General features: G+C 41.8%; 3 protein-coding genes across 9 annotated transcripts; 1 reads left to right on the plus strand and 2 right to left on the minus strand.

Moving 5' to 3' along the window:
• Positions 1-37,976: 37,976 nt before the first annotated feature.
• RPS6KC1 (ribosomal protein S6 kinase C1) lies at positions 37,977-180,361 on the minus strand. Of its 4 annotated transcripts, XM_054981773.1 has the most exons (16): positions 180,239-180,361; positions 156,789-156,824; positions 150,102-150,222; positions 138,201-138,316; positions 134,906-134,999; positions 132,596-132,652; positions 130,792-131,154; positions 111,360-111,481; positions 107,034-107,126; positions 79,203-79,250; positions 77,021-77,153; positions 61,648-63,180; positions 61,287-61,376; positions 47,059-47,141; positions 45,966-46,061; positions 37,977-39,902 (listed from the first exon to the last, which is right to left on the minus strand). In XM_054981773.1, exons 1-16 carry the CDS (start codon positions 180,341-180,343, stop codon positions 39,792-39,794), a joined length of 3,201 nt encoding a protein of 1,066 aa, XP_054837748.1. In that variant the 5' UTR covers positions 180,344-180,361; the 3' UTR covers positions 37,977-39,791. The 4 variants fall into 4 exon arrangements, with proteins under 4 accessions (XP_054837748.1, XP_054837756.1, XP_054837765.1 ...); XM_054981781.1 differs by lacking the exon at positions 61,287-61,376; XM_054981790.1 differs by lacking the exons at positions 150,102-150,222; positions 180,239-180,361 and having other exon boundaries at positions 156,789-156,812.
• A 3,444-nt stretch (positions 180,362-183,805) lies between these two features.
• Positions 183,806-201,940, plus strand: ANGEL2 (angel homolog 2). 4 transcript variants are annotated; one of them, XM_054988780.1, is made up of 9 exons: positions 183,806-183,955; positions 191,343-191,758; positions 193,258-193,517; positions 193,844-193,913; positions 195,504-195,925; positions 196,717-196,843; positions 197,531-197,594; positions 198,892-199,055; positions 201,679-201,940. In XM_054988780.1, the coding sequence occupies exons 2-9, from the start codon at positions 191,350-191,352 to the stop codon at positions 201,828-201,830; spliced, it is 1,668 nt and encodes a 555-aa protein (XP_054844755.1). In that variant the 5' UTR covers positions 183,806-183,955; positions 191,343-191,349; the 3' UTR covers positions 201,831-201,940. The 4 variants fall into 4 exon arrangements, with proteins under 4 accessions (XP_054844755.1, XP_054844765.1, XP_054844774.1 ...); XM_054988790.1 differs by having other exon boundaries at positions 193,261-193,517; XM_054988799.1 differs by lacking the exon at positions 183,806-183,955 and having other exon boundaries at positions 191,389-191,508; positions 193,261-193,517.
• Positions 201,941-205,808: 3,868 nt separating this feature from the next.
• On the minus strand, positions 205,809-264,994 carry VASH2 (vasohibin 2). Its single transcript, XM_054982049.1, has 9 exons — positions 264,880-264,994; positions 263,423-263,886; positions 252,015-252,103; positions 248,697-248,753; positions 237,295-237,369; positions 223,589-223,970; positions 219,554-219,669; positions 218,420-218,458; positions 205,809-208,235 (listed from the first exon to the last, which is right to left on the minus strand). The coding sequence occupies exons 2-9, from the start codon at positions 263,696-263,698 to the stop codon at positions 208,163-208,165; spliced, it is 1,107 nt and encodes a 368-aa protein (XP_054838024.1). The 5' UTR covers positions 263,699-263,886; positions 264,880-264,994; the 3' UTR covers positions 205,809-208,162.
• Between the last annotated feature and the right edge of the window lie 16,488 nt (positions 264,995-281,482).

A 281,482-nucleotide genomic window follows, 5' to 3' on the forward strand; every position in this document is an offset into this window, starting at 1 on the left:
GGCCTGTGTTCCTTTCTGTCCCAGAAGAGGTCTAGGCTAGACATGGGCACGAATGGAAAAAAACTGAACAAGCTGTTCGTTGTTCGTTGCCATCCACGAACAATGAACAACGAACAGTAACGAACATGACCCTATTCACAAACATGTTAGTTGTTCGTAGCCTCTTAAAGATCCCTTTAAACTATCCGCTGGCAGGGTGCAGGGGGAGTTTCCGCCTGCCACCTGCCAGCTGATAGTTTAAAGGGCCCTTTCCTGCCACGTGCAAGGGGCAGGGCCCTTTAAACACCCCACAAACTGACCTTCCCAATGTCCAATATCCACCAAATTTGCAGGGGACACAGTCCTCACTGTCCTCCAAAGACCTCCCCCCCCCAAGTTTCAGAGAGATTGCTCCCCGGAAAAGGTATGATCCATGTGTGTGTCCCCCTTTGCTGTCATTTTTTCTTCACAGTGGCAAAAACAGAACTGCCTGTTGGAAGGCAGCTACTTTGAGGAGTTACAAACTGACCTTCCCAATGTCCAATTCCCACCAAATTTGTAGGGGATATAGTCCTTACTGTCCTCCAAAGAGCCCCCAAGGTTCAGAGAGATTGCACCCCAGGAAAGGCATGATCCATGGGTCCTTCCCTTTGTTGTCATTTTCTCTTCACAGTGGCAAAAATTGGACGGTCTGCTGGAAGCTACTTTGAGGGGTTACAAACTGACCTTCCCAATGTCCAATACCCACCAAATTTGCAGGGGACATAGTCCTCACTGTCCTCCAAAGACCCCCCCCAAGTTTCAGCACCCCGGAAAAGGCATGATGCGTGGGTCTCCCCCTTTGTTGTCATTTTCTCTTCACAGTGGCAAAAACAGGACTCTCTGCTGGAAATACTTTGAAGGGTTAAAGCCAGAAGGAGTTCAGACAGAGTTCAGTCCCTGCCGTTGCCAGGGGAATTGATTGAAAGGCCCCAGACTGTCTGGCGTGACGAACAGCTGACGAAGGCAACGAACGAGGCTTGCAACGACCACTTGTTCATTTAGAATGGAGCCTCATTAACGGCTTGTTTGCGAACAGACAAATGGGCTATTTATGGGTTTTTTCCATTCGTGCCCATGTCTAGTCTAGACACACATGGTTCTGTGTAATTTGTTGCTTATATTGTTATAGTTTTATCCTTCCTTCTTCCAATAGAAATATAGACAGCATCTCAACACCACCACAACCTTTTATCCTTACAACAAGGTTTGTTATTGGTCCATTGACAGCAGGCAATCCTTTGCCTCTGGCCTCAATCCACTGCCTTCAATAATTTGAAAAATAATGGGTAAGGAGGTTACATTGGTGGTGACATTCTAAGAATTTCCTCAGTTTCTATTATCTTTATCATATAAATTAGGAGAAATTCCTAGACCGTCACTCGGAAGTGATATCATATCCTCCTGAAACTCTGTCCTCCTGGGCACAACAACAAAATCTCCTTGAATTTATCAGTGCAGGGTTGGCAACACTACTTTAAAAAAACCCCTATGAAATAGATTAAACTGCCAGTGATTGGCCTAAGCTTCAAAGCTCAGCATGGATTTGAACTTGAGCATGAATTTGAACTAGACTAGGACTCCAAGATGACATCAGCAATCTTCTGAAACACAGCGTTTACCTACACACAATCTTTTATGTGAGAATCAGGCAACATGAAGCAATCCATGTTAAATGGTAACGCATTTTAATTTATTCTTTGAAAAATGCAATTGTTGTATATCTACAATACCTCAGTTTTTCACCTGTAAAATGACCAGCCTAAACTGTAAATATGGCATTTTATGCTATGTATATAGATTATATTACATGACTTCAATGCTTACAAAATAATTTCTCATTAAAATTTGTATTCTCATTAATGTTTGCAAAACATGAGGTCATCTACTCACCAAAAATAATTTGCTTTGTTGTAATAGCTTGGGAGTTAATTATATTTTGTGTGAAATACAAATTAATTGACTCTGGTTATACCAATAACAATTAGGAACAAGCAGATGTAGATATATACTATCTGGTTCCATCATGTATTTTTCCCCCTCCTTTCCCCACCACTATCATTTATGGCAAAATTAAGCTATAAAACCATATGTACTCATGGTAAAGCACTAAAGCAGCACCTGGATGAGGAAGCACGGCTCCATCCATATCAACAAATATACACGTGGATCTCCCATCCTGGATCAGGGCGTTTACTGGAGTCTGCACATACGTTTTGTGTCAGGAAATGGCAGGATGTGCAGAGTCATTGTAAAGAGATGCAATGCCCATGAACTATGACAGTTACCAAAATACTGGCACAACAAGATGGGGAGGATCTGGAAAAGATTCTTTGCTAACTAACACATTATTCTGGTAACTTACAAACACAAACAATTTGATATAGTTCTTAACAATAGACTGGAGTTTATTGGAGTTTCCTCAAATGGAGTTTCCACATTTTCCATAATAATTCCACTTTAGTTTATATTTGACAGTTCTATCTGGAAATAATCTCTGCCTATACTATGTTAATAATATATTCACTATTTTAGGAGAGCAATTTTAAGGTGCAGTCCTTTTCCCCAGAAGGTTTTAATTCTTGGATATGTTCACCAAGATGAACACATCCACCAAGATTTCGCTAAAAGATTATGGCTTTGGCCACTAATTTAGGTCACTTTAGAAAAGGATTAGACAAGTTCATGAAGTATAATAATAACTCAATGTACACCCATAACCATGATAATAAAATGGAACTGCCATGCTCAGAGGCTGTATACACCTCTGAATGTCAGGTGCTGGGAGTAAAAATGAAAAGGTTTATGCCACTTTATGCCCCATTTGTGAGCTTCCTAAAATATCTGGCTTGCTTTTGCTGGAAACGTAATTGATGGACATGTCATTCAATTCAGCAAGTAGTTCTTATATTCTGATCTCATTAACAGTGGTGGTTAATTTAATTCAAAGACCTATATCCAGTATCTGATATTGGGGACCTGGTTTCTATAATGCCAGTCTGGAAATGAATAAAGTTGGGATTAGAATTACTTTGATTAATGTATTTACTGGGGCTTTTCCACACAATTGTGCTGATAAATGTAAATGTAACAGATTCTGTCCAATAGGAGACAAATGCCCTAGAGCAATCAAAATGCCTCTGATCCCCACCTGTAGCCATTATTTGCATTTTGAAAGAAAAACTGAGTTGTTGTGAAACTTATGTGGTTATTCTAGGAGGGGGAGGAGGGAGAGGAAAGAACTGTTAACAAAAATCTTAACTTTGACTCTGAAGCACATTTGTTAAATAGCCTTCCTAATGGCATTATTGCAGCTAAAAACAGAGACTTGAAAATGCTGTATACATTATTACTCTCATTATCCACCAACTGCAAGAATGTTGCACTAAAACTAACTCAAAACACCTCAGGGAAGGTAATTGCTACTAATGGATCTGAAGTGTGTAAAATTGGGCATTATTACCCCGTCATCATATCCTTGAATTGCTGAAGCTGTAGGATATCACAGTTACTGGGCTCACTCATCTCTCAATCACGGGAGAAATTTGAGAAAAGTGGACAGCTCTCCTTCATTTTGCATTAGAAGGAAAATTCAACAACAACAGCTCAATATTAAAGCAGCCTGTTTGTGCCCTTGGGGTTTGCAGAGGGTCAGCATTTGCTTTTCTAAACCAGCATTTTCAAAGCACTAGGAAACACCTACAAATGTTACTTCAGATGAACATTTCCCCAGTGACTGAATATTATCATATTTAGGACTTCACACAACATTTTGCTCTTCAGTAGATAGCCACAAATTTCTACGCCAGGAAAGTTCTCCTGTCCAAGTCCCACTGAAATCAAGGGGAGTTGTGCCACTTCTTTTCATTTCAACAAGACTTGTTCAGGAGGACTTCCCAACAAACTGTGCCTGACATCCACAAAATGTGAACACTTGGAAATTGTGTGTCACCCTCCCAAATAATGTAGCAAGGAGTTCCTTTGTTTCTGAATTCTGCAAGTCCATATAGAATGGATAAGATGTTTTGACTGAAGCATTTAGTCTTGATGAATCCAACACAGTCTCCTTTGCTACCCCTAATGTTTTCCATAACCCTGTCCTGAAGATTCCCACTGGGTACCCCCAACCCCTCAGTTCTGGCAAATGGAATCTGAAAAAAATATTGCTTCTTAGCAATGTCCAATGAAAGAGAAAGGGAAGAAGGTTTCCCTATTTAATATATTGTAAAGGGCTCTGAGCCCTGACCTGGATAGCCCAGGCAAGCCCAATCTTATCAGATCTCGGAAACTAAGCAGGGTCAGCCTTGGTTAGTAATTGGATGGGAGACCTCCAAAGAAGAACAGGGTCTCAATGCATAGGTAGGCAATGGCAAACCACCTTTGTTAGTCTCTTGCCTTGAAAACTCCATCAGGGGTTGACATAAGTCAGCTATGACTTGACAGCCCTTTCCATCACCAAAAGGCTCTGAGGATGGTGATTTTACAATGAGAAGGAGTATGAAGACTCTCAACAAAAAGCCTGGGCCAAAAATAATGTTATCAAACGTGACACCAAGCAAATAATTGTCAGGGTGGTGTTCCAAAGTCAAGGCACCATGGCAGAAAGGGCTCTGTTTCTAATGCCAATACCTTACTTCAGAAAACAAGGGCTCACAGAGCTGGATATCTGTAAATGACCTTAACCGATGGCTTTCTCCATCCCAATGAACCATCCCACAAGAGCCTTTTCAAAACCCTCTGTTCACAGAAAGGGGTGGAAAGGATCTCCCTCCCACCTAGGGAGTTAAAACTAGTCTCTCTGAAACTGCACATAGGCAAATGAAGCAGGTTTTATGATGGCACCCAAAAGGCTAGAACATCGAGTGGGAAAAAGATGGCGTCCTGAGAAGACACACCAGCGTAGCTCCTGCTTTTATCTGGCTTTAAGATAAGTGTCTGTACTGAACTTTGTATTTTGATAAAGCCGCAGTTTGTTTGGATTTTGCACCTTCAAGGACTCTTTCCCAGGGAACTATAGTGCATTTCTTATCTCCCTCAGGCTGTCTCGCTTCCCCCTGGCAGTAGAGCTGAGAGCCCACGGCTGGAGAGTCAGGCGGCACTGCCGAATAAATCAGGGTGATGCTGACTGGTTTTTGATTGAAGACCTTAACTGATGGGCTCCTCTTATGGGAGTAAGTGGTCTTGGCCCAGATCATTTAACTCTTCAGAGGAACAGAATCAAGTCAACAATCAGTGTAGATCTTATAAATCTGTCAAAATCGGTGTTCCCCCATAACTTGCAACTTACCTTATACTAACTGAAACTGAAACAAACAAAATTAATTACAGCAATCTAACCGCAGCATGGATAACTGCGGCCAGATCACATCTGTTTATGTGTGTGTGTTTGTTTGTTTGCAAAAGCCAAACCCTAATATTCAAAATGCCCCACTATCCACTTTGGGGGGATTTTCACATCTGTTTTTGAAATAAAATATGTCAAATTGTTTGGAAGGTTCAGGTATTGAAAGGAAGAGTGAATGTGTCCCTATCGCAAAGGCAATGGGACCAATAATTCTTAATTCAGTTGCAAGTAAATGATATGTCAAAGCAGAAGGAACATATTCACATTTGGGTGCTCATCTGGATTCTCATTTAAAATAATACATTGAGCATGGTTGACCTCCACATCTGGATGCACATTCAGTCATGCGTCTGACTGTGACTCTTGCCAGTCTGCAGTACATTGCTTTCAACAGAACACACATTCCTGTCCATCTTCTTCCTGAATAGTAATTTATGAATGATTAGGATGTGAATTTGGGCAATAGTCTTGCCATACAGCACTAGCAAGCAATGAATCCAACACCACTGTATTGCAACAAAACAGCAAGAGTCGCCCTGGATGCCTGAGTAATTGGGGAGCTCTCTTTCTCTATCTGCCTCTTCCCTGTTCAGAGTGAAAAGAATGGGAGGGCTTTGGATGCCTACAGCGATGTCACTAAAGAGCCAGATCTGATTGCTTGTGTGGCAATCATGCTTATTATATAATCCTTCTATGGATGGGATCCTGCAGCAAAGGAAGGCATTCGAGTCAAAGAAAATGGTGCTGGAGGAGCAGCAAATCAAAGAAATATCTGTAAAGAGGAAGGGGAAATGTGTGCAAGAGTGGAAGGGATGTTTTTAACTATCTCCAAGTGACAGTTGTTGCAACACAAAAATGCAATACAAATACTAGTTAAAACATGACCAACTTTATATGTTTTTAATGTGACTTTATAAGAGCATTGGAAAACTACAAGAAAATGTTTGGAACTGAAAGTGGGGTTTGTATTTGTCCATGTTAGAAAAAGATTCTCCAAAAATAACAGGTCACCTGTATGACACTGAAGCTGAGCTTTAGTTTATCGCTTGCGTTACAGGAATAAAGCTGGAGCTTTGCTAGAGGTGCAACCTCTTGTCCCTTCACTCTAAGTCCATGCCTTACAGTTGTGGTCATGAATGAGCTAGCTCAGGAGATGTTATTTTTTGGTTTGTTTGCTTAAATTGAGAGGTGATTTGTAAGCTGCTTTGAGTCTGCATTAGGTAGAAAAGTGGAGTATAAATGTCTAAATAAATAAACGAAGGTTCCAGATGTAGTTTGTATTTTTTTAAGAGGGGTGCTTGATTAGCTGGAGACCTAATTCCCAAAACTACAGCTTATGTTCAACAGAACTATTGGACTTCCAGATGATGCAGTGGCATATGGCCAGGACAAAATATGTTTAGCCCATCAACAGGTGTTACACGTTGTGCATCAGTGCATTGTACAGTGCTGAAACCAAGAGGCTCAGATTGTTAGGAGCATGGGGCATTGATGGGCTCTATAGGACAACAGAATCATAAACCAATGCCAAGCCAAGCTTCTAGACTAACAGGAAACAGAAACAGAAAAGAAAGTGCAGCCCCAACAATTGGAGAAAACAGCTCCCCCACCCCAAGGACCAGTAAAAATTTACAGCAACAAAACACCCATGAGGAGAAACACCTCCCCCCCCCACCCCCACCCCCGCAGAAGAACAAGTGAATTTAATAAAACAGCAAACCATGCAGGGATATTGCAATATTAATATTCAATATGTGCCTGCACACAATATTCAACATCTCCCCCAAAGAAGAAAATTTAGGATATGGGGTAAAAACTGGAACAGGACACCCTGTTAAGGTCACTTCACATTATCATTTTTTCCTAAGATGTTTGAAGTCTTACCTACAAAGCTTAAGTGCAAATTCAGCAAATACATTTACAAACATATGTATCATATTGGTTCATTCATTAAGGTTGCATCACGATTGTTTGCTGTTTCTGCTTAATGTGTAAAATTAATCATAGACCGCCTATGATTGTTGTAGGGTAGGCTGGAACATGTCATGCAAAAGCTTGCTGATGTGAACCATACGGAGCAGAATGCTTTGGGGGTAAAACGGCAGCATGTTTGCATCCCAGATTTGACAGTTTCTACTGCAAATGCTGCATTTGAATTCCTGGCTGTCATGCAAGGATTCTCGTGGCTGTTTATTGTTTGTTGTGCATTAATGGCAAGTGGCCCTCATCCAAGGCCCATGGTTGATGGGGGACCTACCACACTAAAATTGTCTTGCACACAGAAAGCTTCTATGAGATTTAGTCCTTGTCCTAAATGGTGTCAGTCTAAGAGGATGACAAGACTCCGGATAGCAGAAGACAAACAGGGTAGTATCAGGCAGGTCAAGGTGACAGCAGACTTAACGTATTCTGTTATTAATGCAGACTTCAGTCGTATGTAATAGATGCTGACACATTTTGGTGAACAAGACTAGTTGTGAATCAAGGTATGGATATTGATTTATACATAGGTCCTTTTCTTAGCCAAGCACTTTGTAGAATTGCAATGAATGCACAGATTTATGTCCGTCACAATGACAAAAGCAAACTCCTCCATCCCGACCTGGGGTGAGATATAGTAATGATTCTAACACAGGCAGTATTACAATGGCAGCCCTCTAGAAAATAAAAACAAAGGACCGCTGACACACAAACAACCCTTGACTCACCTAGGCAGCTGAGGATGATAGACAACATTTAATATAAAGAAGCCTGTCCCAATGTGGTGGTTTGGCAGAGTCTCCTTAGAAAGAAGGCATGGTGCTTCACCAAAGTCAATCAGACCTTGGACTAAGAGAGAAAGAGGCTGCTCTGATCCCCCTCCCATCAGTCACACAACCAAGTAGGGGATCATTGCAGGTTCAGATGAGGATATCTTGATGTGATGCACTCACAGGCATTTGTTCTACAAAAAGGGCTTCTGCTTACATGTTCTTAGAAGCAAAAAGATTAACTTAGTGGGTTGGTTTACACAGTCAGCTGCAGTCTTCTCTATGCAGATTTGCACAATGATATGCATGGGAAATCTATGCACAGATAACCCTGAGAGAGGGTTAAGCCACAGCCATTGATGGATATGTAGGTTGGATCCGAAGAACCCGATCTTACTGAATGGATCTTTAGCATCTGTCCTCTTCCTCTTACACCCCTGGGAAGCAATAGCTGAGTGTCATGCTGGCAAGTGTGCCTGTAATTCAGTTGTGAAGCTAGGCTCACCCTGCAGTTTTGGAAGAACGGTGTGGTGCTGTTTTCATAGGATGTCAACCATCTCTCTGATTATGTCTGGAATTCTCAGACTTTATAGAACTAGAGTGGCTGTTTGGTTCTTCCAGCTCTGGAATTTTTTAAGAGGAAACTTCTCTAGCAGTTATTATGTGTTATATATTATATATAATACATATATTATAGTAATTATATGGAAATCTCCATCCTTTAGAAGTGATTCACAATAAATTTGCCCATTTACTGTTGGCAGGTCCTCCTTTAACAGCCTCAGCTATGGTTAGACTTAAGTCGCTGCTGCTCCCAGGAAAAGACCTGCCTTGTAAGGTAGCCATCAATTGTTGGCTAAAAATAATTCCTTGTGAATCTTCAGGTTTTTTGGTGGTGTCAGATTATTTGCTACATTTGTATTTTTCTGAAGAATATTTGAGGAGCCTGGGTTTCTATGTTGATAAATTCTTAATAAAAAAAATTATCAGGTGTGACTATTCACGAAAACAGTGGCTGTTTATGTACTCTGTGAACAGTTTTCTTGTATAAGTATCTTTCTCCCCTGCCTTTGACTCACCCTTTCTTTCCTGATTTAATGAGTTTTGAATTTACAGCACATTCCTGGAGGTGGGGGATAAAAGCACTCAGGAAGCTGACCAGCCACTACACTGGTGTTATCGCTCAGGGTCTCTCTACAAAAGACATCTTACACGGGGATGCTTAAATGATTCACTTTCTGTGTGGTCTTATATTCAAGTGCACTCTGTCTCCCTAGCAGTGTATGTGTATCTACAATGAGAGAACAAGTGTAAGATCTTTCACTTGATCGTCCCTGAGGAAGATGTCTTGTGTAGAGAGACTCTCAGATATAGCAGTGGAGCCTGGCAATTTGCTGTTGGAGCCTCCCGCCATTGCTGCACCAGGTTGCCAAAAGTGCAACCCCCTGCACTAGTGTGGTGGGGGCAGGCCTATGGGCTTGGCAAGAGTTAGTCAGCTTGCACCTACAAAGCTTGTGTCATAGTCTATAGACATGCATAAAGGCTGGGAACAGTAAAACCTTCCCATTAACTGCCACATCCTCAGAGCCCTGTGGACTACAGGATGTCGACAGATGCTGCAGCCCACTCCTATTTGCCCCTCCCCAAACACCTGCCCTCCTGCCCATAGCCAATGGTGGCCAGTATAAACTATGGTAAGTGCATGGGCAGATCAGATGCCAAGCCTCACACATGGGGATCCATCAATTAGCCCTGTGACTGTGGGACTTAGCATTTCACATCCCAGTGGTGACTCAAGCACACACTCATACAATATACGAAAGCACAACTCATCAACAAGGTGTAGTGGGAGGGCAAAAGCCACAAAGAGCCTTCAGTCTCCTGAGAACCTGATCACCCCCTTGCCACCATGAGGTGCACCCCAGGTCTTTTCCCCAGGCATGTCAACCCAGAGCAGCCAAGGCAGCAGGGAACTAACTGATGGTTGGACCCCAGGCTAGCCCCCATGGCAAAGACATCTCAGCTGCCCATCCTTGCCTCTGGCTGTTCACCCTGAAGCAGTGGACTGATACCTTCAGGGTGGTTCGAGGCATATGTGTGCCCTCATGGCTCAGGGCATCCCCAATGACTAGGCAGTGGCGGATGGTCTTCCAGGTGCTGAGGCTATATTGTACTGCATGTCGTAAATTCACCCATCATGGTGGGCAGCTGCAGTGTTGAGGTGCTGTTTGGTGGTTATGTGGCCACCCCGGGGGGTGGCAGAGGTTGCCTCCCCAGCAGCCTGCTCACTCCTGCCTTTCCTCCTACAGGCAACTCAGTCAGTGGAGAGGCCAGTGCTGGGCACCAGTTCAGTGATCACAGACCTGGTCATGAACCCCTATGAATAAGGGCATTGGTGTCATTGTGGGCCCTTCCAGGAGATCCCTCTCTAGGGCCCCCAGCCAGCTACACCCCTGCCACCCATTCCTTGGTTGCAAGCCAGCTGGCTGTCAGTGACGGGGGAGCCACAGCGGACATGGATGGAGATGAGGTTGCTGTGGGCAAAAGGGGGACAACTACCCATGGTTTAATTCATTCCTTGCTGTCAGATGCAAAGAGTTTCTATAGGAGAGGCAGAATCATCTAGCTGAGATATGGAATGGGATGTCTCAAGGATAAGGCTGCCAGCTCCTGTTTTCCACTGCCATATCTACAGCAAATGGGAGAAAAATAATGGGTAGTATTAAATATTGGGCTTTTTGCCATAGTGATTTCAGCCAGTAATGAGTTCAGCTCAGAACAACATGTTTATTTAAGGCCAGAACAGACAGACAGACAACACAAGCTCAACGTGAGCCAAATATATACAAACAAACCCCGCCCCGATAATACCCAACAACCAATAGGCACTTGACGTTACAATCCTTAGTTTGCATTAACTATATACAAAGTAACATATTTACTGAGCTGTGATTGGACTTTTTTGTACATAGCAGATTGAGAGCTTTAGGAGCCTAGGCTCAGACTGAAGCTCTACACAATGCAAACACTCAATGAACCAACAGACATTAGGGATTTTGCAAAGCCCAACTCAACACCAATACATAACAGGTAGAGAAGCACATCAGTCATTTCTAGAATTGCCTAGAAAGGAGCTTCATAGAGGTGTGATGTCATTTTAGGTTTTTCCCTGGAATTGATGCCATTCTGTCACCAACTGTGCCCCCCCAAGTTCCTCCTCGCCCCAACTCTTGCCAGTAGCTAAGCCAGTGGCTGGCAATCCTAGCCATGGATCTATTTTACCCCCCATGCTCTTTAATCAGTATGTAACCCCCTGGCCAAGATCATCAGGAGGTTTGGATTGGGTGGTCACCAATATGTGGGTGACACCCAGCTTTATATTTATTTATTTATTTATTTATTTATTTATTTATTTATTTATTTATTTATTTATTTATTTAATCACATTTCTAGACCGCCTTCCCTGTCAGACAGGCTCAGGGCGGTTTAACAACAGTTTAAAACAGTAAAAACATTATAAAAACATTAAAACATTATATCAAAACAATTAAAATTGGTGGGTATAAAATATTATACCCTGCATGGGTGGTGGAAGGTCTTCAGTGGTATGGCCGACAAGAGGACAGCCTAGCCCCCACCAAATGCCTGGAAGAACATCTCCGTCTTGCAGGCCCGGCGGAAAGATAACAAATCCTGCCAGGCCCTAGTTTCCTCAGACAGAGAGTTCCACCAGGTCGGAGCCAGGACCGAAAAGGCCCTGGCTCTGGTAAAGGCCAGGCGGACCTCCCTGGGGCCAGGGACCATCAGCAAGTTCTTAGTGGCTGATTGAAGCGACCTCCGGGGAATATATGGGGAGAGATGGTCCCGAAGGTATGCTGGGCCCAGTCCGCATAGGGCTTTATAGGTCAACATCAAAACCTTGAACCGGACCCAGTACTCAACCAGTAACCAGTGCAGCTGACGGAGGATAGGTGTTATATGAGCCATGATTGGTGCTCTGGCAACAACCCGTGCAGCTGCATTCTGAACCAGCTGCAGTTTCCGGATCAAGCCCAAGGGAAGCCCTGCATAGAGCGAGTTGCAGTAGTCTAATCTGGAGGTGACCGTTGCCTGGATCACTGTTGTAAGGTCATGGGTCAATAAGTAGGGAACAAGTTGTCGAGCCTGTCTTAGATAGAAGAAAGAGGATCGAACAACTGCTGCGATCTGTGCCTCCATAGACAAGGAAGCATCCAGGACCACCCCCAGGCTCCTCACTCTTGACACCGGCGTAAGTGGCGCTCCATCGAGAGCAGGGAGCCGGAGTCCCACACCCATGGACCCTAGACCCACATGCAGGACCTTTGTCTTCAAGGGATTAAGTCTCAGCCGACTCTGCTTCAACCATCCAGTCACAGCTCCAAAGGCATGTTCCAGGACATCTGGGGCAGAGCCAGGTCAGCCTTCCATCATCAGATACAATTGGGTGTCATCTGCATATTGATGGCACCCAAGTCCGAAACTCCATACCAGCTGGGCGAGGGGGTGTATATATACGTTAAATAGCAGGGGGGAGAGTATTGCCCCTTGAGGGACACCACACACCAACAGGTGGCGAGATGACAACTTCTCCCCTAGTGCCACCCTCTGTCCCCGACCATGGAGAAAAGAGACAAACCACTGCAGAGCTGTCCCTCGAATCCCCACATCGGCAAGGCAGTGGACCAACAGGTCATGATCAACCATGTCGAATGCTGCTGATAGATCTAACAATATCAGCAGCACTGACCCGCCTTGATCCAGCTGTCTACGGAGATTGTCCATCAGGGTGACCAGCAATGTCTCCATCCCATGTCCCAGGTGGAAGCCAGACTGGAAAGGATCTAGGGATGAGGAATCATTCTGGAAAACCTGCAGCTGCTCTACCACCACCCGCTCAATCACCTTACCCAGGAATGGGAGGTTCGAAACTGGGCGGTAACTGACCGGGTCGGTAGGGTCCAAAGATGGTTTTTTCAGGAGAGGCCTAACCACATCTTCCTTCAACGCTTCCGGAAAGATCCCGGAGCTCAGAGACATGTTGACAATGGCCTTCAGGGCATCCCATAGCCCATCTATGCTGGCCTTCACCGGCCACGAAGGGCACGGGTCCAAGGAGCATGTGGTAGGCCTAACTGCTTACAGGATCCTGTCAATCTCATCCCCAGAGAGTGGACTGAAATGGTCTAATATCATCTCAGAAGGCGGCCAAGGGGCCTCCAGTTCACACACTGTATCAACTGTGGCTGGGAGATCACGGCGGAGAGACAAGATTTTATCAGCAAAAAACTCCCTAAAGCCTCACAGCTAATATCCGAATTTGAATTTTGACAGTCCCCTCCTGATAAGGAGACCAAAGACCAAACCACATTGAACAGTTTTGCTGGGCGTGAGCTAGCTGATACAATGGAGGCTGCATAAAACTCCTTCTTTGTAGCCTTCACTGCCATCTCATAGGCCTTCATAAACGTCCTATACGTCCTATACGCTCTTGCCTCTTTGTCATGAGTTCGCCGCCACACTAGCTCCAGCCATCTCAGCTCCTGCTTCTTCCGACGTAGCTCCTCTGTATACCAGAGAGCTAGTTTGGTATGGGGGTGGAGAGGGCGACGGGGGGGCGATTTTGTCGATGGCTTCAGAAAGACGGACTTGCCAATCTTCCACCAGCTCACCCAATGAACCGCCAGGGAACATCGGATCCCGCACAGCATTCTGGAAACCAATTGGATCCATAAGTCTCCGCAGGAGAGCATAAATAAGCTCACCGCCCTTGCAGGGGGGAGGTGGGATATCCATCCGAGCCTTAAGGACCACATGGTCTGACCATGGCACCAACTCAGTTGTTTCTAGCACCACATCCATCCCCATCCCAAAGATCAAATCCAGCATGTGGCCTGCTTGATGTGTAGGGGCCGAAACAATCTGGGAAAGTCCAAGTGCAGCCATGAAGGACACCAGGTCCACAGCCCAACTAGAGGCGTCATCGTCAGCATGGACGTTGAAGTCACCCAATACCAATAGTTTTGAGTGCTCCAAGGCCCATCCAGCCGCCACCTCTAGCAGATGTGGCAGGGCATCTGCTGGTGCGCTGGGCGGCCGGTACACCACACAGATGGCCAAACTTTCCTCGACACCCCACACTACACCTACACTGTCAATGCCGGAGATCTCCGGGATGAGGAGCGGCCTGAAGGAGAAAGACTCTTGGACAATAATCGCCACCCCTCCCCCCCCCCCGGCCTCCTGTTCGGGAATGATAAAGGACTGAGAACCCAGGTGGGACTAGTTCGTTCAGGGCAACCGTCTCACCCTCCCTCACCCAGGTCTCAGTCACGCATACCAGTTCCACATCATTTGCCACAAAATAATCGTGCAATGTTCTGGTCTTATTATTTATGGACCTGGCATTACACAACATCAGTGTCGAAGGGGGGGTATATTTCCTAGCTCCACACTCAACATGCCTTGGGATGGGATGCAAGTTAGAAGGACATCGAGCCTCACCATAACTCCGTGTCCTTCTCATCCTTCCCTGGGTCCCACCACCATACCTCCCTCGTCCCCAGAGGACCTAGATCTCTGGCCCCATGCCGACCACTCTCCACATCCACCACCCTGCTGCTCACACCACTTGTCCAAACTACTAGCTCTCTTCAATTGCAATGCAAATCACAGTATACAGACATTAATCATTGGGGAGTACCCTATCAAAATTCAGACCAATTATATATATAATTATCAAAGCCTATGAGAAGTAGTAGTGAAAATCCTGTGGCCAAGTGACTGAGAGTGAACAAACTGAAACTTAATCCAGACAAGGAGGTGGTGAGGCTGGCTGGGAAGACAGAGTGCTTAGCTGGGGTAGATCTACTAAATTTTCTTCTGTAGAACAAGTTAAGAGCTAGGGGATGCCCCTGGACCCATCTTGACAATGGTTAGTGCTATTGCTAGCAGCACCTTCTTTCAATTACATCTGGCTCATAAGCTAGCCCTTTATTTAGACTCTACTGAGATCCACAGTACTCATCTCCAGGTGAGACTGCTATAACATGCTCTCTGTGGCACTACCTTTGAAGTTATCTCAGAAGTCTCAGTTGCTTCAGAACATGACAATGAGATTTCTGTCTGGGTTCAGCTGCTTAGAAAATATAATGCCAGTGCCGTGTCAACTGCAGTGATTGCCTATTTGCTTCCAGGACCAATTTGGAGCCAAGGTTATCACCTTTAAATGCTTTCATGGCCTGGAACTCTCCCAGTATATTTAGGCTTACCAAGTGCCTGCCAGTGGCGAATGAATTCCTAGGGATTTCCCCCTCATCTGTCGGTTGCCCAATGATTGGTGGGAGGGGACATGCTCCTGGAGGTTGCCCGCCATTGGCAGGCACCTCAGGAGCATGCACTGCACATGCGCTCCCAACTGGTGCAGCAGTGTCACTTTCAGAAGTGATGTCGTTGCGCTGCCTGCGAGAGCATTTCTACACTTCGTTTGGGGCCGATTTGGGCCCCAAATGGGCCAAATTGGCCCCGTGCAGAGCACAGGAGCGCTCACATGACTGGTATGGTGACATCATGTCCAGAAGTGACATCATCACGCTGACTCTGGGATATGCGTGTGCAAATCAAGACCTTGCGCTCTGCTCAAGGTAAGTGCCAGGTACTCTACCCTCCTGGCAGGAGGTGAGGGGTACCTGGCAACCCTAAGTGTACCCCTATGCACCAACTGCATTCCTCACACCGCCTCTTCCTGGTGGTACCCTCACCTAGGATAGTTTTTTTGGCAATAGTCTGATCAAGGGCATTCTCTATGGTAAGTCCACTCCTCTGGAATGGCCTGCCAGAGTGGGTGTGGTGGGAACCTTCACTTGCTGTGTTCAGGAAGGTGTGCAGGAATGTTCTGTGCCAGAGGGCATTTCTGTCTTAGCTGTGTTAATTCTGCACACTACCAATGCTGTATTGATTTAACTTGTTGGATACCTGTGATATCTGTGCCTGCAGCTTCTGATGTTTCGTTAACCGTCTTGAGTTTGCAAAGATACATATTTTAAATGTAATAAATAAAATGTAATATTTTAAATGAATAAATAATCAGGTAATGGGTATATATACCCAGAATTTTGAGCAGTTATAGACTTGGCCACACAGTGGGAAATTATAAATGAAGATCTTCTGACACTGGTACCATGCCATGTTTTCAAGGTACTCCCGCTTACCTCCAAACAACTGAATGTACACTAGAGACACACGCAAAACAAATGGAAGAAGTAATGGAAGGAACAGTGCCTCCTTTAGCAACTGTTCAATACCTGTCACAGAATGCCTGTATTGTATCCTGCAAATTGTTAGTGTAAGTGCATTTCTTTTTCAATAGCCAGCTCCAGACTTCTGCCCTTGTAGCTCAAGCATAGAGATTAACGCTTTGAAATGTGGAGGTCCCCCACTCGCTACCTGATGTGGCAGGTATCACACATACACAGACAGCATGTGATCTATTAATGTCTCACTTAGCATTGATGTGATGCTCCATGCTAATCTTCCAAATGCCATCTGATCCTAACCAAGTCAGGATGTGTTTTCTGCTTCTACAGCCTTTCTTGAAGTGATAGCAAAATGGAGTGGGGGAAGCAGATTTCAATGTTTGTCATTATTATAGGTTATATATACAGAAAGAAAAGTTAATTAAGCTTTAAAAAATCCATCACACATCAATGGCTGCATTTTAATGAGTACAAAAAGTTGAGGTGTTTACTGCCAATTAAAGTGGTTTTTAAATAAGCATTAATTAACACAGAAATTCAGAAGAAAGTTATGCCTTGTCAAAGAAAGGCCAGAGCAGGCTGTGCCCACTACTGCACCCATTCATATTCAGATAGTAATTACCACCAACCCTATATTTTCCATAATAATGAGGATGGGCTGTCATGTCTGTCAAACAAAAAAAAAGTGGTAGGTTTAAAAATACCTCAACCTGAAGCAAACTTTTAAAACATTCCTCTGGGAGAGTTCCTGTCTTAACCACACAAACTGCTATTTAGGGAGAAAGTCCATTTTCTAAGCACAGTTACACCCCTTCTAAGTCCGCTGAAGCCAACAAGCACCAAAAGGTGTCATTCTGTTTAGGATGGCACCATTTGTCACTGAGGCAGCTTGTTGGCCCATATAGCGCTGTACTGTGTACTCTGATTAGCAAGTTGTCCCCAAGGTCTCAAGCAGAAGGCTTTTTCAGCCACGCTACATAAGAGCCTTCTCAGTAGCTGTTTTGATGGTGCATTCAAAGAAAACAAAGGCCTAGCTACACTGACTCAGGCTTTGTGGCAAGTAACTCTGGAACAAACTGGCTTTAACTGTGGGCCAAGCTACACATGACGAATGACACTTGAATGGCAAGTGTATTTCTCCCTGTTCACTTGCCCTCCACTCAATCCACTTGCCAGGCAAGTGTCTTTCGTCATGTGTAGCTTGGCCCTGAAACTCCTCCCTCAGTTCTCTGACCTCTGACCAGATGCTGCATTTCCAGTTCCTTGCTGACTAGATGCAGTCTTTGTTGCAGCACCCTCGGTCTGATAACTATCTGTTCTAAATGTAGTGATGCCAAGAATAGAACAGTAATATATTCATATGTGGATGAAGGAAGAAGGCACTTATTCCTCACTACATGTGGAGGAGCAACCAAATAAAAGTATTGTGCAAGCCAGTCCTGTATCTTGCAGTCAATCCATGGTAGACATATGGGAAGCCATCTTGGCTGCAATATGTGTTGTAGCTAGAATTGTTGTGGGGTGAGGAATTTCTTTTTCCATAATTCACTTATTTAGATATAGCCATCTATTGCTGTTATTCTCCTTTTAACTTTTAAAGGAGGGATTTCTCTTTGATTTCTGTTTGTAGAGAAATCAACACCCCCTTTTATAACTTCAGTCCTCGCAGTTGTTTTATGTTACACAACACAGGGTGGTGCTCTGCCAGGAGGATAGGAAAGTTTGGGAAGACATTGCCCCCCCTCTGAGCATCTACAGAGTAAAATTCTGAAAGTCTGCAGAACCTCACAACCTGCCATTCCTCTTTATGAATTCCTCTTTGATCAAAACAGAATTGATTAGAAACAGTCTCCAAAATCCTAAAAAAGAGTGAAAGAGACTGTTGGATTTCAGTGAGAAATTAGGTATAGAGGGATTAAGAGAATTTCTCTTCACAATGCTAGTTGTAGCCCTACATTATCTCAATGATAATAGAATAGGATAATTTTGAATAGACCCTTGCTGTTGACACTACAGCATTTTCTACACAGGGACAGGCATGTGTCGTTACTCCACTGCTGCTGCAGCTGCTAATATAGCACAGCAACAATGGAGCTTCACACAATCAGTTCCTCAGCAGAACCAAACTCTCTGCTGCACCACCAGGACGTTCTTAGGTTTTTTTACTTGCCCGTTTAATATTGTTGTAGTGATAAAATGTTATAACAATACATATTACAGCTTCTGTGAATTCCTTGCTTTCATTTTTAATAAGTAAGCTTCCCCTTTATATCTACACAATGAAAGGTGCTAGAAACTTACTTTCTCAAAAATGAAAACTAGGAATTTGGAACCTACTATACATATTGTTGTATTGATACGATAATATTCAGTTGTTGGTTTTTTAAAAACACAAAAAGCCCCCCAGTGGCAGGAGAAGGACATCACTGCTATGGCTGCTGCATGGGATAGACCAGGAAAATCCAGACTTTCCCACCCACATGGTAGCCACGAAGACTTTGCTGCAATCCCAAACTTCAAAACAGTGTAGGTTTGGGAAAGACTGGGGGAAGCTAGGGAAACCCCAGGAGGTGCATTAATGCACCACAATGCTAAGCGGAAACAAGAAGAAAAAAAAAAAAAACCCCTGCTCATCAATAGTATCAAACCTGGGGGCACGTAACCTCTGTGGAAACATCAGTCCTCCCTAGCAATTGGCTGAAACTCGGGTGATTCCTAGAGAGGACTGATATCACTTACAGTTTTCCCAATCATCACCAATGCTGATTTAATTTTTTTCCCTCCTGCCAGCTGCTGGAGTGCCGGCGGGCAATGCCTCCCAGGAGTGGGAGATCTCTCGTCTCCAGCAGGCAAATGGCAACCCTATTGGACCTCTGTATTAATCAAGAGGGCTCTAGGCTGGCTGACAGAAGGCCCTGCTTTTACAGCACAAATGCTGCAGAGTACTCAGATAGTCTTTCTGTGGTGAGGTATTTCTTCTTCAAGTCAACCAGCATATTAGGGTTATGCCCCTAGGTAGCATCCAGAAAGAAAAATGCTAATCTCCCCTACAGTTGTTGAGCCTGCAAATCCACGTCTACAAACAGCTCTCCTTGTGGGCCTAGTATAAATCTCTGTAGTCCTCCTCCTGAGACAAGGTGCTAATCAGTTTGAGTGCAACTAGTTACATATGACTAGAACTGGATGAGTTGGCAGTAGGACAGTTTTCATTTGGTGCTGTAACAGGATTGAAAACTACAAAAGCTGGAATTTGGGGGTGGGGGCAGTCATATCACACCTCCCATCGGGGAGATTACATGGGTTTCGCTGGGCCCGCAGCTGCAATTGTTTGTAGGTATAGATTTGCAGATGCAGCAAAAGATAAAGCTACAGCTACAGATAGATGGTGGCTATGGGATCTGGCTATGGTTGCCAACTTCCAGATGGGGCATGGCAATCTCCTGGAATTACAACTGATCTTCAGACTACTGAGATCAGTTCTCCTGGAGGAAATGACTGCTTTGGAGGGTAGACTATATGGCATTATACCCCACTAAGGTCCCTCTCCTCCCAAAATCCCTCTCTCCCCAGACTTCACCTTTAAATCTCCAGGAATTTCCCAGTCAGGAGTTGGCAAGCCCAGATCTGGCTGAGTTTTCAAAACCATCATATGGATAGTGGTGCAATCCAAGTACATTAGCACACTTTTATTTGATGCTACACTAGTCAGTTTAGTGCAAAGGTTAGAATATTGGACTTGAATTGTGACTCCACTTTACAAAAGTGGCCTTTTGTGTTCACAAAAACCTCCATGCACAAAGCTCTTGCTGCCTGCTCCAAACTGTATTTTTCCTAATTGCCTGGGTAGAGCCAAGTTCTTCTTTGTAACCACCCTCTCCTCGTTTGAGGGACAAAGGTCAGTTCAGATTTTCCAAAACGGATACAAATCTTTAATTTTAGATACTACATTTCCAGGAACTGTGCCAACAATGTGATTGAATGTATATGTATGTGTGTGTGCTGGCACTGTGGCTGATGGTGTTGTGAAATGACTGAGAGGTCAGAAAGCCATCCTCGGAATTATGGCCATGAGACGGTCCAGAGATTCCGTGCAGAGTGCCAGAAAGCTAAACCAAAACATACAACAGGCTCACGTGAGCCCATGCGCTATAATGGGTGGAACTCCTAAAGGGACCATTCTCTACTCCTGTTAGCTTATCTCAAACGGACAGCACAGAGGCTGCCAGGTATCAAAGTCAATCTCAATTTCAAGAACAAAAAATAATGTTTGCTAACTGCTTGATTTACAGACATACACAGAGAAGAATGCAGTCAGAACATCACACAGACAGTAGTTTAAGAGGTTAGGCAGAAAGCTTCTTAGAGCTTCAGTCATGAACTGAACTGCATTCTACTGCCTGGCCACTGAGGAAAGGATAAAAAAATGTATTTTTTCCAATCTGGGGTAGAAAAGTGTATGTCATGCAGAAAAAAATGTATAGAAACCTTTTTTTCTCCCTCTCCCATACTACTAAGGGGTACCCAACGAAGCTGATAGAAAAACGAAAAAGGTCTTCTTTATGCAACAGATACTTTTCTTGCGGAATGCATTGCCACAAGATGCTAGCTTCAATGGCATTAAAAGAGCAAATTCATGGAAGATGAGTCCATTATTTAACTGTTCCAGATGGCTAAATGGAATCTCCATGTTCAGCTATCTTTAAATATCAATTGCTGAGGGGCACCATCAAGGGCAGCTTTAGTCTCTGAACCCATACTGTGGGCCATCTGGGTCATTTTGTTGTCCACTGGGAAACAGGATGCTGGACTTACTGGTTCACTGATCTGGTCAAGCAGGGTTTTTCTTAAGTTCCTACCTAAGCCCCACCCTCCACTATCCACTCTGACTAACAGAAGCTCTCCAAATCTCAGGCTGAGGTCTTCTCCCCTCCTCCCCAAAAGCCTTATTCCCAAGATGCCAGCAGATGGCTACAACACTCTGTACACATTAGGGCTTTGGTTGGTTGGTTGGTCGGTTCAGCTTTGTTATGTAGGTCTTAGGTGATGGTTCTGACTGAGGGCCAAGCTACACATGACGAATGACACTTGAACAGCAAGTGTATTTCTCCCTGTTCACTTGCCCTCCACTAAATCCACTTGCCGTTCAAGTGTCATTCGTCATGTGTAGCTTGGCCCTCAGTAAAGCAACTTCAAAGAGTCCTGCTAACAACCTAAGGGGAGGCAAGGATTAGCTCCCCTCAGTTTCAAATTGCATTTTTGCAAATATAGGGACCTTTGTGTGTAAACAAGCAGATTCATATGTACTGATTCCCCTAATGGCTGATCCTAAATCACACTAAAGCCATTGGGAGACCAAAGAACCTGAACAATCAGATCACTTATGATTTCAGATCCTTTATCATAGATCTCTTGTATCAACTAAATGTGCATGGGTTTACCATGTGGATAGGGATCCTTTAAAAATCAATCCCAAGCAGAGTTACTCCAGTTGAAACCCATTATTTCAATTGTTTTAAGTGTAACTCTATGTAAGATTGTACTGTTAGCCTTTTTCTCTATTTCCCCCTTCTGCAAAGCTGATATGTAACCAGCACAAAGCCAACCACAAGCATGTAACCAACCACAAGCCAACAAGCTGCCAATATGATTTATGGAACACTGAGCGCATGAAAACTTACTGGGATGATCCTACTTAGTGAGAAGATCCAATAACTCTTCTGGTTGGATAATATCTATATCAAGCAAATACCTGCTCAATCATTCTCTCCCCTTCTTGTCCTCCTCATGCCCATGGAACTGAAACCAGACAGTGAAATGTTAGAATAATGGCCAGATCCAATAATTACTGAATTGATGTGAGTCACCAGTAGGGTTGCTGTTCTGTCAGTGGGTGCAGGGGATCCCCTGCTCCCACCCTCCACCCCTCACTCACCTGGCTGGCAGGGGGGAAGGTGGGGGAACAGGCCTCCAGGGCACGCTGCTGGGCAGCGTGACATCAATCCCAGGAGTGATATCATCATGCCGCCTCAGGAGCGCTCCCATACTTCATGTGGGGCTGATTTGGACTGGGCAAATTGGACCTATGTGGGGCCCAAATCAACCTGGTGCAAAGTGCACACGTGCTCCTGCCCCTGTGCAATGACATCACTGGAACTGGCATCATCGCACAGGCCCGGGAGTGTGCAAACGAATGATTTAGGTGAGTGCCAGGTTCCACCCCTCCCTCTGGGAGGGTAAGGGAACCTGGCAACTTTAGTCACCTTTTCCTGCAGCCTCAGACCAGGTCCCCTTATTTCTCTCTTAGGAAGGTTTGTCACACATTCCTCCTTGACCTGGGCAATGGTTCTTTTCCTTTTTAGTCCTTGTGCTTTTTACCGTCCAAGTATCTTGCAGATCCCTCCCACCTCCCTACCCTCCATCTGATTGGTGTTGCCCACCTCCCAGGTAAGCAACCCTAGCAAGTGATAGCCTTGCAGTCGGGCCCACTTCTTGGCTTCACTACAGGCCAGTAGGTCCCAGGCCCCTTCCAGCTGGCCAGGGGCCTCCAAGATCTTGTCTAACTCACTGGGTTTGCCCCCCCCCCCGCTTCTCTGGGCCTCTCAAAGGCTCTGCTGGGCAGGGCTGCCCTTTTGGCCTGAGGACCTTTTCCCTGCCTGCGTGGCTGGCAGCTGTTGCCATGCTCCCTCTTTCTGATGATCCTCTAGTGCTGTCTTGGGCCTTGTAAGCCTGTTCCCTCCAGACTCTTTCCGTGCTCAAGCTGCTGCCAGCTCTGCCCTCACTGCCTCTTCTTCAGGTAGGGTTGCCAGGCCCCCCGATCCCCCAGGAGGTCAGAGGCCAAGCACCTCCCTTATGGCTTCCCCCATTGGCTGGAATTAGGCTCGAATCTGGCCTGAATTGGGCCGCTTCAGCACACAGAAGCACACTGCGCCCCCAGGAGCATGTTCTGTGAGGCATGTCCCCCCCCTGCCAGCCAGGTAAGTGGGGTGGGGGGTGGAGGGTGGGAATGCGGGATCAACTGTCCCCGGTGAGAGACTGGCATTCCTATCTTTGGGACTTCTTTGGATCATTCCAGGCCCTGCCACCTCTGCCTCAAATATTTTCAGTTGCCTCTTCCTGCCCCTGTGGCACCTTCTCTCCACCCCCATTCACAGGCCTCTTGCCAGCTTTTAAAGCCTTGGTGTCTGGGATGGGCCCCAAGCCCCCCATCATCAGTCACACACCACTTCCGGCCAGACCAGGCCATTGGTGCACCCCATCATCAATTACACCCTGCAGTGCTGCCTGGGCAGCTGCACTATGTTTTGTGTTATGTTGTTATATTCACTATATTAAAGAATGGGGTCAGATTTTGATTAGTTAATAGTTATTATCCTACTGCACGTATCTAGATCTGACCGTTTTGGACAGCCATCAACTTAGAAATATCTTGTTTCATCTGGTCTTCTCAGCCCTCCCTTATCTGCTTTTTGTGTGCCATAGTTATTCCACAGAACTTGCCTTTCCTTTAGATATGGTATGACAAATCCAGCCCAGCTTCCCTCTTCTGGATGCCAGTGGGTAAACCCTGCCAGCTGGCAGGCCCTTTCTGGTAGATAAGATAGGAATGTCTAATTATATGATGCTGTCCTATGAGTCAGACACTTGAGAGGTCCCCAAGGGGTGTCACATCTTGTGAATTCCAGTCAAGAAATAGTTCACAAACCAGTATATTAACCGACTAAATGAGCTCACAGTTGGTGGGTTGTGTTCAGTTTAGCAGCTGACAAGTTGTGCGGACAGGGTATAGTCCACATTAATAAATTTCCACTAGACATGTTCTGTGCTGATAACTGGGGTCAGTCATTTCTCTGTAGGATGACATTCCACACTGAGCAGTGACAAAGGAAGCCCTTCTTTCATGAATCTTACTAAACAAACTGGTTTCCATTCACTGCACACTACTACTACTTAAAAATACCTCAGAGGAGTCCTTGCTATTTTATTGTTAAGAGAAACTCTTTAGGAATGACTTAAAACAAAATCCCCTCCAAACACAAAAAAAACCCAACCTTGAACAAATGGCATTTATGATTTCTGTCATGAAAATGAGTGACATTTCTCTACCCTTATACATACACACATACCTTGTGCCGATCCAGCTGGGTCACAGAAATTTAAATGCCTGCAGTTCAAGGGAAAAGTTTATTTCATCCAACAAAGAGGTTGTCTTCATTACAAAAGTCTCATCTCTATCTGAAGACACGGGCGAGCTGCGTTTATAGCTGCATTCTATTATTATTATCATTATTCAGCTTTTCAGTAGAAATGTCACCTTTCTAAAGCAAGCTGTTATCATATGTTTCCCATGCCAAACACATGGCCTCTAAGGAGAAGATTTTATCTCTACATTTTGAGCTATTTGTGTTTCTCTTTCAAGGAGCTCCATGCCTTAAGGCACCTGAAAACAGTAACTGTGCAAGAAGGCACAGTTAACCGAAGATGCATCAGGACAGGACATTCACTGGAGCAAGAACAGGCAGCGCCTCCAACAACAGTCACCTTACCTTGTAACTTGCATCTTTAATACATGTAATCCCCCCCCCTTTTCTTTGTTCCCTTGATTGGGACCACATTCTCAAAGAAGCAGTGCGCTTAACAGCAAAATAAGCCACATGACAGGCTCAAGAGCAGCCAGCACAACTGCTTATGATGCCTGCCAATGAGCCAGATGCCGCCACATATTGGCATCTGGAGGTCTGGAATAGCAACTGCAAGCGCGCTGTTTTGGCTGGGGATTCTGATCCTGACTGGTGAAGGAGACTATAAAAGGAGAGAAGGGAGGAAAAGGGGGAAACACCTAAAGATAGTTTCACTGGGGAGAACTTTGAATTCATGTAGCCCCTTTGCTTTCCTCCTTTTCACTGACCTATAATGTCTACACATGCACTTGGAAAAACACAACGCTGCTTTCAAAGAAAACTTTCTTTGGAGTTCGGTTTGAAAGCATTCATTGCACAGAAACTTCACAAAGTACATGTTTACTTAGAAGAGCCATGGGATTGTCAGGAATAAGCCTGAGCTGCAATGTCCTCATGGCCTGAAGCAAGAGAGGCTGCCATAGAGTTATCTAGTGCAACAGAGAACCTTTTTGAAAAAATCTTCCGAATTTCCACTTTGGTATTAGGATCTTCGTTCTTTGGTATTAGGATCTTGAGCTAGAAGATGCATTGCCAGATGGACATTTCCTACAGGCCTAACTACACAATATACTACTACTGATACGTTTCCTGGTTCAGTCAACAGACATGGCCTGTGAGTTCCACATGTGTTGTTTCATTTCTAGGTGTTAGGAGGCCCAATCTGTATCAAAACCATGGCCCGTGGGGACAGGAGTCTCAAGCCTTTCCCTGTGTCATTTTCCCAACCTGAATTGTCCAAGGGAGCCAAGTTCAGAAAATGTCTTTATTTACTTCAGTTATACCCTGCCGTTCTTCCCAATGAAGACTAAAAACAGCTTATGTCATTCTAGTCACCTCCATTTTATCTTCACAACGACCCTGTGAGATAGTTTAGACTGAGTGTGTGTGTCTGGCTCAAGGTCATCCAGCCAGCTTCCTTGGCAGATTGGGAATTCGAACCTGGGTCTCCCAGATCCTAGGCCAACACTCTAACTACCACACCACACATGGGTGGGAGACATAACCCTTTATACCTGTATGCCACTGTCCCAACCAAACCCCTTCCCCCCAATTCTGAGAGCACAGAACTCACCAATCATGTCTGTTGACTTGTGCCAGAGACAGTGTACTCTGCAGTTAGGGACTAAGATTGGAGCCAAATTTTGAGTTTGAGCCGATGAAGCAAGTTACAGTGGGAAAATAGGGGGCCTTTTCTGGCCGGTTTCACATTGACAGGCAATTTACGTGTCACACATTGTATTCTGATAAGAATTGCCAGTTTCATTTAGATGTCAACTTCCATGTCCTCCATGAAGTCGTTTGAGATTTACCCATGTGGGAATGGAGAGAGAGAGAGAGAGAGAGAGATTAGTAATCTCTACCTGTTCCTTGGGATGATGTGGCATCCAATCTATTTAAAGCATTTGCTGAGTATTGGTAATCCAGCTTCTTAACCCTTCAAAAGAAGCAGGTCTGAAGTTTTTAAGTCAAGAGGAGTCTTGTCATGCAGGCAGGACAGACTTCCGGCTTTTTTTCGATTTAGGGAGTTACGTATTCCACAGAGTCCTTTGATTAGATTTCTTGTCACCCTGCCACGTTGTCTCTCTAAAACGAAATCTCTTTCTGCAGTGAAAAAACTGCCTTTGTATTTCTTGACAGTGAAGATCAATTCCTATTTTCAGAATGGCTTGCCTTTTCTTCCCTCTATTTTCCTTTTGACTAGTTCAATGTTTATTAGGATAACAGTTGTCGCTCAGTTGGGGTGTGATCTGGGTGTCCTTCATATCCATCAAGCACCGAAAGTCAAATGGCAGAGGTACTCCAAATAAAATCCTGTACGTACCTCTATATAATGTTGTCTGCATTGTAAGTAACTTTGGGTAAGCAATGGAAGACAGGTGCACCCATGAGGTTCTTCCACCATGCAATGCCTATTACTGCCTGGGATATACAGTATGTGGATTGAGACAGAAGGGATAATCTATCCTTAAGCCATGTGCTTTAAAGCCTTCGCCGGCCTCTTTGCTATCTTCTTCTACAGTTTGACTGTGGGTTGGATTCCATAGGCCCATTCTGGTAGTAGAGGAACTTTCCTCGAGTGGAAGGAGCCTTCCTCTGATGCAAGATGTTTGCAAGATTGTCTTAGAATGGGGAAGACTCTTTCTGCGGGAGGAAAGCACCACTGCCAGTGGAACAGATCAACAGGATCCAATCCTGTATTTTTCAGAAGATATCATGAACCGTACATGGGAAAGCAATCCAAATATAGACCTAATTACTAGGGCTATCAGCCAAATTGACAAGGTGCCAATCAATCACACTCTTCATTGATTAAATTTAAAAATATCTATTTGCATATCAAAACTTCAAGACAGGTGTACTTTTGAAGGATAAAGTAACTTAACATTTTACAAAGTTACCACTGATTGCTAAATGTGAACTTTTATTAATAATAAATACAACAAGCCAAAAAAGTATTTTAAAAAACCCAAAACAAAACAAGTACCACCTCATCATGCAGTCTCACGAATTAAAATTCAGCTGTTATAGATTAATCAACTAAAGACAATTAATCAACAGGTTTTTTTTCTGATTGTAGACACATCCACAGAGACCTGCTTTCCAAAAATGCATGCCCAACCTACAGGAGATTCTTTACCCTCTCATTCTGCTAGTTTAGGAGAATACGGTGTTGTGTGACTCTCCGTACCACCTTCTTTCCCATGAACTAGTAATGATGTGTCGGACCAGCTGAAGGTGGCACTGGTGTCTATCTGATCCACTTCATGAGTGCTCACTCCAAACGGTAAAAGTACAAATGGAGAATTACACCTCCCCAGGATTTCTGCGAGGATAAACCCACAAATTATTTGCCAAAAAAGAAGTGCTATATAAATGATAAATAAATGATAAACAATCCAATCCACATAGAGAATGATTGGTTCCTGCCTTTGTTGTATAAAACCTTGCTGGAGAAAATGATAAACTAAACAGCTTCCTGCATATTAGTGTCTATAATTCAATTAATTTGCCTTTCCATCATATTTGGGGGAAGAGAATTGCTCAGAAGTTCACATGGTGCCAAGGCAAGACTATCCAGAAATACGCCGCTTATTAACCCCCAGTCAAATTAGAAAGAGGTTTGCTTTGCCGTTTTTTGAAAGAGCCTCTGACCATCACGACATCTGTTGTTTTCTTGGCTGGCCCTCCCCTAATTCAGTTTTAGGCTTCCCTAGCCAGATCATTTGCCAGCTGGCCAGTGTGGTTTACTTCCCCCAGAAGGGCTTTTCCCAGATCAGCCAAACCTAGGATCTTGGGTTTACAGCTGCAGAAGAATTGGGGTGACTGCCCTTCCTTTCCATCTTTCTGTCATTTCACCAGTGCCCAATACGAGGCCAGATCAGCCCTCCAGCAGGAGAGCTTTAATCCTCATTGGGCACTTCATTGGGCAAGAAGATGGAGGTAGAACAGCCTTTGGAGATTTATCGTCCTTGGACCCAGCATTTGGAACGCTGCCTTAAGCCGTCACCCATCCACAGAAGCTTGGGAGCTTTATCACTTCTGTTCTCATATTTGTCCTTGTTGGACCAACTGCAAGGACACTCAGAATTTAGTTCATCCTGTACAGAGTAAGGCAACATACTTGCTGCCTCCACCATCAACTTAATCTTTCTTATTCTTGGGGAACTGTAGTTCCTGTCCTTTTAGATGTTACACACTTTCAGCTTATTGCATCTTCAAAATCCTGTGCTGCACAGAACTTTGTTGGGTTGCATCCAAATTAACCAACGGAAGCTGCAGGGATGAGTTCCCATTTTTAGTGTCCCTAAACTAATTCTGCAGCAAAACATACACTGAATTGGGATGTCTAAAGATATGTCAGCAAACGTTTCTTCCCCCTGGAATCACATGCACTCATTCTTAGCCAAGCTGCACATGCATAGAACTAAATATTAACTGAACTCTTTAGTCTATCTGCATTGTAGACTGTGATAATACTGGCTCAAGGGCCAGATCCACCAGCCATACAACGCTATGCACAAAGCTGACATGAGATCTTGTCAGGACGTTTGCTAATTGCTCTTCAGAAGATGTTCACCTGTGTTTTCAATCGGGAACTAAACAAGGATTGAACAGTGACAACCATCCTGCCTACAATAAATGCTTTAACCAACATGCAGATTTCCCACAGCTTCTCGCATACCTTCCATCTATATAATCAGACTTGTGGGAGATTTTTTCAATAGAACGTTTTCCAGAATGGATACTCAGTTATGAGCAAACCTTCATTTCTGGAATTTTTTGAAGCAGGATGGCATAGAAGTCTGACTCTGGCTGTGATAAGTTGGCAACCTGTCCTATAACTGCAAAAGGGTAGTAGGATATGTGGCAATCATATCCTAGTGTACGTCCCCCTCACAATCAGTACAGCCATCATCTAACAACTGGCAAAATAGAAGTCTTCTTCTGTACTACATCCCCTTTGGCTCTTTACTAGGTTCATAACTTTTCCTGTTGTTGATTGACGCTTGCATGAGGGACGAGTTGAAGGGCTGCCATGGAAGGTGGGTAATTGCAAAAATCACCCCCTCCCCTTGCACATGGGCATCTTTTTCACAGTATCCAACTCTTAGATATTTATGAATAACACTGTACAATGTTAAAGGAAGGGAATCACATGGGTTGTAAGGATATAATGAACGAAAGAGTTTAACAATGTAGTGGCATACAAGCAAGACTTACTGTGTGCCATAAGGATCTTGCCCTAATAGACATGGTCAGGACTGCATCCTTGTACTATAGTCCCAAGGCGTACCTGGCAATCAGTCCATCTGGTATCACTGGGGTCTACTCTCAAGTAAATGTGCAAAGGTTTTGGAAATAAAAGGACTCACCAAGAATTGTTGCCACAACTAAGGCCACAAGGACAGCTGTGCTCATTTACCCCAAAGCACCTTGGGAGCAGCTGCTAGCCAGAAAGAACATTTGGGGGGATTGAACAGGAAGACAAAGCAGCCGTGGGATCTGTAAACAACATGCAATGTATTCATCTTTAAAATTCTTAGAACTCTGAGCAGGTTGAGTTTTATCTTGGAGCTTGCTTGATTTATTCACTGTTGGATGTGCTTAGGAATTGTGAGAAAACAAGCATTAAACACTTCTCATTTCGATTACATGCATTTCCTGATTAAATACTCAAGTGGTAGAGATTACACTCCCCACCACCGTCTTCTAAATGGCAGGATTCAACTGATATTGTAATCTTTTTTTAAAGTATAGATGGCTACGAAAGCAAATAAACTCTTGTTTTATTACTTAAATCACTATCATAAATCTTGCCAAATAGGAAGTTGCTATTTCTTCAGCTTCCCATTTGGTGTCCTTGAGAAAACAAATGACACAACAGTCGCAAGACCTCCCCATCCTTTTTATTTCCCATTCTCTTGTAGCATGTTTAGTCTAGATCTCTGTTGGGGGGAAACATGTAGGCCCTGCTGTCTGCCAGCAGGGGCCTCTCTAAATGGGCACTTGGAAGTCTGTACAGTTTACAAACTAAATGTAGAGTTGTTTAATGATTAAGATATGAAAATTTTAATTCCAAATAACAGTTCTGATCCAGTTAAGGGCCAGTGCTTGTGGCTTGCATACTCATATTTGAGACTGGATGAGTAAACATTAGACCCAGCCTGATCAAACACTTGTGATTGAACAGAGTCTATATCCATTTAAAGAAAGCTGTAATTCCAGTGTTGCCAACCCCCTCCAGTTTGGTTTATCCCCCCCCCCCATCTTGAAGCTAGAACCAGTCCCTCTCTGCATTTTTCTCCAGGCCAGTAAACAGGGTTTATGGCCATTTTATGAACAATGACAGAATTGAGCAGGACTATGTCTGATCACTTCACACTACCTGGAACAGGTCAGAGATCTCGCCCCACTCAGGAGCTGGACATCTGATCAATAATCAGCTTCTCTACAGCTTCATTAGCATTAACCAAACAATTCCCTGCCCCCACCCCATATCAGCATTTTCTACCAAAAGGTGCCCTCACATTTGACTCAAAGTCCCTGTGATCCAGATTAGGTTAAAGTGCCCACCCATGCTCTACTTATCTGGTCAGACCAAGATCACCTCTAAACACATTCCCTCCCCATCTGTATACCATCCCTATATTACCCTGATTAAAAATTTTCTGAGGACTCCAAAACATTCACTTCTCTCCTTCAACCAGTAGTGTCATATACCTAGTCACTCCCCTTGCCCCTTAAGCTCTTACTCAGGTCTGAAAAGTATCTTTTTTCCCCAGATGTGACTGTTCACACTAGAACCAGAGAATGTGTTTCCTGTTATGCTCCACTGTAACAGCTCTGCTCATCAGGGCAAAGCCATCTGAAGGTGTCTCTCTACAAATTGGTAATATCAATATCTGCTCATACCTGAGAGTTCTTTGTTGTTTCCCAGTAGAATGGCCTTACTAACAATATCAGAAACAGTATCACACTCTTATTACGCAAATGTGTAATACAGGATTGTTTAAGATGGCTTTATATGAAGTGAATAGTTATAAATGTCGGTGGAATTTAAGGCAGTCTTCATTGTGTGTGTGTACTGCTTATTGCACTGTTCTCTTATTTTGTAATTGTCAGATGCGCCCTGCTTATCTGTGATGTATGTCTATTGCTCTCTGTGTTATATTCTGGGCCTCTGAGAATGAATGGAGGAATATCTGTGTAGCTGGGTAACTATGTAGCTCGGAATCGCTTATCTTGCAGGTGGCTACTTTCACTTTCTCGGCTGACATGGGAAAGTGTACTTGAAGTGCCCATCGGAGCTGTATCTCCCTGAAACATGGAATGAGCTCATTCTCCTCTTCCCCTCCCCCCTACCTCATCCATCCTTCTAGGCCCTGCGCGCCTAAATGCTAATGGTCCTTATCCCAGGGCAGGAACCTTGCCCTGTAACTAACATTGCTTTCCCCCTTTTCGTCACTTCTGCCAATGCTGTAGTCCGAGTGCACGGATACTGATGGATCTCTAATAAAGAAACTTTAACTGGACTCTTGGAGTGTCTACAGTGAAGTATCTGGGGATCTAACTGGCAGGGCCTGACATTAATCCATCTTTATTTCATTGCTGAGTGCATGTAATTGTATTCTTATAAATTTCATTTCTATTTTCACCCTCTTCAGAGTCCCCGTACTCCTTCCAGACTTGTAGGGACAACTCAGCGCTTTATCAAAGATGCTTGCAGTTGTGTTTATCACTGCCCAGATTGGGGCATTTCTTTAAACTGGATGTAGAACCTAAGCCGGCATACCCTATACTTCAGGACTGGGAGGCAGCAGAAGGAAAGCACCTTCCCTGTGCTCAGCCTCTTGTACTGTGGATTAGAGTCCAAGTTGAAAAATGGGCACCATTCTGCCTGCCATGGCAGTATGATACCACACGTCTTCCGACCACACAGAGTAAAACCACTTATTAGGCTTTGGGAGGAGGTGGAGGACTGAATTCAGCCCCCTGTTCCTACTTTAAAAGTTCATTATCACTCTTATAGCTTCCTTTATACAGTTACATGCACATAGCCGGGGCAGTTTCATTCACACATTGTTAAGATTCGTTTTCATCCCATAAATCTGCTTTAAGAATTCTTGGGTTATGACTGGTTCTAGGCCTATAAAGGTCTTTTAAGTGCAGAGATGGTTTAATGCATCTTGCTTTCCCCCACTGAAGCCAAAGGGATATTGACGAGGCATGCTATGAGCTTTGACATGAACATAATTGTTGTATGAATTTAGTTTGCTTGACTTCCTCAATTACATGCAAGGTAGTTCTCCTGATCAGATCACCTTGATGCTTGTTGTCAAAATTCCTCTCAAACAGCTTTGCATCTGATCAGTGGCCGCTCATTCTATAGGACCAGGTTGTTGCCGCTTGCAGCTCCTTTTGCCCAGTACAAGAACTAAATTTTCTCAACACACAACTGAGACACGTATCCCTTAGGCATGCACAATCAGTTCATTGAATTGTATCATTCTATAGGACCAGGTTGTTGCCGCTTGCAGCCCCTTTTGCCCAGTACAAGAACTAAATTTTCTCAACACACAACTGAGACACGTATCCCTTAGGCATGCACAATCAGTTCATTGAATTGTATCATTCTATAGGACCAGGTTGTTGCCGCTTGCAGCCCCTTTTGCCCAGTACAAGAACTAAATTTTCTCAACACACAACTGAGACACATATCCCTTAGGCATGCACAATCAGTTCATTAAATTGTGTATGTACTATCGGTACAGTAAAGCAAGGATCGATTTGTGGTTCATCCCCTCTTTGTATCTGCACCAAAATTCAATATCCTGCTAATGGCCTTTAGCATGCAAGGAATGGCTGGAAAAAACTTCACCTGAGAACCAATACCAGTGAGAATAAATGGGATGGGCTAGTTTGGTCAATGGCTTGAACTCAGGATAAGGTGAGTTCATAATTGGTGTGTTGCGTTTATAGTTTATAGGATTAGATTGGTGTAGTGGTTAAGAGTGGCAGGACTATAATCAGGAGAACCGGGTTTGATTCCCCACTCTTCTGCCTGAAGCCAGCTGGGTGACCTTGGGTCAATCACAGCTCTTTGGAGCACTCTCAGATCCACCCACCTCACAGGGTGATTGTCATGAGGATAATAATAACACACTTTGTAAACCACTCTGAGTGGGTGTTAAGTTGTCCAGAAGGGTAGTATATAAATCAAATGTTGTTGTCATTATTATTGAACATAAAGATGTTTAATGTTCTAAAGCAAGGGTCCCCAGTCTTTGAGCCTGCACACACCATTGCAATTCTGACACAGGGCAGTCAGTGCAACCACAAAATGGCTGCCAAAGGAGGAAGAGCCAACTACAAAATGGCAGCCATAGAATGTGAAGCCAATCACAAAATGTCAGGGAGTGAGGTTATGCATAACTTGAATAGTAACTTTTCAACATTTCAGGCAGAAGCGGTTTAACAAAATGCCCTTTTAAATGAACATATAGTATTAAAATATTTTCTTGCATACACACATCTTACCTTCAACTCTCTAAACATCTGCACAACCAATCAGATCTCCAATGAGCAATTAGGAGCTCTGCTGGGGAAAAGCCCCACCTTGGCCCTGCCCACTTTCTACAAACAGTCGCCATATTGGGGATCCCTGTTGGAAATGGATACCTCCTTAACGAATAGCACTAATTATGAATTTTAAGACTATAAATTACTTGGAAAGAACAACTGCCCCTGACAATCAGAACTAGACATGGACACAAACCAAAATACCAGGGCTCATTTCGAGGGGGAACGCACAGGAACGCAGTTCTGGCAGGTCCCCAAAGAGGTCACGTTAGGTAACCCCACCCACCTGACTCCTGACCATTTTGGGCCCATTTCAGCCTGGATCGGGCCTCTGACGGGAGGTGGATCACTCTCCCTCTCGTCAGCGGCCTGATCCTGACTATTTTGGGCCCCTTTTCTGCCATTTTCAGCCCCCCTTTTGCCATTTTGGGCCCAATTTTGGCCCTGAATGTCCAGGATTGGGTCCAAATCAGCCAGGATAGGTGATGTCAGGGGGTGTGGCATATGCAAATCAGTTATGCTAATGACAGACTTCCAGTGATGGCAGGGGGCATGGCATATGCTAATGAGTTCCTCCAGCTATTTTTCAACGAAATGACCCCTGCAAAATACGAACCAAAATTTGTGTCGAACCAGGCCAGTTCGTGAACCAGCGGTTCATCAGATCCCATTTCTGACAAACCATCACGAACTTTAGGCTGGTTCATTTGGTTCGTTTTTCAGTTCATCACTGCAGACAGCCTGGTGCCAATCAATCCGTTTCCTAGGCAACAGGGGATGGACTTCCTGCAGACCTTCTGTTAACCCAGAAGTGGTGATTTGCTGGCCCAGAAGTGGCATTTTCACGAACCAAAATGAACAATTCATGAACCGGGGCAGGTTAGTGAAAGTTCATAGTTCATGAAACATGACAAACCATGGTTCGTGAAACTTGATGAACGCATGGTTCTTTTTTTTCTGGTTTGTGCACGTCTCTAATCAGAACTGATAACACTTTGCACTGGACAACATGCATCTATGCCAGTTTATCAGATACTTAGATTACATGATCAAAAAGAGTCCAGTAGCACCTTTAAGACTAACCAATTTTATTTTTATTACATGGCATCTTCAGGGACAGAAACCTTTTGTCATTTACGTATCTTATTCTGTAGGAGCTGAAAGTATTTTAGAAATCTACTTTCAGTTCAAAGTATTGTTGTATAGAGGTGCCTGGTGGCCCTATCCCTCTGTAACATTTGGATAGCTGAGTCAATCACTGCCAAAGGCTTCATCTCTTCATGGTGGGTGATGGTGTACACACACACACACAAAACCAGCTAAAAATTTGTAACCTGAGATTTCCAAGCAACCGGTGAACTTCACCCTTCCTCAGCTTTTCAACCCTTAGCACATGCATATTGTTCCTCTCCCCAAACTTCTCTTCATCTTTCTCCCTGCTCTTGACCTGCCCCCTTCTTCTATCCTATCCAGCCTTGTTGGAGTCATTTTGTGATCCCTTCCTCTCTAAGCCCTTTGCTCTCTACCATTAGGGCAGTTCAAGCAATGGCATCAGAAAGCCCTTTGGCTTACCCAACCTCCTTTATCATTTCTACTCCCTCCATAGCTTGAGACATTAAAATATAGGTAGGAGTGATGTTACTAGCTTTGAATAGGGGATGAATTGTACCATCAAGGGGTATAATGTATTCATCATTTTCAGTGTTAAGTCCAGCCAGAACTAACAGGAACATCTAAAAAGAGAGGTGCTAGGACTGAAAGGTTCATGCCCTTCTACCATCCTTCTAACCCCAGAGATGGAAACTGCTTGAGGTTACCTAGAGAGGTGGGCACTCTGCAGGTAGTCAAGGTATTACCTTTACTACCCTATCATTATCATTAATAATAATTATCTCCATATATTCCAGAAACAGGTTGCAGGGGTTAAGCACTGATTCTCATTAGGATCAAGGTGCGCAATTCACAAAACCTCTTAAATTTGTTTAACGACAGCTAACTGCTTCAGGCAGGTTGTTTGCAAACAGAGGGAATGTTCACAGGCTAGAATTCCCCCGTAGCTTGTAACGTGGGATATTCAAGCTTCAGGTCACTTATTCAACATACACAGTTGCAATGTAGATGGTTACAAACCGAATCTTGTAGCCACAATCCATGAGAAGTTTTTGCTATGGCAGTATCAGTGAAGATTGCAGAAGGGCATTAACTGTATCTTAAATAAGCCAATAGTGATCTTCCGTAAAGAGACAGCTCTACAAAAGATCAGTAACAGTAAGCTGCTAACATTCGTGTCCCCCCCACCCACCCAAAAAACCCATATGGATAGAGGCTCTTCGAAATGAGAGATCCTCTCCCAAAGCTATAGTAAGGGCACTGCTGGAAGGAAGTTCTGTATCTGTCTCTGTTTCTGTATCTGTTTCAGAGATTTCCTTGCCTCTCAGCACAGGAAGTCGTTGCTGTGGCTCACCTGAGGAAGTTCCTGTTATGCCGCTATGGAATGGCTTTGTTCAAATGCAGTTTTAGAGAATGAGGTAATCTTGGATACCACTTCACAGTAGTAATTCTACTGGTGACCTGGTAGCACCTTATGGTGTTATTATAGTCCCCTGGTTTGCATTTTTTACCGCAAGGAGAAAGGGAAAAAAGAAAGAGGGGAGCAGAATAATTTCAAAAAGGGGAAAAAAACCTTCCAGATTTCCTTTTGTTAAATGATGTCTTTTCCCTTTTCCATTTTATGTTAATACGCAGTTCTGGTATCTAACAGATGCGATCTGTTCAGATGCATATAGGAAGGCCACCCATAAAAATCTAAGGTTAAAATATGAACTAGGATGTCTAAAAGCCCCAAAACTCCCTTACCAAAGGAATTTGGCCTTTTGTCACCCGGATAAAGCTGGGGATAAAAAAGATAAAACAAGAGATGGTTGTAGATTATTGTATACAAGTATCTCCATGTACTCAGTGAATTGGCTATCTTTGGCGCTGGCGACATACATTTACCTTTACAAAATAAATGATCCTAAAGGGAAGTAAACAGTTTCTTCCTTGCTAATGTTCCTTGCTGAAGCTATAGGCCTCTCACCTTTCATTTTTAAAAGTAGGTTTCTGGTCCACATAGCTGAAGAGACAAACTTGAGGCTGTGACAACAGTGGGTCTCACTTCCCTCTCCTGTCTCCTTAAGGTTGTTCAGAAGCTGTACCTGGAGCAAAAAGCGAGTGCCTCCCGCAGAACACCTGGAGCACATTACCCCAGTCTCCAGGTTCTGTGCTAGTTTCCAAAGATCTTCTGGATTCATGGCTGAGGCCTCCATAAACAAGAGATTACCAGCCTATTTTAAATAGTCCTCTGAATCTATACCAAATATAAATATGCAGTACATACGACGTGTTGTCAGTAACAGATAGTAACTCTTTCCTTAGTTTCCCTTCAAAGGCAGCGTATCTCTCAGAAGTCATTAAAATACCTGTATTTGGGCAGGAATGTAGCAGTCAGAGAAGGAACATTGGAAGCTACATTGTCCGGTCACAGGGCCGCCCAGCTCATTACTGTCAACTCTTGCTGATAGTGGATCTCCAGATTCTCAGCAGAGAAAGGGCCTCTCCCCAAACCTGCCACCTGAGATAACTTAACTGGCCATACCAGAGACTGTATCTGGGATCTCTTCAACTGCTGTGCTTCAGTGCCCCACTGCAGTGATATTTTAGTAGTTTTTATATTGGAATTATTACTTTAACACACACACACATATATATACATAAAGTATATATATAAAGTGAGTTACAAATTTAACAAAGCAAAAACATTTTTAATGAAAATCTCTTTATTTTTATGTAAATATCAATTTTGGGAGCCTGTCCCCCCCCCCCAACATTTGGAGCTAGCTGTGCCAAGTTTCTTCATTTCTCTATCTAGCAAAATTAATTAAGAACCAACAGCACAACTGCCCCTTAATGAACTAGGATAATGGCAATCGAAGCAGGGCATGTGTGTGGGTCCATTAAGAATCCATTAAGAAATGACTTCCTTGGCATGCCTATTTCAAAAGGAACAGTATATTCAAGAAAAGACATCCACCCTCTTGCAGACATCCCATTAGGTACAACTGGGTACTTGTCCATGAGAAGCACAATATAACACTTCTCCTTCTCAAAGATTCCTCTGTGCCTCTTGATGGAGCAGTTTATAAGAAAACCCTCATGTCCTTCATGAAAAGCACTTACTGGAAGGCCCATTCCTCCTTAGGAGGGATTTACATTGGCAATACAGACACCTCCCTCACTTCACTCACACACCATTTCTCAAAGAATAGGTGAACATGAAACCTAGGAGCATTCAAAAGAACATTTTCAGAACTAAAAAACCAGTCAGATCATGTGGTACTGAGTTCCTGAATAAGAACCATTTCAGAATGCATGTAAAGTGTTACATGGATGAATGCTTCCCACATTAAAAAAAAATGGAGCCCCAGCATGTTGAAAACTAGAATATTAGATAGATAGATGGGCTAGAGCATCTGCTTGATTTGCTAGTTTTTCATGAACAAGGAGATTTTAATAATGGAAACAGGCAAACAGGCAAGTCCCTCACCTGCAACCTGCAATGGTTCAGGGTTTATCTGCCTGTGTAATCTATCCTAAAATTCCCTGCACAGAAATGTGGCAACTTATTTTTTTAAAAAATATATATTTACTTTGCATTCTATTTACATTTCTAAAGCAATTATTAACAAGTTGAGAGAAGAGACTTCTTTCATTGTAGTGACAAACATAATTCACTTGAGTTAGTGCTTTAAAACAGACATTGATATCCACAAGTGCAAGATTACAGTATCTGGATGACCTCTTTTGTCTTTCGATAGATAGGAAGCCATTTTGAAGTCACATGACATAAGACAGTTTTCATTTTTTTTACCCACAAAGAGATATACGTATTACATGTGAAGTTTTGCAAGAGCACCATACATTTTTATTTAGCATATGTTACTAATAAGTTATTCTTCTTGCCATTCCCCACCCTATATCCCAACTTCCTACTCAGCTTTGTATAGCTTAGGAAAGAAATATATTCCCCTGCTATAAAAAGGGGTTATTTTTCAGCTGGCAATGTATGGTAGGAACTGGTATATACAACAGGAGTTTTATACTCCCACCATCACTTAAAAAAAAAAAGATACTTGCTGTTTACATAACTTCCCAGGCTGGAGCTACATGGGATTTTTTGCCACCCAAAAGTCATGTTGAATTTCACCTGGCAGTACACTCCTTCACTTCAAATGGCTGCCAAAAATATGGGACAGGAGTGTGAGGAAATATGACACAACGACATTTTGTCATGCGTTCACTAGAGAGATGACAGGCATTTGACACTAGATTGCTGTTTCACTGGTACCTCCATGATCACCATTATGTTTGGTCAGTGTCCTGTAGCAATCAATCTGGATCACACCTTAGTTTACACAGATCAGCTTCTTGCCATAAAAAGTCAAATACTATCTTGTCTTGTCATCAACACTAATTAAAATTGTCTTCTTTTGATGCTGTCTCAGTTTTCATCCTTGCCGAAGGACTCGGCTACTGTTTAAAATGGTGGCAAGCCAAGAACGGTGTCTGTCAAAAGGCTGAACATGGGGAGATGACTTGCTCGGCCCACTCACTTTATTAGTTCTGCCCAATCAATGGAGACAAAAAAGGGATGAGATTTGATGTCTTCAACTCCAGCAACTCCAGCACCAAGACGCTCCACTGAATTAAACTGCAAAAGCTTAAGACAAACACAGTTGGTAAGGAGGACAGTTTAAGGAACAACAAAATGTACCAAACATGCTAGACTGAACTTAGGTGTAAAAAATCAGCCAGAGGACTGGACTCTGCAGCTAAGCACCAGTGCTGCACACCTAAACTTCATTACTGCATATATTCAAGTATGTCTATGGTGCCTCTTAGCACATTGCTCTCATAGCAGCTTCCAGTTCTTAAATATCAACAAAGTAATAACTAAACAACATAACAAACCAAATAAAGCCAGCCCACAGAAAAACCATAATTAAAACAGTATTTTAAAAGCAGCAGAGAGTCCAAGTATGAAAGAAGGAACAAACTCACTCAGCAGCAGCAACTCAAAAGCTTAGGAACAACATTCACATGACGGAAGCAACCACATTTCCTGTGGCCTGGGACCGTCTTTGTGGAAATGGCTCCTGGGCAGCATAAGAACTAAACTGAAAAAGACGAATTACACGAGGACGCTCATATGTTAGCCGGGAAGCTGAGTTTTAAAAGAGATGGGAATGCTCTGTCAATTTCCCCTCTCTACAGAAAGATAGCTCCTCAGAGGGTTTGTTTATTTCCTCTTTGCCTCCCAGAAGGGGAGGTGAAACTGACAGAGCCTTTGGGAGGCAAAGAGGAAATTAGCAAACCCTCTGTAGAGAGGAAATTGACAAAGCCTTCCGATCTCTTTTAAAACATCTTCCCAGCTAACATTGCAACTCCCTTTACATGCATTTCCTCGTGTAATTCGTCTCTTGTAGCTTAGCTGTAAGAATGAGCCCTAAACCCTAATCTATTTTTGAGGCTCGTAATGTTGACAGACAACTTTGCTTTTCTGTGAACTTTTGTTTTACACGAAGCCCTTTTTGAAGCATCTGAAAGCAAAGCACCAGAGTACAAGGGGTTCTTTTGCTGTTCTCACAGTTTATTTGCCTGCTTCTGAATCATACACAAATACGAGCTGCAGCAGAAGAAGCACACTGTTAGCACCTATCCAATAAGGAATATCTTTGTCCTGGTCTTCATCTAACAAGCCATTAAAACATTTAAAGGAAGGTGATTACATGACCTCCTAGGGAACTGATTCCATTGTTGAATTGTTCTTGCTTTTGTTTCCAATTCACCGTCTGAAGAGCCATACTGACAACAAACACACAAACTCATGTTTTAAATATGGATTTGATAGGGTTCCAAATATGGATTTGATAGGGTTACTGCTGCAAGGAGCTCCTAACTAGTCCATGCTTCCCAGCAGCATATATCCTTCATGTGAAGGGACTCGAGCTTTTGGAGCATATCAACTGACGTAGTCTAGAGCTGAAAACAATGCTTACTGTACAGATTTTATTGGGACTCAGCAGGGTGAGATAACTGGAATGGTACAATGGATAGACTCACATTGGCCTGACCTGGTTTCAGTGCCACAGCTCACTGGGTAGTCTTCTGCAAGCTTTTCCCTCTTTACTTCAGTTACTTTCTCAGTGAGACCTACCTCATACAGCTGTTGTAAAGCTAAAATTAGTAACTTCACAAATGCCTTCCTGAGCTCTTTGAAAGAAAAGTGGATCTCAAAAGAAATGCAATAAATATATTAGCTATGTTTTAAAGCTTTATATTCTACTTTACAGTTCACTTGTCCTGAAACAGTACTGGCCTATGTCTTTCAGATTCCCACAGAAGATGAATTCATTAGCACATTAAAGATCAACAAGATTTCCAATAAGTTTATTATACTTTGCCTTGTATCTGTGCATCCTGACACCCTTCTTTGCAACACCCCTCCCACCTTCTGTCTGGGATACAAGGGCTCAGGGATCTCCAGTCCTACATGTATCGTATGAAGGGAGCTTTGACTCAAAAGCTTATACCCTGGAAATTCTCATTGGTCTTTAAGGTGCTACTGGACTTTAATCTTGTTCTTCTACTGAAGACGAACATGGTTACCCACCTGAAACCACAGAAGATTGGCACGATCAACTGCATTCTAATTTGCTACCAGTCACCCTTCATCTAATGTTGTGCACTTCTGGTAGAGTGTGACATTTTACATAAGTCATTTTTAAGATTAATTTTGATGTTATCTGTCTTACTCTCCAGTTAACAGAAGGCCTTTTCACATACTCTATGGCAGCAAACCCGGGTTTGTTCTCAAGTGTATAACAGCCACTACTGATTCCAGCTCTCCAATGAGCATACTGGTTATGATTAACATGTCTGCAAATACGCTTGTCATATTCACACTTTTAGGTAAACATTTAAAAGGTCCTAAAAATATAATGTATGAAGAGGCTCTAAGAATGTTTAAAAAATCCGGGATTCTTAAAAAAAACCACTGGAACATCTGATTGCCACTTATTAAAAAACTAAGTAGCTTGTTTACTTTGCACTGAAAAAAAATCTACAATCTCTCTTCAAAAAAGAGCTGGATACATGTAGAAAGCAAAGCAGGCTCTTCACGTGTGTGAATTCAAATGGAAAATGATTACTTGAAAGGGGGGTAACCAGCAAAGAGGCATGAAAATATTTACCAAGGATAAAGAGCCCAAGTTTACATTCTGCCATCTTATGAGACTGTCACATTCTAAACATACAGTTCAAAAGAATAATTCAATTTCTAGGTTTTCTCTACTGGCTACAGCATAATGCAGCTCCCTACATCCAATTGTCATTTAGGAGTGCTCTATATTCTCCTTTGGCACATGTGTTCAAATGCCTACACCCAGTAATCAAAGTGAGAAATTCCCCATAAAATGTACTCATTTGCACATCTTAAGTTGGCTCTGCCACTTAAAATCTCACTTGGTAAAGATAACTCAGATAGCAAAGCAAACTCCTTTTGTGAATATACATGAGCCAGCAGATAAGCAGTCAGAGAGACTGTCGCTCTGTAGTCCTCTGGAAATATAACAAGTGACAGCAGGTGGCGAAGTTAAGTGCAAAGAAATCTATGTTCTAAAGGTTTCCTCTTTGCAAGAAGAACTTTAATCTCAGAAAGCAAATGCAGAATAAATTGCACTAGATCTACATTGTTAGAAAACATGGTGGATTATTATGCTAGCTGGGACAACCTTTGAAATAGAGAGTGTAGACAGAATGGCAACGAAGGAAGCCTTAAGAACTTTATCTAATCTGTCAGCAATCAAAAATAAATAATAAAACCTCTGAATTATGGAAGACCTCATCAGTTAGGTGTTTAGAGGGGGTGGGGAAGAGAGCGATTTAAAATGAGGTCACTTGTTTGGAAGCTGTGTCATGAGACACATTTGGCACTCATCTGCACACTGTCCTCTCCTAAGCATTTAGTGATGGGCTGACCCCATGAAACCTAGGAGGGGGTGGAAGAGGAAAATCATCATGAAAAATGACTAGCCATGCCAAGAGCCCCCTTTTCCTTTTCCTGACAAAGCTTCCTCAACAATGAATGGTAGTTTCCTTGGATAGACACACAACAGAAAGTTGATTTACTAGCCAATGGGGGCAGACCCTTCAACCTGAAAGTTGTTCATGTGCAGCCCAGGACTGGAACACTTCCTTTTGGATACGGGGCAACTTTGAACTTGGAAAAGGAGAAGCAGCAAATGGCTTGCTTCAAGCTCTCAGGGGAGTCAAATGCCTTCAGTGTTGCTTTAATAAAAGTCTCAGAGATGTCAGTGGTAAAATTCCATTCATTTTCAACCCCTTTGGAAAAAAAAACACAGCCTGCCTTCTATGAGATTAAATAGCAGGCAGGCAGTTTCTCTCATGATCCCGAGAGCACATGACTGTTAAGTTGAACTCTGGTACAACCGATAGGCCTTTGGATTTGGATCACTCCATACTGGGGGCTATGTTGAAGACCTTACTTTACTGCAAAGTAGAACCATTCTTCTATTTGCTAGACGTTTAGATTCCATTCACTATTCTTACTGGTCCAGCAGTTTGATCTGTAGAGATTTTCTTATATCATGTTCTCAAAAACTGGCTTCTGCTTTCCAGGCACAATTCAAAGGGATGATATTTAACCTTTCAAGCTGTAAATGGTTTCGAACCAGGGTACACGAAGGACCGTCTTCCCCTATATGAGCCTGCCTCATTTGAAGTAATCATTGGAAGTCCTTCTCTAAGTACAAAAGTGGTTGAGAAGCTAGCTGAGTGTTGGAGACAAGACTTTTTTCTGGGGCTTGCCGCACCTATAGCACCCCCTCAAGTACCTCATTTTTAGGTACTTGGAGACATCTTTCTTCCTAACTAGCTTTTAGTGCCTCAGTTTGTTTGCTCTTCTCTCCCTTGCATTGCAGTCACCAGCTTGACTGCTGCTTTTAGTACTGTTCCTTTCTGTAGTGGAGAGTGCTGTCAAGTCACAGATGACTTATGGCGACCCCCTGCTGGGGTTTTCATGGCAGGAGACTAGGAGAGGTGGTTTGCCATTGTCTTTTCCCCTATTATTTTGTAGACTATAAGCCACCTTGAATGTCCCCACAGTGGCAAATAATTAAAAAAAATAATTCATCTAGAAGACAATTGTGATTATTTATCTTTAAAAACATAATAACGGAGCAAGTAGTCTGTTATCCACCCACTTTTATTCTTTGCAGAAAAGATCCCTCAAGCAGTTCCAAATGCACATGTTTCTCTGGCAGTGAGTGCTTTGCAGACCACCCTATTAATAATTTCTATAAGAGCATCCTTTAAAAAGTATGTGTAGTTTTGATGTTTTGTTTGCATCTCTCTGTTTATTGAGGTACTAAACAAAGGACAAGAAGACGGGACCACTAGCAACCCTTCAAGACAATCTATAATACATTTCCAGGTCTGAATTCAAGACAGTCTCCGCAGTACACTTCAAATACTTCAAAGGCTTTCGGAGAGAAGAAGGGGAAACAACTTCACCGCTGTGTTTAGAGTAAGAAGCAACAGGTTTAAATGAAAGGGATGCAGATTTAGGCCAGGTAACAGCAACATCTTCGTGCTGTAAGAAAGTTAAGCAATGACAAAATGTCTAGGAGAACTGTGGAGTCTTATTCCTTGGAGGTTTGCAAGAGAAGGGCTGTCAGGCATCTTCCTGGCATGATTTAGCACTTGAAGGACTGGATTCTACAGCCCCAGCCTCCCCACCCCACCCCGCCCCCACACACACACTTTCATATCTTCTTGGGATGCTCTGCTCCATTCTCAGAACAGAAAAATCATTTCTTTTTCAAAAAGGATTTGTGGTGGAGGCCAAATCAGGCTAACAATGGCTTTCCACCATGAACCCAACATAACCCCTGGTCTTAAAGACCTCTGCAACACACACACACACACACACAAGACGATGAACCTCACCTACTTTCCCCCCAAGCTGACACACAAGAATAGGGCCCCTTAGAATATTTGCCACAAAACAGGCTTTGGCAGAGAATTTCTCCGATTATACACCTCAGCTCCTCAAAACCATATGCTGGGCCCTAACTACTCCAGTAGCCATCTTACAAACCCTTCTGCTTGTTCTTCCTCTCTGACTCTACCAAGAGGCAGATGATCCCCCTCCTTCAAACAGTAACGATATAATCCCTTGTCTATATTTTTACCACCAGCAAAGACACTGGGAAACTGCAGCTCAGGTGCATAAAATCTGTTCACATTAGGGAGGAAAGGTTCAGGAGGTCTCTTTAAGTCTTGAGTTGTATAGGAGTGAGTCGGGGGGGGGGCAGCCCATGTCACCAGCCCTCGCCCAACTAAAAATAGGGCCCCTGTTAAAAATTAGTTGCTAATAAGGGTCTACCAGTGATTCTCACTCAGGAGCCATGTGTGGATCTTTGGCATGCCTCCAGCAGCTCTTTCTGAGAACTGTTCCCCAATACGGCACCTGCCCTGTGTTTCAGGGAAACTGGCAAGGCCCTTGCCTGGTGGGGCTTGTGGTTGGTAGAAAGGTCCTATCCAGAAGCAGCTGCCGCCAGCGGAAGAGCTATGTCGCAATCCGCCTTGCAGTACAACTGTGCGTGCAGTTCTCTGCGAGCCATGGAGAGAGTAACACTTATTTTGATAGCCTGTCATGATGAATATACAAGCCACAAATACAGATTCTCCAGGGATGTACCTGCTGAAGGAGTGATCTTGCCTCTTCTGATATGTGGTCTGGCACATTCAAGCAGGTGTGGGTATTGATTCCTGCCGGGTGGCACTCCACTAGACTCTGCAGCAACCAAATCAGAAACATTATATGTTGTTGTTAAGACAGAGAGAGATACAGAAGGAAGGGGTGTATATTACTGTGCTCACATGGCACATTTTTTTCAGGCTAGGAGCCAAACTTAACCATTTTCAACGTTTAAGAATACAATGAAATGGCATCCCCTCATGTCTCTCTATATAATCCACTCATTTTTATCTTGCTCTTCTTCCAAGGCTACGTAGCTCTATTTATAATACAGCAACTAGTATTACATTACACTGACTGAACACAAAACTAGTCATACTTTGGCACCGTATGTAGCAATTAAATTGCCCTGATCACAGCCTCCAAGCAAGGATCATCATTAGTGCAACTTCCTACAGGCCGTTCAACTAGCTGCAAAGCTCTACAGCACTTCAGGCCTCCATCTCCGGTTTCCTTTTCCCGGGACATTTCTCATTCCTTTGCACAAAGTCCACAGAATTCCACAGAACGCCAAAGGAGAAGAAATTAAGAATGCAGAAAAAAGGTAAGAGCAACGCTTTTGGATCGAACCAAAGATTTATCTGGTTCACCATTCTGTGTCCAACTATGGCTAGCCAAAGACTTTTAGAAATCCAGCAAGCAAGGCATGAAGTGACAGCCTTTTCCCAAAGTGGAACATAGCAAATAGTTAAATATGTCTTGACCCTATTTGCTACCTTTTCAAAGGGAACGGATCTTATCCATTCATCACCCTGAGCAATACTTTTGGTAGTGTGAATCTCACCAGTATGGCTGATTCTGAATCTAATTAACATTATGTGCATTAACCTAAGTCCTCTTTCTTTGCCTTCAGAGCAGCCCTATGAGATAACAGGTGAAAGATGCAACACCAAGCTGCTCTGAATGCCTTGAACTGCTGAAGAGTTCAGTATGGCATGGAAATATGCATCCTCTAAATAAATAGACCACTGAGTTGCTCCCAATTTTTAGTATTCTCTCCCCTTCTGGCTAAATAACTATCAGCAATGCCTACCTTCCCTGTAAGGAGTTCAAAGAGAAGGGCACCCAGACTCCACCAATCACAGGCTTCTGATTCTTCAAAGACAGCTCCAACTTCTGAATAAAAGACATTTGCAATTAAAATTCAAAGATCAGATACACCTTCAAACCTGTATTTAAAAGGAGACTCTTTAATGCTGATAGGGCATATCTGGAGGTATTGCACCCTTTAGCTCACCCTAGCACAAGCTGTTTTTTTCCCCCCAGTAGAGCTACGCATCTTTACAATCAACATTTGGAGCAGGCAATAGGGACTCTTAAGCAGGCCAGGACTGTGCTCCTCTACCACAGTCCTGCCCCACCCCTGCTTTGAAATTTGGGAGGAAACCACTTGCACCATCTTACTTCTTTCAGTTGTTTCTGCAGAGCAGCCCTTTTAACAGGAATACAATTCCCTCAGCATCTTGGAGGCAGGTCCATGCCCGACTGCCTCTTTCAATGTTTTGAAGACGGAGGGAACAAGACTACACATGCAACAGAGATGCCTAAAGAAAATAGTTTCCAACATCAAAGATTTTATGTGTGAATGGGACAGGGACTACTGTTGCTTGCAACTTCTTGCCCTTTTATTCTAAACAATTACAGGCCTAATTAGGGAAGGATCACCTCCGAAATGCTTTTAGACTGGGGAAAGCCTAGAATTCTGCACAACTCCGAAGTTTCCTTCCGTGAGTTCTGAAGCACAGTTGGTCCTCTCCAACAAACACAAGGGCTGATTCCACACGGCTTACCTGAAGCCGGGACGTTGCGGAACATTGCGGATCATGCCAGAAAAAACATGGAAGATCGCGTTTTCTCGTGCGAGTTTTGCGCGACATTGCGCAAAACTCGTGCGAGAAAACATGATCTTCCGTGTTTTTTCCGGCATGATCTGCAATGTTCTGCAACGTCCCGGCTTCAGGTAAGCCGTGTGGAATCGGCCAAGGTCTAGTTTGTGCCGTGTGGCTCTGTTGTCCTTCATGAACAAGGAAAGCTGTATTCAAATGTAAGTTTCTCTGTACAAACAGCTACTTAATTGAGAGGTTCAGTTTCTAAAGAGCCAGAAGTCCCTGTTCACCACAACATCACTTGTGCTAACAGCCTGATCCAATGCTTGTTTACTGAGAAGCAAATCCGGCTGTTCAATGGGGCTTACTTTCAAGTGGGCATGCATAGGATTGGAGCATAAAAATGCTTTGGCTGAATTTATTTTATTTTCCTCTCTCAGTCACCAATAACCTCACCCCACCCCCACGCTTGCTGCTTTGCCTTTCAAAGAGGTTTTCCTTAATGAACGAGAACGCTGCAGGTAAACATTTTACTGTCTATTCTCCCTTCCTTTGGAATGGGTCCCTCTGCAACCTAATGACAGAAATAAGGCTCAAGATGTCACATTAGTAAGGCTACCTCTACTCTCCACAATACATCTGAAGGGCAAAAAAAAATAAGAACTATACATCGTGAAGTGCTTTCAAGTGGTACACAGTCCAGCCAGCTAATGTAATGCCACATGGTGGAAAAACGCTCTCGCCCCTCCGGCCCCTCTCCAAAGACTTTAATATTGCAGTCAATCTGAACCCAAATACCTGCTCTCAATAATGAAGCCATTTCATTCGCATCCATCAGAAAAGTCATTTACACAATACAATGGCAGGGACCCTGAAGCCTGACTGACTAGTTGCTTTTCTCTCATGGTGATTCTACACCCTGTAGTAGAAAACAGTTGATTTTGGATCGGTTCTTTGCACTGTCCCTACTAAAGCATCTTATTTGTGGTGCATGTACAGGGGCAGTGCCTGGCATCACTGAGACATAACTAGAGGAAGTTCAGGCTGGCATATTTCCAAGATGAAAAATATCACCACTAGTTGCTCATTCACCTTTTGCACCCCTGCACGGTACACATACTCATACCCCAAGTCAGCCCAATGCTCCATCTAGCCCAGCACTGTCTAATTCAACTGAGAGGAGCTCTCTGTGGTATAAAAGACAGACCTTCCCCAGCCATGCTTCCTGTACTAGCCAAGGACTGGTGGCCTTTTGCATGTAAAGTTGTGCTTTATCAAGTAAGTCAATGACAATGCTTCTCTGAAGGAACAGACAACTAGCAGATAATGGCCTCCATCAATCAAACTAGCCACTCTGCTAGCAAGGGAAGGCTGAGGACCAAACTGGATGCAAAAATTGGAGATTGTGAGCAGACCTTCTGGTTTTCATACTACAAATAGCAGCTGAGGGTGGGGGAGTCCCTGATTCAAATTAGAAATATGGCACAGAAAGAGACTATGAGCCAAGCTACAAGTGACACCTGACACAGGTTGGAAACTTGTCAGCTTCCCTCAAGTTTTGATGGGAAATGTAGGTGTCCTGGTCTTGCAGCTTGGCTCTCCGACTGCTGTCCAATGGACTTTTCAACTGTCACTTGTCCAACATTCCGCCAAGCTTCCTACATTCCCATCAAAACTTGAGGGAAGCTGACAAGTGTCCAACTAGTGTCAGGCGTCACTTGTAGTTTGGCTCTACCTCTTTTCCCCAGGCTATTTTGGAAATCTCGTCAGGGATGCTATTTGCTCTTCATCGAAACACATATATTATTTTTCCAAAGAGCCAAATAGCAGCTCCAAGGGAAGGAGAGGACATGATTGAGACTGTAAACATGCCATGGGCAGAAAGGTTTGCTCGCTTTCCTGTATGACTGTCCTGATCTGAATGGGGATGGTAGCCATTTGCAGTTTAACAAACAGCAAAAGATCCATTTAAAGATACTTTTCCTTTCCTGTGACTTTTCTTGGGCATTGCATGAGAGAATTTGGGAGTAGCCTATTAAACACTCTCTCGCCTCATTTGATTCAGTCTCTCCTCCTATTTTCAGATCCAGAGCAGTGGTGTCATTTTCCACTCCACTATCAAAGCCTTCAGCAAGCCCCCCACCCCACCCCACATACTCTGGGAAATCAGAAGTATTGCCTAGCTTCAAAATAACCAAAGGTTTCCCCTCCTATTCTGTTCACATGGCCAAAATGCATAGAAAACATACGCTTTCCCCAGTCCTTATTCTCTGCAACCTGCTTTGCATATTCTACCACTCTGCTTACATCCTTTCCACCTCCAACACAAATCTTGTTTTCTGTTCTAGTTTCCCTCCTTGCTATCCTTGATCTGTGGACTGCCAACCTGGAGTTGTTCACTGGCCTTGAGTTTGGACTGAAGTTCACTCTGCCCACCCTGACATCCCAGTACTCTGGAAGTGAGACTAGGCCACTCTGCCAGGCATTCTATGATCCCAAACCCTCTTTGGACTTTGTCTTCAACTAGCTGCAGCTTCTGCAAACTCCTTCCTTATCCTACACCAGTCAAACAATGCTGAGCCTTTTTATTCACACTATTGAACATGGAAGGTTTAAAGCAAAGCTTGCAACACTCGTAGTATCAGTCTGTGTTTAAAGCAAGCGAGGAACTCCTGACAAAATCAATTACAGTACAAAATGCAAGTAACCTACGAAAGTTATATTTAAAGTGTCTCTGTTCTGGTTTGTGAAAAAGAAAAAAAATCCCCATGTCCTTTAAGACAAAGATTAACAGCAAATGGAAGAGATTCTTCTTTTTCTTCTCATCAGCTACCCTAGGATGGATTTAAAACTTCCTCTAACACCATCTGGCAATATGAAAGGACAAAGTTATTTAGTGCTGTGTTATCAAAGATGGCAAACAGTCACTCCCAGCCTGCCCTTTAACTACTTCCAATTATGTTGGAGAGCAAATTATTATTTTTTTCCACACATATAGAACTAAGCTCACATCTTGTGACCAATCTCATGCAAATGACTCCATTGAGAATTATGGCTTCACTGGTCAATTCTGACTGGACTTTGTCCCTGGTAACTTGAGAGATCTCTATGAAGCAGCTGTTTGTGTGGGGGGGGGGGCTCATCAACAACACTCAAAAACAAAATGCTCAGATGAATTTGCTCATTCAAGGAAAACATAATATGAAATAAATAGAAAGGACACTCCACACTAAATTTGCTGACCAGTCAGGGCTCCCTCATTCATTTCAACAAGTTTGGAGCCCTGAAAGAGCTTGGGGTGGGGAGGAATGAAACTCTTGGGAAATCCACCCTCAAATCTACTACAAGATACTGTAAAAGGCCACACAACAGACTGCAATATTGTGTGCCCCCAAAGGGGTAATAAACATGCTTAGCTTTATGGGTTTGTATTATGTTCTATTTGTTTGAAATGTTTTAATATATTTTGTATTTTCAATGCTGCCCTGAGGACCCTGACATTGGCTGGAAAGGCAGCATAGAAATGTTTTTTAAAAAACAAACAAATAACAACTGTGCTTATATACTGCTTTTCTAGACAGATTAGTGCTCCACTCAGAGCAGAGGACAAAGTCAATGTTCTTATTATCCCCACAATATAGGTGGGGAGCTGGGGCTGAGAGGAGTGGCTTATCCAAGGCCACCTGCTGAGCTCATGGTAGTAGTGGGATTTGAACCAGCAGTGTTGACTCGCAGCCCAACCACTTAAACCTCAACTAGCCATTTGGATTATTTTTTCCTCCTTTGTTACACTAAAAAACTAATATTTTCCTGCATGCTCTGAAGAGTCCATACAGCATGAAGAAACTCCTCCCTTGCCGGTGACTAAGCTACTGTATCTATGGGCATTTCAGCAGTAACATCCATATTAACAAAAGGTTTTCCTTAATGAAACAAGCAAGCAACTCCAAAATCCTCCCCTCACACTGCTTTTTCTCTGGATTTAACTGGCATGGTGTTCCCTCCCCATCCCCAGCTTAAATGTTGGTTTGGAAGCTATTAATTAGGAAGACAGGAGAAAGCAACTCCAACCTTAGTCCTTCACTGACACTGATACATACCACAAAGAGGAACAGTTCCCAACCCCCAACAGTTTGAGGCAACTGGGTGAAGGGAGAAGAACTGGGTCAAGCAGGATTCATCTGTGATGACACTTGCTATCCCCTCTCCCCAATATCCACCCCCTCAATAAATTGTAGGATGAAATTCCCTTCATCCCAACTGCTGCTTGGGCACACAGGACTCGTGCCCATACTCTGCACACTACCTGGGTTCCATGGTAGCATGCAGGATTCTTCCTTTTGGGGACACCCCCCTCTTTTAAGGTGAATTGGAAATCTGATATTTTTCTGCATAACGAGAGTTTCTCCTAGAAACGCAGAAAACCTTTCTCTTGGTTACAGGTTGCATAGGTCACCTAGCTTTGCTATTACAGAGGGAATGTCAAAAGCCAATTCACAGAAGACCATCCGCTCACAACTGCCCTCCTCCATTGAAGCTCCACATATACAAGGGGCTCTGCATTAAAGGCTCAAACTAAACACTCCTTTCTTATAACTTTGGTTGCAAAGAAAACTTTCTACAACTCCCATTCTTCTAAATGCCAATAGCTGAAATCACCTGTGGAACGCAAAGTAAAACAGAGATTTATTGGATGGCAGTAAGAATCATTAACCAGTTTAGCATATGGTGCCTCTTTCCTAGCTTTCAAAAGGCATCTGAAGGTAAAGACCAAAGAAAATTAACCTGATTTGAAGAGCCATTTTGTAACAGAAGGGGTGCCAATGCTCAATCTGGCCTCAGAGGGCTTTGCTCATCATCCTAGCTGTATGGGGACAGAAGTCCTTACTAAATCACATGAGGTTAGTTAAATGAGAAATATGTGGCCAGGTAATGAATGGCAGCAGGATTCTGCTTTGGACTAAGTTAAGCTCTGCTGACTCAGAAGCTATTTAACCAACTTACAGTCATTTGGGTGCAAGGAACTGGACCTCAAGTAAGTAAAAAAAGTTACAAGGTTTAAAACAAAAACTTGAGGTTATCTGCAAGCTAGGAGCAACAACTTATGCTGATTCTTATCTCTCCGGCAATGGTTCTTTAAAATCCAAGATTATAGAGTTGGCAATGAACAAAAAGTACTTCAATAACAGAAGGTGATCATTTGCATTTCAAAATTTATCTTTCTTGCTTTCCCCTCAATTAGATCAAAACATGTTGATGTAAAAGGTTTGTGTGTGTGTTTGTTTCTTTTTCAAACTTATTTATAGAGCAAAATAATGGCCCCCTGCTAGCTTGGCATTTGCTCAAATTTTCTGTCCCTGTAAATTGAATCTGTTACTGGAATTTTTCCCCCTGCTCTCCTTCCCACCCCCCCTACCTCCCACCTCCCCCTTTCAAAATACCAAGGCACATTAACCAAGAGATAAAAAGATCGGTTGCTGATACTACAAAGCACAGGGCAGGTGGTTAATGTTTTTTTAGCACAAATATGTGATAAGGATTCCCAGGGGCCAGTGGGAGCAAAGGGATATTTAAACAGAAGTGAAACATGCGCATCATGAGTTCAGGACAACTTTGCCCTTTTATCCAAACACCACCCTCAGATATGCTTAAATTATTTAAAGAACAAAAAAGTTGCCTTTTTAAATGAATGAATGTCAAGCACTTCAGAGCTATTGATGTACTCTACACTCGCATATTGGGCAGGTAACCTGCTATTAAAATGATATATTATTATTAACCAAGAAAGTAACCTATCACTTCAGATTTAAATGACACATCCTTTCTCCAGTCATCAACAATAACTGGGCTGAGTAGTTCTTTCTGTTTTTTCTTAAGACCCTCATTATCCCACCTTGTACACTTGATTACTTAGGGGAGAACTACACGATAAGCAATACACTGCTGCTGCTGCTGAAAATGGCAACCTTTTGTTGAGTGATCACTGCCACTCTGCTCCACATTACTCGCTGCTACTGCCAAGACAGAGAAACACTCAGTACAATGATGTCAGGATACCAAAGAAGCTGCAATACATATTATAGGTAAGGAGAACTTAGCATAAGGCTGTTTTTTTGCCAGCAGCTTTGTATTTCTTATAACTTGCAGTTCTTCTCTTAAGACAGTAATTCTGAGAAAAGGGCCATATTTCTTTTTTACTTTCATAGGTAATAATTACTATGGGAATATTTTGGAATCAGTCTTTCCACTATGTATGAAGTCAAAAGTTTGCAAGTGTGGGAAACTAGCGTTTTTGTTTGGGCTAGTAGTAAACTTGAGGATCTTCTGCAATTAGTGCTCTTGAAACGTATAAACTTTGAACTTTATTAAGTAAAAAGTCCTAGGTGTTAAGGGAATGGCCAGATATATGATAATACCAGAAAACTGCTCTTGTTGCCTAAACAGCAGATGAACATGAAGAATTACCGCAAAGCTCTTCTACATTTAGAGCATTCATTTAAGAAAGGAAACCAACCTGGTCTGATTAACACAAATCAGTTAATGGTAGGTTGCCACCTACTGGCCAATTGGGAGAAGCAACTTTCCTGGCAAAAGTCACAGTTCTTAAAGGTGTTTTAGGGCCACACAAGATGTTAAAATAATCGGTACGCTTCAAAATCCCGACATAGCTATTACATACAGCTTCAGGAGCGGGATGAACTATTTATCCATTCACTACTTTTCCATTTCATACTGCAGCCACTCTCAGCTATGACAGTGACATTATGGTATTTTATTAAACAAGAAAAGAAATTGTTCCACAGACAGCTTGAGAAACTTCTCTCATCTTTGCAATTTTAGGACCCCTACCTTGCATAGCCAACGCAAAGGGAAATTATTTTCCTTATTGTAAAATATGCTCTATATGCTGTAACCCCAGCATGAACTTCACTTTGCAAGGAGTCACGGAGCAACACATCATCAAGTCAAACACCAGAGTAGCGATGAGCTGTTCCTTATGCTAAGCAGGCCCATCAGCCCGTTCTTTTGCTGTCCCTCATTCACCAGTTGGGCTGTCAGCCTATTATAAAAACAGCGGCACATGTTCATTTACATGAGGATCCTTCACCTTATCTCCCATCTCTCTTACGACACCTCTTCACCCAAGAAACATGACTTCAGGCACTCATCATGAGTTGTGTTCAGTGCAAAATGTAGAGTTACATGCAGCTTTATTGTCAAATGGAAATTCTCCCATTTCCATCTGAGGAGGAGTTCTCTGAACCTAGAATGTTTATGAGCAACTTTAAAATGAGCTGGACTAAGAAAAGGGTGATCCCTTTGCTTCCCGGGAACGGAAACAGCAATCCCTCTTACCAAGAAAATGATGTATAAGAACAGGCAGAATATTTGCTCTCTGCAAGACACACATGGTGGGGCTTATGCCTCCAGGGGACAACTGCAGAACCAGTGGGAACTGTGCAGTCTGCAGCTCTGGCTCCCACTTTGGGTACAGGGATGTCTTGGAGCAAACTTGCTTGAGTCAAGGACATCCTTCCTGGCTTTTAAGAACATAAGAATAAGCCTAGCTGAATGAGACCAAAGCGCAATATTCTGCTTCTGACCGTGGAAAGCCAGATGCCTCTGAATGCTCACAAGGACAAGAAGGTGATGGTTTTCTCCTACTGTCCCCCCCCCCCCGCCCCAGGATTTGTTATTCAGAGGCACGTTGCCTCCGTACATTGCACGTCCATTTTTAACTATTATGTCTACTAGCCATTGATAGACGAATCCTTTGGAAATTTCCCAATTCTTTCTTCAAGCAAAGTCTGCTACCATCTCATCTGGTGATATTCACCGAGACTCTTTCTATAGTTCTAGTTCTGTACTATAGTATACAACCAGCAACTGGAGCAGCTGCCGTGAGAATAAGCTCTTGCTGCACCCCACTCCATAAGGTTGAAATTGAGGATTCTTACATTATCTTAAAGAAAATTTTATTTCCCCCCAAAAGCAGAACAGAATTTAAAGAGATCTTTCATAACAGGATCCTATACAGTACTTCCAGCAAGTAGGAAACAGCCTGACCCCTGGCAGGGAGATTGCTTCTCCTTCTCCCTCCCTTGAAGATAATACTCCATTTATTGTTGTTTTATTGGTTGGTAAATCTGTACATTACATTCTTTGATGTTGTACATCACTTTGGTTGCCTTTGGGGACAAAACTGGAGTACAAATATTTTAATAAATAAATTTCCCATCACAACAGAGCAAATGGAAGGATAATCAGGGCCCAGTCATTGAGGAAAAGAACCACAGGGGAGGTGTTCAAATATCATCCAAGAAATAAGACAATGGAAGGCCAGCCTAGTTCTAATTAGATTTAAATCCCATTACACTTTTTTGTTCCAACCCCTGGCCTCCCTCCTCCTCTACCTTTCTTTGCCACTCTTCTTGCTGTGAGTATCTCGATTCTGAGGGTAGTCTATGTTTTGATTTACATAAGTCACCTAGTTTACTCATGCACTCTAGAAATGACCACTAAAATAAAAGTAATTTATATTACAGCTGACAGTGGTTGGTATACTCATGGCACTGCAACAGTTCTCTTTTGATAATCTGAAACTTTCCTCCCCACAAAACTGTGAAGGATTACAATTGGATTGCACAGGCACATTAAGCAGCAATGCAGAACCTACTTGATATCCTACCTTAGCCTTCAATCTCAGTTTCTATGTATTTCTGAACTGTGGTAAAGAAGAGCATAGAAAGGGCTCCTTTTCCAGTATTCCAATCAATGTGGCATGAGAAGCCATGTGGCTTTGAAAATACATTGGGCTGAATACTGCAGAGAATTTCCAGTGACAGAAAGGGAGGGGTAAAAAAAAGTAAAGGTAGTCTCCTGTGCAAGCATCGAGTCATTACTGACCCATGGGGGGACCTCACATTATGACGTTTTCTTGGCAATCTTTTGTTACGGGGTGGTTTGCTATTGCCTTCCGCAGTCATCTACGCTTTACCCCTAAGAAACTGGGTACTCATTTTACTGACCTCGGAAGGATGGAAGGTAGAGTCAACTTTGAGCAGGCTACCTGAGCCCAGCTTCCGCCAGGATTGAACTCAGGTCATGAGCAGAGCTTGGGCTGCAATACTGCAGCTTACCACTCTGCGACAAGGGGCGGGGTACGTGTGATTTTCTCCAATTCCCCCCTCCCATGGCAGACTTCTCCCGCTCTTTGTACTGTTCCGGGGGCGGGGGGAGGTGTTTCCAGTTCTCCAGGAGCAGCATTATGGGAAGCATTTGGGGCTGCAATGGAAGAGAAGAAGAGGGGGGAAATCAAGCTCTACTCAATCAGCAGGTATTTGGGGTGGGATCCAAGCCATTACCTCAAAGCAACCAGTTTCAGTGGAGCAATTTCTAACTCCTTGTAAGAGACCTGGCTGGGCTGTCTTAACTCTATAATCATTACTGGAGTGCCAGATTCATCCCTCTTCTGTTCACATCACTGGCCACATGGCCTGTGTAAGAATGTGTTCTTCTTACTAATTTCTCAATCAGCATCTTTTCTGAACTTGAAGGATCTCCCAAGGATTAAACCAAAGAATCTTTATAGTTAACAGATAGTCCACACTTAGGCTAAGTGACTGTTTGCTACTATTCTGCTCCTTTGAGTCGTCTTGATGCATATGAACCACATGATACAAAACCAGATACACTGTCTAAATCAATGTCACCAAAATGGCAGCCCCATGTCAACTTCCTCTTCCTCCTCCCCCATCTTGTACTTCTATTAATGGGGACATGTGACAAGACATCATCACTTTGTGTATTACTCTACCACAATTCCACATCACTGGCCACCACTAGGTGTAACTGACAAATGCATGACAAAGCCACACATTTTAATTACTACACATTACAGGGATAGAACATGATGGTTGTTTTTGGCAGATTGCCTCTTTTCTCCATGATATCTAGTCTACCCTTAGGATTCTAAAAGGTCTAATTGTAGACTGTCACCTTCATTCTATTGGCTCAAAGTCCATCACATGGAACTGCTTAATAAATTCTACTGATTCTACCACGTTTGCAGTATCCAGCAGCAGAGTGGAACAGTATGACTTTGTAGTTAGAATTTTAGCAAGTATCATTCAAATCCAGTAGTTCAAGGAAACATTACTCAAAAGCAACATCCATGCCACCCATGTATACAGCTTTAAGCATTGCACATTTGTAAATTTAATCTATGCATTAGCAGTTAGAATGAAAACCTCAGAAAGTATGCAAATTAGGACTCGGTACAAAGATATTCCATTGACTGTGAGCCAAACTACACGAGACGAATTCCATATGTACGACACGTGATAGCACTTACACATTTCCCCATTGCTTTCCTGTTCACTCGCACACTGTGGCCACACTGCACTCGATCCCATGCTTGGACTGACACGTTTCTTCCCCATTCCTCCCAGATGAGAGATGATATCCCATGATGCACTTTCTCTGCATGCATGCTCAAACCTTCCTCTGAAGCTTTTCTGAGAGGGAGACTCGTTTTCTTAGTTGGACATATTGGGGGGGGGGGGGAACTCACCAAGTTTCCTGAGGGCTGTGTGCTAAAAATAGGGGTTCCACATCTCTGCTGAGATCTTGCAGCTCAGCCTGCCAGAGAGGGGGGCATCTATACAAAAGGGGGTGGGCAATCCTCATCTCAGGAGCTGCGGCAGCGTTTCTTGCTGTCAGCCAGAATCAACTCTTTCATGCCTGTTTGTCCCCAGCCACCTCCGATCTCCATTATTACCTATGGGGAAAACTATGGGGACTCTCCAGGGGGATGGGGGTGGCATCTATAAAATTTTCAGGGGACCTACTGCTAGCTAAAAAAACTCCCAAGTTTCAGGGAGACTGGACCTTGGGGAGCCATTTAATGGCTTCCCAAAGAAGATGCCCCCAGCCACCCCATTTTTCCTATTGTGGAGAAAAACTGACAGCAATTGCAGAAACCCATAGATCATGCCTTCCCCAGGATCCAATCTCTCTGAAACTTGGGGGGTCTTTAGAGGACTGGAGTAGGTTCCATGCAAATTCTGTAGATTTTGCTTGCAAAATCCCCTAGTTTTCCCCATAGGAAATAATGGAGATTGGAAATGGCTGGGGGAACCTTCTTTGAGGGGCCATAAAGTGCCCCCCAAAGTCCAATCTTTATGAAACTGGGGGGGGGGTTCTTTAGGGAACAGCTAGGAATAGGTCCCCAGCAAATTGGGTACAATTTGGTCCTAAAATGCCCCCCACACCCCTGAAAAGCCCCAAATCACATTTCTCATTAGAAACAATGACCAAATTTTACCCAATTTGCTCTGTATTGTCAAACTGAACTGGAGAATGAGTACCCTCCCACCCCATCCTTTTCAGGTTCATGTATCAGGCATGTTTCTGAACTTCTGCTCAGATGCTTAATTGCGTTGCCACGATCTTTCTTCCTACCTCCTTCTTATCCTGACTGAAGCCACTGCATGGAGAGAAGGAGGAAGAGGAAGTTAAGGGGGGAGGAGCGTGCAGGAAGGAGGAGTAGGGAGGTGGTGGCGTCAACTAGAAAATGAGAGAATTTAAAACATGCCAGATTAAAAGCAAAACAGTTTGGGTGTAAGCCGGATCTAAGGGCAAAAAGAAGGGAGAGGGAAGTGGAAGCCACCCAAAACCGATGTTCTGCAATGGCGACTCGCTGATTATGACCAACCACAACTACACCAGTTACCTGACACATGCACAGACTAGGGCTACAGGACACATGTTCACCTGGGGTAAAATGGACATGGGCAGGTAGGAACAGACATTATTCTGGACACTCGCATAGCCTGGTGTAATTTGTCTCGTCTAGTTCAGCACTGCGTTACATTTACTACAGAGAAAATACAATGAAGGGCATTTGACTAAGTACTTCAGGTTTGCAGGAGAACCTCATAAACACAAGCTAACCTTTTTGTCATTCCTGAAAATATTTTGAAGTCTCATTCCAGGATTCCAGTGGCCTTCAGCAATATGATCCTGCTGCTACATTCTATAAGCAAACCTGTACTTTACAAAGCTTTTGAGTTTAGGCTGACCTATGCACAGCCTGCTCCCCTCTGGAACAAGACTAAAGATTCTAAATAGAACCCTCCCTCTGAATTCCAGCTATGCCAGAGAGACATTTAAGTTTCACTTCATTCAAATATCTCTAACCAACTGCTCAGGCACTGTTGCCAGCCTCTAAGAGCAGCTCCAGATGTGATGCTGAGGAACAGCCTATCTGAAACTCACCCACCCAGCAGATGCATATTGGCCCAATGTGGGAAACTTGTATATTGCCTGGGTGGGATATTCTATTTCAAGAGGGATTTATGCTTCACTATCACTTCACCTGGTCAATATTTGTCTGGGCTGTTCCATGCCATATTACAAAAGAGAGGCCACATGATTGAATGCTCCTCCATACAGGAAAAAAATCCTGCATGCAAACGTCTAGCAGATCAGGGAGACAGTTTCAGCCTGACCTTTCCCCTACCACAATAGTTTTCTATGTGCAGCGAACTTTTGCATATGGAAGACCTAGTTTTATATGCTCTATCACCTGTAAGCCGAAGTACTATAGCCCAGCATAAACAAACAGATCTCTCCAGCATTTTTATAGGAAAGTAGCAGCCATACAGAGCTCCAATTTGGATCAGGGTTGATGGGCAGGAGGGAGGGGCTTAAGGATCCCTCCACTTGCAATTCCACAGACCGATATAGTGCTTGTGGGTTGGCCTAGATACCTCTTTGCCTGTGAGGACCAGAAACACAGAGCACTTTCTATTCTTTCCACAATTATATTGTGCTTGAGAGCTAACATAATTCTTCAAGCCTTATCCTTTTCAAGCTCAACTCAAACAAACTTGATAAACTAAAATGTAATTTTTTCCATATCCTACATTTTCATATTCCCTTCAGTACTTCCAAGCTCAGGAAAGGATACCATTGGTAGTTACTGCTACTCCATTTACCTAAAGTTAGCTGCCCTGCAGTCCACAATACAGGAAAAGAGCTACTGACACCATCTACTGTCCAAATACACAAAGAAAATCCAGAGATGAGCCTGAAATTCTCACCGCTATTCATTTCAATGACAAAGACAAGATGCCAGTGGTCTGTGCTCTACTGAGTACAGCTCGCAATATCATCTAGCTTTTTTTTTTTGCACAAGTGTTCAATTTTCCTGTTTTACAGCACGATTCACCGGCTACCTAATGTTTGATTGTTAGCATTCTTAGAGTCCAAAAGTAACGTATTTCTAAAAAAATTTAAAAGTATTAGCAGATAGTGAACAGCTTGTATTCCCAAAGGACAGAGGCTAGGATGAAGATGAAAGCTCCATGAAAAAAAATGAAAGCTGCTAATCTGTTTTTCCATGTGAAACATTTGAGGTGATTGCTCTAACCTGGGGCACAGTACATTCTCTCTATGGCATCGTTGTCACAGGAATCTTCAACCTCACTCCACCTGCTAAAATACGTTAGCTGAATGTGTCCTAAAAACAAAACGACAGGAGAAATCAAAACATTTTTCCCTTCCATTTTCTGCAGAAGTGAACTGTAATTACTCCTTTTGTAGCTAAAAACAGTATCATTAAGAATAATGGCATCATTAAGTACTAGAAGCTATTACTGGGGGTGAATTTGCTGCACTGATAATGAAGCTCTAGACAGGAAATGAAGATACTAATTACAAGATAAAACGCCTACTCAGTTAATTGGAAGCAACAGCGAATAAAAAGAAATGCATTTGCAGAAGTTCCTGACCTCGATCATTCAATAAGATGTTGTTTGGGTTCAAATCACGGCACACAATTCCTTCTTGATGCAAAGCATCGAGGGCTACCACCATTTCAGCTGCCCATCTCTGAACACAGCCCTCAGGGAGGTAAAACTGGGAGGTTAGCGCTAATCTCTCATCAAGGTCCTGAAAAATTTGGTGTATCTCATTCTTGCCTCTGACCCTCACACCTGCCTCTTTGCTTTCTGTTCTATTCAACAAAGCAGGGTCCATTGCCTCGTTGCTCAAGTCTTCCGCTTGATCAGAAAAGAGAAGCACAGCTTCCTTGTCCACATCTAAGCTCTGTTCTTCAGCATCAGCTTGCTTGTTAGAAATTAATGAACTTTCTCTTGTGCTGCATGCACCTAGTGATGAAGATGCTGCTCCAAGCCCTTCACAAAGTGCCCCATCCCCAGAGCCAGCTGGGTTATTCTCAGACATATGGAATGCCCTGGAAACTTCCCAAATGTTACTGCATTGTGCTCCTGGTACTTCTGCCATCAAAGAGTTTACCTTTTGGTCATGTGTTCTGCAGGGTTCTATACTATTATGTAATTGCAAGACATCAGGAGTTTCCAAAAGTTTGCTTTCCAAAACATCTCCGTTGGGCTTGGTAACTTTCACTGGCCCATCTGCTGTTGCTTCTTTCATTTGCTCAGTTATACCTGGCAAGTTTACCAGAAGGTCAGGTCTTCCTTCATCAACACTACTTACATCATCAAATGCAACATCCTTAAAAGAAATTACTGGCACAGAGTCATTGGAACCCCTGCTGATGTTATCCTGAGATGTACGGCTGAGTTTATTGTCTACGGCATCTAGACTCCTATCCCAATCAGGCAAGGAAAAAAACTGTTTTAAAGATTCAGATTTTAAGCTGTGAAGTTTATCTCCAAGGTCAAGACCCAGAAGTTCGCTGGTGCTGTCTTTGCTGTCGATTCTAAAGAATTCCATGGGGCTATTCTTGGATTTACTCAGTGATTCCGATATCCTAGTAGGGCTGGTTAATTCTGCCTCAGCATCATCAGCAAAAAGCTTTACTTCCTGAGACATGAATGGAGATCCCAAGTCCCCACTGGCAACCACATCATGCTCCTGAAAGCTTCCTTGCTCTTTGGTAAGGACATCATCATCTGCTTTCATAGGTTCCTCATTTAATGAACCAGGGTCAACCTTTTCTTGACCATATTCGTTGCATAATGTTAGGTAACTTGGAGTACATTCTTCATCTGAACTGGACCCAGAATCAATCCATTTAGGAGAACTTTCCCGGCCATCTTCCAGGTTACTACTACCATCTTGAGAACTTGGAGTGAGACTGGTCTTCAGTGGTACAACCTTCAGCATGTTTCCTCCACTGCTCCCCCTGGAGTCAATACTACCACCATTGTCTTGAGGGCTAGGAGTTGCCTGATGCAAATGTATTTTGGTAGAGCTGGATCGTCTGGATTTTGTAGCTTCAAAGCTTTCTTCAGGGCTTCTGTTCAAGAACTTACTGATGTAAGACCAAAGTTTGCCACCTATAACACAGAAAGGGAGTAATAAAAAATTAATTCTATGTTGTGATGACACCTCTCTCAAATATACATGTACCCTGTGTTATCCAAATAGGCAGTCTCCTAATTAGTTGGGGGAAATTAACTTAAAGGAGACAAATCAAAAGGGGGTAACTGGGATTCTCCACCAATGTTTATGGGGATTTTCCCCTTAAGAAAACTCTCAAAATAAACCAGCCAGATGCTCAACTGGAAAGGTTTTTATTAGAAGAGAAATAAAAGAGCAAACATACAATCACATACAGAACACACATGAGGCTAACTAAGAGGAAATCAGGGAGGAGAGGGGAGAAAGTTATTTTGGGTGAGGCTATAATTACTAGTCTTGAAGATGGAAGTCCACAGAGGCAGCAGCGAAACAACCAAGAAAGGCCCAAATGGATTTGGGGGTGTATGAGCGGGTCCCAGAACGAACACATACACACACAGCTTGGGATTCCAGATATAAGGCAAAAATGCTCCCTGGGACAACCTGACATCTTCGCCCCCCCCCCAAATAACTTGATGGTTTTCTGAAGGGGGATAATAAGTGTAATTGGTGCTTGATGACCCTGAGAGTACTGGATGGGAAAAGCTACCAGGTTTGGTGAATAGCATCAGGTGTCACTTAATAAGGGTAAATGGGTGAGAAGTGAGGCCGGGCATGGATGAGATTAGTCAAGAGTTTCTTGGGATATCCATTGTCCTATATCATGCATCTCTCTGGGGCATGGAGAGGGCCATTGGTCAGTCAGCCGCTCTGACTCCCTTTCTAAATATTTTATAGACTCTTACTTGGTTGGCATCCATTTTTTGTTTCATTTCAGGCCTCATATGCATTGCCTTAAATGACCATACGAGTTTTCAGTGGAACCAAATTTTTAAAAAATGTGTAAGTACATCAGAGACTATCCACAGCTTCAACCAAACTGCACACGTGTGTGCACACAGTATTTGGGATTACTACAACTAAAGATTAAAATGTATACAGAATTTTAAGACTTGTTCTTAAAATTCAGTATCACTTTACACCTACATGATATCCCTTGGTACTCTCTTTGAATCCCAGAACAAGCCTTTACATACATCCAAAACTGCTGTCAAACCACATGTTAATTTGGAGGTAGGTGATTGGATTTCCCTCTCTTTTTGTTAACATTTAAAAAGCAGTCATGGGGAAACTCAGAATGGATTGCAGCCATGGGTTTAACCTTGTGCCATTTCCCTTACAGAAAACACACCCACAAGCTACTATAAGCCCAGTAGAAGGGGAGTAAAGAAAGAGATACGCTATGAGTACCTGTCTTTTTTCACGACCGTGAATAAACAAGTTGTAAGGGTGACTTTTATTAGTGAAATAGCATGTGTGTGAGAGGAGGAACCTAACTCACCCCCACCTTCCCAGTGACTCCTGGTTGCTTCTTGATGTTAGAGAAAACATAAAGAAACCTGATTGAAGACTTCCCATGTAATGTGCAGTATGGCCTAAAGCCTCTTCATCCATAATTTTCCCTTGCCTTCCCTTCCTCCCTCTGTTTTTTTCTACTCCCCCATCAAAATGTAGGTTTTAAATTTCTGGGAGCTCTCAGAGGTCCTTATTTGGCTCTCCACTGATGACACAATATTAATAAATCATCATTGGAAATTAATTGTAAACTCTTGATTTTAGATGCTTGTCAATGCGGCTTTCCTTAATTACTATCCCAGTTTGAGAAATGTTACAAAACCTGCAGAAGTAACAGTGAGATGTAGGGAGTTCTTTGTTCAACTTTGACATATATTTTGGTGGAACCAATGGAAAATGTTCAATTATACCATAATTTATGTATAAATATGATGAGAAGGGCATCAAAGTGGAAATATTTCAAGAGATACTTTTTGTTAATTGTGTGCATTAAAAAAATCAACAATTGTATGCCTTTTTTAAAAAAACAGGCCCAAACTAGGGTCATATAGATGCAATATTTCCTCCAGGGTATATAATTACGTCTTTATGAATGACATAGTAATAATCTTTCCCATCTTGCACTGTGATGGATAAGATCAAGTAAATGCATTAGCAAATGAAGCAAATAAAATATTGGCCATCCATAACATGTAAAATTACAGTGAAAAAATCAACTGACGCAAAGGAGTTTCTGTACGTTTGAAACTTGGCCTCCTGTTGACCAAGTGCTAAAGTAAGAAACTGTATTAACATTGCATTATGATAAGTATGGTATTTTTTATGAAAGGCTGATCAGTTCATTTAAATTTTCATTCATTCTGGAAGTCTTAATTTGTATGTATTTTCTGTGTATTTAAGACTGAGCTGAATAAGCTGAAGGGGCAGCACGTGGCAAGTATCAACCTGATGCATCATTAAGGGAGAAGAAAACCCTTACATTCAGTTTGGGGTAGAGAGTTTGGTGTAGTGGTTAGGAGTGCAAGACTCTAATCTGGAGAGCCGGGTTTGATTCCCCACTCCTCCACTTGAAGCCAGCTGGGTGACCTTGGGTCAGTCACAGTTCTCTGGAGCTCTCTCAGTCCCACCCACCTCACAGGGTGTTTTGTTGTGGAGATAATAATGGCATACTTTGTAAACTGTTCTGAGTGGGCATTAAGTTGTCCTGAAGAGTGGTATATAAATCGAATGTTGTTGTTGTTGTTATTCCTAGGTGCTCCTTTGCCTATTACATATTGCCATAACTAGAAAAGGATATGGTGTGAAATTATGAAGGTCACAATATATTGTCGAAAGCTTTCACGGCCAGAGAACGATGGTTGTTGTGGATTTTCCGGGCTGTATCGCCATGGTCTTGGCATTGTAGTTCCTGACGTTTCGCCAGCAGCTGTGACTGGCATCTTCAGAAGTGTAGCACCAAAAGACAGAGATCTCTCAGTGTCAAACTGAGATCTCTTCAGAGGTGTAGCACCAAAAGACAGAGATCTCTCAGTGTCAAACTGAGATCTCTGTCTTTCGGTGCTACACCTCTGAAGATGCCAGTCACAGCTGCTGGCAAAACGTCAGGAACTACAATGCCAAGACCACGGCGATACAGCCCGGAAAATCTACAACAACTAGGAAGGTTGCCTTTTTTGTTTCCAAACAGATGCTTTTGCACATCCTAATTTTAACCAGGATGTGGTATAAACCTCTGCGGTGTGTGGGCTAAGATCATTAGCACCTCTTTTCAGATGGGATGACCCCTGCACATGGGTGCTAAATTTGGCCTAAAGGCAGGTAAGGGTGCTCTGGGGGTGAGATGCTGAGTTAAGTAGCATCAGTACAAATCAGATTTTGAACGGGGAGATACTAACTACAATGTAGGTGAAGCTTTCGGTGAGCCAGGACATTGTTTCAAAATGTAACTCAAAGAGGAAAAGAGAGCAGTATCAACACTTTGGTAGCAAGCCAGCCCCAATTTTCTAAACCCATGAAAAAACATATATATATATATATATGATAGTTTAAAAATTGGGCATACATTGGGTTGGACGTCTGTTCATCAAAGAAAGTCCTTCTCTTATCAAATAAAGAGCCAGCAAACAGGAGCCAGAAAGGGCAGCAGTTAAAAAGTTGAATCAGGATGGGGAAAACTCAGATTCCCCAAATTCCCACTCAGCCATGAAATGCACTCGGTGACCTTGACTATCTTCTTCAGATAGGCTAAAGACTATCTTCTTCATAAGACTAAACTTATAGGGTTTAGTCTTATAAGACTAAACTTATAGGGTTGTCATCAAGATAAAATGGAGGAGAACCATGAATACATGGATCCAATCCACTGTTGTTTGAATTTTTTCAAAGTTTTTAACAGTTAAATTTTAAGGGAATTTTAAAAATAAAATAAATATCATAATGGGGTAGGGGGGGATAAGAAAAAAAGGGACTCAATTTCTTCCCTAACTGTTTAGTATTTATATAGGGAGAATTTCAGTGATGCAAGCTCTTCATATACATCATCTTAGTTCTTTATTTATATATGTTATATGCCTTTCTCACCAAGGTGGATTACATAGTGCAAGTCAAATACAATCAACAGAATGGGACATTCAATAAACAGTGCCATAGGGTTTGGATTACAGGAATCTAAAAACAGAGCTGAGAACAAACCTTTATTCCATTTTATTACACTGATTAGAAAGGAGATAGGGGTTACAGAACACTGCAGAGAATTTGGTCTTTTGTTCTGATAGGGCAAGGAATTTTTCTATCAGAGATGCATAAATGGTTGTCTGGCCCTCTTAAGCAAGGGATGCCCTATGGGTTCCACTTTGTCACCTATAGGTGCAGAGGAGTTAGCCGTGTTAGTCTGTGGTAGCAAAATCAAAAAGAGTTCAGTAGCACCTTTAAGACTAACCAATTTTACTGTAGCATAAGCTTTCGAGAATCAAGTTCTCTTCATCAGATACAGTCTCTGTATCATGCATCTGACGAAGAGAACTTGATTCTCGAAAGCTTATGCTACAATAAAATTGGTTAGTCTTAAAGGTGCTACTGGACTCTTTTTGATTCACCTATAGGTGACTCCCTTACATTAGGCCTGTAGGGCAAGCCAGCATTATCATCCCCGTGGCAATCTGGGAGCCAAGGCTGAGAGACAGCCACTTGCTGAGTTGCGGAGAAAGCCGCTTGCTGAGTTTGTGGCTAAAGAGAAACTGACCCATGGACCTCATTTTTCACAGCTCAGTTGACAACACTATTTGCATCATCAAATTATATACTGGTAAAAGAAAAGTCTCAAAAAGGAATCATTATATTAGCATCTTTACTTAGCTAAAATATATAGGTAATAGTACATCTGTGTACACTGAAAACATACTACTTTTATAAGACCACCACCATCTCCCCTACTTGCTGGCGGATCAGCTAGGCAGGGAGAAAGCGGGTTTGCCCACCTTCTCCCTGCCCAGCTGTGTGTCAGGCTCCACCGCTGTCCTTTGTCTGCACCGGGCAGACAGCCCCCCACCATAGCAGGCTGCCAGGCTGGGCAGCCCCACGCCGCAGCGGACCACTGGCCTGGGCCACACCAAGGCCCCAAGGCAGTGGGAAGGACCCAGCCACAGTGCCATGTATTGCCATTGCCACGGGTCCTTCCCAGACCTCCAAAAGCCCGAGACAGCGGGAAGTCCCAGCGCTATGGCACTGGGTCTTCCTGCAGCCGCACTGGGCCTTTCAGGGCCTCTGGAGGCCCCAAGGAGGCAGTGGGGAGGCAAACTTTTTTGTGCCTACTCTCTTCTTATCCCCATGTACTGCGCATGCACAAGGATATGAAGTCAGTCGTCAGCAACACGGCTTGCCTTTTATGTCTTAGGATTATGAACTCCAATTTTAAATATTTCCATCAGATGGGGAAAGTGAGGGATGCTTTACATTGTATTTTAGTTTTTAAAGAATCTGCATAGCACATATTATGCATTTAATCTGATAAAATGTATTTGTTATACTGATGGCTTTTTATACATATTTGCTAATATTTTACAGTTGTCCCTAATGACTATTTTTATCAAAATGCGTTAAGCTATTAATAACTTTCAGTCGGCAAGAAGATGCCTTATAACTGAGTACCAGCTTGAGCCATGCCTCTTTCTTTGTGGTTTGCAATTTCTACCACTGCCTGCCCCCAACAACGTACTTCTCTTTATTTCCATTTAGCCGCACAATTACCCTGTGAGGAATGCAATATTCCTATTATATATTCCCATTTCAGAGATGCGTAACTGAGATTCACACACCCTCGTGTCTATAACTTAAGCAAAGATTTGAGCCCAGTGATATCATGGTTTTCATTTCAGGCATACAACATAAGGGATATCCCCAGGCCCATTCTGGCCTGAAGAAAGGCCACTGATGTCATCACCAGGTCATATGCCATTAGCCCCAGAGCATATAACTTGAGGCTTAACATGTCTTCAACCCAGATCCAGGTTGGGACAAAGCTCTGCCCCATCTGTAGATCAGAACAGGTTTAATACACTGAACAATGTACGTAGAAATGCCTCTCGTTAGTGGAGCCTTACCACGAGATCCAAGCCCTTGTCTGCTGTCAGGTCATCAGACCCTTAAGACCTTTGTATGGGAATAAATGAAGATACTACAACATTATCCTATTACAGCATGTGTCTGTTAACAGGAGACATATCTTCATTTTGAAGATTCTTGAGCACTTTCCAAATTGATATGAACTCCAGATTGTTTATGCTTTACAAGTTTTGACACTTTTCAACAGCCACTTAAACTTTGGTAGATGTCAAAGCCCTCCCCTCTTTTCCTCTTACCCTGTTTTAGAAGCATCTGTTTCTAAAATTTCTGGCTCTGATGCTGCTAAGGAGTAGTGAGGCCTCGAATTGGCTTTCCATCATATTACATCTTGCCAAGTGCTTTGTGACAAAGCTAGCAGATACTTTATAGACATTCTTGCCTTTATCAAGACATTTAATATATTGAGACCAAGAAGAAAAGGACTCTGCTAGAGTGATATACGAGTTCTGCATACGAGTGAGACCTTTCTCACAACTACTCAAAAGTCTAGTCTAAAACGATGCTTTGAATTCACTTTCCAGAGTCTAATACTGTATTTAAAAACCTGATTAGATTAATTTTATTGTATTCCAAATGTACATTGTATGAGAAAACTAAACAATCAACATATATACAATACAACAAAATAAAGCTCCTCAAGACAATGCACAATGCATAAACCCAAACCAAAGCTGCCTAAGAAAAATCTGTTTGCTCAGTATAAGAGAGACAATTTTGATTAATATCATCAAAGAAACAAACCAGCCTAAAAGCTTACCAGAAGACGTGCTTGAAAAGGGAGGCCTCATAGCACCCCCCAGAACTTCAACAGAGAAGAGGTCCTTGGCATCTCCTCTGGAAGGATATTCAACAGAGTGGGTGCATGCCATCACCAAAATGGTCATGGATTGTACTGAAGTCATATGTACCCCTCAAAAAGGAAGGCATGTTTTGTAGAAGGAACTGAGCCAACCCAAAACAGCATGGTAATAGGCTTAACTAAGGTGGGGCGGATTCATTGTTCAAATATGGGGGTCTCAGGAACAACAGGAAACAAGTGTAACTATTTTAAGAGTGTTGTCATTTATGAGCACTGGCGCTGCTGCGTTCTGCATTAGTTGAAGTTTCTGGGTAATCTTCAAAGTCAGCTCCATCTACAGTGTGTTAAAACTGTCCAGTCAGGTGGTTACAGAAACATGGATCAGCATAACTAGATCAGCTGTGCCCACGAGGGCAAAAAGTTTTTGAATTAAATACAGATGGCAGAAGACATTCCTAGCAACTACTCCAATTTTTTCCTCAAAAAATAAGGAGGATACCCAGGAACTCGCACTCTACTTAAACTGATACGGTCAGCTTGATCCCATCATTACTGAATGATTCATATCTGTTTTCCCATCTAACATTACCTCTATCTTGTCTGGATTTAATTTCAGCTTGTTCTCTCTTGTCCACTTGTCCACAGTCTGATGTGCTCCCCACCCATTGATAATGGTATTAAGTGTGCTTCACAATGAGTGGACTGACCTCCCTTAAATTACTATGAGAAACATCATCCATTTCTTCTCTTTCAGTCGTCTTCCCAGGTTACTTGTAATATAAAGCAAAAGTGAGGGTCAAACGAAAAATAAGCTCCCTCTCTCTGCTACCTTTCCACTCTCCATACACAAGAAGTCACATTAATACAGCATCCAGACATACCTGCACAAAAGAACAGGAGCACACTAATAATATGGTGGACAACCAGAAATCCTAACCCTATAAAAATCAGCATTCAAAGGAGGCACAATAAAAAGCCAGCACGAACAGTGATGCTGCCCCAAAATCAGAAGAGGAATATTGGCAAAGGCTGCCGAACGAGGACCACAGGAATATCATTAATATATTTTAAAGATGTATAACCTGCCTTAACATCGTTTAGGTCTTCAAGGCCTAACTTAACATAACTTAACCATGGTATAACATAACTTAAAACATAACTTAACCATGGTATAAAAACATAACCATGGTATAAAATACTACAGTAAGACAATTAAAGAATAAAAACAACACAAATTAAATTTCACAGGAAATAAAAGAGGAGGTGGATGGCAGAGGTGTGCAAACAGATTCGTCATCCAGCTAAATAGACAGATTTATGCCACTCTGGCATAATCCAACTATTCTGGGTCACACTGAAGACTCCTAGACTGCGTCTGGGGAGCAGAAATCTGCTGGGCCAGATTACTCAGCCACAGCAGAGGCAGAGCAGCAGCAAGCAAGAGGACAGCAGCACAAGCAAGAGGGCAGTGGGGCGAAATGGAGGCAAGCTCTGCATCACGACTGGTCGGAGACAGGAGGCAGCAGGCACAGTGGATTCCCATCCCGTCACCGGCCACCTTTGAAAACAGCTCTGGCAAGCCTTGCTTTGGTTTTGGATTCTCTACTTTTACACAGGGTTTCTCTGGTTTGACATTGGTTCCCTTGCTTCACTTTGATTCTGTTGGGCTTTGCTGGTTTAGTTTGCATGGGAGTGAGACTTGCATTTGGGACTGGCTTTGGGCCAGGATTGCCTTTGTTTAAGGTTTCCCTTTGCCTTGAAACCCTTGGAAAGGTTTCCCACATAGGGCTGGGCTGTCACCAGTATGCTGATGACACCCAGCTCTATCTGTTGATGGACACCAGTTAGATGCTGCCCCAGACTCCTTGGCTGGGTGTCTGAATGCCGTAGCGAAATGGTTGTGCCAGAGCTGCCTGAAGTTGAATCCCCTGAAGACGAAGGTTATGTACCTGGGTCGTGGGATGACAGTTTTGGGGATCCAGCTCCCAACCCTTGATGGAGTGCAGTTACAGTGCAGTCTTCGGCAGGTTAGGCAATGGGTGCTCTATCTCTCATCTGAGGACTTGGCCTCGGTAATCCTGGCAACGGTCAACTCCAGACTGGATTACTGTAACTCACTCTACGCTGGGCTGCTTTTGGGCTTGACCTGGAAGTTACAACTGGTCCAGAATGCAGCGACACGCATCCTTACTGGGACGCCATTTAGGGCGCACATCTACCCTGTGTTGTGCCAGCTGCACTGAGTTCCAGATCCAATTAAAGGTATTGGTTCTAGTGTTTAAGGCCCTTCACAGACTGGGACCTGCATACCTACAGGACCACCTCTCCCATTATGTCCCCTGCAGGGCCTTGAGCTCTGCTGATAAGCAACTTCTAGTGGTCCTTCAACTAAGGCCAGGACCTTTTTGCCCTGGCTCCGGCCTGGTGGAACGCTCTCCCAATGGAGATCCAGACCCTGTGAGACCTTTTACAGTTTCGCAGGGCCTGCAAGACAGAGATGTTCCACCGGGCCTTTGACTAGGAGCCAGCATTTTGTCCCCTTTTCTGACCGCCATGCCCCACTCCACAACTGCCCTTGGCCTATATCATAGTGATGCCCGTGGCTTTATAAGGAGTTTCACAGTAGCCTGGTATTGTTTAGAGTTGCCTGGATTTTAGCTGTTAATTGGTTTTATGCTGTTATGATGTTTTAATTGTATATTTTTGTTGTAAGCAGCCCTGAGCCTGCTTGCAGGAAGGGCGAGGTATAAGCTGAATAAAATAAAATTAAAAAATAAGAAACAATGGACTGTGGCTGGGGGAACCTTGTTCAGGGGCCCATAAAATTTGACCCCAGGATCCAACCTTTCTGAAACTTGAGGGTCTTTAGTAGACAGGAAAGAGTAGGTTCTCTGCAAATTTGGTGGCATTTGCTCAAAACATGACTCCTTTAGCCCCCTGAAAAAAAATTTCCCACAGGGAATGGCTGGATAAATTCAAGGTTCTCTAATTGGATTAAAGAATCTGACCCTGATTCCCCCCCCAACTCAAGTTCAGATCACCTCTCTCTCTCTCTCTCTCTGGTGTGTGTGTGTGTGTGTGTGTGTGTGTGTGTGTGTGTGTGTGAGAGAGAGAGAGAGAGAGAGAGAGAGAGAGAGAGAGAGAGAGAGAGAGAGAGAGAGAGAGAGCAGCCCTAGCAGATAGTAGCGAACATAAAATCTATTGAGGGTGTGTACTAAAGAAATGATATTATTCATGTATATTCAGTATTCTCAATATCCAAAAATGCCAGTATGTATGCCAAATGCCAAATGTAGTTGTCTTGAGAAATGCCATTTCTCAAGACAACTACACCACAATTGCAGGGAACATTGTCCTGCCTAGTCTACTAAAGACCCCCTAAGATTTAAGTGAATTAAAGCAAAAGGTCCAATTCTACAGGCCCCTAAACAAAGTGCCCCCAGACTCTCTACATTGTTTCAGAGAGGGGGGGAATCCAAAACTTTCTCCAGGACACAGGAAACCTTAGTCAAACACACAACAACAACCAATGAACAGAATCTTCTCAATGCAAACAGAACCAACAAAGCCTAACAGAACCAATGTCAAATCAGACAATCCCACCAGAACCAATGTCAAACCAAAGAATCCCAGCAGACCCAAAAGGGACATTGTTACAAGCCCAACAGAACCAGTGTCACTCAAAGATACCAGGCAGAACCCAGGACCAATGCAGGCCCAACATAACCAACATCACACCACAGAATCTCAGTATCCAACATAGCAAGACAGTAATTTCAAGGCAACAGCCAGACCTGGCAATGGCATATGGCAAGCAAGCAACACAGACACACACACACACACACACACACTAATGCTGCCTCCCTCCCCCTCCTGTTGCCTGAGAAGCATTAGAAGAGTTCAAGGGGGGGACCTTAAATGAAATTCCCAGATATTCCTGAATATATCCAGATTATTCAGAAATGTAAGTACCGGTTCATCTGGAGGAGACCACTGTAAAGAAGATCATTGTATCTCCAGTAGCAGTAAAGTGTCAGGCAGGACCATATGGAGAAGATGGTCCTTCAAATACTTGTGTGCCAAACCATTCAGAGGTCACTGCCCGACTGCCTGGCATAATGTCTACGCCAGCTAATAAGAACAGGGTGCAGTGCAAGTTCTTTAGCATTCTCACACAGTCAGCTCCACAAGTGCAAATATATACATCCTGATGGTTAACTGTAGGTCTTTACATTAAGCAGTGCTGTAATTTATAATCTACACTATGTTCTAAACAAGAGGCCTAATTAAATTTTGGGACTACTTAAATCCAGATGTTATTGGGGTTAGGAAAGTCAAAAAAGTACTTATTCTCTTGCCACCTGTTCTCTGAATGTACCAGCAATTTCCTAAAGACATTAGGAGGCACAACTCTGCAGTTCTGCTTTGAACTCCTATGTAATGCCACTGGCTATGTTCTTAAAACAGCCAGATCAGAACAGTGTAAATCACAGGAAAGCTCAAGGAAAGCTTTTTTTTAAGCATTCAAAGAGGTTGGGATTACTCTTCTGGGGATATTGGGCAGCATGCTACACAATAGAAAACACCTCTTCCCCAAAGATTTCAACAGGTTTCCTTTCTTCTCCCTTAAAACACACTTTAAATTTCATTATTCTATTTAATCCACCCTTGTCCTGGACGGTAAACAAATCACATCACTATGGCTATAGAACACAGAGCATGTGAAATATATTCTTATTCGTACCAACCATTCAAATTAAAGGATGCAAGAGTTTGAGTTACACAGAACAGTCTCTATGGCTGGATAACCAAGACAGAAGGGAGTGGGGGCAGAAGAAGAGAGGCAAGTTCCGTGTTCAAAGACAATGTGCCACTGAGTATTGGATGCTGGGGACAAAATAGTGGACTCTATAGACTTCATGCCTTCCTTGTGGGATTTCAGGAGGTTCAACTCAGCAGAGCTTTTCAGACAGCTTTACTCACTGCCCAGTATAAAAGCCACTCAAAGGAAGACTTAGGAAAGCTTTTGAGTACCTTGAACCATCATCAAATGTGCTCTTTAATGTGATTCAAGGCTGGTTTTCTTAAAAGGATGTGCAGTCAGAATTTCGCTATAAAGGTCCAACACAAATCCTGTCCATTCATAAACCAAGTCAATGCTCTTAATTCAAACAAAATTAATTTTCACATCTGAAAGCAATTAGGTTTCATTTCCCTGGACAGCAGGAGGGACAGGAGAGGGGGAGAGTGAGACATGTACCTGACAGGGACACTGCCTAACCAAAACGGTTAACGTTTCTGTGCCTATTGCCGCCAACCATTGCATGGTTTCACTGAATTAGCTAGGCTTTCTGATTCACACAGGATGCATTTGTGTGAGCTGTTTTGTTACCCAGGGCTCACCCTACAAGGGAGGGACAGAATTCACTTACACTATGGCTGACCCCGCCCCCACCCCCGCACAATAGGCAGCCCACCCCCCAGTCTTGCAGACTGGAGAGAAGGGGTAGAGGCAGAGGCTTAAGGCCTCCCTCACAATAGTAAAGAGCAAATACACACATATTTGTGAGGTGCAAGAATAATCAGTAGTGACAAAGGAATAGATCATGGCTCTGTGTAAGAGAAACCACTAAATTCAGGGACTTGGGCCTATCCGACATTTATATGATATTTTAAAATAGCCATGAGCGAACCCAGTATATGTATGTTTTCCCATTCACAACTGAAGCAGAATTATTAAACAAAAGGAGTGTTTGAACAAGGGGAGCTTACCTAGTCCCCCCACCCCCTTTCCTGACTGAGCTCTACTGTTTGAAACATATTTTCTCCTGGCCAGGTTACAACCCTGGAACTTAACATGGATGCAAATCCATCCAGGATGCAAGGAACAGAATACCACAGTGCAGAATGGGAGACAGCAAGGTTTTGCACCTTCTCCCCCAACACACACACACTGACACACCAATTTACATTTCCTTGTATCCACTCTGCAAGCAAGAATGTTAATAGCCTATACAATGAGGAGGTGGTGGTAGAAAGTGCCATTGTTGTAACCTACTTACGGTGACCCCTGCTGAGATCTTCATGGCAAGAGACATTCAGAGAAGGTTTGCCATTGCCTGCCTCTGTGTAACAACCCTGAACTTCCCTGGGGGTCTCCCATCCAAGTACTAATCAGGGCCCATCCTGCTCAGTTTGCAAGATCTAATGAAATCAAGCTAGCCTGGGCCATTCAGGTCAGGGCATACAACCGAGACACTTTCTTGTATCTGCCTGAACTTTGGGACAGAGGACCATTTGGCCCAGGGATACAAACTTTGAGGCTTTCAGCTTAATCTTGAGCACATTCTGCAGCATGAACTGGGCAGAACTCTAGGAACAGTGCACTGATTTTTGAGATTGTGGCAGTTGAGAAAAGTGGTACAGTGGTCACTGAAATTACTGCCAGTTGTATCTGTACCAGCTCAGATCACAATGACGTTCCCATGTTTGATTAGAGGAATTCTCAAATTGTTGGCACAGAGGGATCCAGTCTTTACTCCAGCTTCATCACTTGACTGGCAAAAGTAAGTAGAACAAATAACCCAAAGGCATGCCATTACTGGCTGGTGAAAAAAATCCATTTATCATTACACACACACATAGGGACAGATGTGTGTGTGTGCGTGTGTGTGTGTGTAAATAGGCTGAGGAAGAGCTCTGAATAACATGTTTTTTTAAAGAGTCCACCTAAAAGGCACATGGTCCCTTGCACTTTGTCTTTCTTGTTTGGTAGTGCCAAACCCATTAGAAACATATCAATAACTTTTTAAAATGTACATAGCAAAGACTTGAGACAGGGAAATGCTTCAAAACAGGAACACGTGTTTATGTGCTTTGCAAGGATGTTCTAAAAAGCTACGACAATGCAGACTCTAAAGCAATCAATATAGTATTTGGATGTCACTGACTGAACAAAACTGACAGCCCCCCCAACAACATATCTGAATTCATAGACCAACCTTCCGCATGGTGTAGCACAAGGAATACCGATTCTTCTGAGATGATGTACTTGTGCAGAGCCACCATGTTGGGCACGCAGCGGGGGATGATGGTCTTTCTCTTCCTGCTGTACTCGCTACTTTTCCTTAGACCCTGACAGAGAACAAAAAGGTCAGTTGTACCCTCAGTTGCCTTTGGAGCCTGCTGTGCTCTGTGCTTATCAACCAAACTAATCTATCCGAGTTACTCTAGGCTTCAGAGAAACCACTCATCTGCTGCTCTATGCCCCTCAGTCCCCCGAGGCCCTGCTGATGGCATCTGGCGCATATCCAGAGAACAGAAGATGGCACAAAGCTGCCATTAAAATCAATTACACGGGTCAATGTTTTCATTAGAATCTCTCGCAAACCAAGTCATCAAGATGACACTGAGTTTTGTTTTCCTTGTGACCTTTTAAAAAAAAATCTTTTGGGGTGCTACATTTTAGTTTAAAAGTCAACTGCCATTGTTAAACCCACTCAAATTCCAGAAGCAAAGTCAAAATACTCTCATTTTTATGGGCTGTGTTAAGCATACATTTCCAATGAAATGAAAGAGAAAGGAAGAGGGGACATGGATTGTTTCCTGAAGAGGATATGATTTCTAAAAGTGGCCCACACACAAAATATGAGGGTAGCATTGCTGCGGTAAAGCAGCAAATAAAGCATGTTTCAATTCTCTAAGGTTGTAGATATTACGAGTCACATGGCTGTTGCCAAAAACAGCCTCCTCTCCCCTGATAGCATTTACTAAAAACTACACACACAACGTGATGTTGCCACACTGCAAGACTCCCTACCTTCCCTCCACCTTGCACAGACAGGGAAATTGACAGCATTATGAATTCACGTAGTTCATTCTGCTTTATTAGATGTTATCAGGAGAGAAAAGAGGAGGGACTGCTATTTTTAGTGGCAGCTGTACATTTCTCTTAATATGTAACCCCAGCAAAGTGAAATATTCAGCATAAAATCAGGCTACCGATATAAAAGATAACTCTGTTAAGGGGGAACAGTAGGATTTAGAGGCCAACAAGATTTTCAGGGTATATGCTTCTGAGAGTCAGGCTCCCTAGCTTTGACTCTCACAAGCTTATACCCTGAAAATCTTGTTCCTCTCTAAAGTGCTATTGGACTCAAATCCTGCTGTTCTACTGCAGACCAACGTGGCTACCTACCTGAAACTATCTATTAAAGAGGTATTATGGGTGGATGAGTTTCTAAAGCAGAAATGAGACTTATATTGCATTGTCCCTACTTTATAGTTAAAAAAGGTCTATATCAAGCCTCCTCAGTAAGATATGGACAGTTTCCTAATGAGGAACAGCTCCCAAATCAATTTTTCAGAGAATTCTTGTGACATTGAAAGGATAATACCAACATCTTGAATTAGTCCCAGAAACTAGGAGCTACTGAAGTTGGAACAATACAGGAATGATATGGTCCCTATGACCCACTGCAGTCAAAATTCTAGACACAGCATTCTGTACCAACTGATGTTTCTGGACAGTCTTCAAGGGCAGTCTCATGTAGAGTACATGGTAGTAGTCTTATATAGATGTTACCAGGGCATGCATCACAGTGGGTGAAAGATACTCCAGGTGCTATCTAACAGAAAACCCAGATCAAGCTACAAACCTGCCTCTTTAGAGAGAGTATATCCCCAACCAAAACAGGAGACATCCCAGTTCCTGGGTCAGATCTTCCCTCCATTAGTTAGCACCTTCATTTTGTCAAGATTGAGGAGCCCACCATCAGAAAGTTTTAAAGATACTGAAAAAATGTGACTGCAATTCTCCCCTTGTTTTCTATCTAATAGTGGTGGGTGGGCAGGAAAGAAAATGCGTCAGCTATACTTTCTATTGCATGGGTGGGCATACAAAAAAAGAGTAAAAAGGAAGAGCTGTTGGCCAAGTGTGCAGATTAAAATTTATTTAAATTTCCACAAACTGCTTGTAAACACATTGTGGTAGGGTGAAGAGGGCAGAACTATAAAGGACAGTTGATAGTTTTGTTCTAGGGCAACAGGTTAAATAAAATGAATGGCTTGCCTCTCAATTTATGTGCCGTTTCTGCCTTCTTTGGACAAACACTGCTATCATTCTTGAAAATATGACTGCATCAGAATGCCAAGTGATTTGAGGAAAATAATGATTTAACTTACCTTCAGTATAAATGTCCGCTGTGTTCTAGTGTCCATTACTAGCAATACCTAAATGAAACACATTTTTTTAAAAAAGGCATCCAATACATATGAAGAGCTTCAACTGATCAGTTATTATGACTTCCTCTCTACAGACCAGTGTCTCTCACAAAACCCCTCTAATATACTCACTAGTTCATTACATTTTAATAACAGGGATGCAGCATTTGATTGATTAACCAGACATTAATACCAATTAATAAAGAAACAGGAGTGACCTTAGAAGGCATATTGCCTTCTACCAGAGGTAACACCACTTCTAAGATGCTGTTCATTCTGACATGCTTATTTCTTAAAACCATTGTTTAATTCATATGCAATTTTATACAAACTGCTGTACACATTTATTTATCTAACAAAATTTAAATCTTGCCTTTCTGCCTTCATAAGGGTCACCAGAGCCCTTATACCAAACCACACATTATTAATCAACTAATATATTTGGTTAGGTGACCATCTTAAAAGAGACCACCTTTCAAAAGATTCATATCCTTAGGGTCTCTTTCAAAAACAGCCATGGAATGTAGATTGTATATACAGCAGAGTGCGACAGGTTCTAGGTTCTCACCTCCTTCCTCTCCACATACAAATCCCTATGCAAGATCATGCAAGATGCCTGCTATGAAAAATGGCTGGATGCCTCAATGTGGGCAGAGTCCTCAGATTTGTCTCATTGTTGCTTAAAGTGGAATCAGTGTGATGTTTACAAAACCATACTTTGAGCACACAGCTGGCCCAAGAGCTTTTGGCTCCCTAGGCCACCTGCTAGCATGGCATCCCCCATCCCACCCCTCACACACACTGTTGGCCTGTTGCCTCCATCAGTCCAAGTGCATGTGGGCAGGCAGGGTGCTGCCTGCCGCCACCCCAAGAGCTGGGTGAGTGTGGATCCTGATGGTGGCAGCAGTGAAGGGGCTGGCAGTTACCTATTCTTCCTTCCCTCTGTCCTTCATGGGAGTAGAGTGGGGGGAAAGGGATGGGGAAGGTAATCTGGGCAAGCGAGCCCCAGCAACCAGTGTCAATGCCTCTGCCTATCATTCCAAGAACTCAGCCTATGGTGTTTGCGCTGGAGGCACCACTCAGGGGTGCTGCTTGCCACGCTTTTGGTTCCTCTGCCCACCCCCCACCTTCTGGCACCCGAAGTAATCACCTAGGTTCACCTAATGAACAGGCCAGTTCTGCCTGTGCAACATGCAGGTGTGTCAACCACCACTGAAAAGACATCTGGAACCAAAATGTGCTAATCAAGTATATGTACCAGCTTCCATGTGCAAGCACAAAACTATTTAAAGTGAATGAAAAAAACAGAGAGGAAAAACAAGTTCCAACAAACTCTGTACCTGGTGCTCCTAATACCCATCTACCGGTATGTGTGCAAGAATAACAGGAGTCAGTTTGTTAAAAAATAGATGGAATAACAGTAGACCAGGTACAGAAGTAAGCATCTTTAACAGACATCTTGTTTGTTGTGCAAATTGGTCTTCTCCAACTCCTTTGAACTGGTTTTCACTAGCTCAACACTTTCAAATTCAAGAAAAGTCCACAATCTTCTCAAACCTCAGCACAGCCAAATGTAGCACCAGATGAGGCCAATGAGATTTTACCCTAGATTAACCTACACAATTTAGAAAAGAGTCCAGTAGCACCTTTAAGACTAACCAACTTTACTGTAGCATAAGCTTTCGAGAACCACAGTTCTCTTCGTCAGATGCTTCTGCTACAGTAAAGTTGGTTAGTCTTAAAGGTGCTACTGGACTCTTTTCTATTTTGCTACTACAGACTAACACGGCTAACTCCTCTGGATCTACACAATTTAGTGTATGAAAGATGGTAATGAGTGGAGGAGGAGTTGTAGAAACAAAATCCAACAGTGGCTTATATTTAGTGAATTTCCACAGCATAAACTTGGGTGACAGCAGCCCAAGTTGTAAGAACTTCCTTAATTTTCTGTAATGATCCACTTACTCCTAGCATAATGCTTCAATAGTTTGAACTTCCACAGTTATGCTTGAAAAAGACTCTCTAAACTACTGTGGTTATGGCATAAAATTCATTCAGAACTTCATTCATATGACTGTGCAGACATTTTAATAACTTTTTAGTAGTTGTGCTATTCATATACACAATGCATCCATTTGGGGGCTTGTAAAAAATTTACTTGGGCTGATTTTTTTGCTACTAGGTAATGAATTTTCAATCAAGATTTTACCAAACTGCAAATCAGGGCTATTTCAAAGCCAAGTAAGAACTGATAGGATACATCATAACTGGAAAACTGAGTTTTGCACTCCCTGTTTAGCCAGGGAGGTAGGGGAAGATATACCAAATTAAGAGAATTAAAAATTGTTAGAAAGTGATGCATCAATTTTCCGGGGACTTTGCCTTTTCAACCAAGTTTGTTTGCAGCTAGCTAACATTCACATTGAGGCAGTAAATACAAGAACATATGCGATTTTTTTTTAAATGTGCCCTTTGACTGTCAATTTCTCCCAAACAGGTGTTGGTTAAATGATTATAAATTGGCCCCTGGATACACCTCTTCAACTGAGCCGTACAGGACTGGAGATAATATAATTAGAGTAAAAACATCAGGCTGGTGAATGCTTTCCATCTGTTTGGCAATAATGTTTAGTTAACAATAGTCTTTAAAAAGAAGCACCTTCAACTTCCCTTCTTCAAGTTATTTATAGGGCCATTCTTAACACCCGAGCACTCTTGCTAACAAGAGCTTTAGCCACTTGGAAATTATTAGCCATACGGATAATTCCAAAAAAGAAACGTCTGCACACAACATCTGCAGCTCTCCAAATTTACATGCAGCAACCTCATTTTAGAGTCATTTCTTAATGAATAGGCTTACAATTCTGTATTAATATTATCATTGCATGTGCAAAGATCATAAGGAGCCAAGCAGTTAAAAAAAAATACCAACACTAGGCTAATCGGTAGTGAAGCTCTCGGCATAAAGGACAGAGTAAATAGCTTCTTTAACCCTCAAGAGGGCTGATTCATTTGTAGACAAGAATACACCAATTTAACAACAGTGCTCATGGCTTTGCTCACCTTTCTAAAGACAAAAATCTAATTTGGACTAATTTGGTATGATTGTCTTCCCAATGAAAAACACCCCAAACAGACTTTCATTTCAGGATAAAACAACCGCTGTAACCAACCCCCATGAAATAATTACCTTTGATAGCATATCATTATTGAATGAATACAATTAACAGTCTAATCATTTCCTCATATTTGCTTATCTATGCCTAGGTAGTGTGCGACTAACATATTATGCTCACATTGTCAAATCAGGACAGGAGTGGCTAAAATATTGCCTATAGGTAACCACCACGTCTCCTTTCCACAGCTCTCTACAGATCAACATGAATGACCTTCAGTGCTGGCCACAAATTCAGTTCTGGTCATCTGCAGGGAACCATTTGTTGTTGTTGTTAAGTTTTGAAAATTTCTGGTTAGAATCTCTGATACCAGCAGAATGGTAGAATCACACATGCACCTATGAACACTTCGTATCCTAGACTTGTTCTATTAACTTGAGGCTCAGAGAGAAAGGCAGACTATAAATGAAATAAATACATATGTAATAACTGTGCTTATATACTACGCTTCTGGACAGATTAGTGCCCACTCAGAGCAGCAAACAAAAGTCAGTGTTGTTACTAATCCCACAATACAGCTGGGGGGCTGGGGCTGAGAAGAGTGGCTTACCCCATGCCACCTACTAGGCTCATGGGAGTTGAACCAGTAGAATTCTGATTGGCAACCCAACCATTTAACCACTATGATACAGCATACATACAAGCAAGCTGAGAAAAGTCCACACAATTTCCCAAAGAAATTTCCCTTCAGTCTAGGAGTCTGTCTTCCACATTGGGTATCCAGTGGGTATCCCTGGGAAAACTGCAAGCAAGACATGAATGCAGCATCACCACCTCCCAGCAACCAGTATCCAATGGCATGTAGCTTCTTAACATGGAGGATTCATTTAGCTATAATGGCTAATATATGCCAACAGACCTATCCACCATGAGTATGTCTAATCTTTTCAAATTATTTAATCCAACGGCTATTGCCACACCTTGTGCTAACGAATTCCCTATACATTGGGTAAAGTGCTTTTGGGGGTACTTGAATTTACGGCCGCTCAGTTTCACAGGTAATTCTTAGTTCTACTCTTATGGTAGGGAGAAACAAAAATTTATCCGTTTTCTATACCTCACAGCATAACCTTTTCTAAATTAAAAAATCCAAAATGTTGCAGCCTTCCCTTCAAGGGAAGGTGGTCTCCTTGATGAACATATGAAGCTGCCTTATACCAAATAAGACTATTGGCCCTTCAAGGTTTATACAGTCTACTCAGACTGGCAGCAGCTCTTCATGGTCTTAGGTAGACGTCCTTCACATCACCCACCACCAGATTATTTTAGCTGGAGAACTTGGGGATGGAATTTGGGACCTTCTACATGTGAGGCAGATGTTTGACCACTGAGTCCCAGCCCCTGCTCACTTTAGTTGCCTGTTCTGCATCTTTTTGAGCTCCAGAATATCTGTTTGCAATGAGTGACCAGAATTTTAAGCAGTGTTCACTGTGGTCCATAATATATTAATATAAAAGAATCATGATGCTGGCCATTTTATTCCAACCCTTTTTCCTAATAATTCCTAATGTGCATTTGTTGCCAAACTCTCTAGCCACACACATTGAGCTACTGACACAACACTGATCTTTTTCTTGTTTAAATTATTTATATTATTTATTTATGTTATTTATAATCCACCTTTCTCCTAGTGGTAGGGCAGAAATCCTGAATCGTTGTCTGGCTGCTGTAGTTAATCAGCTAAGCGTAAACAAATTTAAACTAAACCCTGAAAAGACAGAGCTAATGCTGGTTGGGAAGGCGGAAATTTTCAAGGACACTGTCCTTCCTACTTTCAATGGGGTTCAGCTGACCCTTGCTGACTCCACTAAGAGCCCTGGGGTTATAGCTTGCAGCTGCAAAAAAACACTTTCTTCCAACTCAGTCTAGCCCAGAAGATGGCCCCTACCTCAAAACGGCCAGTCTAGCCATGTGGATCCATGTCATAGTACAGCAAGACTAGACTACTGTAATGCACTCTACATTGGTCTCCCCTCAAAATCCATTTGAAGACTATAGTTGGTGCAGAACACTGCAGCTCGGCTCCTATCACGAGCTAGACAGACCATGCATAATATTCCTAGTCCAGCGATGGCGAACCTATGGCATGCGTGCCACAGCTGGCACGCAGAGCCCTCTCTGTGGGCACGCGAGCCAAGTCGCCGGAATGTCTGGAATGGCGTTCTGAGCAGAGATCACATGGGTTTTGGCCCTGCCCACGTGATTCCTTTTCCTCAACGCTGCCCCCTTCTGCCCATCTCTTTAACAGCAGGAAGCAGAGGCAGCAGCTGGGCTGCTTAGATTTAACTTGCTGTACTTTCAGTCGTGGCTCTTGAGTGAGTGAGTGAGTGAGTGAGTGAGTGAGTGAGTGAGTGAGTGAGTGAGTGAGTGAGTGAGAGAGAGAGAGAGAGAGAGAGAGAGTGCTTGCAAGCAGGGCTGCTGGTGTAAAGAAGGGCAAACTGCTTTGATTTAACTTGCTTTACTTTCATTCGTGGCTCCTGAGTGAGTGAGTGAGTGAGTGAGTGAGTGAGTGAGTGAGTGAGTGAGTGAGTGAGTGAGTGAGTGAGTGAGTGAGTGAGTGAGTGAGTGAGTGAGTGAGAGATTGCAAGCAGGGCTGCTGGTGTAAAGAAGGGCAAACTGCTTTGATTTAACTTGCTTTACTTTCATTCGTAAAAACAGACAGAGAGAGGCACGGAATCAAACCAGCAACTATGCGAATAACCGTGCCCAACTAACTAAAGTAAATATGTAGAATCCTCAAATACAATTTAAAAGAACTTTTAAATATCATTCAAGAGTGCAAATGGCAACAACAATGTGTTCCATACATACATATGTTAATTTCATTCAAATATTCAATAATTCCTTATATCCAAACATATTATTGCACATGCCACAAGGAAAATTCAATAATATAAATACAAAAGATGTAACTGCTGACGGGATCGCCAGCAAGAGGTGCCCGTTCCGGATTCCCCTTTCTCAAAGCAGTTACTCCTATAAGATACAAGCATGAAATATACATGAAACATACACTTTTTTTCATACAGAGATCCTGAAACATTCATTAGGATATTCATACTCACAATTACCAATTTGATTGATATTAATTCTCATTAGTTACTGTAAGGTAAAAACATATCCGATTCCTGCATTATTACTTCCTACACTTATTAAAATACATCTTTATTCTATGAAAATACTTTATAAAAACAATTCTCATACTTACAATCCTCCAGTCAAAAGGTTTTCACGTGCAAAGTGCAAAGCTATAGTTCACTAAGTGGCGTTAGCAAATTCTTCTCACAGCATACAGCTGTTAAATATTACATCAATCAAGGGTATATTCAAGATCCTCACAACTCTTAAAGTGCTAGTGCTCCTAAAATGTCTCATAAGAATGCTGCCAGGTCAAATGAATTATTCAGACCCTTTGGTTCCATCGTATGCAATTTGAACGTCCACCATGCCAATCTTTTATTGCCGCTATATTGATGATCTTTTTTTGATTGTGTCTGAACATAGCGTAGTAGAGGCACTATGCGAGTGGATGAATACCTTGCATAATAATATTAGCTTCTCCTGGATGGCCAGTGAAAGTAATGTGAATTATCTGGATGTGTCCGTGATTTGTTCCAGGGATAATGTGATACAAATACAACCATATAGGAAGCCCACCGATAGGAATGCACTTTTGCACTTTCACTCCTTCCACCCTCCCCACCTCCGTAACAATTTACCCTATGGTCAATTTCTGAGGTTACGGCGAAATGCAACCACAGTACAAGATTTTCAGTTGCATGCGGCACGGCTAGAGAAACTACTTGCAGAGAGAAGGTACCCAGCCAAGGTGAATGGTCTGGGTAAGAGTAGAGCTATATGGAGGGATAGGCAGGAGGTGCTTAAGGGTACTGGAAGGGAACAGAAGGATAGGTTCTGTTTTGCTTTGGATTACACACCATTGACGAAACAGATTAGAAGTATAATTTGGAAATACTGGCCCCTAGTGGAAAATTTGCCAGGCTGTAAAAACAAACCCCTCATCGCCCTACGCAGGACTCAGAGCATTAGAGATAAACTAGTGCATACGGATATGATAGGAAAAACTGGGAATAGAGGACTACCGAGGGGACATTATAAATGTGGCAAATGCAATATGTGTGATTTTGTTATGTCACCATATCAAATGAAGGACTTGGGACTATATTGGAGGGAGTTCTCTAATTGTAACAGCCAAAATGTGGTATATCTAATTATATGCCCTTGTAAAAAAATGTATGTGGGATGCACGGGACGTGTAATAAAGATAAGGATACAGGAACATCGATCCAGATTACGAAGGAATGTGGAGGATGCACCGTTGGTAATGCATTTCAAGGCTATGGGACATAGTGAAAATGACTTTGTGTATACTGTACTGTATAGGAGTCATCACAAGGACACAGCCATGTCACAACGGGACCTATTGCAACAGGAGGCATGGTGGACGTTCAAATTGCATACGATGGAACCAAAGGGTCTGAATAATTCATTTGACCTGGCAGCATTCTTATGAGACAAAGAGAGAATAAAGATGTATTTTAATAAGTGTAGGAAGTAATAATGCAGGAATCGGATATGTTTTTACCTTACAGTAACTAATGAGAATTAACATCAATCAAATTGGTAATTGTGAGCATGAATATCCTAATGAATGTTTCAGGATCTCTGTATGAAAAAAGTGTATGTTTCATGTATATTTCATGCTTGTATCTTATAGGAGTAACTGCTTTGAGAAAGGGGAATCCGGAACGGGCACCTCTTGCTGGCGATCCCGTCAGCAGTTACATCTTTTGTATTTATATTATTGAATTTTCCTAGTGGCATATGCAATAATATGTTTGGATATAAGGAATTATTGAATATTTGAATGAAATTAACATATGTATGTATGGAACACATTGTTGTTGCCATTTGCACTCTTGAATGATATTTAAAAGTTCTTTTAAATTGAATTTGAGGATTCTACATATTTACTTTAGTTAGTTGGGCACGGTTATTCGCATAGTTGCTTACTTTCATTCGTGGCTCGTGAGTGAGTGAGATGTTAATTAGTTCGGACAACTGTATGAGTTGTATTTCTTAACTAAAACCTCAGTATTCAGGTTTAATTGCAGTGTTGGCACTTCGAAATAAATAAGTTGGTTTTGTGTTGCAGTTTGGGCACTCGGGCTCAAAAAGGTTCGCCATCACTGTCCTAGTCTACAGCCACTCCACTGGCTGCCTATCAGTTACCAAGGCTGAGTTTAAGGTACAAAACTCTTCTTGGTCTTGGTCCCTCATATCTGAGGAACAGCCTCTGCCTCTATGCTCTGCCATTAATGTATTTTTAATTATAGGTTTTATTGCCCCATTGTGTATCACTTCACACTTACTGATATTGATCCCCATTCTCCATTTTTACCTAGTTTTTAAAAATCCTTTTGGAGCTCTGCACAGTCGGCTTGAAATTTTAGCATACTATCATCCACAAACTTGACCACTCCAGTATTCATTCCTGGCTACAGAACAGTTATGAAGAAGATAATACAGCCCCAGGATCTACAGCTGTTGACTCCTACTTTTAAAATTTTGTAACCAAAACAGCACATCTCCACCAACTTCTCCCCCTCCACATTGCACCCCCTTCCCCCCCTGAAAAACCTACTGCAAAACATTCAAAATGCTTTAAAGATAATTGCTTATTTTGGAGAAAGGCTGCAAACCCTCTCCACAATATTACTTTTTAAAAGAAGTCTCTGAAGTTAGAATTGCCTTTTACGTTATGATCCTAAATTCATGGTACAAAGCTATGCCTGAAAGAAATCAAGAATTGTGCTGCCAGTATGGATGTTTACTATCAAGCATGGTTCCATGTGACTGGTTTAGGTGAGGAAGGGTGCTAGTGAAGTCAAAACTCCTTCTCTCCCTGCACTCAACCCTGGGCAAAAAATTCAAAAACATTATTTTAAATGGGAGCCAAAGTTCACTTTACCAAAAGGAAAAGAACAGGCTGGCTTGTACAAAATAAACAAATGCATTCATAGCTAAAGACAAAATGGTTGGTAGATAACCACTGTATAGCCTAAAGAGGAGAATTGTTTTTATAAAGCTTTAAAACACACAGAAATTAGCAATCAATTCAGTATGCTAATTTTTTTTAATTAAAAGATACTTCTGCAGCAAGAGCTCTTTCATATGCACTGCTGACTCTTCATCAAACACTAAGTTTCCAACTTAGCACCAGCATAGCTGGTGGCAGCCTGAAGGTTTACCATCTGCCACCACCCCAAGTCACGGTGGCCACCTTCAGAACATATGCATCAAAGTGCCAAGATAAGAGACGGAAGGAATGCTGCAGAAGTTAGCAGAAGGGGATTCACAGACCCAGAGGCAGGCAACAGGCAAGCCACCAGAAAGAGCAAATATGGCGAGCCATTAGTCACCTTATGCAACTCCTTGCCAAGGTCACAAGGGACACAACTGGATGGAGGAAAAAATGAACCCATTCCTGATTACTTTAAAAATAAACAGAAGAACCCTACTGACTTCAACAAATGCTTCCCCCTCCTTACTGAATTTTCAGAATACAATTTTTATTTTATGTGCTCGATCAAAATGAGAAGCAGCTTTTTATAGTAACAATTCCTTCCTTGCTTCAGCAGCAGATCACTTTTGGCTAGGTAAAGGAACTATTGCCAGAGCAAAAAATGGACAGATAATTTAGAGAGAAACTTTTGCAGTGCCATTCTAAGCAGAGTTACATCCTTGAAGTCAATGAGCTTAGAAGGGTGTCGCTGTACTTAGGATGGCACAGATAGCCATTTAGAATAGGTTGGTGTGACAGAACCCCCTTTCTTTCCTTGAGATCACAGAGTGAAGCCAGTGTATGGCAGACCCAGATGTGCTGACTGATGGAGGAAAGGAGCCAGCTCCCTTCCCCAGGGTTCCAAACTGACAGGGGAGGGCTCTCATCCCCATATTTACAAGTGACCCACATGCATAAATGAACCAGCCTGCAGTGTCATCTGGTAAGTTACACTTCATGGAGCTTGTTTTGCTTAAGGAAGCCTCCCTCTCACTGTTGTTGAAATTCATATTGGCATGGTCTCAAACAACATGTCATTCTCACCTCAGGCAACAGTAGTTCCAAGCATTCATTGCCCTTCACATCTCATTTAAAGGGTTGCAGGGTCCCCTCCTTCTCTTCCTGCCATGAATCTTACTTTTGAATTTTTATTTCACCCTTACTCCACAAAGCACAGGACAGTATATGTGGTTCACTCTTCTATGTAATCTTCACAATCACCCAGCTAGGCTGAGAGAGAGTGACCAGCCCAAGGCCAGCCAGAGAACTTCCTGGCAGAGAAGGGGCCTGAGCTCATCACGTCTCGTTCAATCTGGCAACTTTGGTGATAAACTGAAGCGGTAAACTGAATCATCTCAGACTGCTGGAGGAGGGGAGGATATTGGGAACATCTGAACCAGCTAAATAACAACTGGGATGAGCATCTACTTCTTGCTTTTTTGCTTCAAACCTGGGCTTGACTAGAGGTGCAACCCAATGGGCCACAACCAAAGGAATCTTGGCCCCGTAAGAGCCATGCTATTATAATTAACACCAGCTCAGAATTTCCCTGTGGATTATTACCTTCTTTAAAATTCTACAGGGGGCACACTGTATATTTTTGTTTAAATTGTATTTTTAATTTTCTAAGCTGCTTAGACTCTCCAGTGTGGCAGAAAAGCCAGTTAAAATATTTAAATAAATTTCAGCATAAGTCTCCTTTCCTCTTCCTTCCCCACAAGAACACATTAAGGATCTGAAGCACAGGTGTAGATTCAGAGGAGGTGTGAAACTGATGACTGACAAACCTAGTAATATATAGAACTAGCTTAATAAATGTCATTTTACTTTTTAATATTTGCATTGGTTTCTTAACACCATCTTGCTGGAAACGTATCAATGTACTGAAGGATTTCACAGAGTACCCAGGAAGGGGCTAATTAACTTGCAGTTTTACAAGGTTAAATATGTACTTTTAAAAGGCAGATTAATAGTTGTATTTACCATAATACACAAGAGTATGACTAATACTATAATTAAATTATAATAGCAGTGCCATCCAGCTCATTTTTAGCAGAACTAGACAATGCCCCTATTTTTTTTTACAAAAAAGAAACTGTAAGAGCTACTATAGGAAGAAACTTTTATCTTTAGGAAGAAGTAAAACATCTTTTAAAAGAAACTTTTAAAAGCAAACATAGAAAACAACACATAGCAAACATCTGATTAAACTGGCCCTCAATACTTTTACAAATGATATTTCTTAATTTTATTTATTTATTTTATTCATTTACCTTCAATGTCTATCCCACACTCCCTGAACTGGCAGGCTCAGGGCAGATTACATTCTATAAAACCGCACATTAATAACAACAATATAATTAAAAAATTTTAAATTAAAACAACAATATAAAAACAGTACAACAGAAGTATTTAAAAGTACAAAGAAGGCAGCGTAGGAGTAATCAGTTTATCAATTTCAGTCCACCACCGAATCCGCCATATTAAGATTCCTGGCATAGTTGGTTAAAAGAAAGGTCGGTGGTGGACGCCTCTAGCAGGGAGGCCGTTCACCTCTATTTGGCCGGCAGGGGCCCAGCTCAGCCTCCAAACAAGTTTCCAAAGAAGGTAATGCAAACTAAGGTCACATATATTATATTCTTTATGACAACCCTTATGAATTACAGACAAGCCAGAAAGTTTTGTGCAAAGATATCACACTTCCTCACTTTTAATGTTACAGAACATTAAGTTGCATTGGAAAGGGAAAACAAAACAGTACAGCACATACATTGCACACAGATGATCACAGAGACAGTTCCCAGCATGCCCAGCTATAACATCTCAAAGATTAGGACTGAGGAAGACCTCCACTGGAAACCTTGGAAAGCTGCTACTAGCCATAGGTAAGGCAGGTCTGGAGGAACCTCAGTATGATTCAACCTAAGGCAGTTGTGTGTGTTTATAGGCCAGGCTGCACACAGAGACCACTTAGTGAGAGACTTCAAGGTTTTAAGAGAGAGAAAGAACAATCCTACATAGAGTTACCTCAGTCAAAGCACAGTGAATTCAATGGCTTTAGCATGGAGTAACTTTGCATAGGATTGAGATGATAGCTACTTAACATTTAGAAGAAAACATGATATGTAGCACACTGGAGCTACTGAGGAAACGAAAGGAGAACAGTTGTTTAATTGGAGATGAAGACCGTACATAGGCTGGCAGCATACCAGTGTGTAAAGTGAAGGTTATTTGCAAGAACAATCAGTATTTGAAATGCACAATTAAGTTTACATCAACGAGAGACACTAATAATCTCAGCTCAAGAACTAATGCTTCATCCATAGGTTTCCCTTTAGCCTTACCATTTGCTGTTTTATTTCTCAACTACCAAGCTGCTTTTAATACACAGACCTATTCCAAAGTTTTAAAAAGTCTTCATGTAAAGCCCTGGGCAATACACCACTGAACAACTGTCAGGGTCACTAATGAGAAACAGCTCACCAGCACTGCAGTTGCTATCTTTTGCTGTGTTACTGTTACGTCCAGTGATGAATAGTGATTTTTACAGTGCAGTGCTACATTATACTGTTGCTCTGTGATAAAGATTAGAGAATGGAATCCCCAGCAGAGCATTTTCAACACCTTCACAAAATTTCAATTCCCAATAATCTGAGCAAAGCCATGGCAGAGTTGTGTAGGCCCACACTAAAACAGCTGGCTCTTCAAAGAATTGTTGGTCTATGTAAGGGATGGCTCAGTTTCTAGATTCTTGGGGACTACTTTGTTCTCCAAGAGAGTGATGTTTGTAAGCAAACTTTGCCACACAAACTGACCACCCCACAGACATTATACCAGGGCACTATATAGCAAATTCAAAGTCAGACAATTAAATGTGAACTGACTCACAATTTATAACTCAACATACACATACCCCTCCCACACACACACACACCCCACACACACACACACGACCACCATCACCACCACCACTGTTTTCACTGCAAATTAAACCACAGTAAGCTTTTTACTTCTGTTTAAACTTCAGCAGCACTACAATGGCACAAATTAAGCTGTTCCTGACTGTGGGCCACCAGTTGACATCTGTGGCCTCGACTACTTCTCTGAACACCAAAGGCAAGAATCACTTCTGGGGAAACCATGAGCATACCAGCTGCTCTGTCTCCTACTCTCTCTGCTTGCCAGCAAGACAGAGAAAGAGGGAACAGAAGCCCAGCAAGCCCTTCAGCGTTTGCCCAACCAGCCATTTGCCAACCTGAAGTTCTTTTTCAATTTTTTTTTTTGCAAGGCTGGACTAGATGGCTGTGGATGTTGCCTTCCGTTTGTTAACTGACAGCATGTCACTCATCAGCTGAAGCAGTCTAGCTCTGTCTAAATATTTCTGTTTTGTGTTCCAGCAATGGATGAACCTGGCACATGGAGGAACCCCAAGACTTAGAGCTATCTGCTCCATTCCTCCTGGTGACAGATTAAGAGGTTAAGTAGTTCCTGGACCATCCCCATCATCCTGCGGATTTATACAGTATACACAGCTGAAAGCTATCATCAGCTGATCAAGTTGCTCTTTGCATCTAGGCTTTTGCATAAATATGCAAAGAAAGAAACACCAGACTAGATGAGACCCTTAGCGGCACATACAGGCAGATGAAAGGGAAGATGTTAACTTACAAGCCTGACCTAGCACCACTGAAGAAAATGGGCCTAAATTGACTCAAATCTAAATGCTTGGGCTCAAGAAGTTTGTCATTCAGGCAGTCAGATATTACTTAAAGGTCTCCTGATACTACAAATTTAGCATGCACATCACAACAGAAAAAGACATTTCACTAGTTATTCTTAGAATCACAAATTCATGGCATGAGAACTGTCATATACACTGACCCAGATCTGCCCCTGTGTTGGCAGGGGAGCTCTGAATATGCTTCTGCTTCCTAACGAAGAACACTCGTTCCCAGCATAGAAGTTGATTGTTGAGTGCTGATCTGACTAGGGACAAACCTCCAACAAACTGTGGGGCTTCAGTTTAGGGGGAGGAACAAACAGCCTGTGAGTTAACTACCATTCTAGACTTGGCTGATCTGGCCACTTTGATCAACACCTGTAACTTCCAGTCTGTATTACCATAATCCACTCTTTACAGGATTCGCCTTGAAGACAGCTTGCATATTTCATCTACTGTAAAAATGTAGCAGCTCACTTTCTCCTGAGGGTAAACCATTAAGATCATATTATGCTACTACAACTGCTACCACCAAACTGCTTCCAGGCTCAGTTCAAGACACACTACCTTTAAGCCCTTTATGACTTGGTGGTGGAGAGTACCATAAAGTCATAATTGACTTACGGCAACTCCCTTGGTAGGGTTTTCATGGCAACAGATTAACAGAGGTGATTTGCCATTGCCTGCCTCTGCAACACTGGTCTTCGTTGGAGGTCTCTCATCCAACTACTAACCAAGACCAACCCGGCTTAGCATCTAAGCTCTGACAAGATCAGGCTTGCCTGGGCTATCCAGGTCAGGGATCTTTATGACTTAGGGGATCATAAATCTGAAGAATTCCCTCTCCCTATATGAACCTGTGAAATCTCTGCAGATTAGCCGTCATCAACTGTGGTACCCATCTATAAAAATAAGGGTACTCGCTTAGATCCCATGAATTACAAGCCCATTAGTCTGCTTTCTGTGCTGGGCAAATTGTATGCCATGCATTTGGAACTCAAATTGAAGTCTTGGATGGACAACTGTAATATTTTGGGACCTGAACAATTTGACTTCAGGAAGGGCTATTCTATACTGTATAATGAGATAATCTTGTCCCATTTGGCTAAGAAATAATATGCTGCCTTTTTTGACTTAAAGTCGGCTTTTGATACTATACGTAGAGAAAAGTTGTGGGCCAAGACACAAAAGTATGCAGTTTCAAAATGCTTATTGTTGACTAGATAGGGCTTAAGAAACCAAATCAATCAATTTATTAATTATTGTGAAATGGGGCAACTTAGCATAAGTCAAAATAAATCCAAAATACTGCTGTTTGGAGACCCTAGGAAGACAAGCCGTCCTTGGAGGTTGCAAGGAATGGAGTTTAAACAAGTTCATTCTTACAAATATCTAGGTATCTATTTTGACTAGACATGGGCATGAAACGGAAAAAGCCCGAAATGAGAGTTTTGTGTTTCGTCGCAATCCACGAATTGCAACTCATGAAACTTCACAAAATTGATATGTTTGCCAAAATGATTCGTTAGTTTCGTGATTCATCAGAACCCAGGGCATTTCAATGGCCCCCTTCATACCCGGAGATGCCAAATTCGCAGGGAGACTTCAGCAGGGTCTCCTCCACCCACCCTCCCAGTTTACAAAATGTTGATTGGGAAGGGTGGGAAGGGAAGTGCTGCCAGAGTGCATGACTGAAATGGGGACTGGGAATTGCTGGATCAGAGGAGGATGAAGGACTGGCTGTGGTGGAGCTGGGCCAGGAAGACAGAGTGAAGGGTGGGGTGAGGTGGAGGAAAAAAGGCACCTTCACCCAAAGACTTTCCCACAGCAAGGCCAAGAGCTGGAAATAAGAGGCTTCTTTCAGTATCTTTAAAGCACCAGCCGCCAAAAGCACAATCCCAAATCCGTCTACACACTCTCTCACTCCAATCCCAGCAAAACACTGACATAGATCAGAACAGGAGGTCTGTGGTTCGCTGACAGACCTGCCTAAGAGGGTTTGGAGGGATGAAATTGGTATGTCCATGGATATAGAAGGCCCACCTCCTTGGTTGCCTAGGAGATTGACCCCCAGCTCCTGGCTGTATAGGGCATAATGGAAGCTCTCCAGATAGCTAGGAGAGCTGCCAATCGAGGGTAAGTGGGCTATGATTGGGGTTTCCAATGGCAACAAAAGGTCTGGGCCCATTGTCGCCTAGGGAATCAATGGATCGGTACCAGCTTGCCTGCAATTAAGAATTGTTCACGAAGCTAACAAAACAGGCCAAAAAGTCACGAATTTCATGATAATTTTGTGATAACCGCAGCCCCACAAAACGCTGTATCGCGACACACAAAACAGCCCGTTTCATGATGAAATTTGCTTCATATTTCGATTCATGCCTATGTCTAATTTTGACACTCTAATGACATGGAAAAGTCATCTAAGACATATCATAGGCAGCTTTCAGCTTCTGTCCATATCCCTGAAGAAATTTTATTTTTCAAAAGGTGGACAGTCTTTTCCAACATTGCTCAAATGATATACTTCTAAGATGTTGCCTGCAACCCTAAATGGGGCACCATTATGGCAGCATGTAATTGCTAAAGATCTTGACAGGCTTCAAGCTAGCTTCTTCCGAAGGGGCGTGGCTCTGCTTTGGATGAAGACAGACGAAGAAACCTGAGCTCTGCTCTCCCCTCGAGCCAATTAGTATAAGAAAGCAACTCATTTAACCAAGAACGCTCAAATAATGGGAAAGAACAATGCAGAAAAGAAAAATGCAAATGGCAAGTCAGCTAAAAAGCTCCAGGATTACTTTCCCGTGCCGTTGCAGCCTGAGACTCAAAACAATGCTGGAGAAGAAGCACTCAAAATGACGCCTGAGGCAAATGCAACAGGTAAAACTTTGTCTGAAACTAATCTGCCCTTGTTGCTGCAAAAAATGGAGTAAAGAATCTTGTATAAAATTACAAATTTAACTGACCAGATCTCAGATATAAAATTGGACATTACTAGAGCCATTCATAAGGCCGATTGTGCAATGGATCTGAGTACTTCATTGCAAAACGAAATCCAAGCCTTGCAAAAGGACAATGACTTAACGAAAAGCAAAATTCAATCCCTAGAACTTTCAAATCGCAAGCTTCATCTTAAATTTAGAGGGATTGAAGAAAATGAAGCAATAAATGAAGATCCTGCAGCTTTCTTGAACAAATGGCTAACAAAAATTCGAAACCTCAGAGATCATACTGCCCCTCTAATTACCACAGCACATCAGCTTGGTTTGCCAAATAATCCACGAAGGAAAAGCCCCAGGGACATTTTAGCAATTTTTTCAGACGGGAGTTCAAGAAGAAAGATCTTAGAAATGGCCAGACAACAGAACTCACTTACTTATAATGGGTCTTATATTGCTGTCTTTGTTGATCTGCCAAAAGAAATCCTCAACAAAAGAAGAGAACTTAAACTAATCACAGGAACTCTTAGAGAAGCAGGAATTGAATACAGATGGTCAAGCTTTACAAAGCTCCGAGTCACACACAAAGGGAACACTTATTTGGCAGAAGACCAAGAATCAGGTTTGACCCTGCTGAAGAATATGGATCTGGAGATACCCATAGACCCAGAGACTATATCTCTTAAAAGGAAAAGATATCAGCCTCCTACCCCTCAAAAGGGTAGTAAAATTCCGATCAGACATACTTAATAGTCATTTTTCTCATTGTAGACTGCTTATAATTCTAACTTTTCTGCATAGAAGCAGCTGTATATATTCTGACAAATACAATGTTCTAGTTTACTAATTAAGTTTCGGGATGGGAAAAGTTAAAGCATTATATTATTTCAGGTTCAGCTCCAGGAAGTATTACGGCTCTTCTACCTTGGTAAGTGATACCAAATACCTGAGTGGGGTATATACCCACAAGGTATAGAGAGCTGTTTAAATAACATGATCTAGTGATTTAAGTTTAACTGTAATTCTTCTCTTTTTTTGTTTAGTACATAACACTTGATTAGCGAATCTAGCAATTTGTATCTATCTTTGTAGGGGTAGGGGGAGGTTAGGGAGGGAAGGTTTGTTAAGGATGGAGGAAGGGGGTGGGCAATTTCAGCAGGAGGGAGGGTAGACAACTGTTTACGTAAATGTTAAGGCATGTTGGTAAAATTTTCCAAATTATTATTTTTCATAGCTCTAACTATAATCGCTTTTAGATGTAGAATCCTTGTGATAATGTAACGCTAAAAATCTTTGTACTATATCTTATTTTGCTGTTGAATATCTTCCCTTTTGTTGTTATTGAAAAAGTTAAAAATAAAATTAAAAAAAAAGCTAGCTTCTTCCAAACCATCTTGTGAATTCCCAATCGTGTCTCTAACTCAGTAATTAGATTTGAAATTGGACTGCGCTCCTTACAATCAATCACATGGAAATATGCCATTATGATGTGTTTAAAAATATTCTTATTAGAACCTCTGAGTCAGCTAATACATCTAATGAGGCAAGACTTATTTTTATTAAGTGCAAATGCCTTCTTTGACAAATTGTGTGTACTGGGATTTTCTTAAGATGATAACCTATTTAATTACTATTCTGATCACCTATTGAAAATCATAACAGAAGCAACTGGTCTGGGTTAGCTGCTGATTCACACAGGAAGTGCTCTCCTTTGTATTGTGGCTATATTCCTACAACTTCCTTTACAGTTGCTAACTATTTGGTTACTATAAAAAAAAATCTCAAACCCATGTTTAATTCTTTTGGCAAGATACAGTTCACTCACGTGAGCCAAATACAAGCAGAAGGAAGGCTTAAAGGTATTCCATGGATTGAAAGAAATTGTTCTTGTGCATCTGGAGCAATAGAGACTATCTCACATGTGCTGTTACATTATCCTCTGTTTATTGAAGCTAGGCTTGATATAATGGGATCTCTTGTCAACTCTGATGTTCAGTGCTCTAGTAATATTATTTTGAAACTGTTGTTTTCAAATGATGTGGACTGGCTGGAAACTGTTGCTAGATTTTTTGCATACGTTTTTTAATGATCTTAAATTATGAACCTGTACACCAACATTCCTGCTTGCTGTTCCATTGGCCAGAGTGACCCATACCACAGCTGGTAGGACTGAGCTACTTCTATCACTGCTCCCATTCTACAGAATGGCTTGCCAAAAAAGGTGTGTAGAGCAGTCAGTACAGCAAGAAAGGCTGTTCACTTTTCAAGGGCTTTCTTCCACACTGGGCTCTTTCTTGAATGAAGAACCATGTACATTTTTGGAAATGGTATGCCTTGATACCTTAGCAATGGTTCCTTCTCTCATTTTCAGTGGGGAGGCTGTGATTTAGGCATTTGTTAGCCTTGGTTATAAAATTATGTGATAGTCTCATACATAGTATAGTATCTTGAGTGGGGAGTGGGGGGTGTAGATTACATATATTTTATTTCATACTGTATTTATCTGGAAGCCACTTTGAACATGTGGAAAGGCAGGATAAATTTGCTAATGAATAAATATAGTTCACATAAATATTTAAATACTATTTTTTCCAGCATGGTCAAAGTACTTGACATATGTAATGCATATAAACTCAACCATTCTTATGACCCTACAAAGAAAGTCAGCATTATCCTACGAGTTGTTTGCCTGAGGCTGCCCAATGAATTCAGAGTAAACCAACACTTGAACCAAGTATGTCTCCCTCACAGCCTCAGTTCCCCAGTACAGTCTTAAGGAAGATTAAACTCAGACATTAATGTGACATCAGGTCATCAGGAAGAGCTCACAGGGAACTCCAAAAATATAGGGAATTGAATGCCAGATGAATATATGAGCTTTACCATTTCAACAGCCATTGTTTAATTAGTGTGCCTCCCAAATTTTAGTTGGTAAGTTAATAGCTAATTGACAATATTAAGTCAGAACGGTCACTTTAACAGCAGCATTTCTTTTGGTCTTTCAATTAGGCTTACAAGAGCCACATCTGGTTCATTATTGTTTATTCATAGCAAGTAGAAATTATCCTGGGATTTGCAAATGTTTTACATAAGCATGCAAAAAAAGGAGGTGGAGGAAGAGAGAATCTAGTTTCGTCCTCTGGGTTTTTAATTTCTTGGGGTGGGAGAAGAGAGGAAATGCCTTCCTCCCAAAATCTCTTTGTTTCTTAAATATTTCTCCTTAACCTACCAACACCACAAAACTTGTAAATTTGTTTCTCCATTATTGTCAGTTTCTGTTCCATGGATCTTCCCAAAAATATCCACACAGATCAGATCAGGCAGAGACAGATTCAGTAAAGGGAATTTTTCAATTCAAGAATCACAGTACAACCAGCTAACATAAGGCAATTGCCAAGAATGACTGTTTAACTGTAACAACGCTGACTATATACTCCTTGCCCCTCCCTTTTCCTATGGAACGGAACTCTTGGCTTTGACAGCCTTTCAACGCTAGAAAACCAAACTGCAACAGGCTAACTCCTGTCAGACATTAAACTGCAACTATGTAACTTCTGCCTTCTATGCCAGACAGGTTAACCTCTGTCTGACATTCTGCTCCCCCCCCTATTTTCAACTCCCCCTCGGTTTATCTGGATATCATTTGTGAAACTCCTTAATTAATTTTGGAGATTTAATATCTTCCGCTGTGACCCACTCTTGGTGACTTTGAAATGTTTCCACCGAATAAGTTATAATAGTTTCCCTTGTTTGCATTTTGAATCCAGAATAGATTCTACTTCATGATGTGGTTGGCCATTCACCATCACAGGGAGGGGAGTCCCCAGTTCTGGGTGCCACTGGTCCAGATCTGGTGCCCTTTTTAGGAGGCTGCAATGGAAAATAGGGTGGACACTTTGGTAGTTTTAATCTTACTGTTACTCCATTAATGACTTCTATTATTTCAAATGGGCCTACGAACTTCCAACCTAATTTTTTACTAGACTGTTCTCCTTGTAAGTTCTTTGTAGATATAAATACCCGTCCTCCTACTTTTAAGTCCCATTGAGGTGAGCGCTTCTTGTCTGCTTGGGCCTTGTAATCCTCCTTTGCTTTTCTCAGGGTCTGTGAAATTAGGTTCCACTGTTCTACAATTCCCCTCCACCAATTCTGGAGTTCAGTTTTCTCCTCTCCTCCTTTCTCTGGATGAGTGTCTCTAATAAACGGCATCGCCTTGCCCTCAAACCCTTGGGTGATCTTGAAAGGCAACATTCTGGTAGAGCTGTGAATGCTGTTGTTATAACAGTATTCAGCAAAAGCTAAATATTCTGTCCAATTATCCTGATGATAGTTTATATAACACCTTAGAAATGGTTCTAACACCTGATTGACCTTTCCATCTGCCCATCCATTTCTGGATGGTATCCCGATGACATCCCTTGGGTGATGCTGGTCACTTCCATTAACTGTTTTCAAAATTTAGCAATAAACTGTGGGCCTCTATCCAAAATTACTTTATCAGGGAAACAGTGAAGTTTCACTACGTGTAACATGAACAGACTGGCTAGCTTCTTGGCTGTGGGTAGCTTGGCACAAGGGACAAAATGAGCCTGTTTAGAGAACAGGTCCACCACCACCCAAATCACTATCTTTCCTTTACTTGGAGGAAGATCCGTGATAAAATCCATTGATACTACAGACCAAGGTCGAGGGGGGTTCTTCATTGGTTGTAACAATCCTGGTGGTTTTCCCCCTCTCAGTTTCCCCATTAAGCATACTTGACAGGTGGCCACATACTGGGACACATCCTTCCTCATTTTGGGCCACCAGACCTGCCTTTGGGTTAGATTCAATGTTTTGAGGTAGCCAAAATGGCCTGCTAGCTTACTATCATGGCAATTTTTTAATACTTCTCCCCTCAGTCCCAGTGAAATATACATCTTCCCATTTTGATACCAACATCCATTTATCTCTTTTCCAATTGCTCTTGTAATCCCTCCCCTGGTTCTTTTTCTAGTTCTCTCTTCACCCTCTCTTCCCAATCCATGGAAAGGGAAGGCAGCGGGGAAGTCCACTTTCTAGTTTGGTTCCTAGTAACTACTGCCCCCTCAATTGGGCGGGGGGAAACATTGTGTCTACCACCTCCTCTCTCTGGCTGACATGCTGTGGGAGGCGAGACAGGGCATCTGCCAAAAAATTCAACTTCCCTGGGAAGTGTTTAAGGATGAAATTAAATCAGGAGAAAAACTCTTCCCATCTTAGCTGCTTTGCTCCCAGTCTGCGCGGTTTTCTGAAAGCTTCCAAGTTCCTGTGGTCTGTCCACACCTCAAAAGGTACCCTGGCCCCTTCCAACCAATGCCGCTATGTGCTTAAAGCCAGTTTAACAGCAGCTGCTTCCTTATCCCAGTCCGCCCAGTGCCACTCAGCATCTGAAAAAAAATTTGATATGTAAGCACAGGGATGCATCTTCCCGTCTTCTCCTTCTTGTAACAGAACTCCTCCCATAGCCACATCACTTGCATCTACCAGTATTACGAATTTATGAGCTTCATTTGGGTGGTGCAATACCGGCTCAGAGGTAAACCATTCAAGCCTCTCCCTTTGGTTTTTAGTAAATCAGTGAGCGGTAATGCAACTTGGGCAAAATTCCTAATAAAGGGTCTATAAAAATTCACGAATCCCAAAAAAGATTGCAATTGTCTCCTAGTTCGGGGGGCTTCCCACCTCAACACTGCTTCAATTTTTGCTGGGTCCATTCCCAAACCTTTGAGGGACACCCGGTAGCCTAGGAAGTCCAATTCTTTCCTGTGGAATTCGAATTTAGAAAGCTTGGCAAATAATCGATGCTGAAGTAGGGTTCTTAACACTTCTCTTACTAGCTTCACATGGGAAGTGAGGTCCTGCGTGTACACCAGTACATCATCCAAATAGACCACCACCCCTTTGGACAAATACTTATGCAGAGCGTTGTTAATTAGATTCATGAACACTCCTGGGGCCCGTTGTAGACCAAACGGCATTTCTCGGTACTTGAATTGTCCCAGTGGGGTGTTAAATGCTGTTTTCCATTTGTCACCCTTTTTTATTCGTACCCTGAAATACGCATCACATAAATCTAGTTTTGTGAATATCTTTCCTTGAGCTACTACCTCCAAGATATCCCTAGTAAGTGGGAGGGGGGGGTAAGCATTAAACATAGAGACCACATTAATTCCCCGATAATCGGTACATAACCTCAAACCCCCCCCCCCATCTTTCTGTTTCCTGAATAGCACTGGTGCGACATGGAGAGATTTCACTGGGCGGATAAAACCCCTATCTAGATTTTTATCTATGAACTTGCGTAATTCCTCCCTCTCCCCTAAGCTCAATGAATACAGTTTCCCTTTTGGTAGCTTTCCCCCCGGTATTAGTTCGATCGCACAATCAGTTGACCGATGAGGGGGCAGTTCATTTGCCTCTCCTTCTTCGAACACTTTGCTCAGGTTCTGATATTTCAGAGGAATCTTTTCCCTCTCTTCCACGGTTAAACATATAGGCTTGATGATAGGAGGGGGTTGGGACCCTCACTGGTCACTCCACATATGTTTATGACGACGTTTCGAGGGAAAATCCAACTTGCCTGCTTTCCACTTAACATATGGGTCATGATCGTACAGCCATCTCACCCCTAGCACCAGCGGGAAATTTTTGGCTGGGCTGACCACAAAAGTCCTGTCCTCCCAGTGGTGCCCTATCCCCATCGGAATCGGTTCGGTTTCAAATCCCGGGGGGGTTCCCCCTTCATGACCATACCATCCATTTGTTCAAACACTCATGTTTCTGGCAGTTGGTGTACATTTAGTCCCAGTTCAGTCACTAGAGAGGGGGCAATCAAATCTCTAGTACACCCGAGTCGATCAATGCCCTAACTCAGAGATTGGTCCCCCGCCTCGGATTCAGCAGGGTGATGACACGGAAGAATAGAGCTCCCTTCTGTCTCACCTTCATTGGCACGTGCTCCTCCATGACCTGCCAACCGGTGCCCTTTTACAGCAGGTCTCCGTCGTTTCCCACAAATGGTTTAGTGTCTCGTTCATCAGTTGAGGATGACCCCCCACTATATACCTTGGTGTCCCCGTATGCTCAAGCCACCACCCCTGCCATCTCCTTCTCGGCGTGACAAGATCTGGATCTAGGCCACCTCTCCTGAGTCCTTTTCAGCTTCCATCTTTGTTCTGGGTTCACTCTTCTCATCTCGGGGCACTCCACTATGAAATGGCCACCTTCCCCACATCGTAGGCATAACCTCTGGCTCATCCTTCGGCCCTTCTCATCCAGAGGGAGGGGGCTGTTCCATTCCCTCCTTAGATCTTGCGATCGTCCTTCCCCAAGGTTCATTCACTGTCTGGCCTGGTGTTGTAGACGCAGCAACTTCACCACCTGTTCCCTATTCTCGATCTCGCAAGCTAGCTGGATCCATCCTAATAAGGTTTTCAGATCATCCTGTACCAGGGCCATAGCCACCAAATCTGGATTTAAGCCATTTTGGAAAAATTCAATTTTCACTCCCTCTGTCCAATCCCTCACCTTAGCTGCATGCTCTCTAAACTCGGCTGCATACTTGCATACAGGGCAACTGCCCTGCCTCAGGCACTTCAGGTGGGTTCTTGCTCTCTCTTCCTCCAAAAGGTCTTCATATTGCTCTTTAAGAGCTTGCACGAACGCGTTCACATTTTGTAGCTCGGGGGCTTGTCCGGCATAGAGAGTTATGTATCATTTGGCCACTGACCCCCCTAAACTGGACCCGATATAGCTCACCCAGCTGAGGTCACTGGGGAAGGTATGGCTCCACTCATGTAAAAACTCCCCCACCTGTGCCAGGAAGTATGCCAGGTCTTCAGGTTCCCCCTCAAATCATGCTTCTAACTTCCGCCAACTCAGGGGGGCTTGACCCTGGATCAAGGGCCTCACTGGTTGATCATGTTAAGATGGTGTGTGGCCTCCCTGTTGAAAGGGTGGTAAGGGAGAAGGGTCCCTGGGTAAATTGGAACGTCTCTGTGTCAAATCGGCTGGGGCTCTCAATACTTGGGTGCTTTGCAGGCGTTCCCTCATTCCTCTCACTATCTCCCTCCTCATTGCCACTTTAAGCTCTTCTACTTCCTCCCATAGAGCTCGTACTTCCCGGGTGTCACGGCTTTTGGAGTCTTTCCCCTCTGTTTCCTCTTCGCGCTCTTTCCTCTCATCACTCAGGATGGCTTCTTCCTTCCCCCCACTCGGCATGAAAATCTTAGACCTCCTCCTGTCTCTAAGCTCTCTGTCTGCAGTGGCATGGGAACGAGGAGCCCAGCTTCAGGGAGTTGCTGCCAGCCAGGGTAGGAAGTCCAGGTCTGTCTGCGGTATTATCCCGGGCCCCCTCACCTCCTTTGCCTTTAGCTTGGATTCCTCCCACTGAGTTCCTTGGTCTCCTTCGGATTTCACCAGACTGCTCTTTCTTGGCTCAACTGCCATTTCGCAGGAGCCAACGGTGTGTCCTCTGGGGTCCATAGGAGGAAAAGATGATTCTCAGCAAAATGTCAGTTCCTGTTCCATGGATCTTCCCAAAAATATCCACACAGATCAGATCAAACAGAGACAGATTCAGTAAACAGAATTTTTTAATTCAGGAATCACAGTACAACCAGCTAACATAAGGCAATTGCCAAGAATGACTGTTTAACTGTAACAATGCTGACTATATACTCCTTGCCCCTCCCTTTTCCTATGGAACGGAACTCTTGGCTTTGACAGCCTTTCAACGCTAGAAAACTAAATTGTAACCAGGGTGGATTTGATTTAAATCAAACTGATTTAAATCACGATTTAAATCACGATTTAAATCACTAGTCATTAAGGCTTGGTTTAAATCATAGTTTTCTACATAAAGACTAATTCTTGTTGGTGTAACTTTAATATGCAAGTAGATGCCTGCCTTACCGATAGGTAAAGGAACTTCATTAAAGTATTCCCAAACTGAGTCTCTTTTACGGCCTGCTGCCATTATAGCTTTTTTCCTCCAAGGAAAGAATGTGATAAACCTCAGGTCATATACACAAAAGATCCAAAGACTTGTGCAGTATTGTGCTCAAAAAGTTTCACTTTCATTTTGTACTGCTTGCCCCTCCCTCCTCACACTTAGTTTCTTCTTGTGCAGATCTATTCCACTCCAAACAATCAGAAAAATATTGTTTCTATTCACTGAACTTCTTGAAACTTAGCACTGGAGGGGTTGATTCTGTCTTCATAGGTTTGTAGAACAATAGGATTAAGGTCTTTTTCTCAACTCTGTTCATGTTATAACATTTTTGCTGTGAAGAAGAGGCATGTGATCTCTGCTGAGCTGACACAAATTCAGTTTTGATTACTGCAAAACCAAGCATCTGTGATAATATCTTGTAAGCAGAGAAACTGCCCAATAATCTTACAAAAACCTTTGGAAGAGCATGACATTGTGAATGGATTAATGGAATTTATTTACCAAAAAAATTAAACATATACAGCCTTATTCTACATAATTAAAAACTAATCTTTATTTCATGATGGAATAACCTTTGGATGGTAATATATTTTCCTCAAAAAGCATTTTATTTAAAAAAAATCCGATTTAAATCAAAAAAATCCAATTTTTTTTATTTTTTTTAAAAAATCATTTATTTTTATCCACCCTGATTGTAACTATGTAACATCCCTACTATAACTGACAGGCTAACTCTTGTCAGACATTAAACTGCAACTATGTAACTTCTGCCTTCTATGCCAGACAGGTTAACCCGTCTGACAATTATGTTGCTTTCTTGATTCAGGTTGAAAGAGCAAAACCACAAGCTCTCCTCAGGCACATGATAAAATTCCATCCATTGCATTTGTGAAGGGTAGTTTTATTGCAGGCACTGGAACTTGCCAGCATAGTGGCAGAGTGAATTAGGAAACTAAACGGTGGTGCAGTTAGGGCCTCGCCTGGGACTTCTATTGGTACAGCACATCCTTCCATAGGAGCCCTTACAGAATTATTCCTTATGAAAACGCACACTTGAAAAATATCATTGGTGGTCATGAATATGAATTTGGGGGGGGGGGTGAAAGGTGATCAAACACTGTAGTGGTCATACTTTTTTCTTGCCAACTTTTAACCCACAAAACAAGAGCATCTGAACCCACCTGCCCAACTGGTTATTTAGTATGGAATTGGCCTGACAAGGTAATTAAACTGTAGCTATCCCTGCTAAAGACACAAAAAATATCTGCACTATTCTAATGTAGATATACTGGGGGAAATGGGAGTGAGGGAGCAGAAAGGAACAAAGTTCAGAGTTCTGAACAATTCCTCAAATTAAAGACAAATCCACGGTCCAAAAATTACACAACATGTACACTTACGGTGCGATCCTAAGTAGAATTACACCCTTCTAAGCCCAAATGACTTCTGCGCACTTAGAAGAGTGTAACTCTATTTAAGACAGTTTTGTGTTTAGAACCTATCATTATTTGCAACAACTCTTGAGAAGTGGCCCCCTTTCCTGGAAGATTCTTCTTGTGTTATTTCAAAATGGCCTTCTGAGTATCTTGGCAACTTACTGACACATTCTTGCTACAGTGCTGTAATCAGGACACTTATTTTTAAAAACTAGGCCCTTCTCACAGAATGGCACCAAACATGTGCCTTATTTCTTAGCTCAAATATATTTTGCATGACCCTACATGAATTGCTTAGATAAAAGCCTTTTTTCCTTCTACTTTTGTTATTTTAAAGTGCAGATGCATTTGAGTCATTTTCCCCCTTTGTTTCATATCCTTAAGATCCGGCAGCTTCAAAGACAGAATGTCAGCATGCAGTCGATTTATGACTGAACTCTTGAAGAGACACTGAAGAATTACCTTGTCAATCACCCCAAGGACTCTAAAGGCCTTCAGTTCCTCGGCAGGGCTCCTTAGGTTCCAAGAGGGCCTTGAACTTAGTGATCCTGGAGGCTAATGGAAGATATCAAAGATTACAACATCAATCAGGGTGGTACTTGAAGGAAGACTGCCTGCTGAAGCAAATGCCAGGCTGAAGGAAACTAAATTTATCATAAATCAGAAAGAGAAGATGAAAGAAGTTTGCTGTTTGTCCTTAATGCAAAAAAATGAAAAATAAAAAAGAAGCCGATAGTAAATAAATTGCAGGGACACTGAAAACAGAAATATAGCAAAAGGAATATTAATATTTAAGAATTATTTAGACAATTTTCTAGCTCTTTGTGCAGGCAGAGAAACTTGGGACCATTACCAAACACTTCATCCATACCCATTGCTCAGGTTTTGAAGGGAGAGAAATAAAAATAGAATGACAAAAAGGTAATAACAGCAGGATTCTGTGCAATTCCTTAGCTTACATATACCATAAATCCTTATGCAAAAGGGAAAAGAACAATACGACCTTCAGAGTAACCTGACTTAAAACTATATATTGTAAAATCAAAAATGCATGGCATTGGATGTCTAACTACATTTACAAAGAAGTACATTCCATTCTTTACAACGGAACTTGCTGCCAAGGAAGTCTGATTGGGTAACAATTCAATGGTAAAAGTAGGCAGGAAAGAAGTGACACCCCCCTGCATATGATAGGCATGCCCAAAAAAGGGGGTATCACCATATGATCACCAAATTCAAGATCAAGTATCCACATTTTATTAGACACTGTTACTTGTTACCAGTTAAAAATCAAATGTGTTTTTTTAACTTTTTAATTATTTCTTGGAGTGTTATATAATACATTTGGAGTTAGAAATAAATGCTAGTGCTATGATTGGCTAAAACATGGAAAGCTCTAATGTGTTCACAACCTGATGAATCCCTCAGTACTAAGTATGGCTTCCACTTCTCAAAAATTCGGGGGCAGGGTGGGGGGGGGGAGATAATGTGAATTACCTTGCAACACACATTATATAAACAGAAATATGGGTTCAAAAATAAACAGGCATCTTGTGACACCTTAAACACTAATAAAATTTTATTCCAGCATCATTGATATTTTAGTCTGCAAGTTACCACAAAACTCATCTTTTTGCTGCAACAAAATGACACAGCTAGCCCTCTAGGTTTAAAAATACCACTGCACAATATGTGAGATTCAACATATGTTTGAGAAAAATTTAACTTTGAGGGTTGTATCCTATCAGTTTTTCTATTGTCAAAAGTGGGAGAGAAGGTATCAGGAGAGGGAGGGTGTGAAGGGATGAGCTGATGCTAGGTTCTCGTGGCCCTTTCTTACACGCCCAAGGTAATGCCAATCACCACTTTGGGGTCAGGAAGGAATTTTCCTCCAGACCAGACTGGCCAGGGATTCTGGAGGTTTTTGGGGCATAGGGCAGGGATCACTGGGGGAGGGGGAGGGGAAATATCTGTGAATATCCTGCATTGTCCAAGGGGTTGGACTAGATGACCCTTGGATTCCTTCCAGCTCTATGTTTCTAAGGTTCTTTTTGATCACTGAAAAGGCTATGCTTGGAATTATGGGACCCATATAGGAAAGAAGCTATGTGAGCTGCAGAGATCAGGGAATCAGGCAAGATCAAGCAGAGAAGCTGGCAATATGCCACCCAGCATATCCATTACATTACATTACATTAGTGATCTAATGTAAAGGTATGTTAAAAAGCTTACTTTTCTTGATTGCCTTTCATGCCTGTGGTAGAAAACATACATAGCTGCACTTGAGGGTGCTATTACAAAACTTGCAAGGGGAAGGGAATATTCAACTGAGAATTTTCTCCCACCACACAGTAATATAAAACGGCTCAGATTTGGATCTAAATGAAGAGTTTTCTGTTCATCTAGTCCTCAGTCTCAGAAGTTTAGAACTTTAGTGCAACTGTCCTCTAGAATCAATGGCTCATCCAGGATCAGATATGAGCAGTACAACACATGAGGAGGGTTTTTTTAGGGACGTGTGCAATCAAAATCACAAGCTGTAAAAATCACAAAAATAACTGTTTCTGGATCTTAGTTATGACTCTCCAGAACGGAAATGCTAGTCCTGGCTGCTTGGTAGTCATGAAATCCCTCCCTGAAAAAATCCATATTTCATCGAAAATGCAGCATGAACTTGCATTTCCCTTTGAATCAGTACTGATTTCCTGGAGAATTTCTCCCTTCCAATCAGATCATTGCAAGGGAATAACAAAAAGCACTCCCAGCCAATCCAAGCTGCAGAGAACTGCCATTCACCTTCCCCCTTTCTTCTTTTCTTGAGGGCTGGAAAGAGACTTTTTTTCCTTATGAAGGTAGAAAAGCCTTGGCTTGTTCAGGAGCCCATAGAATTCAAATGCTTTGCCCAATTGCTTGAAACTCCACTGCAATTTTGGTGATATTTGGCTGAAAAACAATGACACCCTCCCCCAGAAGTCCCCTATAGGGAATAATCAAAGTGTCACATGGCTTGGTGGGGAGGAGTCTGCAACAGAAGCCTTCCTCACTTTCTGAAAGGAAACAAACAACAAGCCACAAGGAAGGGGAAGAAGAAGCCAGTTTGGTGTAGTGGTTAAGAGTGCGGGACTCTAATCTGGAGAGCCGGGTTTGATTCCCCACTCCTCTGCTTGAAGCCAGCTGGGTGACCTTGGGCTAGTCACAGTTCTCTAGAGCTCTCTCAGCCCCACCCACCTCACAGGGTGTTTTGTTGTGGCAATTATAATGACATACTTTGTAAACCACTCTGAGTGGGCATTAAGTTGTCCTGAAGGGCAGTATATAAATCTAATGTTGTTGTTGTTAAAATGTAGTGTTTTAGTGGAAAAGTAAAAACAAAAATTGGTAGTCACTGTAAAATGAGGGAAATTAAAGAAATGCCGACAAGGCCTTTGTTTTTTAAATGCTTATGGCTGGCTGGAGCTCTCCTGCTGACTGATGCTTGATGACTATTTTAGGAGTTAGTAGAGAGAATTTAGCGCAGAGAGAGGCCTAATTTGGGAGTCTATAAAACTGCCTCCCTTTGTTCAATTTGCTGGAATCTTAGGGGATTGTGTTCTGTGCAATTTTTTATGCAGTTAAAAGCAAAAACGGCTGCCCCAGAACCTCCAAGCGGTCCCCCCTCCTCCTCCCCATTGAAAAGAATGGCCACGAACATTATGAGAATGGGAAAACCTAGCAAATTTTGATCCCCACCTAGCAAAGCCCCAGTGGAAAACGACCCAATCACATTAAATCTTTCACTCAACAGCCTCAGATCCAACACTCAACAAAAAATTTCTAGATGCATGCCCCTACTATTTTTACTTCTCCCCTCCCTAAGATACATGGGGAAATAAGGTGCACATTTCCTAATCCAATTTTCACACTCTCTCCACATTCCAGGATAGAGCTGTGCCCCCTGCAAAGTTTAACGAGTCAGGGGGTTAATTAGGATTGAGGGAAATCTCTCCCCTTACACACACACAAGTACAATATTATTGCTCAGAAATCTTTCAACCCACAAATATTCACCTTAGGAAAAAATGGTCTTATCTTGAAATTCCTGAAATCCTAGTTGAAGACTATTGGAGAAGATGTTTCTTTTTCATGGGTTTTTTTTTCACCTGAAAACTAAGCTCAAGGGGGAAAGGTAACTGCGATGCAGTTATGAAGATTAATTTTTTTCCCCTTTCCCAATTCACAGCAACTAGCTGCCTTCAAATATTCTTAGGATTGTTCAAAGTAAGATGAAAGACTCATTTGCCCTTTTGTGTCCTTCTGTGATACAAATGTAGACAGACAGGAAGTTTGGAACTTTTAATGTTTGCTACATGAGAGCAGTCATCGACAATCACACACAGTTTTGTGTGACTGCAGCAAAAGACATCTAAGCTAAGAACAGAAAGGTCCTCAGGGAATGTTTTGTTGGGGAAGGGCAAAGGCAAGATTGGTTAAAGGCAATCTTCGGCATGAATTCCAAGCCCAAAAAAAATCCAGTTTCATAAGTGATTAACTATGGGCCAAGCTAGACAGACACAAGGAGGTCTGTGATCTGATACCCCTAAGTTAATAATATGCCTGAGGTTGAGACATATGTCAGAAGGGAAGCACAGTTCTATTGAGCCCTTTGATCCAAATGTATACGTATTTGTTTGTTTTGCAAAATTCATTTTGCTTTTCTTACTCATCAGCTGTTTGAATTTCCTATTGAGGGACCATATATACAGATACACAGGCCAACCCCAGAAAGGTTAAATTATTTTGGAAACCTACCCCACAAACTGATCCATCTTCTGATGAGGGTCTACAATAAAGGCTAGAAATTTTTTCTGCTCTCATTAGATATTCTGAAGTTTTTCTCTTCACTGCTTCACGACGTGTTGGACTCGACTCCCCTAAGTGGCAAAAGAGAAAACCGTTACAAGGGGTATTCAGTCTGTCTCCCCTCTTAACATATCTTAGTTTAAGTCAGAGGCTTAGAAAATGTCCTCCAGAGAAAGCTAGGGTACAGGGTGGTGTGTAGACACATTCACAATTCACAGGGTATCATGATGTGTCCCAACAAGCCTTACCAATGAACCAATATGCCCTAGAATCCTGTAGAACACATGATGGTTCTGTTGGCAGACAAGGCTCCAAGGAAAATGTTCCTTCAAACCAGACAATGTACAAATGAATAAAGCCATTGCTTTTAAAATATTTTCATCCCACTTTTCTTAACATTCAAAGAAGTTTACAACATATTAAACATCACATAAACATTATTATTAACCATTGAATTAAACTAAAACTTCCGCCATTAGCAATACAATGTATCGAAACAATTTAAAAATAAAATCTATGCAGTACAGGGTTGGGAAATTCCTGGAGATTTGGGGAGAGTGCCTGCTGAAGGGCAGTAAGATCAAGAATGATGCAATGTCATATAGTCCACCCTTCAAAGGAGCAATTTTCTCCCCGGGGAAGCTGATCTCTGTAGTCTGAAGATGTATTGTAATTCTGGAAGAAATCCAGGCCCCACCTTGAGGTTGGTAACCTTAATGCAGTAACAATTTCAATGCCAAAAAACGAGCATAAAAGGACTAACACACAAACAACAAAGTTGTGATCAGAAAAACACACCTACAACTCAAACCAAAACAGAATAAAACAGCAAACTTTTTATCTGGTACCCAGGCTTAGACATATCTGGAGAACACAGAAAAGAGATCTATTTCCTACTTTTTTACACACCTCAGAAGGCAGAGGCACTTAGAGAAAGGCTTCTCTGGAAGATCTCAATGCAACTTCACACCAGAAGAAGATGGTCAAAGGGATACTCTGGCATTAAAACATCAACATCAGCAATCTGAATGGTGGCCACTGCCCAGAGAAACCAGCAATCACTGTAAGTCATCACCAAGCAAATCAGGATGATTCTCACATTTTCATAAAGTTAATGCCATTTTATGATAGCAGTAAAGTGTTTTCTATGGGTTGAATCCAGACTAAATTATTCAATGACAGAATGGAGCCTTCCGGCCTGCCTCCTCCCACTGCAGCCCTCTGACCTCTACGAAACTGCTGCTCCTGAGGAACTCTGAGGAATGAAACGGGGGGCAGGGGCTGTAGCAGGAATAGGGAATTGGTGGAAATTGACAATTTAGGCTGGATCCAACCATATGTTTGCAGATTTTTGGTTAAAGCAACACATTCATTAGCTATTTAAAAAAAAATTGAGTATACACATTACAGTGAACATCAGAAATTTGGAGTATCTTGACGTATTATATAATGGCTTTCCTTGCTGAACACAGGAAGTTTGAAAATAGGTATCTATTCCCAACTGCTCAGATGTAAATAAATACCACTTATCCTGCATTCAAGAAAATCTTAAGGAAGAGATTGACAGAAAGCCTGACTACTGATAACTATGGCTTGTGATACAATTGGAGCAAAGAAACGTCTCTCATTTTATTACTACATAAATAGCAACCACTACCATCAGACACAGACATTTTTAATGATTCCTCAATTTTGAAATCCATATATGAAGAGATGAGCTGTGGAAGTAGAGCACTTGCTTTGCATGCAGAAGGTTCAGTCCTTGGCAGCTCCAACTGAAAAGGATCAGGGAACAGGAAAAGCCTGAGACCCTTGGAAATCACTGCCAGTCAGAACGGATAATACTGGCTCGGCATAAGGCAGCTTCGTACTTCATGTATTTTCAGGCATGAAGAAAAATCATTCAGGATTGTCAGAACTCGTCCCTCACCGAATTTCTGGCATTCCCTTTTGATCTCTCTCACACGCACACACAAACACTGTAACAGCTTATTTAGTGACACGTTCTACGAGTACTTTTTAGTATTACGTTCATAATATATAAAACACTTGCATTATGAAGCCAAGATTTATAATTTAATATCACTTTTTCTATGCTCAAGGCAGCCTGAAGTAAAAAAAGGGGATATTAGTGATTCTACTGGTTGTAATATAATTGGGACAAAGAAAGCCCTCTGATTCTATCTCTACATGAATATCAAACACCACAGACAGAAATCGTTAATGATGCCCAAATTTTAAAATTCATACCTCCAACCCATGAGATCTTTAATAGGACATGTAAGCCCTTGCAATATCCCTAAATACATATCTTGAGATTTTCAAGCTTGAAGAATTAAAAAACAAAGAATGCAAGTGTTAACTACCTTAAAGCACTTAATTATTCTTTACAGCAGATCATGCAAGGTCATTCTACTTCAAGAAAAATATTCATTTTCTATTTAGGTGTTTTCCTAGATACCAGAAGATATTTGTGTTTCATTTGATAAAGACCAAAGCTTTTCAATCAGATTTTTTAAAAAACAGCAATGTCATTTTAAATGTTTAAAAAAACTATCCGCCTCTGAAGAAAGATATAAAAAGTGTGGTAATGCTGATGACAGACCTTCAAATAAAAACCCTTCGAGATTCCTCCTCTCTCTCTCTCTCTCTCTCTCTCTCTCTCTCTCTCCCCATTTGCTATACAGCAGCTGTGCCTCGCACAAATTCACATGAATGAAAATATTTAGGCGAGAATCCACCCCCTTAGCTTGTTTTCCATATGACTTTCCTGTAATTATTTTGTAAACTGTTCGCACAACAATATATAAAAACATCTGCAAAAACAGGTAATTAATGTGTCAAGCTAAACTAATGCATTTTTATGGTGGCCATGCTTCGTCAACTGTAATTATAACTCTTTTTAAGCAAATGATGATGTGTTTGTTGCAATGTGAAAGTGGTTATTTTAGATGCTCTGTTCACCGTTACTGCAAACAGAATATTAAAAAAGGGGGGGGAAACAACAACTCTACAGCTACTATACTACAGGCTTCTATTAACATGGAACTGTTTGCTTCCTCTATTGCAAACAACCCTTAGCTGTTAACAAAATAATAATTCTATTTGCATCAGCATCTGAATTAATCAGGATAAAATGAACTCTCCTTGACCACTGAAGAAGAGTAAGCAGCTAACTGTATACCTCATTTTCCTTCTGTTTCCAAGAGTTGCTCCCCAATCTTGTGTTTCAGTTACTGTTGAAAGGGACAAACACCAAGGTCACATGGCCCATTAGAACCTCACAGCGCAGGTCCCGAGTATTTAGGCTGGGTGAATTGAAGAAGGGAATTGCCTCCTGCTCTGTGCTGATCCAACCCAGGTGAAGGCACTGGGCGGGCATTGGCACCTGCTCCACTCATGATCCCAGCTTGGTGAAGGGGGCAGGCATTGCCATCTGTTCTGCTCCTGATCCCACCTGGGTGAAGGGGGGCTGGACATTGTCATCTGCTCTGCTCTTAATACCAGCTGGGTTAAGGCAGGGGTGGGCATTGCCACCTGCTCCGCTCCTAATGCTAGTTGTGATAAGCAGGCGGTGGGCATTGCCACTTGCTCTGCTCCTAATACCAGTTGAGTTAAGGTGGGGGGTATGCATTGCCACTTGCTCTACTCCTAATACCAGCTTGGTTAAGGCGGGGGCAGGCATTGCCAACTGCTCTACTCCTAATACCAGCTGGTTTAAGGTGGGGGGCCAGCACTGCCACCTGCGCTGCTCCTGATCCCAGCTGGCTGAAAGGGGGCGGGTATTGCCACTTGCTCTGCTCCTAACATCAGCTGGGTTAATGCAGGGGGCAGGCATTGCTACCTGTTCAGCTCCTAATACCAGCTGGGTTGAGGTGGGGGGTGGGCATTGCCACCTGCTCCACTCCTAATACCAGCTGCCTGAAGGGGGTGGACATTGCTACCTGCTCCAGTACTAATACCAGCTGGGTTAAGGTGGTGGTGGATATTACCACCTGTTCTACTCCTAATACCAGCTGGCTAAAGGGGGGGTGGGCATTGCCCCCTAGTCCGCTCCTAATATCAGCTGGGTTAAGGTGGGAGGTGAGCAATGCCACCTGCTCCACACCAAATACCAGCTGAGTTAAGGCGTGGGGAGGGCATTGCCACCTGCTCCGTTCCTGTTCCCTGCCTGGGCTTCCCACCATGGCATGTTTTCTGGAGCGACATGTTGAGTTACCTGGGCTTTCATCTGTGGCAGCGCCCTCTGGTGGTGCACCAGGGTATAAAGTGAGTTGTCTTAAACACGCTTACTCAATTACATAGTAAGATAAGCCCCTTCTCTGAATGTGTTTCAGAACAAAATATTGCCCGAACAGGCAGAAATATGGACGCCGGATCCTGACTGAGAGACAAAACGTAATAGCTTGTGAGATGTCAGGCGAGGCCAGCTCTCAGGCCCCAGGCCCTGGGGTTGTGCAAAGATCCTAAGACAAATGGTCCTCCCAGAGGTCCTGAAGTAATCACCATAACACACCCTACCGTTCTTCCTTTATCCACACTCCTATTCTCAAATAACTCAGGGCTCTGTCACCCAGCCATCGCAGGTCGGCAATCATCGTTGATAACTTTAGTTCTGCCCGAAAAGACATTAGCAAACCTTCCCAGTTTCATTTTCCCACCCTGGAAACAACTTTCTACTTAACCTCCCCCTCCCCCCATGGAAACCTAACAACACATTAAGATCTCCATGTATTACAACTATAGAATAGTAGTTCAAAATCTTTTTCATATTAGTAATTTTTTCTGATAGTTTTCTGATAGTTAGCCTTTCAACTGACACATTACTAAAAACTAGCCCCAAACAGTATTACAGTCCAAATAAAGGTGAGAGATCTGTGATTAGGTTCTCATGGTTTTTGAAAAGCAGCCCTATGCTGCTGCTCTCAAGATAGGGAAAGGAACTGCACCGGGCTGCTGATTGGCTTTTTCCTAATTGTAAGATCCCATAGATCCCTCTAGTCAATTTAATTTGGCCCTCAGGGGTGTTAATGGGAAACCTAGGGATAGACATTATATTTGTATCTGCAGGCTTCTCAGTATGGCTTGGACCTTTGCTTTGTACACACACTTCTCTGTGGGCACTACAAAGGCAGTCTCCACTGTAGCATTCTCCTCCTCTAGCACTAAGCATTTCTATTAGTGAAATCCCTATGTTTTTTAAAGAGCCCCAAAGCGCCTGGCATTAGAGGAATCAAGCTCTGTAGAGCCCAGCGCAAACTGAACTTCAAGCCTGAGTGTACAAGTCACATATCTGTATGTATATAGGTTAAGCACTGGTCCCTATATGTATCTGCAGTTATTCTGTGTAACATTTAATTAGTTAAATGAATACTTACTTTAGATATTATATTTTATCACCTAATACAACTTGAAGCACAGAGCGTAAGTCACTGATACACTCCTACTTTGTTTATATATTCGATCATTTCATTTACAATAAGTAGTATAAGATAACTACAAACTTAGAAGTTGTGTGTAAACATTGCCTGCCTGTGAAAAACGTATTTATTATTCTACACACAAACATAAACTTCCTTTGACAACTTCTGTAGAATTTTTAAAACTGCTACATAGCTAGCCAAAGAGCAATAAGGCACAATAATTGAAACTAAGATGAGAATTGTATTTTAGTACATGTCAACTACTTTCCTTAGTATGCTTCAAAAGCAACTGAAATAATCAATTTGTTTTATCAATAAAGAAATCAGCTTGTTAATTTCACAGCCAGGCTTCGGGGCTTGACAATGGCAAGGATGGGCCAGGACCCCCTCAGTGTGGAAATCATTTATTCAAAAGAGGCCATTTGAGGAAACTGCAAATTGCTTGCTAATCAATAAATGCCAATCCCATAATAAAGGCTGGGTGCCTCAACTACATTATAGGTTGTGTGTCCCTCTCCCTCAAAATTGCTCTGATTACTTGATATAAATTACAGGTCAGATACATCTTCACCCTGATGGCAGGTGCCATTTCCTACTTTTCCTTGTTTCTCATAGAGCATTGTAGTACAGTGAACTCAACTATAATTTGGCAAAATTCCCCAAATCTAAAACTTCAACTCTAGTATAAATGGCAGCAGAAAACAAACTGATTAGATAATATCACTGACATCAGCAGCAAATTTCTGCAGATCACATTCGTAACAAAATCAGTTTGGCAAAATCAAACTCTCACCTAACATCTCCTATTAGTTCAGATCATAATCACGATTTTAAGGCATAACAAAGCTTGACCAGCAGCCTTAACATTAAATATTTCACAGTACTCAGAGCAGGGCAGATGTCTACCTCTTCTGATCTTGGGACAGGATTCTGTCTATCATGGCTTAGGTACATGTCCCACTGATTTATTTATATGATGTTACAAATACCTTTTAATACTAATGAATGTGGTAGTAATTAATGTTCTTTCTGAGGAGGTGTGGTGGAGATAAGCCACAGCTCCGGACCATATGCCTGGCAGGCAAGGATCTATCAACAGCTTGATGGGTACACCTTCAACAGATTCTGCCTTGCGAAGAGAACGTTCCTGCTTGCCACTTCAGTCAGAGGAAAGATCCAGAAGATGGCAGAATCATGGCTGTGCCCAGATCACTGCCCCTTTCAGTACACATTCATGATCCTGCTTTGGTGACAGAAAGGACATGAATGACTGGGGAGCAGTTTTTTAATGGATTTAGGACTCTTCTGCAGTTTCAGGGGCAAGGGTTCAGCTGTCTTACACAGCCCCATGGACAAAACTGAGGCACAGAAGACTAAACATGTTTTGGAACTCCTGAACCATGACAAAGCTGCCCAACACCTGGCCATGACAGCTGCAATGTTAACTGGATCAATAGTGAGCTGCAGCTACTGTTCTGCACAAGGCTATTCAAAAACCACCTGTGGTTCTTCTACCTTGAGCTAATGACCCATTTCAACTGGTCATTGGAAGTCAGAAGACCAGAGAAGATGGAGTCCAAATCCACATGTTCCACATGGAGTCCAAAACAAAAGAGTTGCAAAGTCTTGATTTGCTGGCAAGCCCTAGCAAAAACAGTGGGGATCTGGCACTACCTTCCCAATAACAAACTCAGCCACCTCCATTCTCCATTTCCAAAAGAACACATCCTCTCTTTTATTAGTGGCTGATGTGTTCAAGGACTTTTATTGTGCAGGGATTAAAACCATCATTGTGTTTCAAAATCTGGGATTTTGATCAACAAGTAACAGCCTTCTGGTTCTGTCAAGAAAACAAAATGGTGCTAGCAGCACTCTGCCTTTCAGCACAGGCACCACAGAAACAGGAGACTTGTTTTGTACCCATGTTCTGAGGTTGTTCAGAATCAACCTCAGAACAGTGGGGGGTGGGAGGGTGGGAGAAGGATTGAGAAATGTGTGAAGGACTCTAGTCCTGGCTGCATTCTGTTCTGGAAGAGCTTTCCTGTTAGCTATGAGAGAGATGGCAAAGAATCAGAGTAGCACAAGAGCAACTTGTTAGACAACAAAGAAGAACCCAGCAGACGCCTGATCCTGGGAAACCTACGACAGCAGCTTGAATTACAAACACAAGTTAGATACAGGGGATGTGGGGAAAATATTTGTATTGCACATCTCCTGGAAGATAATGAAGTGTCTGACCTTTTTTATTTTTGCAAACTGCTTTTAATTACAAAAAACCTGTAAACTAAGAATTAAGAGAACCGAGTGTTCTGTATCTAACTTTATACTTGGGGCTACTTCACATCTTATTAAACTCTATGTGCAAGGAGCTTCCATGTAGGAAAATGTATGCAATGAGCACAGAAATCAGCACATGGGACAATTGTGTATACACACAAGGAAGTATGCAATTGGCATGTAAACCACGTACATATACAGATAACTTTAAGAAAGTCTCACAATGTACCCTTTGCACATAGTTTATATTGGTGTACATGTTAGGAAACTAAGACTGGTGGGCAGTTAGAGGGGGGAAACATACCCTTTTCACTGCACTACATTTCAAGTAGCCCTACAAGAGAAAAGAAAATTCACACAGGCAGCCGCAGTGGTGAGTTACAAGTGAGAAATAGCCATGGGCGATCAAGCTATGAGTGCTCCTTAAAATGCAACTCACCACCTATTTCTCAACCCACATTTTGAAGAGCGTCCAGGTGTCAAATTGTGGCCCCGAAGTACATTTCTTACACAATATACATTCAAACAGAGAAACATGATTTAGATGTAACACAAAATTGTGGTTTACAGTATGTGAATGAGCCCTGCAGTTATGCATTCCATTCTCCTTTCACTATGCCCCCCCACTTTAATACAAACTATAGAAGGCTTTACATCTCAACCAGCAAACTGAACTGAGCTTCCTTTACAAGCCAGGAACGCAAGCCATAGGTTGGTTGCAGTTTGCAATCCCGTTTGGAGTCAAGCACAAACCATAAAATCAACCCCATTCGGGACAGTCTTAGGCCCAGGGCATCTGGGACAACTGCCATGGGTCCTGGGCTGGTGGGGCCAACCCCAATGAAGAGTGAAAAGAGGAAGAGACAATGGTGGTTGTGTGTGCTTGGGGAACAGATGGCCGGCTCAGTGCCTGCCTTGTACACGCCTACCCCAACCCCTCTGGGCTTGGCAGCACCAACCAGCTGGCTCAGTGGCTGCTACGACATGTGCCTGCCCTCTCCATGGTGAGGGCAGAATTAAGCTCTGCAGCCACTACGCACACCTTCCTTACACAAGGCCTTCACTACAATTACTTAAACTGACATACTGCCATCCTTGCAAGGTTTGATTAATGGAATTTACTTACCGGTAAATATGTTTATGAATGCATCTTGAGGGGACAGGTATTGGTTTAGTCTACCTCCTCTTTGTATGCTGGGGGCAGGAATGTGTAGCCAACTATATCAGGTTTTTGTATATATATAATTTTAATTGCTGAATTTTATTGTAGAATTTGCTATACAATTGTATTTTAGGACTGTTGTACTCCGTCCTGAGCCCACTTGTGGGGAGGACGGGTTAAACACCAAAGAAACTAAACTAAACTAAAACTAAACTTAGTGGTAGAGCATCTACTTTGCCTGCACAAGTTCAGTCTCTGACATCTCTAGCTAAAAGGATCAGGTAGCAGCTAATGGGAAAGACCTCTACTTGACACCCTACTGCAGTCCAAGCAGACAGTACTGACCACACTTCACAGACCAAAGTTCTAACTCAGTATAGACAGCTTCAGATGTCCATGCAAGCCCCACTTCAGTCAGAGGAAATGACAGCTACATCCTAAGCAGTCTCACTTAGAGATGAGTGCCACTGAAATCCATCACATTGTTCACGAGGACAAAGGGGCAGGGGCAGGATTCTCAGAACACTTCTAGACACAGGAGGAGATTGGTCTTTATCATGCAAAATAATACAACCAATGATCCAACAAACAGGTAAAAAATAAATGCTAAACAAACTCTTATTCTTTTAGTACAGTGATTTTGATCTCTGTTCCAGGAAACCCTCAAACATATTAGCAATTCCTCACTCAGAAGATCCCCTAATGGCTTCCCTGAAAGGTAGCTTCCACACTCTCACTGTTCTTCCCTGACAATGTGCAGCTGTAGGAAACGAACAACACATGTATTAGGGCTTCCTGTGCAACTGTCCAACCAGTGCCCTGTGTGAGCCCAGACCATGCCCTGAAACACTCTCCAAGGATTCTTTGCAAGAAACAGATTCTACGGCAGATGAATCCAGGAATAAAGCTCCCTAAAAGATAGAACACTGGGAAATCACTGATTCGGTGGTAAATAAAGAATTCTTAAGCCTCCCTCTTGGTTCATTTTCAGCTCAACACAGTAAAGACAGGGAAGGACAATGTATTTTTGTGGGACACAGTTCATTCAAGGACTGCCATAAGGGTCAATTAAGAAGGAGACTGCTCAGTAAATCAGAGGGCAATCAATGGGCCTGGAGGGGGTGTAATGACCTCGGAGTGCTCTGCAGGCTGGCGATAGACAGGAGTGTGACAGGATCAGCTTTACAGCAAGTCCAGATCATGCCCTGAGACTGGAGCTGAAAGCACAACAGAGGCAATCCAGTTCTACTGCATCAGGTGGAAGGTGATACGCAGTGAGCCAGAAGTCAGTCATATACAAAGGTAGGGGGCTAAAGTGGATTCAGTCCATCAATGTGCTTCTCTACTGTCTTCCACAGCCACTCTCTTCAAGTATTCTGGAGTTTCAACCTGCTGCCAAGAACCTATCCTATAAAGTGCTCAATGAGAAGGGCAGTAGCTAGAATATTGAAAAAATACATTGGAAAACCAGGTTCAAACTCTTGAGAGGCTAGGACAACCTCTGAGTGACAAAAGTCACTCAGCCTAATGCAGACCACAGGGACACTGGGAGGCAGAGGCCAAACCCACACCTTACAGTGAGTGGCACTGGCACCACTCTGACCCACATCCTCCTGGTCCCATACAGCTAAAGCACTGCACAATGTAAGAGCGTGGGTTGAAGGCAGCCAGCTTTTTCTCAATCTCACCTAATTCCCCTCATTACTACAGCCTCGGTCCAGGCAGATTCCATTTTCAGTGGTCAAACCAGGCTCCTTTTTTCACCAGTGGAAAAGCTAGTTGGATCCAACCCACTGCGTTAACACTTCCTTACCCCCATCCATGTCTATTTATTGGCCATCAGGGAGAGGACAGGAAAGCACTAACATAATGACATACGTTGGGTCCAAAGCACCTCTCTTTAATTCCTTGGAGGGCATGCAGGATGAAAGTGTCACTAACAGATCAACTAGAGTTGTTCATCTGGTTACTTACAATGATTAAAAATCACCTCCAGTTGATAGAAGAAAGGTTTCACATAAATTGGTTGTCCTCCTTTTTTTTTCTTCATAGGTTACTAAAAAAATTGTAGGCTAGTAACTTCTGCATCTTTATTTGCAGTGCTAACATAACAGGTTTAGCCCAAACAAAACTTTTCTTACAGGCAAGAAAGGCCTCTCTATTCCTGCTATGGATCCAATCCAAATGGACAGGACCCACAGCAACAGATCTCACTCAAAACAGTATTAACGTGCATCATACTTCCACTTCCACTGGATATGATTATCAAGAAGGGTGACAGGAACCATAACAATCTACATATCTGGCATCCTATAGCAAGGGAGAAACACCCCAGAGTAACACAAGTTCCTTCTGCACAAGGCAAGCACATGAGTTTTCCCAGAGGCATCAGTCTGGAAACAGAAGAATGCACAGGCTGAGCAGCTGTAAGTTCTGATACTCTTAAGGCGTTCCCACATGCACGGCCATGTGCTACAGAACAAAGAGGAGTCCATCTGGATAGGTCCTTAGTAATCAGACATCTTTTAGAGCTATCATGCTTTAGACTTGCATCTTTTAAAAAATTATGATTTTTAAAAATGAAATTATGAAAAAAAATCTGTCCTGTGCTTTGGAGTAAGTTTAAAATATTTTTAAAATTCTATTAGGTTAGTTTTACATTAAGGTAGAATTTCTTGTGCCTGGCCCTGCTTTCCAGTTACACCACTGGACCCTGCTCTTTTACTTGGATTCTACACAAAGAAGAAGATTTGGGCCAGGATGTTTCTTGTTCCGAAGCCCTGGGCAACCATCAGACAGCAGATTCTGAGCCTCCAAATCAGAAGCTGGCATATGACCCCTTTCTGCCTTAAGTAACAGACAGATCAGTTTCCTTGGAAAGACTTGTGAGTAGAAAACATGCTATTCGAAGAGCAACAAAGGCCCATCAAAACAAAGTCTTATGAAGGATTTAACATTCTCCAATAACCCTGGATAATTTTCCTTGAGCCAAAAGAGACTGTTCTATGCCTTGGGAGATCTGGCAATCTTCAGCAATCTGGCATAATGACCAATATTGATTGGCACCACTAAGCTTTGGTAAATCGAAAGAAATAGGCACCGGGGTGGTGGCAATTTCTTTCTTTTATTTGGAGAGAGTGCAAAAACTTTAAAGCTAAAAAATACAGTTCAGGAGAGAGATCTGAAGCCATCACAAGTTTGCTTCCAACGGCAGGCACTGTGTCCATATGAAGACGCTTTGATAACAATGGGCTTTTTCCAATCAGTGTGCATTTGTTTCCCAGTTATGGCACACTGACAATGCATTTTTGCCCAGATGGCTCTACTGTTAATGAAGAATACCACATTTTCCACTCAAAGCACTCTGTACCTGGAAAAAACTGGCACACATCCTGGACAATGTGTTTCCATGGCCTTCATGAATGCCGAGTGTGTTGCAGTTATGGAGAGCCAGTGTAGTGCTTAGAGTATCAGACTGGGACAGGAGAGAACCAAGTTCAAATTCCCTTTCTAATATGAAGCTTGACCTTGGGCCAGTCACATTCTCACAGCCTATATTATCTCACAGGGTTAATGTGTGGATATAATGGGAAAGGAAGAATTGTGTACACCAACCTCAGCTCCATGAAGGAAGGGCAGGATAAAAATGTACTATTATTTTATTTACATAATTTACTCCCCCTTTCTCTCCAATGGGGACCCAAAGTGACTTACAATTATAATTATTATTATAATAACATTTGATTTATATACCGCCCTTCAGAACAACTTAACACCCACTCAGAGTGGTTTACAAAGTTTGTTATTATTATCCCTACAACAATCACCCTGTGAGGTGGGTGGGGCTGAGAGAGCTCCTAGAAGCTGTGACTGACCCCAGGTCACCCAGCTGGCTTCAAGTGGAGGATGTCAGGGTCTGTTTGTATGTTGCCTGACAGGAAGCAACCTAACGCCATGTTTAATTCTTTAGCTGTTTAGTCTTCTTTTCCCTCTAGGCACCACCTGCAGGGAGCCGAGTCCATGGGAGAAGACACTGTCTTATTTTTTCTGGAAGCCGAGTCGACCTTGACTAGTATTCCCTCTGAGAACTCTCTTGCTATGGGAACTCTGGGGGGAGGCTGGGCTCTGGGAGTGTGAAATGTAACAACTTCTATTCTGTATCTCATTCCTAACAATGCCTTGTTCAGCTAGGATCTCAAATCCTAGAGTATGGACGTCTGGGCCTGAATGCTGTCTTTCAGAATAAAACCTTTTGAAACCAAAAGACCTTGTCTTCTTGCAGAAGGGAGTTAGACAGACTATCGTGTCTGGAAAGCTATAGCCTGACAGAGGAGTGGGGAATCAAATCCGGTTCTCCAGATTAGAGTCCTGTGCTCTCAACCACTACAACAAACTGGCTCTCACTTTAGTACATTTTAATGGAACAAATATTAAAGAACAAATATTAAAAAACGCACACATCTACACCCTGGGCTAGTCATTTAAATATTTGTGCTTGTGTTTAAAAAGTGTCTTTTGAGAACTAGGATGATATAGAGTCTAGAATGTTACACAGGTTCGAATCCTTACTGTGTCACAGAAGCTTGTTGGATGACCTTGGGCTGCTCATTCTCTCAACCTAACCAGTCTCACAGGGCTATTGTAGGGATAAAATGGAGGAGGATAGGGCAATGCTGAAAGAAACTCTGGGTCCTCATTAGGGAGAAAAGTGGGGTAAGTATAAACAAATAAATAGCCCTGGACCTTCTAAACTTTTTGACTATTATATACAAGATTATATATTAGCCCAATGGTATATTCCCATGTTCTGCTCTGTCTCCTCTTTGCTGACACACAAATTTAAATATCTATGCATTTCTAACCCTTTTAAAAATTTCCTCCATTCCTGTACTCGCATTTTTACCTCAGAAGTGAGGCAATAATGAGTGAGCAATTGGGAGAGGGTGTGAATTCTCCATTGAACACTGATCCCCAAAGATGAGGGATACAAACATAGCCAACAAAGCATCTGTGGTATAAAGTGACCTGAAAAGCTCTTTCACAAATGCCTATATGGTTGTTTAGCTTGGGGATTTGTTTTTGTTTTTTACCTTAAAACCTCTATTTTATATATTTTGTATTTAATGTAACATTCTATTGTCTAAAATCTGCAAACTGTATAGACACACCTGTTAATAAAGGGAATAATATTTTTTTTAAAAAGAAAGAAAAAATAGGCCTGGACCTACTGGGCCAACTAATTCAAGGCCACAGGGCAAAAGCCAAGGACTAAGGGCCAAGAGCCTTCTGAATGATGCCAAAGATCTGCTGCTCAGGTCTCACCCGAGGTTATTTAGGAAAAGAAACAGAAGCTCGGCCTATAAGTTATGCAGCTGACACAACAGCAGATTGTACAACGGTCCTGGATATTTTATGGAAATCATTTGTGATGAACACCCAGCATTTTCTGCTATTCAGCTTTATTTGATTATCTGGGTGCTTCTTGGGTGTTTTAAGTTATAGAATTTGGGGGCTGCTTTCCAAACAGCACAAGTATTTTAAATGTAACTTGTGTGGTCCAGCTCCCCATTACTGAGGCAGAATGGTTTGACCTGCACAGGCTTCAAAATTGACATTGGTTTCATTTTAGAATGGCCAGATGCACAGCAGTTGCACAAGCAGGCAGTTTCCATGCTCTGGAAGTAAAACTGATATGCTGCTGACCTGCATCCAACTCTTCAATACTATATCTCATAGAAATATTGTGTAACACACACCAGCTCCAGCTGTGGTAATATATACTTAGCTTGGAATATGTAGAGATGCTGCACATAACAGCTATTCCACTGCAATATTGAACCAGAAACTTGAGCATGCAGACAATGTACAGAAATGTCACATTCACATGTCTTAAATCATTTAAGAACTGTAGGATATGTAGAATATAATTAGCGCTTTTAAACAACTGAGCAAAAAGATGCTCGCATGAGATACTGATCTGCAATACATTCAGCCCTACACAGTGCATTTGTCAACACAATCATTTATTCCAGCATTTACATTTGTAATAAATAACTTTACTTTCTATACTGCCAGACCAGTGGCAATTATTCTGCTGCTGCCCCTCTTTGCTTGCTCCCATGCTGTAAAAGAGTGGCTATTCCTTAATATAGTGGGTTTTTTAAAAACTGTGACCTGGGGTTTTTCAGAAGCGTAGAGTTTCCCTGAATGAGAAGATCAGTGATGGAGGACAATGTTTATTTATTTAAAAAGATATACCTGCCCCTCCATAAAATTTACAGTGTTTTACAACACAACACAAGAAAACCAAGTGTGCAAGGGAAACTAATCAACAACAATCATCTTAAAATCTCTACTGCAGTCAGACGCAGGCTTCCTTGATAGACATTTTGCTTACTGATACCAATCTTTTCCTGCGATGCACCACCATAGAAGACTGTTCAGGAGTGCTCACAGGTCACACAACACTCCAACAAGACCAACCAGGCCTGGTCAGTGTTCCATTTGAAAGTGTTAGGGCTTTGTTGACAGATGAATCCAAACAGAAAAAGACTCCAAAGACAGGAAGTCAAAACTCACAGCCACAGTATCTTGCACTGAACTAAAGAATTTGCAGTGCAAACCGAAGCAGTTATACCCTACTATGCTGTGCTCAGCATTAGAGGACATTGCCTTAGAAAAAGGTATTCTACCCAACTAACTCTAATCAGAAATAATTATATTCTATTACAGATGTATTCACATTCTAAGCATCTGACGGAAGGGCAATTATTACTGCAACATATGGTAGTTTTGTTTTATTTTTAAAAAATGACAATAGTTATACACGTGAATATGCATATGCAACACAGCACTACCTATGTTTCTCAATATTAATCAACAATAAACACGAATATACTTTCAAATGTTTTTCAAATCCAATAAATAGATCACTGACTCAAGGGCTGTCAAAATCAAAAAGAGTCCAGTAGCACCTTTAAGACTAACCAATTTTATTTTATTGTAGCATAAGCTTTCAAGAATCAAGTTCTCTTCAACAGATAAAAAGAATAGGGCTACAAAAAGAAGTTTGTTTCTTTGTTTTGAATTTCACCCTTTAAAGGTAAAAGTTGTGTTTATCTGAGGAAGCAGTTCCCAGCATGCTCAGTCCTTTCAATAAACTCCAGCTATCCTAAGAGTAAGATAGATGCCTTCTGATCTACTGAGAAATGACCAGATGCTAATTTTAAAACTAAAACTATGTGCAGTCAGTGAGATGAAAAATATAATACCAAATAGATTCTATGTATATCCTACTGAAGGACGTGGTAAGTCAGACAGTCGTTCCACCAGGAGACAGCCCTTGAGAGCATGCCCTTCCTAATGCGTCTATCTATCTCTAGGCTATATCATACACATGCATCCCCATCAGGCGGTTCTTGCAAGAAGACATGAACACTGGCCCTCTTGAATGACTAGCTTTAAAACTCATGCAGCGCTTTCCTTGTGGACTAGGTCAATTAGCATTCAGAGGTATCAGCACTGGAACAGAAGAAGAGAAAGGGAAAAGAGTTTTGCACAGCAAACCTAGAAAGCAAAGCACGTTATAGGAAAATATCAGAATTCATTTAGAGCAAAGATACAAACTGGGGAATGTTTCTTTTGCTTCTCACTCCCTAGATCACAACTGATGCTGCAGCACCTCAAAAGCTACTTCCTTGGTGCCACCAAGTGGTAATAACGTGTATCAGCACTTTATATTCACTACAAACTGGACCCCCCCCCCCCGCCCTTTCTATTAAAGCTATCAACACTTGAAGAATTATTCCACTGTTCCTCAGGTCAAAGAAGAAAAGTAGTAGTAGTAAGGAGAAAGAAGATACGCTTATCTACCTTTAGAGAGGAAGGGGAGCGGGAGAGAGGGAGGAAACCAGAATATAGAAGAATGTTGGAAGACTTTTTTCCAGAAACAAGCTCACCAGAAATGCTATGGATGAATACATCTGAAGACACATAGGATAGGTCTACAACACAGGTTGCACCCTAAGTATTATTAATGCAAGTTGCAGCATCACGTTATTAATACAAGATTTATTGTGATACTTCTCTTGCACCAATGTTGCATTTAATATTCTCCAACTGTTCTGTTCCAGACTGCAAGATTCGGGTCCAGTAGCAGCTTGAAGACCAAGTAGATTTCAAGTGTATCAGCTTTCAAGAGTTAGAGCTCCCTTAGACTCTTGAAAGCTTATACTCTGGAAATCGAGTTGGTCTTTAAGGTGCTACTGACCCAAATCTTGCTTTTCTACTGCAGACCAACATGGCTACTCACCTGAAACTATGTTCCTAACTGCTCACTCATAAAGTCTGCAGTCCAGAGTCTTATGCACACATGTCATACCTTCTTCCCTCTACGAGACTCCTTCAAATTCCACATATTTAATTATAAATAAAACAAGTTTCAGCACTGTCCTGAAGTAGGAGAAGAGCTGTAAGGTTCGGTGAATATAATGGGAAAGGAGTTCTTCAAACTGTAAAGACTCCATCTTGAAGCATATTCATGTGGGCTTAGAACAACATCAAGAGAGAGCAGACCTAGAACTTTTGATGCGGGATGGAGGAGGAAGCTCTCTTAGAAATGTAAGCACAAGCCACTGAGGCAGCAGCCAAACAGACTTCCACAGGTGAGCTGCTGTGGAAATCCACTTACCCTGTTTTGATCAGGTGTACATCTTTCTCCCATGGATCAAACTTAGGAGAAACCAGGGCTTTTTTTCAGGGGGAACGCGGGGGAACGGAGTTCCGGAGCCTCTTGAAAATGGTCACATGGTTGGTGGCCCCGCCCCCTGATTTCCAGACAGAGGGGAGTTGAGATTGCCCTCCGTGCCGCTCGGTGGCACGGAGGGCAATCTCAACTCCCCTCTGTCTGGAGATCAGGGGGCGGGGCCACCAGCCATGTGACCATTTTCTCCTAGGGCAACCCACTGAGTTCCACCACCTCTTTTCCCAGAAAAAAAGCCCTGGGAGAAACCTACTCTTGCTCTTTGTAGCAAAACCTGCTATGCACAATTTTAACTGGCAGGAACCAGGGCAGCAATCCACTCTTACCTGTCCCCTCCCCACCCCAAATCTCCCAAACCCATTTTCCAATATTAAAAAAGTGTTTTTTTAAAGGAGGGAATGGATTTATTTTTTAAATGAAAATACATATTACAGAACTGCATACATTTGAAAAAATTAGAAAGCTTGACTGAAAGGTGGAGAAAGTGGCAAAACAGACTACTGAACAAACATTGGAATCACAGGCCAGTATACCTGTCTAATGGGGGGCAGCTAGAGGGGGCTACAGGACCTCCTGACCTGCATGTATGTCTATATGCACCTTTAGGGATCATGTTACCACAGTAACTTCACAACAATGACAATAATTAGTTCTGTCAACAGCTACTGGCTATGGCAGCTAAACAGAACATGCATGTAGAGAGCCAGAACACCTCTGAATATCAGATGCTAGGGACAAACCTAGCCAGGCGTGTCCCATCTTTTGTGAACTGTTTGTGAGCCCCAGCAACATCTCACTGACTATTGTGAGACAGAATAAGATGAATCCTTGGTCCAACCTAGCAGGCCTTCTTTTATGTACTGTAGTGGTGTTTCCTTGTCTGTATCATACTAAATGCCCTTTGTGCACTCTTCAACTATAATTAAATTGAAGGTATAAATCAATGTATAAGAAGCTGCTAATCAAAGAAGCCGAGCATGCTGTTGGGACTTCATATGATGGAAAGAAGCAAAAAATATATTCTATAATACTTAAATGCCTGAAATAAAATTTCTTCAAGCTCACTTACCACAACCCATGAGTCCAGTTATGGGAAATTAGCTATGCAGTCAGAGGTGGTTTTAGCCAGGGCAGTTGCCACAGGCTAGGCAGGCCCTTAACTGCCCACGTTCCCCAAAAGGGGGAAAAAGCAGCCAGCTGACACCAGCACCTAGCCACCCCTTCCACGGACAAGGCGGCAGTCAGCTGGTGCACACACACACACACACACACACACACACACACACACACACACACACACACAACATCTTGGGCAGCAGCTGGCCAACTCAGCAGCCACCTCACATGCATGTTTCCACCCTGCTCAAGGCTCAGCAGCTGCCTTTCACATATGCATGCCCACTCCCACAAGGGCTAAGAGAACGGCCACTTGCCCACCTGCCCACTTCGCTCGAGCCTGGGGCTGGCCCAGGCAGGAGAAGGAGGGGGAGCAATTCTGAGTACCAACCTGAACTTTGCTCAGGGCCCCAGAATCACTAAGGCCATCCCTGTATGCAGTACAAAGGGACATTTCAGTGGAGAGACGATCACATATTTGCAACTATTTCCATCTTAAAACAGTGAGTGCCACCACATGGTAATAAATGTGTTTGGGGGGGGGGGGGGAACTGAATGCTTCCCTAAGTTGCTGACAGTTTTCAAGATAAACATTTGAGTTAGTTAAGAACAAATTTTGGATCCAGCCATAATCAAACCTACCTTGAACTCCTTCCAAGAGCAGATCAACCCCCTTCCTATAAAAGCCAAAAGCAGCCTCGTAGTCTTCCTCCTCCTCCTTCTTCAAAGCCAACTTGATCAGCTCCCCAGCTTTCTCCAGGTAGTCTCGCCTGCCAAGCTTGGCCTTTAAGCTCCCAGTAAAGAGGCCCCGGCTCTCCCTCTCACCATCAGGTTTGCTCCACTCATGACCCAAAGCAGCAGAGGCTTGTGCTGAAGGTTCAGCAGCAAAGCCGAGGCTGAACGATCTACTGGGAGAATTCTGATTTGATGCCATTCCATCATCTAACTCAGGAAGAGAGTCCACATCAACAGTCAAAGAAATCAGGTCGCTGTCGCTGGAGAAACCTGCAGTGCAACAGAAAGATGGGCTCAGAAGGGACCTGGTAGATCAGCCAGTCCAACCTGCTCCTCCAAAACAGTGTTAAGATACACCAAAAGCATCCAAGCAGCAGCACTTATCTGAAGTACAGGCCAATTAAGAAGTAGGCAACATTTAATTAAGAGAACTAGTGTACCACATAGCTAAGATGTGACCAGTTCAGATGTTGTCTATGCCATGAATTTGCCATAGGGTCTTAAGCAAGTCACTCTTTCTAATCCCACTTCTATAGTGCAGGAGTGAATCACTGACCTACACAGAGCAATATCTGGGTCCAATAGCACCTTAAAGACCAACTCGATTTCCAGGGCATGAACTTTTGAGACTCAAAGCTCCCTTCTTCAGAAACATTTAGAAGTGAAAGTACTGCAGACCAGCATGGCTATCTACCTGAAACTATTTCACACAGTAACTGTAAGGATTATTTAATGTTTAAAGGCCTTTCTCTCCCATTATGAGCCCATGCACCACCTCCAATTCTCCCAGTCTCTGGTTGTGACCTCTCTCAGAGTTGGACAATCTGCCACTGCTTGGGCCCAGTCATTCTCAGAGGTGGCCCAGCTTTATGGAATGTCCTCCCTTGAGGACATGTGGGAGGCTTCTTCCAGAAAAGATACAAAGCAGTCCCTTTTAGACTAGCATTTGGCAGACAATTCATTTGTGTTATCTATCATGAGGGTAAGAGAGGTAATTGTTGATTGTTTGGCGTTAAGGTTTCATTGCCTTTGTCCTGAGCAACCATGGGTGGTGGGAAAAGCAGCAAGAAATATTCTAATCAATAAAATAACTTTATTTAAAACACATCAATCCCATTTTTCCATTATTAATGCTCAAAAAGGCTTACCCTTTTTTTAAAAAAAGGTCATAAAAATCATTGCGAGATCACTGAGATAATGTGCCAGCTTCAGACACTCTCTGCACATGTCATATATAATTATTTTGGTTCTAGAAATGCAAGGCAAATGACCACTGGTCAGACTACAAAGCAGCAGCTCTAAAAGCCAGCTTTTAGGTACCCAGCGGCACCACAGGAGACATCCCATGTTAAAAGAGGGATCACATATTATCATTATTAAATTAAGATGAAAACAAGATAACACCCTCATTCTTCAGTTTGGTCAAGATCTGCAGCCACCCCCAGAGTTCTACAACATGCTGCTTACTGGACTGGCTTGCACTGATGGGCGAATCCCCCTAAATAGGGACTGAAACCTGCCTGCAACTAACACTCCCTCCTTTCAAGCTCTTGTCAGTTACAAGACGGGCTCTGCATATGTGCCAAAGCCAAAAGAAGCTCTTGGGTAGGGTGCAACTCCAGGTTTCAGTTCACTGTAGACACAGCACATTGTTGGGCTAGGAGGAAAGAAATATTCAAGTATTGCCTGATTAATGACAAATAATTCTTACCTCCACATTCTGGTTGGCTAAGCGTCACATCATCGAGGCCGCTGCCATCTTTCTGGGCTTTTTTTTTTTTTTAAAGAATATATAGAAGGAGAGTGGGTGATATTTTTTAAAAGTACAGAACAAATAACCATCAAATAAAATAAAAATAAGGGTGGTCCTACTATATATTATTGTATAATATATTATACAAATGTTATAAATAGGACACGGACCTTCAAGCCTTATAGAAATTAAAGGCCTGAGAAAAGTACTGATTTAAAGAAATGCATACTTTATAAGACAGCCGGCTTTCAGTTTAAGAACCCCTTCTTTTGCAAGAAAGTCTTCTCCTGTTTCAGATTAGATGGTTTCTTCGTTGCATAAAGCTTTCTTTAAGCTACCCTGAGCCACAGGAAGGGTGAAATATAAATACTTTAAATCAGGGGTGGGCAAATTGCGGCCCATGGGCCACATGCGGCCCGCTACAGAGTTTTTTGTGGCCCGCCAAGACAGTAGAAAAGGGTGATAGGGTACATTTGTCTCATTAAACTGATTCTAAAATTAAATGTGCTTGCAGCTATAGATGATATGAAATTAGCACAATAAATAAATTGAATAAAACTACCACTACTTTATTTAATTTATATTTATTGATTTTTATGATACAATTTATACCTTTTCTGAAATGCAAAGTTAACTAATGAATGCAATCATTTTAAAAGGTGCGGCCCTCCGCTAACCTCCGCTCCCACAAAGTGGCCCCCGAGCCAAAACAATTGCCCACCCCTGCTTTAAATAAAATTAAAATGTCCCACTCTAAAGGACCAAAAGACTAGCCTTGAATATCCATAATCAATTTTATATCATAATAGTAAAAAGTCCAGTAGCACCTTGAAGACTAACCAACTTTATTGAGGCACAAGCTATCGAGAACCACAACTCTCTTGTCAGATGCATCTGACGGAGGCAGCTGTGGTTCTTGAAAGCTTATGCCGCAATAAAGTTGGTTAGTCTTAAAGGTGCTTCTGGACTTTTTACTATTTTGCAACTACAGACTAACACGGCAAAAGGTCATGAAAATATGGAGCAGAAATAGGTTAGAATTCTTAATAGTACTTTATTTTAAGGCTCTCAAAGGTTGTGATAATCAGTTATATTAAGTAATAAGCAGTGTTAGTGTTAACAATTGTTTTTTCTCTCTATTATTACTAGAATAAAAAGTAGAAATAGGTTTGAACTTTGCATGTGTTGTTTATTCTGGAAAAATAGTCAATAGCTATTTTAATATCCATAAAGGTCATGACTCTGGTATTTTGTATTTTAATCATCCTAGTAGCACACAGTTTCACATTTGCTTGTCCCCTTTCCCCCTGCTTTTTTCCTGTACCCCCTTTTTTTTTGCTTTAATAATTTTTTTAAGTGGGGGGAGGGAAACTAACACGGCTAACTAAGAATTTGTTAACAAGGCAGTATATTTATAAGCTATGAAACTGAACCACTGGTTTGTAAAGTCACCTCACATAAAAAAGCTTGAAATTATACAGGAAGGAACCTGAAAGCATCTCCCATGTTTTTCTATTGATCTTACTAGTAAATGTCTAGGCCTGATCCAGGGTCCCAAGTATGAGGCAAGAGGAACATGGAACTTCTGGGAGGCTTCTCCCTCATTCAGTACAGAGAAGCAAATCTAAAGGTTCATAGACTGAACAGTTTCCTCCATTAGAGTGGACAGGGCATAATTTGTGGGCTGGGGCCTCCACGAAGAGTACTGGAACACAAGATATTTCTGGATCAGGGTGTCAGAGTTCATAAAGACACCCCGCCCCCCATCCTGCAATTTCTAATTGAACCTCTTCTGCTAGTATTATTAAATAAATTTCCCCCTTTAACTGTGAACCCTTGCAGTCAGTCACACAGAATTTTCAACCTAGGAGCATCAAATAAAGCCAATCTTGCAATATAAGCTTAAGAAAAAAACATTGTGCTAAGAAAAACATCCCTCTCTGCAAATGAACATGCATGAACTTAAGCATCAAACTTAAAAACAAATGTACATATAAAAAGCTATAAAATAAACTGAAAACATTCACATAAGCTTCATTCCATACTGAGGAACAAAAAGGGATTTGGAGTGCTTTACATGCAACACTAATACAGGATTGGGAGAACGTTTGTGTGCTTGCACAGATCGTCGAAATGCTAATGGTGCCATCTAGAGGAGATAAAAATAAGTAATGTTCAGAATTTCTTAAGCACTCCATACACCGTTCAACTCAACACCTCAATGAGACACATTACCAGAAGTAACAAGGTATAAAGTTTGAAACTAACCTTCAGAACTGCAGACAGACACACTGTCAGTTAAGGAATCCCAGAGAGGTTCTGCAGGTCCAATCAATTCAGACCCATCATGCACCTCTCCATCCTTCAGGGAGAGAAATAAATTAGTACATAAATCACATTCACATTTATTATGATGTAGTGTATTCTTCACTCAATGAGAAAAAAGGCCATGAAATGTGACCAAGCTACTGAGACTCAACCAGCATGATTTAAGGTTTTATAAACTCCCATTTCAAAGCTACTTCAAGTGATAAAATGCGGCACTTTTTAATTTTAGATGCTTTTCGTCTACAGATGGCTATTCTAAATGGTTAAGTCTGTAAGTTCCTTGAAAGCCAGAACCCATCTATGTAAGTCTGCAGGGTGTCATGCACACCCATGGTACAGAATGTATAAATAAAGTCCAACGTAAATATAGTTTTGCTTATTGCAATCTTGATAAGGTTACTTACAATTTCACACAGAGTACAAGGCCTTGTTTCAATTTGCATCTTTATCTGACCAAGATCAGCTGTCCTGACAGATTCGGGCAATTATGGGTGTTAGACTCTCAAAGGGACAAGTAAGCAATACTGAGAGATCAATGCTACAAAAATATGAGCCTTTCCGCCTCCTGGGTGAAAAATCTAGCGATCACCTACTTTGACTACCACAACAACTTATTCCTCTTTGCTATTCTGTTGTTGTACCATGCCCCCTTGTCTCTTTGGCCCATAATCTGCCACCAAAATCTTGTCATTCTGTATGATCCTTAAATCCTTTAAGGATCCTTTAAGGATCCTTAAATCCATACACTGGATTCCTCTCCACTCCTGTATCCAACTCAAATCTTCAAAACATGCCATTGCTCCCTCCCTCCACGTTATCTCTCCACTCTCATATTTAGATGCATCCTGCAAGATTTGTTCCTTCAGATCCACCACATTAATCTGCCTGAAATCTCCTGCTCCCTCAAACAAACTCCTTTTCTCTCACCGTTCCTGATGCTGCAACTGCCTCCTGTTCAACAGCGCAATGCCACCCCTCTTCCTTCATGAAAATCCCACCCCAAAAATCTAATTTTTCCATGAAGCCTTTCCTACTGAAACAGAGAGTGATTCCGCACATGTTGGATAATGCACTTCCAATCCTCTTTATAGATTATTTGGAATGGATTTTTGTGTGTGAGGAACAAAAAATCCACCTCAAACGATTGATAAAGTGCATTGAAAGTGCATTATCCAACATGTGTGGAATCAGCCTAAGACTAAATGGAATGAATATATTCTTCCCTCTCTGAATCTACAACTCTATCTTTCTCCCCTCTTTGTTGACCCTCTTCTGTCAATTTTTGATTGTAAGCTCCTCAGGGCAGGGACCTGTCTACTTGAAGTCTGTAAAGTGCAAAACATACACATAAGCACTGTCCATTACCACCATACTTAATGAGGTGCTGTTTAATGCAGCTTTCTAAACTGAGTTTAGAAAGTTTCTTCCTGGGAGTGAAATCACACTCAGAGTAGAGGCTGCTTCTGAGTAACTAAAAACAACTAGAGTGAATGAGTCACATCTAAAAAGCAGTTGACTCTACATTCCAAGATGAAGTCATGGGTTTACAATGAAATCTGAGAGATTCAGAATCATAGAATCATACAGTTGGAAGGGTTCTCCAGGGTCATCTAGTCCAACCCCTGCATAATGCAGGAAATTCACAACTACCTTTCCTCCACACTACCTCAGTGACCCCTGCTCCATGCCCAGAAGATGGCAAAACACCATCAGGATCCCTAGCCAAAGTGGTCTGGGGAAAATTGCTTCCTGACCCCAAAGTGGCAATTGGCATTACTCTGGGCGTGTAAGAAGGCGTCATGAGAACTATGCACTGATGTAACTCTTCGTGCCCTCCGTCTCATGATCTGCCTAGACTCACAGAATCAGGATTGCTGTGAGATGGTCATCTAGCCTTTGCTTAAAAAAAAGAGCCCACCATCTCCTGAGGAAGCCTGTTCTACTGAGGGACCGCTCTGTAAGTAAGTTCTTCCTAATGTTTAGCAAAAACTCTTTTGATTTAGTTTCAACTCATTGGTTCTGGTTTGAACTTCTGGGGCAATGGAAAACAACTCTGCGCCATCCTCTATATGACAACCGTTCAAGTACTTGAAAATACTTATCATACCACTTCAGTCATCTCCTCTCCAGGCTAAACATACCAAGCTCCTTCAACCTTTCCTCATAGGATTTTGTCTCCAGACCCCTCACCATCTTCACTGCCCTTCTCTAGACATGCTTCAGCTTGCCTATATCCTTCTTAAACTGAGGTGCCCAAAACTAAACATGATATTCTAGGTGAGGTCTAACCAGAGCAGAGTAGAGCAATACTATCACTTCACGTGATCTGGACACTATGCTTCTGTTGATACAGCCCAAAATCGCATTTGCCTTTTTAACTGCCCCATCACACTGCTGACTCATGTCCAGTGTATAGTCTACTATGACCTCTAGATCCTTTTTGCACATACTACTGCCAAGACAAGTCTCCCCCATCCTTTCCAGTGATGTACCTGGTGGCTATGTTAGCACAGTCCTCCTACAGAGGCCAACAGCATTTTTCACTATGAAAACCAATGCTGTACATGTAGCCATAGAATTTACCATGTAAAGTATGGACTTGCCTTAAGGATTTCTTCAAATTCATGCTGACAGGCACACTCATCCCAATTTATAATGTGTGGAACATCACTGTCCTGCAATAGTATGCTCTTTTTCTAAACCCTTCCATTGACTCATGCTCTAGGGGGAAGCTCTGCATTAACTCTGTCACCCTGTACCTGTTTAACATGGTATGCATTTCCCCAGATCAGTGACAGTGAACAGGGCATAGAATGGTATAATTAAAGCTCAGAAGCGCTCCAGAGGTCTTCCAAGAGGTGCTCACAGTAACTCTGGTATGCTGATTCTTAGCAATCTCTTTTCAGACAGGGACCTCAGGCTAAGAGATTAATAATTGCAAAAGGGCAGCCCTGATAATCTGCTGTAGCAAAATAAAAGACTAGTGGCGCTTTAAAGACTAACAACATTTATTTCAATATGAGCTTTCAGGAGTCACAGCTCACTTCTTCAGATATAGAATGATAGCCTAGGGTAAGTCTTAATAGCTCATAAATGCACAGGAAACAGACCTAATTTTCCCAGGGTTTTTGCCTACAGTTTGCACACTCACAGAGTAGTGGAATTAAAAAGGAGCAAACTCTGGCTGCCAAGTGCAATCATGTAGGAGATGGGAACGAGGCTCAGAAGTATTAACCTTAAAGAAATCTTCAAGCTGCTTGCTATTATACAGCACGGGGATGTTGGCAGAAAACTGCAACAAATCTTCTGCACACTGTCTTCTCTCTTCAATCACACTTTCATCAAATCGCCCTGAAAGAAAGAAGATAAATGTTTTGAGAAATAATTAGGCCTGTTTTTCTTCCAAAAAAATACCCTAATGAGCAGAAAACCCTGCATATATTAACTCAAGCAACCGCTTCAGGAGACAGCAACAAGCTTCACACTTCCCACTCTCAACTGTCCCCAGAGTCTTGTTTTCTGTAATCCTTTCAAACAATGCAATCTGGCAGCCGCAACAGGAATCCAAGACTCCATCATGTCTTTAAGGACATAAGAGGCAATGCTCTTGATTAGCCAAGGGTCACAAGCATACGTCCATCAACACAAAAAGTAAAATGAAATAAGGCTTGTTGTTACATTAATAATGTCCATGTTATACTTGGCTAACCCTGTAGAGAACTGAGCACCAGCCGCTCAGTTAATACTTAAGCCAGACACTCATTTGTGATATGAAAAATGTCCCCCATACACATAAGCAGACTTTTGCCCTGTTCGTGTAATGAACATGTTTTCTGGATTCTGTACTACCATTTCTTCAAGGATAGAAAGAGAAGTCTGAGCAGCAATTTATACAGTCGGCAAAATCGCATGATCCAAGTCCTGTGAGACTGTACCATTTCGGATCACAGGTACAAAAACTACATTCTGAATACTTCCACTCAAAAAGATTTTTAAAAACCCTCCCTGCACATAGAAAACTATCAATGATATTATATGTGTCTGTATTTTATTTTAGGAAGGCAAAGCAATCAGAATAAAATCACCTTCCCCAAATACTCCAAAGGAGTGAAGTCCAGTAACATCTCCATGTATAGGTCAACTTCAGCAGCACAGGCAGCTAGAACTACCTGAAGAAGTCACAAGTGCTTATGTGGTATTCTCCAAAAGTTCTAGCAACAAACTAAATTTCAAAGACTTGCCTCTCCATCTTGTGGGAAAGAACATCTAGCCTCCTAATGACTGAGGTAAATAAAATAGCCATGCAGGGATCAGGAATCTCCCCACCCCAGCCTCCATGTTATAGACAATACAGCCTTCCAGCCTTCCAATGCCATGGTCTTCTGCTCCAAGAAAAATTCTAATCCAATCCTCTACGCCCAAACTTTGACACAGGGAACAAACTTAGCAGAAAAGAATCTAAACAAAATGTGTACCTAGTCTAACAAGAGTCAGATTCTCACAAGGCATAAAGCATTAATTACAGAGAACCATAGCAATTGCTATAGGAAAATCATGATGTAGTATCTTACCACAGCTATTTCCTCACCTAAGGGGAGTAACTGTTCCTTGACCTGGCATGCCAACTTATACCACATCGAACTTGTTTCAAATACAGCATGTTGTGTTCTCAGGTTCACAATATGAAGAAAACACGTGAGCATATACACATGTATATGTGTATGTATGGATATGTGTGTATACACACACACACACAACACACACATGGAAACATTAATTATATAATTAATGTTTCCATGTGTGTGTGTGTGTCTATATATATAGTCCCCATATATAGAGAGAGAGTTCAAACTGCTACCTTACCCATTATTTAGGAAAGCAGCCAAGACTTAGCTTTTTAAAGAGTTTTTTTAACCTCAAGATGATGAAATAACTGAATTGTTCTCTGAGACATAAGCTAAAGTTCTTGGCTGCCTTTTTGTACTGACTTGCTCTAAGGATGGATTTTAGACTATTTTATAATCAAGAGTTTTGTTGGAAAGCACAATATGAATTTAATATATAAATAAAACAATTTTTCAAGAATCAGGTAAGCAGGTTGGAAAGCAGGATCCAGGTCAAAGACATTTTTAATAGCTTGGCTCTGTTATTGTTAACCTTAAATTCCCGTGCTCTGTGCCAATATATAATTTTCCAGTGGGAAAGGCAGAAAAATCCAAACTAAGATCTGGAAAACAGCACTCACTTTATAATGTTTGGATCTCTGTTGAAACTGCACTGAAAGAAGAATTATATTTTATACATTGTGGGACCATAAATATAACATAGTAAAAAATCCACAGGATTCTGTCCATTGTGTCCATCACACAGAAATTTCTAAAAATCAAGAGGAAACCTGACTTTGTGGCTCTGGATGGTTAAAGAGATAACTAGAAGGACTAATAGGTCTCCTCACTACCGAGATATTCTACCCCTCCCAAAATATAAAAGCAGCCCTCAAAGGTCCATCTAGTCTAACAGCCTATTTCCCACCAGAAGAGCATGAAGAAAGTGGCAGAATTGTCTCCATCACTGTCCCTGAGCAACTGGTATCCAGGACTATACTGCCCTAGAAGACGGACTCTTTAGCCATAATGGCCAACATCTGTGGGTAGCTCTATCGTCCACAACTAATCTCCTTTTAAAACCATCTAAACTATTGGCAGTGAATGTCACAAATTATGAATTTTGTGAAGACATACTTTGTTTCACCTCTCCTGAATCTATTGCCTATCAATTTCACTGGGTGACCCCAACTTCTAGTATAATGGTAACATCCCCAGGAAGAACTCCAGCTAGGGAAGAAGAGTCAATATGCAAATAAAAGTTTGGGTTCCTATTTTGTTAATGGTCCAAGGATAAGATTTTTTTTTTAAAAAAAATTATTAGGTGAGAATATTAATACATACAACTTTCAAATAACATCTCAATATCATTTTCCCCCACCCTTTCCCTCCCCCCTTTTTCAGGACTTCCAACAGCTTTCCAACCCTATATCTTAATCTATTCCTAATCTATCCCCTTTTTCTATAACTCATTATATCATGTTTACATTCTGCTTTGTTAAGCTAAGCTCTATCTGTTAGCTTCAGATCTATTATTAACTTTAAATCTGTTATCTATTACTATCTGTTAACTTCAGATATATTTAAATTTAAGCTAACAATTAAATAAAATATCTACTTTATTAATTTTACCAATACCTATTAACTCCAAATCCACTTAAATTTAAGATAACAATTAGCTAATACTTCGCTCCATATGGTAAAGATTCCATTTCTTCCAATTTAAAAAAAAAAAACATTCTAATAATTTTCGAATTGCCATAGTTCCCCTTTCACATCCCACTTCTTTTCTAAATATGTTTTCAGTCTTCCCCAATCAGTAAAGAATTCTGCCAGGTTCTGATCTCTCAGCTTTCTTGTCATTTTGTCCATTTCTGCCACGTACAGCAATTTATACATCCAGTCTTCAATAGTTGGTATTTCTTGCACCTTCCATTTTTGCGCATATAAAAGTCTTGCTGCCGTCATCATGTAGAATAGTAATGTTCCGTATTGCATAGGAACATCTTCCATACTTAAATTCAGTAGCAATAGCTCTGGGTTCTTCTTTATTTGGGTCTGCAAAATCTCATTTATTACTTCTAAAATATCTCCCCAGTACTGTCTAGCTACTTCACACGTCCATCACATATGATACAATGATCCTTCATGCTTTTTACATTTCCAGCATTTATCTGACATATTTGCATTTCCAAGCGCAATTTTCTTAGGTGTTAAATACCATCTATAAATCATCTTATAGACATTCTCTTTAATACTGGTACAAGTTGAAATCTTCAATGTAGTTTTTCATAAATGTTCCCATGACTCCATTGTTATTTCTTTGTGACAGTTAATTGCCCGCTTCACCATCTGATTGTCTCATCTTCTGTATACCACTTCAAAAGTATTTTATAAATTTTAGATATCTTCTTTTTACTTTCTTGTAGTATAGTCTCTTCCAACTCTGAGTTTTTCCATTTGATTCCTCCTTTTGAACAATCCGAGTTGTAAAGGTCTCTAATCTGTCTATATTGGAACTATCCATAACAGGAGGATAACTCATCCTCCGTTTTGATTCTTATCGTTTTTTGTTCCATAATCAATATCTCTTTATATGGTAAACATTGTTCTTCATTATAGATAGCTCTCGGATCGATCACTTCAAACGGTACCACCCAAGAGGGGATACCTTCACCCAGATATTTTTTATATTTTTTCCAGACCGTGAAGAGGCTCCTTCTAACATAATGGTGCAAAAACATAGAGTAAGCTCTTATTTTATCCTGCCACAAATAGGCATGCCATCCAAACAACTTCTTATAACCTTCCAATGTTAAGAGTTTGCGGTCTTTCAGTGACATCCACTCTTTTAGGCAAACCAAACATAAACCAAACAAACAGGCACTGGATGATGTTACCCTATTATCAGGGAGTTTATGAGCGGCAAATATGAACTCAATGGCCTGAGGAAAGAGAATTTCTCTGAAACGGGCGAAGAAAAGAAGCCGGCACGGCTCGTTGCCTTACTTTTGGAACTTAAATTTTTGAACCGCTGACGGCACTACACCTGCTGCTTGTTAATGCCTTTGCATTCTGCAACTACTGAGCAGCGCAATTCACGTTGCAATTGTGATTGAATTTATCTGTGCGAACCTTACTTGGACACATTGTATATGATATTTATGACACATTACGTGGCATCTGTCTATTTTTGGATAATATAACTCACACAGTTTATGTTCTTGTGTCTCCCTTGGTGTACTTCCTCGAGCCTCTGGCTCTCTCTTGTGTTTGGTAACTTTTCAGAGGAAGGTTTTCCTGTTACTTGTTAGCTCATCATTTACTACAATTGCCGCACATTGGTCTCTGTATATTGCTTTTACTGCTTGAATAAAATCTTTTCCCATTTGCAGCCTCTCCATTGTGGCAAACATAAAATTCCAGTTCAAATTATCAAAAGCTTTTTCTGCATCCACAAAGAAGAAACCAACTTCCTTTTCGCAATGTTTATCGTAATATTCTATAGCATTTACTACAGTTCTCAAATTGTCTCTAATTTGCCTGTTTGGAAGGAACCCTGCCTGCTCTTCTGCAATAAACTCGACTAACCAGTCCTTTAATCTCTCCGCCAAAATTTTTGTAAAAATTTTGTAATCATTATTTAACAATGAAATAGGATAGTTCTTGACATTGCTTAAATCTTGATTTTCTTTTGGTATCAATGATATGTTGGCCTCATTCCAAGACTCTGGTATCTTTTGTCCTTTTAAAAGTTCATTCATAACCACTTTCAAGAAAGGTACCAGTTCATTTTCCAGTAATTTGTAGAACCTAGCCATAATTCCATCTGGGCATGGTGCCTTCCCTAACTTAGTCGTCCGAATACCCTCTTTTATTTCCATCTCTGTTATTTCTGCATTCAGCTTTTCCTGATAATATTGGTAAATTGATCTTGTTCAGATATTGATCAATAGTGTCCAGATTCACTTCTTTTCTTTGATACAGTTTTGCATAATACTTAAAAAAAGCTCTACTAATAGTCAATTGATCTGTTAACATCTTGCCATCTTCTTGAATCTTGGTTACTACTTTTTTCTCCCTTTTCTTTTTCAGCTGCCACGCTAAATATTTCCCAGGTTTATTCGCACCTTCAAATGACTTTTGATTCAATTTTTTCAGTTCCCACTCTAATTCTTTATTATTCATTACTCTCAGCTGTTCTTGCAAAAATTTTATTTCTTGATACAGCTTCTTCTTCCCTGGTCTTTTCTTTAATTGTAACTCCTTGGCCTTTATCTGTTCCATAATTTCTTGCCTTTTTTCTTCTTTTCTCCTCTTGTCTCTTGCATTTAAATCCATTAAAGTTCCTCTGATCACTGCTTTGTAGGTGTCCCAAACTTTGTCAATTGAAACATCTTTATTTAGATTATATTGTATAAAGAATTTGGTCTCTCTTTGTAGTAGCACTATATTATCTTCTAGTTGCAGCAAATCTTCATTTATCCTCCATCCTCGTCTTTTGGTGCCTTTCCCAAATTTCCACATTACTGGATTATGATCTGAGCCTACTTTAGGCATTATTTCCACATCTTTAGTCCATACCGCCAAATCTTTGGAGGCCCAGATCATATCAATTCTTGATAATGTCGAGTGTCTCGCAGAATAGAACATGTATTGTTTTGTTTTAGAATCACTTCTTCTCCATACATCTTCCAAATTTTCCTGATCTTTAATTTCAAAAAAGGATTTTGGCAAAAGTCCTCTTTTTCTGTGAGCACCCTTCGTTTTTTTATCATTAATTATTTAAGCATATGTTAGTCCATCCAGTTGGTTCTGTAAATCTTTAAAAAAGTTCTCTTTAGCACCATTAGGTGCATAAATCCCAATCAAAAGTATTTTCTTTGTATTCCAAATTATTTCCACTGCTATATATCTAGCTTCCACATCATTTAAAATCATTTTCGGTTCCAGCTCATCTTTAATATATAAAACAACAACTCTTTTTTTCTGATTTGACGCAGCTGCAAATTCTTTCCCCAGTTTAGCAAATTTTAAATATTTCACGTTTCCTAATATGTGTCTCCTGCAGACAAATTATATTACAATGTTGTTTAGATAGCCAGTGGAAAGTGGTTTTACATTTAGAAGGTGAGTTTAGTCCATTTACATTCCAAGATATGATTTTACACTCCATAGTCAAATTTTAGATCTTTTGGGTAAGTCTTTTTCATAATCCTTTATGAACATTTCCATCTCATGTCCAGATCTGAGTGTTCTTTTAATCTCACGAAAATCAAAGCTCAATCCTTCTGGTATTTTCCATCTATATCTAATATTCAATTCTTTTAACATTTGTACTAGTTCTCTGTATTTCTTCCTCTCCAATTCAACCCCCCTAGGAAGTTCCTTCATTATTCTCACTCTTTTTCCATCAATTTCCAGAGGGTTTTGAAATTGCTTACTCACAATCTCTTCTCTTATTCTCTTTGATGTAAATTGGACTATTATATCTCTTGGTAAATTTTTTTGTGCTGCATATTTTGAGTTGATTCTGTATGTCACATCTAGAAAGGCTGCCACCTCGTCCACTTCTTTCTTCAAAAGTTCTGCTAGTATTTCTGAAATCTGCTCTTGGGTTGATTTCCCTTCCACTTCCGGGACTCCGCGAAATCTAAGTTGTTTTTCCATATGTTTACATTCCACCATGGCCATTCTTCCTTTCAAACCCTTGGTTTCTATCTGGTGTGATACAGCCAACTTGTCAGTTTCATCTTCCACTGTTTTAACTTTCTGCTGTGTCCATTGTAATTCTTTCTTGACCTCATCAATATTTTTAACCAGCTCTACCATCTCTGATTTGAAAGTCTCTTTGAGCTCCTTAATGTCCTTCACAGTCTCTTGCATCATATCTTTGATCTCCCTATTCCCCTCTGCAACTTTTTTATCAAGACTGTCCAGCGCCGTTTGCCATTCTTTCTTCGACATCGTGAGGCTTGCTTTGCCTCGCTCCCACGAGTCTGCTCTTTTCCTTAGCTCCATGGTGTGGCTGATTTACTTTTCTCAGTATAAATGTCAAGTTTTAACAAAATCTTTTAAAAATTAGCGATCCTAGTGTCCAAAATGTCGGGCGTCTTTTCTCTATGGTTTTTACTTGAAGTTTATGCCCTTTCCCTTATCCAAAATGTCCTACTTCTACCCAATTTGAGGTCAAGCCCTTTCCCTTCTTCAAAATGGTGTTCTTCCTCTTCCGGTTCTTCAAAGGCCGCTTCTAGCCAGTCTCTCTTTTGCACTGACACACTTCCGGTTCCTCTTCTCAGCTCAGCGTTTCTCGCGATTTTTCAGCTTTCTCACACTTCGCTATCTCTTTCAAGCCGCAGGTATGTAAACAATCTATTTTCCGCGTTAGCTCTTCTCTAAAAAGTTATTTTCTCTCAATTACTTTGCCGGAACATTCACAGTAAAGTTTTAAATCTTTTGCAATTTTAATCTTCTACTTTAATTCAGTTCTTTTACCAATTTTCCTCTCAGAAAGAGAGATAGCAATCTTTACCTTATTAGTCCTTCTTTACGGGTTGTAATCGCTGTTTCAGTAATTAAAATAATCCAATCTTCCCAATTTGATGTTGAAGCTTGGGTATGGAGGTCTTAAGCCAAAAGCTTGACTCCAGAGCTGCTGCAGAGATCTTTGCCACCCGTCTACGAGCGGGACCTCAAGGCTGGGTGGGTTATCGTTGCGTAGTTCCCCCCCCCCACAGCCAAGATCAACTCACCCTCAGGGTCTTAAGCGTACTTGCCTGTTCTCCGCCTGAGAACAGGGGGCTGCGGGCGATCAGCACCCCACTAGCCCTCACAAACAGCAACACGGACAGCTCAGCTCCCCGAGCTGCGTCAGCCCTCCATATTCCCCAAGCCGGAAGTCCAGGATAAGAAATTCTTTTGTAGTAGCATGGAAGAAGTAATACCCTGGCCTTCCCCTTCCCCCATTCCACTTAGGGATTATTACATATGTTTTTCTAACACAGAGACTAATCACCATGTCAGAAGTCCTATGAAACTTAATGTATGAATGACAGAACGAAAGTCTTTGTTGCTCCAAGTACACATATCAAGCTGTTACTGTGTGTATGTGAAGCCATGCCCAAGGTTCAAAATATGGCAAGCCTCATATCCCTCAGGATAGTCCTTGTTGTCAACAAAAAAAAAGAATGAATATAACTACTGATACAGGAAAGTTGAGTTCCCACAAGTGACAATGATAGATTTGCAACACCCATGGGAAAGATGTCCTTGAATGGGGAATCCCAGCATGCCAGGCGTGAGTCTAATTTTGATATGAGCAATCCCATGAATCTAGAAGTGAGTTAGTAAGAAAAGAAAGATGGCTACCTGACAATTAGTACAAATGGTGCAACAATAATGGTGAACAGGATGCCTACTCACCCACAGCCTATTTAAAGGGGCAAAGATTTGTACAGCAAGTAAACACACACAGTCAATAGAAATAGATATTCTGGCTAAAAATGGTAAAGAAGCTTTGAACCAGAGATGACAAAGCAACACCTTACACAACCACCCACCATTTTGACACTACAGAATTTGGTATCTATTCAGCAGTCTCACTACATTGCCAAGTTAGGTTGTAAAAGAAATCCATGCACACATTAGAAACTATCAACTAAGTGAGCTGACTCATGAATCCAGGACCAACCCAGGAGTCAGAGTTGTACTGTAAAGGTTTTTTTCTTTGTCTAAGTTATATTTTTGTCCTTCCTTGTAAAAAGCTTTGAGTTCGCAGTGGAGAGAAAAACAGGAAATAAAATTAATCAAAATTCATTACTGAGCTCAAAGACATCTTTTAAGAATGCAGGAAACTAACAAATCACACTCTTCCTTAAGTTAAGGGTTAAAGGTGCTCTGAATAAATAAAACCTTAAATATAAAGAAGACTTCATCTTTCCCCTATAGCTACAAAGATCTGGATCAAGCCTTGAAACCTAGACACCTAGGGAAACAAGATACCTATAGCACACAGTAGTTTGACAGAACACAGCAGCAATTCATAAACAATTTTTTTCAGGATTCTGTATTTTAAAAATCTAGTCTCCTAAAAGGGGACAGAGAGAGAACAGATGGGCACTATTAGCCACATCTCCGTAGTTTTACTATTCCAAATGCATAAAAAGATTCCAGCATCAGCCCTCCTTTCATTCCCATTTTTTTTACTGTGCTATTACTTTTAACAAACATTTTAACAAGTATTGCTCTTCTTGATATTAAAAAAAATGAACATACCAAACATTTTGCTGCTATTCCTCAAACTTAGTAATTGAACAATATCATCTTTCAGAGAACATTTCACTCAAGGTCATGCTTGTGCAGCTCATTCAAATAATCCAAAAAAAGATGATGGGTTGGATCCTGTGGATCTGTTCCACGAACTGAAGCCCTCTTCCCTGACACAAGAATCCCTCCCCAGATGCCAAAGGCTCTTCCACAGGTGCATCAGAGGAGGGCTCCTTATGCTAGGGAAATACAAAGCCATTACTGGTACAGGATCCAACACAGTAGTTAAGAAATAACTATTTCACTCAGCATGACCATCCCGATTGAAGAACTGCTGGGGACTGCAGTCCTATGAGAGTGCTGAAAATTCCATTTGGTGGCCTCAGAATGCCAGTTCCCGTTTTCTTCGGCAAAGGGAGCCCTGGGGTGCCAGTTTAGGCGTGGAAGGCAAATATATATTGGCAGTTTACACTGGAACACAAAGGTATCATCATCTAAACATCTCCATTCTGAAATTTTTCACTGATGCTGTCTCTTTGCAGTGCTTTAGAGTGAAATACAATACTCTGGTTTGCGTGAAATCCACAACCGCCACCAAGGTCCACACAGTATTTAGCTTGTGTTAAGAAAAGAAGTTAATAGGGCTGCCCCAACAACTCCATTTTAAAATAGATATAGTAACTATTTTCTCAGTATTAGTATAGGTGGATTTAGATGCAATTCACTTTTGCTTAGTGCAGAACCAAATTCATGACAGACTGAAAACAGCATCCCTGTGTCCATTTCTCTCCCTCATCTCTGTAGTAGTAGTACTTCAAATTCTGCCCCTTCAACACAGTACCAAACAAAAGGCAGAAAACAAAGGCAGAATTTGAAGTATTTCCCGGAAAACAAAAACATAATTAATTAAAGGACAACATTAAGGACTAACGGATAATATGAACTTGGTTGTATTTACCTTGGACTGATTACACTTGATTTATATTTCAGATCTTAGAAAAGATTTCTTGGTGATGATTATTGTACTCTGAAATGTATTATGTCATATTTATTGTACTGAAATAGGAATGGAAGATCTTTACACTTTGAGCACTTTTAGCACTGTCAGTTTAAAATTATAAAAATTTTAAAATTTTAGAAAAAAAGATTTTCATCAAAGTCTTTGTAACAGCTATTTTTCTTGGGGGAGTTTACTCCTTTAGTTGTGCATAGTAAGGCACCGAGAAAGCCTTTTGTGTTGAGTGACTCTTAACCACTACACCAAACTGGCTCTCTTGAAGACTATTTTTAAAAATATTTTATTTTACTTCTTCTCACTGAGACTTTTGTATATATTGGGCTCAGTTTCTCAAGCTTTTCTTCACATGAAGGGTCCAGAGGCTTTTTGAAAAATTAAATATGCTATAGCTTTCAAGTCTACTCAGAACCACAGTTGCAAACAGTGGGTTGCATTCCATGACCTGTCAGCACTTGAAATCTTCCCAGCTCTCCCCACTCCCATCAGCAATTTCTGACCCTAAAAAAGTTTATTTCTAGTGTCATAGGACCCACATGCAGTAACAGTCATGTGGGTTGGAAGGCTGTAAGAGGCAACAGATAAAGACATTGCCCTGTGGAGCTCTGCTGACTGAAGAGGCAGAAGGCAAAAATCCTTTTCCCTCTCCCCACTGCAGCCTCCTGATCCATATGGCTATTATCCCAAATGGGTCCTATGATTTCAAGAATAAACTTCCCAGGGACAGAAACGGCTGCTGCAGGGAGGGGAAAGATGGGAAGATCATGGATTCTTAGGCCCATGCCCTGGATCCATCCTTGTGATTTTGATTGTTAAGCAAAAATACTGGTGCAAATGTTAACACTAACTATGGTTAGTTCTTAAATTTAGCAGAGGGTAGACATGGGCATCCATGAGATTCTCCCTATATCCTACCCATGGTTAGATCTCAGAACATTAGATTTTCTTCAGTCTATGGAAGTGTATACATTTACAAACTTTGCAGTATATTGGTCATATTGCAGTATGAACATCTACACCATGAAACATTTCCACATATTCTATGTAAGGGAAAATTGTCCCACCCACCATCCATACCAGCAGCTTAGTTTTAGGACTGTACATACACAGAACGTATTCATCAACATGTTTTTGGCAAAAGCAAAATCCTGTTAGCACAACAGTGAACTCTGAACATCCACAAATTTGTTCATCAGTAATTAGCTAGTCCCAAATGATTTTAGCAATTTAAAATATATATATTTATGCTTACCAAATACTATTGCTTTAGCAAAAGGAGGAAACAATTCTGTATGCCTGAATAAGTGTTTATGAATCTGCCAGAGTTCTTTGTGCAATTTCTTAAAGTCACTGTATCTCTTCCAAACGACTATCTGAAGCAAAAACAGAAAACAAAAAACACCCATGAGGCAATTAAGTTATTCCTGCTAAATGAGTATTTACAAAAGTATAGCAGAAACCAACACAGTAGTTTATTATAGGTGCCCAATAAAATCTTTTTTTTTTAAATCACTAAAATCTTTAGGTCAAGCTATTAAAAAACCCTAAATGTTAATGTTAACCATTTTCTTTTCCAACCCTTCCAAGTTTTCTCCCAAAGGATAATCATTGTACTAAGCAAAGTTGTTATCCAGTAACAGTCCACAAACTACTTACACATGTGAATAAGGAGTTCATCCATGTGTACATTTCTATGTGCATATTTTCAGTACCAGCAATCCTTCTATACTTTTTAATTTGGGAAAGATTGGGTATGCTTGCCTATAAATGTAATAATGTATACCATTCCTCATTTTTGTTCATATAAATGGGTGGGACTTACAAACTTGAGAAGATTTCTGACAATTGTCTGAACCACGCCTACAGCAGTGTCCACACAAGCCCTCTCTTGTTAAATTTTACCCCTGTCAATCACTGTCCTACAAAGATTATCTTCACGCATTTCATATTCATATGCATTTCCTCCCGCAGATTTGTAAGCTTCAGCTTCTTTCCCCAAATAACCAAAGTGATTGGCTTTAAGTTATTATTTTTTTAAGTAGATAAAACTGACAGAGTAGACAAGATTAACAAACTGCTGTCCTAAGAAGAGTTAAGCCCATTGACTTCAACTCTGTTTAGGACAGCAGCATAAGTAAAAAAGGTATCCATAAACACAGGCACTACCATCCCCACTCCCCAACTGTAAATGGGCCAATCACAGCAAAGAAAAATGGGCCTATCATAGCAAAGAGGACCAAAGCCTTCCATCCAGACCAATCATTTTAAAGTACGTGCCACTTTAAAGCTGGTTTGTAAATAGCAATTCCTCTGGTCAGTTCACCTAGAGAGTAAAAATTACCTCTAGGGAAAACAGGCAAGGGAAGATTCACAGAAGTAGGTTCTTTTAGGCCACAAATAGATAAATCTATTGGTCTTTAAGGTGCTACTAGACCTGATCTTACTGTTCTACTAGAGACCAACATAGCTCCCCACCTGAAATAGAGAAGTGTGGGCAGACTGGCTAGTAAACTCTTTGTGAGTAAGCACTTTTATGGACCTATTGGCAAGGCCACTTTAGTAAAATATCAGTTTTTGAGTGATAAAAAACAAAAAGGAGGAGGGGCTAATCAAGGTTAACAGTTGACAGATAATTTGAACTGGGCTTGGTTCTTGAACAAAAATCAAAAGCAGACTGCACTGGGGAAGGGGGAGGCAAGCAAGAGCTCCAGCATTCAGGGAGTGAAGGATTCAGCGGCCTGTCCACAACCTTGCCTTTCTCTAATGGTTACTACCCCTCCACCCACTCCCCATGCATCAGTATTTCTTATTGTCTTAAAAAAATTGGGTTTGGTAAAACGAAACATACATGCCATGTAAGCTAAGATATACAAAATCCCTCTATTTGCATGATTTATTCCTGTTGCCTTTTGAATCTGAGTGACCTTGGTACATAATCTGAATTGCTTTCTTAATCTAACCCAACATACACAGCTCCAGCTATAAGGAACAGTGTATGTAGCATGGTGCACACAACATCCCCATGCATTTACTGAATACACAGGAAGGAAGAGTGGGAGCGCAAACACCCGGTTGTCTCCACTGAACACCATCTGTGCACCAAGCTTCTATAATAACAAGGCAAATTATTTCAACACAACTGTACTAGCTACTGTCAGGCCAATTTCATTCATCCCCACATTTTAACATCAGATGATCCATGTGGAAAAATGGCAGATTTTTTTCTGGCAGCCAACATCCATGTGGAAAAATGGCAGATTTTTTTCTGGCAGCCAACATCCTTTGCATCTGGCCCAAAGTGTATTTTTCTTTATAAACTTTGGTTTTCAAAGTATGGCCAACATGTATGGCAAACAGTATTTAATTTGAGAAACTGTTTGTGTACAATAGTAGCAGGAAGAGGAGGAATTTTTGTTGTCCAAAACTACAGTGGGCTTGGTTTCAATTTCCAATTACTTATGAGGGAAGGAAACTCTCAATAGTATGAGATAAAGTCTTTCTGCTTAAAATCAATCAAATCTGCACTATTTGTGACCCACCAAACCAAACACAAGGTACCAGCCATGTAACAGACCTCCTTGCTTCACTACCAGCCAAGGATAGCAAAAATCAGGGAGGTATTTCTAAGCCACTGTATACTGGTGGGATTTGTTCAGCTTTTTGCATCACAAAAATGGCACAGACCTGGAGCACAGAGACATGGGAAAAGAAAGAATGGATCCATTCTACCATCAAGCACTAAACTATTCAGTAGCCTTTAGGAAGGGGTGAAGAAGATGAAAGGAAAAAGAAAAAACACAAAGACTAACAGCGCAATCCTAAAAAGCCCCGTCTAAGCCCATTGATTCCAATGGGTTTTGACTGGAATTACTCTTCTTAAGATTGCACTGAAAATTAATGAGACATGTTTAGACTTTCAGCATATTTATGAGATGAGTGCTTGTACAACAGCTGTGATTCTAGGACATGGATTTTAATTTAAATGTGTGTACTTGCACTAAGATATAGATTTTCAGATTGAAGCAGCAGCAATGGGAGGTGCCAGATAAATATAAGCTTGCAAAATAAATTTGCTATTGAATATATTATTCCTGGTTATTTACAGTCTAGTTCATTAAAAAGTTACAATGATAATGATCTTCAGTCACCAAGCTGTAAACTTTTTCCAGCTAGTCATGTACAAGAGTGACTTCTACCTCTCAGAAGGAAATTCTGTTCCTTGCTTTGCTTTAGCAACAGCAGCAAAAAAAAAACAAAGCTCCAAACACTTAGCAGAGAGAGGAACGTGAGAGCATTCTGATCAGAGCAGTATCTGAATGCACTAATTTCTTTCATTACTTAACAGAGTGTTATTTTCTGCCTTTCAGTGGGTGCCTGTGCTGTCCAAAACAAAAGCATGCCCCAAAAGGCATGTTCAGAAACTACTTCATGCTTACAAGCGAATATGTAAGATTCCACACTATTTGAATGTGTGGGAATCCCTTCCACTGTGAAATAGAACCCACTAGCGAATGAACATTCAATCTCACTGGTTCTCCTACTGCCTGCTACCTGTGAAGGAAGGGGTATAGCTCAAAATCCTTTTATGATCTTACTGTAAGGCAAAGTAACATTTTCACAGCTGATAGCCATTGTGGTATTGTGGTTAGAGTGTCAGACTGGGATCTGGAAGATGCAGGTTCAAATACCCATTCTGCCATAGAAGGCTGCTGGATAACCTTGGCTAGTTACATTCTCTGCCCAGCCTACCTCACGGGGTTGTTGTTGTGCAGATAAAATGGAAGAGGGGAGAATGATGTTGTAAGTTTCTTTTGGTCCTAATTGGGAAGAAAAGTAGGGTAGAAATATTTAAATTATTTATTTCAAGTTTCAGTCCATGTTATTAAAAATTTCCCGATACCAAAAGAATTGTATATGAGGAGCCTCTTTGCTTAGGATGAACAGATAATATATGGGGTGGGGGGGAGCTATCAGCAATATCCATGTTCACACTAAAGCTATTGCCATAAAACCAGCATCCAAAATAGTGAAGCCACACAACTGAGAATTTTGCATCCTACAGGAAACAACTGAATCCTGCTTGAAAGTTTTCTGTTTTACCAAGAAAAAATTAGAAACCAGCCTGACACAGTAAACCTTTATAAGAGCTATCTTTGGGGCTGCAATAGTGTTTCGTAGATACCACAATTATTATTTAACACCACCTTTATGAATTAAACATTTCCAAGTTGTTTTACAAAGTATGGCATTTTAGCTTTCAGGAGTGGGCAGAATCTTTGCAAACTACTGAAGGCATAGCAAAAATTCATAGTAGAACATGAATGGAACATAGCAAAAATTCCATGGTTTTGCTATGACATTGACAACACAGAACAGAATACAAACCAAAACTGTAAGATCAAAAAGGGCAGCAGCTTTCTGCTTCAAATAAGTATGCTTAACACTGAACCATGCAATACCCTAGCTGAAAATACAAAGTTTGCCTCATGAATGAAGTATGCCATTTCCACAAAATGAAGATAACAGCAACATTTTTCAGACACATACAGTTCAAGATACTAGAAAAGACTGATCATCAGCCTAGAACAAAACAGATCTAACAGAGTTCAAAATTAATTTAGTAGCCTAGATGTGTCATAAAAATTTCAAAGAGATCACAGAATCCTAGAGTTGGAAGGTACCTCCACTCCAGAGTCATCCAGTCCAACCTCTGCATAATGCAGAAATTCACAACTACCTCCCCCCCATACCCTCAGTGATCCCTACTCCATGCCCAAAAGATGACAAAACACCATCAGGATCCCTAGCCAAACTGGCCTGGGGAAAATTGCTTCCTGACCCCAAAATGGTGATTGGCATTACCCTGGACATGTAAGAAGGGGCCACAAGAACTAAGCACTGATGTAATCCTTCCTGCCCTCCCTCTCATGATCTGCCTAGGTTCACAGAATAAGCATTGCTGTCTGATGGCCATCTAGCCTCTGCTTAAAACCTCTAAAGAAGGACAACCCACCACCTCCCAAGGAAGCCTGTTCCCCTGAGGGACCCCTCTAACTGTCAGGAAGTTCTTCCTAATGTTTAGTCGAAAAGTCTTTTGATTTAATTTCAACCCATTAGTTCTGGTCTGACCTTCTGGGTCAGCGGAAAACAAGATCGCACCATCCTCTATATGATGTTGAAAAAGAAAACATAAAAGATTTTAAGACCCATAACGAATGAGCAGGAAAAAGATCTGATGGTCCAGTTTTACTCCTGAACAGAAGCAGTATAAATTGATCGGTTATCAAATATCAAAATAACATTTTTGATCCTGATGAATGATACAGATCCAGCAACCATCCATAAATCCTCAAGTTGATATCTGCTTTATTTTTTTTAGAAAGCTCTCCTACATCTACAATAAATATGTGATCTAACCAGATTCAAAAAGTACAAAATTCTGTCCATGGGGAAAATAAGAGACTGTTAAAAGCACAATGCATCTTTCCTTACAGAAAAGATGCTGTTTCTTTCAAATTATTTCTGCAATACAATACAGCAAACACTGAAGATGTGCAGGTCATAGAATAACACTGCAATCCTATATGAAATTATTCCAGTCTAAACTCACTGAAATCAATCAGCTTGAATGGAGTGACTCTGCATAGGATTGCACTGCAAGACATTTTGCAATTTGTATCTTAACACTTTCCAGTGCCACTTTCCTGTTCAGTAGGAATGTGGTGCCATAGAATCCACCCTTTGAAGCAGCCATTTTCTCCAGGGGAACTGATCTCTGTTGTCTGGAAATCAGCTGTAATTCCAGGAGAACTCTAGCCCCCACCTGGAGGCTGGCAAACCTATCTGAACTGTTTTCTACCAGTTTTCTCCTTCCTACCTCCTCCTCTAAAGTAGAAATTAGTTCTCATTTATCAAATTCTGTTTTGCACCCTTCACCTCGATCCCATTCATCTTACTGTGATCCATCTACTAAGCCTCTTTTTTTCTTCTTTGTCTGCTGCTCAGTACTAGCTACAGCTGCCATATTTTATGACCTTTTACACATGCACACAAACACACAGCATGTGAGGGGGGGGGGCAGAAATAGCCACTATATGTAAAAAAAACATGGAAACCATCAGGAGAAGCAGGTATGTACGGAGGCTGACATTTCCAATTGTCAAATGGACAAACTGTGAGACCTGCCAATACAATTAGCAGTGGTATTCAGTAAATATTAAGCAAAAGCAAAACATTCTGTTTGAGCTTTCTTGCTTAATAATACAAAATTGTCCTAATATATAAAAGGCAAGATGTATTGGCGATGACTCACTTTTTATCCCCACGCAGGCATCCTCATGGGGATAAGAAGTGCATCGTTGGCAACACGGCTTGCCTTTTCGCCACCACAGCAGCCTCCTTGGGGTCCAGTGCAGTGGCATAGTCCTCCAGAGGGCCCAAGGAGGCCAGGTACAGTGGCGGGAAAGTCCAGTGCAGTGGCGCAGCCCTCCAGAGGCCATTTTCTAAGGCTTGGTTGCTACTTGCTAGTCAATTTATAAGAGAAGCCTTGCCCTCCATCCCCTCCAACTTTTCTCTCATCTCTGAAAACTATTATTAAGTATGAGGAAGAAGAAAAGAAAGAACATCTACAGCAGATATTTGACTTGTGAGAAACTGGGCCATTAGGACTATTAGCCTTCAATACCCAAATCTTTTCCAAAAACCTAAATAGCAAATATAACAAGAGATAGTTTTAGTATCTTGAAATTCTGATTCGAATCATGATCCTCTCTTTTTATTTCAGATCTATGCATTCTCCTTTGCAAATACAGATGACACCAATGTATGCCTACTTTTGTGCCACACCTAACTTAAAATTTACTAGGCAAAGTCAATGATGTTACTTCTTTTAAAAAAATAAGAACAAGAAACAATATCTGCAAAAGCGCAAACAAGTTACCTCCTGGACATCCTCTGGATTTCTTCGTGAAACAATCTGAAAAATGAAAGCAGAAAAACCATCAATGAATACATGAACCTGCCTTATACTGAATCAGACCATCAGTCTATCAAGGTCAGTAATGTCTACTCAGACTGGCAATGGCAGTGGCTCTCCAGGGTCTCAAGGCAGAGGTCTTTCATATCACCTACTAACTCAGCCTTTAAATTGGAAATGCTGAGGACTGAATCTGGAACCATCTGCATGCAAAGCAGGTGCTCCACCACCGAGCCATGGCCCCTCCCTTTCTTAATGAGTTTTTAAAAAACAAGAGTACCTGGCTTTTTAATACAAGTAAAAATTCTATGCAGGACTCGGTCTTGACAGGATCAAGATCATAGGTGCTAGTTTCCCAGCCATCGTGGGACTCGGCCTCGTGCCTCCCCACGTATCTGCTCTTTTCCTTAAATCCGTTTTGACTTCTTTTATTCTTCTCTTCTTTCAATATTTTTAAATGTCTCTTATTTGGCAATTAAAAATATTGAAGGAACAAATCATCATCATACGCAGCCTCAAATCTCTGTAAAACTGTGCATGCATTACAATCCTTTCAGCTTGTATGTGCTCTATTAGCAAGAACATAAAAATAACACAAAACTGAAAGGCAAATCAGTAATGAAATGAAGTTGCTGTTCTGGGGGCAGCCACTTTCTATCTCCTTCAGGAAACTTTTCCACAGTGGCATATCTATTGTGTAAGCCTTGTGTATGGCAAGAGATTTGGGGGCATGTTCTAGGATAGTGTTTCTCAATCAGGGCTCTACAGGACATCACCAGGGATTCCTCATGAAATCTTGGAATAAATAAATAATTTTTTTGAAAATTCCAAATACCCCTCGAAATTCAGTCAACAAAGTACAATAATGAACAACAGTTAGGACATTCAGTGAAAGAGATACAATAGGATATGGTAGCAGAAAATTTGAAAAACAAGCATAAAACTAAGCATCAAGATGGAATCTTTCTTACCCATAGTGTTATTGTCTTTTTAGTTAAAACTTATATATAGACTTTATAGTTGTAAATTGGAAATTTATTGCTACTGACTTCCGGTTTGGGATCCATGAAGGTCTAACGCAGTTCAGGGAGCTGAGCTGTCCGAGTTGCTGTTTGTAGGGCTGGAGGGATGCAAACTGCCCGTAGCCCCGTTCTCAGGCAAGTACAGGCAAGTACGCTCAAGACCTTGAGGGCGTGTTGATCTCGGGTGTGAGGGGGGTTCTACATAACGACCCCCCATCCACCCTTGAAGTCCCACCCAAAGAGAGGTTGCTGAGATCTCTGCAGCGACTTTGGAGTCAAATTTTGGCATAAGACCTACATGCCCAAGCTTCAGCAAACTAAGAAGGGAACCTGAATCGATTGGATAATCGAAGCAGCGATTACAACCCAAGAGAAACATCTAAGAAGGTAAAGATTGCTATCTCTCATTACGGGACTGATTACAATAAGAAATAAAGTGACAAAGAGATCTAGAAAACTGCAAAAGACTTGATATATAACTGAGAAAACTCCAGCAAATAAATTATTAAAAAGTGACATTGTAAAGAAAAGTTAGAGCGGAAAAACGATTATTGTTTACATACCTGCGGCTAGAGAGAGATAGTGGACTGTGAGAAAGTTTTAACATCGCGAGAACTGCTGTGAAACGGAGAGGAACAGGAAGTGTGTCAGAACCATAAAGAGTTTGGCAAGAAGCGGCTTGTAAGCAGCGGAAGTGGAATATCGCCATTTTTGAAGAGGCAAAGCTGCGGCTTCAAGGAAAACGGAAGTAGGCCATCTTAGACAAGGGTAAGGGCGGTTGCCTCAAAATAAAACCATAGAGAAAAGACGCCCGGCATTTTGGACTGCGTAAATATCAGTTTTTACAAAAATAACCTAAACTTTGACTTTTAAAAAGAAAAGAAAATAATAAAAAAGAATGGTAAATGGTGCTGGACAGTCTTGATAAAAAAGTTGCAGAGGGGAATAAGATCAAAGATATGATGCAAGAGATTGTGAAAGACATTAAGGAGTTCAAAGAGACTTTTAAATCAGAGATGGTGGAGCTGGTTAAAAATATTGGTGAGGTCAAGAAAGAATTACAATCGACACAGCAGGAAGTTAAAACAGTGGAAGATGAAACTGACAAGTTGGCTGTATCACACAGGATAGAAACCAAGGGTTTGAAAGAGAGAATGGCCGTGGCGGAATGTAAGCATATGGAAAAACAACTTAGATTTCGCGGAGTCCCGGAAGTGGAAGGGAAATCAACCCAAGAGCAGATTTCAGAAATACTAGCAGAATTTTTGAATAAGGAACCGGAGGAAGTGGCAGCCTTTCTGCATGTGACATACAGAATCAACTCAAAATATTCAGCACAAAAAAACCTACCAAGGGATATAATAGTCCAATATACAACGAAAAGAACAAGAGAAGAGATTGTGAGCAAGCAATTTCAAAACCCTCTGGAGGATTTGAAACAACTGATGCAAAAAGTGATGAATGAGATATTGGAAGGGGCTGAGATGCCAGATACATGGAATGAGGCTAATATTACACTGATACCGAAGGAGACATTAGACTTAAGTAATGTTAAGAACTACAGACCAGTATCTCTAACTAATAATGACTATAAAATATATGCAAAGATATTAGCGGAAAGACTCAAGGCGTGGCTAGTGGAATTCACAGATGAAGACCAAGCTGGCTTTTTACCGGAAAGGCAAATAAAAGATAACCTACGAGTGTTGTTGAATGCCATTGAGTATTATGACAAAAATCCAGGGAAGCAGGTTGGTTTTTTCTTTGTGGATGCGGAGAAAGCGTTTGACAATTTGAACTGGGATTTTATGTTTGCAACAATGGAGAAGATGCAGTTGGGAGAGAAATTTATGCAAGCAATAAAGGCAATATATAAAAACCAATCTGCAAATATAATTGTTAACTCGGATGTAACAAAAAAGCTGGAAATAAGAAAAGGAACAAGACAAGGGTGTCCGCTTTCCCCACTTCTGTTTGTAATGGTACTGGAGATCTTACTTAGGCAAATAAGACAAGATAATTCAATAAGAGGACTGAGGACAAAAGGATTTGAATATAAAGTGAGAGCTTTTGCTGATGACATCATGGTGATAGTGGGATCCACTAGAGTGCATGCCTAAATTGATGAAGAAAATGAAAGACTTTGGAGATTTAGTGGGATTTGTAATAAATAAAGTGAAGTCCAAAATACTGTGTAAAAATATGACCAAACAACAACAAAAGGAGTTGATGGATAAGGTGGAATGTGAAGTAGTGAACAAAGTTAAATACTTGGGAGTGGAAGTGACAGTGAAAAATATTGACTTATATAAGAATAACTATGACAAGTTATGGCAACAAATAGATAAAGATATGATTAGATGGAATAAAATGAACTTGTCATGGTTAGGTCGTATTGCAGTAATCAAGATAAATGTTCTTCCAAGAATGATGTTTCTACTACAGACAATACCTATTGTTAAAGACAGTAAACAATTCGAAAAGTGGCAGAGAACGATGTTAAACTTTGTTTGGGCTGGAAAGAAACCCAGAGTTAAAATGAAAGTATTGTACGATGCAAAAGAAAGAGGAGGCTTGCAATTACCAAATTTTAAATTATACCATGATGCGGTATGTTTGGACCGGTTAAGGGAATGGTTGTCACTGAAGCATTTGAAGCTATTAGCACTGGAAGGATACAATAAATTATTTGGATGGCATGCATATCTATGGTATGACAAAGTGAAAGCAGACTCTATGTTCTTACACCATTATGTAAGAAGAAGTTTGTTTGTTGTATGGAACAAATACAAGAAATACACGGAGGAGTCTATACCAATGTGGATTATCCCTGCGGAAGTAGTAAACCCAAGAACAGAATATGCAGGGGAAGACTGGTTGACATATAAAGAAATTCTTGAGATAAAGCATGACAATTATTTGCTTAAAGGTAATGATGAATTGCCATTCCAATATGGATGGTTTCAATATATGCAGATAAAAGACTTATATGAGAAGGACAAAAGGAAAAATGGTTTTAGAGTACAAAATTCTGAGTTTGAGAACTGTTTGTTTCAGGGGGGGGAAGAAAATAATTTCTAAAATATATAAGATATTGCTGAAATGGTTTACAGAGGAGGAAGTTGTTAAAGTTCAGATGGTCAAATGGGCAATAAATTGTAACAAGGAAATTTCAATGGAAGCTTGGGAAAAGGTATGGAAAAATGTAGTTAAGATTTCAGCATGTACCACTGTGCGTGAAAATGTATACAAAATGTTGTATAGATGGTATTTAACACCGAAGAAGTTGGCCAATGGTAATAGTCAGATGTCTGATAAATGTTGGAAATGTAAACAGCATGAAGATTCATTCTATCATTTGTGGTGGACTTGTGATAAGGCTAAGCAATTCTGGGGGGATATAGTTAAAGTTATGTCAGATATTTTACAAAGGAATATAAATAAAACCCCAGAATTGCTGTTATTATGTATGAACCTAGAAGATTTTGATAAAATGGACAGAGTTATGGTGTTTTATATGATTATGGAGGCCAGAATGTGTTATGCACAGATGTGGAAAACTCAGGAGATACCATCTATGGAAGATTGGACTTTGAAAGTTTTGAATATGGCAGAAATGGACAAACTAACAAGGAAATTGAAAGAACAAAAAGAATTGGACTATACATTAAGCTGGGAAATTCAAGAAATATGTGGAGAAAAAGTGGGACATGAAGGGGAAACTGTGGTCTTTGGAGAATTAGGGGAGATAGAAACTTACTTAAGCTCAAAAAGGGGTATATTTTACTGTATTTTAATGGATTAGTATAGTATATTTACAGGGGAGTATGAGTAATAAGGTTATAGGGAGTATATGTGAAATACAGACAATATAGTTAATTGGTATGTAAGGAATAGTATGTTATACATATATATGTAGTTTTGTTTTAGTTAGTATATGTACTTATTATCACTTATATAATTTTTGTATTTTTAACTAAGATAAGTAATATAGGTAGTGTAGATAGTTAAGATAAGTAAAGAGATTTGATTAGTATGTATAATATAGGTACATATTATAAATTTTAAGAATTGATATAATATACTTTTTAGATTAAGTTGGGTATGGAAAACTGCGGGGAGTCACCAGAAAAAGGGGGGGAGGATGGGGGGAAATGCAATGGGGTGGATAATGATAATGATTTTTATGTTTATGTTTGTAAACCCATCCAATAAAAATTCTTTAAAAAAAATCATTTGAAGGTGCGAATAAACCTGGGAAATATTTAGCGTGGCAATTGAAAAAGAAAAGGGAGAAAAAAGTAATAACTAAGATTCAAGAAGATGGTAGGACGTTAATAGACCAACTGGCCATAAGTAGAGCCTTCTTTAAGTATTATGCAAAGTTGTATCAAAGGAAAGAAGTGGATTTGGATACTATTGACCAATATCTGAATAAGATCAACTTACCAATACTATCAGAAAAATGGAAGGAAAAATTAAATGCAGAAATAACGGAAATGGAAATAAAAGAGGCTATCTGGTCGACTAAGTTAGGGAAGGCACCAGGTCCAGATGGAATTACGGCTAGATTCTACAAATTATTGGAAAACGAACTGGTATCTTTTCTGAAAGAGGTAATGAATGGAATTTTAAAAGGACAAAAGATACCAGAGTCTTGGAATGAGGCCAACATATCATTGATTCCAAAAGAAAATCAAGATTTGAGTAACGTCAAGAATTATCGACCTATTTCGTTGTTAAATAATGACTATAAAATTTTTGCAAAAATTTTGGCGGAGAGATTAAAGGACTGGTTAGTTGAGATTATTGCAGAAGAGCAAGCAGGATTCCTTCCAAACAGGCAAATCAGAGACAATATGAGAACTGTAGTAAATGCTATAGAATACTATGACAAACATTGTGAAAGGGAAGTTGGTTTCTTCTTTGTGGATGCAGAAAAAGCGTTTGACAATTTGAACTGGAATTTTATGTTTGCCACAATGGAAAGGTTGCAAATGGAAAAAGATTTTATTCAAGCAGTAAAAGCAATGCGCGGCAATTGTAGTAAATGATGAGCTAACAAAAAAATTGGAAATAAGAAAAGGTACAAGACAGGGGTGCCCATTATCTCCATTGTTGTTCATCTTGATTTTGGAATTGTTATTGATTCAAATAAGAGAAGATGAGGCTATAAGAGGCATAAGGATTAAAGAATTTACCTACAAGGTTAGAGCTTTTGCAGATGATGTGATGGTTATAGTGGAAGATCCAATATAAAGTATGCCAAAGTTGCTTGATAAGATAAAAGAGTTCGGAGATCTGGCTGGATTTTATGTTAATAAGAAGAAATCAAAGATACTATGTAAGAATATGACTAAACAAAAGCAGCAAGAATTAATGGAAATTACCGATTGTGAAGTAACGCATAAAGTTAAATATCTTGGAATTGAGTTAACTGCGAAGAATATTGATTTATTTAAGAATAATTATGAAAAGCTATGGCAACAGATTGATAGAGATATGATTAAATGGAATAAACTAAATCTATCATGGCTGGGAAGAATAGCGGCAGTTAAAATGAATGTGTTACCACGGATCATGTTTCTATTACAAACAATTCCAATTATTAGAGACACTAAACAATTTGAAAAATGGCAGAGGAAGATCTCTGACTTTGTGTGGGCAGGCAAGAAACCACGAGTAAAAATGAAAGTTTTGTGTGACGCTAAAGAAAGAGGTGGACTGCAGTTGCCAAATATTAGACTATACCACGAAGCAATATGTTTAGTTTGGTCAAAAGAGTGGATGTCACTGAAAGATTGTAAGCTCTTAACATTGGAAGGTTATAAGAAGTGATCTGGAAAAAATATAAAAAATATCTGGGTGAAGGCATCCCCTCTTGGGTGGTACCGTTTGAAGTGATTGATCCCAGAGCTATCTACAATGAAGAACAATGTTTACTATATAAAGAGATATTGATTATGGAACAGAAAATGATAAGAATTAAATCGGAGGAAGAGTTATCTTCTTGTTACGGATGGTTCCAATATAGACAGATCAGAGACCTTTATAATTCGGATTGTTCAAAAGAAGGAATTAAATGGGAAAACTCAGAGTTGGAAGAGACTATACTACAAGAAAGCAAAAAGAAGATATCTAAGATTTATAAAATACTTTTGAAGTGGTATACAGAGGATGAGATGGTCAAAGTACAGATGGTGAAGTGGGCAATTAATTGTCATAAAGAAATAACAATGGAATCATGGGAATATTTATGGAAAACTACACTGAAGATTTCAACTTGTACCAGTATTAAAGAGAATGTTTATAAAATGATCTATAGATGATATTTAACGCCAAAGAAGATTGCGCTTGGAAATGCTAACATGTCATATGCGGTGGACTTGTGAGGTAGCTAAGCAATACTGGGGAGATATAATAGAAATAATTAATGAGGTTTTGCAAACCCAAATAAATAAGAACCCAGAGTTGTTGCTACTGAACTTGAGAATGGAAGAAGTTCCAAGGCAGTACAGAACATTGCTATTTTACATGACCACAGCAACAGCAGCAAGACTTTTGTATGCGCAGAAATGGAAAGTGCAAGAAATACCAACTATAGAAGATTGGATTTACAAATTGCTGTACATAGCTGAGATGGACAAAATGACAAGAAAACTTAAAGATCTTGATCCAGGAGAATATATTGCAGACTGGGAGAAATTGAAACAATATCTAGAAAAAAAATTGGATGTGAAAGGAGGATTGTGGCAGTTTGAGAATTATTAATATGTGACTTTATAAAGGGGAGAGAGAAGTAACTTTACCATTAATGGGGAAACTTAGCTATTAATTATGGTTAAGAGTAATTTGAGTAATAAGAGGGGTTTGGGGTTGGAAAGCTGTTGGAAGTCAGTAAGGGGGGGGAAAGGGGGGGCTGATATAATTTAGATAAGACGGGGAATTTGTGTATTGAATAACATTGTATGTACTCACCAATAATTTTTTTTTAAAGGAAATGCTAACATGTCAGATAAATGCTGGAAATGTAAAAAGCATGAAGGATCATTGTATCATATGTGGTGGACATGTGAAATAGCCAGACAGTTCTGGGGAGATATTATAGAAGTAATAAATGAGATATTGCAGATTCAAATAAAGAAGAACCCAGAACTATTGCTATTGAACTTAAGCATGGAAGATGTTCCTACTCAATACCGAACATTACTATTTTATATGACGACGGCAGCAAGACTTTTATATGCACAAAAATGGAAGGTGCAAGAAATACCAACTATTGAAGATTGGATGCATAAATTGCTGTACATGGCGGAAATGGATAAAATGACAAGGAAGCTGAGAAATCAGAATCCAGCGGAATTTTTTACGGACTGGGGAAGATTGAAAACATATTTAGAAAAGAAGTGGGACGTAAAGGGGGAATTATGGCAATTTGAAAATTATTAGAATGGATTTGTTATTAGAAGAGATAGAGTCTTTATCATATGAAGTGAAGTATTAGCTAATTGTTAGCCCAAATGTAAGTGGATTTAGAGTTGTTTTTTTTTTGAAAAATTTTTATTGGGTTAGAATCCATTATTTCCACATTTACATTCAATTTTCCCCAATTTTTTCATCTCTAACCCCCTCCCTTTCCCCCCCCTTTTTGTTGACTTCCAACAGCTTTCCAACCCTTTGTCCCCTTTCCCTTACTTTTATTAGCTTCCTCTATCTAAAACAAATATATATTCTCCATTATTCTAAGCAGTACATCCTTAACTATTTTTAACATTATATGCCCAAACTGTAAGCCTTTGTTTCCATCTTAGATAAACAATTTATCCCAATTTTTCAATTTCAGGTATTTCTATATATCATAAACCATATAGATCATACATTCGTTTATATCAAACAATTTGACTTATTCTCTATATATATTACTCATTCTATCTTTTTATAATAGTTCTATATATCTCTCCTCACGTAGTCAATCAATTTGACCCATCTATATCTTCAGACATTCAGTTTGGTACAAAACTTGTCAGAAAAAAAAGAAAATATTGTTAGTTAATCGCTCCTTATATTTAGTCCTTATAATTAATTATTTTCTCTATGTTCTGTTTGTTAACCTATATATATCTATATATATGTCAATCTATTAATCTGACTGCTTATTAATTCACATTTATCTCTTCTCCCCCCGGTAAAGTCTCCCCCCTCTACTTCAATACTTCAGTAGTTCTCAAACTGCCACAGTTTTCCTCCCACCTCCCATTTCTTCTCCAGGTATTGTTTCAGCTTCTCCCAGTCTGTGTTGAACTGCCCTGAGTCCAGATCTCTCAATTTTCTTGTCATCTTGTCCATTTCAGCCATATACAGCAATTTGTAAGTCCAATCTTCAATAGTTGGCACTTCTTGTACTTTCCATTTTTGCGCATACAAAAGTCTAGCTGCTGCTGTCATATAAAATATCAACGTCCTGTGTTGGGCTGGAATTCCCTCCATTCCCAAGTTCAGTAGCAGGAGTTCTGGGTTCTTATTAATTTGAAATTGTAAAATTTCACTCATTTCTCTTATTATTTCCCCCCAGTACTGCCTGGCTACCTCACACGACCACCACATATGATAGAGGGAGCCCTCATGCTTCTTACATTTCCAGCATTTATTAGAAGTATTCAAATTCCCTAGCGCAATCTTCTTTGGTGTCATGTACCAACGATAGATCATTTTATAAATGTTCTCTTTGATATTAATACATGTCGTTGTCTTCATTGTAGTTTTCCACAAGTGTTCCCATGCCTCCATTGTTATTTCTTTATTAAAGTTTATAGCCCATTTCACCATTTGTGTTTTAACTATCTCATCCTCGGTATACCACTTCAACAGTACTTGGTATACCTTGGATATTCTTTTCTTATCTTCTTTAAGAAGGGTCTGCTCTAGTTCCGAATTCTCTATTCGTATACCTCCCTTTACAGAGTCCGAATTATATAAGTCTCTGATCTGTCTATACTGGAACCAATCGTAGTTAGGTGATAGTTCCTCTTGTGTCTTTATTCTAAGTTTGGATGCTTCAGTTTTAGTTATTTCTTTATACGTTAAACATTGTTGTTCATTATCAACAGCTCTCGGGTCTATCACCTCATATGGAACCACCCACAAAGGGGTTCCTTCTTGTAGATAAATTCTGTACTTCTTCCAGATTATGTATAGACTTCTCCGAACAAAGTGATGCAGGAACATCGAGTTGACCTTTACTTTGTCATGCCATAAATATGCGTGCCATCCAAATATTTTTTTATATCCCTCTAGGGCTAATAGTTTCTTGTTCTTTAATGTCATCCATTCTTTCAACCAAACTAGGCAGATTGCATCATGATAAAGTCTCAGATTGGGCAGTTGCATTCCGCCTCTTTCCTTTGCATCTTGTAAAACTTTCACTTTCACTCGAGGCTTCTTGCCTGCCCAAACAAAACCTGATATTTTCCTCTGCCATTTTTCAAATTGTTTGGAGTCTCTGATGATTGGTATTGTCTGTAGCAAAAACATTACTCTTGGTAACACATTCATCTTAACTGCTGCAATCCTGCCCAACCATGACAAATTCAATCTATTCCATTTAATCAAGTCTCTCTCTATCTGAGTCCATAGTTTTTCATAATTGTTTTTGAATAGATCTATGTTCTTTGCAGTTAATTCGACTCCCAAATATTTCACTTTACTTGTTACTTCACAATCCGTTGTTTCCATTAACAATTGTTGTTTCTGCTTAGTCATATTTTTGCATAATATCTTTGACTTCTTTTTGTTAATGAAGAAACCTGCCAAGTCTCCAAACTCCTTGATCTTATCTATCACTCTTGGCATGTTCTCCAATGGGTCCTCTACAATTAACATTATGTCATCCGCAAATGCTCTGATCTTGTATGAATAGTCCTTTATTTTTATTCCACGAATTTCATCATCTTGACGTATTTGTATCATCAGAATCTCCAATACTAAAATGAACAACAATGGAGATAACGGGCAACCTGATGAATCTTTCTCCCAATTGTAGCTTTTCCATAGTGGCAAACATAAAGTCCCAGTTTAAATTGTCAAACGCTTTTTCAGCGTCAACAAAGAAGAAACCAACCTCTTTGTCACAACGCTTGTCATAATATTCAATAGCATTGATCACTGTCCTTAAGTTGTCTCTTATTTGTCTGTCTGGCAAAAAGCCTGCTTGTTCCTCCTCTATGACTTCCGAGAGCCACCCCTTCAATCTCTCCGCCAATATCTTCGCAAAAATTTTGTAGTCATTGTTGAGTAGCGATATAGGTCTATAATTTTTCACATTAGTCAGGTCTTGGCCCTCTTTTGGGATCAATGATATATTCGCTTCACTCCAAGTTTCTGGAATCCTTTGATCCCTTAAAACCCCATTCATCACCTCTTTTAGGAATGGTGCCAGTTCATTAGCCATTGTCTTATAGAATTTAGCCGTAAGTCCATCTGGCCCTGGCGCCTTTCCTAGATTTGCAGATTGTATTGCCTTACTTATTTCCTCGTCAGTTACTTCACTATTCAACTTATTTCTCCAAGCTTCCGAGATTTCTGGAAGTTTGGTTTTCTCCAAATATGACGCTATTGATTCTTTGTTTACTTCTTTTTTATTATACAGCTTAGCGTAAAATTTATAAAAGGCTCTACTAATGGTAGCCTGCTCCAAATACGTTTTGTTATCTTCGCAAATTTTATTTATTATCTTCTTTTCCCTTTTCTTCTTCAATTGCCATGCCAGGTACTTCCCAGGTTTATTAGCACCCTCAAACGCTTTTTGATTCAGTCTTTTGAGATTCCACTCCAATTCTTTATTGCTCATTGCTGTTAGCTGTTCTTGAAGTATTTTAATTTCCTGGTATACCTTCTTTTTCCCTGGTCTCTTTTTTAGCTGTATTTTTAGCTGATGCGTTTTTTGGCCCCTCCAAACTCAAAGGACACTCCTTCCGGTAACTCCCATCTGTACCTGATTTTCATGTCCTTCAAAATCTGAATTAGCACTTTATATTTTTTCCGGTCCAGTAACACTGATCTGGGCAGTTCCTTCATTATAATAATCGTCTTGCCATCAATCTCCAATGGATCTTGAAACTGTTTTGTCACAATCCTCTCTTTCATATTTCGTGTTGTAAACTGCACAATCACATCTCTTGGTAGTTTCCTCTGGGTTGCTATTCTCGAATTCACACGGTATGCCACATCTAGGATAGCCACAACTTCCTCCTCCTCCTTCCCCAGGTACTCAGCCAACACCTCAGTCATCTGTTCTTGCGCTGACTTTCCTTCCACTTCTGGCAAGCCACGAAAACGTAGCTGCTTCTCCATATGTTTAGTTTCTGCAACTGACATTCTCCCCTTCACCAATCTCATCTCTGTTTGTTGCGTGTCTGCTAAATTCTCCATCGCGTCTTCTACTGTTTTAACTCTCTGCTGCGTTCCTTGTAATTCACTTCGTATTGTTTCCATACCTTTTTTCACTTCTGACAGCTCCGATTTTACTGTCTGTGTAACCTCTTTAACCTCTTTTATCAGCTCCAATTTCGTGTCCTTAAGTTCTTTAATCATATCTAAAAGTTTTTTGTCCAGGTTTTTATCCAGGTTTTCTATTGCCGATTGCCACTCTTTTTTTGACATCGTGGGGCTTGCTTTAGCTCGCTCCCACGAATCCGCTCTCTTCCTTAACTCCATGGCGTAAAATTTAACGTTTTTCTATTTTAAATGTCCCGGTCTTCTTATAGAAATTAAGTTTTAAAGAGTCCAAAATGTCGGGCGTCTTTTCTCTATGGTTTCTCTATGATTTTGTAATCCAAGATGGCCTACTTCCTCTTCCGCTGAAGCCGCGACCCTTCCCCTTTCAAAAATGGCGATTCCCTACTTCCTGCCCTCCAGCAAGGGCCGCTTCTCTCCAGCCACTCTATTGTTATTACGCACTTCCTGTCTCCCGTCTTCCCACAGCAGATCTCGCGATGGTGTCTTTTTCTCACAGCTCCAAAGCCACAGGTATTCAAAACAATAGTCCCATTTCTTTAATAACTTCTTTAAACTTAGTCTCTTTTTAAATTCGATTCCTGCCGAGTCTTCCCCTCCTTTTCACTAGTCTGTTGCAGTTTAAAAATCTACTTTTTTTTCTCTCTGTTTTTATCAATCTGTCCCGTCTCAGAAGATAATGATCTTTACCCTCTCTTCACTTTTCTCGGGTTGTAATCGCTGTTTCGATTTTAAGTTCTCCTCTCAGCTTCTTCCCCCAATCGATGCTTGGGTATGTAGGTCTTATGCCAGCCGAATTGGCCCCAAAACTGCCGCAGAGATTATAGCCGACCCGTCGCAAGGTGGGACCTCAAGGATCGGGGGGAGACTCGTTGTGTAGAGCCCCCCCTCGTCCGAGATCTAGCTCACCCTAGGGTCTTGAGCGTTCTTTGCCTGCTCCCCGCCTGAGAGCAGTCGGCCGCGGGCTATTTTCACCCCGCCGGCCGGTTAAAACGGCAGTCCGGTCAGCTCCGCAAGTGGAGCTGCGTTAGACCTCCATGGATCCCAAACAGGAAGTCCGTAAGTGGATTTAGAGTTAATAGATACTGTTAGAATTACTAAAGTAGATATTTTATCTGACAGTTAGTTTAAATTTAAATATATGTGGAGCTAATATAAAGTAATAGATAATAGATTTTAAGTTTATAACAATATTTTTGAAGTTAATAGATAGGGCTTAGTTGAATAAAAGAGTAAGTAAACATGAGATAAGGAGTTACAGAAAAAGGGGATAGATTGGGAATAGATTAGGCTATAGGGTTGGAAAGCTGTTGGAAGTCTTGGAAAAGGGGAGGAGGGAAAGGGTGGGGGAAAGGATAATGAGATGCTATTTGAAAGTTGTATATTAATATTCTCACCTAATAAATTTTCTAAATGAGACATCAGACAAGAGGAAAGGATTTCAGGGGTAAAAATTAAGAAAGAGACATACAAATTGAGAGCCTTTGCAGATGACTTAGTCATAACTCTGGAAGATCCCTTAAAAGGAACTGAGACACTGACGCAGAAACTGAAAGAATTTGGTGATCTGGCACATTTCAAAGTTAATGAACAAAAAACAAAGATGTTAACAAAAATATGATAGAGAAGAAAGGAAGAGCTATTGAAGAAAACAGGGTTTAAAGTGGAAAAAAAGGATAAAAGATTTATGTATTACACTGATGGGGAAGAACTCTATGCTATTTCAAAATAACTATGAGAAAGTTTGGAATGAAATTAAAAAGGATATGCTGAGATGGGATAGATTACAATTGTCTCTGTTGGGGAGGATATTGGTTATTAAGATGAATGTTTTTTCTAGAATGTTTTAACTTTCCAGTTTTCTTTAGTTGAGCATTCTTCGTCTTTCCATTTACTTGCCATTACTACCCTTGCTTGTAAGTTTCTGGAGGGAAAATCCTGGAGTTCCTACAGAAACTAGAGAAAACAAACATCTGAATAGAGCATGGACAGTATTTTATTCTCACTATCACCACACCTCTATCGTTCATGTGACAGAAAAAAATCTGTGTCCTGTAGCCTGACAGAGTCAGATGCCAGGATCTGTGAATTAGAATTTTTAGTCAGCCCAAATTAATCTTCATCTGTAAAAAAGAGTACTACAAATTTATCTTATTAAGTTCCAACTTTAAATTAGAACCCACTGTCATTTCACCAAGAACAACTGTAGGAATTCATCATTTTCTAAAATAAAACACAGGCACTTAAGAATACTTAGCCTTGATCCAGAAACTTAAGAAAATAACAGGAAGCTACAAGCATGCTGCTGTGCTCGGTGATACAGTGCCTAGCACAGAATGATGCATGCACCTGCTACATGATAATGTATATCACACCAGCCATGCATTAATACACTGCTGGATCTGATCTATCGTCTTCCCACATAGCAGGTTTGTGCATATTCATTACAGATCTACATAACGAAACCCACCCTTGCCAAGATCTGTTAGTTTTTATGAAACTCTTTCCTTGTTTTAAATCTTTCTCTGCTGCCTTGCCAGAACTTGGCTTCCCTCATTAGAAGTCTCTGACACCACTTTACTGATTTGCACTCAAAGATATAATTTTTAAGTTATCAACTGCAGGCAGTAATTTTATACAGTTTAAGTTAACAGAAGTTCTTACAGATTTTGGAACTCAAACTCTAAGCTCTTCCAGCTGCCCTTTTGTACTTGGCGGCATGCCCTATGGCCTGCATAGCCTCTCAATGACATCAGAGCATGCAAACCAACTGCATTCTTCTGACTACACAGGGCCACTGTCACAGGAGTCAAAGTTGAATGATTCAGCCTATGGGCTACTGTGAAGTTGATAGGGAAACTGCCTGCAGCTCACTGAACAGAAGGCGGCATGCAACCTGTGAAATAAACAAAGGTCCTTGTTAAAGGCTTTCAATCCAATTAGTAAACGCTGAAAGTGAAAGCATCAAGAGCTACTATCACATAGCTCAATACAGCTATTTAGCTCTGTTCTATGGCAAAAGAAGATAGCCTTTTATGGAAGTGCATTTCAAATGTTGCTATTCAAGCCTTGATTTTGGATGAGGCTAACTTTTTTCCTGTAGTATGCAAAGTTTAAGATACATAAACCTTGGTTACTGGGGAGCCAGATGAAGCCAAGGGACCATGATGCAATATGCATGAGATAGAACAGGTGGCAAAAAAAAATTGCTTTTCAAGACTGGTCTGGTATTACTTACTTGTGAGGCAAGACTGCATAAAACCTAACACTGTCAAATACAAATATGAGCAATTTTCTCCACGGTGGAACAATCTTAGCTTTTACAATGTGCAGCTCACATGCCTTGCAGTAGTTTTCTGCCAAGTCTTCCCTACATTATCTTTCCTACCCCTTCCTCCACTCCCCCAATTATGCTAAAAGAACTGGACTGACCTATCTCAAAATGCGTAAGTGTGGTCTGGTTATCTCTTGAATCAGCCTGCTTGCTTTATAACCTCTTGGGAGAAAGGCACCGCAGAGCATTCCCACCACCGGGATGAATGAGAGCCAGCTTGGTGTAGTGGTTAGGAGTGCGGGACTCTAATCTGGAAAGCCGGGTTTGATTCCTCACTTCTCCACTTGAAGTCAGTTGGGTGACCTTGGGTCAGTCACAGCTTCTCGGAGCTCTCTCAGCCCCACCCACCTCACAGGGTGTTTTGTTGTAGGGATAATAACAACATACTTTGTAAACCGCTCTGAGTGGGTGTTAAGTCATCCTGAAGGGCAGTATATAAATCAAATGTTGTTGTTGTTGTTAATGGTGGAGGCAAGTTTGCACAATTGTACCAATAACAAGGAAGTGGGGGAATGATGTCATGAAGCAGCTAAAAGGATAGGATCAACTAGACTAGGATCTCACCTTTTCTGCCACAGGGAACATAAAAAAACAGGCTGGAGAAAAAGAAGGGAAGAAAGGACTGACCTGTCCAACCCACTTCCTATTACTGCAACGATCAAGCAAAAGATTAAGATGTGCCTTCTGTGCTATATTTCATGAACACAGTTTGTATTGCAGAAAATTGCAAGAGACAGAATATGCTCTTTTTTCAGATTTTCAAATCACTGTCATCTCTACAATCCATGTAAACAATAACAACAAAAATCAATTATATAGCACCATCCAGTGTTGCATCAATTAGACTACTGCAAAGTGTTCTGCAAGGGCCTGCCTTTGAAGACTGCTTGGAAATAGCAAGTCATTCAGAATAAGATGAAAAACTTACTGAGACTAGGTCATTTTCTATCCCACCTTCCTCTAGGAATTCAGGGTGACATGGTCCTTCCTTTTCATTTTAGCCTCACAACAACCCAGTGAGGTTATTTGAACCTCAAACCACCAAGAGTGGAGATTTGAACTCAGATGCCCTAGGTCCTAATCCAACATTCTTCAACACACTGGCTCTCAGCTAGGCATTTCGAATATATCTGGCAGGTATTAAAATCTCTCCAGACTCCCATTTCGTTTCCAGGCAAAATTCAGGGTGCTGAATTTGATCTATAAAGCTAGAGTTGCCAACTGCCTGGAGAAAAACTGCCCTGTCCTATATGATCCAGCTCAGGGCCCTTCTTCAGAGAACAGACCATTTCTGAAAACATGAAGCAACCTTATACTAAATCAGTCCATCAGAGTCAGTACTGTCTACTCAGACTGGCAGTAGCTCACCAAGGTTTTTAGGCAGAGGTCTTGCACATCGTCTACTGCCTGGTCATTTTTAACTGGAGATGCTGGGGATTGAACCTGGGGCCTCCTGTATGCAAAGAAGAGGCTATTCCACTGGTGCCACTGTTATGGAATACTCTCCCCTGGGAGGCTTGCTTGGTGCCTTTAGTAAGTTCTGGGTGCCAGGACAAATTTGTATTATTTGCCCGAGCTTGCTAATGAAGCTGCTCCTTCTTATGACCTGCTAGTCTGTTTTATTTAGTTGTTTTAACTTATTTTATTGATTGTTATTGTTTTTATTATTTAGATGCTTTTGTAAACTGCCTTAGAAAAAGACTGTAAGATTGGGTATGAAAAGGGGGTTCACGATATTCAAATAGGTAAAAATAAATCCTGATCTTCCTAAATGTCCACTGTCATCTCTCATAATTTTGAACATGAGACTTACAGTTCAAATTTGCATTTTGCATATGAAATACAGTCTCAAAATTAGAGTAGACTTTGGATAGACATCAAATATGAAATCTCAAAATTTTCAACCACAAATACTAGATGTGATTGCATGTAATTGATGTAAAATATCAACTAGCTTTATTGCCAAAAATTAGTTTGTCAAATGCAAATACAAATATTTGGCAAATGTATGCAAATATTTTATTCATTTATTTACATTATTTATAGTCCGTCTTTCTCACTGAGGCTCAAGCATGAGTCAGTACAGTCAATTTCAGAGACAACAGGGCGTTCATTCATGATGGGGCTAATCTGGAACACTTACATAAGCAAGCATATTACTGAGAATGCCATCACATCTGTTTTAGTCCTTAAAATATTCAGCGTGTTTGCAGATTTCTTCCAAGGTTCTCTTTGTCTAAATGAAGTGATTATAGAACAGTACATCAGGAACCAAAGATATTTGTTTTTCCATCTGCAACTGGCTGCAGAGAACAGAATACTTTTTAACATTAATAAAGGTCATTCTTTGCATCCAGGACTTTCTTTTATGTCTAGAATTACAGTTATGTGAACATAGAGGCCAATTTGCAGAAAAAGAAAATTCCCTTGCAGAAAAAGAACATTCCCTTTTCCATGACCCAGACACAATTTCTGAAAACTGGAAGCAATTTTGATTTCAGTTGAATTTACTATAGTCTTGGTATTCAGAGAATATCTGGAATATATTGGCAATAAAAGAAGCCACGTCCTCCAGTTTGCAGGATCTGAGCAAGTCTGTTAATGATAGGACATAGGGTCTCCATAATGATAGGACATAGGGTCGCCATAGTTCGGAGGCAACTTGACAGCACATAACACACACACATTGGCTATTGTGAACACTCTGAATCAAGAACACCTCAGTTCTAATCTTGCCTCTGCCTTAAAAGTGCTAGCTGGCCTTGGCCAGATCAGGGCAGGTCCTTACTTGGGGGGGGGAGAGAGGGAAAGAACTCCAGGAGTAAGAGTAGTCTGAGGCACATGCAGACTTCCTCCCCACAGCCACCAAGACGTGAATGGCTCACTACCTTCTAGCGGAGAATCATCATTGTTTGTGGAAGTAATTGTATTTGTCCCATAATTGCAACCTAATTTCAGAACAGCAACTACATGGTTCTAATAGTGTTTCCCTGTCCCTGATACAAGGAGGGGTTACAGATGTCTTATTCTAGTTCCTTTTCTAATGCCACCACCAGTATTGAATTAGAGCCTCAGTCCACAGTTCTGTGCAGACAGCAGCAGACTGCACACACGACTGTGTGCCAGGTCCACGGCATGTTTTGCTGTGGAACAGATGGTTGATGCTGGGTTAGGGGGTGCCCAGAAGGTAAAATAAGCTAAGAAGGAAAGACATAAAATTAGATAAATCATTCTCTCTTGAGAAGCTATTCTCAACCTTCTTACTGCAGTCATTTGGACTAGAGAGGTGAAGACCCTGAAAAAAACCGAGAAAAACTGCAGGGGGATTTTTTCCCCATTTTTCCCAAGGCCTTTTTTCAATTTTTTCAGTGGAAAAACTGGAAATTTGGGGGAGTACTGAAAAAAAAGCCTGTGAAATATTTTCTCTTTCAAAATGAGTCAAATGCTTTTAAAGACAAGGTGGGCATGTTGTAGACATATACATTTCTTAATTTCAAAATGCATTTCTGTACCTAGAAGGTACAAAAGACTAGAGAAACTTGTTTCAGTTTATGCAAACCTCAAGTTTTCCAAAGAGCTGCATGAGGATAAAAAAGGCTCAGAATCAGAAGTTTCAGGCACTGATTCTGATTCGAAACTTGAGGGCTGATATTTTCATTTTTAAATGTGACTAATTTTGTACATAATTAACAGTGGAATCCGGTGCAGAGTTACTAAGTCCATTGAAATAAATGGGCTTAGACTGGAGTGCTTAGGATTTCACTGAAAAATGCTATACTATGTATATTGATAATACATTACTGAATGGTTCAATGCTTTAATGTTATAAAGTTTAACTACATACCAAAAATGCTATTAGTTTTATTATGAGTATGTGACCCTTTTCTAACTAATTAGTATATTTTGTTATTTATCACAAAGATCGTGTTTTCTGTTTAACTCCCATTTTTTCTACTTTTCAGATAGTAAAAAATAAGATACATATGCTAAGGTTGCATTGGGTTCATCAGCTTGCAGTTCCCTCTCAAGTACTGGATCTATTTGCAATTCTGCTTATAAAGTACTAGGACATTTATCACTTCTAAATTCCATATTGAAATCTTATAAGCTAAGTTATAAAGGATGCCTTTTCTGTTGTTAAAGCAATAAAATTAGTTTAGGTTTGATGGGACAGTAAGTATTGAATATATTTCACTTTTTCCCAAAATTTCCCAATTTTTTTCCAGAATAAACTGGTGACGTGTTTTTTTCCCGTGGGTTCAAAATTTCCAGATGTATTACATCTCTAATATTGACGTACCTCAAGGTTGTTGTAAGAAGAACTAAGAATGCAAATTAAGCATTTTGAGCATTCTAAAGCTCTATATGAAATGCTACACATTGCTTTTACTAGCAATTTCAGGAATCACATTCATTTCAGCCCAGTGTTAAATGCCTTGCATGAAAAACAGTGCAGCTGTACAGAGGTTTAATATGCAGTTCTTTGCATAGCGTGCACATAGTATATAAAGTCAGACCTCTTCTGCCACTAAGAAACAGTTTCTGAAACCATAAACACCACATCTTAAATATTCAAAGCACTGGAAATAAAACAAAATGGATGCCAGCCAGGTAAGAAACTAGAAAATATTTTAGGAAGGGAATCAGAGCAGCTGACTGACTAATGGCCCTCTTCACACCCCAGAGAGATGTATAATTTAGGACAATGGGTCTCCCAAGAAACTCTTGACTAATTTCATCAATACCCGGGGGCCCAGTTCCCCTCACCCATTTATCCTAACTAAGCAACACCTAACACTATTCACCAAACCTGGTAGTTTTTCCCATCCAGTACTCACAAGGTCATCACACACCATTTACACCTATTATCCACCTCCAGAAAACCCATCAAGTCATTGTTTTGAGGGCACAAACTTCAGCTTGCCCCATTTTGCCCTTTATCTGGAATCCCTAGCTCTGTGTGTGTGTGTGTGCGCGCGCGCATGTGCCCATACATACATCCCCAGATCTGTTTGAGCTATCATTTTGCTGCTGCCTTCACGAACCTCTGTCTTCGAGACTGGTGATGACAGCCTTCCTCAAAACTGCTTTCTCCCCTCTCCCCCCTGATTTCCTCTTAGTTAGCCTCATATGCATTCTGTATGTGGTTGTATGTTCACCCTTTTTATTTCTCTTTTAATAACCTTTCCGGCTGAACATCTAGCTGGTTTATTTTGAGAGTTTTCTTTAGGAAAAAGTCCTTGTAAACATCGGTGGAGATTAGAATCTTACTTACTAGGAAGAAATTCCAAGCTGTTAAGAATGATAAGCATGTGTGTGCCACTTTCTTTCAGCATGTGGAGAATGGAGCATCTGCCTGACATAACTGAAAGCCCACATTCTTTCCAAAACAGATGAGACTTCAGGTTGATACTTCATTCAAGTAAACACAACCCATATCAGAAGTGACATACTCCAGCACCGAGGAAGCAGTCTTTGGGGCATATAAGAATCTACAAGTGTTTTGGGATTGCCATTTCCCCAAGTAATAACTGAGCAGGTCTTTGGCCTTTTATTGGTGGCCAAGTACCCTAAATGAACTCAAATGAGGAAATGAACAAGATAGTGAAACTACCAAAGATTACTTGGAGGTGGGAAGTAATCGATGGAATGTTCTGAGACATCACAGGCATAGGAGATATAACGTTGTGTAGTGCTGGACTAGGATCTAGGAGACTCAGGTTAGAAACCCCACTCTGCCATGGAAGCTCACTGGTGATTTGAGCCAGTCACACACTCTCAGCCTAGCTTACCTCTCAAGTCATTAAGAAGATCAAATGGAAGAGGAAAGAACAATGTAATCTGCTTTGAGAACCCATTGGGGAGAAAAGTGAAGTATAAATGAAATAAATAAATAAATAAAATGAGATTGTAGCAAACTATTGTAGAACACAGTGGCAGGAAATAAACTACAATTCCAGCTTGGCTCTATGACATGTCTGTAAATTTCAAACAGACAAAAATGACTCCTTCCAGAGTCTTTATTATACAGAGTCTTTACTACTTCCATACTATAATGGCCTGCCTGAATCTACCTTGCGTATGCATCGCAGATTAAATCTCTGCTCCTTTACCATGGGCATAGGATAATTGCTTAAACTGGTGATGCACCAGAAACCAGTCTACTGCACCGTGGCTAAAAAACAAACAGGTTAGATCTTGAAACCTGAAATCCTTCATTCTCCATCTGATCTGCATGCTACAGAGCCCACCAGTGCCAAAAAGACTTTATATGAGGGAGGAGGGCATGACTGGCGGTACATGCTGTAAATTTGGTAGTGCAAGGGTACTGGCGTGCTATGCCTATGAACTTAAGGTAATGAAAGGGACAAGACATGAGAGATTATCAGTATCTCAGCCTTATCAGTATCTTAGCCTTATCATCAGTACTTTAGCCTTCAAGCGGGGTCGATTTTGGGTTTGGGTAGATTTGGTAGATCTGAGTTTGTGTACAATGCAGATGATTCCTCCTTTTCAGGAGAGGACACAGCACTGTGCTCAAGGACTAGTCTAGAAAACAGATGAGCTATTCAACCATAACCTCTGAATGCCCTTTGCAGGCAAGATCCACTCACCATCTGGGCACTGATCTTGCATACTCAACACCCCTGTGGTGGCTGTCATTCTGGTCTAACCCCTGTGTAAAGCAAATTTGAGATGCTCTTTCTAAAGGTTTCTTACAGCCCAGATCTTTTGCTTGTCTTCTCACAAAAACAAACCTCCTGCCCTGCTCAGCCCACGACTGCAGTATTATTGCTGTAAGAATTCCTCCCTCTCTTAGGATGACAGCTAAAAATATGGTTATCTTCCTCCACTCTTTCACTAATGCACTCAGAAAATCAGGAATTAATCAGGGTGGGAACACTACTTTCCTCTTTTTCTGAGGGGCATACTGCTTCCACCCTGCCGCCCCCACCCCCAAGGAAACAGATCAACAATGTGATCTTGCTGGAGAGAGAACTCCATCCATCCTATATGATGGGGCAGAGTTGTCAGGGAAATAGAGATGGAGAGAAGTGAGAGAATCTGTGGCCTACCCGTTCTGGGCAGATGGGGGAGTAGTGTGGGGGGGCAGTGTAATGGCCAGATCTGACGGCAAGGGAGCAGATCTAAGATACGGGGGTGGGGGGGGGAGTATGACGCCATAGCACAATGCATGCTACATCCAACCACAAATGTGGCATCGAGGACAGATGACTAGAAGAGCACATGTTTTGCTCAATCCATCTGAGGCATCTCTACTTTAAAGGATCTCGGGTCACAGGGTGGGACAAAGCCTTTGCCTCAGGCAATGGCAAGCTGTTGCCAGTCAGAGCAGCCAGTGCTGCGTTTAGAGGACCGAAGGTCTGGCTCGGTACATGGAGGTTACGAACCTAGAGCCGGGTGGGGTGTGGGAAATCATCTCCCCCCCCGCCCCACGCATACACATTGTGGCGCAGGAGATACTCCCCTCTGCGTCTGCCTCTCTCTGGGCTTCCCTCCCTTCCCCAGGGGAGGAAAAAACTCACCCGCGCGGTGACCTTATAGAGCGTGTATCCCCGAGGATGCCGTTTGGGCTCGGTGACCGTGTAGAATCGGGCCACCTCCCCGCCTCGTTCCCGCGGGGAGATCATCGTTGCAGCCGTCGCCCTGGTGGCCCGGCGCCGCCAGTCAGCAGATCCACTCCCGGGTCAGGCCGAAGCCGGCGGCGGAAGCAGCTACGAAGGAACAATTCCCCTCCCTCGGCAGGCCGGCGCTCGTGGGAGGCGAGGAACAGGCTCTGCTTCTCTGCCAGCAGCGAGCAACCAGTCACGCCCCCCCTCCCCCGGAAAGAGCTGGAGCGGAGCCCCCCCCCCCCCCGACAGAAGGAAGGGCGGCTGGATTTTTCACAGATCGAGCAAGGCGACTGTCATAAATGGGAACTTGTTCAACCCAAGGCGAGTTTGCCTCTCTCTACGGAGCATCATTCTGGAAAAAGAGGTGCCGGGACTCAGCTCTATCAGGAAACACCAACATCCTCTGAGCAGGATGTTGCACTAATATAATACCTTTGCACTAATATCTTATAATAACAATTAGCATTTATACTGTTCAAAGCACTGCAGGTGCATTCTCTTCCTGTAATCTCTACAGCAGCTCTGTAAGGTAGGCCAGCATTCCTATCCCCATATTTCATATGGAGGGCTGTGGCTAAATGAACTCACATAAGGCTAATCAGTGCATGGCAGAGGTGAGATTCAAACCAGTTAGAAAAGCAAGATCTGGGTCCAATAATACCTTAAAGAACAGCTAGATTTCCAAAGTATGAGCTTTCCAGAGTCAAAGCTCCCTTTTTCGATACTTTGGCTGCAAACCAACACGGCTACCCACCTGAAACTATCAAACCAAGTACTGTATGATATGTAGTCTGCCATTCTAAGTATGACTACTGAGAATCCTCAAGTCTATTCAATGGGGCTTACTTCCAGGAAAGCATTCTTATGATTGTACTGTCAAGCTGTTAGGAAATCTACAATGGACTCTGCACATGCTCAAGGGGCGTTCCTTCTACTTCACATTGCAAATGTATGCCAAGACTAAGTAACAGTCCAAATAAAACACTATCTGTATTTATCTTTTATGCATAGCTACACTAAGTTATGAATATTGCATTATTTTTATAAAATGTATATACCAAAGAATGCACTTAGTAATAAAATGTAAAAAAAAAAGAGCCACATAGTCCAAAATGTATTTTGCAACTATTCCTGCCGTCTTTGCATTTTGATATGAAGGCTTCTCTCTTCTTTTATGGTATCTAAAGTGTCATAAACCTACTGCAGCGAGGATAGGAATGGTTGCAGTGGTTAAATGCGGGGGAGGGGGGAGCTGAAATATAACTACTTGGAAATCACTCTCTCCAGTCTAGAAGGCCTGTCACTTTGCAGATGCTGTGTATGCTCAGTGAGAAAGAAAAGAATCTCTCTGCCCAGAAGTTCTTGACTATTAGTGCCCAAGAAGCTAAACAACAATGATTTCAGAGTTCTAGACTTAGCAGCCAGTATTGTCAGGACAACTGCACTAAACACTACAGCATGACAATTCTAAATTGGTTTAAAGAGGCCAGAGTCTGCCTTCATTGTTCATTGACTCTTGTTTCATTGATGGTTAGAAGTACATACAGAAGGTGCCATAGCTATAAGGTAGCTCAAATGTGAGTTTGTTGGCTATTTAGATCTCATGGTGGACTATAAATAATAGTAATAATAAATGTTGCATTTAATTCTATGTCCTAAGTAATACATACATGTGTATAGTTATTTAAGTTGTTGAAACCATATGTCATATGAGAGCCAGTTTGGTGTAGTGGTTAAGAGCTGCAGGACTCTAATCTGGAGAACCGGGTTTAATTCTCCACTCCTCCACTTGAAGCTAGCTGGGTGACCTGGGGTCAGTCACAGCTCTCCAGAGCTCTCTCAGCCCCACCCACCTCATAGGGTGATTGTTGTGGGGAGAATAACAACATACTTTGTAAACCGCTCTGAGTGGGCATTGAAGGGTGGAATATAAATGGAATGTTGTTGTTGTTGTTGCCATCTTGGGCCACCTCTTTTTTATTGGAGACATAGTTCATCATTTGGGTATAAGCAAGCAGTTGGGATGTGGTAGTTTAGATGTTTTTACAACAAAGCAAATAAAACTGAAAGCTCATGTATTTTACTACTAAATTATGGGGTTGTTCCCAGGATGTTCTCCTGTGCATCCCATTTAAACGAGATGGAGCACTTGAGTTCCTTTTAATGAGAACTTTCTAATGGATCATGATCAACCTTAATTAGCAGCAGAGGATTCTCATCTGGATTTTCTCTCTCAGACACCAAAATACCTTTGGGCAACCTTGATATGCTGTTTGTGACTATCAGAAGAAAACCAGGCAGTAATCATTGCAGATGCATATACAAGAAAAATCTGTAGATCCATTACCACATCATCACTCCAGGGTTGGTTGCAATGGCATTTTGGATCAGGGTTGCACCCAGATGGCTGATTTCCCAAAGATACAATAGAATCGGTGCTGGCAAAGCGGGAAAAACAATTCAGAACATGAGCAAGAGACATGAGAATTCAAAAGATATGTGAATGAGTCCTAATTGTCATCACATACAGTAAAATGTATTTAGCACTGGATCATAGGAGATTTGGTCTTGAGCAGAAAATAAGTGGCCAAACACATATCCAACTTGTCCACCTTAACTTGTTGAAAAGCTAAGACTAGTTTGAAAATTCAAGACTAACTAGATGCAGCTGAGAACAAGAATTCTGAAAGGTACCACTTTTCCTGTCACAATAGCAAACTCTCAAAATTCCCACAACTCTCTTGTAAGGAATTAAGCATTGCAAATATCTGTCTTGACCATATGGCGCTACCTTAGAGTGATACTATTGATTTATCAAGGTCAGTATGTCTGCTCTCACTGGCAGTGGTCTCCACAGGTCATTCACCTGACTTGACCCTTTTAACTGAAGATGCCGAGCAGATGCTATGAGCACTAGCATTTCCTGCTATCTGTTTTCTGTTGAGGACCAGAAACTTCCTCTAAAGTGAGATGCCAAAGCCGAGAACTATCAGATTACAGCAATAACTCCTAGTGTATATGTGCGAAGTCCCAAAATCCTTGGGCGCAGCGCTATTTCCCCACCACCCTGGTTACAGTTTTCAACTCGACCTAAAATGATCATCTTCGTGAAAATAAGATTCACCAGACTTCACTTGTAGCGGCAACAATTCTTGTGCCTCCCTTGTTGTTAGGTTTATTGTGGCAGAAGCTTTCCTAGACTAAAGCCCGCTTTATCAGGTGCGTAAAGTGTTAATTCTCAGAAGGTACAAGTGAGTAGAGTTTTCGATTCAACCCCTCAACCTTACAACAAAATGGTGGTGGCTACCTTTGTCGTAAAGTGCCCTTAACAAACATGGCTCCTGTTCTAAGGTTGTTTTGGAGCCTTACTGCTTGTAACGGGCTGTGGCAAAAACAAAACTACAAGTCCCGTTCGCCCGTGCGGTAGCCACGGAAGGAAGCGTGTATGAGGAAGAGACGAGCTGTGTTGGGCGGGAGGAGTCATCGCCTGCTACCGCTCGCTTTGGGTGTATGGAGGGAAAGCTGGGTCCTGAGCGGATGTGGTGAAGAAGCCGGCGACCCCCTGAGATGACCCCTCTGGGGAGTCGGTGTGGGGAGCAAAGAACCTGTCAGGAGTGGCCACATTTGGAGGTAAAGAAAGTGGGCTCGGCTGGGAAGGCTCGTTGGTCCCCCCGGGCGGGGGGGGGGGAGGTACGGCTCCACCAGAATTTGCCTCTCAAGTAAAAGAAAGTGAAAGAGACACTTCTCTACCGGGTTGTTTTTGTCTCCGTGTCCTACTTGTGGGGCTCCCAGAGGCAATTCGCTGGTTCCTGGAACTGGTTGTTTAACAGGGATCTTCATGGTCTAATCCGGCATCGCTCCTCTTACGTTTTGTTACCCGCTAAATCCAATGGAACTTGGTTCTGAATGAGCGTATTTAAGAATTCGTCTGTACGTATTTTACTTCTTTGATGCAACCTCTCGAGTTAGAAATAAGTTCGCTCCTTCTGAAGAAAGGAGGGCTTGGGTTCTTTACGAAGAGAGCAAACAAATGTTTCCCAGGCCCTTTTTAAAAAAAAGTTAATACAGGAAATGTATTTCATTGTTGCGCTTAAAAGGGGTTTATGTTTAACGTGTCAGCAAATGATACAAGAAGAAATTTAATCTAGTGCCTGGAGGACCTACCAAATTTTGACATTGATGTAGTGAAAGGTTTGGTCACTGTTTCACTCATAAGTAAAAAGAAAAATGTAAGCATTGCATTTATCCTTTGGGTTTTATAGTCCAGGCTGTGCCTCATGGAGTCCCTCTGCTTTTGATTGAGATCAGAAGGTCAGTTTGCACAGAAAAATACAAATTTTCAAGCCTAAAAAATACTTCACATGAATAGTATGTTCAGTGTTCAAGGCACTGCATGTACACTGTGTCAGTAAATCTTGCAACAGCCTGCTCAGACAGGCTGTTTATCCCCATGTATAATTTTAAAATCTTTATTACAGCCAATTTATTATAAATTGAAGCCTATGAAGAAGTTGGATACGAAACGGGAGTGAGATTTGAAAATATGCTGGCAAAACCCATTGGCTCATAAACGTAGTGGTTGGCTCTGGTCCTCTCCTTCCATCTTGCTGTAGACCGTAGAAGTCACTTCAATTAACAGCTTACATGAGCAGCAAGGACCTTCAAAATACATGAGAGACTTAAGTTAAACAACGGATATTTACCAGTTTCATTTCAGGATTATTCACCAGTTGGACTGTTCTTTATGTATATATATATTTTTTTATATATATATATATATATATATATATATATATATATATATATATATATATATATATATATATAGCATTTCTATAATCTATAACTAATTATTGATCTATGAAATAGGATGGTTTGATTATTAGGTATATGAATGTGGAGCTGAAGTCTGTTGTATTTTGTATATATATGTATATTTATTGAATACTAATAGCACTTTTGCACTTTAAATTACAAAAAAGTATATAAAAACTATAAGATTCATATGACTTTATTCTAAACCTCCAGGGGAATCTTTGGTTTGGTTAGCAGTTTCAGTATACCCAGAGGAGCCCTATAGGTTACCGTGTTCCCAGAGATCACCTGCAGAGTCTGTATGTGATTGGAAGGCATGAGATCTAAGCAGTGACTCCTGTAGAGATGGGACAGGTGACTACCTCTGCAGGTGGATAATTTTGAACTGATTGTCTGCATCACTCCTTGTATTTGGTCACGCTTAATGCAGAGACACACCAGAATTGTCTGTCCTCCAGAAAGCCTAATTGAAAAGACACATGCCCAGAATCAGGTACATGAACTCATGAAGCTGCCTTACACTGAATCAGCCCATCAGTCCATCAAGATCAGTACTGTCTAGTCAGACTGGCAGCTGCTCTCCAGGGTCTTAACTTGAGGCCTTTAACATCAACTATTACCTGATCCTTTCCACTTATTCTTTCCCAGGAATTGAACTTGGGACCTTCTGTGTGTAAAGCAGATGCTCTGTGACTGAGCCATGGCTCCTCAAGGCAGATGTGTCCATTTAATTTCTCACAGCATATGAGCAGTTATCTCAAGTTATACTAATGTACCCCCAGCAGGTCATTGATGGGTTATAAGTATCTATAATAAATAAATCTTGTGAAATAATCTTCAGAAATTCAAAATGTTATTTCTGACGTCTTTTTAGTAAGTTGTCTTCCTTAGGTGTAAGAAGGTTGAGGTATAATATAGGAAAGTATCTCTCTTACATGACTTAATTCTGTGCTCACTTACTTAGGTGTAAGCCCTACAGAATTCACTCAGACTTAACTTGCAAATGCAAGTTATTAGCTTGTACATAGTTAAAATACCTGGCACACAAGAGCCTGAACTCCTAAAAGATTGATATGATCATCTGGGAATTCAAGACACTTTTCCAGCTCTGTTACTACTTCTTCCTGATACACAGACTATAATTGAATAAAACTGTTTTCTTCCATGAGCATTTTACTTTTGCAGCTAACTTTAGATACATCCTTATTGTTGTAAACTTCTGTTGTAGTTCAGGTATTGAATCAAATTTAACCACCTAATTTATAACTACAGAATATTTTAAAAGTATATTTTGAAAGGATGAGAAAGTCGAAGCAACCCTTGAAAATTCATAGTACTTAAGAAGGACCAGTGGTCCTGTTGCATAGCAGTTAAATTCAAATCCCACTATGGCCATGAGCTCAGTAGGTGGCCTTGAGTAAGCCTTTCAGCCCCAGCTCCTCAGCTGAATTGTGGGGATAATAACAACACTGGCTTTGTTCACCATTCTGAGTGTGGCACTAATCTGTCCAGAAGCACACTGTTGTCATTATCCTGCTTCACATAGTCGTGAACCAGTTGCCATAGATGGCAAATGGCATAGAGGCTAGGGTTGCCAGGTCCCCTCACCATCTGGGTGGGAGGCTGGAGGCCTGACACTTATTTTTTGCTCATGCGTGCTCCTGGGGCCGTGCAATGATGTCAGATCTGGGAGTGACATCATCACGCAGGGCCTCGTGCCACCTCTGGGAGTGCTCCCACACACTGCAGCTGGCTGATTTTGACCCGTTTGGGGCTGAATCAGGCCCATTTGGGGCCTAAATTGGTCCGCTGTAAAGTGCAGGAGCGTTCCAGGGCCCTCCTGGCAGTGCTCCTGCACTCTGCAGCAGGATCCCCCACTCCCACCCTCCACCCCCTGCCCCCACTTACTTGGCCAGCAGGGGAAAAGATGGGGGAACACGCCACCTGGGGCATGCTCCCAGGTGGCGCATTCCCAGGTGGCACGTTTCACAATCTCTCTTTGTTTTTACCATCCTGAATAATTTGGTGGTATCTGCAAACTGGGCTACTACACTGCATGGTCTCAATTTTGTTTTTTATATATATGTAATTTTTTATTTTAAAAAAAAAAGTACAGAAAGAAGGGAGAAAAGGGGACGGAAACTTTAAAGAAAATTTAAGATGCTCATTACAAGGATTATCAAATGCAATAAACATAACTTTTAAAATGCAATTTCCAGTTATATTACATATTCATGCTCAAAAAAAAATTCCTCCTTATTCCACCTCACCGTTGGAATAAGCTATATAATCTGGTTGGTTTAAAACTGAAAAATTATTTAACATTAACTATCAGTTATTAAACATTTAACTGCCTCGTTCCAATTTCAAATTTATGGATGAATTAAATTGCTCTGGTCCCAACACTGAGCTTTTGGGGACCCCACTGCTCGCTTCCCTTCCTTATAGGAACTCATTTAACCAACTTTTCATCAATGAGAGGACCAGACCTCTTATCTCATTATTGCTAAGTTTACTGTAGAGTCTTTGATGAAGAAATTTGTCTAAAGCCTTATGGAAGTCTAAATAAAAAGTACCTACCAGATTGCTCTTGTCCACATGCTTGTTAAACTGCTCAAAGAACTCCAAGAAGCTGGTGAGGCAGGACTTCCCTTTGCAGAAGCTATGTTTATTTTTCCTCAGCATGTTACTCAGTGTGTTTAACAATTGATGGTTGTTGTGGGTTTTCCGGGCTGTATTGCCGTGGTCTTGGCATTGTAGTTCCTGACGTTTCGCCAGCAGCTGTGGCTGGCATCTTCAGAGGTGTAGCACCAAAAGACAGAGATCTCTCAGTGTCACAGTGTGGAAAAGATGTAGGTCATTTGTATCTACTCAGGAGGGGTGGGGTTGAGCTGAGTCATCCTGTAAGAGTTTCCCAGGGTGTGGAATGCTAATGGCGGGAGGCTTCACTGTATCCTGAGGAGGTTCCTTTGCATATGGATTGGTACAGACAAGAATAAAAGAACATGAAAGACACTGCAGACTTGGACAACCTGAAAAATCAGCAGTGGCTGAACATAGCCTAACGCAAACAGGGCACAGTATCCTATTCCAGGACACCAAAATACTGGACAACACTTCCAACTACTTTGTCAGACTGCACAGGGAAGCCATTGAAATTCACAAGCATAAGCAAAACTTCAACAGGAAAGAAGAAACCTTAAGAATGAACAGAGCATGGTTTCCAGTTCTGAAAAACACCAGGCTAACAAAACATTCTATCCCCGACAATAGCCCTGCAGAGAAGATTAGCACATCAAGTACCAATCCATATGCAAAGGAACCTCCTCAGGATACAGTGAAGCCTCCCGCCATTAGCATTCCACACCCTGGGAAACTCTTACAGGATGACTCAGCTCAACCCCACCCCTCCTGAGTAGATATAAATGACCTGCCAACATCTTTTCCACACTGTGACACTGAGAGATCTCTGTCTTTTGGTGCTACACCTCTGAAGATGCCAGCCACAGCTGCTGGCGAAACGTCAGGAACTACAATGCCAAGACCACGGCAATACAGCCCGGAAAACCCACAACAACCATCGTTCTCCGGCCGTGAAAGCCTTCGACAATACATGTTTAACAATTGTCTCTTTAATACCAGTTTCCGTGAATTTACCTAGAACCAATGTTAGGCTAACTGGCCTGTAATTTCCTGGATCCCTTCTGGACCCATTTTTAAAAACTGAAGTGACATTTGCTATTTTCTGATCATCCAGCAGAGAGGCCAGTTTTAATGGCAGGTTACATATGATTGTTAGTAGATCAACAATTTCATACTAGAATTCTTTAAGAACCTTTGGGTTTATGCCATCTGGGCCTGTAGACTTACAAGATTTCAGTCTGCTCAGTAATCCTAGAACTTCATTTCCTCAGTTTGACTCCGTTGTTCAGACACGCTTCCCCCAAACAGTGGCTGTAATGTGGACACGTGCCCCACATTTTCCACAGTGAAAATAGATACAGAAAATGTATTCAGTTTCTCTGCTCTCTTCCCGTCTTCCTTAAGCAATCATTTTATTCCTTTGTCATCCAAAGGCCCGGTCACCTACCTAGCAGGTTTCCTGCTTCTGAATCAATGCTTATTGGTTTTTTTGGCTATCCACTCTTCAAATTCTCTTTTTGGTTGCCTTATTGTCAACTTAGATTTTTAATTTGGACAACTGGGTTTGGTTCCTCACTCCTCCACTTGAAGAAAGCTGGGTGACCTTGGGTGATTGTCATGAGGATAATAATAACAAACTTTGTAAACTGCTCTGAGTGTGGCATTAAGTTGTCCTGAAGGGTAGTATATAAATTGAATGGTGTTGTTGTTGTTGTTCTACCTAAGCCTCAATCAGTGTAGTTTTAAAAAGTTTCCAGACATCCTGGAGGAACTTGACTCTCTTAATTCTCCATTTTATCTTTCTTTTGACTAATGCCTTCATTTTAGCAAAGTTCCTGCTTTTGAAATCAAAGGTGATTGTTCTAGCCTTTGGGGGCAAATTTATGTTGACTTGAATGCTGAACTTAATAGTATTATGGTCACGGTTCCCAGTTGGTGCAACATTTACATCTTGTACCAGATCTTGAGCCCCACTCAGAATCAAGTCCAGAGTTGCTACATCTCTACTTGCCTCTGTAACCAACTATTCTAGTGCACAGTCATTTATCAATGACGCATTTATGTTCAGTCAGTGTGAGGGTAGTTGAAGTCACCGGGTATTACAACATTCTTTCCTTTAGTTGCTACCCTTATTTCCCTCTATCTGGAATTCAGCTGCCTGGTTTTGGTAAGGGGGAAAGATAGTACACACCTCTTTTAGGGACCACGGCTCGTCAGAAATGGGCTCTGACGAACCACCAGTTCGCAAACTACGAACTGGTCTGGTTCATCACAAACTTTGGTTCATATTTCAGTTTGTTCCCATCTCTACTGCTGACTCTTCCTCCACACTAGCTAGCAGCCTATCTAAACAATATGTGAAGTCCGCAGTCTTTGTATCTGGCAGGCAAGTCACCATGCGGTATATAGACTTGGAAATAATGTGAATTGGAATCAAGGAAATTGGGCAGCTTTTTTGCTTCATTGTCTGCAGTACTGTTGAATGTCATTATATTGTAAATCTGTATATGCATCAGTATTAACAGCTTTTTAATTAGAAGCTAGTATTCTAGAATATTTATTTCCTTGTGGTTCAAGAAGGCTTACAATAATAGATTTAAAACATTTACAGTTAAAATCAAAATAAAATAATCTCCAAATTCCTCACTCCCCCACTTAAAAGATGCCTGTCATTCAAACCCACTCAAAAGTCCTGACAGTCTAGAGGTGTGCACCAAAAAATTTGAGGGAAATCCAGATTCTGTATTCTGGGGTCCCAAAGATTAAGAATTCTGGGAATAACAAACCGATTCTCTAATTCGGTTCAGCTATATAGGAGAAATTCGGTAAAATTTTGCCATTATTCCCTTTGGGAAAATCAATCCTGGGAGCTGGGGTGGGGGACATCATTTTTCAAGTACACTTCACCAAATTGGCAGGAAACCTACTCCTGTCTGACCTCTAAAGACACTCCTCCCCTCCAATTTTGGCAAAATTGGACCCTGGGGGCCAATTCTGTGGGCCCCCAAAGAAGGTGCCCCCAGCTACTCCATTGTTTCCTATGGAAAAAAAGTCAAAGCTGTCTCCTGCAGAAACACAGTGGGCCCAGGCTGCCATGGCCAAGGCGAATGGCCTACAGAGCGACGCGCGCTACAATGCACACTGTCTTTAGTTTGGATAAATATCCAACTGTTCTCTTTAAATATCTGTTTCAAATCATGCTGTTCTGCAGTGTCTCCCACATCTGTAAAAAGAACTTTAAAAGGCCTCCTTTTTCAAAGTGGCTTCAACTATTGCTTATGCAAACATCATCATTTGGCTGTTTGGTCTCTTCTGTATTTAGCTGGTGATGGTTGTTTATAGCATTGGAGTATAGAAGTAGTGTGCAGATTGTAGGCAAAAATACAAGATGTGTAAGTTTCTTACACAAATTACTGCTAACAAACTACAAATGAGACTGCTGGTGTGTGATGTTCAAAGTTGCTTCATTATGAAGGTGTTGGGTCCATGCAGAAAGACTATACTATACATTTTGTGATCTCACAAGCAAGAAGCTTTACTGATGTTTCTTTGTTTCTAGGTATCCCATGCTGTCCCGTCCTTTACAGAGGCTGGGCAGAGATTGGGCTGCCCATTGGAATCTGGCTCAAAGACTCTTCCAGAATGGTCAGACATATAAGTGCTGGAAGTGGACTGAGTACTGTTCTTGGGCTTGGTGCTCACACTTGAACTCTCAAGAGTCCCTGGTAAGCTGGAAACTTTCTTTGTTCTGGAACAGACAGCCTCACAATCACATACAAAAGTGTTCCATTCATCTCAGTCCTGCTAACATGAAATCTGAAGGAGATGAGCCAACTTCAAAACGAAGGAGATATAGTGAGGACAGGGACATTAGCTGCAGTCCTGATGAGCAACTGAGTACCACTTTTCCAAATGAAACTTCACTGCTTTCTAATGAACCTCAACATGAAGAAGAAAGCCTTCCAAAACCAAGAGGTAATGTGACAGTTTTACTGTCTCAGTAAATTCTGCATAATATTAAAGTCTGTGTTACCCACCAGGGTATAAGGAACCAGTGTGATGAGTAGTACAGCCAGTACAGAGCTGTAATAGGCTTACCATTTACCCACTGAGGGAGACAACCTCCTGGCAAAAGGACCCTCCCACCTACACGTACATTTCAGCCAGCTAGAGGACTGTGGGGAAGTGAAAATGTCACACAATGCATCCACATCACTTCCCAGTGAAAACTGTTCTACCAAGTGGGTTTTTTAACCTTTTTAAACCAGTTTTACCATAGAGTTTTGGGAGCAGTTTAGAGCGTTAACTGTTGCTCTGATGTCACATCTGCATTTTCACTTGTAAGTGATGTCGACACATCACATGGTGTTGGTTCCACCACTTGCTCTACATCTGAAGCTCTCGAGGATGCCAGGTAGTAACCTGGCAACCATAGTTGTAGATACAGAGCTAATTTCATGGCTTATTTATTTATTTATTTCTTCCATTCATAACTTTCCTTTCTCATTGAGCCTTAAAAGTAGATAATATAAGGAATAGTGGAACCCAAGGCGTTTTGTGATCTTCTGGCTCTCCCTGTTTCTCAGCCTAACCTCCTTCACAGAATTATAGTGAAAACAAAATGGGAGATAATATGCACACCCACTCAAACTACTTTGAGGAAGATAGGATACAAATACATTTCTCTGACTTCACTGTCTATGGCAGTGATAGTAGTGGTTCAGGAGCCCTGTGTGGCTGTTCTGAGCATCATTCCCCAATGTGGCACTTCTCCAATGTTTCAGCAAAGTGAGCAAGGCCCTTGCCCATTGAATCTTGTGATTGGTAGGTGGTAGCCACCTTGAAACAGCTGCCATCAGAAGAACACATAAGCCTTACTGAATGCACCTGGCCTCATGCCAGGCATAAAGATAGATGTGGCTCTTTTGGCTGATGGTAATTGTAAATGTGGTCTGCATACCACAGAGAGAGTACCACTGGTCTTTAGTGAATTCTGTTGAGTCAAGCACACACACTAAACTCGGTGGTGGCTAACATTTTGGGCAAGTTGGATCCAGGAGTGTTACGCTAGTGGACATAACAATACACAAATAGCTGTAACCCCCAGTGCAGGTCTGTCTTGGGTAGAAGGAGCAACTGGCAGAACGGCATGGGGGAGAGACAGAAGCACTGCAGAATTCTAGATGCCTATACCTTTAGTTGGTTACCCTCGCTTTGTGAATAAGGCCTTATAAGTATCAAGAGTATTGTTGGTTATTTATGCAGAATGGTAGATTGTTAAAATATGTGTGGTGTTTTCATATTCATTGTTTAGGGTCCTTTTTTGTTTTCAGCATTTTTATACAGGTCATTCATGCTTTACGTTTTCTTACTGCACTCTCAGTTAGAGAAAATAATTATCTGAACAGAATGTAAATTCTCAGGTCAATAGTATTAATGCCAACATATTTTTTTCTTTCCGATTATTGTTTCAGCAGATGTGATCAAAAGATCCTGGGAATATTTTTGCCAGCAGAGTAAAAAAATGAAGATCCTTGAAGAAGATAAGCAGATCAGCCAGGATAATAAAGACCTGCAGGAAAAGTTTGATTTTACTGTGATGTCATACAACATCCTTTCCCAGGATCTGTTAGAAGACAACTCCCACCTGTATAAACACTGCAGACACCAAATACTATCTTGGAACTATCGGTTTCCCAACATTCTCTCAGACATCAAACAGCTGGATGCAGATGTAAGTGGAAAGCTGCCCCACAGCTTTCACTAAGAAAGCAATTTATGCCTAGCAGGGTGTCTCTGATACAGATTGTAAGCAGTTGCAGCTCTGTTTCACTTAGGATATTTTTAGGTGTACATAGTATAGTGTTAACAGTGAGTGATATACACATTTTTGACCATACATGTTGTATCATCACTCTTTCTATAATAGCAAAGAGTCCGCAGTCTGTTAGTAGGACATGGAAATGAGCCCATGCTAAATGTCAGTAGTTCTCACTCACTGAAAACTGTGGGTCTTAGAAATGCTCCTATATGGTTGATAGGTGTATTTTTCCTCCTCAGGTACTTTGTTTGCAAGAGGTCCAAGAAGACCATTATGGAGCAGAAATCAAGCCCAGTTTGGAAGCCTTGGGTATAACATATCTTTTAAACATGTTACTTATTATAAGTCAATTGTAGTTAGAGTATAATTGAGGAAGATTATTTTAAGGTGCCTAAATGAGCTCAAATTCCAAGAGGGGGGAAAAAAATATCCTAAAGTATCAACAAGTATACTGTGGCACAAGTTTCCTTTACTTCAAGCTGGGTATGAAAAGTTTATCTGAGAATGGTGCCAAATCAGAACTAACCTAAGGGTCGCTTTGCTATGTTTTTGTGTGGGGTGTGTCGGAGTGTCAAAAAGGGGGCCTTGTGTCTGATGTTAATAGTGCGTACATGTTTCAGTTTAAAAGGCACTAGACAAATTCATGGATGGAAAGTCTGTCAACAGTGACTATAGTTGTGATGGCTAAATGGAAACTCCATGCTTGGAGGCTCCTGAGTGCCCGTTGCTGGAGAGCAGCAGCTGACCTGCTATTGAGCTTCCCAGAGGCATTTGTTGGCCACTATGGAAGATAACATACTGGACTAAATGGACCTTTGGTCTGATCTAGCAAGGCTATTCTTGTGTTCTCGGTATAGTTTGTTTCTATTTGCTGAGCAGCACAGAAGTTTCCCCTTCCAAGCCACCCAGGGCATGAAGTAGCCAACAGCCTGTCACGGTGATGGTTCTCGTCACTTAGAAGTTCTTAGTTTGAATACCTTTCCTTTGCATTACTGCTTGTAATTAGATGTCTTACAATTGTCTCAATGGCTAAAGGACCGGCTTGCCATCCAGCCTTAACTGGGAAGCTCAAGTAGATTTGGATCTTCTTTGTTTGAGAGGGTGTCAGATATTAGTGTGTATGGGAAGGTGTTAGCCAAAATATCCTGTCGTGGCAGCTTGTGGCTGGTCTTTATTCTCTTGCACGTCTGCCATTTTGAATCATACCTTGAAAACTGAAGCTCAGGTAAGTTATTTGAAGGACCTCAATCTATCCAACATCCCAGTTAGATGGTGGAGAATATTTATGACCTGTCAATGCTGTGTAAATTCTGGTTTTTCCTTTTAAAACTTCTGATTAAAATTCAGTGCCAGAATTTTCATAATATTCTGATGGCTCATATCCATTCTTTGCTTCTCCACTCAGCCACTTGGGCCTTTTCTCTCTCTCCTTTTTTCCCTCCTTAAGTAGGAGTCTTATAAATAAAGTGCTCTGGTCTCCTCAAGAGCCAGATAAATATGTTCTGTATACATGAAATACCAGGTGGTATTCTTACAGGGCCTGGGGTCAAGGAGAGGTGGCTTTGGAAGCACAGGAGTTTAGACTGAAGTCATTATTCACTTTCCCAGAAGTTCAAGTGCAGCACATGTCATACTTGGCAGAAAATAACAGTTTTAATATGATACCTGATTCTGTTGCAAATTAAGTAGAAGTCATGGACAGCATTCTTATTGACAACTTTTTTTTTCTTTAAAAGAGAACTGTTTAACTTTTTAAACACATCTGGGAATTGCAAGGCATTTTGTGAATCCTCTTTGGAAGTCACAGCAACCGTTGGCCCAGGCAATCAATGATGCCAGTTGAGAGGCTCAGCAGTCCTTGAAATCAGTCAGACTGAATCTTGAAATCCTCTTATACAGGCTACCACTGCGAATACAAGATGAGGACAGGAAGGAAACCTGATGGCTGTGCTATTTGCTTCAAGACCTCCAAGTTTAGCCTGCTCTCTTCAAACCCAGTGGAATTCTTCCGCCGCAATATCCCTCTGTTGGACCGAGATAACGTGGGGTTGGTTGTGCTCCTGCAGCCTCGGTTTCACTGTAAGGCCACTGCAGCTATATGTGTGGCCAACACGCATCTGCTATACAACCCAAGACGAGGGGACATTAAGTTAACCCAGCTAGCAATGCTGCTGGCCGAAATTACCAACCTAGCCATTCAAGAAGATGGACGTTTCTGTCCCCTTGTCCTCTGTGGTGACTTTAACTCTGTCCCTCACTCTCCACTGTACAATTTCTTAAGAGAAGGAAAACTGAACTATGAAGGACTGCCTATAGGGAAAGTAGGTATCAGTTTGTTAAGGGTTGGCTGGTTGACTGCACAATTTTTGAACCAGGTGCCTCTCATCCTGTTACTAATATTATGAAGCTTCCTTGAGCTGAAATTTCATGCTGAAATGTGTTATTTAGTCCAAACTCCAAAGCCAGAGGGATGCAGTTCAGTAGCTGTGTTCCAGGGAACCCTGAGTTCCCTTGGAATCTTACTGCTGATTCTTCAATGAGAAGATCAGTAATGACAGACAAGCTCCCCGATAAGTCTGTTGTCCACCTCTGTTAATTTTCAATATGCAGCTGATGTATGGTGCTTGGTGTGTTCTAGGAATGCTTTGTGTGTTTTAGAACATGGCCTCCAATCTGTGGCAGATGGTCAAGAGTTCCACAGTAGACAAGATGATATAAAAATTCTTCCCCAAAACAGAAAGTTTGGAAACCATTGATGTAATGGATAGAATGTTGAGCTTAGGGCCAGAGACACCTTGGTTCAAATCCCCACCCAGATATGATGCTTTCTGGGTGACTTTGGTCCCTGAAGGATCTGAATTGGAAAAGGGCAGTTTAACATTCACAAGTGATCTGGATCCATGGATGATATGTAAGATTGCCAAGTGGCAGGTTACCCCTGTTTATTTACGATGATGATATCCCAAACTGGCTGTGAAGAGCTCCAAAACAATCTCTCCAACTTGAGTGACTGGAGCTCAGCAAAGTAGTCTAGGTTTAAGATAAGGCAGCAGTGAATGTTGAACCCCTTCTGGAAACATATGCATGTCTTGGTGGTTGTTATTTGTTTAAGGTATCTGGACAGGAACAGTCTCATAAGGGCAAAAGGATACTCTCAATTCCCATTTGGCCTCAAAGCCTTGGCATCTCTCAGGACTGCATGTATGAGGAACAACAGAAGCAACGAGAAAAAGAAAGAGGTAATTTCCTGTACAAATAAACAGTGTCCTCTGAAAATACCATTCACAGCCCCGAAATATTTACCAAGTAAGATTCCGAGCCGAAGACACACAAACATATCAGTGGCCTGAGTTTTCTTAGATAGTAACAGGGTCCTTAACTGTAAATTAACTGTAGCCAACAGAGATTCTTATTTCCTTCCATTCAATGGCATATCAGCTCTGGGCATGTGAATAAGCCACAGCCATAGCACTCAGTGTGTTTTCTTGTGGAGCTGCTATCCATATTCTTGAAGAAGGAAAAATAAGAAATGAATTGGAAAGTTCTCCACCATGACCCCCAGGGCATGTCTGCTTAGCTCAAAACAGAGAGCTCCAAACATCTTTTAAAAAGACATCAGGACTGCCATTTATTGGCAGTAAACTATATAGCCCTTCCCTTTATAGTCATGCTGTCAACTCTTATGTTTAGGGGCTAGTAGTGACCAACACTTGTTGGAGCAATGACTTCTAAAAAATTTTTTTACATGTATGGTTACTGTTCAAACAATACTTTGTAGGGATAATCTGCATACAATAAACATTTCAAGAAAACGGAAAATAACTTTTATAATGTTTAAATTTTGTCTGCATGTGTGCTTTCAGTCTTGTCTTTTAATGATTTTGTTCCTTTGGACATTGGCTCAGTTTGGTTTCTCCATTTTCCAGAGAGAGAAGAGACTAAAGAAACCACATTGGAGGCTTCAGAGGAGATTATGATAGTAGCACAAAGGTATATTTTGGAATGTGGGTGATTGAAGTCTGCAGGCAAGCTGACAGTCAAGCAATTCTTCCTGTGTGTTTATGTTGCATTAGGCTTGTTTAAATGAGGAGGCTACATGTTCTCTTTATAATTAAATGTATCTTAACTTTGGCTTGTAGAAACATAGGTAGCACATTTGGTGTTATCTAATATAACTCTTTCACATGAAAAGAGGATTTGTTAAGCCAGTCTAGAGTTGCTTTACTGAAGGTGAGAGAACATGCAAAGCACTTCTTAATGAATGGCTTTAAAAGATAAGGGGGGGATCATGAGGATGGAAGTTGAAGAGTTGTGAGCAGCCCTCTGCTTGTGCAACAGATCTTTCCTCCTTATGTGCTGCAAAAAAGCTTTTCCTGAAGGTTGGGATCCCCAGGAGCAGCATGGGATGTGGCACAGCCAACCCCTGGCCGCACCAGCCAAGCGCCTTCTGCTAGCACAGATCAAAACCAGAAAAGACAGGACTGATGGCTAATTGGAAATTCAGTGTTCAGGGGCATATACCTCTAAGTGCCAGTAGCTGAAGGCAAACAGTGGAGAAAGCTGTTGCCTTCACACACGCACAGCCTACTTACCTAAGTACATTCTGTTCTCGTTTTGAATAGAGCACTTAGGGAGGTCAGCTATGGCCTAAGAGAGTTTCCCAGACATACCACATCTGAGATAAGGAGGCCCACTGTGAGTGCCTTCCTTAAGTATCCCCAGAAACTTGGAGGTAATGATGCCAGCCTAAGTCATGGAGGAACTCATCTCCCCTGTTCACCAGCTGAAATTAAGAAATCCTCATAGTTGAGGAACTCTTCATCATAGCTGGGTTTTGAGGACAGAAACTTTTCTGGAGTGGACTTTTGGATCCAAGATCACCTGGGTACTATTGATTCAAGTAGGCTGTGGAACTTTCCACCATAGCTATTTTTAAATTGTCTCTACTACCATGAAACCTTAATAACAGGTACACATTTTGATAATTTTGTCATACAAAAGTTTGTACATTACATTGTTCCTCATATTCCAGTATTTCTGTTTTGTGTTAAAATTTGAGACACAGAATCTGTTTCCTGAGATAAATATGTGGAGAAGCAAAGGAACTGAAGGAGCAGTCAAGGGAAACCACAATAAGAATCCTTTTGCTTGTTTTTCTAGTAACCCATTACTTTTTTTCTGATGTGGAGGAACAACTGAGCCTGTATCAACCTGTGTTAACATGACCTCTCCTGTAATTCTCTTTAGCATCAGACACTAATGCCTCTAAAATGTTTTTCCCACTTAGGTTACCTACATATTTACACCACAGTTTTCAGTTGTCTTCGGCCTACTCTCATTATTTGTCTGATAGTGGAGTCCCAGAGGTAACAACCTGCCACTCAAGAGGAGCAGTTACTGTGGATTACATCTTCTATTCTGCAGCAAGAGATGACATGTCTCAGCAACCAGGTGATGAAATCTAGTACAACTGTCTGAGAACTATATCCTCGCCTCATCTACCAAATAGAAACCAATATCCAGTATGCTAATATCCCTTTCAAAGCACCCATATATAAAACACTCAGCTGTTGGTGGCAACCAGATTTTTTAATTCCATTATGAGGCACAATGGGAAAAGGATAAGTTGATTCACACACTAGCCCTTTCCTGTCTGATGCTTGCTGACTGAACAAAAAGCTACTTCCGCACCCAAGACACTAGTTTTTAATAAGGCTACATTCCTAGTCCATCAAGCGGCAGCTTTGTACCGATAATTCTACATCTGCATCTTTCTCTGACAGATGTCTTCAGATCCATTGTCCTTTACATGATGACTCCCTTCCTTGGATAATTTGGTTTTAAGGTTGCCAACTAGCCACATGGACAATACACAGCCTGGTGTGTTCACATGTCTTTAATAGTAGCTTGATCTGGCATGGAGATAAACATCATCCTCCATTAAGCTTATAAGAGAGCCCTGCTGGATCAGACCAGTAGTCCATTTAGTCCAGCATTTTCACGCAATGGCCCACCAGTTGTCCTGAAGGGCCAACAGGCAAGGCGCAAAGGCCAAGGCATTCCCTGATGTTGCCTCCTAGCCCTGGTATTCAGAGGATTGGTGTCTCTGAATATGGCAGTTTCCTTCATTCACCTACTTAGTTGTCCTGGACGGACCTATCCTCCATGAATCTGTATTTACTTTTGTCTGTCCTGAACCTATTGCTCATCAACTTCTGGATGCCCCCGAGTTCTAATATTATAAGAAAGGGAGAAAAAGCTCCCTCTCCCCATTTTCTCCACCCCATGCTTAACTGTATAAATATCTATAAAATCTATCCCTTAGTCATCTCTTGTCTAAACTGAAAAAGTCTCTCCAGCTTTTCCTTATAAGAAAGGTACTGCAACCCCTTCTGTTTTTTCCAGTTCTGCAATGTGCTTTTTGAAATATGACAACCAGAACTGTACACAAAATCAAAAAGAGTCCAGTAGCACCTTTAAGACTAACCAATTTTATTGTAGCATAAGCTTTCGAGAATCAAGTTCTCTTCATCAGATGCAGTTCGGATCATGCATCTGATGAAGAGAACTTGATTCTCGAAAGCTTATGCTACAATAAAATTGGTTAGTCTTAAAGGTGCTACTGGACTCTTTTTGATTTTGCTACTACAGACTAACACGGCTAACTCCTCTAGAACTGTACACAGTATTTCAAATGAGGCCGCACCATAGCTCTGTACAGAGGTATTACAATATGGGCCACTTTATTTTCAATCCTTTTCCTAATAATCCCCAGCATAGAGTTTACTGCTGCCACCCACTGAGTCACCATTTCCATCAAACTTTCAACTCCAACCCCACTACCTTTTCCTCTCAGTCTCAACCAGTTGAGACCCCATCAGCAGATATTTGAAACTTTTTTTGTTCCAATATGCATCGCCTTTTTCATGTCAACCTGCTGTTAAGGTCAAACCAGCAATGACCAGAAATAAAAAGTTGGCAACTTTTTCCTGAAAAATGGCTTTATGAAACTTGAATGTTCCCTTTTTTTATGTGCATTTCATGTGTTCCAGATGAGAGGAACAAGTTAAACTCTTTTTTTTAAACTAGCCTGGTGATAGCAATTCCAGCGAAACTCACCAGATGGTGCCAGAATGTCAAGTTCCTTCAAACAGACATTCTTCTTGGTGTGTGTGTGCATGCGCGCACGCGCTGAAGCAAGAGGCGCTTGGGACTATTTTTCTGGTCCTACAGAGTGTGTGACCTGTTCTTCATAGGCTGTTTGCCCTGGGTTCTGTGCTGTTGAGAAGAAGGCTTTTTCCCCACACCATAGCAGTCCATTTATGCAGCTCAAGGTTTTTTATTGAGGGGTTTTCTGTCCTCTTTCTCAAACCTGCTTGGCTGCAAAGTTTTGGGAGAGATCATAGCAAAGCCTGCATGGCTGCTGTCTAGGCAAGAAATTTCTGATTTTCCCCATCCTGCCCACCAATTACCAATTTTCATATTTTTTTAAAAAAACTCTAAGTATTTAGCCCTTTTTTGAACCCAAAGTTGCCTTACCCCTGCTATTTCTGCAACCAAAGGGGCTAGAGAGTTACTTTTTAAAATGAAAACTGGAAATCCAGAGAACCTGATGGAACCTTGGAACAATATTAAATTGCTGATTTAAAAAAAAAACCGAAAAAACCCCAGAAGTATGGTGGAGCGTGGCCAGTGCCAAGGTACTGGAGCAGGCAAAATATGGAGAACCTGGACCCATTGGATAATGAGCATGTTTCATGCTGTAAATGCTTCAGCATTATAAAACTCAGCAGCAATATGTTAAATCAGTTCGGCTTTCACCCTTGGCAATAGACTCTGAAGTGGACTTAGGCATACCCCTTCTCTTTCTCTTGGAAGATGTGCACATGCCTGAGATCCATTCTAGTCTTCTAGAATGCAGAGCTTGAACAGATTAGAAACGATGATCAGCTGCTAATTTAAAAAAAAATAGCACTATGATACTGTATATTCAGGTAGGAGTTTTGTTTCAATTGTGATGTATTTGCATTTATGTAACACTGTTCATAATAACCCAAGTACTTTTTTCCCACAGAAGCTGAGCATATTTTTGATGGAGGCCTGAAGCTTTTAGGTAGATTATCGCTTGTAACAGAGAAAGATCTGTGGCTGGTTAATGGACTTCCTAATGAAACCAGCTCCTCTGACCATCTCCCTCTCCTTGCCAAGTTCAGGCTGGAAGAATAATACTCAAATAATTGACTGGTCTCTGTCCTTTCTCCCCCCCCCCCCCCTGTTTTGGTCTTTTGCTTCATTCAACAGTGGTAGAAAAAACTGAATAGTATGTCTCACTCATAGTTTTGTGTTTGTGGTTTTTTTAAAGCTTTTGTAAATTATTGGAGCTGTTCAGGTAAATCATAGTTATACATTTTTAATAATGGGAAAATATTGTGCTGTATTTTTTTAAATGTCACTGCTTTTCACAGAAATGGTATAAAGTGCTTTTTAAAATACAAATAAGTTTGTAGTGTAATGGGGAACCTTCTCTGTCCTTCCTGTAGAGTTTTCCAAAGTATTTTGTAAGGTTTGTATTGGGCTCAAAATACCTTTCCATGTATCTATTTTCCTAGTCTTCCAAGAGGTGTGGGTTGCAATATATCCCTGCTTCCCTTCATCCTCTCAGTAGCCCAGTGAGGTGGATTAAACTATGAGCACTTTGCCAAGGAGACAGAGTCAGTGTGTTACAGTAGTCAAATTGTCTAAAGCTTGGAAAAGACGAGGCTTGAAGCTCACTGGGTAACTTTAAGGTAATCACTGTCTCTTAGTCCAACTTTTTTCACAGAATTATTGAGGGGATAAAATGAGGAACTATATATGCTTTCCCTGGGTTCTTTGGAGGAAGGGTGGGATAAAAACAAAGTTGGCCAGAGTCACTTTGTAAGGATCAGGTTTCATGCTGGTCCAGTACTGTCTGATCCTGACCATGTTGTTCACTCTGCCACTGAGCCAGAGCTCCTCCTTCAGCTACTTAGGTTCTTGGAAGTCAATGAATAGAGCAGGGTCCCCAACTTTTTTTTTAATCCTATGGAATTCTGACTCAGAGTGGTGGGTGCAACCACAAAATGGCTGCAGCAGGAGGTGGAACCAACCACAAAATGGCTGCTGCAGAAGGTGGAGCCACACACCCAGAGGAAGTCCAAGTGCAGGGAATAAGATTGGCTGTGCAATGTTATTTTAATCTGCACATCCAATCAGATCTCAGTGGCCAATGAGAAGCTCTGCTAACCAACAGCCCTACCTAGCCCCACCCACTTTATGAAAACATTTGGTGGGTACCATGGGCACATGTAGATTACATTAAGAGTCCTACATTTTTTTGTCAATCAGATAAGAGTATTTCTTTAAGAAGAGCTAAGATCTGCTAATTAACTGTATTTGAGCAAGTAATAAGGTATTCCTGAAACCACCTTCATATGTGGAAGTTGCTTAAAATAACATACCCCACACCCTGCATTTTTGTAGATGAACAGATGGAAAAAAATGTAAGTTAAACTGTCTAAATATAGTTATACTTAAAAAAACCTGTTCCTGCTAATGACTTGATACAACACACAAAACAAGCAGCACCCTTGGTTACAACTTGTTCTTAGTTACAAAGAGCACAGTCTACAGTGAAGCACCATATAGATGGGTTTTACCTAGAGGTACCATATCCTGGCATTGCTTCTGTTCATTTAACGGGGGTTTGTGTCACATCTGAGAAGGCATGGGCTCTAGCAGCAGAAAATCTGACAGCCATAGTAGGGGGGATTAGAAATATTGGCTGGTTGAGGAATACAGATTGCATGCAGGTTCAGATCATCCTTTAGGTTATAAAATCCAACTGTTCTTGGTGGAGAACTTCGATACCATTATTTTTTTTTAAGTGCAAACTGCCCTGTCCTTTCAAAGCTGCATTTTGGTATCTCAAATATTTTTAGCCCATCCCAAACGATACACATATTTGATTGGTTGGAAATCTACTCATCATCAGTTGTGCGTAAAAGAGAAATGAAACACGGGAGCACTGACCCTGACATGGGGAGGAGCTATTTCAGATCCAGTACACCAAAGAGAATGTTTGACCATTTCGGAATAGCTTCCTCAGATTAATGGGTTTTTAACCACTGAGGAAAATGGTGTGACAATAATAAGCAGACATGGAGTTGTAAACAAAGCGTGATTGTAGGCTTGTCTCATTTCACCAACAACCAATTTGATCTAGCTGTTGGAGGGTGGAGGCACATGGCTTATCTCCATACTGACTATGTTGATGTCTACAGTGATTTTTATCCCACATAGCATAGGGTTATGTTCAGCAACTGCTTTTATGGGAGGGTACCCTTGAAGGGGTAGCTGAACGTGGTGGTCCAGGGTCTCCCCACTCCAAAATGTGTATTGCTGGCAAGTCTATCTGTAATAGCTTCTCAGTCCTTTGGGCTACAGAAAAGATGCCACGTTGTATGGCTCTGGATGTTGAAAGTCTGATTCAAGCCTGGCAGCTTCAGAATCCAAGGCAGCCTTTATATGGCCACTGGTCAGTCAGAAGAGCCTACATTTATTTGGTTCCTACTTAGGTAAACATATGGGTTTTCCTAGAACAAAGAGGGAAACCATTCTCTCTCAAGAGGAAAGGGCTCTTCTGTTACTTTCTCCTGGCACTGCTTCTGCTATACTCCATTCTCTGTGTGGAACAAATTTTGTCAGGTTTCCTAATTTCATCAGGCCATCTGGTCTCACCCTGCCAGTCTTCAGGACTTCCGCACCATCACCACCTCACACACCTTTCCCTAATTCTTGTCTTTTTATGATTAATATCACAAACAGATGGATGACATGAATAAACTCCTTAATTGGTTTTAGCTGGTGGTTATCAATCTGCCTCAGAAAACATCCTCATTTCTGTTTGTGCCACTTGCATTTTAAAGATGCATTTCAACTATATATTGATCTACAAGTTTCAAAGTGTTTTTTCTCCGTAGTATATATAGGAGGTTGGACTAGATTATCCTAGTGGTCCCTTCTGACTGTATGATTCTATAGCTAAATACAATGGGAGGTGCAAGTCTGCTGGTAAAACCAACAGCATTGTGTCTCCTTTGCCTCTCTCCCACCCCAAGTAGCATTTAGTACATCAAGATGGAGGTGTGAACTGAGAAGTTCAAGTTTAATGAATACTGCCTGGTGGGGTGAAGGAACTCACCAACTAGTGATACCATGTATTAGTATTTTGTATTAGTAGAGTAGGAGGAGACGCAGGGCTGCAGTTCGCAGCAGCAGCCATGCACTTCCTGCCACATCTGGTTGCAGACTTAATTCATCCAAACTGAGCAGCTTCCACAATAGTGTGATAATCAGAAGTATAGGTGAAAGAGAATGTATTTCGTAGAACTAAGGAGAGTACAGTGGTGTTTTAAGACTGTTAAGCTTTTTGCAGAACCAAGATACAGACAAGTGCCCCAATTCCGGGAGCAATAACATGCCTGGAAAAAGGCTTTTGTATATGTACCACTAGCTGGATGAGGAACCATGTCTGTAGACGGATGCTGTGACGGCAGTTGCTTGCTGTTGGTCTTGTATGCACAGAGCCCTCTTTAAAAAGTAGTGCTCATGCTCAACAGCTGTTGAGGTCGATTAAACCCCCCTTCTCTTCTTACCAAACAACTGTTAACCAGCACATGACTGCTGTTTAAAGAGAGCTCTGCAGCTCTGTGTAATGTGCACACCCACCACTGGGTTGGGGCCAATTAGCTTTCCATAACAAATATTAATCGCAGCAATTTCTTTTTTAAAAAAAACACAAAATGGATATTAAAAAAGCCTCCCAAGATATTTTATTAATCTTCCATGCTGTACATTAACATACAAATGAGGAGAAAAGTAAAATCATGCATGTTTCTTAACTAGAACAGAACAGTATTTTGACAAACTGGGGACAAAATAGAAACCTGGTAATTGAAATCAGTTTTTTAAGATGTAAAAAATTACAAGTAACAGAACAGGATTTGCTTATACATAAGGAAAACATAATGCCAGGATATAAAATAAACGACCTATCTTAGAAAAGTTTCATTGGCTATGTAAGGAATTCTGGGAAAGGACATAATGCAGTATTACATTTTCCTGCACAACTCCCATTCATTTCAAGACAACCAGTGCAAAAGAAGTTCTTCATGGATTGTGCCCAAATATTTCTGTTAGAGACATATATTATGGTTCACTTTTTAATGATCCCAAATATTATTTGCATTTCACCAAAGATTAACCAACTGTGATAGGGGAAAACATGCATGTCAGCATTCAGTGAATGCATCACTTACTTTTTCTTTTAAAAAACATTATCCTCACTTTAGCTTTCCAATAAGAAGTTGGGTTTTGATGGAATGCAATTACACGCCCTAACCAAGGACATGAATCACCCTCTTCTTTGCACCAGGAGTCAACTGAGCCCCTCCCTCGTCTTCCCTTCTGCTGGGCCTCAGCTTTGTACACTATGCTGGAGGAGACTGCAGCAGACCTGACTATTACTCTAAATAAGAGGTTCAGAGTAGATGTAACACTGCTTTCTTAACTGTACCTCGGAGAGCAGGAGCAATTGCACCACTCCCTTTACTTGCACAGCTAGCCATGGCTTCATATTACCTGTGCACCAATTGAAGTCATGGTTCTCTTGTAAACCAGGGCTGAAATTATGAAGTGGATTTTCAGTCAATGTTTCTGAGGGAACTTTGCTTGCAATTCCAATGATTTGCAGCAGTGCACATGTATACAAAATGATGGCGAATATCAGAACGGGAGGGGCGTTGGAAATTGGTCCAGTGAGGAAAAGGAGAAGGGTAGAGATGCATGCAAAAGGGCAGCTGTTCATCGTGTTTAAGGGATCCATTGTGTTACATCAGCATCAAGCTACAGGAATCTGGTGGCCTGCTATTCTCCAAACTACCAATAAGCAGACTACTCCAGTTATAGAGTGAACATCCTTTGTACAAAAGCAAGATATTATTGCTGTGCTCTCAGATACCTTTCCTTGGCTAAGGAGTAATCTCTTCATTTATTTTTATTTGACCATAATCCGTATAAAGGGCCACTTCTCCAAACACGTTAGTCATCAATTCATGCAGGATGTCTGATCTTAATATAAGATGACAAGACATCATCGCCTTGGAATATCAATGCTTTTGAACACATTATTTCAAAAAATACAGGCATATAAACAGAAGAAGAAAAGTACGTTCTTAAGGGAAGCCCACAGATTCTGACATTATTTTTAAGAATGTTCAACACACATGATCTGACTATTATTACAATGTTTATCTGTACAAAACGATCGGTTTCTTCGGTATGATCCAAAGCTCCATCATGCACATCAAATTCAATACACATGTAGCGGTCCCCATTTTTTCTACATCAGAGAATGCACAACAGAGAATTCCCCCCGCATGGGCAGAACACTCCAAAAAGATAATGGGGCAGCCATTGCATGTGTAGAACTCTCTGTGAACTGGAGAGCTCATATGCACATTGGAGCCGTTGGATTGTTCCACTTGTGCTTAAAGACTAGCCTGTGAAGGTTAAAAGTCTGTGATAAATTATTTTTAAAATCACTAAAAAAGAAAAGCATTGTCAATTTCTTTTTTTAGGTGGAAAATTAACAGTTTGCTGTATCCCTAACATAAAGACTTCAGTGCTTTTAAGAAGACACTTGCATATAATACACTTTCAGTTCCTTCATACACATGCACATAAGAAGAATAAGGCGGAATGGGTAGGTCAGAGAGGGTGCAATACAGCCAGTGCGATCAGAAAAGCTGGGAACACAGTACAAATCCGTTACAAAATTAAAATACTGTCAGTTTTGCATATCTATTGTAAAGATTCTTGAGGTAATATTGATACTTTGAAAAAAAACTCTCACACCCTCTAGACTGCTGCTTTTTTTATTGCTGAATGTCACATTATTACTGGGCTCAGGACCCAGTCTGCTAGCTACATCTCCCATGTTGAACACCCCGGACACCAACAGGACTTTTGCAAATCCAATTCATCCCTAATGGAATTTTCACAAAGGAAGCTCCTGTCTTACTGTGTCATTGACTTGCAACCTACTGCCCCCCAGCACCTTTTGAACACTATCAAGGAATACACTTTCATCATCTCCATTCCTAAATCCTACAGACATCACAAAATGCTCTAAGCCAATGAAAAATAGCCATTATAGAAACAATTGTTTCAATCCAAACAAAACCAAGCCACGCCACATTACCACCCCTTTTAACTGGATGGAGATTAATAACATTATCAGAGGTGATAAGAATTCTTAATTTCCCTTTTTCTTGATTCCACTTCATGGACTTAAAAATAATAACAATAATACCACCATCAACTTCTAGGATTCTTAACTTCTAGGTGAAGTCTTAAATAAAATCCTTCTGCTCATCATCAATAGTCGCAACCCCCACCCCTCCCCCCAGGTCCACAGATCACAGGGTAAAGTGCAGTAAGAAGCACCCTGGAAGCCATCGTGTCCGCCTCTGGTTCTGTCAGATGCGTAGCTGATAGCCTACTTCATTCAGTGTAGAGAAGTCACCCACCTTCTTATCCATCACAGCAGGCCTGGAGTCAGGAAGATGAAAGGAACATAAAGATTAAAGTCGAAATACATTTCTTCAGAATTAACCTACTGCCAACACCAAACTAAAGCTGTATGTCTATTGTTTCTTGCAGAGTAAACTGTGGTGCAGAAACTATCTCAACTTGGGCCTGTAATTAAGTACCAAGGTGTGTCTATGACACAATCACTAGAGTCATTGTGGTCTTGAGATCTGCATGGCTGCATTAGTAGAGGAGGCCTATCATGTGTCATCATGCCATTCCCACTAAATGAATGAAATAAAGGGAAACAGGTCACGTGAAAGCAGTTCAAGAACTAATCCAAAGATGGCCAATGGACTCTGGCATTGGTGAGACAGACTATAGAATCCTAAATCTAGAATAGAAGACTTTATTTCTCTTTCACTTTTACGTTCAGATTGGGATTTCAGAAATAACAGTTGGCTAGTCATTTCCTGTAAGCCCAAGGAACAAAGGATTTGTGTGAAAGTATGTTTTTCAGCCCACTACTTCCCTGCCAAGATCATATATTAATGGACTGTTCACATGAAACCAGAGTATTTGTTACTTGGCTGCTGCATAACAGGCATATACACCAAGCATAACTTTGAACACGCAATTGAACCAGAAACTAGAATACAATAAATATCTTGGATTCTTCCAAAATCTGCACTGACAGAAGGATTTCTGTCAACAGAGTGTGACTTCTCCACCTTCTTCCTCCCAGTGAAGCCCAAAATGTCCCTCAAATGCTGCTCCTGGAGGACAGGGGACCCCCAGGAACAGCATGAGGACAGAATGTTTGCTGTGGGATGGAGGGAATAGGTGAAAATCACCCTCCTTTGCATCCGCGGAAATGATCAGCAGGATCAAACCCAGCGATTGAATCTCCCAGGCAATTGATTCTGAAGGAATAATTTAACATTCATAGATAATAAAGAAGTATAGGTATAGAAGTATAGAACGAAGCTGCTTAATAACAAAATTTAAAGGAAGAGGTTAGAATAAAACAGATAAAAAGAAAAGGGATATTTTAACTTGAAGAACAAGTTTCTCTTTTAGTCAATTTGGACAGGCTAAAGAAGGAAGATCCACACCAAACTATGGCTGTTAGTCTCCTTCTGCAGAGAGGTGACTTGATCTCAACTAGCAGCAAGCCATCTTTATAGCTAAACCATTCATTTAACACAAACATACTGCCAAGGTTCACAAATTAACTACTACTGATTCTTGCTTCAAGCAATGTGCCAACTCTGATGTACCTCCTAGAATTTACCATTGTGTATTCAGAGCTGACCACCCTAAATTCTTTGAAAAGCAAAGCATAAAATTAGAGTAAAAGCAAACCAAAAGTAAATCAACAAACCACAATCAGCCATCCCACAGGTATTTGTGTTGCTGTTGTTTTTTAAAAAATCTTTGCTGCTTGAAGAAGCATAGGTTACAGATTACTCTGACTAGCCCTACCCTACCAGCAAGTCTCTTATTCCCCAACAGGTCTGTCAATTTTTTGACCAAAGTTCTTCATAATCCCCTCCCATGTGTCATTGCCACTAACTGAAAAGTGCATAAATATATCACAGTTAAAGAACAAGCTTCAGCTCCCACTTGCCCTATTATCGTATTTCCTTGCTACTATAGTCAATTATATCCTACCATTCAGCTACATTTCAATTATCTAACATAAGACAAGCTTTGTTATGACATTCATGTGTTTTTAAGACCTGCATCTGTTCATAGTATATACAACCAAACCCATGGTGAGATTCAACATAGTTTTATGAATGCAGCAAAGAAAAGCCTTCAGCGGCATATGATGAGGTGGTAGTGAAGGGCTGATCCACAGGTCTTGAATTCTTGAGGGGACAACAGGGGTGCTACCAGAGCACAGGAGTATCTGTATTGTTCATCTATTAAGTGCTGGAGGGGAGTGTACATTAAAGACTGCCAGCCAAATTACAATTACAGGAAAAAACAAATCCTAAACATCCTTTCCATGTTAGATTGGAAGAAAACCACTGTAAGCTGAAACATACTTTATTATTGGACTCACAACGCATGATTCGCAAAACTTCTGATAGTATCAAATGGGAAGGTAACCAATTTTGTTAAATGACTTTTCCCAGACAGTTGCAGCTGTGGGCTGATGTTACTTCCTGTTTGCAAGACTAATGACAGGCCCAAAGGCCTACCTGTGGTCAATAATACACACTTTTGCAATAAACAAACCCACACCATTTGATCTCAATTACAGATTAATGATACACACATCCAGATATATTGGAAACTTATTATCAGAATATAACACCAATGAAGACCTCGGTGTGAGTGAAGTTGCCATGTGAAGGGATCCATGACCTGCTATAATAATTTACATCACACCAGAGAATGGATACATTCTGGATGGATACGTATTGGTTTCTGGATATGTGGGTTTGTTTATTGCAAAAGTTTGTACTATTAACCACTGAGGAAGCTCTTGGGTTGAAATGCGTATGGTCTTGTGTTGGTCATTTGACAAGTTTATCAACTGTATTTGGAGAATGTTATCGCTTATCTAAAGCTTTCCTATGTACCCTGACATCCAGGCCTTTTGTTTTTAATTTTATTATTGTGTATACTGTATAATAAATATTTACTTTGAATATATTTTAGTAGTTATAGCTTGACTCTTGTCATCTCTACAGTATATTTCGGATTGAGTTGTGAGGTTCCCCCCCCCCAACCTCTTTCTTTGTTGCCATGCTCTATGCAGTGCCTTAGTGTTCACACACACTGGTTTATTTTCATGTACAAGATTTAAAGAGTGCTGCTGGATCAGACAAATGATCCATCTAAGACAGCATTCTTTTTCCTAAACTGATCCAGAAAATATTGATCTTAAAATGACAAATGGATGTGGTATGCTCTCTGGGACTTTCTACTAACTTCACTCACATCCACACAAATTAAGGATCCCATTCCCCTTGTGAGGGCAAGGGATCCTCTGCTTCCACCCTCCACCTCCTGCCACCACTTACCTGGATGGCAGTGGGGAGGTACGGGAATGGGCCTCCCAGGAGTGCTCCATGGGCAGCGTAATTATGTCACTTCCCGGGAGTGACATCATCACACCACCTCTAGAGTGCTCCCACAATTTGGCCTGCTGTAATAATTTACATCACACTACACAATATATGAGATAATAACATCAGGCAGAACAGATACATATTGGTTTCTGAATGTGTTGGTTTGTTTATTGCAAAAGTGTGGGGTCTAAATTGGCCCACTGCAAAGCTTGCACGCACCCTCCTGCCAGGAGGATAAGGGGACCTGGCAACCCGAACACTTTTGTACTTTTGGATAAATTACTCCCCCTCTCTCCCCAAAAATGTATAATAATTTGGAGAGAGATGTGTAATAAGAGGTTGAAAATTAGTCAAGTGATAACTCAAAATTAGAGACGAGCACGGAATGAAAAAAACCAACCACATGATTTGAGATTCGTAGCATTCCACAGAACATCGAACCATGAATTTCTGACCTTTTCCTAGTTCGTGGTTCGTTGTTCAGTGGCATTTCAATCGCCCTGCACCGGCTGCTGAAGCTGGTGCAGGGCGTTTGAAACAGATAGCCCCTTTCTTCTGCTGCCTGGCAGCAGAAGAAAGAAGCTGTCATTTCACAGACCCCGCACTGGAACCGGCGTGGAGTCTGTAAAATGACAGCTTCTTTCTTCTGCTGCCGGGGCTGTCAGTTTTACATACCCCGCACTGTTCCAGCACGGAGTCTGTTAAACTGACAGACAGCCCGGGCAGCAGGAAAAAGATCCTGTCAGTTTCACAGACCCCACACCGGTTTCAGCCCATCGGTTGAACCCCATGAAGGGTCTGTGAAACTGACAACCCCTTTCTCCTGCACAGGGGCTGTCAGTTTCACAGACCCCCGTGCTGGGTTCAGCCAATGAGCTGAAACTGGCACGGGGTCTGTGAAACTCCAAACCCAGCCACGGAACGGCTGGAAAAATTCGTTTGTTCCGTAAACACGTGTCCCCACAGAATGCATGTTTCGGTGCAAACAAACCAGCCATTCCATACGGAATTTTGTTCCATGGTTCATTTTGTACCCATCTCTACTCAAAATCCAGGTAGGTCTTTAAAGCAAACAACTATTCACACTTAAGAATTTTATTGCTCCATAATCCAAAACTGGTAATATCAAACTATTAAAAGATCAATTTAGTTATCCAGTGAAACCCTGGGATGCCACTGTAAGGAAAGAAATACAAGGGCCTCTACATTAGCTATCACATTTTTATCTGATCTGCCCTCCAACATAATCATGGTAACTTTATTTTATCCATTTTCCTTTCCATTTCTATTTTATCCCTACAACATTTCTGTGAGATAAACTAGCCCGAGTGAAAGCACTTTATAAATATTTATATATGTAGTAATTGGTTTTTGTTCCCTCGGTGAGTGTTTTTCTCTCTCCTTTGGCTTTCAGTTCTCTGAGGTTTTCGGCATGTGTTTTTTTCTGTTGGTTCTGGCACCATACTGCTTTGATTTATCCCCTGAGTTCTACATGTATTTTATGTCTATAGTTCTTACTCTAAGTTTTTTGTTTCCTCCCTGGGTATTTTTCTAGTTCTTTTGAGACCATTTTTACCCCGATCTTTTTCTGGATGCTGATTTTGAGTAGATTTTTTTTCCTTATGTGTAATATTTCTTCTGGTTTTATTTGTCCCACCCATTCCCAGCCACCTCCAACACACCTTTTGATTATTAGACATTCATCATCGTCAAAGCATTCCTCCCCCCCTTCCTGATTTTGTTTTGATCTTTTTAAATCATCAATTACCAAACTATTGTTGCAATAATAGGTGCAACATATTCTCTGAATTACTAGTTTTCATTTAAAAAATTAAGTAAGTCTCTAGCTTTTCCCCTTGCAGAGGTATAAGGAAAAAGGCTTATCTCCACAGGGGAAGGAGCTAAGACTTACTTTTTTTAAAAAAATGAAAACTGGGAATTCAGAGAACCTGCTACACCTTTTATTACAATGGTAGGTCAATCTGTTGATATGAAATTGACTTTAAAAAAAATTTAAAAGCCCTTGTGGCCCAGGGGAGGGGGGAGGCCGCTTCTGGTGCCAGAAAAGCAGTCAAGTTTGAAAAGTACATAGCTGCTGCTGCTCTAGGCTCCATCCCAACAGAGGTCAGTTTGCCCCACTGGTGCCACCAACCTCTTTCTCCCATATGTTCATTTTCAATCTTTTTTAAAAATGCAAGCCTTATATCAATCTATCGATCTATCGATATAAGCATATGCAAAAAATAAAAAGGGGGGCATGACATCACTGATAGTGCCACAGATGACAACAGCCCCCTTGCTTGAAAATCCTAATTATTTAAGGCACATGCAGAACAAAATAAACTGACTCTACAACTGTAAAAATGCAAAGGGAGGGCAGACATGCAGAAGAACAGTACCCAAATCAATTCCAGTGCTTGAGCATCAACTGCAAAGAAAATCATTAATAAACAGAGTGTGCGGAAAGCCCCCTTTCTCTCCATTTACTTGCAGCTTTTTGTCAAAAAGATGGAAATGAGAATTTGCCCTGGGAGTGGCTCTTGTAATCTAAAAGTGAAAATAGATATGACAAATGATCACAGATGTCTGTTCACCCTTAAAAGGAAAATTATACCTGTTCATGGATCTGATTTGGACTGGGATCACGTATGCAGAGAAGAGGGGTGAGTCTGCTGACTGAAAATGCTCCCCCACTCCATGCATTGTTATTAGCACTGCCAAGGGGAAATAAAAAGGTTTTACCTCTCTTTTTCCTTTTAAAATACTAACAATAGGGGAGGGGTGGTTTTGATTAACAAAACTGTATTCGTGCTAGAGACTTAAACCCTCTCCCCTCTCCCCTCATAGTCTTAATCCAAGTCAGGGGCATGAGGATGAACACAGCACTGTGATCTTCATCACGACTGTTTTGGCATTAACTGCTGACAAAAAGCACTGGCTAATCATAGCTTACCACTAAGAAGGGGAAGCCTCCCCTACAGTGAACTCCAAGTCTCTGATTCAGACCTCACTAAATAAATCATGCAGGCCAGGGGAGGGTGGAGGTGAGCAAAGGCTTATTTCCCACTGTGCCTATAATTAGTATTCCCAACAAAAAAAAATCACAAATGATGATACAAGTACCCTTTTTATATATAAATTGTTTAAACACAAAAAGCTCAAGAGCTGAAGGCTGCAGCTCTCTAATGAATTTTGCTAAAGTAATCCCATTGAAGTTAAAGGATTTACTCTGGGTTTAGTGGATTAGATAGCAACTTCAAAATTATTACTATTTGATCATTTGAAGCTATTATCTACCCTTTCAGTCCTCGTAGTACATGATATCCCACTTAAAAAAACTAGAATGAAAGTGTTAAGAATAAATTACGTTCTTTTGCTTTAATAGAGGATCCTGATGGCGGGCTTGCCTTCACCGCTCAGCACTGGGCACCCATCCCAAAAGGGGATGACTCAGGTATTATTTGGTAACTCTCAACATGGTAATTAGACTCTAGACCCTGTTCCTTTCTTTTATTTAGCTGCAAGACTTGTGCAAGGCAAATTCCTATACACTCTGTGCTCTCTATATTCTCTAGTCTGCTCAGTAGTTCAATAAACACCTTTCTTTGGTTAAGAAAAGCTGTCAAGCCTCACCTGTGTGCCTTCTGCTCAGACACCTGCCAGAACTCTGTACATGCTCAGAGGCTCATCAGCTTCCCCAGCAGCTGATGAAGGGACAAGTTTGTTTCAGTTGGAGGGGGGGCAGCTCTACCCGGAGAAACCAGTGATCAATAGGAGACAGGAAGAAGCCTCCCCTCCTGATCATGACAACATGATCTCCCATTTTTTAAAAAACAGAATGAAAGCATTTGGAATAAACTGAGTTCCTTTGCTTTGATATAACTCTTTCATGGTTAAAAAAAAACTCCTTGGGATTCATTTATTTTTTGTTTGTCTAGAAAATGTATATGCTGCCTTTCTGGAGACCTGCCTGAGGTAGCTCACAGAGTAAAAAAGTAATATTAACAGCATAAAATTATTAAAATTAACAAATCATAAAACCAAGCCATTAAAAAATCCATGATCATGAAAACATAGTTCTGACTTAACAATAAATCTACATAGTTTACTACAAACAGAGGCAGACTGGCTGTTTAATTTACATGGAAAGTTCCCAACAGGCTACTGCCCTGGAAGGCTGCTAGAGGAAAGAATACACAGAGCCAAGTCCTAGTAGCCCTGCCAGCACTGCAAGGGCCCTTCAGTTCACATCTGGCCAGTCATACCAGAAATGGATGTTGGCTCACCAGCTGTTTTCTCCTCTTTGCAATTGTGGGCACTGCTGGCTGGGTCTCAGTTGAGTGGTTCCGAGTCCTGAAGCACTACCTTGTAGTGCCACAGGAGCCACTCAGCCTGACTTGCTCCTAGGCCTTCTTAATTTTCTAGCCTGCCTCTGCAATCAAGGCAGAACCAGGAGCATGTGGAAAGTCAGTCATTCTTGGGAATATCCATTTTTGTTGGCATTATCAATTATCTCAAGATGAAACTGAAAAGAGCCAGTTTGGTGTAGTGGTTAAGAGTGGCAGGACTCTAATCTGGAGAATGGGGTTTGATTCCCCACTCCTCCACTTGAAGCCAGCTGGGTGGCCTTGGGTCAATCACAGCTCTTCCAGAGCTCTCTCAGCCCCACTCATCCCACAACATGATTGTTGTGGGGGTAATAATAGCATACTTTGTAAACCACTCTGAGTGGGTGTTAAATTGTTATTGTTATTGTTATCATACCCATCAGTTGCCATGCTCAGTTCAAGGTATTAGTTATTACATATAAAGTTCTTCACAGCTTTGGTCTAGCATACCTACAGGACCACCTCCCTCCCTATGTTCCTCCACGGCAGCTTCGCTCATTTGAACAGGGTCTTCTGCAGGTGCCAGACTGCACATGGGTGAAGTCAGCAGCAGCCTGTACATGGGCTTTCTCTGTGGTGGCCCCTATCCTGTGGAATGACCGGCCTTAGGAAGTCAGAAGAGCCCCCACTCTCCTGGCTTTTCGTAAATGATGCAAAATCAAACTATTCAAAAAGGCTTTTTACTCAAATGGGAGGGCTGTATTGTAGGGATGAGGTCTCAGATGCTTCGCTAATGAGTTAGGGACCATAGACTTCATTACTATATTGCCTTACATATTATCTGTTGCTTTAAATATGTCCTCCTATGTACCACCAGTGCTCCATGTTGTCTAATGTTAGTCCTAGAACTGATTATGTTCTGCTTCAGTATTTTTTCTACTCTGTATTGGATTCTTGCTAATACTATGTCTTTTAAACTTGTATCTATTTACCCTATGGCAGGGGTGGGCAAATTGCGGCCCGCGGGCCACATGCAGCCCACTACAGAGTTTTTTGTGGCCCGCCAAGAGAGTAGAAAAGTGTGATAGGGTACATTTGTCTCATTAAACTGATTCTAAAATGAAATGTGCTTGCAGCTATAGATGATATGAAATTAGCACACTAAATAAATTGAATAAAACTACCACTATTTTATTTAATTTATATTTATTGATTTTTATGATACAATTTATACCTTTTCTGAAATGCAAAGTTAACTAATGAATGCAATCATTTTAAAAGGTGCGGCCCTCCGCTAACCTCCGCTCCCACAAAGTGGCCCCCAAGCCAAAATAATTGCCCACCCCTGCCCTATGGTATTGTTTATGGAAATGTCCTTGATACTGTACTGAAATGTACATGATACTGACTGTACTAATCTCATCCTGTGTAATCCGCCTTGAGTCTCAGTGAGAAAGGTGGACTATAAATGACATAAATAAATAAATTATTATTAAGATGTGACATCATAGAAAACAGTATCTCTGGTAAGTGGGGTACACAGTTCAATAGAGAAACAAAGTGACCTACTAATGACTCCAAATTGCCAGCAAAAAGTAAGTGGCATGCCAAGGTGAAGAACTCACTCTTTAATGATATTTGCTGTTTAGAAATTGAGAATAGCTATGAGACTGTCAAATTTCAGTTTGCTTGCCGCTATCTCATAAGGGATTTAAAAGAATTAGGAAAGAAGCTGGCAACTGTGCTGCTGTTCTTTGCTCCGCAGTTGGAATTCAGGAGGCTTGCTCAGCTGACACTTCTTGTCAAACAGAGACCTCCCCCTTGAACACTTGTGCCACCCTAGCAACTGTGGAAACAGCTACAGAAACATGAAGATTAAAATACCCCCTGGAGGAGAAGAGTGGAGGCAGGAAGGCGCTTCAGTGGAGGTTTGCAGATTCTGACAACTATAATTATCCCAACACTAAATGAAAGCAGAAACTCCTACTAACGGGCCCCCAAGAATGTTGTGATGCAGCTATAGAATGGACTCCTGTGTAAAACAGAATCCTTCTGTTAATTCAGCAGCTGCTATGAGCACATAATTATATTTAGAAAGGGAGAGCTGATGACATGCATCTTCTAAGAGACACCTTCTGTGTGGGGGGAGCCCCTCTGAAGACGCAAATTTACAGTGTGATCACCGTACAGACTGTGGACATTCCTGCTCTTTTACATGGTTGGTTCAGGTTGGTTTCTTATTGTAATTTTTAAAAACTCACATGAACTTGATGCTTGTATGTTCAGAAGTTTATATCATACATCTATGAACACATATGCAAAAGAAACATGCAGACATGTGTGCACATATTTTAAATCCTTTTTAGAAAAACATCTTTTTTTTTCTTTTTGCTGCCTGAGATTACCCCAAAAAAAAAAATGGAGGGTGGGAGAACGAAGTGTCTTGCTGACCACAATATATGACTGGTGCACACCACTTGGCTTGGTGAGTCACATGTTATGTTAGTTTGGCTTCTGAGAAAGGTCCCAGGCCTTTGAAACTTCTTTTAGTATAAGGGCTTAGTCTTGGATCATAAAAAGTAATTATCAAGTGCCTCTGAACATGCTTTTCCTCACAACAGGGTAGCTCTAACCAGTCTCCAAACATCTAGGACTACGGTAATAGAGGCTTTCAGGTAAAAGAGTTAAGCTTCCTAGCATTTCCCAGTTTAGATTGCTAATAACTATTTCTAATTCACTTTCCAAACCTCTGAATATTCTCACTAAGAAAAGTTATGATGCCACTTGATACCTGAAGATTCCAGCCAGTTCAATAGGATCCAGGTGTCTCCTAAAAAGACCAAGAAAGCAAAATCTTCTGTGGGATATATTATTTTACTTTATACCCACACATGCTACCTTTATTGCAATGTTCAGCAGTTTAAACCATCTTAGATATATGTGTAGATTAAATCAAATAACTCAAGCATCTTTAAACATAAGGTGACATTTCCACTTATTCTGAAGATATGTAAAGCTACAATTTAGTACATCATGATTCTGAGGTTCTGTCATCAGGAAACACTGGGCTTTTTCACACTGCTTACCTTCACTCGCAACGACCTGGAACATCACACAAAAAATGCGAAAGATTGCATTTTCTTGGACGAGATTTGCGTGACATCGCACAAATCTCACACGAGAAAACGCGATCTTCCTCATTTTTTGTACGATGTTCCGGGCCGTTGCGAGTGAAGGTAAGCAGTGTGAAAAGGCCCACTGTCCACGTGGGTCATCTGTCTGTTGAGGAAGCCCTGAACCATCTGTCAGGGCACTCCTGCATAATGCTCTGTGGTGCAAACTGTCCTGAGCAGTTGGTTAGGTTTCAACATCATTTTGCCTAAACCAAGATTGTGCCTTAGAAGAACATGCTCCCCAGCTGTTCTGGATTGCAGAAGAAAGTACATACTAGAGGGTGGGCACACTTATTAATATTCTCTATCAGAGACGCTGCTAAGCTTCCAAGGAACCCCAGGTGTCATCAAAATATAGTCTGAAAACTTTGGAGGCAACCATCACCATTAACATCTGGCCTAGGGTTGCCAGACAATGGCTGGCACCTGGCAAGAGATGTGGGGGCAGGGGCATGGGAATGCCATTGCCATGAGTGATGTTACTTCCTGGGAGAGTTGAAGTGACATCACATCACTCTAGGGATTGCCAGAAACTCTGTGATAACACCAGCGATTTTCCTAGAGTTTCCAATGATTCCCAGAGTGTTGTGAGTGACATCATTTCTAGATTTTCCTTGGAAGTGATGTCACATCACGTTTAAAAAATTTTCTTCCACCACCCAAAGGAGAAGCAGCAGGAAGCACACACTGCCGGTAGAGGTCTCCTGCCATAGAGTGAGATCTGACCCAAGCCTAAGCATGATGAAACTCACGATTTGTCTCTTCTGAATGCTCGTCTCTGAGGGCTGGCTTGTCTCCTCCGAGGTGACAGGGATTTCCCTCGTGATCTCTGCTTGACTGGAGAATGGGCACTTGCGGGTTTTAAAATCTGAAAGGAAAGGAAATAAGCTGGCTAAGAAAAAAAAATCCTTTATGATGTTGCTTTTTCCCACCAGATGAGAAATATCTCTTAATATAATTGTAATAAATTCTGAAATTCTTTTATTTAATAAGCCACATATGGATTTAATATAAATTAAAGGCTTGCTTATCTGCTTGTTCTTGAATTTGCTGATAAAGGCCATTTGCAGCACTTATGACTATATCCATTTTTTAAAAATGTTTCTAATGAGACAACTGCCTCCCCCAAACCCTGATCTGAAAGATTCATGGCAAAGCTTAGTGTGTGCAAAGAAATAACAAGATATTAATCTATTTCTAAGCTCTTTGAGCCTAGCTCTTCCCAAGTACTCGACATAAAAGAGCAACTATCTGCACTGACTGAAAAGCAGCATCTTGCTATATCATAATGCTGTAAAGCTGCCATAAAGCATATTGCTGGAAAATGCAGAACAATGAAACAGCATCAATTGGACTCTGCATCTATATACTTTTGGTGAAGCAACCTGAAATTTCAAGGGCTAGGGTTTGGAGGGTTTACATTACGACATGTTCACCTTTTCCCTGACAGGTGACATTCCAAGAAGAGTGGAGGCTTATGTAGGATTACAGCTCTAGCTGGCAACCCACTGGGAGGATTTGGGGGGCAGGGAGAAGCACACCGATGTCATGCTGGCATGCAATGGTCATTTCCAGCAAAACCCAGAACTGACATCATGACATTGAGGGGGATGCTCAAGCATCACCCGAACTCTCTGGGAGAATCACTACTCCCATAGTCAGATGGCATTTTTGCAAATTTGCTTTATTTACAAACTGTGCAGAAGTGGAGGCAAAGAGGCCTTCCTACAGGACTGCAGATGCACTACCTTATAGCAGATGCAGAGAAAGAAACAAAGATGTTGCACCTGCAAGGTGGTTTCAGCCAGTTCATAGATCAGTAACCTGCTCTGTCTGTTCCAAGCTCATACTTGCAGTTTCTTCACATGTGTACATGCATGCTTCCCGGTCTTCCTCCTAGCAGCTGGGAGGGCTCATGTTCCTCAAACTCCACTGAGCCATTAGGTACAACCACCTCCTAACAATTAGCCTCCATTCATTAATGAATCTTATTATTTTGTCATAGGCCCTGTTCCCTTTAGGTCAAACCAGATCTCATAAATGAGACAGCAGCTACAACCTCCAAACACTATATACTTAAGTATACAATTTGCAAGGCATAATCCCAGCAGACTACACATAGTAATTCCCAGGGACAATGAAGTTCTAAAAGCATATTTGCGTGGAAATAATCCCATAATGGGGCTTGCTTTCTAGTAAATATGCCTAGATTTGGAGCTGGTGAAATCTCCCCTGCCCGGCCCCTACGACTGCATTGAGCAGCAGGATTTCCATTCAGGACAGTGGAAGCAGATGACCACTTAAGAGTTTATTCATCATTTTAAAACTCCGCATCTCAGCTCTGAAAGCCTTATAAGGAGGAGGCCAATATTATTATCGCCATATTATCTCGATGCAGAAAGGGAACCAAGGCTGGAAGAAAGATGCTTGCCAAAGGGCCACCAATTGAGTTGTGGCTGAGCAGAGAGTTGAATTGGCAGCCTGCCGGATCACAGCTGATGCTCTTAGCCACTACATGCTATACCAACTCCCAGTGATCACCATAGTACCTAGACTGGTCCACACAGAAGACAGCAACCCTTGAGATACTGTAATCTCAAACTGTGTGAGGCTTCAAAGGTCATCAATGACATGATGGTGAAGATGATGATGAAGATGAAGATGAAGAGAAGAAGAAGAAGCAACAGCAGCAGCACTTTGAACTGGGCCTGGAAACTAACTAGAGTTGCCATCCTCTAGGTGGGGCCTGGAGTTCTCTGGGAATTAAAACTGATTTCCAGGCTACATCAATTAGTTGTGCTGGAGGAAAGGCAGCTTTGGAGGGTGGACTTTATGCCATCACATCCCTGCAGAGCTCCCCCATCCCCAAACTCCACCCTCCCCAGGCACCACTCCCAAATCTCCAGGAATTTCCCAAGCCAGACCTGACAGCCCTAAAACTAACAGGCAACTAAAGCAGATGAGTGTTCCCGGCAACCTGACCCTACCAGAAACCTGGAAGCCACATTCTGAACAACTACAGTTTCCAAATATTTTTCAAAGACCACATTACAGTAGCCAAGTCTAGATGAGGCTAAGAGTGCAATCTGAAACATGCTGACGACATCACAACTAGAATCTCTTGTCAGCCTCTTCATGTAGATGTTAGATAGCACTGCAGACATTATGCAGGGGCCAATACCACCAGGCACCTGTACCAGCTCCACTAAAATGATTAAAAATGGTACAAGAGCACAGATCTCCTGATGGATTGTTCCCAATATGTGAATAAATGCAACCCTTTAGTCCATCCACCAGAGATTCATTATGCTTTCTCAGAGATTTTTCTTACAGCTCAGCATATCTGACAGCAGCAGGCTGGGAAATTAAGCCATCCTCAAACTAAGACAGACCAGGGGAAAACATTTGAAAATTAGGAAGACTGATATTTGAAATACACAAGTTGCATTCTTGATAAGTCTGATGCTCCAACAATCAGGGAGCTGTTAATATAGATAAAAAGCAGAACGGAGGCCACGTGTCTAGGGACTGCCCTATACCAGATGTTCAGAGCTGGATGCAGAGTACCTGTGGAAGCCACACATAGAAAAGTTCAGTGTATATTAGAGAGAATTATTAAAGAGCTATGTCTACAAATAGAGCTGAATTTCAACACAGCCAACTATACACGTTACACAATCATATACCGGTCAAGTGCTAGCCATAGGGTCTAGCTATCACTATTAACCTGAAAGGTTATTTTCCACGTGCACCATCAAGAAAAACTGGGAGGAGTCTTAAATTCACATGCAAGTCACAGTTATGTACAGTAATATAGACCTTTTGCACATGACCTTCTTTTAGGGGGACTGTCATACATTTAGGGTCATTATCATTTTGGGTCAATATGTAAAGCAACATATAAATCATCCCCCAGAATTTGCTGCAGAGGCCTCAGCTGCCAAGATCGGATAAAATTCCTAAGAACAGGGAGAATTTTCCCAAAGCTGCTTTTTAAAAAAAAAAATGGATTGCTCAGGTATTGACAATCCTTCAGAACAGCTACAATCACATCAGCCTCAGGAGTGAACATTCAATTACCTCCCTCAAGCCAGTACTACTTGCATCTTCCTGATGTTCAATCCAGCTCTAGTACATACAACCTTTATTCAGAACATTTATATCCTGCCTCTACAGATAACTGCTTGAGGTGGCTGAAGCTCCTTGACTAATGTAAAGGATTAATCTCATCTATTCAGCACACCCTTAAGACTATGATGACTTATCAGCTCTTTGACCAGAGCCAAGTTTTCTTGCTTCTACTAGTGGGAATAAATACAGCAATAGGAGAGGGCAAAATTGACAGCCACAATCTCAACCTGCTTTTAAAAACTGAATAATAACCCTTGCCCTGCCCTGGATAGCCCAGGCAAGCCTGATCTTGGAAGCTAAGCAGAGTTGACCTTGGTTTGTGGGAGGCTGACCTTGGGTGGGAGACCTCCAATGAGGACCAGGGTTGTAGAGGCAGGCAATGGCAAACCACCTCTGTTAGTCTTTTACCTTGAAAACCCCAGCAGGGGTAGCCATAAGTCATATATGACTTGAGGGCACTTTCTACCACCAATGACCCTTAGGGAAACTGTGGATGAAATCAGCCAAAACATATGAGAAGCTTTTCACAAGAAATGTAGCAACTATGCAGTAATATTTCAAGTGACCACCCATCCTGGTCACTGCACATGTGAATTGGGCCTCTGTTTTGCTCCTTACACCTCATCATCTCCAAGCGTTACAGAAATTGCACATACCTTCATTCTCATATCTCTGGCATATTTTTCCAACTCCTTCCTGATCTCCGACCGCATCATCTTTGATACATTGAGCACCAACTGCTTCCACTCGATGGGTTGAAAGCTGTGCGGCTCATGTGGGACATACAATCCAATTTTTACTTTTTTAACCGAGTGCAAGTGCTTTTTATAGGAGTCTTCAAATTCAAATATGAGGTCACTCAGAGTTCGGTAGATCAAAGGCTTGTCCATCAGTTCAGACCTTCTGCTCATGCCCAGTGATCCATATCGGCCATTGCAATAAATTCCAAGCACCACATGATGAAAATTATTCCCTGAGAAGTGGGATTTAAAGCTGATTGGGAATCGTTCCACGGAAGGCTGTCCATTGGTTAAGTATCTTGGGTGGTTGATGTCAAGGTAACACCAAACAAAAGGTGTCAAACAAGGGAAACATTTTCCATCCTAGAACCCTTGCGGCAAGGTTGTTCTTGCCATTCAGTAGAATGCGGCAGCAGACTTTGCACACCATTATAGGGCAGTAAATAGTCTGCTATCTATTTTATTATTTTCTCTAGCCATGGCCATTTGGATCCCATGAAGCATTGGGGTTGCCAGTTCCAGGTTGGGAATTCCTGGAGTTTTGTGGGTGGAGCCTGGGAGGGTGGGGTTTGGGGGAGGAAGGATCTCTGCAGTCCATGCTCCATAGCAGCCATTTTCTCAAAGGGCTGATCTCTGTGGTCTGGAGATCGACAGTAATTCCAGGAGATCTCCAAGCCCCACCTGAAGGTTATGCTAACAAATAAGAGGCACCCTGGGATAAGCCAATATGCAACAGACAGAGGGGAAACCCCCCACCAAGGATTTAGAGAGCTACAGCATTTGAGAAAAGACTTTGTAAGAAACCCATCAATTATAGCAATTTTTAAATATGTTTTAAATATGGGATAAATATAGTGCATATAAAGTGATTAGTGCATATAATAAATAGTCAGTCATAAAATGCATACAAAATCCATTCCAAATCCATCAATGTAAGATCTACAAAGTCACACTTGAAGGTATATACAATGAACAGCGTTTTGATTCAATTGTTGCTGGCCATGAAGGTAAGTCCTGTGCTGTGATGTCTCAAATACTATCTGTTTGTATATCAATGTCTCTTTCTATTTTCACAGGTACATCATGAAGATACACTCCTGCCACTGTCCAAAGAACACCGGTAAGTAATATCCAAATACAAATTCCCAGATGAGGATTACACAATTCTAATGAGGTCTAGGTGGTCCTTTCTGAAAAAGAAAAATACGCTTTCTATTTTCACAGGTACATCATGTACGGAAAAGTATTTTTTCTTTTTCAGAACGGACCAAGACCTAGGGGGTTGTCCATTCTGAAAAAGAAAAATACTCATTAGAACTGTGCATCACCTTCATGGCCAGCAATAATTGAATCAAGAAGCTGTTCATTGTATATACTTTTAAGTGTGACTTTGTAGCTCTTACATTGATAGATTTGGAACGGATTTTGTATGCATTTTATGACTGACTATTTATTATATGCACCGATCACTTTATATGCACTATATTTATTCCATATTTTTAAAATATTTAAAAATTGTTATAATTGATTAGTTTCTTACAAAGTCTTTTCTTGAGTACCGTAGCTCTCTAAATTCCTGATGGGGGATTTCCCCTCTATTTGTTGCATACCCACCTGGAGGCTGGCAACCATATTTGTAAGTCAAAAGCTACTGGGCCAGCCTTGACCTTCCCCTGAAAGAAGAAAAACAAGACTACTTCATATACATTAAAGTTCCCTTCACTCTGCTTCCATGGAGTCACTCATTGCCACTGAGAGTCAGTTTGGTACATTGTTAGACTAGGATCTGGGACTCGACCCAGGTTCAAATACCCACTCAACCATGGAAGCTTGCTGGGTGACCTTGGGCCAGTCATACACTCATAGCCTAACCTACCTCACAGGGTTGTTGTGAGGATAAACTAGAAGAGAGGAGAATGATGTAAGATGCTTTTGGTCCCCATTGGAAAGAAAGGCGGGATATAAATGAAGTAAAATAAAATATAATCTGTTGTTTTTACGTTTTTCAGAATTAAAGAATGAAGCTGGTAAAGATCATACTGTTTCTATGCAGCCACAGTATTTTTATTTGGATCTGATTTTTTTTCCAGAATCTAAAACCATCAAGATGACTTAAACTGTCTAGGCAATCTCTTCCCACCCATGCCATTTGACTAATTCACAGCTGAAGGCCCAGGCCATTATGAAACACAGTGGTCAATCTCATTAAGAAGCCAAATTATTCTAGGAGTTGAGACATTTCCATCTCTCTAACCTCCAACTCCTTCACAAAAGCAAAACAAGAAGCCTCATATAATCAAAATGGCACGGAACCCAACTGTGAGAAATTTGCCTTCTATTCTGTTCTCACACAAATAAAAGTAGCTATTTCAGCTTTCCTCAAGTGCCAGACAGTCCTTTAATTACAAATGAGTTTAACTCTGTTTGAATTCCAGCAGCTTTTTGTTAACTCCACATAGTTGTCCCCACAGCCACCTGCTCCCATTACATCCTGACAAAAATTCAGTAGGTGAAGCATTTCTTATCACTGTATCTTCTGTTGAATTTCTATCAGGCATATGGCAGTCCATCAGGTAAAATGGACCCTCCAAGGGCTTTATCACTGATTAAATAGGGGGGAAATGCTCAGTTTGACTATTGCTCTAGACCCAAGAAGTTGTTCCTTGGCAGGAAACAGGTTTTTCCTCTTCTCTTTTGTGTTGCTGTGGGAAGGATGCAAACATTTCCTACTCTTACTTCATTAGGCCCTAACTGCAACTGGAAGCTGCTCACAAGAAGGGTCCCCAAGGACAATGCTATGGTTTCTAGATAAGCTCAAGCCCGATTAGTTTTCTTTTAAGTACTTTCTAGAAGAAATGAGCCTGGGGAGAGTCCAGACTCCAGAACATCTATAAGAACAGGATTATTTTTCTTATACTAGTACTTCTAGCCCAGTCTCCATCTCTTCTTCTCTCAGAGCTGAATTGTAGACAATATGGCTAACTCCTATATTTTCAACAAATGTTTGTATCCCGGTGTTGTAATCAGACATCCAGGGACTCTTAAGAATGAGAACTAGGGTTACCAAGTCCCCCTGTCCTCCAGGAGGGAGGTGGGGGCCCTGGCACCTACCTGCTCCATTGTCAGTTGTGTGCACACAAAGTGCACTCATGCTCCTGGACCCACGCGATAACATCACTTCCGGGAAGTGACATCATTGTGTAGGCCACGGCCTCCCCTAGGAGTTCTCCCGTGCTCTGCAGGGGGGTTGATTTGGGCCCAATTTGGGCTGAATTCAGCCTGGATTGGGCCTGGATTGGCCTGGAATGGGCTGCTGCAGAGCATGTAAGAACTCCCACGCTCTGCAGCGTCCTGATCCGGGCCAATTCTGGCTCAAATTGGGCCAAATCAGGCCCAAATTGGCTCAGAATTGGCTGCTCGCACGCTCCACAGCGGCCTAATCCAGGCCAATTCAGGCCCTATCCAGGCCTGGATCAGGCCTGCGGGAGTGCACCACGCCACCCAAGAGCATGCCACACTGCTGGGGAGCACACCCCCAGGAGGCCCATGCCTCCCCCGCCGGCCAGGTAAGTGGTGGCAGGGGGTGGAGGGTGGGAGCAAGGGATCCCCTACCCCCAGCAGGGGAATGGCAACCCTAATGAGAACTGAGATGTAGCAGAGGAAAGATGAACATATCTTATATAGCCAAGTGGCCCTGATCTGAGCATACTTGTTCATTGACTGGAGCCATTAACGGGCAAGACAGATCTTCCTACACATCTGAAAACTACCCCAGATTTGTAGAAAAAACTGAAATCTTAAAAAAAAAATGGTTAAAAACACAAAAATGATAAAAGGAGCACCTGTAGCTTTAACCTAGAGTTGCCAGGTCCCCTGGTGCCCAAACTGGGGGATAGGGGTGTCATAAGGAGGGGCATGCAAGGGCAACTTACCTCACACACGCACTCCGGAGGACTTCCTGGTTGCACTGGGACTGTCACACTTCAAGCCCGAAGGCTCAGTGCCCGGCTACCAGTGATAATGAGTACTTGCAGGAGCTGGGCTGAGACGGCTGGCAGATGCATGAAGCAGCACAGGTGGCTGGGCAGTTTGAGGTGTAAAAGCAGCAGAGAAGGGAGTGGCTGTGTGGAAGTAAGGTGTCTGCTTACTACTGACCTTGCTGCTTGTATTTGGAACAGATTCCCTCATCTCTGACCTTGGCCTGTTATTGTGGACTTAATTTGGGAATACCCCCTTTGGACTCAAAGCTGTGAGTGTTGTCTAACCTGTGCCTGAACCTTGGAATTGTGATTTGTCCTGCTCTGACAACTTGGGACCTTCTTCCTGCCTGCTGCCTGTGCAAGTCAGTAACCAAGACAGAAGGCTATGGAGGGGTAAGGAAGAGAAAGAGATCATGGCAGGGAAGAGGGCAAAGAGATGCCCCTCTCAAGTCCCTGTGGGTCCTCACTTGTACAGAGTAATGTTCAGGTTACTTAGCTGCTTAACATCATTCTTTTTTATGTTTTTAAAAAAGTGCCAGTGCTCTTATATAAAAAGGTGCCAGTTTGCACCAATTCCTCCCTCAGAACTTGGGAGAACATGCCCCCCCCCACTGCCTCGAAAGGTGCTGGTAATCAGTACTGGCGAGTACCTTCACACACAAAAAAAAACCCTGATTAACATCAACAAAAATTGCAGTTTCTTATCAGAGTCCCTCCAAATCCACTATAAATCCTGGAATGTAGTTGATCTCAAGGGCATTCTGAAATACAAGCCTGGATGTCACCAACACTGCACCGGAGCCTAGACAGCCATTCCACACACAGTGAACGGAGCATTGTACCCCACTCATTGTGCACTGGGTGGCTATCTAGTGAAACAAACCATTTCTTCTTCACCTGGTCATCCAAAAACACACTCCTCCTCTTCCCATCAGCATACACAAAGGGCTCATTCACCCATAATTAAAACAATACACCAGAAGCCTCACTGTTTTAAAATCAGATAAAGGAAAGGAGCTATGCTTTAAAACTTTCCAGAGGCCCCCTAAGCACCCTTAGCTAAAAAGAAGGTTAAAGAGCAGGCTAACTAAAAAGAGACTAAACGTGTGACTAAAAGTTGGACAAGAGAAAGAGTGCTAGTTGGGAACAATATGGCAGAGAGGACAGCAAATAATCTGCACTTGATAGGGTTGTCAAATAGGTTAAAAGCCTAAGAGGCTTCGGGGGGCTGGATGTCTTTCCTGAAAATATAGCAGTTGTAGAGAACACAAATTAGTTTCAAAAACCAATCCAAAACATATTTTCCAGGATGCTCACCAGCTGAGATGAGGAGTAGGGGAAAGAGCAGAGTGTGAAAAGCAGTATGTCTAGATCCAATGATTTATATTAAACATCTAACTTCATTGTTCATTACAATTTCCATGGCACTTAATATTCAGAGTGCTTTATCTTCATTATCATCACACATTATTGCGAGATGGATCATTATCTTCTCCATTTAAATATGAGGAAAACAAGCTGTAGCACAGTGACTTGCTCAGGGTCATGTATGGCCGAAATAGACACTGGGAGAGCCACGAATGGACGGGCCCTGCATCGTATAAAGGTAAAATGTAGGTGCTGAGATCTCAGTTCTCTCTGGGAGCACTGTGCATGGAGGGGCCTTTTATCTCTTTCCCCTGCATGTTTTTGCCTACCAAAACAGACACTCCCCCAAGCTGTTACTAGCCTGGAACAGGGGACAGAATGGGGTGGTGGTTTCAACTGGCAAACTCTGCAGGAGTTTGCCAGGATTCAGACTGGGGCCCAGTGTCATATCTGGGCCCCAGTCTGAATCAATGCCCTCTGCTGCCCCAATTTACCTTTTCAAAACTTTGGGCTAATTTAGTATCTGCGACAATAAACCTTCAGGACAAGAAGGCTAAGACCAGACGAACAAACCAGGTGGGAAGAGGCATGGGTGTCAGAAGGGCCATTTAGAAGCAAGGCAAGGACCCACCAAATACGCTAGTTGTTTATGGACGAGCTAAATAACAGAAGTTGTTGACTATCCTGTCAGCAGATCATTCCTTTTCTAGAGGTTGCTGGGAGGTTAGAGCTAGGGAAGCTCAGGTGCTCTGAAATTAAGCATGCATTTCAAAGCATGGTAGGGCAGGGCTGAGAAGTGACTCCTAGTAACTGGTAAATCAGTGGCTAGACTAAGGCCAGACCAGCACTCCATTCAAATACTCACCAACATTTGACGAACAGAGGTTTGTTTTATGATAAGCAAACACATGATTTGTACTTATGCCTGTAAACATACAAACAGTGCTTCTGGATTTGCAAGAGCAATAAAATGAAAACGAATCATCCCCCTGTGGAACCAGCCTAGATGAGTTGTAGAGCTGCCAGGTCCCCTGGTGGAGGTGGGAGATCCCCCGTTCCCAGCCTCTGCCCCCTGCCACCACTCACCTGGCTGGTGGTGGAGGAAAAGCCCCAGGGAAAGGGCCCGGGAGGCAAGAAAACTCCCAGGTCAGTGGGCACTCTCTCCACAGGCACAATGAAGTCACTTACAAAGGTGACCTCATCACGACCGCATGCGCGAGATGATCACAAAGGTATGTGTCAGACCTGCTGGGAGGTTAAGGGGACCTGGCAACCCAAGTGAGTCGCAAGACCTTTGAAGCCAGGATAAATTCCCTTGCCAAGCCAAAGTACCCCTCTCTGGATTACCAAACAACTTTTAACTGCAAGTGTCTATCTGCATTGTACTGGACACGCAAATGGCATTATCATTTCTGTTCCAAAAGCCGTTTTCAATACAGATGTTTTCCGTAGGCAATGGACTGCAGCTCTTTGCAGTAAGTATCTGAATAGGACATTCCCAATGTAATAATGTGTGATGCATCCCTGAAGTTTAAAGGCCCTTTGAAGATGTAAAGTTATGGGGGTGCCCTACACGACAGCTTCTCTTTCTCCTTTCTCTATATTTGTTATTAGCTAGCTAAAAGCCAGCTGGCAACCACAAGAGAAAGTTTAGCGCCAGAGAAATCTGGAGGAGCACAAAAGCACCATAGATGGATTCAACAATAGCAAATAGGAAAAAAATGATTGGAGTTAGGTTCCTTTTTGACTCTTTGGTTCTATTTCAGCAGTTAGTAACATTTCATTTCTTCCAAACATAGATATTTCTTGCATCAAGTTTCTTCTTGTTGTTTTAGTAAGGTTCTTCTCTGTTAAATTAGAATGTTCTTATCGGAGGAGTATTAGCTTCAAAGCTTGGGCTGGCAGAAGTATGAAGGGAATACGGTACAAAGGAGCCAAATATAAGCGCAGGATTGTACAACTTTTGATCCAGCAGGCTAAACAATCACCCACACCCCACATCAGGCATCATCACAGTCTGCAACATATGGCTGATCCCCCAGTTTTCCCCATCTCACATAGGCTGGCTGATGGATTGTGACTTTCTTGATAGGACCCAAGTTATGACAATCCACTGTTACGGAATTTTGGGGGTGCTCTATTGTTTTCTCTATGTGACTCTTTGTAGTCTAAATTGACTAAAGAATTCTTCTCCCTGTGTGCTTATCACCCCTCGTTCCATCCTGTATTTTGGCTGTAATAACACGAAGGCCTTGCTGTGTTCAGTTAGTTTGCACTCTGAGAACAAATGGAGGCTACATATGTTTCCTTCCTGCCCTGTTGTCAGCCCTGGGTATGTTCTTCCTCAGCAATAACCCTGGAGCCTTTCTGATAGTTTGTTACATGACCTGAAAAGAAATCTCGACCTGTCAATCTCTCATGTTTCAAACGTTATGAGATATTCACTTGATTGTTTATATATTCTTGTAATAATCTTCTATACTGTAAGCAATTGCTGTTTATGGTTGTTGGGGGTTTTCCGGGCTGTATTGCCGTGGTCTTGGCATTGTAGTTCCTGACGTTTCGCCAGCAGCTGTGGCTGGCATCTTCAGAGGTGTAGCACCAAAAGACAGAGATCTCTCAGTGTCACAGTGTGGAAAAGATGTAGGTCATTTGTATCTACTCAGGAGGGGTGGGGTTGAGCTGAGTCATTCTGTAAGAGCTCAACCCCACCCCTCCTGAGTAGATACAAATGACCTACATCTTTTCCACACTGTGACACTGAGAGATCTCTGTCTTTTGGTGCTACACCTCTGAAGATGCCAGCCACAGCTGCTGGCGAAACGTCAGGAACTACAATGCCAAGACCACGGCAATACAGCCCGGAAAACCCCCAACAACCATCGTTCTCCGGCCGTGAAAGCCTTCGACAATACATCAAATTGCTGTTTATTTGCAACATTCCTGTGTGATGGTATAAATGTAGGTGCAGCCTGTTTGGTGTAGTGGTTAAGAGCGCAGGACTCTAATCTGGAGATGATTCCCCACTCCTCCACTTTGATTCCCCACTTTGATTCTCCACTCCTTCACTTGAAGCCGGCTGGATGGCCTTGGGTCAGTCACTGCTTCTAGGAGCTCTCTCAGCCCCACCCACCTCACAGGGTGATTGTTGTGGGGATAATAATAACATACTTTGTAAATCGCTCTGAGTGGACGTTAAATTGTCCTGAAGGGCGTTATATAAATCTAATGTTGTTGTCATTTGTTGGCATGCACCCTTCTGTAATAGCATGTGCATCAGGCTTATTTGAGAACTTCTCATAATAAACTTTAACTTTTTCTGTCTCTAAGATCACCAAGTTTGAAGCCTTGATTTATTATTCAGACAAGGAGAGAAGGGGGATCAAGTAATTGTCAGAGGTAATAAAAGTTTCCCCCAACACCCACCATAGGCCTTTTCCTGAGGCAGTGATGCTGTCAAGGCTGGACTTTGGGGTGGCATTCCAGGGCCCAGTTCACAGGCTTAGCAGGGAGTCCCCAAAAGCAGGCTGTAGCTTTGCCCTTAAACCACACACTACCATCTAAAGAGGGGCCCCACAAAACCATTCAGCCCAGAGCGTGAAATTTCCTAACTGCACCACTGTCGTGGGGATTCGTTTTTAGATCCACAAATGAGCAGTCATCACCATCTCTTGCAAGGATATTGTATATGTTATGCTTGAGAGAACTGATTACTCAGTTGTTGTTGAGATTACTATGCAGAATGCACTTACACAAATGTCACTGGCATTGGTATGCATTCTCAGATGTAACAGTGACACTATTAACACTATGCCCATTGTTACTTTTTGGGTTCTACATTCAAACATTCCTTTTAAATTTGCCTACAACATGCACACCCCTGGCTTTGCAAAGCCAGCACTAGAGTGTTTGTCTAGGCAAACAGGCAAAAAGTCATTCATTCTTCCATGTGGAACTGACCCTGAAAGCCATATGAAAGCTCCAGTTGGTACAAAATACAGATTTTGAGAAGTGCTCAGCAGAGAGGGCCTGTAACACCAATTACTCTTCACTGTCAATGATTTAGGGATGCCAGCCTCCAGGTGGGGCCTGGAGATCTCCCAGAATTACAACTGATTTCCGGGTAACAGAGATCAGTTCCCCTGGAGAAAACTGCTTTGGAGGGTAGACTCTATGGTATTATACCTTGCTAAGCTCCCTTCCCTCCTCAAACCCTGCCCTCCCTAGGCTCCATCCCCCCAATCTTTAGGCACTTCCCATCCCAGAGTTGGCAACCCTACAATGATTACCAGTTTGTTTCCGGGAATTATTCAAGACACTGGTGGGAACATCTGAAGCAGAGTTGCCAGCCATTCACTGGCAACGTGGGAGGGTCCAGTTGGGTGAAGGGATGGAAATGGCACCACGTGGCACCATGACGACATTCCCAACTAGGGTTGCCAACTTGCCAGGTCTCCTTACCCTCCCAGTGGGAGGTGGGGACCCAGCACTCACCTTTTCTCTCTCTTCATACATGCACAAAGTGCATGCAAATTCCTGGTACAATGCAATGACATCACTTCCGGAACTGACATCACTCAGGCCCAGTGCAAAGTGTGGGAGTGCTCCCTAGGCCTGTGCATCCCTAGGCCTGATGTCACTCCTGGGAGGGACATCATCACGCCGCACTGGGAGCATGCCCAGAAAGCCTGTTCTCTCACCTTTTTCTCCCACTGGCCAGGTGGATGTGGAGGGCAGAGGCTGGGAGCAGGGGATCCCCTGCTCTCACCAGTGGATTGGCAGCCCTAATTCCAATAGCTGTGGGGGAATTTCTGATGAGATCCATTGAGCCTGAACCGGCCTGATCTTGCAATTAATTGGCTACTTCACTCAACATGTAAAAAGCATTTTCAAACAGAGTTTGACACACAAAGAGACATTTCAAAATGTTTCAAAAAGGATTTGACATATAATTTGACACAGAGAGAGAGATTACTGAAGTGATCTGCCAAAAAAATCACTTACAAAAGCTGACTGTGCAAGCTGGCAAGGGGCCTTCTTAAAATGACACCTCACTCATCTGCTTGGCACAAGGAAGCTCCCAGTTTCAAAACATGAACAGAGAACTGCTGTCTTGGCTTGGGACTGTTCCTGAACACTGGCAGCAATGAGGCCTATGAGTGCATAAGAACGAGTATGGCCATAGATATCTCTGAGCTGCCATGCCATTATCTGATCAGAACAGGCCTATATTGGTCATTCACATTTTAAAAATAACCCTCAAGTACAAACAAGATAATTTGGTGATATGCATTAACTACATTGAAATTTGAAGTTGTAAATGGAAAGGTCAACAGGGTGAAGCAACTTGTTCTCAGAGCCAAACCACATATGACACTAGGTAAATCTGTCTGGATCCTCAGACGTATGTCGCTTGCGGTGGGAAGCTACAGGGGGGCAAAGAGAATAGAGGAAAGCATTGGGGAAAAAAGGTTGACCTCAATGCAGTCTTTCTGCAGTCAGAAATTATATGTGACTAGGCTGCTTCATGCCCCAAGAAGGAAAAAGACAGGGCCATATGGGCCTTTTTCTCTATTTGTGACTAGGGATGCCAGGTTCTGCTACGCTCCCAGAGGGAGGGCGGGGGACCTGGTGCTTACCTTTCTGGGGTCCCTGGGTATTCCTTTCATGTGTGCTCCCATGCCTACATTATGCCATCACCTCCAGGAAGTAACATCATCGTGGTGGTGCAGGAGCGCACACAAGCTTCTCAGTGGGCCGATTTGGGCCCCAAATGGGCGCTCTCAGGGGCAGCACGATGATGTCACTCCCAGAGGTGATGTTATCGAGATACCCCGGAAGCATGCCCAGGGTGACATTCCCCCAACTTTCCACCCCCACTGGCCAGATGAGCAGAGGCCGGGGACAGGGCCGGCGTGTCCATGGAGGCGGGTCTGGCAGCTGCCTCGAGCACTGAGGTGCCAGAGGGGGCACCAGGGGTGGGGGCGCGTGCCATGGAGCTGGCGGTGGCAGCGCTGGTAGCTGAGCAGAAAAGCTGGGAAGCCACCTGCATGCTGTCCTGGCCACCTGCCACACCTGGCCCGCAGTTGCTGCGCCTGGCCGGGAGCGCGTGCTGGTGGTGGCAGTGCAGGGTAGTCTGAGCAGGCAGCCTCCCAGCCCTTCCATTCAGTTGCCCTGTGCTGCTGCCACTGCCTGCACACAGCTGCAGGCCAGCTGCAGCAGGCAGTTGGGCGGCACAGGGCAACTGAGCGGGAGGGCTAAGAGGCCACCCACATGCAGTCCCAGCTGCCTGCCACGCCATTGGGGCTGGCTTGCAGTGGCATGCTGTGTGATGACATCACATGCAGTGACGTCATTGTGCAGTCTGGGTGCGAGTGCGCCCCTTTGCGCGTGCATAGGGGAGGCAACAGCCCTGAAGCTACCCCTGGCCTCAGGCACCAGAAATTCTGGCACCGGCCCTGGCCGAGGGTAGGAGTGGGGAATCCCCTACCCCCAGCATAGCATGCCTACTTGGGACGAAAACAAATGAGGGACATTTCTAATCTGGGAAACAACACAGAGAGAAGTTTTTTAAAAGCCAGGAGATCCGATCACACACCTTTGGCAATGCATGTGATTTGGCCCTTGAACCATTCTGGAACCTATCCCAAAATTTTTTTAAGTCTCTTCATGGTCTCTCTGACTACCAATGGAGCTCAGAAAAATACATATGATTTACAATTGTAGGCTGCAAATACCTAGCAACAAAGCAAATCAACCCATTGTAAAAGACTGTTATTTATTTATTTTTATTTATTTATTTATTTATTTATTTCTAGTCTGTCTTTCTCACTGTGACTCAAGGCAGATTACCCAGTGTCAGTCAATATGATCAACATCTGGGACATTCAGTAAACAATACAATAGAGCATGGATTGCAGAAATTTGAAAACGAGTAGGAATCTGATACAGAGCTGAAACAAAACATAAGCAACTTGACATAACATACTAAATGACACAGAAACTACCCAGTAAGAGAAAACTTACAGCAACAGACAGTACATGGTAATACAGTCTTCAGTCCCTGTAATCAAAGCATCTCAACCATGGTTCAAGCCAAATCTTCAATCCTGAAATAAGGCCTTCCTCCCTCAGAGGCTCAGTGCAAAAAAATTAAATCCAAAGTGTGTCCTCTTTCACGTGCAGGGCCAGACCTGATATGAGAGTGGCCCAGGGCTACCAAAGTAGCTATAAAATCCTGGGCTGGCCCTGATGAAGAGCATTCAGAATGGATGTAGAAGTCACGCAGAACAATCAGTCTAGGTGTCTTCAGCACTCTATGTCTGAAAGCACTCAGGGTGCTCACTGGGGAATTAGGTGACTGATGAACAAGTAGAATATCTAATCTATCCTTAGTTCCCAAGGAGAAGAACAGAGAGTCAAGGCCTGCCATAGTTTTATTCGAGATCTGTGGGAGCTGAAGTACTCATGGAGGATAATAGCAACCTCTCCTCCCTAATCATCTGGAGGGCTACATAACCAGGTGGAGTTAGTTGGGACAGGCACACCACATCATTTATAAAGAATTAGCTTCACAAACAATAAAATACCTTTATTTTCAAGGCACCATAAAAATAACAACAAACCAAGCTTTTCTCTATCATGAGTAAGATTTGAAATATGCATTAATCTTGAAAATAAGCAAATCACAACTTGCTGGTAAACTTTGTTCCCTAATTGACAAGTTTTTGGACAAAGGACCCTGAAATCTGTCCAGTAATCTGTCCATTCATGGCTGCCTTATTTGGGCAATATTCGCCTAATCACTGGTCCAATCGCTGGAAGCTAGGCTGGATCAATGGAGATCAAAAAACAGACCAGTCAGAGGGGAAGCAACTGATAGACATGTTACTTGCCTTGAGAAACATATTGTAAATAAACAAACTATTTGACTCCCTGTTGAAATAGCTGACATTTGTGCCACTGATTTCAAAGGAAGTAGACTCAGATGCAAAACTGAGCATGGATGGAATAAGTTATGCATCTGCAACAAAATCACTTACACTCTCCCTCACATTTCCCACTCTACACCTATAGATTCCCACTGACATACAGAGCTCCTTGGGGTTTTTTAAAAAGTATATAGAAAAGGAATCAAGCTTTCAACAATCAACAGCTCTGGTAACTCACCGTTAGCTGGTGTTATCACACGCCATCCAAGAAGTGTCATTCAATTAGCATTTGCTTAAAAATAGACTAGATGTCTGCACCAAGAACTTCTTGACAAAAGGATACATCCCCAAGATAACTGCTTCAAGGCATTTGATAGGTAAAGATTCCCTGGTCATTTCTCTTGCTGTTTCCATCAACCTAAAACAGGAGAGGAAACAAACAAAATCATTTATAAAGCATTTTGGGTCACATAAGAGCAGTTGTGCTGGATCAGACCAGAGGTCCATCTAGGTCTAACATCCAGTTTTACACACTGGCTAATCAGATGCTGCCAAAAGGCCTACAAGGACATTGCGGCCAAGGCCTCCCCCTGTTGATGCTCCCTCCAGCACTGCTACTCTGAAGTATCTGCCTTTGAACCTGGAGGTGCCATTTAATCATCAGCCACTGGGGGACTGATCCTCCATAAAGATTGCCAGAAGTTTACTGTCCTGCTCAGTCACTCAGAAAGAAAACAAGCCTATCTTGCCTACTTACATATGAATCTGCACACAGAATTATATGGAGAACAACAGGAAGCAATTTCTCCTTTTGCATTATATCCACATATGCAATATTTGTGTCTTGATAACTCTGTAATTTTACTGGAAGAAGAGCCGAGTCTGTTCACATTGCTTTGGCTGATTCTTCAATGCAATACCGAACAACTGAATAGAATTATGACATGAACTATATTGGTTTTCAACCAGTTTGACCATTTTATTCTGAAAAGACCCTTTATTTGGCAGTTTCTCTATAAAGGTACATGAGAATGTATATGAATAAGCTACAATCCTTTCACCAACTGAAAGGACAAAAGTGAAAAACAGTTCCCAAAAGTGCTCTGGGTATTGGAGAGTGGCTGTATGACGTGCCATGGACAGCCCACACGGCCAGTTAGAGTGCCACACTACGACTAGGAGAGCTGGGTTCAAATCCCCAGTGTGCCATGAACCTCACTTGATGTGCTTGAGCTCGTTGCTCTCTCATAGCCTAACCAACCTCACAGAGTTATTGGGAAAAGAAAGAGAGAACCATGCAAGATGTTCTGAGCTCATGCAAGGAGGGGCAGGATAGAAAAGGGACAGTTGGATAGTGTGGTGTAAACAAATAACTTTCAGGGACCCTGCATCACATCAAAATCTGCACGTTTCTTGCAGCAACGCAGCTCGTACTTCTGGGATTAACAGTGAAATCCTAAACAGAGTCACACTCTTCGAAGCCTTCTGACGTCAATGGATTTAGAAGGATGTATCTCTTCTGTGCACAGCTGATAATTTAAAATTAATTTAAAATTTATTTATTTCATTTATATCGTGCCTTTCTCCACAATGGGGACCCAAAGCAGCTTTCATTGTTCTTTCCTCCACTTTATCCTCACAACACCCTTGTGAGGTAGGTCGGGTGGAGAGTATGTGATCAGCCCAGAATCACCTAGCCAGCTTCCATGGCAGAGCAGAGATTCAAACCTGGATCTCCCAGATCCCAGTCCACCTCTCTAACTACTACACCACACTGGCTCTCTGACTTAGTGACTTATGATTTAATGCTGTAATTTTGTTATTCTGTATTCCCATGATGACAAGCAAGGTGTAACATCTTGTTTGTGGTATCCCAAATTGACTCAAGAAAAAAAAATCTTTTAGATTTTGGATTTCTTTTAGATTTTGTTTTGCTGTCATCTCATGTAGTTTATATCCTAAATTGCTGCTGCAGAGCCGTTTCAGATGCCATAAGGAGTTCAGGAAGCAGAAAGCAAAAGCCTTTTGAAGCTCATGTTTAAGCAGTAAAGAACTGCTACATCTCCCCTGCAGAGATGTAGAGAAGCAACTTGTCGATCCCTCCTCCCAGTCTGTCATCATATCCAAAAGCTGCTTATGGTCACAGCTTCGCAGGTTTTCAAGGATCCCATTTGGAGCATTCGTTCACTATGTTCATAACCAGAGCTTTTTTTCAGGGGGAACACGGCAGAATGGAGTTCCAGCACCTCTTGAAAATACTCAGCAATAATGCTTGAAAATAATATTATTTCAAAGAATCCTGTGTGTTTCTTACTCATTTCCCTCTTGAGAGTTCCGCCATCTCTTTTCCCAGAAAAAAAACACCTGTTCATAACAATCCAATCATTCATCACAATAACAAAATGATCAGGATTTTCACTGAGGAACTGCAACAGAGAAAACAGACACACAGTCTGCTGTTCGAAGAAGAGATGGCACAAACATTTCCCCGTCCCCTCCCCCAGCACTGACTATGTCTTTTTTTTTTTAGCTTTCTGCTTCAGACTGCCGGCTGAATAGTCCCTGTAGAACTGTGACTTCTACAATGTCTGGCTTTATGACATTTTCTAAAATAAGGGCAACTATTGAGTACCATCTAAGCACGCCATCCTGAAGTAACAGACAACCAGTGTGGAGTTATTTAAATTAAGGCAATTTAAATGATGATTTATGCCCCAACTAAAGATGTTGAAAAGGAAGAAATGGAAAGCTTTTATGGATCCAGGAAGAAACTGATCATACACCTAAACAAGTTGCAAAGATAATCATAAGAAACTGGAATGCAAAAGTAGGAAACAAAGCAGAATCAAACATTGTAGGAAAATTTGGACTAGGATTATGAAATTATGGAAGAGTGGCTCATAGAATCTTGTGAAGCCAACAACCTGTTCATTGCAAACACGTGCTTCAGACAACCAAACAGATGGCTATATACGTGGAAATCACTAAACGGGCAATACTAAACGTGGAAATCACTAAACGGGAATCAAATAGATTACACAACTGGAAGCAGAAGATGGAGAAGCTCCATGCTGTCTGCTAAAACAAGAACAGGAACAGACTGTGGTACAGACCACCAATTCTTAATGGGTTTTTCCCCTCTCTCCCATAATACTAGAGCTCAGGGAAGGGCACCTAATGACATTGCTGGGGACAGATAAAAAGAAATACTTCTTTACTCATTGATTAATTAGACTGGAATTCATTGCCGTTGGATGTAGCAACAGCCACATGCACAGAAATCTTTATGGTAGAGGGGTTAGACAGATTCATGGAGGAGAGGGTCCATCAATGGCCACTTGCCATGAGGACTGAAGGAAGTCTCCATCTGCAGAGGCAACAAACCTGTGAATACCAGTGCTGGGAGGCAGCAGCAAGGGAGGGCCTCGGCCTTTCTGTCCTGTTTGTTTGGCCCTCCAGGGCAACTGGTTGGCCACTGTGTGAAACAGGATGCTGGGTCAGATGGACCACTGGCTTCATCTAGCAAGACTATCCTTAGGTTTTAATGAGAGTGAAGCCTAATATACCCACGACACTCTCCGGTACTTACACGTTGCAAGAGAAGATTAGCACCATCTGCCAGGACAGTTTGCCTGCCATTATTGATCTTCTGAGTGATTCACCTTGGAAAATACTGAAGAAAACAGTTTCCCCCACTCCACATTATAAAACCACTGAATTGATGCATCTTTCTATATCTTCCCATGGGAAAGGTTTGCAGGCCTTCATAACTTGATCTTGGACAAAAGCCACCTCACACCATTTCCTCTACATAAGAGCAGCAATGAACAACCCTTGAAAATACATGTAACTGCAGTCATATGGGGAGATACTATTACAAACCAGGCTGCACCCAGGGGGTGCTAGGTCCCCCAGCAGCCAAACACAATACTCTATGAATTCTCTGCCTGGCTCCTGTTATTGAAGCTAGTACACATTGGTTCACATTTCATGCAGTGGAAACTGACTTTGTGAACTGACCCCAAAACAGAATATATACTTAACTTTAATTTTGGAGAGAAGCATATCAAAGGAAGAGAGAGATTAATAAAATGAGCCTCCAACCTGCTTTGAAGGATCCTTGGAGAAAATTATGGAATCAGAGCAGATCAATAGATTATCCACGTAACCTCTCCCAAGAATATAGCAAAACCGTCCCTGACAATTTCTTATCCAAACTTCTCTGGAAGGGCCTTAGAGTTGTAAAATACTTGCAACTTATGCAAACCAAAAAGAAATAGTTCCCTCTTCCCTATACATTATTATTGAACAAGCAAGAAACATAGAAGAACTTTTAGAGGCATCTCATTTTCTCGTCCCTAACTATTTCCTCCTTCCTTTATCTGAAAGCCCCAATAGCCTCTCCCTTTTTCCTACTTCCTTCTCACCTACTTCCTTTGCACCAGCCAACCTACTTTTATCTGCACCCATATTCAGCTTTCCCTCCCCCTGCCTCACAGCAGCTTCTACTAGGAAAAACTATGATACAGTTGCACAATTTCAGCCACCAGGCCAGACCCAGTTGCACAGTGGCAAACCAGCAAGGACTTATGGGGGGTACCATATTTCCCTCTGTATCCTCTTCCTATTCCCTCTTTCCCTTCTCTTGGCAATTGTCATCTTTCCCTGCTTCCTTCTTTCCTTTCCACCTTTCCATCCACCAACATCCCCAGCTTTTATCTGCCCGATCATCTTCAGCTATATTTATCATTCATTTACTTCATTTAGTCTCCATCTTTCTTCATAATGGGAATCTAAAGCAGCTTATTCTCCTCTCCTCCATTTTATCCTCACAGCAACCATGTGAAATAAGTTAGGCTGGGAATGTTTAACTGGCCCAAGGTCACCCAATGAGTTTCCAGAGCAAACTGGTGATTCAAATCTGGGTCTCCCAGATCCTAGTCTGAAATGCTATCCACTACACCACGCTATCTTTAGTATGGTGGTTGCCGTTGAACAGCAGCAAGCAGTCAGTCCTAGATGAGTCATGCAAGTAGTATAGTAGCATGTGTTCAGTAGCTGCTGCAAGACTGGCCCCAATAAGTCCTCCCTCAAAAGCCAAAAAGGCCTGGGAAAGGGCCTTCCTCCATCCGCCTGCCTTTTTCTGACAGAAACCAAGCCTGGCATATTGGCTAAATTGTTATGGTTGCCTAGCAACAGCCACTGAGGGTATCTGGTTAAAGCTACAGGAGCTCCTTTTATCATTTTGGGTTTTTTAAACCCCTCCCCCCCCCTTTTTAAAGATTTCAGGTTGTCTGCAAACCTGGGGCATTTTTCCAATGTGTAGAAAGATCTGTCTTGTCTGTTCGTGGCTCCAGTCTCTAGATTTAAGTATCAGAGCCATTTGAGTATTAATATATAAGATATTAACACAAAAGATGTGGAATACAAAATCTCATGTTTTGCACTGATTGGGAAATGAAAAGTGAGATTCTTGACCCAAACAAGACAGACACTGGAATGGATAACTAGGCTGACATTTTTGCATCTGCACAGGGGGCCCCAATCCTCATGCTTTGAGAACGCCTGCCAGCAAGTTCCCAAGAAAGAAAGGCACCTGCTGAGGGATGCTTAGCAGCACCCTCACTTGCTGCAGAAAAAGAACTTCTCTTGGCAACTTCTTAGCTTTACAGTAGAATGATAAATATTATCCCAGATTCCAGAACTCATCAAGATGGGTTGAATATTAATGCTTCTATAGCCTAACAGTGTTTGCAAGTTAAGCAGTGCAAATGAGCAGCAATTTATCCTTATCTGATTGTGCACCCATTTATATTATAAAAAATACCAATTCGTGTTTAATGCATGCTCTGTTTGCAGTGCATAAACTTGCTTGTCTTGATTATTCTTTCTCCAACATACTGAAGGGCTATTATAGCAGATTTGAATTCAATCTGCAAGGCACTTTGCTTGCTTAACGCAGGCAGTCACATCCTGTCTCCTGGGACACAATACTCTATGAATTCTCTGCCTGGCTCCTGTTACTGAAGCTAGCAGCAGAAATCATTCCCACTTTTTACAGAAGCAAGAGTAGTCCTTATGTTTATGGAATCAATGTTCTTCTCCAGCAATGGGGATTAGAGTTGTCTTCTACAGCCAAAGTCCACAATTACCATTTATTCTAGACGATTACTAAATAAATCACAGATTGCTGTCTTTGGGTTACTTCACATAACTAGGTATTCCATGGAGAGTAGGCTACTGTGAGATTACTTTTTTGACTGGCAACTGGTTTTGTCAATGATTACATGTGAATGGACATTTGTGACTCCCTGCTTCTTCGTTGCATTCACTCGTCAGTGGTAATGTCACGTTCTCAACCCACCAGGACCAAATTCAGACTAACATTTTTGCTACCCACATCCCCAAAGAACACTAATATTTCAAGCTGCCAAGTGATAGGACAAACAAAACTGGATTGGTGGAGGAGACTTAATGAGTAATGGATTCTGCTGCCATCCTAATTTGAATGAGTTTCAAATTATTCTTCCATATTGAAGGTCTGGTAGACAAAGGCCCATCACTCACTGACCCTTTAAGTCATCTATAGTTTCACTCGATTCTCTTCACTTGACAACTGCAAAAGTCAGGATTAGGGCGGCTGCAGGGGGCAGGGGATAGACTCGTTACTATGCCCCAAACATGTTAACTATAAAATGAAAAATTGAATAAATTTCCCTGGAAAACCTTCACAGCTATTCAGTCTCCATTATGCCTATTAAACTCAACTTCTGCACATCTGCAGATTTATAGATAGGTAGTTAATAAATACCATTGACTTAGCAGAAATGTTGTAGCAAAATCATGAGGGAGATAATCGTGGTTAGGGAGAATGAACTAAAAAACAATACTGTGCAAAGCAACCCACTAAAGACCATTCTTCTAAGTCCAGGATATGCTACTGACATGCCAATGAAATTAAACTGGCCTTCCTGAAACCTTATATCCAAAATATAATATAGAGAGTGAGGCAGGCAGACAGGTAAAGGCACCACGTGCCTGCTGCTGACTCAGTTGGCAGACTTGGGTAACCAAAAAGGTTGAGAAAAACAGGCCAAAGTGAACAAAATACCAAAATTAATACAGAAAATGAAAAACTGATACAAAAATAGAATACAGAATAAAAACAGAATTGAAACAATGGCCATATGTATAGCACCTAAGTTTGGCACCTTCTCCTTGTGTAGTATAAATAATGAACAAAATATAACAATACACACAATGATGTCAACAGATCACTTTCAAATTACCAGGCGCAACACTATAATCATCACGCCACGTGTGTTTTGGCCATAAGGCCTTCTTCAGTGGTCATCAATGAATTGCTACATATGGTTTATTGGTTCATAAAGTAAAATAGAACTGACCAGGCACAGAATTAATTCCAAAAATAGAGGGAAATTTATATACATGTAACAAATGTTTTAATGGAAAATAATACATTTTTGTTCAGTTTTTTTTTAAAAGCAAATAACTTTTTTAAAATGCTATATGTGATCATGGAATAAGTTGATAAAAATCCCAGCCTTCCATGGATAGTTAATATGGTTGTTGTGGGTTTTCCGGGCTGTATTGCCGTGGTCTTGGCATTGTAGTTCCTGACGTTTCACCAGCAGCTGTGGCTGGCATCTTCAGAGGTGTAGCACCAAAAGACAGAGATCTCTCAGTGTCAGTGACTGGGTGACACTGAGAGATCTCTGTCTTTTGGTGCTACACCTCTGAAGATGCCAGCCACAGCTGCTGGCGAAACGTCAGGAACTACAATGCCAAGACCACGGCAATACAGCCCGGAAAACCCACAACAACCATCGTTCGCCAGCCGTGAAAGCCTTCGACAATACATTGATAGTTTTTTTTTTTTGAAAACTATAGTTAATATGCATAATATGCACACTTATGTCCTGTGTAACTAAAATTATACATAAAAATATGTCCATTTTTGTCCACATTCAATAATAATCCAGTAAGAAAAAACCCTGTGAAATAATCATCTTTCTAGACCTGATAAGGGCATATCATGTCCACATAGTGAGTCTAGCAAAAGCAAAATATCTTAAGCAATTCACCATTCTCATCCCATTTATACAGTAAAAGGGGAGGAGGAAAGGATGCAATAAAACCGTCAGGAGGTGATTAGCATCACCTGAATAGAGGTTGTATCAGTATATCGAGGCTTTCCACAAATCACATGCAGCAATACATCAAGGAAAGAGGCAACATACTTGGAAAAACTACAATACCCCATAGATTCATACTACAATCATTTGTAGAGCAAGATTCCGGTCCAGCAGCACCTTAGATCAACTAGATTTCCTGGGTTTCAAGAGTCAAAGCTCACTTCATTGGATTAACAGACTCCTCATCATCACAGAAGCCAAATAAGACCAACAACCCTGTGACAGAGACCCAGGAGCAGGGAGAAGGGATGAAAATAAAGGCATCATTACACACTTGCTGTCCTGGATCTCCTCAGAGTTGGTCCTTCAACTTCTGTCTCCCATGTTCAGAAGGATGTATGTTTGCCATATTTTTTGTTTCTGTTGTGTAGTTTTGTTTTCTAGTTCAGTATTATAAATTTCAGCCTTTTTTCTTTTCCATTCTCTCCTCCACATGGGTCCATTTTAATGGGTCTAATATTAAAATGGTAAGATTTTATAGAAAGGTTGCATTTTATAGAATGCTGTATTAGCTGTTTGGGGCATGCAGGTTGAAAATAGCCATTAACAATTCCTATCAATACAGGACATCACTTTATTTTTGCACACAAGATTTGAAGGATGATATGCAAGTACTTCTTACTGAGAATTTAAGGGACAGGAGCCAGGTGTAGCTATCATTTTCCTACTGGCATTAAAGACATGTTGAATAAGTTCTTTCTTGAAAAGACTATGGACCAAAACAGGAAAGATGCTGGAAGTTCCATGTTTGGATCTTCTCAGCATTTTAAAAAGAATAAACTGTTATGTGGTGTGGGGTTCCAATTTGTGGCACAGGAAAAGGTGGGGATCTAACCCTTCCATCCTTAGGTGGTTTTACTGACTTCTCCACAACATTATTAATCCAGTAAAGTTTTTTAAAAAACCAGGCACTCTCTCTTTTTAAATTTCCAGGCAAGCAGCAGCATGGGGTGGGAGGTTTTTATTATCAAAACTACGTGAGGGAGGCAGAAGGATTAACCTCCTTGTCTCCCTACATCCAAATCAAGAGCCTGTGGAGAAGCTATTAACCTTTTTAAAACACTGAGAAGATCCAGTCAGGTCTTGTAGGGTTGCCAACTCCTGGTTGGAAAAGTCCTGGAGATTTGGGGGTGAAGCCTGAGGAGGGTAAGGTTTGGGGAGGGGAGGGACCTCAGCAGATATAATGCCATAGAGTCCTCCCTCCAAAGCACCCACTGTTTTGTTATGGGAGAACTGTTCTCTGTAGCCTGAAGATCAGTTGAAATTCCTAGGGATCTCCAGGCCTCACCTGGAAGCTGGCAACCCTAAGTCAGGAATCTTCCAGTATCTGGATTTTGTTATGCAACATAAATGAGGTTATTAAAAATGTAGAGACCTTGCCTGAGAACTGCTGAAAGTTTTTTTAAAAAAACCTTGCCAGCAAGTTACTAAAAAATTAGCACAGACCAGCTAACTTTTTGTCAGAGATGTTTTCAGCCTTCAGCAGAAAAAGAAACGTGTAGAACTGAACAGGATGCCAGCCCAGATGGTGACTATTCAGCCCAAATGGGTTCACTTTCACTGACAGGCCTGCAAAATATTGTTCATTTTAAGAAATAAAACATCTCTCCCTCCCTCTGCTGGGTGGGGACTCCCCACCCACCACTTCAGCATATTAATCATCTGTAGATAAAGTGAGAGAAAAGTTCCAGCTGAGCTCAGATAACTGTTATAGTTTATAAATTGGATCTCAAGCAACAAAGCAGAGAAAAGGGCACCAGCTAAATGGAGCCTCTGTCTACAGAGGCAGAATCTCTCTAAATATCAGGCCCTGGAGACAGAGGACAGTCATTACCTTTGTGCCCGGTTTGGCAGGCTTCTTTGGAAACAGAATAGTAGACTAGACATACTTGGATCTGATTCAGTAAAACAATTTTTGCAATATTTTCTTCTTTAAAAACATGTTTTAATGTATGATTTTCCAAAATTTCTTACAAATCAATAATTAAACATCATAAAACCAAACCAGAGCTTATCTGAGCCTGAAGTCACATATAAAAATCCCGGCTATAACTATCTTGATTGCATGCCATTATATGACAGAAGCCTAGGGAAGTGGCAGGAGAAAGGGTGTTTTTAACTACAACGCTAAAAAGAATCTTCTGGAAAAGACCAGAGATTCTGAGAGCAGCAAATGCAACAGAGCACCAGCAACAGTGTACTTTGGTTATGACAAATACCTCATGCATTTCATTCTCACCAGCTAATAGGGCCACACTACTTTCTGTCATAAAGCAGATTATTAATTCCATAGCACCACCAAGATTTATGGTGTTTTCACAGAGTAAAAAAAAAAAAAAAAGACAGGTCCCTGCCCTGAGGATCTGGCAGTCAACATTTCAACGTATAGAGAGAAAACAGAGGGAGGAAAGGGGGAAAGAAGGTACATGGGATTCTGCAGTTCCTAGCATTTTTCAAGCTTAATTATCTGATTCATTGGGTTCCAAATTGAATCAGAACCACAGCAGGGGGGTGGGGGAAGTTTAGCTTCTTCCTGCCGTGAAAGAACCCCTGCATTTACAACTGGCCTTGCTGAGAAACTTAAATGTAAATTTCCCCAGTGGGGCAAATAGTGGCTCCCCCAGGGCCTTTGAGAACAGGAAAAAATGAGCGGCAAAAGCTTAAGCTCCCCCTCATACTCTGGTCCCAATCCAAATTAGAATCCCACATGCTGATTACTAGGTCTGATTAAAACATGTAGGAGCTGTTGAAATGCACGTCTGGCTGGATCCTGAGTAAGGGCTCAACACTCAGCCATTGCTTGATAACAGTGACAGGTTTGGGGGAGATGCTTGAAGGAAGAGAGAGAGGTGGCATCACATGTGTGATCTGGGAGGAAGTTTAAAGCATAAAACGCAACAAGGAGAACCAATGGAGATTCTTCAGAAGCAGGCTGAGGATGGTAGGGCTGAAGGAGCAGATATCACAGTCAAAGCTTTATCAGAATATAAGGACAGAGGGGACAAGGCAAAGACAAGAATTTTGTGCTGGATTCAGGAACGGCCAGGGAGCCAGGAAAAGGATTCAAGGAAGTCTGAATATCTGATGAGAATGAAAAGAGACGTAATAAGTCTGGCAGTAGGGTTCCAAATAAAGGGGATTCTGACACATGACAATGGAAGACCAGAGATGGAAGTAGTCAAGGCAGGAAATTACCAGAGCATGCCAAGGAGACAGAGCTGAAGGACTAGATTGTCGCTGTCTTGTTCAAGGAGAAACAGCATGTCTTAGAAATGAATTAAATACAGAAAGCGAGCAGGGGGAAGAATCGAAGACAGAGTCAAACATGCTTGATCAACAGGTTGGATGGAGACATCATCACCTGATATGAAGAAGATGAGCCTCGGGCATAATGTTAGCAATGGTGACATCCAAGCAGATCCTCAGCTAAAGTCACCAATTTTCAAACCTCACGAACTCTGCAAAAATATTGCCCAGAGAGCATTAGGGATCCCCAGTGAGACTAAGCAACAGAGATTAAATTACTTACCCACTTAAAGGTCTTGATTTTCTAATTTCAAAAAATTGAGTTCCTGTGTGATTGTATCTGAGTTTTATTAAGTGAAGGCAAAGTGATTGCAGGAGAGGGGAAACCAGATAAGATTCAAACAGGTGAGTCTACTATGAGCTCATCCAGCAATATAACTCAGGTACAAAAAGCAATTAATTCTAATCACAAAGTCTCATATGCAGGAAAAAGTAAATTTAATCTTACTTCATAATCATTCTTTCTTGAAGAATTTAACCATCCTAAACCTAGAATGAAGTTTACTAATGAACTATTAGGATCCAATAGTCCCATATTTAATCATAATTTATAGTTTCACCAAGATTAACTTCAATGTAAAAAAATCATTTTCAGTAATGATTATCATTTATAGTACAGAGGTACAAATATATTGATGTTCTGCTATGAATTAGTATGCTAATTTCTTCAGTATCTCATGCACTTTTTCTTCAGCTCAAAGCTTCAGGGAAGCGTAAATATTTAAAAATAATGAACGGTTAGTGCATCCTTCTCTTAACTGCTACATCAGCATAAAATAGATATTGGGTGCTTAAATGAGTTTTCACCATATTAATGATCATTATGAGCCGCCCCCATCCCCCGCCCCCCACCAGGTATTACAACATGCTGTATTATATTTTATATTAATTCTAACCAGAGCAGCAAAATCGCAAGCTACTTAGAGCAATCTAAGCACATCTACTCAGAGAGTAAGTCCCATTTTATTCAATGGATTTTTTTTCAAAGGAAAGTGGTTTTAGGATTGTAGCCACAGTTGTAAAATTCTGGGCCAAAAAGATGAAGTGACTAAGGGGATAAAGTTTGGGAAGCCCTGGTCTTCCTGAGGGTCTATGAAGCCAGGCAATTCATGTGATTTACTTTTATGTGATGTCTGAGTTCGATGTAGTGGGTATAATTGCCAGGACCCCTTACCCTCCCAGCAGGAGGAGGTACCTGGCATTTACCTGGGGGCAACCTCTTTGTGTGTGCACAAAGTACATGCGCACTTCCTTCGGCCGTGATGATGTCACTTCCAGAAGTGATGTCATTGTGTCTGGATGTTTTTTGCCTTGCAGGCCCGTTCCCCAGGCCTTTTTCCCCTGCTGGCCAGCAGTGGGTAGTGGCTGGGAGTGGAGGATCCCCCGCCCCCACTAGAGGACCTGGAAGCCCTAGCAGGGGGAAAGGACGCAAAGGAAATCTTTGCCTGAGGGCTTTTGGTGCATCTTGACTACCCTGGTTGAATTGTTGGATTTTTGCAGGAAATTATTAATTTCCTGTCCATTGGAGTTATCTTATCCATGTTCTGCATGTGTGTGTGGGGGGGGGATTATGAATCTACTGGAAATTCCTTATATGATTTATTATCCCTGACAATATCTAACAGCCTCATCATGTAGCCAGAATGATGCTACCCATGCTAGCCCCCCCCCTGCATATTCCACATGTGGTCGTCACCTCAGTAGTTTATATTTGGTAGCCTTCAAATTGTTGCCTAAAGGAGGACAGCAGACTTAATGTCTAGCTTGATGCAATAAGAATGCATCTGTTTCTGGTATGGAGATGTGATGGGTAAGGAAGTACATTGGTAGTAAAGTGTCAGGTCTGCTGATGGGCATTTTTGATAGCCAAGACGCTCCAGCAGTTTAGGCCTGAGGGCTGGATGAAGCAACAATCTGAATGGGTTGTTCCTTGCTGTTGACTGGATTTAGAAAGAGCTTGGGAATAGAAAACCTGACTATGGCATCCAGTCAAAGTATGTTTGATACTTTGATAATAATGTTTTCATTCATTCATTCATTCATTCATCTTTTAAAAGCAATTTACAGCTGCATGTGGCCACCATTCAGCTTGGGACCACACAGAAGGAATTCAAAGCCTTCCCCCACAGCACAGTTTTGCTAACTGAAATCACTATTGTTAATAATTTAAAGGGAATTTCCCCCCATTGCATCTAAGTTGATTCTCACTCAAAACCAGCCAGGTTTCCAAACCTAAAATGAATTTTGCAAGGCAAGTAAATTTCCCTCAGAATCTGCAGCATTTCTAACCATCTTCAGTGCTGCTGTGCCAACATGCTTGTGGCCTCCCTCCCTTTCTCCACTCCATATCATCCTGGCTTGATATTCTTCTTAAGTATTTATTTATTTACATTATTTATAGTCTGCCTGTCTCACATAGGGTCAAACTTGACGTCCAGGTCTTTAAAGAGTTGGATCCGGGTTCCTCAGACCCAACTCAGGTTCCCTGCAGCCAACAGCAGCTATGGAGAATGGCTGCTAAAAATAAAGGAGAGCCCAAATGTCCTCAGAATGCTGCCACAGGGGCAAGAATGGTTCCCGACTTCCCTCTCAAGCCATTTTCCAAAGTAGCAAGAGTGGGGGAGGAGTGGGTCTCTGTTTTTGCTGTTCCATGTGGAGTATTCTGTGCATGTGGAGCAGTAAAAATAGGGAAATACCCTTCCCCGTACTATTTTGACGCAGAGAAACAGCTTGGAGGGGGAGGCAGGAGCTATTTTGACATGGGGAAATGGCTTTAGGGGAAGGCAGGGAATATGAGTTGGGTCTGGGGAACCCAGACAGAACTCTTCAAAAAAAGTGCATGTCTAGTTTGACCCTGAGGTGGAATACACAGTGCAAATCAATTCAATCAACAGGACAGGACATCCAATAAGCAATGTAATAGGATTCAGATTGCAGAAATCAGAAACCAAATGAAAATCTGAAACAAAGCTTAAGTATTAACACAACATGCTAAATGATGCAGAAGTTACAGAGCAGGACCCTTACATACAGCAACAGATAATACAATACTATACACAGCATAGAGTTTGACATTTAAACTCTGATGGGCTTCAGTTCACAACAGGCTCCTGGGGTTTTCCAAGGAGTCATACAAAAAAAAAAAAGCTAGACTGAGTGGCGTCATACCACAGGGGCTTAGGCTGCTGCGATTTATCACTGCAGAGGCCTGCAAATCCTTGTCCCAATGACCTCGCAAGTTCAAGTTCATGACTGTCGATACAGGTGAAATATCTCTTTTCAATTACATCCTCTTCAGTGTCAGTCAATGCTACTTATGGGACCCCAAAAGACCAAGAGAAGTGCTCCCTGAATACGTAGCTTTACAAATCTTCTGAAATGCTGCAAAAGACAGCAATGAGCACTTTTCTCCTCATTAATTTCCTACCCTCGTGTCAGGTTGATTCTTCAGTAAAATACACTCCCCCCCTTTCATTAACAACTCAACAGATAAGCATAAGCATCATCTTTGTGTCTCTCATCTGTTTTCCAGAAAGGATACTGCAGCATCTTCATGTAATTCTGTATTGCCTGAAGCCATTCTGGGATAGTCATGGACGTCTTGTAGTTTGGCACGGCCGGCACTGAAGGCTGAGCACAAAGAGAGAGAAACGTTTAGATGGGTTGGAGCCAAGCCCCATATTTGGTTTTGTGCAAAAAAAAAAAAAAAGTTAAGTCACAAAAAGCCAAATTCTGTAGGCTCCCTGAAAACAGAATAATGGAAATCATGCAAATAGTGCTATTGTTATGCGATTTCATCTTTCAGATGCATTCAATACCGGCAAAAATTGAAATAACGTATTGAGGGCTTTGACCACTACTCACAGAAGCTTACAAATATATTGATAAAACTCCCATCACCTTTGGTGGGGCTGGAAAAGAGCATTCCCTTCCCCCTTCCTCTGTTTCAAAGCTCAGCAAGAGTTTCAGATGTATACAATGCAGGCTATTGTTGTGAGGGGGGGGGGAGCAAAGAGACAGAAGAAAGCTGTTTTGCAAGAACACAGGCACTTGCATACCCATAAAGGAATTCAATGCATTGTTGCAATGGCAAATAGTCAAGCTAATATGACTACCAGGGAAAGTTCAGAATTCACAAAGCAAAGAGCCATCAATGACTGCTAGCCAATGGTGCCAAAAGGCAGCCTCCATATTCAGAGGTGATAAACCTCCGGATACCAGTGCTAGCTGAGGAAGCAGCTTCCAGGGGAGGCCTTGGCCTCTATGCCCTTTTTGTTAGTCATTGCACGAAACAGGTCCTCATTCAGCAGGAATATCTCAACACACTAACAACATTAAAAGAACTTCAAACACGAAACAGCCGTATTCCCTGTATAAACGAGTGCACAACCCTTTCACTAGCTACTCAACAAGTCTCTATGTAGTGACCATACTAGTATCTTCTGAATGACTACTCAGCGCATCATTGTCCCAGTGCAAGCAGTGTTCCCAATCTCATGGATCACAGGGCAACAAATACCACTACTTGATGCCCCTTCCAGTGTTCCAAACATATCCATTCTCCAGGCACTTCCAAGGAGAAGAAATTGTGTCACACAGTTTTTATATTTTACTTTATTTATAATCCACCTTTCTCCCCAGTGGAGATCCAAGGTGCTTACATAATACTCCTGTCCTCCATTTTATCTTGACAACAACTCTGTGAAGTAGGTTAGGCTGAGATTATGTGACTGGCCCAAAGTCACCCAGCAAACTTCAAAGCAGAGTGGGGATTCGAACCTGGATATCCCATATCCAATAGTCCAATACTTCTGATGAAGAGAGCTGTGGCTCTCGAAAGCTTATGCTACAATAAAGTTGGTTAGTCTTAAAGGTGCTACTGGATTCTTTGCTATAGTCCAATACTGTTACCACTACATCATGCTGGCTCTCAACGGTTTGCCTCAGCACATCAACAGCATCACTACTACACCAACAAAGTATCTTGTCTGGGTGCTATATTGGTCTGCTATGCCAGTGATTGGTGATCTTGTGGTGTCTCAAGGGTACTTAGGTTCAAACTTACCCAACTCATACCTTGCTTCAGGAAGTTAAACTATCTAGTTAAACTATTACATCTGCATCCCACCCTCAATCCCAGGTTTATGTGAGACTATCCCATTTTACCCTCACAACAGTTGTGTGAGGAGTAAACTGGGGGAGAGTAATTGGCTCAAGGTGAACAGGGAGTTAACCCCGGCCTCCCTACCCCATATATACATTCACATATAGCATGTTGTTCCACCCACAAACAGGAAGCACATGTAGCCCAATCCTATGTTTGTTTAGAAATCAGTCCCATGGGGCTGTAAGTTCACGTAGGATTGCAGCCTTCGCAATAATCACAAGCAACACCTGAAAGTACCAGCTTGGTCCAAGTTAATTTAACTGCAAGCCTATACTACCAAGTCAAGTAACGTTTTAGAGTCTGGTAACATGGTGCCGGGAGAGAAATTTCCATCTCCCAGCACTACTCCCAGCCTGGTACATCAAGAGCACATTTACTGCAGCTGTCTGGGCATTCATAGAATAGAACTGATTATGATATCACATGTCAGGGTTCTGTGCTGGCAATTGACAAACTGGTCAGACACATGCAAGAGATGCGTTAAACAGCTGAAGCTTTGGCATATGTGACAAGAGACAGTCGCCAGATGCTGGGTGTCTGAGCTACACAATTTCCTATGGGTTTTTTTGGTGGGGGGGTATGGAAAGCTGGAGTAAGAAACAGAGAATTGTTCCAAACTTAACATTTTAAAAACTGATTATCAGGGCTGCAGCCAGGGCTTTTTTTCAGGGGGAAAGTGGGGGAACGGAGTTCCGGAACCTCTTGAAAATGGTCACATGGCTGGTGGCCCCGCCCCCTGATCTCCAGACAGAGGGGAGTTGAGATTGCCCTCCGCACCACTCGGCGGCACGGAGGACAATCTAAACTCCCCTCTGTCTGGAGTTCAGGGGGCGGGGCCACCAGCCATGTGACCATTTTCTCTGAGGGCAACCCACTGAGTTCCACCACCTCCTTTCCCAGAAAAAAAGCCCTGGCTGCAGCCACATGCTTCCGCAGGCTCTTAACAATGTGATATTTTCCCACTAAATTTTAAATATTTTTACAATCAATGATGCCAGTTTCCAAAAATCACTGCAGCAATTTGATTAATTTTTTTCATCCTGATAACATCTCTCTGAAATTTGGGTTTAGTACCATTCTTGGGCCAGAGACATCAGAAGCATCTTCTTGTCATTTTTGCATAGATATTTTGTTTGTTCTCCCCAACTGATGCCCCTTGGGGTTGTGAAGGCTGCAGTTTGGAAAACAAAGTCTGGCCCTTCCTGGCTTATTAAACCTTATCAGGATAACATCAGAGACCCCTTTGACTAAGATTATATGTACTTCTTTGGTTGAAGGGAATTTCCCCAAATGCCACAAAGGCAATATTAAGGCCTGTGTTTTTAAAAGCCTTCTTTGTCATCGGATGATCGAGTCACTCATATGACAGCTTCAAGTTTACTATGTAACTCGAGTAGCTAGTGTCAGAGTGACTCCTTGAATAACCCGGATGCTACTTTGACCCCTGATTCACTTGAGCTTCGGGCTAGATTTTGAGACGGAAACAGTCCGCATATTTTTCCATGCTAAATTTTGCTAGACCAATCAGCAGCTCTTGTGCCATTCTACTACACTGGATGAAAAATGAAGTAAGAGTTACAGCCAGGTACAGCACTCCAGTAGTGTTGAACTTTTCTACCAGGTAGGCACATCAGGGGTGCAGACTCAGATTCCTGAACTGTGGAGTCCCTCGGAGCTCTGTACTGTCACCTTTGCCTTCCCTACCCAATTTAGGCCATTGCATGAGATCATCTGAAGCTTTGGTGCTGGCGGTCATTGGTGTGCTGACAACACCCAGCTCTACATTTCACTGGCTGTGCCCCCAGAGCCAGCTGCCTCCATCATGAATTGGTGCCAGTGCTGTGGTCAAGTGGGTGTGGGAAGAACTGTGACAGATGCATGCTGATCAGGTTAATTTTGATTTTGATGTGGCTGGTGACTAATGATTTTTGCATTTCATCGTTCTTGTCTTGTGAACAGAGTGACTTTTGGGTTATTTTTGTTCCTTGGTTTTATTTTATTTTTTAATATTTTTTTTTTCAGGGAGAGGGGAGGACTCTGAATTTTCTGTTGAGAGTCAAAGGTAGGAGTGTCTACTGGTAATGGGAAGCTGCTGAACAAAATTAAGATATACTTCTTAAGTAAAGATTGTGTATCAAGTAATGATCTGGAGGGGAAAGCATTGAAGGAGAGAGGGATGCTAATGCTCAAATGCTGTACATATGCGCTCACAGTTTTGTAAATACGTAATTTAAACGATGACTGTCTTCCATCCCAATGTTGGATGTAGGAGCAAACACTCAAAATGGAATGGTTCTTCAGCCCAACAGGTTAAGGCAGATGCAACCAAAATAACTGGGCTTCTTTAACAGAAGACCCTTACTCTTGGCAGTCGGCACCTCCAGTTGAGGTGAGAGCCAGTTTGGTGTAGTGGTTAAGAGTGCAGGACTCTAATCTGGAGAACTGGGTTTGATTCCCCACTCCTCCACTTGAAGCCACCTGGGTGACTTTAGGTTAATCACAGCTTCTAGGAGCTCCCTCAGCCCCACCCACCTCACAGGGTGATTGTTGTGGGGATAATAACAACATACTATGTAAACTGCTCTGAGTGGGCATTAAGTTGTCCTGAAGGGCAGTATATAAATCGAATGTTGTTGTTGTTGTTAGAATAGTTATATGCAACAGATTATGCTGCAACAGAGGACCAAAGTAAATAAGAGAGCCATCATGGAGCTAACCCATGAACACTGCCACTGTTTGAAAATGATATAAAATGTTGCAAGGGCCCAATCCTGAGTGGGCCCACAGCATGGTAGGCTGAGGTACTGTTGTCATTCCCCTCCCCCCAGTGCCTTTTCAAGTGCCAAAAATACTGCATGCACACAGAGAGAGAGAGAGATGGCTGTTTGGTGCTTGAAAAAGACTGGGGGAACAAAAGCACTTCAGCCCACCACACCGCAGATCCAATCAAAATTGGACCCTCACAATATTTTTAAATCACATTAAAATGGCAGCTCCACCTACAGGTCAGAGTTCTGGATGCCATCACTTTTAGTTTGGCCTTAAGTCCACACAAGACTGATATGATTTTGATTTGAAAAGCTGATATTCTAGAGAGAACTGTTATTCTAGTTTTACACAGGGTACGATTATCTGTCTTAACAGCAAAAGAGTCTTGGGGTACTTTTGGGTCCTATGTTATTTTTTGACAGGCAGATACATGCAGTTGCCAAAGGTGTCCCCCACTCCCTTTATATCATATCAAAAGACTATCCTCCCTTCTGGACTCAGACAATCTTGCTTTGATGATTTAGGTTACTGTAATGTTGTAACTGGACAACTGCCATGTGCTCCATGTGGAGTTGCCCTTGAAAACTCAAGAACTGCAAATGGTCCAAGATGTAGCTGCTTGTCAATCAATGGGTGAAAACTAGTACGAGCACAACTTGATTGCTTACTGATTTGTTTATGGACCCAACTAAAGGAGCATTTCATGGCTCTGAACCCACACATTTCAAGGATTGCTTCTCACCACTTAAGTCTTCGGCTTACCTAAAGGTCCCTCTTGGTAGCTCCTTCAAGTCTTGCTTTCCCATCTGACTTCTGTGAGGGCCAAAGTACAAGTGACAAATGACACAGGTTGGACACTTGTCAGCTTCCCTCAAGTTTTGATGGGAAATGTAGGCATCCTGGTCTTGCAGCTTGGCTCTTCGACTGCTGTTCAATAGACTTTTCAACTGTCACTTGTCCAACATTCCACCAAGCTGCCTACATTTCCCATCAAAACTTGAGGGAAGCTGACAAGTGTCTAACCTGTGTCATTCGTCAATTGTAGTTTAGCCCTAAGAAACTGGGCTTTTTCTTGTGTTATACCAGTCCAGTGGAATAACTTGCCTGAGTCCATCTGTTAGGCCACAGGGATCGGTTGCTAAGCTCAGAGACCTAAGAAAGGCCATGTGAGGGTTCATTGCTGTGTGATGCACCTACCTGGGAGGTGCTCAGTCAGCTGGTAGGAAGCAACCGGAAGTTCCATTTCCCCCTCTATCTTCTATTCAATACCCTTTGAGGTCCTTGCTGCAGTGCTACAATGTAAGGGTGACTGACCAAAAAAACTTTGTTTTTGATTGTTATCTCAGTTTTTTGCTGACGTTTAAGCTGCCTCTGGAATTAATGTAGTTGAGAGAGTGAGAGATAACTGCTTGAAAAAAAGAATGAGCAGAAATGCTCCCCATTCTTTAAGTCTTGGAGGCATAACAGGTGGCTGGAAGGGCTTCTATCCCTGAAGTGTTTCTATCCCAAGTGTCTCTTGCGTCAACCGTTCCATCAATCAGCATAGATGTTTCAACCAATGCTCACATGAACTAGGAGTGGAAAATTGGAGGGGGGAGTATAAATGGCAGCATCTGTTGAAACTGGCTTGCAGTAGCAACTGCAATTTTGGATGCTCGTTGAAATCCAAATCCTTCTTCCTTTCAGGCCAAGAGGAACTTTGTTTGTGCCTTGGCTCCAACTCCCTAATAAGAAAATTATCCCTAATCACAGATTCCATTCTTACAAAATATGCCAGAATTCTATGCTTTGTAATTTAGAACTTATTTCAATAGTAACATCCATAATGAATTGGTTCCATCCAGCTGCAAATAAATTAAAATAGATGGATTGCCAACTTTAAAAAAAAAAACAGTCCCTGCTTCTGTGCCTTCAACTGCCATTTTCTTTGTAGGCATTACCAAGTGATGAGGTTTTTCTCTGGTCCGTGAAAAAATTTACCTGCACATCAAACTGCTGTTAAAAGCACAAGAGGAAACATTCCCATTTTCCTGATCAGTTGGCAATCTTAGAAAAATATTATTAGCCTTATTTTTCAAATCAAACATTAATGGATAGGGCAGTTAACAATGCTAAAAGAAACACAGCAGAATCAGAACAAAGGCAAACTGGCAATTGTGAATTCCAAACCTAAACCAGAATCTTACCAAACACACAAAGGACAGAATAACCGAAACGAAAATACACTCACTGTCTCATGAGAGAAGATCCCTTTGCCAAGATCATTCCCACCCTATCAGAGAAGAAGAGCTTCTCCAGGCTTAAATAAAATAATATATCATTAATGACACAAATATATGAAATTGTGGTGCACAAACTGCAAAAGACAATTGATCCAGGACAGATCCATTCATATTGCCAATGCAGGCTTGACTGTACATCCACATGCAAATCCCCATCTGCACTGCAATGCTTATCTGAGCCACATTTGAACTAACTGGGTACACTTGAATGCAAGGAGGGATATGGTTCCAGATCCTGGGCCACTAGCTGTTGAAGTGAACAGTTGTATACAACTATGGTTGGAATGCTACCACAGAGATTAACCTCTGTGGAAATAAAAAGAAGAGGACTATCAAGGAGAGCTTTCTGTCAGTCCGAGTCACTCAGTGCCACATTCCTCAAGACTCTTACAGGGAAAGGGTTACACACCATTTAAATTCAGTTGTCCTTCCATAACGGCTCCAAATTGATAAGAGTACTGGGAGGGGCTTTGGAGAGAGTCCACTCCTTTAGTTATCTTGGTATCACTTTTAATTACAATCTATCATGGAAACCACATATTCAGGCTGCTCTGAAGGCCACAAACATTTCATCAATGGCAATTAAAAAATTCTTTTACTCCAAAGGAGCAAAACATAAACCAGCAGCCATTAGGATTTTTAATGCTAAGGTTATCCCACAGATACTTTATGGGTGTGGAGTGCGGATTGAAGGTGTATCCGACAACCTTGACACCCCTCTACACACATTTTTGAGGGAGATAGCAGCAGTCCCGAGATGCGTAGCAGGCACTGCACTTAGGGTGGAATTCGCCCAACCCTCAATTGAGAAGAGAGCATGGATACAGCCTTTAAGTTGTTCTTGAACAAGGAAATTTACAAGGACAATTCAGGGAAAGTAGGTTTTGCACATTTGATCTCGCAGGATACCTATAAGAGTAGCCGAACTAATTTAATTAACCAGAAACTAAAAATTCCGGATATTGATATAACATCTTTACAGACAAATGAGGCCCTCAGAGTTATAAAATTAAAACTAAAGGATCTCAATTACAGCAGTACTCTCCAGGGAGCCAGACGTACATGTTCAGGCTTATCCCTGGGACTTTCACCCCCAGAGGTTATTCCATCTTATTGCTATTCTTTAAAGATTCCAGCTCAATGCAGAGCCTTCACATTGGCTAGACTTAACTCCTTCCCCTCTAAAGTGCTTTCTGGTAGTTTCTCTGGACTCCCTTATTCTGAACAAGTTTGTGACTGTGGACAAGGAAAGTTAGAGACCTTGGATCATATAATAGTTTTTTGCCCTAAGTGGAGTAAGGAAAGAGAGAGATTTATTATTCCTATTATGTTAAAAGAAAAGCTTCCCTTTCTTCCTTGGGCAATCTCAGTGTTATTGTCTGATAACTTTCCTGACAATCAAACCTCTGCTATAGTGGCTTCCTTTTTAGCCACGGTGATAAAGAAACAAGATTTTCATGAGTTTAGATAGTTTAAAGTGATAATGACGAGTTATGTCTATGTGAATTGGGTATGTTCAAGTGTACAGTTCTTATTTTGTTGGTGTTTGTATGGCTTATGGCTTCGGCCAGAAAAGCAATAAACATATTATTATTAAATTCAGTTGAAGTCAGTGGGCTTGCAAGGGTGTAACTCTGCTTAGGACTGCACTGTCAATGCCTATGTGATCTGCAGGTTACTGATGTGAGCATCTCCTTTTTCAACTACTCTTCTCAATGCTGTAAACAAAAACTGAGAGGGAGGGAAAATGCTCAAAGGTGGCCTTTCCCCTATTGTATGTACAATATTTTGCCACACAAACATGGAATTAATCACAGATACCAATTCTGAAAGCCAATCTCAGATTTCTCTCTTTCTTTATAAATAATATCCGAACCTTGAAACTGTGTTTGAAACTGTGTAGACAATGAAACCTCAGGAGCTGGGGGAAGCAAAGGAACAGGCCTTCAGCAGATTGCTTCCCACGACTAGAGCCAAAATAGATGTGATACTGAGAGATCATTTATCAGAGCTCCCGTGAGTTTGGATGGGACACTTTTAGCAGCCATGAAAATGCCCAGATTAGACCGGGGTCTGAGGGAAGAGCTGTTGGCCTGATCTAAATCATCCTTATCTGCTATTTGCTTTACAGAGGGAAACATACTGGCACAATACACCTGTATGTCGCAAGATTTTCCTCAAGGGGAAAACAGCAGTGGAGAGGGAGGAGTTATTTAGACTGGAAACATGCCCCCCAATTGTGCCATGGTCTTATTCTGATTCTTCTCACTCCACCCTGTTTAGCTTGAAGAGTTTTTTTTAATCAGGATATCTGATCACAGATTTCCTAGCATCTTGTCCTGTTTGGCCAGTCCAGGCAATAAATATTTGCATGGTTTATAAAGTCACAAGCCATTCAGTGTTCCTTAAATGGAATTTAAATTGCAGAACTTGATTGCACCATTCAAGGTCTTTAAATGCAGGATATTCATAGACTTGTCTGTAGGACACATAAGGAAGTATACTTTAACAATGGTGATTCAGACAGGTGGCCTTGATATCAGTATGATGCCACATACTGGTTCTACATTCCACCAACTGTGGAGAGACTGCTTCTTGTTCTGGACACAACAACCTGACAGAAACAGGGTTTCAAGAGACTTCCCTCTCTGACACACTGAAACAATTGTGGCACCTGAATGCTACACTGGACTTCCCAGAGACTCCCAAGGGTACATCCATGTGCCTCTCCCTAGTGCCATCCTCTGCCTCCTTAGTCTGATTAATGCAGACGATACAGTTCTTGGTGTAGTGGTTAAGAGTGTGGGACTCTAATATGGAGAACTGGGGTTTGATTCCCCACTCCTCTGCTTGAAACCAGCTGGGTGACCTTGGGTCAGTCACTGCTTCTAGGAGCTCTCTCAGCCCCACCCACCTCACAGGGTGATTGTTGTGGGGATAATAAGAACATACTTTGTAAACTGCTCTGAGTGAGCATTAAGTTGTCCTGAAGGGCGGTATATAAATCAAATGTTGTTGTTATTCACCCAACATGTTCACCCATTATTTTGCAGTTGCAAGAAGGGTGAAAGAAGTTAAATGAAGAAGGACGTAGTTGCATATCATAGCATCTGAGAAGTGCAGCCTGCTAGTTCTGCTTAATGGTTAGTGAAAGGATTCCCCTAGTCTGTAAGCAATGTAATTGTACAATATTTATTTTATTATTTTCCTATTCAACCAATCTTTTCTATTCAGTCACTTAGGGGGAAATTTTGTGCACACTTGCTTGGAAGTAAAGTCCTGCTGAAATCAACCAGACTTACTTCTGCAAAGAAGTCATGCATAGGCTCAGGTTGCAGACTGTTCCATATGGCAGAGCCTCAGGAGCCTCCAAGATGCAGCCCCTTGGGGAGCCTCATGTCTGACTAGGGTTCCTTCGTTCAGCTCTCATTTCCCATGCTTAATACAGAGCTATTTGCTAAGGTCTGAACCAAGCCAGGTCCAAACAATTTGTATCACTAGATATGTGTGAGTGGCTTCCCAAAAGCTTGGAGTCCAAACTCCATGAACTGTTAGCCTACCTTTGAGCACAGCTCTTTGTTTGGAATCAGCATTGTTTTGAGCGCTAATGATTAACTGTATTTGTCCATGATCCCATTCCTCAAGAGCCAGTCTGCCAGTCACATTGCGTCCACCTAGCCCACTAATAGTGCAGTACTAAACAGAGTTACCCCTTCTAGGTCCATTAAAGTCAATGGGCTTAAAAGAGTGTAACTCTTAAGTATCGGACTGTACATTTCCTCTCCTTCTACTCCAGACATCAGTGAGGGAACAACAGTTTTTGCTTCTTCCATTCAGTGTTGGGGTGTGGGAGACTCCTGTGAGCACGAAGAACACAGAATGACTAGCAACCCTAAGGCAATAGTTAAGGATGCAAAAAGGTGAGGATAAAAACTGACTGATATGTACTTTGGTACAGACTTCTGCTTCCACCAAGACAATGCTAATACCCAATATACTTTTGAGATGTGCGGTTTTTCTGACAAACTACAGCTGAGATTTTAGCACAAGAGCTGTTAACAGAGAATTACAAACTTCCCCCCAACAGTTCCTGAAGACAAACAACATCACTCAGCAGATGGGCAGAAAGTGATTAGTTGCTCAGCCGAAAGTGTTTACAATGGAAATGCCCAGATGACTGTATCACTGATACCACCCTCCACCCCAACTGTCATATGCAAGTATAAGTATTTCTCCCAGGTGTAAGAGCAGCAGCTGTTGGACTACATCTATAGAGAGTCTCAAAGGCCTGGAAAGAACACAGGAGAGAAGTCCACTTCTCATATGCAGAATCTCTGGCATAAAATATGGTATCCTAAGGATTTTTAAAAAAAACTTTAAGTGTTACTAGTCCTCATGGCTGCAGAGCAAGATCCAAACACTATGTTGGTAGGTAAACAAAGCCACAGATACCAAAAGGGCCAGAGCAGGTCATAGGGCAGGCTTTGGAGCAGGCTTAGATCCTGTGATTTTATTTTTCCCTCTTGCTGTGGCCGTTTACGCAATGCCTTGTCTTGAAAAGGGGGTGAAAAACTTCTTTCCATTCTTTGGAAAACCACTATTTTGGAAGCCGGAACAGCAATTTTAATAAGGAACTATCCACAAGAGTTTGGATCTGATTACATTGTGTTCTGGCTGCTGCTGAATTGGGGACCATTTTCAAACAGCACAAGGACACTAGAAGGAACTTACTTTTGGAAGGCAGTCTGCATTCCTGATGGTGGCTACCATCTCTCTACCTGCGGGGTGCACTTTGGCCACGTGCCCCCACATCCTTTCCCAGGTTTGCCCATCAAGAGGAAAGCCACTTTTGTTGACCAGGAAAAGCACCCCTCCATCTTTGTCTTCCTCTTCTGAGCCCCCATTGTTGGCTGTACTGACAGGCCGGGCGTGAGTGCTCCTGGAGCGGCCCCCCTTATCTCCTTTGGGGTGGGCGCTGCGGGAAGCATTGGAGCCAGATCCTGTCATTGTCAGTTTCCCAAGAGCAAGCAGTCCAGGCACAGCAGGGCAGGGAGGGCGCACTCAGGCTGTTCAACACCCCAGCCAGGCCATCTTCTCCTTCCTGTCTCCTCTCCAAGGAATCAGGCCAACCCAAAGTTGCTCGCTAACAGTAGTCAAGGAGATCACTAGCAGGTCTTCCCTCTTGCAAACAGAACCTAAAGACAGAGTAGAGAGTGGAAGGTAAACACGTGTGAGCAGCGGAAAGGGTCACCTGAAGGGCTTCAGCAAAACATTCCCATTCCCTTCAGCAGCCGACTCAAGGAGATGCGGGAGAGCCCTTTCAAAGGGCAGCTGCAACTCAGAAACAATAGGAAGTGAGTGAGTAAGGATAAGAAGGGTGCTGGGCCTGTTCACCTGGGTCTGCAAACAAAAGAGGAGGGCCTTAAGAGCCCCTCTTTGGCTTAGCCTCTCCAGCTGCCTCTCACCAGGGGGCCATCGCAGGCAGGACAGCCTCCTCTGTGTGTGTGTGTGTGTGTGTGTTTATAATATATACATATTTATATAATATATATATTTTAAAAAAAAACCTCTAAGGATTGTCTCACAAAACGGAAGGGAGCCTGCTGCCAGACTGGGTCCTTCATTTTCCATATGGTCCTGGGTTATAATAAATCTGCCACACAGAGAGAGCGGGGAGGGGGGGGGGGGGACAGGAACCTGCTACGACGGCGCTCTGGTCTCTTCGGCAGTAGGAAGGGATACAAAAGTACCAGGCAGATGCTTAGCTACCTCCCTGCCTGTTTCAGGGACCCAGCTCTCCCAAGTCCCCAGCCAAGAGACTGAGAGGAGATGCCACCGATCTAGCGCCCCTATGCGCATCTCCACACGTTAATTCTTTTTCTGGTCCCCTCCATGCCGAGGCTGCCGCCTCTATAAAGCTGGCATGCGACAGACACTCTGGACTGCAGCAGGTTGAAGAGAATCAGAGATCCCTTTTAGTCAGGAGACCAGAGATCTCCAGATCCCAGCAACAGAGTGGGACTACGGCATGCAATGCTCGTGGGAAGCGGGCGGGAGGCTCTGCCCGTTGCCAGCGCCGCAAGCCATTCTTCAACGAGACAGCCCACCCACTCCCCCGATCCCTTGCTTTGCTACTGCGGACCCCACCCATTACCCCAGTCTGGTTCCACCGCCCCCTCCACCCTGACCTGGCCGCGGCGGGATTCATTGCCCTGGAGACTCTCCAGGCGGTTGTGGCTGATGCTGCTGCTGCAGCGGATTCGGTCGCTGGCGCCTTATTCCATGTTCCATGATCAAGTGTTACTCTCTGACATGTAACCATGTTACCCGGCCGCTGCCGACGTTCGGAGCGCCCCCATTGGGCGCCGCAACAAAGAAGGGAGGCGCAAAGGGGGCTGCGAAGCCGCCGGCCGCGGCAGTGCGGGTCTCTGATTGGCTGCTGAGCCGCCAGCCGAGAAAGGCCAGCCCGGGAAATCTGATCGCTCGGGAGCTGAAGGCTTCTCCCGCGGACTCGCTGGCTATTACGAGCCCTAGGGGCAGCGGAGCCACGGAAGCTCGTGCGAGGGCTAGTAGTTCACAAGCTATGAAAGTGGTGTTGATGTACATCTTTGTGCAAATAACGCCGAAGATGATTTGTTTAGTTGCACTCCTCCCCCCGCCGCGAAAAATATAGCTTTATCTCATTGTCTGTTGGTCCACTTAATCACATAACGGCAAGATTAGAGTCCAGTAGCACCTTTAAAGACTAATAAGATTTCAAGAATATAAGCTTTCGAGAGTCAAGGAGCTTTGATTTACGAAAGCTTAAAGCCTGGACTCCTGCAAATCAAAACAGCCACCCACTTGAAAATATACAGCACAAGTGATAAGTCTTTGGTCCCAAAATTCTCTGTATTCATTCGTCTCTTGCCAAAGAGCACAGAACGGTAGATAAAATTACTTTTATTTTTTGACGATGTAAGTGTACTGCTAAAAGACCTGCCTACATTAACTAATCCGATCTCGTCAGATCTCGGAAGCTAAGCAGGGTCAGTACTGTTTAGTACTTGGATGGGAAACCACAAGTAAGTTCAGGGTTGCTACACAGAGGCGAGCAATGGCAAAATCACCTCGGACATCTCTTGCCTTGAAAACTCTAGACGGTCGCCATGAGTGGACTGCGAGGTGAGGCACTTTCCGATGTCAACAAACCCTGCTGGTAGCACCCTGTCTTGCCTGCCCGTTTTTCTTAGGGCCAGGGAAGGTGCCCAAGACCTCTTCCTTAGTCCACTGGGCTTGTAAAATGGAACTGCTTTGCAAGGCTTTTGAATAAGTAACTGGATTGTGTCATTTCAACTGAAGCTCTGAGCCATTTGATGTTCTAACCTTTCTAAGTTCATATTGTGCTTTAGGAAAATCTCAGACTTTGTGTGGGCAGGCAAGAAACCCCGTGTGAAAATGAAAGTATTACAAGATTCGAAAGAAAGAGGTGGACTGCAACTGCCAAATATAAGATTATACTATGAAGCAATATGTTTGGTATGGCTAAAAGATTGGATAACATTAAAAGACCGTAAATTGCTGGCTCTGGAGGGATATAAAAAACTGTTTGGATGGCATGCCTATTTGTGGTACGATAAAGTAAAAGCGGACTCTATGTTTTTGCATCATTATATCAGAAGAAGCCTTTTCACAATCTGGAAGAAATACAAGGATTATATGGAAGATGGTATCCCCTCATGGGTGGTACCATACGAAGTAATAGATCCGAGAGCTGCTTATAATGAACAACAATGTTTAACTTACAAAGAGATAACATTAATGGAACATAAAATGTTAAAAATAAAAACGGAAGAAGAGTTATCTCCCCATTATGGATGGTTTCAATATAGGCAAATCAGAGATCTTTACAACTTGGACTGCTCAAAAGGAGGAATAAGATTGGAAAATTCGGAATTAGAAGAAGTGAATTTACAAGAAGGTAAAAAAGAAATTTCGAAAATTTATAAAATACTTCTAAAATGGCACACGGAAGATGAAACAGTTAAAGTCCAGATGGTGAAATGGGCAATAAATTTTCATAAAGAAATAACAATGGAAGCCTGGGAGCATTTGTGGAAAAATACACTGAAGATTTCAACTTGTACAAATATTAAAGAGAATGTATATAAAATGATGTATAGGTGGTATTTAACACCAAAGAAAATTGCGCTAGGAAACACTAATATGTCAGATAGATGCTGGAAATATAAAAAGCATGAAGGATCATTATACCACATGTGGTGGACTTGTGAGGTAGCTAAGCAATACTGGGGAGATATAATTGAAGTAATTAATGAGGTTTTGCAAACCCAAATAAATAAGAACTCAGAATTGCTGCTACTGAACTTGGGAATGGAAGATGTTCCAATGCAGTACAGAACATTGTTATTTTACATGATTACAGCAGCAAGACTTTTATATGCGCAGAAATGGAAAGTACAAGAAATACCAACTACAGAAGATTGGATTTACAAATTGCTGTACATGGATAAGATGGACAAAATGACAAGAAAACTTAAAGATCTTGATCCAGGAGAATATATTGCAGATTGGGGGAAATTGAAACAATATTTAGAAAAAAAATGGGATGTGAGAGGAGGACTGTAGCAGTTTGAGAACTATTAATTTGTGATGTTTTAAATAGAAGAGAGAAGCAACTTTACCATTAATGGGAAAATTTAGCTATTAATTAACCTAAGCTTGTATTACTATTAAGGAGACTTTATCAAAAATATACAGTTCAAATAGCGACGTAGAGATGGATATATTAGTGGATTTGATATAGTATATATAAGAGAATTTGAATATGCTTAGAGTAAGAGATATAATACATATATGATTTAGAAGAATATAATTGAAAATAAGTTAAGTAATAAGATAGGTTAAGGGTTGGAAAGCTGTTGGAAATCTATAAGGAGGGGGGAGGGAAAGGGTGGGGGTTGAAATAAATTAGGTATGATGGGGAGTGTATGTATTAACTATGTACTCACCAACAAAAACAAAATTTTAAAAAATAAGTTCATATTGTGCTTTTAGTTCAAATTGAATATACAGTTACTGTAATAGATTGTAAGCTTCCATGGAAAGATGAGGTGCACATTTTTAAATAAATAAAATAGACTGGACCAAATAATAACAACACCCCATATCGGCACAGGTGGGACTTCCTGGGAGACTTTAGTTCCTGTTGGACAATTGCATGTATTTACCTATGTATACAAATAATCAACATATATACTAGGAAGCTATGGCTAATGGTAGCTTCCCAGCAGTTGTATAAGCAGTGAAATGTACACCTGTATGACAAGCACAGGTGCGAATCTTGACATATTTTGCATTGCTTCATATAAACAAATATGCAGTGCAGGGAATCAAGCCAAGGCACTTCTGGAGAAAGTGGACGGATGTAGAATTTGTGACTTCACAGAAAGAACAAAAAATTGGCAGAATGGGCGTTTGACCATTACAGAAAAAAGCTGTGCTTTTGTTTTAAAAAATGGAAAATTATAATTATTTTAATGTATTGTTAAAATCACAGCATCAGTCTTCTCTCAAGTGTGACACTTGCCCAGGAATAAGTCCAACTTCATTGCTTACTTTCTAAAATGTGGTGCTAGGACTCACATCAGCAAAACTTCCAATACTCACCCATTGTCAGCATGAGAAAAAGTAGTTGCTTTTGCTTCTGGCTGTAATCTTAAAATGTTACTGCTAAGCTTTAAAACAACCCAGCTGTGTTAGCCTTTCTTTCAGTCTAATGGGCACTGGCATAATCTGGGGTTTATAAAAGTCCCATTAATATGGATCAGTGAATTTGATATTTTAGACCTCAGATTCCCTTTTTAATCTATCCCAGATGGCTGGTGGGGGTGATGCAAAATGAAAGCAAATGCTAGAATCTGGAAGCTGCAAATACTTCAGGAAGGAAGGCAATTTTTATGCACACTTTTCACATTTTCCAAGTTATTTTATACACCTCTCAATAGTCTTATACAAAACTGGTCATGTTTCATATTATCACTTTTATGGGTAAGCAATTGGTTCATCTCATCAAAATCCTCAGGCATTCAATTGGTCTTGCAAACATTCTGATATGAAAACTTTAGAAAATATAAGCCAACACTGCATAAGATCTTGACAGATTCTGAAACAAAGAGGAGGAAAAAACATGTGGCCCTGAGTTCATTGGAGGAAATGCAAGCTAAAAATTTACTAGATACCCAAATAATAAAAATCTGATCCATCACATGAAATTCCCACCAATGGGTCAACTCATCATGAACTCATCACATATGAAATGTATCCTGCTTTCATCCAGTTTGAGTACTCGTTGACTGAAGAACTATTTCTTTGGCCAATACTATAAGGGATTGGGAGCTGGTCTCTGGGTAAGACAACAAGAGGACCTATGAACTGAGAGCCAGTTTGATGTAGTGGTTAGGAGCACGGGACTCTAATCTGGAGAGCTGGGTTTGATTCCCCACTCCTCCACTTGAAACCAGCTTGGTGACCTTGGGCTAGTCACAGTTCCCTGGAGGTCTCTCAGCCCCACCCACCTCAGAGTGTATTTTGTTGTGGGCATACTTTGTAAACCACTCTGAGTGGGCATTAAGTTGTCCTGAAGGGCGGTATATAAATTGAATGTTGTTGTTGTTGTTGTTAGTCACTAAATCAAAACTGAAGGTCAACTGAATTTAATATCCTATTTCCAAAAGTGGCCTGTCAGTTGCCTCAAAGAAGCCCACAGCAGAACACAGAGCTCACCTCTTCCCCCTGTTCTTTGGCTCTGAGTCCTGCATCGACTATCCAGAGCTCTAATATTCATGGAGGTTAATCCACAGCAAGAAAGCATATTCTAGCCTACGATCTGGATCTGCTGTTATGTGAACTCCTAGTGAGCTGTTGTAAAAGTCTTAATCTCTTGCTTAAACGTTAAAACAGTTAAACAGTAAAAGTAATATATTTCCAGGTTTACTTTTGAGCTACTTTATATATCCACCCCATTTACAAACACCCACATGCATACTTACAACTGTTACTAACTGGACAAGTGCCATTCCATGATGAATTTGTTCAGTCCTCTATCTCCAAATCCAAAAAGTCTTTTATCGAACTTTAATGACATCAAATGTCAATGAAATTAGTTCAGAAAAGGCCAAAAAGGGAAGATGTCAGACAGATATAAGACGCCAGATGTCAGATAGATTCTGTGTCAAAGTTCATTATCTGTGTAACACCCAAAGAATGATTAACACATGAAATTCACTGCCACAGGAGGTGGTGGCAGCTTCAAGCATGGACAGCTTCAAGAGGGGATTGGATAAACATATGGAGCAGAGGTCTATCAGTGGCTATTAGCCACAAGGTATAGATGGAACTCTCTGTCTAGGACAGTGATGCTCTGTATTCTTGGTGTTTGGGGGGAGCAATCAGTGGGAGTCCCTATTCAGTCTCATGTGCCAACAATGTCCTTCTGCTCTGTACATTGGACAAACCAGCCAACCTCTACGCAAAAGAATAAATGGACACAAATCTAACATTAGAAATGGCGACATCCAGAAACCAGTGGGAGAACACATCCATCTACCAGGACATACCATCAAAGACTTAAAGGTCGCTGTAGTTCAACAGAAACCTTTCAAGAACAAAATCCAACGGGAAGCTGCTGAATTGGAATTCATATGCAAATTTGACTGTCAAGCTGGGACTGAATAGGGACTATGAATGGTTATCTCATTATCACAGGTAACTGATTTCCTTTACAGAGGCGGGGTCAGGGGGAATCCAGTGGCACCTGGCGTGGGCTTTCGAGGACCACGGTTCTCTTTGTCAGATGCATCTGGCGGGGAGGGCTGTGGTTATTGAAGGCTTGTGCTGCAGTGGAATTGTATGGTCTTGGTGGTGCTGCTGGACTCTTTTTGATTTTGCTACTACAGACTAACACGGCTAACTCCTCTGGCTTTATGGTGTGACTGTTTCCAGCCATGGGGGTGGTGGCTCTCCTGGCTATGGATGCTGCTGGACCATTACCTTGATCTGAACATTGCAAGACCAGTTATCCTGCTACGGGGTCCATTAGTGAGGACAACCTGTGGGAGTATTAGTCAGCTAATTCAAGTGTCTCAGTTATGTTAGCCTTAAGTAAGGATTTGTTATTTTATGTAGATGCTTGCAAAGTTTGAATTTTCTAGAATAAAAAACATTTTTTTACTCTGAGTGCCTTGGTTCGCTGTCTCTAACGCTACAAACTGTGTTACACTGGGCGAACCCACATTTAAAGGGTTTCCCCCTGACATGTCAGGGAGTTACCTCTTTGTCTCTGAGCATGAGTTTGCCCAGTGTGACACACTTTAATGGTGTTAGAGACAGTGAACCAAGGCACACAAAGGAAAAAAAGGAGTTTTTATTCCAAAAAATTTAAAAGGGTTAACACACACACAAAAAAAACCCCCTGGTGTCACCCAGTCAAGCTTGCAAGCATCTACATAAAATAACAAATCCTTACTAAAACTAAACAGGGCTAACTTAGCTGAGACACTTGAACTGACTGACTACCAATCCCACGGCTGGGCCTCACCAATAGAGTTCATAGCAGGGTACGCTGGTCTTGCAGTCTTCAGATCAAAGTGATGGTCTAGCAACAGCCATAGGAAGAAGAAAAAAAACTGCTTGTGGCTGGAGAAGCTTGTGGGCTGGGAAGCCAGGAGGGTTGAGCATATTGAGGAACTCCACAGGATAGTGGACCACATCATCCATTTCCACCACTGAGTCCACAGATCTGTACTCCATTTTGAGTGAGTTGTGTTTCATTAATGATGGCAGCCTTGTCGATCTTGGGGGTCAGAATGGCATGGTTGCACAGCCAGTACATGGACTTCTCTGTGATAGTGATGATATCAGCATATATTGTGGCTGTTAGGTCTGCTAGGGTCGTCACTACTTTGCCCAGGCCTGCAGGGATGGTCACCTTTCCTTTGGACTCAGGATATGCTCCATCCCCTATTTTTAGTAGGAGTTCAGAGAATGCCCCAGTGGACACCTTGCCTCTCATGTGGACCCTCATGTACTTTCTTAGTGAGTTTCCTGATGAGGGGCCACAGATACGCCGCCTTGACACACATGGTAACCTCATCAGCTCAAGTTCCCCTTGGGACTACTGGCAGAAATCTCGTTAGCAGCACTATGACTACCCCCATTGCTCCCTCATTGCCCCTGACATCTTTTAGGGTTATGTGCACCCCTTAAGCCCATGGTGCTCTCATCCCAAACAAAGAGCTAACTGTTCCACAGCACTTGGGCCATGTTGCTTTGTTTTGAGATGCTGAACAGGGATGTTTCTACATGGATAAGGTTAAGAGGCAGCTTGAAGGTAGTGAAGGATCATATGCCATGCCTGAGTGAGCCTTGACCTTCCATGGAAGTGAGCGCCTCTCTACTTGTCTTCCAGGATTGCTTTGCTCATAGAGAGAACTCTGCCGCTCTGTGCACCTCGGGCTGATCTTGCTGGTACTTGGCCACTGCTGCTTGGTGCACTGCAGGAGCAGGACATGCATATTTCTTTGCTGCATCTCTAAGTTGCTTCCTCCTTTTAGCATCGGTATATCTTGCACATCTGCCAGGAGGCTTCTTGGGGGCAGTAAGAGATGGCTGCAGGAGGTGTGAGGTGGTATTGGATTGAGGGAGGGATGGTGTGGGGAGCACTTCAGCAGGTTCATGTGAGAGGTTCGCATTGAAATGCCCCCTAGAAAGGTCGTGTACATTTAAAAACATTTAACATTTAAAAACTCAGTTGCCATACTGACTTTTATATAAAATCCCTTTTCAGGAGTCTTGTACTGTCTTTCTTCAGCGGTCTGCAATTTCCTTGACCTAAGTTTTACCTCAGAACACAGAGTTCCACAGCTGACCCATCAGCCTGCCAGCCACACAGAAAAGCCAGGCCCCACAGGGAGATTGGCAACCCTAGACTGGGAGGTGTATTTTTACCTCATGAGACATTCAGTGACTCCCAATAGCAAGTATATACTCTTTAGAATGTTGGAGAGGTGACCAATCAAGGCTGCATATGCAAATGACCTCAGGGAAGAGTGGCAATTGGCCGGGGGGGGGGGGGCGGGGGAGGACCCTGCCAGCCACACAGGGAAGCTGTACCCCTATGGGAAAACACATTTTACCTCTTTTTACCACCTTAGGGGGCAAATTTCTTAAAATCCCTTCTTATTGAGCCCCTACATCAGAAAAGGAACGTCCTGCCCAAATTTCACGTTTCTCAGTCCAGGGGTTTGGGCTGGGCATTGATGAGTTTTATCTCTCTCTCTCTCTCACACACACACACACACACACACACACAATAGTCTAAAATCCTGGAGCTCAGGGGCTTGAGTCTAAGTTTAGAGCACAGCAGGCAGAAAAACCTGTCCCACAGTGGGAAGAACAAATTTCTAGTGTTTAAATAAGACTTGGCTAAATGGAAGCTTCAAAATCATCTTGCCAACCTCCAGGTGGGGCCTGGAGATCTCTGAGAATTACTTATTTCCAGCATAGAGATCAGTGTCCCTGGAGAAAATGGCTGCTTTGGAGAGTTAATTCTGTGGCGTTATATCCCACTGAGATCTCTCCCTAGGCTCCAGGAATTTCCTGACCCAGGCTGAATCCACACTTACTGGCATAGCGCTAAACAGTCAGAATGATAGCGTCTTCCTGGCACTTTTTCTGACGGCATCGGGCCATGAGAGCGGCATCGTGGCGCTATGACATCATAAAATGCGCCAGGAAGACGTTATCATTCCAACTGTTTAGCACTACGCCGGTAAGTGTGGATTCAGCCCCAGATAATCACAGGGTCTGCTGCTGATCACCATCACTATTCTTTTCTATACCTGAAGAGGGCCTTGAGATAGGATTGAATAAGCCAGTGATTCTCAAGCTTTTCAAGTATGATGCCTCAAAAAATTTCATAGACCCCCACGCAATAGTTGTACTGTTAGTATCCATGACATAATGACAAAAGGTTACTATTTACACTTGTAAATGAATTTGTATTTTATTAATCAGAACAGCATGTACTGATTTGACCATACATTTGAAAAACAGTAATTCTATGTATGTGCAAGTCATTATTTATTCAGTCTACAGAAGGTATGGTTGTCGTGGATTTTCCGGGCTGTATAGCCGTGGTCTTGGCATTGTAGTTCCTGACGTTTCGCCAGCAGCTGTGACTGGCATCTTCAGAGGTGTAGCGCTGAAAGACAGACCTTTCAGTGTCACCCAGTCACTGACACTGAGAGATCTCTGTCTTTTGGTGCTACACCTCTGAAGATGCCAGCCACAGCTGCTGGCGAAACGTCAGGAACTACAATGCCAAGACCACGGCAATACAGCCCGGAAAACCCACAACAACCATCGTTCTCCGGCCCTGAAAGCCTTTGACAATACAGAAGGTATTAGTATACTGAGCTATTTCATAAGATGGCTGGCACTGTTCTGCCGCTTTCAGGAATTTTAAGTTGGGTAGAAGGATAGACAGTACAGGCCTCGTTCTTGACATAGTCTAAGAAAGCTTCATATGTTTGTATAGTTTAGTCCTGGTGAAGCTGCTGATCCTTGATGGATGCCTGATGCCGCTCTGGGCCTGGTAGAGATGTGGGAGGGACCAGGGAAGCCAACTCATGGCTCCTCAACTGTGTTAGCCCATTCCTCGGTTCAAAGTGCTGGCATTTACAGCTATTGCTGAAGATGGGAAGAGGTGGGCAATGGGAGCCAGTATGTTCCTCCCAAGCCTCCAAAGAGCATTTCTCCTTGTGTGTAGGCAAGCAACCCTGGCTGGGCCAATGCCACCTGCCTGGATGGGGCTCAGAGGAGGTGGGATCAGTTGGGGAATAACTAATGTAAGCTATGGGAAGTAGCAGATCGCTCTAGGCCTCAGCCTTGGAACATGAGATTATGGGTATGCATAACGTGATTTTAAAAAACCTAGCTGCAACATGTTTTTTACTTCCAGATCAAAGGTCAGAAACCATTTGGGTAGGACTCTGCTAAGTTTAAGATTGAGCTGGTCTAAAAATTCAGATGTCGAACTTCTGCCTTGCCTTGTTTTCTTTTAAAAAGTGAAAATACTAAGCAAGATCTCTAGCTTTCTGAATCATTAACACGTTCACTTTGTTAATGTAGGAAGACAGTGCAAAGCAATACCCGGAGGAGCCAGCTCTCCTCCTGACTCTCATCAGTAACCATCTCTGCCAATTCCTGTTAGTATGGAATTACTGAAGCCCATCATTAGCACCAGCACCAAGCTCATGGAGGGATTGTTTGAGCAGCTAAAGTAAACCAGGTGTGTGGGTTTGTGGGAGCTGCACAGTGTCCAATTATACCAGAAAGCAGCATTCAGGAAGGGCAGTGCTAACAATGCTTCTCTTTGCTGTGAACTTGCTGTGTGTTAAAAAATTCCAGGATTGTTAACTCCTGGCTGCTGTCTGTGCTGACAAGTGAAATAGATATCTTCTGACCAAGTTTCCTCACAGTGTTTACCAGAGTTTTTTCCTTCCTCTGAAAAGGGCACTAGCAGGCAAATGTAGTTAAAATCCAGCTTTACTGTTTCAGTTAGTCAGTCTGGAAGAAACATCTATGCATGTACACAAGTGGTGTTAAAGAATCTTAACATTTTAACCCTCCTTCCGGGGTCTCCTCACTCCAGCAAGAGTACTCAGGCTGCAGGCCACAGGAGGACAGTTTCCTCAGCACATAGATCACATGGATTGCCAGGCCTTATCTATACCACACCTTCCGCTCCAATGAGGATCCAAGGTGGTTTACATCATTCTCCTCCCTTTTATCCTCACAACAAACCTATGAAGTGAGGCTCAGAGTGTGTGACTGGTCCATGTTTTCTATAGCAGAGCAGGGATTCAAACGTGGGTCTCCCAGATACTAGTTTAACATTAACTACTACACCATTCTCTGACAGACTTTTTGACTTACTTCAGAAGGCTGCTGTAAATACAAGATTTATCCTAATACAAGATTTATCCTATGGGCAGAGTAAAAACCAACCCCCCCACCCAATAAATCATTTCCCATCCCATTCAGTACTACCTCATCAATTCCTCAGAATGTAAACAATCCAATTTCCATCCAATTCCCAAATATAATTTGATTTGCAGCAAAAAAGCTCGCAAAAGCCTCACAGCTAATATTCGAATTGAAAATTTGAGAGTCTCCCCCCGACAGGGAGACCAAAGATCAAACCACATTAAATAATTTTGCTGAGCGTGAGCTAGCTGACCCAATGGAAGCTGCGTAGAAATCCTTCTTCGTAGCTTCATGGGTGGTTGAAACAGTCAGTTGAAACTAAATCCTACAAAGACGTAGGTCCTGCATGTGGGTCTCGGGTCCATGGGTACGGGACTCCAGCTCCCCGCTCTTGATGGAGCACCACTTGCGAGTGTGAGGAGCCTGGGGGTGATCTTGGATACATCCTTGCCTATGGAGGCACAGATCCCAACAGTTGTCCAGTCTTCATTTTTCCATCTGAGACAAGCCCGGCAGTTTGTCCCCTACCTGTTGACCCACGACTAGGGGTGTGCAATTCAGGTAAAATATCAGAATCTGACCCAATTTGCAAAGATTCGGGACTTCCAAATCGGGCCCACCACCAGGGCTCGATTTGGAAACCCCAAATCAAAGCTTTCCGAAGCAATTGGTACTGCTTCAGGAGGCTTTGGGTCAAGGGTTTAAATGCCTTTCCTTGCCCCTGCAAGACAGCAGGGAAAGGGACATTTAAACCCAGGATCAACTGTTTGATGGAGAAATTCCTGCCAAACAGCTGATCCAAGGGGGGAGGGAAATGCCCTTGGCTTTTTCACCCAAGGGAAGGAAGAGGGAGCTCCCTCTGCCTCCCTCCCATTGGATGAAATAGCCAGACTGGGTACTTTCAAAGCTCAGAGCAGTGCTAAGAAGCCCCATTCTGAGCTTTGAAAAACTCTAAGCCAGCTATTTCACCCATTGGGTGAAATAGCCAGCCTGGATACTTTCAAAGCTCAGAGCAGTGCTGAAAAGCCCTGTTCTGAGCTTTGAAAAAGTCCAAGCTGGCTATTTCATCTAATAGGAGAGATGCAAATGGAGCTCCCTCCCATTGGGTGAAATTGCCAGCTTGGAGTTTTTCAAAGCTCAGAGCACGGCTTTTCAGCACCGCTTTGATCTTTGAATGTTTTCAGGCTGGCTTGAAAACACCCCAATGGGATGAGGGAAGAGGGAGCTCCCTCTTCCCCCCTCCCATCAGGTGAAAAAGCCGAGAACTCCTGCTGTGATCTTCTGTATGCTCCGAATTTTTACAGAGCATACCGAAGCGGCTTGCTGCTTAGGGTTTAGGGGTATTCCGAATTGTTTTCCTGCTTCGGGTAAACCTGAAGCAGGAAACCCAAATCTTTTCTCTGTGCACACCCCTACCCATGACCTAACAGCAGTGATCCAAGCAACCGTTACCTCTAGATTAGACTACTGCAACTAACTCTATGCAGGGCTTCCCTTGGGCTTGATCCGGAGATTACAGCTGGTTCAAAATGTAGCTGTGCGGGTGATTGCAAGAGTCCTGATAGGGGAACATAGAACACCTATATTACGCCAGCTGCATTGGCTACCAGTTGAGTACTGGGTCCGGTTCAAGGTTTTGGTGCTGACCTATAAAGCCCTATGTGGACTAGGTCCAGCATATCTGCAGCACCGCCTCTCCCTGTATGTACCCCAGAGAACACTTCGTTCTACACTCAAAAAACTTTTTGTGGTCCTCGGGAGGCTCGCCTGGCCTCGACCAGAGCCAGGGCCTTTTCAGTCCTGGCCCTGGCCTGGTGGAACTCTCTGTCTGATGAAACCAGGGCCCAGCAGGATTTATTATCCTTCTGCCAGGTCTGTAAGACAGAGATGTTCCACCAAGCATATGGTGGAGGCTAGGCTGGGCCCCCGCTGACCATACTTTAAAAAAAAAATTATTTTTATTTCAGTTATTAACAAAACTGTTTACAATATGAAATACAACATGGCTAAATTGTTAAAAACTACATAACAGAGAAAGGTAAAACATGGAAAGACAAATTCAAGTTGAATGATCTGATATATTTTGGATTATAGATTCAGGATTGTTTGGTATATTTTATTGGGAGGATATAGATTTTCTTTAGAAAAAAGGGGAACCATTTTTCCATAAAATTTGTTGTTTGGGGGAAATTTTCAGCTTGATAGATTCCTTCATTGATATTTTCAAATAAAAAATGGTCCCATATTTTAGAATACCAACTGGTAATTGTCGGTACAGTATGTGATTTCCATTTTAGAGCAATTAAATTATTTGCTGCCATTAAGAAGATATCGATGAGGTCTTGTCGAATTGGTGGGATCTCTATATCATCCCATTGATTCAGAAGTATCAGCTCAGGTTTCTTTGGTATCTTGTAGCCAGTTAACAAAAAGATTTGGTGTAAGGTTGTATTCCAGAATTCTTCTATGTAATGACATTTCCACCAACAATATATATATGATCCTGTATCCCCACATCCTTTCCAACATAAAGATGAACTGTGAGAGTAAATAGCTGCTAATTTTTGGGGCATAAGATACCATCTTGTTACTATCTTATAGGACTGTAGTTTAATATTAACTGTTGATGAATTAAATATTTTAGAGGACCATAATATTTCCTATTGTTCTTTTGATAATATTTTGTCACAGTCTTGGTGCCATTTCGACTGATATGTTAAGGTTTTAAGTTTAATGTTTTGTAGCAAAATACCATAAATTTTGGAGATTACTCCTTTATTTGAAAGACCTTTCCTATCTATAATTTGTTCAAATGCAGTCTTTGGTTGTTTCATAATGTCCTTTAAGTTTATAGAAGAGGCTAGATTCTTTAAATGAAAATAAATAAACCATGATATATTACTATTAATTTTTGCTCCAATTCTGGTTTATCTAGTAAGCCTTCTCGGGAGGCAATATCAGTTAGCCTTGTTATATTGTTTTGGTTCCATTTGTTAGTGAATGCAGGTGAGAGACCCGGTAGAAACCAATCCTGAAAAAGAAGAGAACCTGGAATATTTGGGGGTGATTTTATTTCTATAAGCATCCCATACTTTTAGGATAGCTGTAAAACCCGCTGACCATACTTGACTTGACTTGAAAAGATCTGTCCACCACCCTATATCTATCTATAGATATGGATATATGGGCCATGTCTGAAATGAAGTAACTCTTCCATCACCATCTGAGGAGAAGTTTTTATTGTGTTTTAAATTTTATTGTAATATTTTATCTGCTTTTATGTGTTTTTATGTAAATTAAAATGTTGTGCTCTGCCTTGAGCCCGCTCGGCGGGGAGGGTGGACTAAAAATCTAATATAATAAATAAATAAAGATAAACATTGCAAAGAACTTTGCATACTCCAGATATGTTTCCCCTCCAAACGGCTTAGGAGGGGGATACAAGCAATTGGTGGGTCTACATGTTATGTAAGAGCACAATGTTAGCACCCTTACTGCTAGATGCACATTTCCCAGTGCTGCAGCCTTTATGCTGCTATAGAACCAAGACATAATTTTAATAAATAAATTCAAATACAGATAGGTTGCCTTTCCTGCCAACCACAGAGGCTCAAGGTGCTTACAAAAATCTGACTAGCAGGCAGTAATTAAGCTTTTTTTTTAAAATCCATCAGTGAGAAAGAACAGTTACACAGATTGCCCTCCAGAGAATCCCTCCTCCTTATAAACCTGCTGCCAAACACCTGAGAAGAATGGCCTTACAGCTCCTGCAGAAAACAGACATCGTAGGTGTTCTTCGCACACCATCAGGGAGGGTAATCCATAGTGCTACCATTACCATAAAATGGCAAACCTGTGCTGTGGCTGATCACATAATTTTCAGGGAGGGTTCAACGAAAAGCCTGTCATGGGAGGCTCTGAGGTGATCTTACAAGCTTTAAGGGCAAAACCCAGCACCCTGAACTGGACCCAGAGCCAACAGCAGAAGCCAGCATGACTGTTTTTAACCAATAACTGAACTGCCCTTTTTTCACCAAGTGTAGCTTCCAAATAGTTTCCAAGAGCAGCCCCACATATATTGTTTATAATAGAATGACCATGAAGCTCATCGATTAGAGTGGCCATGAAGCTCAGGAATACAGATAATTTCCACACCAAACACAGCTGATAGAAGGCATTGTGCAACATGCAAACAGCATTGGATGGATGACACAAGCTTTCAGAGGAATATGCTGCCACCTACTGAATAAATTGCTACCATCATTCCCATACCATTGCCTGGCCCTTTTCATCTGGGAATAAGGTAACATGTATGGAATTAATAAAAGGGTGCTTAAGTCAAGGCTATCACTCTATGTGGTACCCAACAACTCCCCATCACAGCTGAATGCCCATGTCTCCTCATGTATGCTGGCCAGGAATGGCATGTAAGAAGGTGCTGGATTTTGCTTTGTGCAGATGAGGTGACAAATCTGTCGGCCTGGACAGAATCCTGTAAATGTCAGTTGTCATTCTACAGAAGCAAGCTTTGTAGCCCTTCATTCACCAGGCAAACTCAGAAATCTCTGTGGGTTGTACAGTTCAAGAGGTGCTCATCAGGCCAAAAGCATTATAGCAGCAGTCTGAATTCTTAACAGTTCTTCTGATCTGGGGCTGTATCTCAAAATCCCCTGCACCCTCACAGGGCATTCTTGACTATACTATCATGCAGATATACTTTCTATTTGTCTCAGGCCTCCCCCTACCATAAAACTCTTGAGCCAGCTTTGCAAATAGGGAGCATTTGTTAAAGGCTCATAAAATAGGAGGTGGGGTTCTGCATAGTCTGTGGTCAGTTCTTGGCCTAATTCTACTCTCTCTTCCTATATTAACTCTCCCCTTCCTTTCCCCACCCAACCTTTTCCAGCCTGCTATTATACACTATTTTGTTACCAAGCTGTTTAATTTTTTTTTAGTCACTGGTAAAGTTAAGATAATATAGGAACATTTGCATAATTTATGTAATTGGTTTGATTGCCAGAGCACAGATTTTTTAAAAAATTAGAGAGTGCAAGTAGTGCATAAATATACATAAGCTAACTATAAATGATCACAGAAACAAGTTTTAGAAAAACTGGTATTGGAATCAGAGAGTAAAAATTAGAACCAACATATAGAATGTTAAAGAGCATGTTAGCTCTTGCCTATCTAGATCTAGAATTTTGTCAGATCTATATGGATAATTGGTGGCTATTTTAGTGTGGCAGTACCAGCAGATTTCCTTGAGTCATGATGTTGGTGTAATTGTTAGTTTTGGAATATATTAACCTTAAAACTTTTTTCTTCACAAAACTGCGAAATAAGAACAATAGATAAGTACAATGTCCTCGTTCTTTTGTTTTATTGGGTGGAGGGTTACATAGGTGTTTCCCCAGGTCATTAATGATAAGCAAGGACACAAATGAAAGATTTATTCCAGATTAACCATTTCAATTTAGAAAAAATTGGTTGAATTCATTCTGTCCTCTGGGATAGATGAATCTTGATCATCCTTTTTCTTCCCTATTACCTCTCACTTCATTACAGGATAATCATTAATCCATTGCTTTGGAAGGTAGATTAACCCAGGTCTAATATTCCAGTTCTGCGGTTCAGTGCTCCTGAACATAAGCTTCAGATCTTTTCTCTAAACCATTTCACACATTGATTTGGATTCACTGATGGAAGGCATTTCCATATGGTGCATGAGTTCCTTACCTCCCC

The sequence above is a fragment of the Eublepharis macularius genome, chromosome 1, assembly GCF_028583425.1.
Source record: "Eublepharis macularius isolate TG4126 chromosome 1, MPM_Emac_v1.0, whole genome shotgun sequence".
Taxonomy (NCBI): domain Eukaryota; kingdom Metazoa; phylum Chordata; class Lepidosauria; order Squamata; family Eublepharidae; genus Eublepharis; species Eublepharis macularius.

Bases quoted from the DNA above. Each gene is read 5' to 3' on its own strand.
- RPS6KC1 (XM_054981773.1), bottom strand. From the start codon at position 180,343: ATGATCTCCCCGCGGGAACGAGGCGGGGAGGTGGCCCGATTCTACACG. The intron at 138,317-150,101 runs GTAAGCATAAAT...TCTTTCTTTCAG, and splicing joins TGCTAAAGCAATAGTATTTG to GGCGATTTGATGAAAGTGTG. The intron at 79,251-107,033 runs GTAATTCTTCAG...TGTTTCATTTAG, and splicing joins TCCTTGGGGTGATTGACAAG to GTATTGCTAGTAATGGACAC.
- ANGEL2 (XM_054988780.1), top strand. From the start codon at position 191,350: ATGCTGTCCCGTCCTTTACAGAGGCTGGGCAGAGATTGGGCTGCCCAT. The intron at 193,518-193,843 runs GTAAGTGGAAAG...TTTCCTCCTCAG, and splicing joins TCAAACAGCTGGATGCAGAT to GTACTTTGTTTGCAAGAGGT. The intron at 193,914-195,503 runs GTATAACATATC...CCTCTTATACAG, and splicing joins GCCCAGTTTGGAAGCCTTGG to GCTACCACTGCGAATACAAG.
- VASH2 (XM_054982049.1), bottom strand. From the start codon at position 263,698: ATGACAGGATCTGGCTCCAATGCTTCCCGCAGCGCCCACCCCAAAGGA. The intron at 237,370-248,696 runs GTAAGTAATTTA...CTCCTGTTTTAG, and splicing joins AAATCAAGACCTTTAAGTGG to GTTGATGGAAACAGCAAGAG. The intron at 219,670-223,588 runs GTATGTGCAATT...CTTTCCTTTCAG, and splicing joins CCAGAGATATGAGAATGAAG to ATTTTAAAACCCGCAAGTGC.